The following is a 278,528-nucleotide window of genomic DNA, read 5'->3' as shown; positions in this document are numbered from 1 at the left end:
AATACCTTGAAATTTAAGTCATCATTTAGAGGGGCTGTGGAGATTTTCTTAAATCCAAACTTTTTACTTGATTTCCTTTTGTATTATTAAAAAAATTTTACCCTAGTTCCCCCCCCAAACACCGATGGAATCCTCCTCATAATTAAGCAGTCTAGTTAAACAAATTAAAGCAATTCATTGACCACATATGATAGTATATACCTCATAACATATCTGCAATGTGCTATCTAGAAGTATATGAGTATGTTTCGTTATTAGTCTTTTGAAGTCAAGATAACTGCATTGATCTCATTGTGATTTTTAATGTAATTTTCAATTAAAAATCTAAAGTTCTTTTGTATCTTCTTCTCTTGGTTCTACTTATTTCAGGCTGCAACAATTTATTGAAGTTTTCCAAGTTTCTTTGGATTTTTATTGCCAGACCTTCTAAGGTGCAATGATAGTCTATCATATTCACTCACTCAGACTGAGACAGTAGAATTATATATAATTTTCCTGATTAGTCAGACCCTCTATTTTTATTCTGGGGGGGGGTGTTCCAATAAGTCTTTTGTCTGGATCTACTGATACATGAAAGTATGATACTTGCTGTTGAGGGAAGGAGAATGATAGAAAGAGGGAAGGGGAAGAGATAGAAGAAAAAAAGGAAAAGATGGAAAGATAAAGAGAGAGAGAGAGAGAGAAAGAGAGAGAGAGAGAGAGAGAGAGAGAGAAGAAAAGATAGGGAAAATAGGAAGTGAAGAGGGAAATGAGAGAGGAAAAAGTAGAAAGAGAGAGACAGAGATAGGAAAGACAGAGAAAGATATGGAGAGAAAAAGAGAGGAGGAAGAAGAAGAAGAGAAACAAAGAAAGGAAGGGGAGAGAGAAAGAAAAATTGACTTGGCAACTGATTTCAAATCCTACTCTTCCATTACAGAGCTTTGTGTCTTTGGAAAAGTAACTTCATCTTCAGCTCCCTGGGTTTCAGTGTCCTTATCTGTAAAAAAAAAATGGAGGGTAAAAGCAGATGTTCTTTAAGGACCCTTTCTACTGTGCTTTCTGTGATATCCTTGGGTCTAAAATGGTATATTCATTTTCACAGGTAAATCACAAGATGTTCTTTTTATAAATAACAGCTCCAAGAAAGGAGATTTGGGGTTTAGAACCTTGAATGTGATGTCAGACTTTGTGGATGATGATGAACAATCATTTGATGAACAATAACCCTACCCCTGCCCAGTCTTCAAATTCATTGAGGCTAGATCTCTGGGTAGGTGAGGGAGAGACATATATGGAAGTGAAGATGACTAAATAAAAAAAATGTATATTTGAAAATATTAGCTACACCTAAATATCAGAGAATTAAACTTGCTGGCAAGTTAGCTCTTTGCCAGTGAGTTTACAATCTATTGGATCTCTCTGAACCTCTGACTTTCTTCAAGACAGGTCAAATACCACCTTCTGCAAATACCTTTCCTGGTCTCTGATATCCTGCACTATGACTCCCATTTGAGACAATCATATTTACCTTATATGAATATTCTAGCTAGCTATTTTTCTAACTTGTATATGCATGTTTTACATTTTATTCTCTGTTAGAATCTGAGCTCCTTGAGAGTAGGGACTATTTTTTATTTTCTTTGACTCCTTGCTTAGCACAATTCCTAAGTAAGGATTTAATAAATGATTGTTGACTGACTGGTTTCAAAATTGAAAAAGTTGTCCTAAATTAATTATGTTTAAGATTGTTTCCAGTGTCAACATACTATGGTTTTACAGAAATAATTATTGATTATCTCTAATTCAGCTAATCAAAGCTCAATTCTATAAGCATTTATTAAGTACCTACTGAATTCAAGTAGGTGTTGAGGGTTCAAAAATGAAAAATTACTTAGTCTCTGCTCTTGAGGAATATATAGTTTCTAGTTAGCTGGATTTGACCCTTTAAATTTAAAAAAACAGCTTTTAAAAAATTTAATCAATTGGAATAAGTATCTTTCAAAGTTCAAAAATGTATTACTTTATATATACATATGTATTACATATTTAAAAGTGTCCTAACAAAATTTAGTCCTTCTTAATGATACAAGATAAGTTTATGAATATTATTTATGTACTATATATTAAAACAAATGAAGCCATAAGGGGATATTAACATGACCAGGTCTCTGTAACAAATATTTTCAAACAATTGTGGTCTTTGAATTCTTATAACTGTTTTTAGTTTTATTGATATCTTGTTTATTCAACTATCATTTCTCTTTGCAATCAGTGCCCCTTCTAGTATTCCTTTGGTTTTGGGATTCAATTTAGACACATTTGTTAGAATACTAATTAAGATTTGAGAAACTGTTTTAGAATAAAATTAATAAACTTTCATTTGTGGATTCTGTGATATTTCTGGTTAATCAGAGGTCATTTTTGCTTACTTCTTTCATCTTAGTCAAGTGAGATATTACCATGTTCTACAACAAAAGCAAGTTAATTATGGAATCATTCAGGTATTCAATCCCCAATCTCTGCTTCATTAGATACCCTTCTGGTATTACTAGTGGGGAGAAGGGAATGATTAGAAGCTGTCAAGATTGAAATGTCAGCAGTTAGCAGCATACAAACACCTTTCTGTTCCTTCTGTCTGACTTGAAGGATAATTTTTTCTGTACCATTATCCCCTTATCAATTAAAAAGTTTTGGGTTAGAGGTAGGGTAGTCCTTCCTACAAAAATGTTTACTATAATATTAAAAAATATTCTGTCATCCCATTTTAGGTCATCTTGTCTTTTCAAGACTCTCCTTAGAAAAAAGATACATTAAACTTCATTTTTAAAATGCTGGTCAAGAACTTAAAAAGGAGAAGGCATTCAAAAGAGATATAAGCAAATCAAATAAGATCAAGATAATTCAGTGATCAGTCTAATAATGCAGGTAGAAGTTAGCCAAGACCAGGAAACAAGGTTAAAGAGGATGGATCATCTTTAAAGTCTCCAATGTGTGAGCATACAATTTAGGCACAAGAATTGGAACAAAGACTCATATGTATCTTATCTCTGATTCTTGATGATGAAAATTAAAACTCATCATACTTGCTGTTCTTTTTGCATTGTCTCCCAAAAATTCCCCCAAAAGGATCTACTTGATGTTCTGGAGGACTTTCTTGATTTATCCCAACATTATAAGGGTGTCAGTGGAGTGTTTTGGTTGTCTATGGTCATTCTTCATTCTGGTCATGTGATAAACCCAAGTTCCCTCTCTGTTATATAGTTCCATGAAGGTAACTTTTACTCCTGTTCTTCCTTGGAGTTTCTGATTGGTGTTATAATTCTGCCTATTCATGCTCACCAGGTTTCTTTCTATTACCCCCTTTTTGATTCTTACCTTTAGTTTTTTGGAAATAGTGGTGTACCACATCTAATGTCCTTATGAATGGCAAAAATGCTAGTATTGAAAAGATGAGTCTTTGCTTTCATAGGAAGCTTGGGATCAGTAAAAGAGTTTTGATGTTTTCTATAACCAATCCAGCACACTTTCCTTTAGAAATATATTGGCAAAAATTGTGTCATGAGCAGGAAGTAGATATATTCATATTTATAAGATGATCCATCAGTAAATTCCTCAAATGCAACTGATGTTCTCCCAAACAACTTAGAAGACAGGGACAGTTCCTTTGGATTAGAAATGTTTTCTCCCATCCTAAACTATGGAACAGAATATACTCACAGAAATTCCATAGATCAACAGAATGATAGAATATGCAGATGTTATGCTAGAATTTCAAAATTTGTTGCAATCATAAATTTATATATTCCCATGGAAATAAAAGAAGAATACTGAAGAATGGTGCAAGAATCGAAGTGATTGAAGAAGTCAAAAGTTCAAGTGGATAAAAATGTGCTCAGAAGTCTACAACAGAGTTGAGGAGTAATGAAGGGAATAGATTATATGAGAAGGGAGCAAAGATGGAAGCCAAGACATATGGGACTGGAACACATATAGACATAGAAAGGAAGATAAGAAGAGCAAGTGTTTTAGAGTAATGAAGGGTGAAGGCAAAATGATGAGTCAAAAAGTTTTTTAGCCTAGGATATATCTATCCTATTAACTATTAGAAATAATAACAAACAATGAAAATGATTATGATGAAGCGATGATCTAGATTCTAAACCCAGCTCTATCATTAGCTTACTATGCATACTATGTATGCATAGGCGGGCTATTTCTTATCAACTGATAATTGAGAGGGCTGGGTTTCTATCAAGTCTCAGTATCTATGCCCCTTATATAAATATTTTCCTTATCCTCTTAGATGCTTGTTCCTTCCCTTAAAAATTACATTATAGTCACATTGCATGTACTTATATGCCTACATGATTTCCCCAGATATAATATAAGCTACTGGAGAGCACAGATTTTTTTTATTTGTCTTTGTTTGTCTAGGGCCTAGAATATTAGATACATGACTTGAGCTTAATCAATGGTTGGTTGTTGATTGAGGATGATCCCTAAGGTTCCTTCCACTTGTGAAATTTTGACTCTGTGGCCCAAGATGCTAAATGAAATGGGTCACTAGTTAAAAAGTAAATAGCATGAGAACAAAGATCAGCATATAATCAACCAAGGTGATGTCATACCTTGTACTTCTCCAGATTTCTTTGTTGTTTTCTAAATAACAAGTCCACTGGCTTTCTTAGTCTTTACCTTCTTGAGCTTTCTGGCAGTAAATTCTCATCATCTAATCCTTCTTGGTGTTCTCTCCATTGGTTTCCATGACACTGTTCTTAGTTCTCTTCTTGTCTCTTGGATCACTCTTTCCCATTCTCCTTTGCTGGTTCATCACCTTCTTCTATTTAAATAATAAATAATTTAATTAAATAATTTAAATAATCTTTCTTTAATGAGAGGAATCATATTGCAATGAATTCATTGTAATAAACTCAAGGCTGGACCTGGATTCAGGAAAACCTGAGTTTGGATACTTCTAAACTGTGATATCATGTAACAGTCATTTAATCTCACTCTCTCTGTCTCTCTCTCTCTCTCTCCATATATATATATGATCTCAGTTTCCTCTAAAATTATTAAAATTATTATCAGGTAAGCCTCTGTCCTTGATGTAATTTTCTTTTCTCTCATATTCTCCCAAGGCAATTGCATTCATTGCTCATGGCTTTCATTACTATATCAATGCAGAGGACTCGTAAATTTTTACCTTTTCCTTACCCCCACCCACTACCCTGGGCTCCCAGTTAATATTGCTAACTTTCTGATCGCATTTACGTCTGAATGCCCTCCAGATTACTGAAAATTCAATGTCCAAAGATAAATTTCTTATTTTCCTTCCAAAATCTGACCCTCTTCCTAACATCCTCATTTCTGAGAGAGAGAGAACTTAGTAAAATGGAGTCATAAGGGATCTGGATTTTAATCTAGTTTCAGATAATTGTCATGTTGTTGTTATTGTCATGGTTGTTCAGTCATCCCAGTGGTGTCTCACCTTTCATGACCCCATTAGAGGTTTTCTTGGCAAAGATATTGAAGTGGTTTGGCGTTTCCCTCTCCAGTTTATTTTGCTGATGAGAAAACTGAGGCAAACAGGGTTAAGTGTTGAGGTTTACAAAGTAATTAAGTGTCTGAGGCCAGATTTACACTCACAAAGATGAATCCTGAACCCAAGCCCAGCCCTCTATCCACTGTGACAAATAAGTTAACACCTTAAAACTTCAGTTTCCCCATCTATAAAATGAGGAACACAATCTATTCATATTGCTCATGTTATATGTTCTATGTGGACAGACATAATCCATACATACCTTACAAATACATTGTAGCACAGTTAAAGAGTGGACTACTGTTCACTGTTCTCATCCTGCTATTCTCTTCTTTTGTGTCTTTGTGGATGTTATATCCCATGACTATAATAAGTCTCCATACCCTATCTTCCATCTCTAAATATTTTTCTTTCCTCTCAGGTACCATTGCTTCAATAATTCTATCCTTTATTCATCCAGTTAAAAATGATTCCTCCCTCCTCAAATCTCTTGGGTATCCTGATCCACCACCCCAGTTCTTTCTTTTTTCCTAACCCATGATTATCTACAGATATGTCTACCCAGAGAAGCTTATTTTCTGAGGAGTCATTTATTGTGCATGTATTTATTAAAAGTCTACAAAACACCTGGTCTTGAAAAAAAAGATATAAAGACTGGATAAGATAATATTATAAAGTTTAAACTCTACAAGAAGGATGGAATAAACACAAATAACTATAGAATACAATACTGCACAATAAGTACCTGGGAAAATTATAAAACAGATTGATATTCAAAATCCAAGAGAATAGAGCTTTATTAACCAAAGGATAAAGGAAATAAAAATTTATTAGTTACCTACTTTGTGTTATACATTATGTTAATCACTTTATTAATATTATTTCATTTGATCCTTACAGCAACCTTTGGAAGTAGAGGATCATATTATTCTGATTTTACAGATGAAAAAACTGAGGCAAACAGAAGCAAAATGACCAGCCCAGGTTTACACAACTAGTAAATATCTTGGGTTGGAATTGAACTCAAGGCTCCCTGATTCCAAACTCTAGTTTGCCTCACCCTAGGGTAGATTTTATGGTGGGAATAATATTTGATTTCAACTTTGGATGGGCTAGAAATTCAAAAGGTAGGCAGAGGAAGGAAAGAGGGCAGAGGGAACAATAAGAATGAAAGCACAAAAACCAGTAAAATGCAAAGCACATTGAGCCCTTTTCTATCTTGTTCCTGAACCCTTTGACTTGACCTTTAGACTGCATCTTTTTACTTCCTCCTTGAACTCCATTTATTTTTGATATTGACCCTTATTTTTGACCTGGGCACCTTTGATTTTGTCTTTGACATTTCCATTCAGTATCTTATTTGGCAAATGATTCTGTTAGTGCACAACCAATCTGCCCCATCTGACCCTGCCTTCAAGCTGTGGCATGTCTTCAATTACAGTCCCGGAGATTTCTGCATGATATAAGATCCAGCTCCAATTGTTAGTAGATCATGTCCTCAAATTAGTCCAGGGGCAAAGTCATGAGAAACAATATTTTGGCTTTAAGTTAGTAGCCTGATAATTATCTTTTTTTTAAATCTCTTAATCCCTTCTGATCTTCATATTTTCAACACCAGCCTAGTAACCTGACCCCAAATCCTGATTATTCTCTTGGTTTGGCATTTGTGATCCTATTTCTGACTCCAGTTGACCCTGTCATAGCAGTTCAAGATAGGACCCTAAATCTCTTCTCCTGACACTAAAATTAAAAAAAAGAACAAAAATACTGTCAGTTCTCAACAGTTAAATTTTGACAAAGATTTGTTTTTCAGGAGAATTTCTAGAAATTTTATGTAAAATTGCAGGTTTTGACTGACCCTGTTTTTCTGACACTACTGTTATTTTGACATCCTAATCACTCTTCATAATCATCATTAATATATTTAAATATTCAAAGATTTCAATTCTTTGCATTATTTTTATCAACATGTTTGAATGAAGGGGCAGATTAAAGTGTATAAAAATTAATTTCTTCTACTTCTGTCCAATTTGGACAACCCAGGTTATTACTGAGAGCATTCACTGACAAAATAACCCTAGTCAAGTCCATTATCAGCAATGAACATTTTAGAAATATAAGTGGGGGGATATCTCAGTATAACATTTTTGATGAACATTCTTTAAAAAATGACTAAGGAGGAGCAGGTAGGTAGTTCAGTGGCTAGAGCACCAGCCATGGAGTCAAGAAGGCTGGAGTTCAAATCCAGTCCCAGGTATGTATTCACTGTGTGACCCTGCATTTGATCTCCATTTCCTCATCTCTAAAATGAGAATAATAATAGTACTTAATCTCAAAGAGTTATTGTGAGAATGAAATGAAGTAATAATTATAAAGTGCTTACCAAAGTAGGCATTATAAAAATCTTAACTATTATTGTTATTATCACTACTATTGTATAGAACCCCCAGTTTCTAGCATGTAGGAGGCACTTAAACATTGATTTGTTGATTAATAGAGGACACTGTGGTATGTGAGAATTAGTCTGGCAGAGTAGACAGGGTACTAGTCTTGAAGAGAAGCACCTATTCCACCCTTTTCCATTTACTAACAAGATGACCCTGCTGACCACCTTGTAACTCATATAATTCCATAGGATGAGGAGGATATTCTTTGATTTGCTTTGTGGTCTGAATAGGAGAGTGCAATAAAATAGGTAGTAGTCAGCCAGAACCAGTCTCTTAGTTTGGAGTCTTTCCAAGTTTGCTGGTAAGAAGAACAAAGGAAAGAACTACAGGCAGAAGAAGAGCGGTATCAGATCCTTCATCATTCAGAAGCTAGTTTGAGGGTTAGTGCACGTAGTACTCCTTGTTGCTTCTGTCTCTGTTGGATCCATTCTTTCTTACTTAGAGGTAAAGGAGATTGGAGATGGCTATGACCTTGTGAGCCTTTAAAGGTCAGGAGAATGGACTAACAGAAGATTCAGGATTAATGTTCATGCTGGGTTTTGTACAGTAAATCTAATCAAGACCCCAAGAAATCATTCAGTGGTAACTGAGACAGAGACTTTGACTGCAAACTTAGTGGGACTAGAGCTAGGTTAAAATTTCAGGAAATTTGAGATCATTCTCCCTATAGGGGAGAAGATATCACCCAAATGTTTGATGAGAGGAATGCCTGTACTTCACACTGCAATAGCTTCAGAGTAAATATCTCTTTGTAGAAGCTAATTGATATCAACTTGTTAACTAGAGCTGGGGCATTAATTACAAGTTAATAACAATGAGGAAAAGAAAGGGTAGGTAGTATGAAAGAACTGAGTTCAAATAAAATCTCAGACACACACCATCTCTGTGACCTTAGACAAGTCATTTAATCCTGTTTGAATCAGTTTACTGATCTATAAAATGAACTTGAGAAGGAAATAGAAAACTAGCCCATAATCTTGGCCAAGAGAACCTCAAATGAATCTGACATGACTGAAACAATTGAACAAAAACAACAACAAACAATGGAGAGAAATCATTTGAATGGAGGTTTGAACTGATAGCATTAGAAAAAGATATCCCTAAATTCTCAGGGATATTCCTAGTTTACTAAAGGAGCAATTTAACCAGTCTTGCATTGTAACAATAAGTTCAGAGCTTTTTTTATATGTTAAAATAAAAATTGGGCTCTATGAATTTTGAAGAACCCCCAGGAAATATTCTTGACTTGGGCCTTTGATTATTGGGGGATCCACTAGAGAAAACTGGTATTTCTTCCTTTCTTTGTTTTAACTTATAACTGTGAAGTCATTTTTCCTGGTGTTTGATTTCCTTAGAAACCAGTCCTACTGGTGGCAGCTAGGTAGTGAAGTAGATGGAGGACTGACTGGAGGCAGGAGGACCTGAGTCCAAATCCACCCTCAGACACTTAATACTTGCTTAGCTGTGTATTCTTGGGCAAGTCACTTAACCCCATTGCCTTGTCAAAAAAAAGAAAAGAAAAAGTCTAATAAAGCCATTGTGAAAATTTCTTTTTAAAAAAGTCAGGGGCAGCTAGGTGGCAACAGTGGGTAGAGTACCGGCCCTGGAGTCAGGAATACCTGAATTCAAATCCAGTCTCAGACACTGAAAAATTACCTAGCTGTGTGGCCGTGAGCAAGCCACTTAACCCCATTGCCTTGCAAAACCCTAAAAGATAAAAAAATAAAAAAGTCCTGTTGAGATTATTTGGGGGCAAATGATTGTACTTGGTAACTCATTTGATATTTAAGTGCTGCTACTTCCTATATTACTGAATCTTGTATAAGCATGATATTGAGGCTAATATGAGAAATATGGACTTTGCATCAATAAGTGCTTATGCCTAGCAGATAAATGTCCCTAGATTATTTCCCAAAAGGATTGATTACATAGATTCCCCTCTTCTTCCACCTGACCTATTCCAATAAAATCATAGGTTTAGAGTTAGGAGGAAATATGGAAGTCATCTAATACAATCACTTCATTTTACTGAGGTTCAGAGAAATTAAGTGATTTATCCAGGGTAACACAGCTGGTGACTAATATGAAATTTAAACCCAAGTCTTCTTATTTCCAAATAAAATACTATAATCATTATACTATGCTACCTCTGAGAAGAATCACAGCTCTTTTTTTCCATTAAATGATAGGTGCTATAGATACCAAGATCATCTTGTCACCCTATGATGTCAGCCCATGATATAGTCATGTAAAAAAGAAAAAATTTGAAAAAACATGTATTAAATACTTTTTAAAATAAGACCAGAAAATAATAGAACAGTACCCAGGCTGCTTAAGAATCCAGTGCTTCTTTTGTAACCATCAATTCCCAGCTCATACTTAATTCATGTAACTTTCTGAAACTTGAAAGCCCCAAATTAAGTGTAAACTTGGCTCACATATGGTCTGAGTGAAGCCCAAAGGCATTTATTTTAGAAGTCAAAGGTAAAAGTTAGATTAGAGAGAAGCAGGAAAGGTCAACTCAATCAGTTCTTTTTCCCATTGGGCAGCTCTGGAAGTGGTACAAGTCTGTGTGGTTTACAGAGTGAGCTCCAGCAGTTCAGACCGTCATCTTTCTCTTGTGATGTGCATATTGGGATCGGTTTCTCAGGTACAATTGACATTCCAGGGGTTTCTGTGAATAATTGCCTAAGTAAGACTGAAGACTTCTCCATCACCACTCCATTCCATGTTAATCTTGTCTGACTCTCAATGCTTTTTTCCACCTTTTTTTCTGAATTTTTATTGCCATAGTCTTACCTGGGATACCCTGAATTATGACAATTTCCCTGAGGTCCATACCTTGCTTAACTTCTCTTAGTCCCTTTCCCTTAATTGCTGATCAATGATTCAGGATCTCATCGAAGCAGGTAATATGGAAAGAAAAAAAAAGTAATTCTATCAGCTCTTTATAAACCATTCAGCAAGCATTTATTAAGCAACTAAGCCAGGCACCATGCCAGAAATTGGATTTTATAAAGGCAAAAAAAATGAAACAGTCTCCATCTTCAAAGGAAAGAATCAAACAAAAATCATAGGGATGAAAGAATGGAGACAGTTATTAAATGCCTATTATGTGATAGGCATTGTATTGACATCTTTACAAATATTATTTATCCTCACAACCTTAAGTGCTATCTTTATTCACATTTTACAATTTAGGAAAACTGAGGTAGATAGCAATAAGAAGACTTTCCCAGGGTCACACAGGAAGCAGTTTTTGAGGAAGAATTGGAACTTCATTCTTCTTGACTCCAGACTTAGCATTCTATCCACTGAAGCTTCCTCAGGGAGGAATTTGTTGTTGTGGATTCATTTTTCAGTCTTCTCCAATTCTTCATAACCCCATTTTGGGTTTCTTGACCAAGATACTAGAAGTGGTTTGTCATTTCCTTCTGCAGCTCAGTACTGTTTTTGTTGTGATTCAGTTATTTTTCAGTCACATCTGACACTTTGTGACCCCATTTGGGGAAACTGAAGCACTTAAGTTTAATTGACTTTCCTAGGGTCCTACAGCTAGTAAGTGTCTGAGCCATATTTGAACTTAGGAAGACCAGTACTCTATCCATTGTGCCATCTAGATGCCCACAAGTCAATTAGCAAAAATCTTAGTCTTAACCATTCTTAACACTGTTCCTGAAAAAGCAGGTGCTTGAAAATTTCCAGTGATGGAGTATACACAACCAGTTGGTTTAGAGTTCTGTCATCATTCTGGTTTCCTTTCTCTGGACATACTCCTCTTTATCAATGTCCTTCCCAAAATGTTGAAACCAGAACTGAGCAAATTACTCATTTATGGTATAACAAGATGTCTTAGTCAATGAACATTTATTAAGTACATTAAGAACTTTGCTAAGTGCTACAAATACAAAAAAGAGGCAAAATACAGCCCCCGTCCTCAAGGAGCTCACAATCTAAAGGGGGAGACAACAAACAAATTAATGTAAAAAAAAGCTATATAAATAGATAATAAACAGAGGGAAGGCATTATAATTAAAAGAATCCAAGAAAGCTTTCTTATAGCAGAGGAGAGTTTAGTTGGGTTTTAAAGGAAACCATGGAAGTAAATATGGAGATGAGAAGGGAGAATGTTCCGGGTATAGAGAAGTTCCAAAATATTGGAACCAAGAAATGGAGTTTCTTGTTTGTGGCACAGTCAGAAGTTACTATATCAAAGAGTACCTGTGGTAGAATAATATATAAGAAAACTGGAAAAGTAGGAGGGGGCTAGGTTATGAAGGGCTTTGAATATCAAACAGAGTTAGACTAAGGAAGGTTCAGAATTCCAAGATATATATTACAAGGAAACATGGGACACACAATGATAACAAAGGAAGTCAGTTTTATTAAGATGATAAACTGTATGAAGGGTAGTCAGGGAGGACAGGGGAAATAAATTAGGTCCTCTATGACCCAGGTGGATTGGGTTCATCCTACTGGTGTCCTGGAGAGAACTAGGCACTTCAAACTTGTAAAGTTTGATGGAATTTTTTATAGGGTTCTTTGAATATGACAGAATCAAGAATTGGGAAAAGGAAATAAATAACACTGACCTGGGAATGGGTATTGATTTATACTAATAAAAGAAAAGAAGACTTCTGAGAAATTAGAATCTAGTTACAAGTCCTAAATTCAAATTTGGCCTCAGATACTTGCTGGCTGTGACCTTAGGTAAGTCATTTTACCCTATTTGTCTCACTTCCTCATCTGTAAAATGTGCTAGAAAAGGAAATGGCAAACCACTCCAGTATCTTTGACAAGAAAATTCCAAAAATGAGTCACAAAGAGAGAGACACACATACACACACAACTAAAAAACAATTGAACAAACAAACAAAAAACTCCTTGCTATTCAAACTCAGCAAAAGAGGTTTTGAACTAGTCCTACACTGCCATGGTTTAAGTTTTCCTCAGATTTCTTTGTTTAGAGGAATGAGGAGGTTCCTGAGGTCTTTAAACTAGGACAGAATTGTCGTTTAATTGTTCCAGCTCTTCATGACCCCACTGAGATTTTCTTGGCAAAGATACTGGAGTAGTTTGCCTTTCCTTCTCCAATTCTTTTTTTACAGATGAGGAAACTAAGGCAAACAAGGTTAAATGACTTATGTCCAAGGACATAAAGCTAGTGAAGTATTTGAGACTAAGTTTGAACTCAGGAAGACAAGTTTGACTGACTCTAAGACTGGCATTTTCTCCAATTTCTTACCACTCAGGTGACTCAAGACAGAATGCCAAAGATTAATTACCTTCCTAATTTGGGACACTTTTCCTCCCTTAAATGTAATCTAACTTTTATTTGTTTTCTTTTCTGCTATTTTATACTACTGACTCATACTGAGCTTCCAGTTCACTTTAAAACTTCCCAGATATTTTTCTCACCATTACCTAGATATATCTTCCTCTATCTTAGACTATATATATATATATATATATATATATATATATGTATGTATGTATATATATATATATACTCTATCATTCAGTGTATTTGCATAAATCTATTAGTTTTATCTATTAAAATTATCTATTTTAATTTGATAATCATTCCATTTATGCCTTTATCTAATTCACCCACTTAAAAAATTAAATAATTCATGGTTAATTATGGGCAGATTCTAGGTTTATGACACTAAAGACCATTCCAGATTGACAATGACAGCCTCAATTATCTTCACAAGACTGATAGAGTTGAATCATATGATCTAAGTTCAATGCTGTCTCTTCTACTAAGTACCTACACAACGATGAACAACTCATTTCACTTCTCTAGGTCTCGGTTCTATATCTGCAAAATGAAAGGACTAAACTAGATGTATTCCAATGTCCCATTTAACTCTACATCTGTGTTCATTAGGACTCAAGGTTTTTATGCATAACCTAGGAGGCTAAGTCACTGGCTCAATGTAACCATGAATTGAGTTTATGCAGGCAAACTGGTACAACTGATCACAAAGTAGACTGAGCTGAAAAAAATATGAATTACAGTAAATCTATCAACACTATAAGAAATTGATTCAATACTATTATTTCATTAGAAATAATTTTGTTAATACACCAAGGAAGTACTCAGTTAGCAGTTAGAAGCAATGATAAAAAGGCTCTGCTAGTGATCTTCATGGCCAGAATTAAACCATTAGAAATTTATTCCACGGGGCGGCTAGGTGGTGTAGTGGAAAAAGCACCAACTTTGGAGTCAGGAGTACCTGTGTTCAAATCCAGCCTCAGACAATTAATAATTACCTAGCTGTGTGGCCTTGGGCAAGCCACTTAACCTCATTTGCCCACCAAAAACCTAAAAAAAAAAAAAAAGAAATTTATTCTATTGGCTAAAGAATTTGAGGGCCCTTTATCAAATGTAAATACATCTCAGAAGGGTAGAATATTAACAGCTTGTCAGGCTCTGAGAGAATGAGACTCAGGAAAGGTAAATAGTTATTTGGAGATGGAGAAGTTAATGAATCTAGAACAGGGTACTCATTACCCAATGTAATGCTAACCAGGCCCTGAGACAATGAAACTCAGGTTAGGTAAATAATTATTGGGAGATAGTCTAGAATGGGAGGGGATGGAACCACAGGCATTCAGGAAAGAGTCCAAGGTACAGGGAGATGGAGCTAGAAGAAAGAGAAAAAAGTGTAAAAAAAAGTGAGAAAACACTATATTTCCTCTCTTTTCTGATTATTCTTAGAACTGGCTTCAATTTTAATCAAAAGTATTCTTCTTCCTTTTCTCTCTATTCAATAAGGAGATCAAGAATCTCTAATGTGCCCCCATTTATGGCAGATGAACATCCTTTGATGGGTTTGAATATCTTGGACCTGGATATAAATTCATATTTCCTTGTCCTTCTCATCTGGGCTTAGTATAGTTATCTGAGTAGTGCTATTAGGCATAACCAAGGAAACATAAATTAGAAATTAAAGCCTGAAGACTATGTGGGTGTTGGATTGCTAATGATTTTGAAAGTCATCCAAATTAAAATAACAATGAAATTCTGGAGGCTGTTGTACAATCCAGATGAAGAATTTAATGGGAAAAAATGACTTATTTTATTAATCTGAACTAAACAAAACATTTTTGAATCATAGTAAGTACAATGACAAGTAGAAATATCTAGCAATCAGAGTGAGGTATGTAGATGTATGGCAATGATTCTCTAGATTGAGAAATGATGTCCTCATATAAGACATAGAGAGACCCAGTTTGCTTTTTTTTTTAAGTTCATTTCTGTTCAGAAATAGCAAGAAACAATGAAATAGTGCAGAGAATTGGGATTATTATAAGAAAAGTTGGTTTAGATATTCACCTACAATCATTACTACTAGCTGAGTCCATAGATAGGTAAGTAACCTAACCTTGCTTTTGTTGTAAAATGGAATTTTAAAAAACAAACCAAAAGAAATAAACCTTGCATATTTGACAAGATTATTGTAAAGGTAGTGCCTTTTAAGTCTATATAGTGCAGTAGTATTATATGATTTTTTTAAATGCAAGTCTTGCAGTAAATAGTCAGAAGCTTTATGGTTTGAAAAGTCCTTTAAATTTATTATCCATTTGGTCCGCATAACAAATCTGTGAAATAGGTGCAATTATTATCATATAGGCTAAGTAGCCTATGGTTACAAGCCTAAAGGAAGTGCCCCAGGCAGGATTTGAACTGCAGTCTTCTAGACTCCTCATCAATGACTCTATGATATGACCCAGATGGAAGGGAGAGAGAGGTGACAACAACAGTAGTAATGGTAGAGATAGTGGTTGTGGTGGTGGTAGTGACGATGATGATGGTTATTGGTGGTGGTGGTGATGACAATGATGGTTATTATTGGTGGTGGTGGTGGTGGTAGCATTTAATCAGAACTTCATGTTTTACATAGCATTTTGCAATTATTATCTCATTTAATCCTCACAATCACTTTTGAGTAGTACCCCATTTTTAAAGATACAGAAATCCTGAGGCAGGGTTTAAGTGCTTTGGGCAGTTGGTGTAGAGTAGATAGAGTCCTAGACTTGAAATCAGAAAGAGTCATCTTCTGAAGTTCAAAACTGAACTCAGACACAAACTGGGTGACTTTGGGCAAGTTACTTAACCCTGAAGAACAATTAAGTGATTTGACTGGTGTCACTAAGCTAGTAAGTATTTGAGGTCTGATTTGAATTCAAGTTTTTCAGTTATTTATCCGCTGCATGCCCTCTGACCTAAATTCACAGATACTCATCACCTGATTGATCATTTGGTAATGAATTTTAAGGATTTTTAAGATCATTTACAAATTGGATGTTCTTAATCTTTTTTGTCCCATGGACCCCTTTTAGTAGTCCAATAAAACCTCTAAGGATCCATTCTCATTGTGTTTTAAAGATATAACATAAAATACATATGCTTACAAAGAATCCAAAGAAATATAGTTTTCAAAATATTTTTTAAAACAAGGTCATAGAGGGGCAGCTAGGTGGTGCAGTGGATACAGCACTGGTCCTGGAGTCAGGAGGACCTGAGTTCAAATCTGACATCAGACACTTAATAATTACCTAGCTGTGTGGCCTTGGGCAAGTCACTTAACCCCATTTCCTTGCAAAAAAACCCTAAAACCAAGGTCATAGACACCCTGAAACTTATCCAAGAACTCCTGGAAGGTTATAGGGGTAAAAAACCCCTATAAGTCAGCAAAGGATTATGGTATTTGTTGGTTGCCTATGCATATTGATGAATCACAGATCATTGAAGACTATATTCCATTTGATTCAATAAACATTTGTCAATGTAATATAAACAGCACTTTGGGAGGTACTAGAAATAAGAAGAAAAAATAAAATAGCTCCTCAAGGAGTATCATTCTGCTGAGGAGATACAAGAGTACTGAGATAATAGAATTCAAAATATTGCAAAGAAAAACATTAGTCATGTGTGTTTGAGGTGGAGGGTAGGAGAAATCAGGAAATGACTCCTGTGAAAAGAAAAAGGGATTCAAAATGGGAAGTATGAGGAATAGAGCATTCCAAGACACCAAAAGATGACTTAAATGCTGGTTTGAAGATTTTGTATTTTGTCCTCGGGGAGTGAGAAAGGGTTAAGGATGGAAAGGGAATGTTTTAGGAAAATCAATCTGGCAGTTCTATGGAGGATGGATTAGAGAGGTACTATTTATAGGATAGGTCCAAATAACAGTAGCAGCTATGTGAATAGAGAATAACTACATACAGAAATGCTGTGGAACTAGAGTCAAAAAGAATTGATTGAGTTTTTGCACTAAAACTAATTGATACTTTCAGCAAAACTGGAGAAGTTTTAATTATGGATGGAATTTAATTTTGGACTCTATAAACTTGAGATGCTATCCTTCAGTACATCCAGGTAGGGATTTAAATCAGGCCTATATGTTTATAGGGCTAGAATTCAAGAAAGAGCTTAATACTGAATAAATAGACTTGAAAAATATTGGAAATTGGAATAATAATCAATCCCAAGGGTGCTTTTAAGATCATCAACACAGTCTAGAGATAGAAGAATAGTATGCCCCAGAAAGAAAACCTTGAGGAACATTCACACTAAAGAGGCAGGAGAAGAATGATAATTCAGGGAGAGTCACAGGAAGAGTCAGATAAAAAGAAAAACAAGAGAGAAAAAAGTCACAACCAGAGAAAAAAGTAACTAAGGAAGTACAGATAGTTAACATTATCAAAAGATCCAGAACAAGAGCTGAGAAGAGGTATATTGAATTTAAAGGTGCAAAGATCTTTGGAACTTTTTTGAGAAAGTAAACATAGATGGGGTTGGTTGAAAACCAGATTGCAAAGAGTTTAAGGTAGAGGTAAAGAAATGGAGTCACAAAGTATGGATGATCCCTTCTAGGAGCTTGACTATGAAAAGAAGAGATGTGAGATGATAGAGTCAGCAAATAACAGTTTCAGTGAAGTTTTTTTTCTTTTAAAAAATGGCATACAGGCAGCTAGGTGGTGCAGTGGATGGAACAATTTCCCTGGGGTCAGGAAGATCTGAGTTCAAATTTGACCTCAAATAATGATAGACCATGTGACATTGGGCAAGTCACTTAACCCCATTGCCTTGCAAAAAGCAAAAACAAAAATGGCAGAGATCTGAGAACATTATTAGGTTGGGAGTTTGCAGATTTTTTTTTCATTTATCTTACTTGGACTTTTTTAAATAATTTTTTTACTTCATATCTTTGTATCCATTCTTTCCATTTCTGTAATTCCTACTCCATACAGCTGCCAGACTGATAGTCCTAAAATACCCCTCTCCAACCCTAACCACTTCTCACCCCCCCCAGGACAAAAATGCAAAATTCTCAACTCAAAATTTGAAGCCCTCTGCACTCTGTCTCCCACCTTCCTTTCTAGTCATTATTTACCAAAAAGATTATTTTCTTCCCCAAATTTCAAGAAGAAAAATTTATCTCATAAAATTTATTAAAATCATCATTCTTTGTTATTGAGTACTACTGTTCTATAAGAAACCATGGATGGCCAAATTGTAGAGAAGCCTGGAAAGAATCACAGGAACTGATGATGAGCAAAGGAAGAACCAAGAGAAATCATACACATTAACAACAACATTATGAGTTGATCAACTTTGATAGATACAGTTCTTCTCAGAAATTCAGAGAGCTAGGACAACCCTGGGAAACCTGTTATGGACAATGCTATCCACATCCAGATGAAGAAAAACAAAATGAAACAACAAAAGAAAAAAACAAACTACAGACTCTGAATGAACACTATATTCACTTTTTAAAAATTTCTCTTATGTTTTTCCTTCCTATCCCATGGGTTTCTTTCTTTTCCCTTAGAACTAATTCCTCATACAGAAAATTACTAATCTGTAAATATGTTAAACAAGAATGCATATGTATAATGTTCACCAGACTATGCTGCTAAGGGAAGGGAGATGCAAAGGGAAGTTGGACAGAAATTATGTAACTTATAAATATGCACATGCATATGGATGAATGTTGAAAATCTCTTTTAACTGGAAGAATAAAATAAAATATCAATTAGAAAAAAATCATCATTCTTGCCCTTCTTGCCTGGCAAAGGTTTTAAAGATTCACTGCTGTAAAGATGACCAGGACTTTATGTCATTTTGTCCAAACTAATTACTTTGAAATGTTGCTAATGAGGATGGCTCACTAGGCTGAAGAAGCAGAGTTGAGGGGAGGTATTTCTTTTATAAAAGGCTTAAAACTGTTGTGACAAAAAAGCTAATGAAACAATTCCCTAAGAGCACCTACCTGTGATATATTGACTTCAAATGGGCATTTGTCATCCTAAGGAATGGTCTGACTTTTAAATTACCCCAGAAATATTGTCTCTCTGTAGCTTGCACATTCTTAAGGATTTACCAGATATCAGATGTTCACATGACAATATAAGAAGCAAAAGTGTTAGGACAGCTTTATTCTCCAGTGTTTTATTTAGCCTTGTGGATTTTTCAACAGGAAAGAAGGAAAATGTGGCCCTATAGCTGGAGTAACAGTCTCTGTAGGGCAAGTGTGACTTGAACACAGAATGGGCACTGAATCAATATGACTTTTGTGAATGCATATGACTGCCTAAGACATTACTCATTTTTAAAAAATATTTTAAAACTGATGTGAATGAAAGTGTGATGCGTCCTTCATATATTCATGGCCAAAAAGATATTAGGTTTAAGTTGTTGGGGTTCCCCCCACACTTAATCTGGTTGCCTCTTAGCATAATCTTAATTACAAGATTTCCCCTTATGAACCTTTGAGCCTGCTGTCCTTTTTATAAGGTCATATATTTAGAGCTGAAATGAGATCATAGAGGTCACCTATTTCACTCCCCTAATTTTAGAACTGATGTAACTGAGCCTCAAGGGAGGTGAAGAAAATTGCCCAAAGGGTCATTTCTTAAGAAGTAGAGAAGAGGTTGAATTTGCAAGGAGGAACCCTCAGAAACTATTGTTTCAGATGTAGCTACTATATGAATACTGGTATTTAGGTTACAGTTATTCTTCTCTGGGCTGCATTCCTGATTCATCTCTATAGGACTTTTTTCTAGGATGCCCTAGAATCGTCCTCACACTGGAAATTCACTCCACTTTTAGTCTACTTCCCACATCTAAAGAAGCTACTCCTTCTGATTGACTGAGTCCTCCCAGAATCTCCATTTTAACCATATCTTCATATTTTTCTAGACTGTACTTTTGTCTCATTCTAAAGCTTTTCCTATCATGTTCTTGTTCATCCTCTTACTCCTTTTCTAATTATATTTATAAAAATAAAATTTTAGAATAATTTAAATATAAACATCTAGGTACAATCTGGTATCTTATATCCAAAGCTCAGTAAACCATTTCCTCTGAATCTTTTCCTGTGACTTGAAACCTCCAAAAAGTATATTCTTAAAGCATACACACACATATATATGTGTGTGTACATACATAAATATGTATTATAATAGCATTCTCAGAAGCATAAATTTTCTAGATTACCAATTATGGTTACAGCTACTGGTCACTAATCAAAATAAAGTCATTGAAACCAGTGATGATTCAGTTAATTGCCTAATTTTGTTATCATTTGAGTCGAAACCTTAACAAGTTAAAGAAACTGGTAATACATTTGTAAGGAATGAAACTTCTTAAACTGAGATACACAGATCTCCGTCCATGAATAGATTTCAGAAATCCATGAAAGTGGTATGAGGAAAAAATTTATTTTTTAATTTTCATTAACTGCTAACTGAAATAACTGAAAGAAAGCTTTCACCAGAGGGTAAAAGATATACATACACAAAGAAATTTTAAAATGTTAAATGATGTCTTCCCATAAAATGGGTAAACATTCTTCTTTAACTTGTAGACATAAGACTATTTGATGGTATTTTGAAAGACATTACTATTCAATAATTACTTTAATACTCAATTTAGATAAAAATTTCTGAGAAATAATTTTTCTAGCCAAAAAAAAAAACCTGAGCTTAACAGATTTACTATAAAAACAATTCTCTTGTGAAACACCATACTGCATCTTTATATTTGGAGGTGGCATTATGTAATCATATGTACATGTATTCTTTAGAAGTAGCACACAGAGTTGGAATGACAAATGTAAGAGATAAATAGCTGTTATTTTTAGTTGACAGTCATATATATCAATATTCTCAGAATCATAGAACTGTAGGCTTGGAAGAGCGTAATCAATAAACCTTACTGAATTAAGTGAACTGAAGAAGTCATTTAGCCCAAATCTATCAACCAGAATAACATATGCAGTAAGTAGCCATTTAACTTTTCCTTGAAGGTCCTTTATAGTGGTGTTAGGGAGGAAGGGGATCCTCTATCAACTCAGGCAGCCCATTCTACTTTTGGTTAATTACAATTATTTTAAAGTTTGTTGAAGTTTGCCCCCCCATCTGTTTTTTGCTACCACTTTCTTTTTTCCTTCTGAGATCCAAAGAAAAGCTTATTTCCTCTTCCTAAGGAAACTTTTCAAATATTTACTGAGAAGTTGATTTAAAAAAGGGGGGGGAAGAAAAATCTAGTTAAAAACAATAATTGATTAAAAGAATGAAAACGATAGCAAATGCTTCTTTTTTGATGATGCTTGCCAATACTCTATAGAGCAAAATTTTTTAACTCACCATTGTGGAAACTTGACTAATTACAAAATTTAATTGAAAAGACACTTTCTAATACATAGATGGAAAAAGTATATTGGGCAAAGTATATTGGGCAAAACTGATTTCATATGTCTTAAGGAAAATTTCTAATCCAGCTCTTCTTGGATGAGTTTCCAAAGCTACAGTATCCACACTTCAGCTTTAACATATTTTTAATCAAAGTTCTTGAATAACAATAGCTAATAATATTATTAATATAAACATTATACAACTTTAAAGTTTACTGAGTGTTTTACATATCTTACTTTATTTGAGGCTCACCAGCCCTATTAGGTTGATGATATTATTATCCCCTTTTTACAGATAAGGAAACTGAGGCATACAGTTTTTAAGTTCAAGGTCATATAACTAGAAAGTGTCTGAGGCAGAGATTTGGACTGAGGTCTTCCCAATTCCACTATCTAATCTAGTACACTGTGTACCCTAGCTAATTTCTTGAAGAGGTTCTGAAGACAATTTACCTTTGAGAATATTATCAAAGTCTTAGGTAGGATTCAGTATTATTCATTTGTTGTTGCTCAGTTTTCAGCTGTAGCTAACTCTTCATAACCCCATTTAAGATATTCTTGGCAAAGATATTGGAATAGTTTGCCATTTATTTCCCCTGATCATTTTACAGATGAGGAAACTGAGGCAAACATGGTTAAGTTACTTTTCCAGGGTCACACAACTATTAAGTGTCAAAGGCCAGATTTGAACTCAAATCAGTCTTCCTGATTCTAGACCCAGGTCTCTATCCACTGGGTCAATTAGTTGTATAATTCTTACTGCTGAAAAATTCATGGCTCTGTAATATAGAAGAAAATAGATTCCACATATTCCAAAAACCTTCTTTCCTATAACCAATGCCCAGTGAATCTGTAGTGGATGAGAATTGGGGTTGATTAGAGATTGAAAGGCCTTGAATAGTGACTGAATTCACATACACCCTGGCATTTAAAAAACTGACCAGGATAGGGGTGGGCTAGGTGGCTCAGTGGATAAAGCACCAGCCCTGGAGTCAGGAGTACCTGGGTTCAAATCCAATCTCAGACACTTAATAATTACCTAGCTGTGTGGCCTTGGGCAAGCCACTTAACCCCATTTGCCCTTGCAAAAAAAAAAAAAAACTGACCAGGATTTATTATAAATTGCTGCAAATTATACAGATTAAAAACTTTTTCTACTCCTGGAGAAGTGAGAGGCACTTTGAGGATAGAAGTAAATAACAAAAGGCTAGATGAGGTCCTTTGGGAGACAGAGAGAGATAAGGAGAGAGAAAAAAAGAGAAACAGGGAGAGCTGACTAGGGCCAGGGAGGGAGGTGGTGAGATGGGAGTTTATGTCAGGTTTTTAATAGCCTTGCCCATTATCAAGATATTGAGAGCAAAGGGGAAATCCCACCCCCACTCCCGTTACATGAAGGAAACCAGGTAAAAAGGTTGGACTGGGAATGAGGAAACACTACAAATTTTATATTTAACCATGAAACAATAGTAGTCGATTTACATCTCAGGAGCAGATAACATTTTACAATTAAAATTTAATAGCATAAAAGATTACAAAATTTGTTTCTAATTACAAATTTCCTATATTCATAATTCTCTGCATCAAACCCAGGAAAGATGCCACTGAACAATAGCCCAAATCATTCTTACTGTCACAGAACTTTCTTTAGACCTTAAGGAAAAAATAACAATAACAAAAATCATTAATTCCAAAGCCTAGAATTCCTCCTGAATCTGCAGACCTGCCAGAGAAGAGTCAAAAGTTTACTTTGATTAAGACTCTTGAAAAACTAGATATCACTGTTCATCTCTAGAATACTCCCTAGATAACATATAGCTTAAAACCAAGAGATTCTGCTCTCTTAGAAGGAGCTCTGTGTATGACATATACTGATAGTTGACTCTGCAAAGATTCCCATTCAGCAAATTATACTTAGGAACTCATAGGAATAATATCATTAAAAAAACCCAAAATGGGCTTTTTTCTTTCCTCCTATTCCTCTGGACTCTGAATTTTTGACATTTAAAATTAATATAGATTTATAGAGTATTAGAGATTTGAAATCTGAATAAGAAAACAATTTCTGTTCAAATAAGCATTTGCATTAGACCCAATTTCTTCTGACCTAATCTTGATTGATTTTAGGCCCAAGTACATGAGTACATACAGTACTTTTCATAGTGCCAGATGGATGAGGACAGATAGAAAGAGCCAAGCAATTTAATTTCAATTCTGTCTGTTCCTCAAGTTCTTAAGTCTGAACCCTGACCTCTGAGACAAAGGAATTGTCAGTGATTACAGGCCACAAGAACACCTGTCATCTAAAGAAAAGACCAAAAATGAGAATTTATTTTCTAAATTAGCAATATTGAGCTCTGCTCTATATGAATCTGCTTTAATCAGAAACTGATTAGTGGAGCTGCCCAAGTCATTTAGTATTTAAGACATATTGATAGTAGTCCAAATTCATATGTGTCAGCCTGAAAATGAAATTTTTTCCTGTATTCATCTCTAAGCTGGATAGAAATTCAGAAATATGCAAATAAGACAGACAGATTAAAAAGAGAAAGTGGTATGATTTTAAGCTTTATGGCTCTTTTCTTTCAAACAAGATTTTCCCCAAAATTCACAACAATTTAAAGAATTCTTTTTAGAAAAAATAGTTCTATGGAAATTAATATTGCACAAAATTTGCAATTTTTCTTCCTTATAGTCAGAAATATAAGCAGAAAGAAGTGGCCACAGTGAAATAATTTTTCCTTATTCTTTCCCTATTCCTCCTCACCACCTAATATTTTAATTTTTAAAAAGATCTAAATCAAGGAGAATTATTAAATTTGTAAATTTCAGATTATGTCTTTTTCAACTCTTGATTCTTTAGAACCTTCCCTTTTTTTTAAATTTTAAAGCTTTCAGGTCTCTGTTTCAGGAAACTACACACAGAGCTCCATAGAGCAGTAGTCTCTACTATCAGAAGTCTTTGACTTATACCCAAATAGATTAATCTCTTTAGAGAGTTCTGAAGTCCAGGCCTGCTGTCCTTAGGGCCAAGACAAAATCCCTAGAGCTGTCCTCTAAATCTTTGCCCCACCTGTTAGGCTCTTCTGAAATGCTGTTTCCTTTCTTTCTACCTTAATCCTGTTAGTTCATTGAATTCCAATTTAAATCCTCCCCTCTCTATGAAACAATGGCAATCTGGTGACAGATGATGCAGTAGAAAAAACATTTGATTGGAAACTAAAAGTCTGGGAACAAATGTTTAACAACTGACTCTCTGTGGAAGAAAATGAGGCAAAACACAGTTTTAAATTTAATCTAGGGAAAAACTGTGGAAAGATGATAGAATAAATCAGGAAATTTACCTGAATCTCCCAAATTCTCTCCACTTATCCTCTCAATAAATTAAAACTTTAAAGTGAATTTGAGAGTGGGGAAAAATAATTAGAAGTCACAGTAAAGCAATTGTCCAGCCTAAAACAACTTTGAAATCTGGCCTGAATGAAGTGCAGAATAGATGATAGATACCAGTGGACAAAATGTAAGCCCTGGGAACAGCTGTGTGAGTGGCAGTCAAAACTTGGGGAATTTTCACCACATGAAAGTTGTGGAGGTCAAGTGGCTGATTGGGGGAAATGGAAGTGAAGTGAAGCAGGGGAATTCTGGGTAGAGATAAATATTGTAATTTCTCCCTCTCCCCCTCATTTTTTTATATTGAGACAAATGTAAATCCTTACCTTTCTCTGTATTGTTCCTTACAGACAACCCCCCCCATAAGCAAGGAGTGTACCTAAACAATAGGCGCTTTGTTAAAATAATTTTTTTTGACACTATGCTATTCTACTGGGGAATTCTATCTAAAACAAGGGTCTCCAACTTATTTCACCAGGTTCTCCTAGTTATACATCATAAATTTCTTAAGGCTATCTTGTATTAACAAATACTCAAACTCCCAATCAAAGCTGATGCCCTCAATTAAGGTACTATAAATTCTTTACCTTAATTTAGGAATTTCAGATTAATCTATAATCTCTAGCTCCTGCAGACACACATACACACACACACACACACACACACACACACACACAGACACACACACACACACACACACACACACACACACACACACAAGCACACAAACACACGAGCACAACCTTAAGTTCCCCATTAAACTGCTCCCTAGCCCCTCCTAGTGCTATCCTAACCCATCCCTCAGCATCTTCCTGCACAGGAGGTGGGTTACATGTTCTATTAGACTTCTGCACACCTCCAAATTGCTGATTTTAGCTAATCAGCCCCAGGGATGAGTTACAGCTGTATTGCTCTCCCCTGCCTTTATCACCATACTTAGCTATCCTTTATGTTCTCACCAATGCAATTGTAGCTATTTCTTCTTTGCTTAAACTTATCTTTTTAAAAAAAAACTCACCTTTACCTTGCTAAAGAATTTGTGAACTTTTTGCCATAACCTGTGAATTTTTTGCAGTAATCTGTGAACCTTTTGCAGTATCCCGTGAATTAAAATTTAAAACCTTTCTTAGCCTCCTGAGTCAGAGTTTGAGTTATTTACTCACTTAAAAATTGTTTCAGATCTCCTCACCCCAACCCCAGCTGAGTTCCAGCTTAAAAAGTAAGGAGTGTCTGCTAGCTTTGGATGTGGGTCCTCAGTGGACTGACCAGACATAGTCCCAGGTTGGGGCTCCAGGTTAGGAGGAGTCAGCACACACCTGTGAGTGCAGTTATAAAGGAGAGAGACCCTGCTAGTTATGGTCACTGACAGGAAAGTAGAATCCCTTGTTTGGGTTTTAGTGTAGAGGGGTGAGCTGAACCTCTGAAGGATTACAGTGGCAATGGTCCTGGGGGCCCAGGTAATGACTTGGGGTAAATAGGAGTGCCTGAAGTCACTCATAGACCAAGGCATGAACTGGAGGAGCAATGACAATAGCTGGCCTTAGAATAAAGAACACTGGAAGAACCAAAAGGTCAAAGGTCTCCAATGGAGCTCAGAAAACAACAAAATGAAAAATATAAAGCCCGAAACATAATATCCCACAATTTAGGAGTAGAACCTGAACTTTTATAGTTAACAGTCATTAAATAGGCCATTAAAAATGAGTAAAGAAAAAGAAAGAAGTCAATCATACCATGGTGGTAGAAAAGATCAGGGTTCAAATTCAGAAAAAGGCAATGAAGTCAAAACAGCTACTTGTCGAAGAAAAATGTAAGGTAGTCACAAAACCAAACATATTTATTGGATTAACACAAATGAGAAAAGTTGAGGAAAAACTGAGTAAATGAGTAAAACAACAAAATCAAGAAAATTATGAAAAGAAAATGAACCAATTAGAAATAGAAATCCAAAAGAAAATAAGATCCAAAAGAAAACAACTCCTTAAAAATTAGAATTGGTCAAGAGGAAGCTAACATCTTCACAAGACAAATAAAACAATCAAAAGAATGTCAAAATAGAAGATAACATGAAATACCTCATTAGAAAAGCAACTGACCTAGAAAACAGATTGAGGAGAGCTAATATAAGAATTTCTACATTACTTGAAAGCTATGATCAAAAGAAGAATCTAGACATCCTACTTCAATAATTTATTAAGGAAAATTGTCCAGATGTTTTAGAACTAGAGTTTAACATAGACTGGAAAAATATATACCAATCACTTGCTCAAGAAGATCCCAAGATGAAAACTGACAGGAACATTATAACTAAGTCTCAAAGCTACCAGGTCAAGAAGAAAACATTACAAGCTACTAGAAAGAAACAATTTAAATATTGTGTAGCTGCAGTCAGAATAACACAAAATTTAATAGATTCTATATCAAAAGACCTAAGGACATGGAATCTGATATTCCAAAGAGCAAAGAATATGGGTTTGTAACTAAGAAAGATCTACCTAGCAAATTTGAGTATAGTCCTGCAAGGTGAAAAAAAAAGATATTTAATGAATTAAAGGACTTGTAGTATTCTTGAGGAAAAGACCATAAGTGACCAGAAAATATGAGTTATAGGAATGAAGAGAAACACTAGAAGGTAAATATATGCATGGACTATAAGGGACTTAATATGGTTAAACTCTTTACTTCTTATATGAAAAAGTGATATTTGTAACTCTTAAAAATGCTATCATTACTAGGATGGTTTTAAAGAGTATACAATAGAAATACGATAGGTTTGAGTTTTAGCTGACTATGCTGGGATGATCCCCCCCAAAATAAAATTATGTAGAGAGACTTAAAATGAAGCAAATTATCTTTTATAAAAGAGGCATGCATGGAAGAACTGTTACAGTGGGGAGAAGAAGGGAGTGAAAGGCAGGTAGTGCTGGAACCTTATTCTCATTGGAACTGGGAGGCCCTCTTAGAAGGGTGTTCAGATTAGGAAGACAGTTATCAGAAGTAAGTTAGACTAAGTAAGTTAGATAAAGAGAGAGAGAGATAGAGAAATAAAGAGTAAGGAAAAATAAAATGGAGCAAAAGACAAAAGACTACTAATTATAATTTTGAATGTGAATAGGATGAATTCATCCATAAAATGAAAATGGATAATAGAACAGATAAAAAAATAGAACATATACTGCAAATAGTTTGTTGTTTGCAAGAAACACATTTTAAAATGAGAGACAGCCCCCCAAAAAAATGAGAGACAGTTAAAATAAATGACTGAATTAGAATATATTATGCTTCAGCTGATATTTAAAAAAAAGTAATCATGATCTCAAAGTTAAAGCTAAAATGGACTTACTTAATCAAAAGAGATAAGCAGGGAAACTACATTATGCACAAAAATGCCTTAGATAATCAAGTAATATATACGCACCAAATGCTAAAGCATCCAGATTTTTAAAGCAAAAGGTAAATGAATTACAGGCGGAAAAATAGAACAAAACTATAATAGTGGGGAGCTTCTACCATCCCTTCCCAAAAATAGATAAATCCAACCAAAAAACAACTAAGAAAGAAGTCCAAGAGATGAATAGAATCTTTGATAAGTTAGATATGATAAGACACTTGAAGAGCAATGAATGAAATTAGAAAGAAATATACTTTTTTTATTGGTACATGTCACTTTTAGAAAAATTGACTATAAACTAGAGCATACAAAAGAGCAGAAATATTAAAGTTATCATTTTCAGATCACAATGCAATAAAAATTACATTTAATTAAAAAACTATGGAAACAGTTTAAAAAAATAAATATAGATTAAATAACCTAATCTTAAAGAATTAATAGGTTAAAGAACAAGTTAAAGAAACAATAAATAATTTTATTGAAGCTAATGATAATAATAATAAGAAGAAACCATGCCAAAACTTTTGGGATACATCAAAAGCAGTAATCAGAGGAAAATTCATATCTTTAAATGCCTTCATCAATAAAACACAGAGAAAGAGTTGATCAGTAAATTGTGTCTGTGATAAAAAAAAACTAAAAAAAGAACAAACTTAAAATTTTCAAATACCTAATTCAAAATTCTTAAAATTTTAAAGGTGAAATCAATAAAATTAAAAATAGATGACTATTGAATTAATAAATAAAACTATGAATTGGTTTTATGGAAAAAACAATAAAGTAGATAAATCACTGGTTAATAAAAATTTCAAAAAGAGAAAATCAAATCATTGTTATAAAATGAAAAGGCTAACTATACCACTATTAAAAATGAAATTAAAGTAAATTAGAGAAATGAGGGTTGTTCAAAATAAGAAAAAGTGTTGATATAATTTATTGTATAAGTAACAAAAATAATAAAAATATGATTGTATCAATAGATGCAAAAAGAGCTTATGTGAAATAAAACACTTATTCCAATGAAAAAGCTAGAAACCTTGATAAGCTAGAAACCTTTCCAATAAGATCAGGAGTGGAAAAAAAGATGGCTATTATGACCAATATTATTCAGTATTATGCTAGAAAAGGTAGCAATAGCAATGAAAAGAAAAAGAAATTGAAGGAATCAGAATGGGCAATAAGAGTAAAAAAAATCTTTTTGCAGATGATATGATGGTATTCTTGGAAGATCTTAAGAGTTTCAACTAAAAAGCTAATTAAAAATTAATGATTTTAGTAAAATAACAAGATAGCAGGATATAAAACAAGCCCATAAAACAATCAAATTATATATGTCTAAGTATACCTGCCAAGACAAACCCAAGAATTATATGAACAAAATTATAAAACAATTTTTATATAAGTAAAGTCAGATTTTATATAAGTAAAGTCAGATTTTATATAAGTAAAGTCAGACTTTGGATTACAACTAAAAATTTACCCTGCAAAATTTAGCATATTTTGTCAGAGAAAAAGATGATTGTTCAATGAAATAGAGGTCTTCCAAAATTTCCTGATGAAAAGACCAGAACTGAACAGAGAATTTAATCTCTAAATGCAGGACTCAAGAGATACATAAAAAGGCAAATGAAAAGGGTAAAAAAACAAATGTTAGTCAAGAACATCAAATTGTATACAATATTATAAGGGAAGATATCACACTGGTAACTTGAGAATTGTATTTCTCTTAGATAGTTAAAGGGTTGAATATAATTGAAGAGGATGGATTTAGAGAATATAGGTATGGTTGGTTCTTGTCTTTGCATTGAAGAGGATCAAGATGACATCACTATGTTTGAGACAGAAAGTTCAGATGAAAATCTGGATATTTACTCTAAACTTAGGTGTCTCACTTCCCTTTGACCTATTTCAATTCTGCTTTGCTCATAAAACTTAGCATTTTCTCTGAGGAGGGCATCCTATGCTGGGCAGTCCAGAGCCAATGTCTCCCATACCTTACAATCAATAGTAAAGTTCTTAAAAGACTTACCTTCAGAGTATTCCAGTACTTAGAGCTCTAAGAGACTGTATAGTGAATTAAATCAGAAGTGACTTTAGGGCCAGAGGATAGGAACTATTTAGAAGGGCTGGACTTCATCCATACCTCAGTTAACAAGGGTTTAAGTACTACTAAGGAGGATAGAGTAGGAGAGAGGGGTGGGGGGACAAATGGTTCAGGAATTGATTTGGCTTTGCATGATGCTTTGGCTCATAAGTTTTGTGTGTCCTTGCAGGGACTTGAAAAGGGGGCAAGGTATAAAATGATTATAATTTGATGTGATTCATGACTCTTGAGAAGTGTTTTTCTAATGAGAGAGAAGAGGGGAAGATACTTAGTGATAATGAAGCAATGTTGCTTATCAAACAATCAATCAATCAATCAACCTGTGATTGTACTTTGATAGTACCTTAAGCTTATCAAGCAATCAATAATCAACCTTTGATTGATAGTACTCTGAAGGTAATTAAATGATAGTACTTCTATCAATAGATAAAAAAGAGGTGAAGAGGCACAAAGATCTATTAGAATAGAGGGAAAGAAGGGAGGGTATGAGCACTGAGTAAATTCCATTCATTTGATTTGGACTAGAGAAGGAATAAGATACATTCCCACTTAGATTGGGGGGGGGAGGGGAGGGAAGGGAAAGAAAAGGGAAGAAAGGACTGATAAAAGGGAAGCCAAAAATAAACTTGAAAGTTAAAATTTTAAAGAAAATCATGGGAGGAAGGGAGTAAAACTTTGGTGAGGAGGAATATGTGTAAAGGAAAGAGAAAAGTATAAATGGGGAACAATCACATGAAAGGAAATACAGAATAGTAATCTTAACTATAAATGTGAATGGAATGAACTCTTCCATAAAATGGAAGCACATAGCAGAATGGATTAAAAACTAGAATCTTATGTTATTTTCAAGAAACACATTTTAAGCAGAGAGATACAAACAAGGTAAAGGTAAAAGACTGGAGCAAAACATAATATGCTTCAGTTGAAGTAAAAGTATCAGGAATAGCAATACTGATCTCAGATAAAGCAAAAACAAATATAGATTTCATTAAAAGGAATAAGGAAGAACACTAGATCTTTTGAAAAGACACCACAGTAATGAAACTATATCATTATTAAACATGTATTACTTAGTGGTATAGAATCTAAATTCCTAGAGGAGACACTGACTGAATTACAAGGTGACATAGATAGAAAAACTTTAATAATGGGGGCATCTTAACCTCGCTCTCTCATAACTAGATAAATCTAACTACAAAATAAACAAGATGGAAGTTAAGATGGTGAATAAAATCTCAGAAAACTTGGATATGATAGACCTCTGGAGAAAACTTAATGGGGACAGACTTTTACTCAGTGGCACCTATACCAAAATTGACCATGTACTAGAGTATAAAAACCTTATAACCAAATGCAGAAAGGAAAAAATTAATTAATGCATACTTTTCAGATCATGATGCAATAAAAATTACATGGAATAAAGGGTTATGGAAAAATAAACCAAAAATTAATTGGAAACTCAATAATTGAGTGAATTAAACTACAAATCATAGAAATAATCAGTAATTAAATCAAAGAAAATGATAACAATGAAACTTCATACCAAAATTTATGGGATGCAGTAAAGGCAATTTTTAGGGGAAATTTTATGTCTCTAAATGCTTATATGAATAAAATAGAGAAAAAGGTCATCAATTAATTGGGTATGAAATTTTTAAAAAGCTAGAAAAAGAAAAAATTAAAGATCCCCACTTAAATACCAATTTAGAAATTCTGAAAATCAAGGATTAAATTAATAAAATTGAAAGCAAGAAAATGATTTCCCTAATATATAAAAGTAAGAGATTTTATGGAAAAAAACAATAAAATAGATAAACCTTTTGTTAATCTGATTTAAAAAAAAGAAAGAAGATAGCCAAATTACCAGTATCAAACATGAAAAGGGTGAACTAACCATGAATGAGGAAGAAATTAAAGAGCTAATTCAGAGCTACTTTGCCAAGTTGTATGCTAATAAATTTGACAATCTGAATTGACATGGATGAATATTTACAAAAATACAAATTTACCAGGTTAACACAAGAGGAATATACTTAAATAACCCCATTTCAGAAAAAAGAAATTGAAGAAATCATTAATAACCCCTAAGATAAAGTCTCAAGGTCCAGATGAAATTATAAGTGAATTTTACCAAATACTCAAGAAACAATTAATTCCTATTCTACATAAACTATTTTTAAAAATAGAAGAAAGAGTTCTGTCAAATTCCTTTTATGACACCAAAATGGTGGAGTTACCTAAACCAAGAAGAACCAAAATAGATAAAGGAAATTACAGCCCAATCTCCCTAATTAACATTGATGCAAAAAAGATCACAGCAAGTTATTACTAGGATAATGGGTCATGATCAGGTAGGGTTTATACCAGGTAGGTAGGGATGGTTCAGTATTAGGAAAGCACTCAACATAATTGAACATATCAATAATAACACCACCAAATCATAAGAATATTTCAATAGTTGCTGAAAATGTCTTTGATAAAATATAACATCCATTTATTTTAAAAGAACACTAAGGGCATCTAGGTGGCGCAGTGGATAGAGCACCGGCCCTAGAGTCAGGAGTACATGAGTTCAAATCCAGCCTCAGACACTTAATAATTACCTAGCTGTATGGCCTTGGGCAAGCCACTTAACCCCATTTGCCTTGCCAAAAAAAAATACTAGAAAATATAGGAATAAATGGAGTTTTTCTTAAAATAATAAGCAGCATCTGTTTAAAACCAACAGTAAATATTATATGCAATGGGGATAAATTAGGAGCATTTCCAATAAATTAAAGGGGTAAACAAAGATGCCCATTGTCACCTTTACTATTCTATACAGAAACAAAGCTTTCACAGATGCTATGATGGTATACTTAGAGAACCCACAAAAATCATCTAAAAAACTAATTGAAAAAATTAACAAATTCAGCAAATTAGCAAGACATAAAATAAACCTACATAAATCATTAGCATTTCTATACATGAACAGTAAAGTCCAATAGCAAGAGATAGAAAAAAAAATTCCATTTAAAATAACTGCAGGCAACATTAAATACTTGGTAATCTACCTCCCAAGGCAAACCCAGAAAGCGTATGAACACAATTACAAATCACTTCTCATACAAATAAAGTCAGATCTAAACAATTGGAAAAATGTTAAATCTCTCATGGTTAATATAATAAATAAATAAATATTAATATAATAATATAATTAATAATATATTAATGTGATATAATATTAGCATTAATAATATTGTAATAATAAATTCATAACCTAAAATAAAAATGACAAATTTTATCCAAATTAAATTATTTATTCAGTGCCACACCAATCAAACTACCAAATAACTATTTTACTGAGCTAGAAAAAAATAGTAACAAAACTCATCTGGAGCAACAAAGTTTTAAGAATAGCAAGGGAACTGATGGAAAAATGTAAAGGCAGGTGACCTAGCTCTATCAGATCTCAAACTATAGTATAAAACAGCAGTCATCCATTACCTGGGACTGGTTAAGAAATAGAATAATGGAGTGGATTAGAATAGGTTCATAAGAAACAGTGGTAAATGACTATAGCAATCTACTATTTGACAAACCCAAAGACATCAGCTTCTGGGATAAGAACTCACTATTTGACAAAAATTATTGAGAAAACTGCATAGTAGCATGGCAGAAACTGGAATAGACACAAATCTCTCATCCTATTCCGAAATAAAGTCAAAATGGGTACAAGATTTAGATATATAAAGTGTGACATAGATCAACTAACAGACCAAGAAATTTTGTATCAGTTCTATGGAAAGGGGAGAAATTTATTGACAGTGGAAGAAATAGAGTACATTATAAATTGTAAAGGGATGATTTTGACTATATTAAATTAAAAAGGGTTTGCATTAATAAAACCAGTACTGCCAAAATTAGAAGGAAAACAGAAATCTGGGAAACAATTTTCACAGCAAGGGGTTCTGATACAAGTCTTATTTCTAAAATATATAGAGAATTGCATCACATTTATAAGGTTCATTCCCCAATTGATAAATGGTCAAAGGATATAAATAGACAGTTTTCAAATGAAGAAATTAAAACTATATATAATTATATGAAAAATGCTCCAAATCATAATTGATTAGAGAAATGCAAATTAAAACACCTCACCCCTAACAGATTGCCTAAGATGACAAAAAGGGAAAACAATCAATGTTGGAGAAGTTGTGGGAGGATTGGGACATTAAAGCATTGTTGGTAGAGTTGTGAACTGTGGAACTGTATTTAGAACTATGCCCAAAGAACAATAAAACTAATCATACCTTTGGCCCCATAATTCCAATTCTAGACCTATGTCAGAAGAAATCATAAAAAATGAGAAAAGTCCCACATGTTTCAAAATATTCATAAGAGTTCTTTTTGTAGTGGCAAAGATTTGGAAATTGAGGGGATGCCCATCAATTGGGAAATGGTTAACAAGTTATGGTGGATGAATGTTTTGTAATACTATTGTTCTATAAGAATCCATGAATGGTCAGACTCTAGAGAAACATGGAATGAAATATAGGAACTGATGCTGAGCAAAGGGAGCAGAACCAAGAGAACATTGTGCACATTAATAATAACATTGTGAGTTGATCAATCTTGATGGAAGCCGCTTCTCTGGACAATTCAGAGAGCTAGGACAATCGTTTTAGACTAGTTATGGACAATACTATCCCCATCCAAAGAACAAAAATCAAAACAAAACAAAACAAAAAAGCCTATAGAATCTGAATGAATACTACATTCACTTTTTTAAATTTTCACTTATATATTTCTTTCCTATCTCATGGTTTTCTTTCTTTTCCCTTAATTATAGTTCATCATACCAAAAATGACTAATCTGGAAACATGTTAAACACAAATATATATGGATAATATTCACCCAACTGTTCACCACTGAGGAGAGGGTATGGAAAGGGAGGATGGAAGAAAATTATGTAACTTAAAAATATGCATATGCATGTGGATGAATGTGAAAACTTTCATAACTAATAATTGGAAAAATAAAATTATCAATAGAAGCAGACAACATAATAAAGTGGTAAGAAAACTGGATGTGGAATCAATTAGACTAGATTCATTCATTCCACAGAAAATTATTAGCTGTATGACCCTGGGGCATATGGGGGGCATACAATACTTAACCTCTGTGATCCTGTTATATTTTATGAAAGTGCATTAATGTATGCACAATCATTTTTTTCAAACCTTAAAATATACTTAAATTCCTTGTACCTATGATTATGACTTACAGAGGGGAAGGTCTAGATCTGTAATTTTTTTAGACTAGACAATTTAAGGTGGTTTTGATCACATAAAAGGGGGGGTTTCCCTTTTGCCCTCAGTCTCTAGACCCTTCAGTACCCAGAGAATGGGCAAGACTTTAAAAAATTTTCCCTTGTGGCATGAAGACGTCCTTGAGCCTCAGTCCAGACAGCTCTCCCGGGCTTTGCAACTTATAGTCTTAGACTGTTGTCTAAGGAGCTAGCAGGTAGAGTTACTTGCCTTAAGTTATACAGCCAGCTTGTGTTATAAGCCCAGGTCTTCTAGACATAAAATCATGCTGCCTTCCTCCTCCTCCTCCTCCTCATCATCATCATCCTCATCATTATTATTCAATGTGATACAAATATAATTCATTCTTTTGACCAAGTTTGAGAACAATAAAAACAAAAAGCTCAACATATTACCTGAGAGATGGAGAGGAGAAGAGAATTTGAGTGATTTGACAGAAAATAACTTTTATTTCTGAAGAGATATATAATATGTTTAGAACTGCTAACATTTTCTATGGAGACTATCTTAATTTAAACAATTTCATGTTTTCTATTAAAGAAATAAATGAGTGAGCAATGTGCAAAAATAAAATAAAATATATAAAGAGATTTGTCAAATTCATAAGAATGAATCATTTCTCACTTGCTAAATGGCTAAAGGATATGAACAAGTATTTTTTCAATGAAGATGTCAAAGTTAGATTTAATTATATGAAAAAACATTTTAAATCATTGATTAGAGAAATGTGATTTAAAACAATCTTTCTCACCTATGAAATTGATGAAAATGATAGAAAAGGAAATTAACAGTTGTTGGAAGGGATGTAGAAAAATTGGGACACTAATATACTGCTAATGGAACTGTGAACTAAACTATTCATTTTGGAGAGTAATCTGAAAGTATGCCCAAAGACATATAAAACCAATTATACCCTTTAATTAAGTCATACTGTTGCCAGGGTTCAGTGTCACCAAATTTAAGATTGAGAGTTTTGAATGGAGAAAGAATTCATGCACATCCCTGAAATTTAAAACTGCTCAGGATTTATTATAGAAACCAACAAAGTGTACAGATTAAAACCTTTTCTTCTCCTGGAGAAGAACAAGCACTTTGAGGACAGGAGTGAATAACAAAAGGCTAGCCAAGTTTTGTTTGGGATATAGAGGGGTGGAGGGAGAAAGGGAGGGAAAAAGGAGGGAAGGATGGGAGGAGAGAGAGAGAGAGAGAGAGAGAGAGAGAGAGAGAGAGAGAGAGAGAGAGAGAGAGCTAGTGAGCTAGTGCCAGGGAGAACTGTCTGGACTTGAGGTTCAAGGAAGTCTGCATGCCATGAGGGACAGATTTTTTTTTAAAGTCTTGCCCATTCTTTAGGTAATGAAGGGTCTAGAGACTGAGGACAAAAGGGAAGCCCCCTTTTATGTGACCAAAACCAGGGAAAGTTGGGGGGGGAAGAATGAGGAAAAATTACAAATTTTACATTTAACAATGGAACAATAGGAGTCAATTTACATCACAGGAGCAGAGAACATTTTTTACAAAGTTTAACATTATAAAGGATTATAAAATCTGTTTTCAATTGCAAATCCCCTATATTCATAACTCCCTGCATCATATTTTCATAACTCCCTGCACCAATAACACTATTAGGTCTGTTTCCCAAGATGATCCTGGAAAACAGAAGACCCAAGCTGTTCTAAAATATTTATTGCAGTTCTCTTTATGGTGGCAAAGAACTAGATGTTGAGAGAATATCTATCAGTTAGGGAATGGCTGTATAAATTGTGGTATATCATTATGATGGAATAGTACTTTGCTATAAGAAATGATAAGCTGGTTGATTTTAGAAAAACAAGAAAAGACTTGCATTAAATAATGCAAAATGAAATGAGAAGAACCAAGAGAATGTTATATGTACTAACAGAAATATTTTTTTGAAGAGGAAATATGAATGACTAAGGCATTCTGATTAATTTGATATTCAATTTGTGTATATGTGTGAAATGTTGGTTTTCTCCACTGTGTTGTTGAGGAGGAGGGAGACAGATCATATGTCAAAATATGGCAAAAAAAAAGATGTTTCTAAAAGTTTAATCTGCATTATCAACATTTTCTCCATCACTTTCTAAATCTAGATGATCAATAAGTGCCTAAGAGGATAGAACACTGATCCTAGAGGCAGAAAACCTGAAATCAAATCCATCCTCAGGCACTTACTAGCTGTGTGATCCCAGACAAGTCACTAAAACCTCTGTTTGCCTTAATCCATTGGAGAAGGAAATGGCAAACCACTACTGTACCTTAACCAAATAACAAAACAACCAAACAAAAACACAGACAGTATGGTTCACAAGATCATAAAGAATATATTGGGGGGGGGGAGGGTGCAGAGCCAAGATTGCAGCATGAGCTCTCTTCCAAAATATTCCAAAAACTTTAAAATTATGACTCTAACTAAATTTTCAAGAGACAGAACCCACAGAAACATCCAGTGAGGCAATTCTCCAGCCCAAGGGAACCTGGTAGATTGTGGGAAGGTTCTGTTCATTGAGGTTGGAGGGGATAGCAGTGTGCCAGAGTGAAGGAGCTCCAGCCTTCCAGGAACAGCCCACCTGGAGCTTGGGTTCCCTAGGAGCCCCAGTTCATGGCAGCAGAAACAGTTACCTGACCTGCCACCCCAGGGAGCACTAAGCACAACTTGAAAGAACAGCAGGGAGACCTCTGCTAGAGCTGGAGCCCAGCAGCTGCACCCTACTCAGCCCACAGAAGGTAAGGGGATGGAGAAAACCTGTCAAGGTCTATCCTCTCTTCCTGGGACAGGACTCTGGGGCTTTGTCCATATTCAAACCCTGGTGACAGCATGGGTCCTGATAGAGCAAGGACCCCCCTCCCCTCACAGTTCCAGGACAGAGGTGTATGCTTGTTGTCATCCACAGATCAGCCAGGAGAGCAGTCATAAGACCCTGAAGGAACTGAGGTCCTTGTGGGGGTGTCCCAATAACACTCAAAAGCTCAAGAAGCACCCCAAAACTAGAGCACAGGCTGAAGAAATGAGTAAACAGAAAAAAAGGAACCTGACCATAGACAATTATTTTTGTCCCATGGAGGATCAAAACAAATACTCAGATGAGAAAGTCCAAGCTTCTGCCTCTAAATCCTCCAAGAAATATAGATGTTGGGGGCAGCTAGGGGGTGCAGTGGATAAAGCACCGGCCCTGGAGTCAGGAGTACCTGAATTCAAATCCGGTCTCAGACACTTAATAATTACCTAGCTGTGTGGCCTTTGGCAAGCCACTTAACCCCACTGCCTTGCAAAAACCTAACAAAAAAAAAAAACCCAAAAAGAAATATAGAAGTTGGTCTCAGACTATTTCAGAGAACAAAAAAAAAAATCTGAAAATCAAGTAAGGGAGGTAAAGGAAAAATTGGGAAGAGAAATGAGAGAGATGCAGGAAAAACATGAAAATGAAGTCAGCAACTCAGTCAAGGACATCCAAAAAAAAAATGATGAAGAAAACAACATGTTAAAAACCAGTTTAGGTCAAATGAATAAAACAGGCCAAAAAAAAAAGTTAACGAGGAGAAGAATGCCTGAAAAAGCAGAATTGGCCAGATGGAAAAGGAGATGAGAAATTTCTCTGAGGAAAACAACTCCTTCAAATATAGAATGGAGCTAAAGGAAGTTGATGACTTTGCGATACAACAATTCAACACCAAAAGAATGAAAAACTAGAAGAAAACATGAAATATATCATTGAATAAACTCCAACTGATCTGGAGAACAGATCCAGAAGAGTCAATTTAAAAATTATTGGGCCATCCGAAAGTCATGATCAGGAAAAGAGCCTTGACTTTATTTTTAAAGAATTTCCTACAAGAAAATTGCCCAGATATCCTAGAAGCAGAGGGTAAAATAGAAATTGAGAGAATTCACTGATCTCCTACTGAAAGAGATCCAAAAAAGAACAACACCCAGGAATAGTCTAGCCAAGTTCCAGAGCTCCCAAGTCAAAGAGAAAATATTACAAGCAGTCAGAAGGTCACAATTCAAATATTGTGGAGCTGCACTCAGGATCACACAGGACTTAGCAGCATCCTCATTAAGGGCTCATAGGGTTTTGGAATATAAAATTCCGGAAGGCAAAAGACTTTGGAATGCAACCGAGAATCAACTACCCAGCAAAACTGAACATCCTCTTCCAAGGGAAAAGATGGGCTTTCAATGAAACAGGGGAATTTCAAATGTTTCTGTTGAAAAGACCAGAGCTGAACAGAAAGTTTGATCTTCAAATACAGGACTCAGGTGAAGCATAGAGTGGATGAGAAGGGTCAATTATGTGAGATTTAATGGTGATGAACTGTGTGTGTTCCTGCATGGAAAGATACTATTCATATGAACCTTCTCATTTAATAGAGCAGTTAGAAAGAGAATATATAGATAGAATACAGGAGGGAGCTGAATATGAAGGTATAATATAATGTAAAAATGGAGTCAATGGGTGCAAAGGAAATATACTGGGAGAAATGGAGAGGTAGAATAGGCTAAGATTGTTGGGAACCGTTGTAAATTATTATTATCATCACCTGGTATCTTTGAGCATCACAAAATTGTTTTCCTAAGTACCACAGGAGTGGGTGTGGATTAGAGACTGGAAAGGTATTTAAGCACTTTTATTCTGGTAAATAAATGGAGCACTTGGAGATCTTGATAGAGTATTTGTCTCCTTTGTAATCCTTGTCTCCTGCTCCTCCAATGCTCTCCTGGGGAAGATTGAGAGAATCCAGGAAGTGGGACTTGAAATAAGATATTTCATGTAAAAGATTCAAGAAATAGTTTTTGCAATGGTGTGGAAGGTAATAGGGGAGAAGACAGTCAGATATAACACATTTTCTTTTTTACTTTTTTGCAAGGTGCTGGAGTTGGGTGGCCTGTCCAGGGCCACGGGGTCATGTGGTTGCTGGGTTTCTGGGGTGGCATATGGTCTTGGAGCCTCTTGGTCCCAGGAACAGTGCTCTGTCCACTGTGCCACTCAGCTGCCCCATCTGAAGAGGAACAGAGTGAAAGGAGAGAGAAAATATAATAAATGGGAGTGGGGAGGAATGGATGGAAGGAATTATAGTCAGCAACAGCAACTGTGGAAAAATATGGAAGTAACTTCTCAGATGGACTTATGATAAAGGATGCCATCCACCCCAGAGACAGAGCTGATGGTATCAGAACACAGAATGAAGCACATTATTTTTCCTCTTTCTTTCACTTTATTTCTAGTGATTTTTTTTATTCTTGTAGGGGAGGAGGGGTGATTATATTTACTCTTAAAACAAGATTATTTTAGTAATGTGGAAATAAATAAAAATGTAAGTTAAAATCAAAAACCAAAAATAAGGTAAAAAAAGAATATAACATGACAAGACTGAATGTTAAAGTACTGAGGTTAAAAAAAGAGACAAAAGACAGTTTCTGCCCTCAAGGAGATTACTATTTAATGGGGAAGACAATAAGCCAAGAAATATGTTCAGAGAAACTATATACAATGTAAATAAGAATTACTTAGGAAAGAGAAGAAACAAAAATTAAGAGGAGTTGGGAAGGTTTCCTATAGTAGAAAAAGGGGATTTTAATTAGATTAGAGGAAATCAGAGAAGCCATTTGAGAGAAGAGAAGGGTGAGTATTGTAGGTGTGGAAGACAGTGAGAGAAAATGCCTACAGCCTTGAGATAGAGACTTTAATATCAAAAAGAGTATTTTTATTTTGATCCTGGAGGTGATGAGGGAACCCTGAATTTATGGAGTGGGCAGCTAACATAAACATACCTGTGCTTTAGGAAAATCACATGGATCACTCGTACCATCTACTGCCTTCCTTCCTGTACATGCATGTGCTGTTGAAGAAAGATAGAAAAAGTCATGCAACTGTTCTGATTGATATACTACAAAAATTATATTATACAGCCTGAATTAAGCTCTCACTGCTCCTAGGCATTCCCATCAAAAATACTTTATCAAGTAGCTACACCATTTTTCAGAGGCTCCTTCAAACAGTTTCATGATTTCTCAAATTTCCCCCATCCTTCCAGGCTGAGAACTTTGTCTCATATCTTACAAAAAAATAGAGTCTCTTTTCCATGAGCTCCCCTTTTTCCTTACTTATTTCTCTTAACATCACTCATATAGTTTTCTACAAATATCTAGGATATCTCCTCAATCTAATCCATCTTTCATTAATTCACCAAAATAAATAAACAAACAAATAAATAAAATAAAGCCCTGATTTATGGTATTTACCAGTTTCATAAATATAAATGCTCATGTCAAAAATTTAACCTTGTCTGTGATCTTGTGTCACTCTTCTTTCTCCTTGGTTTTAGTTTTCTTACATGCAAAAAGTAAAGGATTGGGCTAGTACGTATGAAGAAAGATGCTCTCTGGCTCCAAAGAAAGAACTGATAAGTAGAATTATTTATAGAATAATTTTGCATTTCTAAATTTATATCTGTCTATTCATAGCTATTTATGTCTCATAGCAGCTATCTCTAGGATAGAAGGGGAGGGGAAGAGGGAAGAAAAATTTTTAAATTACTGAGAATTTTGTTGTATATTTGAAAGGAATAGCAAGTTGTGCATAGCAGATTTGCAATTTCATGTGCAATCATCTTTTTTATTATTTTTTATTATACTATGTTATGGAAATGCTTGTTTTACTCCATAAATTAAAAATATTTTTTAAAATTACATAGTAAAAACAAAATACCTTCTTGTCTCAGCAAATTTTTCCCAGTCAAAATTCCCCTTTTTCTTCATAGTGGAGATTTCAGTGGGGCTAATAGTTTAATCCACTCAAAGTATTTACATTTTAAAAGCAAATGCTTATTAAAATAAAGGAATAACTGTGAAAAAGCAGTATCATCTATTTATTTGGGCTGGGGCAGATGAGGGGCAAGGGGAATGGTGGGGTTGTCATTCTGATTTATCTCAGCTAACAACTGCCTGTAATGCTATCTCAGAATTTTAAAAATACAATATTTCAGAGATAAGAGGTCAAGAGAGTTTGCCTTGGTCAAACAGGTAGATTAAGAAAACTCTTCACAAAACAACTCACTAATACAGCTTTTCTTAAAGTCTTTCACTGAGAAAGATTTTAATGCCTCCTGAGGCATCTTATATCAATTGTGCAATAGTTCAAACTATTAAGAATTTTCTTGACAACAAACATAGATCTGCATTTGTCAATGCTACCAACTTTTTCCTAGTTCATTCTTCTGGTCCTTAAAAAAGAAAAGAAAGAAAGGGGCAGTTAGGTGGCGTAGTGGATAAAGAAGCAGCCTTGGAGTCAAGAGTACCCGGGTTCAAATCTGTTTTCAGACACTTAATAATTACCTAGCTGTGTGGCCTTGGGCAAGCCACTTAACCCCATTTTCCTTGCAAAAACCTAAAAAAAAAAAGAAGCAAAAAAGCAAGAAAATGGTGCAAATCCTCTTCCAGTGACAGAACTTTAAATAACTAGACAGCTATTATGTGCTCCCAAGTCTTTTCTTTCTTAGGGTACAATATTTCCAGTTGCTTCACTATTCTGATTGCCCCTCTATGGATGGTCTTATTTCATTTTTCTTAAATTATTGGTTCCACAATGTTTCCATAAATCTCCAAAGCTCTACTTATGAGGTTGAATGACAAGTAAAAGAAGTTTATATTAGGGATTGATCTTTTATTAAAATTCTTAGGATATGTCCAAGGCTCAATAAACATTTAACTCAATGTTTCTAACCCACTTTTTACCCTAGCTCTTTAAACTGTTAGCTTATTCACTGTTATACTATGTACTACTTATACTGTTGAATATGAGTTATGCAAGTGGTAGATGCTCAATAAATCCTTATTCCTCTAGGTGATACAGATAAACTTATGGCTTTAAAAGTCCAACATGGCAATATTACATCATTTCCCTGTGTCCTACTTCAATTCTACATACATTTATAATAATAAACAGTTTAGTATACTCCATGAACAATATTAAAGGTGGAGAGAATGTCTTCATTATTCTAGTCTAGCAATAATCAGACAAAATCCAAAAAAATTTGAGAGCAGGAGGGAGTGAGGTGGGGTGGCAAGAATAGTGATCAGTACATGCTGGATTAGTTCAGTTTCCAGTGTCTATGTAGATATTGTTGATGTTTGTACCTCCATAATATTGGGGTTTGGCACTGGAAATCTGAGAAAGAATACATGAGACATGAGGCTCTCTCCCAGACAAGTTGGCATTTTATAGGGCACCATGCTGGCACAGTGGGCTGAGAGTTGGGAGATACTCTGGTACTCTAAGAGGAATCTAACATGTTTTCATTTTATATAAGGAAAGTGGAGAAAAGAAGAAAAGAAATGATCTCAGACAAATAGTTGTCTGTTTGAAAGTGGCTCAGAAGTTGGCACAGACCTAGTTGAATTATAATACATGGGCAAGTAGGTAGTGCAGTGGATAGACCACCAGCCCCAGAGTCAAGAGTACCTGAGTTCAAATCAGACCTCAGACACTTACTAATTGCCTATCTGTGTGGCCTTGGGCAAGTCACTTAACCCCATTTGCCTTGCAAAAACAAAAAAAAGGTATTATAACACATGCTTGTAAAAAGGCTGTTGAATATCAAAAAAGAGACTGGTTGGGGGCGGTTAGGTGGCCTAGTGGATTAGTGGATCAAGCACTGGCCCTGGAGTCAGGAGTAATTGGGTTCAAATCCAGTCTCAGACACTAACCCTGTTTGCCTTATGAAAACCTAAAAAAAAAAAAAGGGACTGGTAGACAGACCTTTGCATAAGGTTAAAGAGTAAAGATATCTTTAAGTAGTAGGTATTGGTAAGAAACAAACAGAAGACAGAAAGGCCTTGGGTAAGAGGCAGAGAGAGGATTGTAGGGTCATAGTTAGAATTCCTGAATCTAGCCAGGACTGGGGAAGGACATTCAGAGCAGATCTGAATGTCAGGGAGAGGACTCCTTAATTGGGACCCCATCAATATCAACCACCTACAACAGATTTAATTTCTTTTATATTATAATGGAATCTGAATATCAGAGTCTGCTTGCAAGCTAATAGAAAACTGATTTTTTTTTTCTAAGATATGGTTTCTGACCTCTGTTGGTGATGAATGATAGTGACCATGATGTAGAGAAAACTGGGCATGGGAGTGATGAGATCAGTTGGAGACAAACTTTGTAAATCTTTTGTTTGCATAATAAAGGGAATTTTTGTTTATCTTCTAATTTAGGCCACACCTGAGGGTATGACCTTCAACCTGATTAGATGATGGGGTAGCCAGAGAATACATATCCTGGAAGATCACCCAAAAAAGACCCCTCCCCAAGGGACAAAATCTCCAATGAGGGTCTTGGGCCATTCCCAGGTCACTACCCCCTCCCAGGGACTCTGGGAAAGGAGTGAGGGAGAAGGAGGGAGGGGCTTGACTCTCTTTGACCTTCCAGTCTCCTGTGGAACCCTGGCCAGCTGGCCTGGCCAAAATTCAATTAGCAATCCATGTAGTCTTCTCTTAAAACTCTTTCTAATTTTTCTATCCCTTTCTTAATATGCTGTAACTTCCTTTAATAAGTATCTATTTTCTTTCCAAAAACCTGCATTCCCAAGTCTGAGTCATGATTCCTTGTGGGGCAGAACTGAACCCAAGAAACAAATCAGCAGCTATGACTATGCTTCTCTTTACACAAATAAAGCATAATTGAAAAAGCCCAAATGAACATAAAAATTATAGGATAAAGCATCTTTTTAATTGCATGAAATTTTCCAGAATAGAATTAAACAGGTCTAAAACACTACTTTGGAGGAAGACCTGTGGGCTTTTTAACTTTCCTGCTAACCATAAATTCTTCAGGTTTATCCATGGTTACACTCCTTAAACATGAATAGGGAAAGATCACTGCTAGAATAATAATTATAATAATTGTCATAATTATGATAATGACTGATTTTTAAACAATGATTTATGGTTATCATTTTATATATTTTCCATTTGATTCTTAAAGTGTTCTTTTGAGGTCGATAGAGCAAGGCAGATATTATCCCCCATTTTTACCCAAGAGTCAGTGTGTTGCCAGAGAAATGTGCATTGCCATTTAAGATTGAGAGTTGTTGGAAGCAAAGGAATTCACATTTAGCCCTGGAGCTGCAATAGCTCAGGATTTATTTTAAGTTGTCAAATTCACAGATTATGCTAGTAAATGGCTTGAGGAAAGGATGAATATCAAAGTTTTAAGCAAGACTGCTTGAAAGTAAGGGAGGAAGGAGATAAGCCTATAGTTCTTCAAAGGAGGCCAGGAACACATGGCTCTGTCTTAGAGTAAGAAAAACAGCATGTACATCTTAGAGAGGGAAGGAAGGAAAAAGAGCTTCTCTTTCGGGTTCCTTGACTTAAACTCACTTCCATTGGACAAGGGTGGTGCTTGGGGAGTAGTTTAGCACCTGCCATATGCGGGGGGTGGGGGGGGGGCCTCTAAGGAGTGACCAAGACAGCACTCATAGAGCATGGGCAATGCAAGGACCAACAGTCCTTCCTGTCTCAAAGTGCATGACCTCCAAAGTCCAACCTATCATCTCCTGTAGAAGATGACTTTTGCTTCCATGCCAACTTTGGCCAAAGTCAGAGTGAAAGTCAAGAAGTATTTTACATGATTTTAACAGTGCAAAAGATTGCAAAATTTTGTTTCCAAATATATTATTTCCTATGTCCATATTCCTGGCATCAAGTGTGTTTGTTCAAAGTCCCACAGTTAACCAAATTCAAGTTTTTTTGACTCCAAACCAGTATTGTTTCTGCCCTGGAATGGAATGTCTATACTATTTGCCACAGCTCCAAGCTATGAAAATCCCTCATGGAAAAGAACCCCTAGCCCTAGGCAAAATTGTGAAGCAGGGAGCCCAGGCATATAGTTCATCACAACTTGGTACTTGGACCAAAGGGGTTTCAGAGTAACATACAAGCAGAGGTACAATCTGTTCTGAAATCAGTTAATCTGTTCTCTAAAGAACAGATTGTCCTTGTCCCTAAGGGTATGATTAGAAAAGGCAGTGCCCTGAAAGAGGGAGCCATAGCTATGAAATCCAGAGTACATTAGTTACTATAAGGTAATTCCTCCCCTCCCCCAGAAAAGAAGCTAGACTCCCCACCATCACCATCACCACCTCCCTTTGACTGAAGCCCCATTTGCCCTCTACTGGTTATGATTCTAGTTCAGTCAGGTATATAAGGAGATGCAAATCCCAAATAAGGGTTTTTTTTTTAAATTTAACTGACTAAACACCTTTATTAGGGACAAGTTCAGTAAATGTCACCTTCTATAATGGAAGTCAAATAGAATCAACACAAAATGGATGTGAATAGCCAGCCTCTCAGGAAAATGAAAGGTGTTGGACCAGATTATTTCTAAGGTCCTTTCCAATTCAAATATTATGTTATTTAACCTAGCAGGAGAAATTTGTAAATGAGACTAAAGTGACTAAGTTGTTTCCCCAAACTCTCTTAAAATACGAGTAATTTAAAACAAACTATAGTTTGATCAACTGTTAATAGGCTGGTCATGAAATGATAAAATAATGATAGTCCAATAGTGAATATTAAAAGAGAAGAATAAGATATTAAAGAATATTATGCAACTAAAAAGATAGAAAAAGAACAAATTAAAGATCCCCAATTAAATGCCAAATTAGAAATTCTGAAAATCAGGGGAGAGATTAATAAAATTGAAAGCAAAAAAAAAAACATTGATCTCAAAAATAAAACTGAAGCCCCATTTGGTTTTATGAAAAAGCCAATAAAATAGACAAAACTTTAGTTAATCTGATTTAAAAAAGAAAAAAAGATAACCAAATCACCAGTATCACAAATGAAAAGGGTGAACTAATCACAATGAGGAAGAAATTAAAGAGATAATTCAGAGCTACTTTGCCAAACTGTATGCCCAGATTAACAGAAGAGGAAATAAATTACTTAAATAACCGATTTTAGAAGAAGAAATTGAAGAAACCATCAATAAACTCCCTAAGAAAAAGTCTCCAGGTCTAGATTGATTTACAAGCGAATTCTATGAAACGTTTAAGGAACAATTAATTCTTATTCTACATAAACTATCTTTAAAAATAGGATGAGTTCTGCCAAAGTCTTTTTATGACACCAACATGGTGCTGATACCCAAACCAGGAAGAACTAAAACAGACAAAGAAAATTATAGATTAATCTCTCTAATGAATATTGAAGCAAAACTCTTAATTAAAATTTTAACAATGAGACTACAACAAATTATCAGGGTCAGGTAGGATTTATACCAGGGAGACAGGGATGGTTCAATATTAGGAAAATACTCAACATAATTGAACATATCAATAGCAAAACCAACAGAAATCATATGATTATCTCAATGGATGCTGAAAAAGCCTTTGATAAAATACAACATCCATTCCTATTAAAAACACTAGAAAGTTTAGCAATAAATGGAGTTTTCCTTAAAATAATAAATAGCCTCTACCTAAAACCATCAGCAAATATTATATGTATTGGGAATAAACTTGCAGCATTTCCAATAAAATAATAGGTGAAGCAAGGCTGCCCGTTATCACCATTACTATTCAATATAGCATTAGAAATGCGAGCTATAGCAATAAGAGAAGAAAAAGAAATTGAAGAAATAAGAATTGACAATGAGGAAACAAAGCTTTCACCCTTTGCAGATTATATGATGCTATACTTAGAGAACCTGAGAAAATCATTTTAAAAATTCCTTGAAATAATAAATTCAGCAAAGTACAGGATATAAAATAAACCCACATAAATCACCATCATTTCTATATATGAACAATAAAGCCAAAAAGCAAAAGATAGAAAGAGAAATTCCATTTAAAGTAACTCTAGACAACATCAAATACTTGGGAATCTGCCTCCTAAAACAAACCCAGAAACTTTATGAACACAATTATAAAGCACTTCTCATTCAAATAAAATAAGATCTAAATAATTGGGAAAATGTCAGTTGCTCATGGTTAGGTCGAGCTTATATAACAAAAATGACAATTCTACCCAAATTAAATTACTTATACAGTGCCATACCAATCAAACTACCAAAAAGCTACTTCACTGAGCTAGGAAAAAATAGTAACAAAATTCATATGGAGCAACAAAAGGTCAAGAATAGTAAGGGAAATGATAGGAAAAAAAAGTAAAGTGGCCTAGCTCTACCAGATCTAAAACTATACTATAAAGTGGCAGTCATAAAAACTGCCTAATGCTGATTAAGAAATACAGTAATGGATCAGTGGATTAGGATAGGTTCAAAAGAAACCGCAGTAAATGACCACAGCAATCTACTGTTTGACAGACCCAAAGACATCAGCTTCTGGGATAAGAATTCATTATTTGACAAAAATTGTTGGGAAAAACTGAAAAATAATATGGCAAAAACTAGAAATAGACCCACATCTCACACCCTATACCAAAATAAGGTCAAAATGGCTACAGGACTTAGACATAAAGGGTGACACCATAGATAAATTAATAGATCAAGAAATACTCTGTCTAATAGATCTATGGAAAGGGGATAAATTTATGACCAAACAAGAATTAGAGTTATTAGATTATGAACTGCAAAATGAATGATTTTGACTGTATCATATTAAAAGTTTTTGCACTAATAAAATCAATGCTGCCAAAATTAGAAGGAAAGCAGAATGCTGGAAAACATCCTTCACAACTAGGAGATCTGATAAAGGTCTCATTTCTAAAATATATAGAGAACTGCATCAAATTTATAAGGTTGCAAGTCATTCCCCAATTGACAAATGGTCAAAGGATATGAATAGACAGTTTTCAAATAAAGAAATTAAAACTATATGTAATCATATAAAAAAAGTTCCAAATAATTACTGATTAGAGAGATTCAAATTAAAACAATGATGAGGTATCACCCCATACTTATCAGATTAGCCAAGATGAGAAAAAGGGAAAAATGATCAGTGTTAAAGAGATTGTGGGAGGATTGGGACATTGCAGGTGGAGTTGTGAATGGATCCTACCAATGAGAAAGAAAAATGTTCATTCCCTTTGACTCAGCAATTCCAATTCTAGGTCTATAATCAGAAGAAATTATTAAAAAATGGGAAAAGTCCTATATGTTCTAAGGTATTCATAGTAGTTCTTTTCATAGAGGCAAAAAATTGAAAATTGAGGGGATGCCCATCAATTGGGGAATGGTTAAACAAATTATGGTACATGAATAGTATGGAATATCATTGTTCTTTAAGAAACCATAGATGGCTGGACTCTAGAGAAGCATGGAATGACTTGCAGGATCTGATGCTGAGTGAAGAGAGCAGAACCAAGAGAGCAATGTACACATTAATAACATTGTGAGATGATCAATCCTGATGGATGCAGCTACTCTCAACAGTTCAGAGAGCTAGAACAACCATATTAGACCAGCTATGGACAGTGTTATCCCCATCCAGAGGAAGCAAAATGAAACAAAACAAAACATTAAAAAAAAAAAAGAAAAACCAACCCTTCAGAATCTGATGAACACTTTATAAAAATTATTTCTTACATATCTCTTTCCCTTAATCCTAATTCCTCATACTGCAAATGACTAATATTTAAATACGTTTATCAAAAATATGAATGTACAATTCCAAACTGACTGTTGCTGAGGGGAAGGGGGTGGGAAGGAAGAATGGAAGGAAATTTTGTAACTTAAAAATATACATGTTCATATGGATGAAAATAAATATAAAAAAGATATTAAATAATATGTCAGTTTTTCTTCAGCATTGTCTAATAGAGACACAAAATCTTTGGATTATTCTAGTCTCAAGAAAAGTATATTTAATAGTAATATGAATTCATATTTATATGCCATTGTTTGACTTACTAAGGACCTTTCTCATAACCCTGTGAGGTGGATAGCACATTGTTAATTCCATTTTAATAGATGGGGAAGATGGTGCCATGGATAGAGTGAGATCTGAAGTTAAGAAGACTCATCTTCATGAGTTCAAATGTGGCCTCTTACTAGCTGGGTAATCCTGGACAAGTCATTTAATATTGTTTACTTCAGTTCCTCAATAATAAAATGAGTTGTAGAAGGAAATGATAAACCATACCAGTATCTTTGCCAAGAAACCCCCAAATAGTGTCATAAAGAGTTGTCATGACTGAAAAAGACACAACATAGAGATAAAGGACTAACCTACAATCATTGAACTAGGAAGTAATAGAGCCAGGGTCTGAATTGAGGAACCATGGAACAGTGGAAAGCAATTGCATTTAGAATCAGAAAACCTAGGTTAAAAATCTAAATTCTGTGGGCGGCTAGGTGGTACAGTAGATAGAGCACTGGCCCTGGAGTCAAAAGTACCTGAGTTCAAATCCAGCCTCAGACAGTTAATAATTATCTAGTTGTGTGGCCTTGGGCAAGTCACTTAATCCCATTGCCTTGCAAAAAAAAAAACTAAAAAAAAAAATCCAGATTCTGTTATTTGCTTCCAGCTTCACCTTAGACAAGTATTTCTAAGGTCTAATTTCTTCATATATAAAAGGAGAAGGTTGCACCAGATGGTCTTTTGGGGTCACTGCCAGTCCTAAATTCATAAGACCTGAACTTTGGATACAGTGCTCTTTCTACTTGAGAGTGGAGGAGGAGGTGCCATGGGGGAGGTATCTTTGGCACTGATCAAGTGGAGGAGTAGGTGCCATGGGGGGAGGTAACATTGGCACTCATTAAGTTATCATAACTGGAATGAGCTATTTCACAAATCCATCCAGTTCCCTCTGCTCTGATTTCATGCTTACCAAACAAACTTCTTTTCACTAAATTGTTTTCTCCCAAGGCCAGGAAAAAAAGGTATTTGGGATAAAGGAAATTATCATTTCATTCAAAAGAAACATATATACCATTGAAAATATGCCTTGACAATTCTGTTTATAATAAATCAGCTTCTATGTAGTGTGCATCACAACGCTTTGTTCATTTCTGGTTTAACTGACAAAAATCAGTCCATCCTTTATTCCACTGGGGAGAGGAAATGCTAAGAGAAGGTGCATTCATCTCTTCTCCCTAAGGTGACAGCTACCAAACTAAGTTGAAATAAATTGCCTAGTTTGTGACCCTGGACAAGTCACTTAACCCTGTTTGCTTCAATTTCCTCACCCTAAAATGAACAGAAGGAAATGTCAAATTACCCTAGTATCTTTGCTAAGAAAACCCCAAAAAGGGGTCATGAAAAATCAATCACAAATGAAAAACGACTGAACAGTGGTCATGCCTTTCCACTCAAACCTCTAGTCTTCTTTTCTTCTTGATTAGGATACTCTTTACCAGCCTTGTTTTCCTGTGAATAGTCTAGCTTATCAGAGTATTTCTTAAATTGTCACAGAACTGCACACAATATTCTAGATGAAGTCTGACAAGGGCATAGTTCAGGGGGACCATTGCCTTTCTATGCCTTGAAGCTTTACCCTCTTAATTAAGTCAAAGATTTCATTAGTTTGGGGTTTGTTTGTTTATTTTTTGATTGCCATATCACACTGCTAATTTATATCGATCTTGAATTCACTAAATTCTCAAGGTCTTTTTTTCAGAACAATAGCTATCTATCTCTCCTCCTTATACTTTCTGATTAACTCAAGTATAAGACTTTACATTTATCACTATTGTAATTATTAGATTATTAGATTGAATCCAATGCTCTAGCCTGTCAAAACTCTTTTTTTGGACCTTGACTGTCATCTACTATATGGATCTTTGTATCATCTATAAATTTGATGAACGTACCAAATGGTTAAAAAATGTTTAACAGTACAAGACCAAGGATAGAACCCCAAGGGAGAAATTTTGCCATGTTTACAATGAATTATTGACAGCTACTTTTGAGTGTTTATCCTCCCAGCTCTTAATTGATATTACTATCTTATCATTTCATAAATTAAAAACTACATAAATGAAAATTACATGATACAAAAATGTTAATTGTGCAAATTTATTTGGGGGGAGGGGACTGATAGAATAAAAAATAAGAGAAAAAAAGTCTAGCACCCAAACCTCAAGATTCTTTGTGAAATATAAGTGATCCAAACTTATATTCTTTTGGACAGAACATTCACATGTTAGGGAATAACTCTCATGTGGACAGAGAGGAGGATGAAGATGTTTCAATCTCATTCATCTCCAGAGTCTCATAAAGTTCATTATGATTCAAATGGAGTTACTAGACTATGCCTTTAAACCAAGATGATGCAGTGGATAGAGCACTGGTCTTGGAGTCAGGAGGACAGGAGTTTGATTCTAGTCTCAAACAGTTGACTTCTTACTAGCCATATGAACTTGGGCAAGTCACTTACTCCTGATTGCCTGGCATCCAGGCATCCCTGATTCATACCTAGCCAGATGGCACTAGAGGAGAAAGTGAGGCTGGTGACTTAGCACAGCACCCTCTCACTCAATCCAATTCATGTGTTTGTCAGGGCATCACCTCCCTAATGTTATGACCTTCTTTGAAAATGAAGGGCAAAACATTATACCCTGACTTTTACAAATTGGCCAAACCTTACTTGTTCACTTGAATATATATTCTCTGCTTCTCATACTAATTTTGTCCTAACAACATCAAGAAAATACAATCAGCCAGCACCACATCATTCATACATGGGACCATCAATTTTAGCAAATGGAGAAGTTGTAAATATGTGAATAAGTTCTTTTTACCTTAGCAGTATACTTTTCAGTGATGTACACATTGAGAATGAGGTTGACACATGCATTGTCAGAGCTAACTCAGTCTTTTGGTAGACTCCAAAAATGGCAAATTACCCCCAGTATTTTTGCTAAGAAAACCCCAAAAAGGGGTCATGAAAAATCAAACACAAATGAAAAATGTCTGAACAATGATCATGCCATTAGATTATCAAACTGAAGATCTACAGAGATCATTGTTGTATGTCTGTAAAACCTGAATAGTATACCAGTACCATACCAGGAAATTAATCACTCCCATTTGAATTGTCTTAGGACAGAGTCCTTGGAAAGATCAGATACCAAACACTGAGGTCCTTTCTCAAATTAAATTGCCAAGCATTCAAACTCTACTTCAAAGAGTGCAACTCAGAAGGGAAGTTCACACTGTCTTAATGTCAAGCATATATTTGTCTTAAAGATTATTTTATAGAGGAATTTACATGGGGTAAAAGTTCACCTGGCAGTAGGAAAAAAATACAAGAACACACAAGTTCTCTCTTAAGAATTTGGGAATTGATTGAATGCTATGGGAGATATTGGCACCAGACCACTCAACATGGCATGCCCTCATCAGAGAAGATGCTGTGCTCTATTATCAAAGCAGAATTGAAGTAGCTTAAAAGAAATGCACATTGTGAAAATTTAGACAATGCACCCAAATGTTCATATGAGTTATTTGTGCCTGACCTGTGGTAGAGCATTCTGAGTTCATATTGGTCTGATCAGCCACAGTAGAACACTGTAACTTGGCTCTTAAGATAATGATATCATTTTGGTCCTCTGCAAGGATGAAGCATAGGTGCATAGATGGCTCAGAGTGACTGTAAATAGCATTTGTTTCTCTTTTGGACAGAAACTCTTAAGTGTCCCCTCCCAAACTTAATCTTTTTTGAAGGCAAACTCAGTCATCTTTTGCCTCAATTCTTATCTAGCCATTAGCTGATGGATTGGCATTGCCTCAGACAAACTGAGACCAGAGAAAGACCTTCACTTAAAATGGTCAAGCTCAACCATTGTATCCAGGGCCATCACCAGTTGTCTTGACTTAAGTCATGTCACTGAACTTAGATGACTGTGGAGGAGAGATTGAGGTTGATGAATAACAACAATCATTTAATTCAAATTACTTTATCTTTTCCACAAAAATAGTATGAAAATTTTTAGTGAAAAATTTACTAAAATCTTGGCAAACAAAATTCATGGCATTCTCTTCATTTCCTAATTAAGTAGTTTTGTCAAAAAAATTAATAAGGGTAGTCTGACCTGACCTGTTCTTAATGAACCCTTGCTGCCTACTTGTCATCACCATTTCCTTTCCTCCATATTTTCCAACAATCATTTTATGATCTGTTGGGAACCATTGTATATGGGAATACTGTAAATTATCATCACCTGGTGCCTTTGAGCATCAGAAACTTGTTTTGCTATGTGCCATGGGTGTGGGAGTGGATTAGAGACTGGAAAGGTATTTAGTTCACCAAACGGGTGTTTTGGTGAATAAATAGAGCACTTGGAGATCTTGATGGAGTGCTTGTCCCCTTTATAATCCTTGTCTCCCACCCCTCCAATGCTTGCCTGGGGAGGATTGAAGGAGTCCAGTAGTGGGACTCTAGGGGTGGCTAGGTGGTGCAGTGGATAGAGCACCAGCTCTGGAAATCAGGAATATCTGACTTCAAATCCAGCCTCAGACACTTAATAATTACCTAGCTGTGTGGCCTTGGGCAAGCAACTTAACCCCATTACCTTGCCAAAAAAAAAAAAAAACCTTATAAAAAAAAGAAATGGAACTCTGCAATGATCCATTCTAAAATTTTCCCATAAATTGAAGTTAAACTCATTAGCTTATAACTTGCATGCTCTTATCGTTCCTTGATATAATAAGACATTTTTCCTTCTCTAAGCTGGTAACACATGTCTTTTTTATTTTTCATATTCTTTCTAATAACATTGACATTTTCTCAACAATCACAACTGCTTATTTTTTCACAACCTAAGTATGCAATTATGGCAGATAAAATGAATTCCTCAAAGAAGTCAAGTGCTCTTTTTCTCCCATTATTTAGGTTATCAACTTTCTATTAGTTATTTTGGTTCTTACCACCTTGATTATTTAAGTAACCAGCTCCATATTAGTCAAGTTTTGCTCATGTTTGTTGTACATTTCTAATGGAAAGATATTTTGCAGAGTAAATAGAAACAAAATTAAAATTCAGCAAGCCCTAATTTTTTTTTATAGTCAGTCATTATCCCATCGATTTAATGGGAAAGTCTATTTTATTTTTTATTTTCCTTTTACTCCCAATATAGCTAAAAATAAACAAGAATCTACTTTACTGTTTCTACCCTCCTTCACCAGTCTCAATTTATTTTACAGTTTATTATTCCTGAGACTTTTTATAGATCCAAGCTACACTCTTACATTCATTCTCTTTTGCCTGACCTTGTTTTATCTTCTGTAATTTTTTTAAAAATTGAAGACGGTTGGTGAGTTCCTTGTGGAATCACATCATTGTCTTTTCATTTTTTCTCCTACTGAAATTATTTCTCTTTATGTCTTCAGAATTTCATTCTTGAGCATCATCCATCCTTCTTGAACTAACTTCATCTGAAGAATTTTATTCTGAGGGATCACACATATTTTTTTCTGAATCCTTTGAAATATGCTTTCCAAAAATCAAGGATATATATGAATTACCTCTCCTCTATCATAAAATCTAGAATGGAGTGATCCTACCCCCCATCCCAAACTATCAGTGAGAGATCCACATGTGAATTCTTCTTGTTGATTCTTCAGTCATTTAAAAGATAAAATTATCATAAGTAAAGAAAGTTTGAAGAAAAAAAAGAGCTCCAATAGATGTGTTGATAATTGAGTAAACAGAATAAATAGAATTCACTGCAATTTCAGCCTTGTGATGTTTCCAAAATCTATTCTTTCCTTCTTTCCAAGTAGTCTGTAATGACAGGTAATCTTTCAATGACAAAATCATTTCTGTTTCTCCTTCCATTAATCTTCACCCAAATATTCTCAGTCATGTTTCCCTACCTCTGCTTCCTGGATTTCTTCATATGAGCATATCTTCTTAATATACAACTCTATCCTACTTCCTTTTTATCATATTTCTTTTAAATAAGGTATTCCCATTTGGAGTCAGAATCCAGTCATGGCTTTAATCTGAATAATCTGTGGTATCAAATTGGCCCCATGAGTAAGGATTCCACTCCCAGAAAGGCTATGATATGAGTGATGAGCCAACAAAGTAGACTTAAGAGAGACAAGAATGTGGAAAACAAGTAATAACAAGAAAGTAATTTCATAGAACAAAGAACAGGAATGTCAAAAGGAAAAGAGTATCCAGGAAGAACATGTGGTTAAAAGTCAAAAGTTGCAGAAAGATCAAGAAATGTTTGACCTGAAAAAAGACCAGATTTTATAATTAAAAGATAATTGGTAAACTTTGGAGATAGCAGTTTCAGTTGAGAAACGAAATTGGAAGCCAGATTGCCAAGAGCTGAGCAATGAGTCAGAGGAGAAGAATTGTCAGCAACAAGTATATAGCTTACTTTTTCTAAGTGTCTGATTAAAAATGGAAGAATAAATAGGACAATAACTTGAGGGACTGGGGAGGAGGGATCTACTGAAGATTATTTAAAGATGAGGATATTTGGGCATGTTTGAAATCAGTTGTTAGCTAGTAGATAGCTATTAATAGGATTTCAACTAGTTTTTTACTCGAAAATCTCCTACAATAGAAAAAGAACCTCTTCATGGGGCTGATGAGTGGCAGAGTAGATGGAGTACATGGAGTTTATATTCAGTCTCAGATATTCAATCAATCCAATTTGCCTCATTTTCCTTATTGGTATTACTGGACTGCACATGTATATCATTTTTTTGCCTTCTGAATGGAGGGGAAGGAGAGATGGGAGGGGGAGAGAATTTGAAATTCGATTAAAAATGTTAAAAATTATTTTACATGTAATTGGAAAAATAAATATTGAGTAAACAGGAAAAAAAAACAACTAAAAGCTTAGTGCCAAAGGTGGGATTCAATCCTGTGTTATTCTTATTCAAGGCCCAAAACAATATTCATTATATTACCTGAGTCTTCATCATCTGAAGCTCACTTGTAAACTTTTTAGGGTGAGATGCCTTTCACTGTTGTTTTTTAACTTCAGTCCTCTCTAGCAGCTGACACAGAATGCTGACTCTGTTTCTCTCTGTGTCTCTCTCTGTGTCTCTCTGTCTCTGTCTCTCTGACTTTCTGTCTCTCTCCATCTCTCTGTCTCTCTGTCTGTATATCTCTGTCTCTCTGTCTCTTTCTCTGTCTCTGTCTCTCTGTCTCTTTCTCTTTCTCTTTCTCTTTCTCTGTCTCTGTCTCTGTCTCTCTCTGTTTCTCTGTCACACAAAGAATATTCCTGCTTTCAGGGAGCTCACAGTATAATGAAAAGTCATCAGCATGCAAACAACTATGTACAAATATATGTGTGTGTGTGTGTGTGTGTGTGTGTGTGTGTGTGTGTGTGTATAACTGGAGATAAATCTCAGAGGAAAGAAATTTAGGTTACCTATGTGACCTTGGCCAAATCATTCCTTGGTCTCAATTTCCTTATTTGTAAAAATAAAGGAGGTTGGTTAAATGGCCTCTGAGGTCTTTTTCAGCACCTTATTTATGATTTTATGAAGGTTCTCCATGAAATAGAGTCACCTCATCACCATAATAATAATGTTGACCCATCCGATGTATTTTCCTTCCCAAGTATTCTGGGAGCTATCCTCATTTGAACTTCAACTAGAAGGTAAGGATAATTACATCATTTTCCAGATATGGAAACTGGAAGAGGCTGTGACTTGTCCAAGTCAGTTTTGTTTCTATACTGCTACTAAAACTTTTGACTTTTTAAAGTGTTTTCATCATCTCCATTGCCTGTACAACAGTTATCTGAGGTAAGCAAAGCCAATGTTTTTATCTCAATCCAGGAATGTGGCTGGTGAATGGTTAATCTTAGAAGGACCTATTTTTAGACTTCTACATTATTAACATTTTCTCCATCACTTTCTTAGCCCTTATCTAAGATTGTCAAAGAGATCTTTGCACTAGAACAAGCTGATCTGGTTCCACACTAGTCATCTTGATTTCACAACTTTCAAAAACTTTCATATCTTTCATGAAGCTGCCTTTCCCCTTCATCCTATCTGGAAGCAAACTCTAATTCCAACCCTCTATTTCACTTTTCCATCTTCAGTTTCTTACTAACTGTGTGACATTGGATAAATTGACTTAAACAAATTGCCTTTACCTTCACAAGATCCTCCTAAGGAAGAGATCGATTAATTACTTTTATTGCATTTCTAAAACATATTTCACCCACCCATCCTACCCACCTCTCAAGGTAAACTCAAATGTAATTTCTTTCTGCTAATATTGAAACTTTTAGAAAGTCTTTTCAAAAGAATGATGATGATATCATTGTTCTAATTGAATCACTGTTCTTATTGGATCTAAGACTTTTTTTTAAATTTTTATTAGCTTCCTTAGAGCTCTTTACTGTCAAAAAGGTAGAGAGAAGGGTGGTGATTACTGACCACTAATGGACACTGCCTAGAAATTAACAAAAAATAACCCCTTGTATTACAAACATATGTTGATGAGGTTTTTAGGTGAAGGTAGAATTTAATCAACTCATTGTGTAGCAAGTAAATAAATGAGCTTGGATTCCTTAGTCTAACCTTGTTGTCTTTCAATAACTGATTAAGTGCATATTAATGGAGGGTAGAATCTGATCATACAAAAATCTTCCCTTGGATGCATTACCTCTAATCCTCTACAATGAAATATCTTCCCTCTCTATAAACTGATGACTATGTGGCTATTGTCTGCTCAGCTCCACCACCATGTCTCCTGGAAGTTCCACCAAGGATTCCTAGGTTGCCTGAAGACATTTGCTGCATTCTGGAATGTAGCCAGGGAGAGGTAAATTCAATCCATTGTCAAGAAGCATTTATGAAGTGTCTACTCTAAAGCAAGAAGCATTGATGAAGTGTCTACTCTAAACCAAGATGCTAAATCCTGAGAAAATAAACAAAGTCCAAACACTTTTATTCTCTGAGGGAACTTACTAGCTACCATACTTCTCCATATATAAGATGTACCATTTTGGGAAAAATTGGGGGTCTAAAAAACTGGGAACATCTTATATAGTAGTTGAAGATTTTTTTCTTGCATTTCCTGCTTTTTCATGCTTGTTTTCTTTGTGCTCAGTGTTTCACATTTGTTACCAGTATATTAGGTTATGTTTTGCCATGTTCTGCCCAGAAATGATTCAGAAAAGATTTTCATATAGTGAATTTGAGTTCACAGTGATCCAGTTTGCAAAAGTGAATGGAAATTGTGCTGCTTAAAGTCAGTTTGATCCTCCTCCAACTGAGAAAACAATCCAAGACTGGCTATGGGAAGAAGTAACCTACTGAAAACACCCCAGCAGAAGAAGGCAATGAAAGGCAAGTCAGCAAAATGGTCTTATGTAGAGAGGGAATTGAAGAGAAGGATTGAAAAGCAAAGGGTCATTGGAATTCTTGTGTCCACAAAGATGGTTCAGCATGAGACCAGAAGAATTGCTGATGAAAAAGAAGTTACTAATTTCAAAGGATGACACAATTGGTGCTTCAGGTTCATTGAAAGGGAATGGACTAAGCATTTGTCCATGTACCAGACTTGCCCAAAGATGCCTGAAAGTTATGAGCAGTCCTTAAATTTCATGATAAAAACTAAGGTATGTCTTATACATGGGGAAATACGCTAATATGTAAAGAGCTATGTACAAAAATACTAAAGAGGACTTCAGTAAGCTTCTTGTAGAAGGTGGGATTTCTTTTCTGAGATTTAAAGGAAGCCAAGAAATGCAGAGATTGAGTGGGAAAAAGTTACAAGCTCGGAGGACAGTCATTAAAAATGCTTATAATCAGGAAATGGATCTCTTCCTTAGGAGGATCTTGTGAAGATAAAGGCAATGTGTTTAAGTCAATTTATTCAATGTCACAGAGTTATATCTGCACCTAGGAGTAAGATTTTCATCACTATCAAGAATTGGAACCCTATTAGAAAGAATACATTTAGGCTGAAGACATAAATGTTCGTGATATGTCTATGACTTTGATGGGATGATGTAAAAAATATATTTCATCAAAAAGGAAGGACAGTAAAGAGACAGGAGAAAGGGGGAGGTTAAATGGGGTAAATTACATTGCTTGAAGAGGTGCAAAGGACCTATTGCAATAGAGGGGAATGAGGGAGGAGTGAGAACCATCTAAATTTTATTTTCATTCATTGGATTTAGCTCAAAGAGGGATTACTCAGTTGAGTTCAGAAATTTATATTATCTTTCAAGTATTAGAAAGGGAAGGGGGAGGAGAGAAGGAGAAGCTGATAGAAGGGAAGAGAGGAAGAAGGGGAAAAGGGAAAGGGAAATAAAAGAGAGTGGGGTAGATCTAAGTAGATAAACACAATGAGGAAGGTGATATTCAAAAATAAAATACTGGGGAGGAAGGATAAAGTGAAAGAAGGGGGAAATTACAAATCAGAGAAGAAGATAGAATTGAGGGCAATAAAGAGTTAGTAATTACAATTTTGAATGTAAATGAGATGAACTCTCCCATAAAATGAAAACAGCTAGAAGAGTGGATTAAAAAAACAGAATTACACAATACACTGCTTACAAGAAACACATTTGAAGTAGAGAGATACATATAGAGTAAAGGTAAAAAAGCTGGAGCAGAATATATTGTGCTTCAGCTAAAGTGAAAAAAGCAGAGATAGCAGTTCTTAGCCCAGACAAAATAGGTGCAAAAATAGATCTCATTAAAAGAGATAAGGAAGGAAACCATATCCTCTTAAAAGGTACCATAGACAATGAAGTAAATTTAATACTAAATGTATATGCACCAAGTGGTATAACATCCAAATTCTTAGAGGAGAAGCCAAATGAGTTACAGGAAGGCATAGACACCAAACTCTACTGGTGGGGGAGCTCAACCTCCCTCTCTCAGAATTAGACAAATCTAACCATAAAATAAACAAGAAGGAGATAAGGAGGCAAATAGAATGTTAGAAAACTTAGATATGATAGACCTCTGGAAATAATTGAATGAGGATAGAAAGGAATATACATTTTTTTCTGTGGTACATGTCAGTACACAATAATTGACCATGTTTTAGGGCACAAAAACCTCATAATCAAATGCTGAAAGGTGCAAATATTGAATGAATGTTTTTTAGACCATGATGCAAAAAAATTATATGCAATAAAGATCCATGGAGAGATAGATCTAAAACTAATTGGAAACTAAATAACCTAATTTTAATGAATAAGTGGATCAAACAACAAATCAAAGAAAGAATTAATGATTTCATCCAAGACAATGACAAGAACAAGACAATATGTCAAAACTTAAGGGATACAACAAAAGCAATTATTAGGAGATCCATCTCTAAATACACAGATAAAATAGAGAAAGAGATCAATGAACAGAGCATGTAACTAAAAAAGTTAGAGAGAGATCAAATTAAAAATCCCCAATTAAGTACCAAATAAGGAATTCTGAAAATTAAAAGTGAAATTAATAAAATAGAAAGCAATAAAGTTATTGAACTAATAAATAAATCAAAGAATTAGTTTTATGAAAAAGCCAATAAAATAGATAAACCTTTGGTTAATTTGATTTAAAAAAAGAAAACCAAACTACTAGTATCCAAAACAAAAAAAAAAGATGAATTCACCACCAATGAGGAGGAAATTAAAGTAACAATTCAGAACTATTTTGCTAAACTATATGCCAATAAATTTGATAATCTAGGTGAAATGAATATTTGCATTCTGAGTGAATATTTACAAAAATATTGTGTAAGTTAAAAAAAGAAGAAATTAAATACTATAACCCTATCTCAGAAAAAAGAAATTCAACAAGAATCATGAGTGAATTCTACCAGTCCTTCAAAGAACAATTGGTTCCAAATCTATATAAACTATTTGAAAAAATATGTGAAGATAGAACTTTACTAAATTCTTCTAGGACACCAATATGGTATTGATTCCTAAATCAGAAAGAGTCAAAACAATGAAAGAAAGTTATAGACCAATTTCCTAATGAATACAGATTCAAAAATTTTAAATAAAATATTAACAAAGAGATTCAACAAACTATCACTATGATAATACATTATGAGATCCAAAAGAATTTATACCAGGAATGCAAGGTTGGTTCAATATTATGAAAACTATCATTGACCATATCAATAACAAATCTAACAGAAATCATAAGATTATTTAAAAAGATGCTGAAAAACCTTTTGATAAATACAGCAGCCATTCTTACTAAAAACACTAGAGAGTGTAGGAATAAATGGATTCTTTCTTAAAATGATAAATAGTATTTATCTTATGTAAAAGCAATAAATTAGAAGCATTCCCATCAGGACCATTGGTGAAACTAGGATGCCTGTTATCACCACTGTTATTCAATATTCTATTAGAAATGTTAACTTTAGCAATAAGAGAAGAAAAAGAAATTGAAGGGATTAGAATCAGTAATGAAGAAATAAACTCTCACTCTTCGCAGATGACATGATAGTATTTCCAGAGAACCCTAGAAAATCATCTAAAAACTACTGGTAGCAATTAAATGCTTAAGCAAAGTCACAGGATATAAAATAAACTCTGAGAAATCCTTAGCATTTCTTTGTATTACCAACAGGCTAAAGCAACAAAAGATAGAAAGCAAAATCCCATTTAAAATAACTTCAGACAACATGAAATACTTGGAAGTCTATTTGTCAAGGCAGACTCAGAAATTTTAGGAAAACAACCATAAAACACTTTTCACACAAAGAAAATCAAATCTAAATAACTAGGCAAATATCAGTTGCTCATGGATAGGCCAAGCTAATATATTAAAAGTGACAATTCTGCCTAAATTATATTATTTATTTAGCACCATACTAATTTAACTTCCAAAAAATTACTTTTAGTGAGCTAAAAATATAGTAATTAAATTCATATGGAGGAACAAAAGTTTAAGAATATCAAAGGGAATTAGTGAAAAATGTAAAGAAAGGCAGCCTAGTCATACTAGATCTAAAATTATATTATAAAGCATCAGTCATCAAAACTGTCTGGCACTGGCTAAGATATAGAGTGATGGATCAGTGGAATAGATAAGGTGCAAAAGAGACAGCAGGAAATGATAATAGTAATCTGCTCTTTGATAAATTCAAAGATTCCAATTTCTGGGATGAGAACTCTTTCTCTGATAAAAAAAACCACTAAAAAAAATGGAAGATAGTATGACAAAAGCTAAGAATAGACCGTAATTTCACATCCTATAACAAAATAAGGTCAAAATGGGTGCAGAATTTTGACAAAAAAGATAATATTATAAGTCAATTAGGAGAACAAGAAATATTTTACCTGTCAGATATATAGAAAGGTGTGCAGTTTATGACTAAAGTAGAGGTAGAGAGCATCAGAAAAAACAAACTGGATGATTTTGATTGTATTAAATTGAAAAATTTTTGCACAAACAAAATCACTGCAACCAAGATTAAAACAAATATAGTAAATTGGGAAACAATTTTGACAAGTAGTGTTTCTGACAAAGGACTCACTTCTAAAATATATAGAGAACTGAGTCAAATTAATAAAAAAACAAACAAACAAGTCATTCCCCAATTAATAAATGGTAAAAGGTGATGGAAAGGCAATTCTCAGGCAAAGAAATCAAAGTTATCCATAGAATAATTGCTGTAAATCTAAATGATTAGAGAAATGCATATTAAAGCAATTCCTCACACTTCTCAGATTGGTCAATATGACTAGAAAGGATAATGTCAATGTTGGAGGGGATGTGGGCGAATGAATTTCAGAAAAGCCTGCAAAGACTTGCATGAATTGATGCTGAGTGAAATGAGCAGAACCAGATGAACATTATACACATTGACAACAGCATGGGGTGGTTTCAATGGCACAATACCATCTATATCCAGATAAGATATTGTGGAGTTTAAATGAAGACCAAAGTTTATTATATTCAAGTTTAAAAAGTTGTCTTGTGTATCATGTAATTTTGTTATCTCTGATGTTTTCTTTCTTCCTTTTAAATCTGATTCTTCTCTCACAATGCTTTCAATTTTGATCTGTATTTAGTTTGGCTACAAATGTAGAACCTATAGAGGATTGCTTTCTTTTGGGGGTTGGACGGAGAGAAAGGAGGAAGGGAGAAAAATTGCAAAACTCAAAATCTTGCAACAAAAAATGATTGGTTAAAAGCTACTATTGCATGCAGCTGAAAAAAGCAAATAAAATATTTATATACAATTTTTTTAAAAGTGCATTTGGTTTTTGGGCAGGTTCATTTTAAGAATTCAAGATGTTCAAGATCAATTGTAGTTGTGAGACTAAGGATCAGGAGAGAGATTGAACAACTAGATCTGAGAATCATTAGCACTGAACCAAAAATTTAGCACAATGCTTAGTCCAAAGTAAGCACTTAATAAAAGTTCATTGATTGATCATCAGCCTATAGATAATAATTGAATCCATGAGATCCGATGAGTTTACCAAGCAAAGCTATACAGAAGGAGAAGAAACAAGATGCCAGGACAGAATCTTGGGGGATACCTCAATTTCTGGACAAAACAAAAAAAAAAAGTTAAGACCCCTTAAAAAAGCAAGCCTTCATATGACTTCCACATCTCTTACAAATAAACCATCCCAAAACATTTAATAAGATTTTTTAAAATTTAGATATCCTAATGAAAACATTTGTCCATGGGCTCCCCATTCTCTAGCATATACTCATTTTTTGAAATACATCATCTTACAATGTTGTTGATTCATTAATTCAGTAAATATTTATTAAGGTAGGGGCAGTATTTAAGTACCTATTATATACTAGGCATTATGTTAAATATCTTATGAAGATAATCTCATTTAATCCTCAAAAATGGGGCATTGATGTTGTTATTGTCTCTATTTTATGGTTGAGGAAACTGAGAAAAATATTAGTTTAGTCCTTTGTCCAGGGTCATGGAGCTAGAAAGTGTCCTAGATCAATTTTATTTATACTCTGTGTTATGTGCTAGTAGATTTTTACATACAAAGATATGTAAAATATGTTTATTCTCTAAAAGAGCTTAGAATATATTGGAGAACACCAAGGTAATAATGATGGAACAGTTTTAAAAAGTCACAAATTATATAAGATAGCTATGATCCTGTGATGAATAAATATGTTCACATATACTGTGAGTGAGGAAATGGACTGTTAGATCATAAAGGAATAGAATAGTGAAGAAATTGTTTAATGTAGTGAAATGTGTCATGGTCCTGCAGTCTGAAGACTTGATTTCTCATTTCATTCTTCATCATTTCATCTTTCTTTTCTTAGTCTACTTTGTTATAGAAATGCTTGTTTTATTAAGTTTAGAATAAAATAAATAAAAAATTAAAAGACTTCAAGTTGGAGTCAGAGCTAATATGGCAACATGGAGGCAGGAATTCCCAGAAGCTCTTTCCCAGAAAATTCCAATGCCATAAAATCATGACTCTAACCAAGCTTTAGAGTGGCAGAACCCACAGAAAGACTGAGTGAAACAATTTTCCAGGCCAAGACAATTTGGTAGATGTGTGGGAAAGGTCTATCCAACTGGGGCTATGGTTGGAAAGAGCTGCAGCACAGCCCAGGTTGCAACCACACCTAGTTCCAACCTTCCAGGAACCGCCCACAGGGTGCCTGGGTCCCTGGAGGCACTTGGGTTCATTGCAGCAGGAGCGGTTTCCAGGCCTCTTGGCCCAGCAATTGATAGATATGACTCGAAGGGTCAGTGGGAGAACTCTGCTGCATCAGAGTGAGCACAGAGCCAAGGCCAGTGAAGGCCTCAGGGCATCCCCACCCCAGAAACCTGTAGAACCAATCAGCAGCTACTTCCAGAGCACTCAGCCTATAGAGAGTAAGGGGATGGGGAAAGACTGCAGCAGTCTCTCTACTATCCTGTTTGCCCATTATCAGATCCAGGTCACAGTATGAGCCCCTTTACTACCATAGAGGAGCAGGGTTCCTCTCACAGTTCCTAGGCAGAGGGGAGAGCTTGTAATCATCCACAGACCAAAGCACAGGCCAGGAAAGCAGTCAGAACTTCTCATAAAATATTGGAAGAATTAAGGTCCCTGGGGGGGGGTCCCCAAAAACTTTGGAAGTTTGTTAAAATCAAGTCATAGGCTGGGGAAAGGAGCAAACAACTGGAAAAAAAGAATCTGACCATAAAAAAATTACTTTGTTCTCATGGAAGATCACAATATACACTCAAAAGATGGCAAAGTTGCAACAGCTAGGTGGTGCAGTGGATAGAACACCGGTCCTGGAGTCAGGAGTACCTGAGTTCAAATCCAGCCTCAGACACTTAATAATTACCTAGCTGTGTGGCCTTGGGCAAGCCACTTAACCCCATTGCCTTGCAAAAAAAAAAAAAAGATGGCAAAGTCAAAGCTTCTGAATCCAAAGCCTCCAATAAAAATAGGAAATGATCTCAGGTTTTGGAAGAGCTCAAAAAAGATTTTGAAAATAAGTAAGGGAGATAGAGGAAAAAATGGGAAGAGAAATGAGAGCAATGCAAGAAAATCATGAAAATCAAGCCAGCAATTTGGTGAAGGAGATACAAAAAAAAGTCAAAGAAATTATCATGCTGAAAACCAGTTTAAGGCAAATTGGAAAAAAGCAGTCCATAGGTCAATGAGGAGAAGAATGCCATAAAAAGCAGAATTGGCCAGATGGAAAGGAGATACAAAAACTCTCTGAAGAAAATAACTCCTTCGAATGTGGAATGGAGCTAAAGGAAGCTGATGACTTTGTGAGAAATCAAGAAAAAAATTTTAGAAAGAGAAAATGAAAAACCAGAAGAAAATGTGAAATATCTCATCGTAAAACAAGTGACATGGAAAACAGAATCAGAAGGGATAATTTACATTATTGGGCTACCTGAAAGTCATGACCATAAAAAGAGCCTAGACTTCATTTTTCAAGAAATAATACTGGAAAATTGCCCTGATATCCTAGAAGAAGAGGGTAAAATAGAAATGGAGGGAATCCACCAATCACCTTCTGAAAGAGATTTCCCACCCCCAAAAAACTCCCAGTAATATTATAGCCAAATTCCAAAACTCCCAGGTCAAAGAGAAAATACAACAAGCACCCAGAAAGAAACAATTCAATTACCATGGTACTACAGTCAGGATTATACATATTTGACAGAATCTAAATTAAGGACTCATAAGCCTTGGAATATGATATTCTGGAAGGTAAAAAGAGTTTGGATTACAATCTAGAATGAACAGAATTGGCAATGAGGAAGCAAAGCTTTCACTCTTTGCAGATATGACGGTATCCTTAGAGAATCCAAAAAATAATTTTAAAAACTCCTTGAAACAATTAACAAATTCATCAAAGTAGCAGGATATAAAATAAACCTATATAAATCATCAGCAATTTTATATATATATATATATATATATATATATATATGTGTAGATAGATAGATAGATAGAGATAGAGATAGAGATAGAGATAGAGATATATAATATGAACAACAAAGCCCAAGAACAAAAAATAGAAAGAGAAATTCCATTTAAAGTAACTGAGGCAATATTAAATACTTGGGAGTCTACCTCCCAAGACAAAGCCAGAAACTGTGTGAACAAAATTATAAAGTATTTCTCACCCAAATAAAGGCAGATTCAAATAAGAAGAGGAAATAAATTACTTAAATAACCGATTTTAGAAGAAGAAATTGAAGAAACCATCAATAAACTCCCTAAGAAAAAGTCTCCAGGTCTAGATTGATTTACAAGCGAATTCTATGAAACGTTTAAGGAACAATTAATTCTTATTCTACATAAACTATCTTTAAAAATAGGAAGAGTTCTGCCAAAGTCTTTTTATGACACCAACATGGTGCTGATACCCAAACCAGGAAGAACTAAAACAGACAAAGAAAATTATAGATTAATCTCTCTAATGAATATTGAAGCAAAACTCTTAATTAAAATTTTAACAATGAGACTACAACAAATTATCAGGGTCAGGTAGGATTTATACCAGGGAGACAGGGATGGTTCAATATTAGGAAAATACTCAACATAATTGAACATATCAATAGCAAAACCAACAGAAATCATATGATTATCTCAATGGATGCTGAAAAAGCCTTTGATAAAATACAACATCCATTCCTATTAAAAACACTAGAAAGTTTAGCAATAAATGGAGTTTTCCTTAAAATAATAAATAGCCTCTACCTAAAACCATCAGCAAATATTATATGTATTGGGAATAAACTTGCAGCATTTCCAATAAAATAATAGGTGAAGCAAGGCTGCCCGTTATCACCATTACTATTCAATATAGCATTAGAAATGCGAGCTATAGCAATAAGAGAAGAAAAAGAAATTGAAGAAATAAGAATTGACAATGAGGAAACAAAGCTTTCACCCTTTGCAGATTATATGATGCTATACTTAGAGAACCTGAGAAAATCATTTTAAAAATTCCTTGAAATAATAAATTCAGCAAAGTACAGGATATAAAATAAACCCACATAAATCACCATCATTTCTATATATGAACAATAAAGCCAAAAAGCAAAAGATAGAAAGAGAAATTCCATTTAAAGTAACTCTAGACAACATCAAATACTTGGGAATCTGCCTCCTAAAACAAACCCAGAAACTTTATGAACACAATTATAAAGCACTTCTCATTCAAATAAAATAAGATCTAAATAATTGGGAAAATGTTAGTTGCTCATGGTTAGGTCGAGCTTATATAACAAAAATGACAATTCTACCCAAATTAAATTACTTATACAGTGCCATACCAATCAAACTACCAAAAAGCTACTTCACTGAGCTAGGAAAAAATAGTAACAATATTCATATGGAGCAACAAAAGGTCAAGAATAGTAAGGGAAATGATAGGAAAAAAAGTAAAGTGGCCTAGCTCTACCAGATCTAAAACTATACTATAAAGTGGCAGTCATAAAAACTGCCTAATGCTGATTAAGAAATAGAGTAATGGATCAGTGGATTAGGATAGGTTCAAAAGAAACCACAGTAAATGACCACAGCAATCTACTGTTTGACAGACCCAAAGACATCAGCTTCTGGGATAAGAATTCATTATTTGACAAAAATTGTTGGGAAAAACTGAAAAATAATATGGCAAAAACTAGAAATAGACCCACATCTCACATCCTATACCAAAATAAGGTCAAAATGGCTACAGGACTTAGACATAAAGGGTTACACCATAGATAAATTAATAGATCAAGAAATACTCTGTCTAATAGATCTATGGAAAGGGGATAAATTTATGACCAAACAAGAATTAGAGTTATTAGATTATGAACTGCAAAATGAATGATTTTGACTGTATCATATTAAAAGTTTTTGCACTAATGAAATCAATGCTGCCAAAATTAGAAGGAAAGCAGAATGCTGGAAAACATCCTTCACAACTAGGAGATCTGATAAAGGTCTCATTTCTAAAATATATAGAGAACTGCATCAAATTTATAAGGTCGCAAGTCATTCCCCAATTGACAAATGGTCAAAGGATATGAATAGACAGTTTTCAAATAAAGAAATTAAAACTATATGTAATCATATAAAAAAATGTTCCAAATAATTACTGATTAGAGAGATTCAAATTAAAACAATGATGAGGTATCACCCCATACTTATCAGATTAGCCAAGATGAGAAAAAGGGAAAAATGATCAGTGTTAGAGAGATTGTGGGAGGATTGGGACATTGCAGGTGGAGTTGTGAATGGATCCTACCAATGAGAAAGAAAAATGTTCATTCCCTTTGACTCAGCAATTCCAATTCTAGGTCTATAATCAGAAGAAATTATTAAAAAATGGGAAAAGTCCTATATGTTCTAAGGTATTCATAGTAGTTCTTTTCATAGAGGCAAAAAATTGAAAATTGAGGGGATGCCCATCAATTGGGGAATGGTTAAACAAATTATGGTACATGAATAGTATGGAATATCATTGTTCTTTAAGAAACCATAGATGGCTGGACTCTAGAGAAGCATGGAATGACTTGCCGGATCTGATGCTGAGTGAAGAGAGCAGAACCAAGAGAGCAATGTACACATTAATAACATTGTGAGATGATCAATCCTGATGGATGCAGCTACTCTCAACAGTTCAGAGAGCTAGAACAACCATATTAGACCAGCTATGGACAGTGTTATCCCCATCCAGAGGAAGCAAAATGAAACAAAACAAAACATTAAAAAAAAAGAAAAACCAACCCTTCAGAATCTGATGAACACTTTATAAAAATTATTTCTTACATATCTCTTTCCCTTAATCCTAATTCCTCATACTGAAAATGACTAATATTTAAATACGTTTATCAAAAATATGAATGTACAATTCCAAACTGACTGTTGCTGAGGGGAAGGGGGTGGGAAGGAAGAATGGAAGGAAATTTTGTAACTTAAAAATATACATGTTCATATGGATGAAAATAAATATAATAAAGATATTAAATAATATGTCAGTTTTTCTTCAGCATTGTCTAATAGAGACACAAAATCTTTGGATTATTCTAGTCTCAAGAAAAGTATATTTAATAGTAATATGAATTCATATTTATATGCCATTGTTTGACTTACTAAGGACCTTTCTCATAACCCTGTGAGGTGGATAGCACATTGTTAATTCCATTTTAATAGATGGGGAAGATGGTGCCATGGATAGAGTGAGATCTGAAGTTAAGAAGACTCATCTTCATGAGTTCAAATGTGGCCTCTTACTAGCTGGGTAATCCTGGACAAGTCATTTAATATTGTTGACTTCAGTTCCTCAATAATAAAATGAGTTGTAGAAGGAAATGATAAACCATACCAGTATCTTTGCCAAGAAATCCCCAAATAGTGGTCATAAAGAGTTGTCATGACTGAAAAAGACACAACATAGAGATAAAGGACTAACCTACAATCATTGAACTAGGAAGTAATAGAGCCAGGGTCTGAATTGAGGAACCATGGAACAGTGGAAAGCAATTGCATTTAGAATCAGAAAACCTAGGTTAAAAATCTAAATTCTGGGGGCGGCTAGGTGGTACAGTAGATAGAGCACTGGCCCTGGAGTCAAAAGTACCTGAGTTCAAATCCAGCCCTCAGACAGTTAATAATTATCTAGTTGTGTGGCCTTGGGCAAGTCACTTAATCCCATTGCCTTGCAAAAAAAAAAAACTAAAAAAAAAATCCAGATTCTGTTATTTGCTTCCAGCTTCACCTTAGACAAGTATTTCTAAGGTCTAATTTCTTCATATATAAAAGGAGAAGGTTGCACCAGATGGTCTTTTGGGGTCACTGCCAGTCCTAAATTCATAAGACCTGAACTTTGGATACAGTGCTCTTTCTACTTGAGAGTGGAGGAGGAGGTGCCATGGGGGAGGTATCTTTGGCACTGATCAAGTGGAGGAGTAGGTGCCATGGGGGGAGGTAACATTGGCACTCATTAAGTTATCATAACTGGAATGAGCTATTTCACAAATCCATCCAGTTCCCTCTGCTCTGATTTCATGCTTACCAAACAAACTTCTTTTCACTAAATTGTTTTCTCCCCAAGGCCAGGAAAAAAAAGGTATTTGGGATAAAGGAAATTATCATTTCATTCAAAAGAAACATATATACCATTGAAAATATGCCTTGACAATTCTGTTTATAATAAATCAGCTTCTATGTAGTGTGCATCACAACGCTTTGTTCATTTCTGGTTTAACTGACAAAAATCAGTCCATCCTTTATTCCACTGGGGAGAGGAAATGCTAAGAGAAGGTGCATTCATCTCTTCTCCCTAAGGTGACAGCTGCCAAACTAAGTTGAAATAAATTGCCTAGTTTGTGACCCTGGACAAGTCACTTAACCCTGTTTGCTTCAATTTCCTCACCCTAAATGAACAGAAGGAAATGTCAAATTACCCTAGTATCTTTGCTAAGAAAACCCCAAAAAGGGGTCATGAAAAATCAATCACAAATGAAAAACGACTGAACAGTGGTCATGCCTTTCCACTCAAACCTCTAGTCTTCTTTTCTTCTTGATTAGGATACTCTTTACCAGCCTTGTTTTCCTGTGAATAGTCTAGCTTATCAGAGTATTTCTTAAATTGTCACAGAACTGCACACAATATTCTAGATGAAGTCTGACAAGGGCATAGTTCAGGGGGACCATTGCCTTTCTATGCCTTGAAGCTTTACCCTCTTAATTAAGTCAAAGATTTCATTAGTTTGGGGTTTGTTTGTTTATTTTTTGATTGCCATATCACACTGCTAATTTATATTGATCTTGAATTCACTAAATTCTCAAGGTCTTTTTTTCAGAACAATAGCTATCTATCTCTCCTCCTTATACTTTCTGATTAACTCAAGTATAAGACTTTACATTTATCACTATTGTAATTATTAGATTATTAGATTGAATCCAATGCTCTAGCCTGTCAAAACTCTTTTTTTGGACCTTGACTCTGTCATCTACTATATGGATCTTTGTATCATCTATAAATTTGATGAACGTACCAAATGATTAAAAAATGTTTAACAGTACAAGACCAAGGATAGAACCGCAAGGGAGAAATTTTGCCATGTTTACAATTAATTATTGACAGCTACTTTTGAGTGTTTATCCTCCCCAGCTCTTAATTGATATTACTATCTTATCATTTCATAAATTAAAAACTACATAAATGAAAATTACATGATACAAAAATGTTAATTGTGCAAATTTATTTGGGGGGAGGGGACTGATAGAATAAAAAATAAGAGAAAAAAAGTCTAGCACCCAAACCTCAAGATTCTTTGTGAAATATAAGTGATCCAAACTTATATTCTTTTGGACAGAACATTCACATGTTAGGGAATAACTCTCATGTGGACAGAGAGGAGGATGAAGATGTTTCAATCTCATTCATCTCCAGAGTCTCATAAAGTTCATTATGATTCAAATGGAGTTACTAGACTATGCCTTTAAACCAAGATGATGCAGTGGATAGAGCACTGGTCTTGGAGTCAGGAGGACAGGAGTTTGATTCTAGTCTCAAACAGTTGACTTCTTACTAGCCATATGAACTTGGGCAAGTCACTTACTCCTGATTGCCTGGCATCCAGGCATCCCTGATTCATACCTAGCCAGATGGCAACTAGAGGAGAAAGTGAGGCTGGTGACTTAGCACAGCACCCTCTCACTCAATCCAATTCATGTGTTTGTCAGGGCATCACCTCCCTAATGTTATGACCTTCTTTGAAAATGAAGGGCAAAACATTATACCCTGACTTTTACAAATTGGCCAAACCTTACTTGTTCACTTGAATATATATTCTCTGCTTCTCATACTAATTTTGTCCTAACAACATCAAGAAAATACAATCAGCCAGCACCACATCATTCATACATGGGACCATCAATTTTAGCAAATGGAGAAGTTGTAAATATGTGAATAAGTTCTTTTTACCTTAGCGGTATACTTTTCAGTGATGTACATATTGAGAATGAGGTTGACACATGCATTGTCAGAGCTAACTCAGTCTTTTGGTAGACTCCAAAAATGGCAAATTACCCCCAGTATTTTTGCTAAGAAAACCCCAAAAAGGGGTCATGAAAAATCAAACACAAATGAAAAATGTCTGAACAATGATCATGCCATTAGATTATCAAACTGAAGATCTACAGAGATCATTGTTGTATGTCTGTAAAACCTGAATAGTATACCAGTACCATACCAGGAAATTAATCACTCCCATTTGAATTGTCTTAGGACAGAGTCCTTGGAAAGATCAGATACCAAACACTGAGGTCCTTTCTCAAATTAAATTGCCAAGCATTCAAACTCTACTGCAAAGAGTGCAACTCAGAAGGGAAGTTCACACTGTCTTAATGTCAAGCATATATTTGTCTTAAAGATTATTTTATAGAGGAATTTACATGGGGTAAAAGTTCACCTGGCAGTAGGAAAAAAAATTACAAGAACACACAAGTTCTCTCTTAAGAATTTGGGAATTGATTGAATGCTATGGGAGATATTGGCACCAGACCACTCAACATGGCATGCCCTCATCAGAGAAGATGCTGTGCTCTATTATCAAAGCAGAATTGAAGTAGCTTAAAAGAAATGCACATTGTGAAAATTTAGACAATGCACCCAAATGTTCATATGAGTTATTTGTGCCTGACCTGTGGTAGAGCATTCTGAGTTCATATTGGTCTGATCAGCCACAGTAGAACACTGTAACTTGGCTCTTAAGATAATGATATCATTTTGGTCCTCTGCAAGGATGAAGCATAGGTGCATAGATGGCTCAGAGTGACTGTAAATAGCATTTGTTTCTCTTTTGGACAGAAACTCTTAAGTGTCCCCCTCCCAAACTTAATCTTTTTTGAAAGCAAACTCAGTCATCTTTTGCCTCAATTCTTATCTAGCCATTAGCTGATGGATTGGCATTGCCTCAGACAAACTGAGACCAGAGAAAGACCTTCACTTAAAATGGTCAAGCTCAACCATCGTATCCAGGGCCATCACCAGTTGTCTTGACTTAAGTCATGTCACTGAACTTAGATGACTGTGGAGGAGAGATTGAGGTTGATGAATAACAACAATCATTTAATTCAAATTACTTTATCTTTTCCACAAAAATAGTATGAAAATTTTTAGTGAAAAATTTACTAAAATCTTGGCAAACTAAATTCATGGCATTCTCTTCATTTCCTAATTAAGTAGTTTTGTCAAAAAAATTAATAAGGGTAGTCTGACCTGACCTGTTCTTAATGAACCCTTGCTGCCTACTTGTCATCACCATTTCCTTTCCTCCATATTTTCCAACAATCATTTTATGATCTGTTGGGAACCATTGTATATGGGAATACTGTAAATTATCATCACCTGGTGCCTTTGAGCATCAGAAACTTGTTTTGCTATGTGCCATGAGTGTGGGAGTGGATTAGAGACTGGAAAGGTATTTAGTTCACCAAACTGGTGTTTTGGTGAATAAATAGAGCACTTGGAGATCTTGATGGAGTGCTTGTCCCCTTTATAATCCTTGTCTCCCACCCCTCCAATGCTTGCCTGGGGAGGATTGAAGGAGTCCAGTAGTGGGACTCTAGGGGTGGCTAGGTGGTACAGTGGATAGAGCACCAGCTCTGGAAATCAGGAATATCTGACTTCAAATCCAGCCTCAGACACTTAATAATTACCTAGCTGTGTGGCCTTGGGCAAGCAACTTAACCCCATTACCTTGCCAAAAAAAAAAAAAAAAAACCTTATAAAAAAAGAAATGGAACTCTGCAATGATCCATTCTAAAATTTTCCCATAAATTGAAGTTAAACTCATTAGCCTATAACTTGCATGCTCTTATCGTTCCTTGATATAATAAGACATTTTTCCTTCTCTAAGCTGGTAACACATGTCTTTTTTATTTTTCATATTCTTTCTAATAACATTGACATTTTCTCAACAATCACAACTGCTTATTTTTTCACAACCTAAGTATGCAATTATGGCAGATAAAATGAATTCCTCAAAGAAGTCAAGTGCTCTTTTTCTCCCATTATTTAGGTTATCAACTTTCTATTAGTTATTTTGGTTCTTACCACCTTGATTATTTAAGTAACCAGCTCCATATTAGTCAAGTTTTGCTCATGTTTGTTGTACATTTCTAATGGAAAGATATTTTGCAGAGTAAATAGAAACAAAATTAAAATTCAGCAAGCCCTAATTTTTTTTTATAGTCAGTCATTATCCCATCGATTTAATGGGAAAGTCTATTTTATTTTTTATTTTCCTTTTACTCCCAATATAGCTAAAAATAAACAAGAATCTACTTTACTGTTTCTACCCCTCCTTCACCAGTCTCAATTTATTTTACAGTTTATTATTCCTGAGACTTTTTATAGATCCAAGCTACACTCTTACATTCATTCTCTTTTGCCTGACCTTGTTTTATCTTCTGTAATTTTTTTAAAAATTGAAGACGGTTGGTGAGTTCCTTGTGGAATCACATCATTGTCTTTTCATTTTTTCTCCTACTGAAATTATTTCTCTTTATGTCTTCAGAATTTCATTCTTGAGCATCATCCATCCTTCTTGAACTAACTTCATCTGAAGAATTTTATTCTGAGGGATCACACATATTTTTTTCTGAATCCTTTGAAATATGCTTTCCAAAAATCAAGGATATATTTGAATTACCTCTCCTCTATCATAAAATCTAGAATGGAGTGATCCTACCCCCCATCCCAAACTATCAGTGAGAGATCCACATGTGAATTCTTCTTGTTGATTCTTCAGTCATTTAAAAGATAAAATTATCATAAGTAAAGAAAGTTTGAAGAAAAAAAAGAGCTCCAATAGATGTGTTGATAATTGAGTAAACAGAATAAATAGAATTCACTGCAATTTCAGCCTTGTGATGTTTCCAAAATCTATTCTTTCCTTCTTTCCAAGTAGTCTGTAATGACAGGTAATCTTTCAATGACAAAATCATTTCTGTTTCTCCTTCCATTAATCTTCACCCAAATATTCTCAGTCATGTTTCCCTACCTCTGCTTCCTGGATTTCTTCATATGAGCATATCTTCTTAATATACAACTCTATCCTACTTCCTTTTTATCATATTTCTTTTAAATAAGGTATTCCCATTTGGAGTCAGAATCCAGTCATGGCTTTAATCTGAATAATCTGTGGTATCAAATTGGCCCCATAAGTAAGGATTCCACTCCCAGAAAGGCTATGATATGAGTGATGAGCCAACAAAGTAGACTTAAGAGAGACAAGAATGTGGAAAACAAGTAATAACAAGAAAGTAATTTCATAGAACAAAGAACAGGAATGTCAAAAGGAAAAGAGTATCCAGGAAGAACATGTGGTTAAAAGTCAAAAATTGCAGAAAGATCAAGAAATGTTTGACCTGAAAAAAGACCAGATTTTATAATTAAAAGATAATTGGTAAACTTTGGAGATAGCAGTTTCAGTTGAGAAACGAAATTGGAAGCCAGATTGCCAAGAGCTGAGCAATGAGTCAGAGGAGAAGAATTGTCAGCAACAAGTATATAGCTTACTTTTTCTAAGTGTCTGATTAAAAATGGAAGAATAAATAGGACAATAACTTGAGGGACTGGGGAGGAGGGATCTACTGAAGATTATTTAAAGATGAGGGTATTTGGGCATGTTTGAAATCAGTTCTTAGCTAGTAGATAGCTATTAATAGGATTTCAACTAGTTTTTTACTCGAAAATCTCCTACAATAGAAAAAGAACCTCTTCATGGGGCTGATGAGTGGCAGAGTAGATGGAGTACATGGAGTTTATATTCAGTCTCAGATATTCAATCAATCCAATTTGCCTCATTTTCCTTATTGGTATTACTGGACTGCACATGTATATCATTTTTTTTGCCTTCTGAATGGAGGGGAAGGAGAGATGGGAGGGGGAGAGAATTTGAAATTTGATTAAAAATGTTAAAAATTATTTTACATGTAATTGGAAAAAATAAATATTGAGTAAACAGGAAAAAAAAACAACTAAAAGCTTAGTGCCAAAGGTGGGATTCAATCCTGTGTTATTCTTATTCAAGGCCCAAAACAATATTCATTATATTACCTGAGTCTTCATAATCTGAAGCTCGCTTGTAAACTTTTTAGGGTGAGATGCCTTTCACTGTTGTTTTTTAACTTCAGTCCTCTCTAGCAGCTGACACAGAATGCTGACTCTGTTTCTCTCTGTGTCTCTGTGTCTCTCTGTCTCTGTCTCTCTGACTTTCTGTCTCTCTCCATCTCTCTGTCTCTCTGTCTGTATATCTCTGTCTCTTTGTCTCTGTCTCTGTCTCTCTCTCTGCCTCTGACTTTCTGTCTCTCTCTGCCTCTCTCTGTCTCTCTCTCTGTCTCTTTCTCTGTCTCTGTCTCTCTGTCTCTTTCTCTTTCTCTTTCTCTGTCTCTGTCTCTGTCTCTCTCTGTTTCTCTGTCACACAAAGAATATTCCTGCTTTCAGGGAGCTCACAGTATAATGAAAAGTCATCAGCATGCAAACAACTATGTACAAATATATGTGTGTGTGTGTGTGTGTGTGTGTGTGTGTGTATAACTGGAGATAAATCTCAGAGGAAAGAAATTTAGGTTACCTATGTGACCTTGGCCAAATCATTCCTTGGTCTCAATTTCCTTATTTGTAAAAATAAAGGAGGTTGGTTAAATGGCCTCTGAGGTCTTTTTCAGCACCTTATTTATGATTTTATGAAGGTTCTCCATGAAATAGAGTCACCTCATCACCATAATAATAATGTTGACTCCATCCGATGTATTTTCCTTCCCAAGTATTCTGGGAGCTATCCTCATTTGAACTTCAACTAGAAGGTAAGGATAATTACATCATTTTCCAGATATGGAAACTGGAAGAGGCTGTGACTTGTCCAAGTCAGTTTTGTTTCTATACTGCTACTAAAACTTTTGACTTTTTAAAGTGTTTTCATCATCTCCATTGCCTGTACAACAGTTATCTGAGGTAAGCAAAGCCAATGTTTTTATCTCAATCCAGGAATGTGGCTGGTGAATGGTTAATCTTAGAAGGACCTGTTTTTAGACTTCTACATTATTAACATTTTCTCCATCACTTTCTTAGCCCTTATCTAATATTGTCAAAGAGATCTTTGCACTAGAACAAGCTGATCTGGTTCCACACTAGTCATCTTGATTTCACAACTTTCAAAAACTTTCATATCTTTCATGAAGCTGCCTTTCCCCTTCATCCTATCTGGAAGCAAGCTCTAATTCCAACCCTCTATTTCACTTTTCCATCTTCAGTTTCTTACTAACTGTGTGACATTGGATAAATTGACTTAAACAAATTGCCTTTACCTTCACAAGATCCTCCTAAGGAAGAGATCGATTAATTACTTTTATTGCATTTCTAAAACATATTTCACCCACCCATCCTACCCACCTCTCAAGGTAAACTCAAATGTAATTTCTTTCTGCTAATATTGAAACTTTTAGAAAGTCTTTTCAAAAGAATGATGATGATATCATTGTTCTAATTGAATCACTGTTCTTATTGGATCTAAAAGTTTTTTTAAAATTTTTATTAGCTTCCTTAGAGCTCTTTACTGTCAAAAAGGTAGAGAGAAGGGTGGTGATTACTGACCACTAATGGACACTGCCTAGAAATTAACAAAAAATAACCCCTTGTATTACAAACATATGTTGATGAGGTTTTTAGGTGAAGGTAGAATTTAATCAAGTCATTGTGTAGCAAGTAAATAAATGAGCTTGGATTCCTTAGTCTAACCTTGTTGTCTTTCAATAACTGATTAAGTGCATATTAATGGAGGGTAGAATCTGATCATACAAAAATCTTCCCTTGGATGCATTACCTCTAATCCTCTACAATGAAATATCTTCCCTCTCTATAAACTGATGACTATGTGGCTATCCTCTGCTCAGCTCCACCACCATGTCTCCTGGAAGTTCCACCAAGGATTTCTAGGTTGCCTGAAGACATTTGCTGCATTCTGGAATGTAGCCAGGGAGAGGAAAATTCAATCCATTGTCAAGAAGCATTTATGAAGTGTCTGCTCTAAAGCAAGAAGCATTTATGAAGTGTCTACTCTAAACCAAGATGCTAAATCCTGAGAAAATAAACAAAGTCCAAACACTTTTATTCTCTGAGGGAACTTACTAGCTACCATACTTCTCCATATATAAGATGTACCATTTGGGGAAAAATTTGGGGTCTAAAAAACTGGGAACATCTTATATAGTAGTGGATTTTTTTCCTTGCATTTCCTGCTTTTTCATGCTTGTTTTCTTTGTGCTCAGTGTTTCACATTTGTTACCAGTATATTAGGTTATGTTTTGCCATGTTCTGCCCAGAAATGATTCAGAAAAGATTTTCATATAGTGAATTTGAGTTCACAGTGATCCAGTTTGCAAAAGTGAATGGAAATTGTGCTGCTTAAAGTCAGTTTGATCCTCCTCCAACTGAGAAAACAATCCAAGACTGGCTATGGGAAGAAGTAACCTACTGAAAATACCCCAGCAGAAGAAGGCCATGAAAGGCAAGTCAGCAAAATGGTCTTATGTAGAGAGGGAATTGAAGAGAAGGATTGAAAAGCAAAGGGTCATTGGAATTCTTGTGTCCACAAAGATGGTTCAGCATGAGACCAGAAGAATTGCTGATGAAAAAGAAGTTACTAATTTCAAAGGATGACACAATTGGTGCTCCGGGTTCATTGAAAGGGAATGGACTAAGCATTTGTCCATGTACCAGACTTGCCCAAAGTTGCCTGAAAGTTATGAGCAGTCCTTAAATTTCATGATAAAAACTAAGGTATGTCTTATACATGGGGAAATACGCTAATATGTAAAGAGCTATGTACAAAAATACTAAAGAGGAGTAAGCTTCTTGTAGAAGGTGGGATTTCTTTTCTGAGATTTAAAGGAAGCCAAGAAATGCAGAGACTGAGTGGGAGAAAGTTACAAGCTCGGAGGACAGTCATTAAAAATGCTTACAATCAGGAAATGGATCTCTTCCTTAGGAGGATCTTGTGAAGGTAAAGGCAATGTGTTTAAGTCAATTTATCCAATGTCACAGAGTTATATCCGCACCTAGGAGTAAGATTTTCATCACTATCAAGAATTGGAACCCTATTAGAAAGAATACATTTAGGCTGAAGACATAAATGTTCGTGATATGTCTATGACTTTGATGGGATGATGTAAAAAATATATTTCATCAAAAAGGAAGGACAGTAAAGAGACAGGAGAAAGGGGGAGGTTAAATGGGGTAAATTACATTGCTTGAAGAGGTGCAAAGGACCTATTGCAATAGAGGGGAATGAGAGAGGAGTGAAAACCATCTAAATTTTATTTTCATTCATTGGATTTAGCTCAAAGAGGGATTACTCAGTTGAGTTCAGAAATTTATATTATCTTTCAAGTATTAGAAAGGGAAGGGGGAGGAGAGAAGGAGAAGCTGATAGAAGGGAAGAGAGGAAGAAGGGGAAAAGGGAAAGGGAAATAAAAGAGAGTGGGGTAGATCTAAGTAGATAAACACAATGAGGAAGGTGGTATTCAAAAATAAAATACTGGGGAGGAAGGATAAAGTGAAAGAAGGGGGAAATTACAAATCGGAGAAGAAGATAGAATTAAGGGCAATAAAGAGTTAGTAATTACAATTTTGAATGTAAATGAGATGAACTCTCCCATAAAATGAAAACAGCTAGAAGAGTGGATTAAAAAAACAGAATTACACAATACACTGCTTACAAGAAACACATTTGAAGTAGAGAGATACATATAGAGTAAAGGTAAAAAAGCTGGAGCAGAATATATTGTGCTTCAGCTAAAGTGAAAAAAGCAGAGATAGCAGTTCTTAGCCCAGACAAAATAGGTGCAAAAATAGATCTCATTAAAAGAGATAAGGAAGGAAACCATATCCTCTTAAAAGGTACCATAGACAATGAAGTAAATTTAATACTAAATGTATATGCACCAAGTGGTATAACATCCAAATTCTTAGAGGAGAAGCCAAATGAGTTACAGGAAGGCATAGACACCAAACTCTACTGGTGGGGGAGCTCAACCTCCCTCTCTCAGAATTAGACAAATCTAACCATAAAATAAGCAAGAAGGAAGATAAGGAGGCAAATAGAATGTTAGAAAACTTAGATATGATAGACCTCTGGAAATAATTGAATGAGGATAGAAAGGAATATACATTTTTTTCTGTGGCACATGTCAGTACATAATAATTGACTGTGTTTTAGGGCACAAAAACCTCATAATCAAATGCTGAAAGGTGCAAATATTGAATGAATGTTTTTTTAGACCATGATGCAAAAAAATTATATGCAATAAAGATCCATGGAGAGATAGATCTAAAACTAATTGGAAACTAAATAACCTAATTTTAATGAATAAGTGGATCAAACAACAAATCAAAGAAAGAATTAATGATTTCATCCAAGACAATCACAAGAACAAGACAATATGTCAAAACTTAAGGGATAAAACAAAAGCAATTATTAGGAGATCCATCTCTAAATACACAGATAAAATAGAGAAAGAGATCAATGAACAGAGCATGTAACTAAAAAAGTTAGAGAGAGATCAAATTAAAAATCCCCAATTAAGTACCAAATAAGGAATTCTGAAAATTAAAAGTGAAATTAATAAAATAGAAAGCAATAAAGTTATTGAACTAATAAAGAATCAAAGAATTAGTTTTATGAAAAAGCCAATAAAATAGATAAACCTTTGGTTAATTTGATTTAAAAAAAGAAAACCAAACTACTAGTATCCAAAACAAAAAAAAAAAAAAAGATGAATTCACCACCAATGAGGAGGAAATTAAAGTAACAATTCAGAACTATTTTGCTAAACTATATGCCAATAAATTTGATAATCTAGGTGAAATAAATATTTGCATTCTGGGTGAATATTTACAAAAAATATAAATTGTGTAAGTTAAAAGAAGAAGAAATTAAATACTATAACCCTATCTCAGAAAAAAGAAATTCAACAAGAATCATGAGTGAATTCTACCAGACCTTCAAAGAACAATTGGTTCCAAATCTATATAAACTATTTGAAAAAATATGTGAAGATAGAACTTTACTAAATTCTTCTAGGACACCAATATGGTATTGATTCCTAAATCAGAAAGAGTCAAAACAATGAAAGAAAGTTATAGACCAATTTCCTAATGAATATAGATTCAAAAATTTTAAATAAAATATTAACAAAGAGATTCAACAAACTATCACTATGATAATACATTATGAGATCCAAAAGAATTTATACCAGGAATGCAGGGTTGGTTCAATATTATGAAAACTATCATTGACCATATCAATAACAAATTAACAGAAATCATAAGATTATTTAAAAAGATGCTGAAAAATCTTTTGATAAATACAGCAGCCATTCTTACTAAAAACACTAGAGAGTGTAGGAATAAATGGATTATTTCTTAAAATGATAAATAGTATTTATCTTATGTAAAAGCAATAAATTAGAAGCATTCCCATCAGGACCATTGGTGAAACTAGGATGCCTGTTATCACCACTGTTATTCAATATTCTATTAGAAATGTTAACTTTAGCAATAAGAGAAGAAAAAGAAATTGAAGGGATTAGAATCAGTAATGAAGAAATAAATTCTCACTCTTCACAGATGACATGATAGTATTTCCAGAGAACCCTAGAAAATCATCTAAAAACCTACTGGTAGCAATTAAATGCTTAAGCAAAGTCACAGGATATAAAATAAACTCTCAGAAATCCTTAGCATTTCTTTGTATTACCAACAGGCTAAAGCAACAAAAGATAGAAAGCAAAATCCCATTTAAAATAACTTCAGACAACATGAAATACTTGGAAGTCTATTTGTCAAGGCAGACTCAGAAATTTTAGGAAAACAACCATAAAACACTTTTCACACAAAGAAAATCAAATCTAAATAACTAGGCAAATATCAGTTGCTCATGGATAGGCCAAGCTAATATATTAAAAGTGACAATTCTGCCTAAATTATATTATTTATTTAGCACCATACTAATTTAACTTCCAAAAAATTACTTTTAGTGAGCTAAAAATATAATAATTAAATTCATATGGAGGAACAAAAGGTTAAGAATATCAAAGGAAATTGGTGAAAAATGTAAAGAAAGGCAGCCTAGTCATACTAGATCTAAAATTATATTATAAAGCATCAGTCATCAAAACTGTCTGGTACTGGCTAAGATATAGAGTGATGGATCAGTGGAATAGATAAGGTGCAAAAGAGACAGCAGGAAATGATAATAGTAATCTGCTCTTTGATAAATTCAAAGATTCCAATTTCTGGGATGAGAACTCTTTCTCTGATAAAAAAAACCACTGAAAAAAAATGGAAGATAGTATGACAAAAGCTAAGAATAGACCATAATTTCACATCCTATAACAAAATAAGGTCAAAATGGGTGCAGAATTTTGACATAAAAGATAATATTATAAGTCAATTAGGAGAACAAGAAATATTTTACCTGTCAGATATATAGAAAGGTGTGCAGTTTATGACTAAAGTAGAGGTAGAGAGCATCAGAAAAAAACAAACTGGATGATTTTGATTGTATTAAAATGAAAAATTTTTGCACAAACAAAATCACTGCAACCAAGATTAAAACAAATATAGTAAATTGGGAAACAATTTTGACAAGTAGTGTTTCTGACAAAGGACTCACTTCTAAAATATATAGAGAACTGAGTCAAATTAATAAAAAAACAAACAAACAAGTCATTCCCCAATTAATAAATGGTAAAAGGCGATGGAAAGGCAATTCTCAGGCAAAGAAATCAAAGTTATCCATAGAATAATTGCTGTAAATCTAAATGATTAGAGAAATGCATATTAAAGCAATTCCTCACACTTCTCAGATTGGTCAATATGACTAGAAAGGATAATGCCAATGTTGGAGGGGATGTGGGTGACTGAATTTCAGAAAAGCCTGCAAAGACTTGCATGAATTGATGCTGAGTGAAATGAGCAGAACCAGATGAACATTATACACATTGACAACAGCATGGGGTGGTTTCAATGGCACAATACTATCTATATCCAGATAAGATATTGTGGAGTTTAAATGAAGACCAAAGTTTATTATATTCAAGTTTAAAAAGTTGTCTTGTGTATCATATAATTTTGTTATCTCTGATGTTTTCTTTCTTCCTTTTAAATCTGATTCTTCTCTCACAATGCTTTCAATTTTGATCTGTATTTAGTTTGGCTACAAATGTAGAACCTATAGAGGATTGCTTTCTTTTGGGGGTTGGATGGAGAGAAAGGAGGAAGGGAGAAAAATTGCAAAACTCAAAATCTTGCAACAAAAAATGATTGGTTAAAAGCTACTATTGCATGCAGCTGAAAAAAGCAAATAAAATATTTATATAAAATTTTTTTAAAAGTACATTTGGTTTTTTGGGCAGGTTCATTTTAAGAATTCAAGATGTTCAAGATCAATTGTAGTTGTGAGACTAAGGATCAGGAGAGAGATTGAACAACTAGATCTGAGAATCATTAGCACTGAACCAAAAATTTAGCACAATGCTTAGTCCAAAGTAAGCACTTAATAAAAGTTCATTGATTGATCATCAGCCTATAGATAATAATTGAATCCATGAGATCCGATGAGTTTACCAAGCAAAGCTATATAGAAAGAGAAGAAACAAGATGCCAGGACAGAATCTTGGGGGATACCTCAATTTCTGGACAAAACAAAAAATAAAGTTAAGACCCCCTTAAAAAAAAGCAAGCCTTCATATGACTTCCACATCTCTTACAAATAAACCATCCCAAAACATTTAATAAGATTTTTTAAAATTTAGATATCCTAATGAAAACATTTGTCCATGGGCTCCCCATTCTCTAGCATATACTTATTTTTTGAAATACATCATCTTACAATGTTGTTGATTCATTAATTCAGTAAATATTTATTGAGGTAGGGGCAGTATTTAAGTACCTATTATATACTAGGCATTATGTTAAATATCTTATGAAGATAATCTCATTTAATCCTCAAAAATTTGATATTGTTATTGTCCAGTCTCCTGTGGAACCCTGGCCAGCTGGCCTGGCCAAAATTCAATTAGCAATCCATGTAGTCTTCTCTTAAAACTCTTTCTAACTTTTCTATCCCTTTCTTAATATGCTGTAACTTCCTTTAATAAGTATCTATTTTCTTTCCAAAAACCTGCATTCCCAAGTCTGAGTCATGATTCCTTGTGGGGCAGAACTGAACCCAAGAAACAAATCAGCAGCTACGACTATGCTTCTCTTTACACAAATAAAGCATAATTGAAAAAGCCCAAATGAACATAAAAATTATAGGATAAAGCATCTTTTTAATTGCATGAAATTTTCCAGAATAGAATTAAACAGGTCTAAAACACTACTTTGGAGGAAGACCTGTGGGCTTTTTAACTTTCCTGCTAACCATAAATTCTTCAGGTTTATCCATGGTTACACTCCTTAAACATGAATAGGGAAAGATCACTGCTAGAATAATAATTATAATAATTGTCATAATTATGATAATGACTGATTTTTAAACAATGATTTATGGTTATCATTTTATATATTTTCCATTTGATTCTTAAAGTGTTCTTTTGAGGTCGATAGAGCAAGGCAGATATTATCCCCTATTTTTACCCAAGAGTCAGTGTGTTGCCAGAGAAATGTGCATTGCCATTTAAGATTGAGAGTTGTTGGAAGCAAAGGAATTCACATTTAGCCCTGGAGCTGCAATAGCTCAGGATTTATTTTAAGTTGTCAAATTCACAGATTATGCTAGTAAATGGCTTGAGGAAAGGATGAATATCAAAGTTTTAAGCAAGACTGCTTGAAAGTAAGGGAGGAAGGAGATAAGCCTATAGTTCTTCAAAGGAGGCCAGGAACACATGGCTCTGTCTTAGAGTAAGAAAAACAGCATGTACATCTTAGAGAGGGAAGGAAGGAAAAAGAGCTTCTCTTTCGGGTTCCTTGACTTAAACTCACTTCCATTGGACAAGGGTGGTGCTTGGGGAGTAGTTTAGCACCTGCCATATGCGGGGGGGGGGGGGGGGGGGGCCTCTAAGGAGTGACCAAGACAGCACTCATAGAGCATGGGCAATGCAAGGACCAACAGTCCTTCCTGTCTCAAAGTGCATGACCTCCAAAGTCCAACCTATCATCTCCTGTAGAAGATGACTTTTGCTTCCATGCCAACTTTGGCCAAAGTCAGAGTGAAAGTCAAGAAGTATTTTACATGATTTTAACAGTGCAAAAGATTGCAAAATTTTGTTTCCAAATATATTATTTCCTATGTCCATATTCCTGGCATCAAGTGTGTTTGTTCAAAGTCCCACAGTTAACCAAATTCAAGTTTTTTGACTCCAAACCAGTAGTGTTTCTGCCCTGGAATGGAATGTCTATACTATTTGCCACAGCTCCAAGCTATGAAAATCCCTCATGGAAAAGAACCCCTAGCCCTAGGCAAAATTGTGAAGCAGGGAGCCCAGGCATATAGTTCATCACAACTTGGTACTTGGACCAAAGGGGTTTCAGAGTAACACAAGCAGAGGTACAATCTGTTCTGAAATCAGTTAATCTGTTCTCTAAAGAACAGATTGTCCTTGTCCCTAAGGGTATGATTAGAAAAGGCAGTGCCCTGAAAGAGGGAGCCATAGCTATGAAATCCAGAGTACATTAGTTACTATAAGGTAATTCCTCCCCTCCCCCAGAAAAGAAGCTAGACTCCCCACCATCACCATCACCACCTCCCTTTGACTGAAGCCCCATTTGCCCTCTACTGGTTATGATTCTAGTTCAGTCAGGTATATAAGGAGATGCAAATCCCAAATAAGGGTTTTTTTTTTAAATTTAACTGACTAAACACCTTTATTAGGGACAAGTTCAGTAAATGTCACCTTCTATAATGGAAGTCAAATAGAATCAACACAAAATGGATGTGAATAGCCGGCCTCTCAGGAAAATGAAAGGTGTTGGACCAGATTATTTCTAAGGTCCTTTCCAATTCAAATATTATGTTATTTAACCTAGCAGGAGAAATTTGTAAATGAGACTAAAGTGACTAAGTTGTTTCCCCAAACTCTCTTAAAATACGAGTAATTTAAAACAAACTATAGTTTGATCAACTGTTAATAGGCTGGTCATGAAATGATAAAATAATGATAGTCCAATAGTGAATATTAAAAGAGAAGAATAAGATATTAAAGAATATTATGCAACTAAAAAGATAGAAAAAGAACAAATTAAAGATCCCCAATTAAATGCCAAATTAGAAATTCTGAAAATCAGGGGAGAGATTAATAAAATTGAAAGCAAAAAAAAAACCATTGATCTCAAAAATAAAACTGAAGCCCCATTTGGTTTTATGAAAAAGCCAATAAAATAGACAAAACTTTAATCTGATTTAAAAAAGAAAAAAAGATAACCAAATCACCAGTATCACAAATGAAAAGGGTGAACTAATCACAATGAGGAAGAAATTAAAGAGATAATTCAGAGATACTTTGCCAAACTGTATGCCCAGATTAACAGAAGAGGAAATAAATTACTTAAATAACCGATTTTAGAAGAAGAAATTGAAGAAACCATCAATAAACTCCCTAAGAAAAAGTCTCCAGGTCTAGATTGATTTACAAGCGAATTCTATGAAACGTTTAAGGAACAATTAATTCTTATTCTACATAAACTATCTTTAAAAATAGGAAGAGTTCTGCCAAAGTCTTTTTATGACACCAACATGGTGCTGATACCCAAACCAGGAAGAACTAAAACAGACAAAGAAAATTATAGATTAATCTCTCTAATGAATATTGAAGCAAAACTCTTAATTAAAATTTTAACAATGAGACTACAACAAATTATCAGGGTCAGGTAGGATTTATACCAGGGAGACAGGGATGGTTCAATATTAGGAAAATACTCAACATAATTGAACATATCAATAGCAAAACCAACAGAAATCATATGATTATCTCAATGGATGCTGAAAAAGCCTTTGATAAAATACAACATCCATTCCTATTAAAAACACTAGAAAGTTTAGCAATAAATGGAGTTTTCCTTAAAATAATAAATAGCCTCTACCTAAAACCATCAGCAAATATTATATGTATTGGGAATAAACTTGCAGCATTTCCAATAAAATAATAGGTGAAGCAAGGCTGCCCGTTATCACCATTACTATTCAATATAGCATTAGAAATGCGAGCTATAGCAATAAGAGAAGAAAAAGAAATTGAAGAAATAAGAATTGACAATGAGGAAACAAAGCTTTCACCCTTTGCAGATTATATGATGCTATACTTAGAGAACCTGAGAAAATCATTTTAAAAATTCCTTGAAATAATAAATTCAGCAAAGTACAGGATATAAAATAAACCCACATAAATCACCATCATTTCTATATATGAACAATAAAGCCAAAAAGCAAAAGATAGAAAGAGAAATTCCATTTAAAGTAACTCTAGACAACATCAAATACTTGGGAATCTGCCTCCTAAAACAAACCCAGAAACTTTATGAACACAATTATAAAGCACTTCTCATTCAAATAAAATAAGATCTAAATAATTGGGAAAATGTTAGTTGCTCATGGTTAGGTCGAGCTTATATAACAAAAATGACAATTCTACCCAAATTAAATTACTTATACAGTGCCATACCAATCAAACTACCAAAAAGCTACTTCACTGAGCTAGGAAAAAATAGTAACAATATTCATATGGAGCAACAAAAGGTCAAGAATAGTAAGGGAAATGATAGGAAAAAAAGTAAAGTGGCCTAGCTCTACCAGATCTAAAACTATACTATAAAGTGGCAGTCATAAAAACTGCCTAATGCTGATTAAGAAATAGAGTAATGGATCAGTGGATTAGGATAGGTTCAAAAGAAACCACAGTAAATGACCACAGCAATCTACTGTTTGACAGACCCAAAGACATCAGCTTCTGGGATAAGAATTCATTATTTGACAAAAATTGTTGGGAAAAACTGAAAAATAATATGGCAAAAACTAGAAATAGACCCACATCTCACATCCTATACCAAAATAAGGTCAAAATGGCTACAGGACTTAGACATAAAGGGTTACACCATAGATAAATTAATAGATCAAGAAATACTCTGTCTAATAGATCTATGGAAAGGGGATAAATTTATGACCAAACAAGAATTAGAGTTATTAGATTATGAACTGCAAAATGAATGATTTTGACTGTATCATATTAAAAGTTTTTGCACTAATGAAATCAATGCTGCCAAAATTAGAAGGAAAGCAGAATGCTGGAAAACATCCTTCACAACTAGGAGATCTGATAAAGGTCTCATTTCTAAAATATATAGAGAACTGCATCAAATTTATAAGGTCGCAAGTCATTCCCCAATTGACAAATGGTCAAAGGATATGAATAGACAGTTTTCAAATAAAGAAATTAAAACTATATGTAATCATATAAAAAAATGTTCCAAATAATTACTGATTAGAGAGATTCAAATTAAAACAATGATGAGGTATCACCCCATACTTATCAGATTAGCCAAGATGAGAAAAAGGGAAAAATGATCAGTGTTAGAGAGATTGTGGGAGGATTGGGACATTGCAGGTGGAGTTGTGAATGGATCCTACCAATGAGAAAGAAAAATGTTCATTCCCTTTGACTCAGCAATTCCAATTCTAGGTCTATAATCAGAAGAAATTATTAAAAAATGGGAAAAGTCCTATATGTTCTAAGGTATTCATAGTAGTTCTTTTCATAGAGGCAAAAAATTGAAAATTGAGGGGATGCCCATCAATTGGGGAATGGTTAAACAAATTATGGTACATGAATAGTATGGAATATCATTGTTCTTTAAGAAACCATAGATGGCTGGACTCTAGAGAAGCATGGAATGACTTGCCGGATCTGATGCTGAGTGAAGAGAGCAGAACCAAGAGAGCAATGTACACATTAATAACATTGTGAGATGATCAATCCTGATGGATGCAGCTACTCTCAACAGTTCAGAGAGCTAGAACAACCATATTAGACCAGCTATGGACAGTGTTATCCCCATCCAGAGGAAGCAAAATGAAACAAAACAAAACATTAAAAAAAAAAGAAAAACCAACCCTTCAGAATCTGATGAACACTTTATAAAAATTATTTCTTACATATCTCTTTCCCTTAATCCTAATTCCTCATACTGAAAATGACTAATATTTAAATACGTTTATCAAAAATATGAATGTACAATTCCAAACTGACTGTTGCTGAGGGGAAGGGGGTGGGAAGGAAGAATGGAAGGAAATTTTGTAACTTAAAAATATACATGTTCATATGGATGAAAATAAATATAATAAAGATATTAAATAATATGTCAGTTTTTCTTCAGCATTGTCTAATAGAGACACAAAATCTTTGGATTATTCTAGTCTCAAGAAAAGTATATTTAATAGTAATATGAATTCATATTTATATGCCATTGTTTGACTTACTAAGGACCTTTCTCATAACCCTGTGAGGTGGATAGCACATTGTTAATTCCATTTTAATAGATGGGGAAGATGGTGCCATGGATAGAGTGAGATCTGAAGTTAAGAAGACTCATCTTCATGAGTTCAAATGTGGCCTCTTACTAGCTGGGTAATCCTGGACAAGTCATTTAATATTGTTGACTTCAGTTCCTCAATAATAAAATGAGTTGTAGAAGGAAATGATAAACCATACCAGTATCTTTGCCAAGAAATCCCCAAATAGTGTCATAAAGAGTTGTCATGACTGAAAAAGACACAACATAGAGATAAAGGACTAACCTACAATCATTGAACTAGGAAGTAATAGAGCCAGGGTCTGAATTGAGGAACCATGGAACAGTGGAAAGCAATTGCATTTAGAATCAGAAAACCTAGGTTAAAAATCTAAATTCTGGGGGCGGCTAGGTGGTACAGTAGATAGAGCACTGGCCCTGGAGTCAAAAGTACCTGAGTTCAAATCCAGCCTCAGACAGTTAATAATTATCTAGTTGTGTGGCCTTGGGCAAGTCACTTAATCCCATTGCCTTGCAAAAAAAAAAAACTAAAAAAAAAATCCAGATTCTGTTATTTGCTTCCAGCTTCACCTTAGACAAGTATTTCTAAGGTCTAATTTCTTCATATATAAAAGGAGAAGGTTGCACCAGATGGTCTTTTGGGGTCACTGCCAGTCCTAAATTCATAAGACCTGAACTTTGGATACAGTGCTCTTTCTACTTGAGAGTGGAGGAGGAGGTGCCATGGGGGAGGTATCTTTGGCACTGATCAAGTGGAGGAGTAGGTGCCATGGGGGGAGGTAACATTGGCACTCATTAAGTTATCATAACTGGAATGAGCTATTTCACAAATCCATCCAGTTCCCTCTGCTCTGATTTCATGCTTACCAAACAAACTTCTTTTCACTAAATTGTTTTCTCCCAAGGCCAGGAAAAAAAGGTATTTGGGATAAAGGAAATTATCATTTCATTCAAAAGAAACATATATACCATTGAAAATATGCCTTGACAATTCTGTTTATAATAAATCAGCTTCTATGTAGTGTGCATCACAACGCTTTGTTCATTTCTGGTTTAACTGACAAAAATCAGTCCATCCTTTATTCCACTGGGGAGAGGAAATGCTAAGAGAAGGTGCATTCATCTCTTCTCCCTAAGGTGACAGCTGCCAAACTAAGTTGAAATAAATTGCCTAGTTTGTGACCCTGGACAAGTCACTTAACCCTGTTTGCTTCAATTTCCTCACCCTAAAATGAACAGAAGGAAATGTCAAATTACCCTAGTATCTTTGCTAAGAAAACCCCAAAAAGGGGTCATGAAAAATCAATCACAAATGAAAAACGACTGAACAGTGGTCATGCCTTTCCACTCAAACCTCTAGTCTTCTTTTCTTCTTGATTAGGATACTCTTTACCAGCCTTGTTTTCCTGTGAATAGTCTAGCTTATCAGAGTATTTCTTAAATTGTCACAGAACTGCACACAATATTCTAGATGAAGTCTGACAAGGGCATAGTTCAGGGGGACCATTGCCTTTCTATGCCTTGAAGCTTTACCCTCTTAATTAAGTCAAAGATTTCATTAGTTTGGGGTTTGTTTGTTTATTTTTTGATTGCCATATCACACTGCTAATTTATATTGATCTTGAATTCACTAAATTCTCAAGGTCTTTTTTTCAGAACAATAGCTATCTATCTCTCCTCCTTATACTTTCTGATTAACTCAAGTATAAGACTTTACATTTATCACTATTGTAATTATTAGATTATTAGATTGAATCCAATGCTCTAGCCTGTCAAAACTCTTTTTTTGGACCTTGACTCTGTCATCTACTATATGGATCTTTGTATCATCTATAAATTTGATGAACGTACCAAATGATTAAAAAATGTTTAACAGTACAAGACCAAGGATAGAACCGCAAGGGAGAAATTTTGCCATGTTTACAATTAATTATTGACAGCTACTTTTGAGTGTTTATCCTCCCAGCTCTTAATTGATATTACTATCTTATCATTTCATAAATTAAAAACTACATAAATGAAAATTACATGATACAAAAATGTTAATTGTGCAAATTTATTTGGGGGGAGGGGACTGATAGAATAAAAAATAAGAGAAAAAAAGTCTAGCACCCAAACCTCAAGATTCTTTGTGAAATATAAGTGATCCAAACTTATATTCTTTTGGACAGAACATTCACATGTTAGGGAATAACTCTCATGTGGACAGAGAGGAGGATGAAGATGTTTCAATCTCATTCATCTCCAGAGTCTCATAAAGTTCATTATGATTCAAATGGAGTTACTAGACTATGCCTTTAAACCAAGATGATGCAGTGGATAGAGCACTGGTCTTGGAGTCAGGAGGACAGGAGTTTGATTCTAGTCTCAAACAGTTGACTTCTTACTAGCCATATGAACTTGGGCAAGTCACTTACTCCTGATTGCCTGGCATCCAGGCATCCCTGATTCATACCTAGCCAGATGGCACTAGAGGAGAAAGTGAGGCTGGTGACTTAGCACAGCACCCTCTCACTCAATCCAATTCATGTGTTTGTCAGGGCATCACCTCCCTAATGTTATGACCTTCTTTGAAAATGAAGGGCAAAACATTATACCCTGACTTTTACAAATTGGCCAAACCTTACTTGTTCACTTGAATATATATTCTCTGCTTCTCATACTAATTTTGTCCTAACAACATCAAGAAAATACAATCAGCCAGCACCACATCATTCATACATGGGACCATCAATTTTAGCAAATGGAGAAGTTGTAAATATGTGAATAAGTTCTTTTTACCTTAGCGGTATACTTTTCAGTGATGTACATATTGAGAATGAGGTTGACACATGCATTGTCAGAGCTAACTCAGTCTTTTGGTAGACTCCAAAAATGGCAAATTACCCCCAGTATTTTTGCTAAGAAAACCCCAAAAAGGGGTCATGAAAAATCAAACACAAATGAAAAATGTCTGAACAATGATCATGCCATTAGATTATCAAACTGAAGATCTACAGAGATCATTGTTGTATGTCTGTAAAACCTGAATAGTATACCAGTACCATACCAGGAAATTAATCACTCCCATTTGAATTGTCTTAGGACAGAGTCCTTGGAAAGATCAGATACCAAACACTGAGGTCCTTTCTCAAATTAAATTGCCAAGCATTCAAACTCTACTGCAAAGAGTGCAACTCAGAAGGGAAGTTCACACTGTCTTAATGTCAAGCATATATTTGTCTTAAAGATTATTTTATAGAGGAATTTACATGGGGTAAAAGTTCACCTGGCAGTAGGAAAAAAAATACAAGAACACACAAGTTCTCTCTTAAGAATTTGGGAATTGATTGAATGCTATGGGAGATATTGGCACCAGACCACTCAACATGGCATGCCCTCATCAGAGAAGATGCTGTGCTCTATTATCAAAGCAGAATTGAAGTAGCTTAAAAGAAATGCACATTGTGAAAATTTAGACAATGCACCCAAATGTTCATATGAGTTATTTGTGCCTGACCTGTGGTAGAGCATTCTGAGTTCATATTGGTCTGATCAGCCACAGTAGAACACTGTAACTTGGCTCTTAAGATAATGATATCATTTTGGTCCTCTGCAAGGATGAAGCATAGGTGCATAGATGGCTCAGAGTGACTGTAAATAGCATTTGTTTCTCTTTTGGACAGAAACTCTTAAGTGTCCCCTCCCAAACTTAATCTTTTTTGAAAGCAAACTCAGTCATCTTTTGCCTCAATTCTTATCTAGCCATTAGCTGATGGATTGGCATTGCCTCAGACAAACTGAGACCAGAGAAAGACCTTCACTTAAAATGGTCAAGCTCAACCATCGTATCCAGGGCCATCACCAGTTGTCTTGACTTAAGTCATGTCACTGAACTTAGATGACTGTGGAGGAGAGATTGAGGTTGATGAATAACAACAATCATTTAATTCAAATTACTTTATCTTTTCCACAAAAATAGTATGAAAATTTTTAGTGAAAAATTTACTAAAATCTTGGCAAACTAAATTCATGGCATTCTCTTCATTTCCTAATTAAGTAGTTTTGTCAAAAAAATTAATAAGGGTAGTCTGACCTGACCTGTTCTTAATGAACCCTTGCTGCCTACTTGTCATCACCATTTCCTTTCCTCCATATTTTCCAACAATCATTTTATGATCTGTTGGGAACCATTGTATATGGGAATACTGTAAATTATCATCACCTGGTGCCTTTGAGCATCAGAAACTTGTTTTGCTATGTGCCATGAGTGTGGGAGTGGATTAGAGACTGGAAAGGTATTTAGTTCACCAAACTGGTGTTTTGGTGAATAAATAGAGCACTTGGAGATCTTGATGGAGTGCTTGTCCCCTTTATAATCCTTGTCTCCCACCCCTCCAATGCTTGCCTGGGGAGGATTGAAGGAGTCCAGTAGTGGGACTCTAGGGGTGGCTAGGTGGTACAGTGGATAGAGCACCAGCTCTGGAAATCAGGAATATCTGACTTCAAATCCAGCCTCAGACACTTAATAATTACCTAGCTGTGTGGCCTTGGGCAAGCAACTTAACCCCATTACCTTGCCAAAAAAAAAAAAAAAAACCTTATAAAAAAAAGAAATGGAACTCTGCAATGATCCATTCTAAAATTTTCCCATAAATTGAAGTTAAACTCATTAGCCTATAACTTGCATGCTCTTATCGTTCCTTGATATAATAAGACATTTTTCCTTCTCTAAGCTGGTAACACATGTCTTTTTTATTTTTCATATTCTTTCTAATAACATTGACATTTTCTCAACAATCACAACTGCTTATTTTTTCACAACCTAAGTATGCAATTATGGCAGATAAAATGAATTCCTCAAAGAAGTCAAGTGCTCTTTTTCTCCCATTATTTAGGTTATCAACTTTCTATTAGTTATTTTGGTTCTTACCACCTTGATTATTTAAGTAACCAGCTCCATATTAGTCAAGTTTTGCTCATGTTTGTTGTACATTTCTAATGGAAAGATATTTTGCAGAGTAAATAGAAACAAAATTAAAATTCAGCAAGCCCTAATTTTTTTTTATAGTCAGTCATTATCCCATCGATTTAATGGGAAAGTCTATTTTATTTTTTATTTTCCTTTTACTCCCAATATAGCTAAAAATAAACAAGAATCTACTTTACTGTTTCTACCCTCCTTCACCAGTCTCAATTTATTTTACAGTTTATTATTCCTGAGACTTTTTATAGATCCAAGCTACACTCTTACATTCATTCTCTTTTGCCTGACCTTGTTTTATCTTCTGTAATTTTTTTAAAAATTGAAGACGGTTGGTGAGTTCCTTGTGGAATCACATCATTGTCTTTTCATTTTTTCTCCTACTGAAATTATTTCTCTTTATGTCTTCAGAATTTCATTCTTGAGCATCATCCATCCTTCTTGAACTAACTTCATCTGAAGAATTTTATTCTGAGGGATCACACATATTTTTTTCTGAATCCTTTGAAATATGCTTTCCAAAAATCAAGGATATATTTGAATTACCTCTCCTCTATCATAAAATCTAGAATGGAGTGATCCTACCCCCCATCCCAAACTATCAGTGAGAGATCCACATGTGAATTCTTCTTGTTGATTCTTCAGTCATTTAAAAGATAAAATTATCATAAGTAAAGAAAGTTTGAAGAAAAAAAAGAGCTCCAATAGATGTGTTGATAATTGAGTAAACAGAATAAATAGAATTCACTGCAATTTCAGCCTTGTGATGTTTCCAAAATCTATTCTTTCCTTCTTTCCAAGTAGTCTGTAATGACAGGTAATCTTTCAATGACAAAATCATTTCTGTTTCTCCTTCCATTAATCTTCACCCAAATATTCTCAGTCATGTTTCCCTACCTCTGCTTCCTGGATTTCTTCATATGAGCATATCTTCTTAATATACAACTCTATCCTACTTCCTTTTTATCATATTTCTTTTAAATAAGGTATTCCCATTTGGAGTCAGAATCCAGTCATGGCTTTAATCTGAATAATCTGTGGTATCAAATTGGCCCCATAAGTAAGGATTCCACTCCCAGAAAGGCTATGATATGAGTGATGAGCCAACAAAGTAGACTTAAGAGAGACAAGAATGTGGAAAACAAGTAATAACAAGAAAGTAATTTCATAGAACAAAGAACAGGAATGTCAAAAGGAAAAGAGTATCCAGGAAGAACATGTGGTTAAAAGTCAAAAATTGCAGAAAGATCAAGAAATGTTTGACCTGAAAAAAGACCAGATTTTATAATTAAAAGATAATTGGTAAACTTTGGAGATAGCAGTTTCAGTTGAGAAACGAAATTGGAAGCCAGATTGCCAAGAGCTGAGCAATGAGTCAGAGGAGAAGAATTGTCAGCAACAAGTATATAGCTTACTTTTTCTAAGTGTCTGATTAAAAATGGAAGAATAAATAGGACAATAACTTGAGGGACTGGGGAGGAGGGATCTACTGAAGATTATTTAAAGATGAGGGTATTTGGGCATGTTTGAAATCAGTTCTTAGCTAGTAGATAGCTATTAATAGGATTTCAACTAGTTTTTTACTCGAAAATCTCCTACAATAGAAAAAGAACCTCTTCATGGGGCTGATGAGTGGCAGAGTAGATGGAGTACATGGAGTTTATATTCAGTCTCAGATATTCAATCAATCCAATTTGCCTCATTTTCCTTATTGGTATTACTGGACTGCACATGTATATCATTTTTTTTGCCTTCTGAATGGAGGGGAAGGAGAGATGGGAGGGGGAGAGAATTTGAAATTTGATTAAAAATGTTAAAAATTATTTTACATGTAATTGGAAAAATAAATATTGAGTAAACAGGAAAAAAAAACAACTAAAAGCTTAGTGCCAAAGGTGGGATTCAATCCTGTGTTATTCTTATTCAAGGCCCAAAACAATATTCATTATATTACCTGAGTCTTCATAATCTGAAGCTCGCTTGTAAACTTTTTAGGGTGAGATGCCTTTCACTGTTGTTTTTTAACTTCAGTCCTCTCTAGCAGCTGACACAGAATGCTGACTCTGTTTCTCTCTGTGTCTCTGTGTCTCTCTGTCTCTGTCTCTCTGACTTTCTGTCTCTCTCCATCTCTCTGTCTCTCTGTCTGTATATCTCTGTCTCTTTGTCTCTGTCTCTGTCTCTCTCTCTGCCTCTGACTTTCTGTCTCTCTCTGCCTCTCTCTGTCTCTCTCTCTGTCTCTTTCTCTGTCTCTGTCTCTCTGTCTCTTTCTCTTTCTCTTTCTCTGTCTCTGTCTCTGTCTCTCTCTGTTTCTCTGTCACACAAAGAATATTCCTGCTTTCAGGGAGCTCACAGTATAATGAAAAGTCATCAGCATGCAAACAACTATGTACAAATATATGTGTGTGTGTGTGTGTGTGTGTGTGTGTGTGTGTATAACTGGAGATAAATCTCAGAGGAAAGAAATTTAGGTTACCTATGTGACCTTGGCCAAATCATTCCTTGGTCTCAATTTCCTTATTTGTAAAAATAAAGGAGGTTGGTTAAATGGCCTCTGAGGTCTTTTTCAGCACCTTATTTATGATTTTATGAAGGTTCTCCATGAAATAGAGTCACCTCATCACCATAATAATAATGTTGACCCATCCGATGTATTTTCCTTCCCAAGTATTCTGGGAGCTATCCTCATTTGAACTTCAACTAGAAGGTAAGGATAATTACATCATTTTCCAGATATGGAAACTGGAAGAGGCTGTGACTTGTCCAAGTCAGTTTTGTTTCTATACTGCTACTAAAACTTTTGACTTTTTAAAGTGTTTTCATCATCTCCATTGCCTGTACAACAGTTATCTGAGGTAAGCAAAGCCAATGTTTTTATCTCAATCCAGGAATGTGGCTGGTGAATGGTTAATCTTAGAAGGACCTGTTTTTAGACTTCTACATTATTAACATTTTCTCCATCACTTTCTTAGCCCTTATCTAATATTGTCAAAGAGATCTTTGCACTAGAACAAGCTGATCTGGTTCCACACTAGTCATCTTGATTTCACAACTTTCAAAAACTTTCATATCTTTCATGAAGCTGCCTTTCCCCTTCATCCTATCTGGAAGCAAGCTCTAATTCCAACCCTCTATTTCACTTTTCCATCTTCAGTTTCTTACTAACTGTGTGACATTGGATAAATTGACTTAAACAAATTGCCTTTACCTTCACAAGATCCTCCTAAGGAAGAGATCGATTAATTACTTTTATTGCATTTCTAAAACATATTTCACCCACCCATCCTACCCACCTCTCAAGGTAAACTCAAATGTAATTTCTTTCTGCTAATATTGAAACTTTTAGAAAGTCTTTTCAAAAGAATGATGATGATATCATTGTTCTAATTGAATCACTGTTCTTATTGGATCTAAAAGTTTTTTTAAAATTTTTATTAGCTTCCTTAGAGCTCTTTACTGTCAAAAAGGTAGAGAGAAGGGTGGTGATTACTGACCACTAATGGACACTGCCTAGAAATTAACAAAAAATAACCCCTTGTATTACAAACATATGTTGATGAGGTTTTTAGGTGAAGGTAGAATTTAATCAAGTCATTGTGTAGCAAGTAAATAAATGAGCTTGGATTCCTTAGTCTAACCTTGTTGTCTTTCAATAACTGATTAAGTGCATATTAATGGAGGGTAGAATCTGATCATACAAAAATCTTCCCTTGGATGCATTACCTCTAATCCTCTACAATGAAATATCTTCCCTCTCTATAAACTGATGACTATGTGGCTATCCTCTGCTCAGCTCCACCACCATGTCTCCTGGAAGTTCCACCAAGGATTTCTAGGTTGCCTGAAGACATTTGCTGCATTCTGGAATGTAGCCAGGGAGAGGAAAATTCAATCCATTGTCAAGAAGCATTTATGAAGTGTCTGCTCTAAAGCAAGAAGCATTTATGAAGTGTCTACTCTAAACCAAGATGCTAAATCCTGAGAAAATAAACAAAGTCCAAACACTTTTATTCTCTGAGGGAACTTACTAGCTACCATACTTCTCCATATATAAGATGTACCATTTGGGGAAAAATTTGGGGTCTAAAAAACTGGGAACATCTTATATAGTAGTGGATTTTTTTCCTTGCATTTCCTGCTTTTTCATGCTTGTTTTCTTTGTGCTCAGTGTTTCACATTTGTTACCAGTATATTAGGTTATGTTTTGCCATGTTCTGCCCAGAAATGATTCAGAAAAGATTTTCATATAGTGAATTTGAGTTCACAGTGATCCAGTTTGCAAAAGTGAATGGAAATTGTGCTGCTTAAAGTCAGTTTGATCCTCCTCCAACTGAGAAAACAATCCAAGACTGGCTATGGGAAGAAGTAACCTACTGAAAATACCCCAGCAGAAGAAGGCCATGAAAGGCAAGTCAGCAAAATGGTCTTATGTAGAGAGGGAATTGAAGAGAAGGATTGAAAAGCAAAGGGTCATTGGAATTCTTGTGTCCACAAAGATGGTTCAGCATGAGACCAGAAGAATTGCTGATGAAAAAGAAGTTACTAATTTCAAAGGATGACACAATTGGTGCTCCGGGTTCATTGAAAGGGAATGGACTAAGCATTTGTCCATGTACCAGACTTGCCCAAAGTTGCCTGAAAGTTATGAGCAGTCCTTAAATTTCATGATAAAAACTAAGGTATGTCTTATACATGGGGAAATACGCTAATATGTAAAGAGCTATGTACAAAAATACTAAAGAGGAGTAAGCTTCTTGTAGAAGGTGGGATTTCTTTTCTGAGATTTAAAGGAAGCCAAGAAATGCAGAGACTGAGTGGGAGAAAGTTACAAGCTCGGAGGACAGTCATTAAAAATGCTTACAATCAGGAAATGGATCTCTTCCTTAGGAGGATCTTGTGAAGGTAAAGGCAATGTGTTTAAGTCAATTTATCCAATGTCACAGAGTTATATCCGCACCTAGGAGTAAGATTTTCATCACTATCAAGAATTGGAACCCTATTAGAAAGAATACATTTAGGCTGAAGACATAAATGTTCGTGATATGTCTATGACTTTGATGGGATGATGTAAAAAATATATTTCATCAAAAAGGAAGGACAGTAAAGAGACAGGAGAAAGGGGGAGGTTAAATGGGGTAAATTACATTGCTTGAAGAGGTGCAAAGGACCTATTGCAATAGAGGGGAATGAGAGAGGAGTGAAAACCATCTAAATTTTATTTTCATTCATTGGATTTAGCTCAAAGAGGGATTACTCAGTTGAGTTCAGAAATTTATATTATCTTTCAAGTATTAGAAAGGGAAGGGGGAGGAGAGAAGGAGAAGCTGATAGAAGGGAAGAGAGGAAGAAGGGGAAAAGGGAAAGGGAAATAAAAGAGAGTGGGGTAGATCTAAGTAGATAAACACAATGAGGAAGGTGGTATTCAAAAATAAAATACTGGGGAGGAAGGATAAAGTGAAAGAAGGGGGAAATTACAAATCGGAGAAGAAGATAGAATTAAGGGCAATAAAGAGTTAGTAATTACAATTTTGAATGTAAATGAGATGAACTCTCCCATAAAATGAAAACAGCTAGAAGAGTGGATTAAAAAAACAGAATTACACAATACACTGCTTACAAGAAACACATTTGAAGTAGAGAGATACATATAGAGTAAAGGTAAAAAAGCTGGAGCAGAATATATTGTGCTTCAGCTAAAGTGAAAAAAGCAGAGATAGCAGTTCTTAGCCCAGACAAAATAGGTGCAAAAATAGATCTCATTAAAAGAGATAAGGAAGGAAACCATATCCTCTTAAAAGGTACCATAGACAATGAAGTAAATTTAATACTAAATGTATATGCACCAAGTGGTATAACATCCAAATTCTTAGAGGAGAAGCCAAATGAGTTACAGGAAGGCATAGACACCAAACTCTACTGGTGGGGGAGCTCAACCTCCCTCTCTCAGAATTAGACAAATCTAACCATAAAATAAGCAAGAAGGAAGATAAGGAGGCAAATAGAATGTTAGAAAACTTAGATATGATAGACCTCTGGAAATAATTGAATGAGGATAGAAAGGAATATACATTTTTTTCTGTGGCACATGTCAGTACATAATAATTGACTGTGTTTTAGGGCACAAAAACCTCATAATCAAATGCTGAAAGGTGCAAATATTGAATGAATGTTTTTTTAGACCATGATGCAAAAAAATTATATGCAATAAAGATCCATGGAGAGATAGATCTAAAACTAATTGGAAACTAAATAACCTAATTTTAATGAATAAGTGGATCAAACAACAAATCAAAGAAAGAATTAATGATTTCATCCAAGACAATCACAAGAACAAGACAATATGTCAAAACTTAAGGGATAAAACAAAAGCAATTATTAGGAGATCCATCTCTAAATACACAGATAAAATAGAGAAAGAGATCAATGAACAGAGCATGTAACTAAAAAAGTTAGAGAGAGATCAAATTAAAAATCCCCAATTAAGTACCAAATAAGGAATTCTGAAAATTAAAAGTGAAATTAATAAAATAGAAAGCAATAAAGTTATTGAACTAATAAAGAATCAAAGAATTAGTTTTATGAAAAAGCCAATAAAATAGATAAACCTTTGGTTAATTTGATTTAAAAAAAGAAAACCAAACTACTAGTATCCAAAACAAAAAAAAAAAAAAAGATGAATTCACCACCAATGAGGAGGAAATTAAAGTAACAATTCAGAACTATTTTGCTAAACTATATGCCAATAAATTTGATAATCTAGGTGAAATAAATATTTGCATTCTGGGTGAATATTTACAAAAATATAAATTGTGTAAGTTAAAAGAAGAAGAAATTAAATACTATAACCCTATCTCAGAAAAAAGAAATTCAACAAGAATCATGAGTGAATTCTACCAGACCTTCAAAGAACAATTGGTTCCAAATCTATATAAACTATTTGAAAAAATATGTGAAGATAGAACTTTACTAAATTCTTCTAGGACACCAATATGGTATTGATTCCTAAATCAGAAAGAGTCAAAACAATGAAAGAAAGTTATAGACCAATTTCCTAATGAATATAGATTCAAAAATTTTAAATAAAATATTAACAAAGAGATTCAACAAACTATCACTATGATAATACATTATGAGATCCAAAAGAATTTATACCAGGAATGCAGGGTTGGTTCAATATTATGAAAACTATCATTGACCATATCAATAACAAATTAACAGAAATCATAAGATTATTTAAAAAGATGCTGAAAAATCTTTTGATAAATACAGCAGCCATTCTTACTAAAAACACTAGAGAGTGTAGGAATAAATGGATTATTTCTTAAAATGATAAATAGTATTTATCTTATGTAAAAGCAATAAATTAGAAGCATTCCCATCAGGACCATTGGTGAAACTAGGATGCCTGTTATCACCACTGTTATTCAATATTCTATTAGAAATGTTAACTTTAGCAATAAGAGAAGAAAAAGAAATTGAAGGGATTAGAATCAGTAATGAAGAAATAAATTCTCACTCTTCACAGATGACATGATAGTATTTCCAGAGAACCCTAGAAAATCATCTAAAAACTACTGGTAGCAATTAAATGCTTAAGCAAAGTCACAGGATATAAAATAAACTCTCAGAAATCCTTAGCATTTCTTTGTATTACCAACAGGCTAAAGCAACAAAAGATAGAAAGCAAAATCCCATTTAAAATAACTTCAGACAACATGAAATACTTGGAAGTCTATTTGTCAAGGCAGACTCAGAAATTTTAGGAAAACAACCATAAAACACTTTTCACACAAAGAAAATCAAATCTAAATAACTAGGCAAATATCAGTTGCTCATGGATAGGCCAAGCTAATATATTAAAAGTGACAATTCTGCCTAAATTATATTATTTATTTAGCACCATACTAATTTAACTTCCAAAAAATTACTTTTAGTGAGCTAAAAATATAATAATTAAATTCATATGGAGGAACAAAAGGTTAAGAATATCAAAGGAAATTGGTGAAAAATGTAAAGAAAGGCAGCCTAGTCATACTAGATCTAAAATTATATTATAAAGCATCAGTCATCAAAACTGTCTGGTACTGGCTAAGATATAGAGTGATGGATCAGTGGAATAGATAAGGTGCAAAAGAGACAGCAGGAAATGATAATAGTAATCTGCTCTTTGATAAATTCAAAGATTCCAATTTCTGGGATGAGAACTCTTTCTCTGATAAAAAAAACCACTGAAAAAAATGGAAGATAGTATGACAAAAGCTAAGAATAGACCATAATTTCACATCCTATAACAAAATAAGGTCAAAATGGGTGCAGAATTTTGACATAAAAGATAATATTATAAGTCAATTAGGAGAACAAGAAATATTTTACCTGTCAGATATATAGAAAGGTGTGCAGTTTATGACTAAAGTAGAGGTAGAGAGCATCAGAAAAAACAAACTGGATGATTTTGATTGTATTAAAATGAAAAATTTTTGCACAAACAAAATCACTGCAACCAAGATTAAAACAAATATAGTAAATTGGGAAACAATTTTGACAAGTAGTGTTTCTGACAAAGGACTCACTTCTAAAATATATAGAGAACTGAGTCAAATTAATAAAAAAACAAACAAACAAGTCATTCCCCAATTAATAAATGGTAAAAGGCGATGGAAAGGCAATTCTCAGGCAAAGAAATCAAAGTTATCCATAGAATAATTGCTGTAAATCTAAATGATTAGAGAAATGCATATTAAAGCAATTCCTCACACTTCTCAGATTGGTCAATATGACTAGAAAGGATAATGCCAATGTTGGAGGGGATGTGGGTGACTGAATTTCAGAAAAGCCTGCAAAGACTTGCATGAATTGATGCTGAGTGAAATGAGCAGAACCAGATGAACATTATACACATTGACAACAGCATGGGGTGGTTTCAATGGCACAATACTATCTATATCCAGATAAGATATTGTGGAGTTTAAATGAAGACCAAAGTTTATTATATTCAAGTTTAAAAAGTTGTCTTGTGTATCATATAATTTTGTTATCTCTGATGTTTTCTTTCTTCCTTTTAAATCTGATTCTTCTCTCACAATGCTTTCAATTTTGATCTGTATTTAGTTTGGCTACAAATGTAGAACCTATAGAGGATTGCTTTCTTTTGGGGGTTGGATGGAGAGAAAGGAGGAAGGGAGAAAAATTGCAAAACTCAAAATCTTGCAACAAAAAATGATTGGTTAAAAGCTACTATTGCATGCAGCTGAAAAAAGCAAATAAAATATTTATATAAAATTTTTTTAAAAGTACATTTGGTTTTTGGGCAGGTTCATTTTAAGAATTCAAGATGTTCAAGATCAATTGTAGTTGTGAGACTAAGGATCAGGAGAGAGATTGAACAACTAGATCTGAGAATCATTAGCACTGAACCAAAAATTTAGCACAATGCTTAGTCCAAAGTAAGCACTTAATAAAAGTTCATTGATTGATCATCAGCCTATAGATAATAATTGAATCCATGAGATCCGATGAGTTTACCAAGCAAAGCTATATAGAAAGAGAAGAAACAAGATGCCAGGACAGAATCTTGGGGGATACCTCAATTTCTGGACAAAACAAAAAATAAAGTTAAGACCCCTTAAAAAAAAGCAAGCCTTCATATGACTTCCACATCTCTTACAAATAAACCATCCCAAAACATTTAATAAGATTTTTTAAAATTTAGATATCCTAATGAAAACATTTGTCCATGGGCTCCCCATTCTCTAGCATATACTTATTTTTTGAAATACATCATCTTACAATGTTGTTGATTCATTAATTCAGTAAATATTTATTGAGGTAGGGGCAGTATTTAAGTACCTATTATATACTAGGCATTATGTTAAATATCTTATGAAGATAATCTCATTTAATCCTCAAAAATGGGGCATTGATATTGTTATTGTCTCTATTTTATGGTTGAGGAAACTGAGAAAAATATTAGTTTAGTCCTTTGTCCAGGGTCATGGTGCTAGAAAGTGTCCTAGATCAATTTTATTTATACTCTGTGTTATGTGCTAGTAGATTTTTACATACAAAGATATGTAAAATATGTTTGTTCTCTAAAAGAGCTTAGAATATATTGGAGAACACCAAGGTAATAATGATGGAACAGTTTTAAAAAGTCACAAATTATATAAGATAGCTATGATCCTGTGATGAATAAATATGTTCACATATACTGTGAGTGAGGAAATGGACTGTTAGATCATAAAGGAATAGAATAGTGAAGAAATTGTTTAATGTAGTGAAATGTGTCATGGTCCTGCAGTCTGAAGACTTGATTTCTCATTTCATTCTTCATCATTTCATCTTTCTTTTCTTAGTCTACTTTGTTATAGAAATGCTTTTTTTATTAAGTTTAGAATAAAATAAATAAAAATTTAAAAGACTTCAAGTTGGAGTCAGAGCTAATATGGCAACATGGAGGCAGGAATTCCCAGAAGATCTTTCCCAGAAAATTCCAATGCCATAAAATCATGACTCTAACCAAACTTTAGAGTGGCAAAACCCACAGAAAGACTGAGTGAAACAATTTTCCAGGCCAAGACAATTTGGTAGATGTGTGGGAAAGGTCTATCCAACTGGGGCTATGGTTGGAAAGAGCTTCAGCACAGCCCAGGTTGCAACCACACCTAGTTCCAACCTTCCAGGAACCGCCCACAGGGTGCCTGGGTCCCTGGAGGCACTTGGGTTCATTGCAGCAGGTGCGGTTTCCAGGCCTCTTGGCCCAGCAATTGATAGATATGACTTGAAGGGTCAGTGGGAGAACTCTGCTGCATCAGAGTGAGCACAGAGCCAAGGCCAGTGAAGGCCTCAGGGCATCCCCACCCCAGAAACCTGTAGAACCAACCAGCAGCTACTTCCAGAGCACTCAGCCTATAGAGAGTAAGGGGATGGGGAAAGACTGCATCAGTCTCTCTACTATCCTGTTTGCCCATTCTCAGATCCAGGTCACAGTATGAGCCCCTTTACTACCATAGAGGAGCAGGGTTCCTCTTCACAGTTCCTAGGCAGAGGGGAGAGCTTGTAATCATCCACAGACCAAAGCACAGGCCAGGAAAGCAGTCAGAACTTCTCATAAAATATTGGAAGAATTAAGGTCCCTGGGGGGGGGGTCCCCAAAAACTTTGGAAGTTTGTTAAAATCAAGTCATAGGCTGGGGAAAGGAGCAAACAACTGGAAAAAAAAGAATCTGACCATAAAAAAATTACTTTGTTCTCATGGAAGATCACAATATACACTCAAAAGATGGCAAAGTTGCAACAGCTAGGTGGTGCAGTGGATAGAACACCGGTCCTGGAGTCAGGAGTACCTGAGTTCAAATCCAGCCTCAGACACTTAATAATTACCTAGCTGTGTGGCCTTGGGCAAGCCACTTAACCCCATTGCCTTGCAAAAAAAAAAAAAGATGGCAAAGTCAAAGCTTCTGAATCCAAAGTCTCCAAGAAAAATAGGAAATGATCTCAGGTTTTGGAAGAGCTCAAAAAAGATTTTGAAAATAAGTAAGGGAGATAGAGGAAAAATTGGGAAGAGAAATGAGAGCAATGCAAGAAAATCATGAAAATCAAGCCAGCAATTTGGTGAAGGAGATACAAAAAAAAGTCAAAGAAATTATCATGCTGAAAACCAGTTTAAGGCAAATTGGAAAAAAGCAGTCCATAGGTCAATGAGGAGAAGAATGCCATAAAAAGCAGAATTGGCCAGATGGAAAAGGAGATACAAAAACTCTCTGAAGAAAATAACTCCTTCGAATGTGGAATGGAGCTAAAGGAAGCTGATGACTTTGTGAGAAATCAAGAAAAAAATTTTAGAAAGAGAAAATGAAAAACCAGAAGAAAATGTGAAATATCTCATCGTAAAACAAGTGACATGGAAAACAGAATCAGAAGGGATAATTTACATTATTGGGCTACCTGAAAGTCATGACCATAAAAAGAGCCTAGACTTCATTTTTCAAGAAATAATACTGGAAAATTGCCCTGATATCCTAGAAGAAGAGGGTAAAATAGAAATGGAGGGAATCCACCAATCACCTTCTGAAAGAGATTTCCCACCCCCAAAAAACTCCCAGTAATATTATAGCCAAATTCCAAAACTCCCAGGTCAAAGAGAAAATACAACAAGCACCCAGAAAGAAACAATTCAATTACCATGGTACTACAGTCAGGATTATACATATTTGACAGAATCTACATTAAGGACTCATAAGCCTTGGAATATGATATCCTGAAAGGTAAAAAGAGTTTGTATTACAATCTAGAATGAACAGAATTGGCAATGAGGAAGCAAAGCTTTCACTCTTTGCAGATATGACGGTATCCTTAGAGAATCCAAAAAATAATTTTAAAAACTCCTTGAAACAATTAACAAATTCATCAAAGTAGCAGGATATAAAATAGACCTATATAAATCATCAGCAATTTTATATATATGTAGATAGATAGATAAATAGATGAGATAGAGATAGAGATAGAGATAGAGAGAGATAGAGATAGAGATAGAGATAGAGATAGAGATAGAGATAGAAATAGAGATCGAGATAGAGATATATAATATGAACAACAAAGCCCAAGAACAAAAAATAGAAAGAGAAATTCCATTTAAAGTAACTGAGGCAATATTAAATACTTGGGAGTCTACCTCCCAAGACAAAGCCAGAAACTGTGTGAACAAAATTATAAAGTATTTCTCACCCAAATAAAGGCAGATTCAAATAATTGGAAACATGTCAATAATTAAGAACATGCTTGTGATTAGGTCGAGCTAATAAAATAAAAAACAACGATTCTACTCAAATTAAATTACTTATTCAGGGTCACAACAATCAAACTACCAAATATTTTACAAAGCCAGAAAAAAATAGTATAAAAATTCATCTGGAGCACCTAAAGGTCAAGAATAGCAAGGGAAATGATGAAAAAAAATGTTTAGCTCTACCAGATCTAAAACTATATTATAAAGTGGCAGTAATAAAACCTGCCTGGTACTGGTTAAGAAATAGTGTAATGGATCAGTGGATGAGGATAGGTTCAAAAGAAATCGCAATAAATGACTGCAACAATTTACTGTTTAACATACCCAAAGACATCAGATTTTGTGATAAGAACTCACTATTTGACAAAAATTGTACAGAAAACTGGAAAACAGTATGGCAAAATCTAGGCATAGACCCACATCTCACACATTAAACCAAATTAAGGTAAAAATAGGTACAGAATTTAGAGATAAAGGGCAACATCATAGATAAATCAATAGACCAAGAAATACTCTATCAGATCTATAGAAAGGGGAAAATTTATGAGCAAACAAGAAATAGAGAACATTATAAACTGCAAAACATATGATTTTGGCTGTCTTAAATTAGAAAGGTTTTGCACTTATAAAATCAATGCTGTCAAAATTAGAAGGAAAGCAGAAAGCTGGGAAACAATCTTCACAAATAGGAGTTCTGATAAAAGTCTCCTTTCTAAAATATTTAAAGAACTGCATCAAATTTATTTGTAAGTCATTCCCCAATTGATAAATGAGCAAAGGATATGAATAGACAGCTTTCCAATAAAGAAATTAAACTACATTAATCATACAAAAATGCTCCAAATCATTATTTTATTTTAATTTATTTATTTTTATTTTTGTACAAATGATTTTTTTATAATTACTAAACTACCCTTGCTTAAGAGTAAACATAGGGGTGGCTAGGCGGCACAGTGGATAGAGCACCGGCCCTGGAGTCAGGTTTCCCTGAGTTCAAATCTGGTCTCGGACACTTAATAATTGCCTAGCTGTGTGGCCTTGGGCAAGCCACTTAACCCCATAAAAAAAAGCTAAAAAGGAGTAAACATAATATCCCCCTTCCCCCCAAAGAATATAGATGTTCATGAAAAAGAAAAGTAAAGGAAAAAGAAAAAAATGTGCTTCAGTCTGTATTCCAACACTACAAGCTCTGTCTCAGGTGGATCACATTCATTATGATAAGTCCATCACAAAAGCTATTTCCATATTTTTCCACCATTGCTGCCACCAATCACAACTCCCTCCATTCATACCTCCCCACTACCATATACTATATTTTCTCTCTCCTTTCACTCTGTCCCTCTTCTAAAATGTGCTGTAGGGAGGGTAACTGAGTGGTGTAGCAGACTGATCACCAGCCCTGGGCCAAAAGGCCCCAAGCCCACATACCATCCCTAAGACCCAGCAACCACCTGGCCCCATGGTCCCAGACAAACCACCCAATCCCAGCCCCTTGCAAGAAATAAAAAAGAAAATGTGTTATACCTGACCACTCTCCCCTATGATCCACCCTCTGCTCCATCACTCACATCTCCCCTTCCCCTGTCCCCCTTCTCTCCTTTTTACTCTAGATGTCTATACCCCATTGAGTGTATATGCTATTTCCTCTCCAAACCACCTCTGATGAAAGTGAAGGTTCCCTCATTCCCCCTCACCTTCCTCCCCTTTTATATCATTGCAATAGCTCATTGCAATTAACAAAATCTTATTGTACAATATATATCTTAGCCTATTCCACCTCTCCTTTCTCTTATTCCCATTACATTTCCCTTTTATCCATTGACTCCATTTTTACAATATATTTATCTTCAAATTCGTCTCTCTCCTGTGCTTCATCTATATAAGCTCCTTCTACCTGCTCTATTAAATGAGAAGGTCCATATGAGTATTGTCAGTGTCATTTTTCTATGCAGGAATACATGCAGTTCATCATCATTAAGTCCCTCATATTTTACCCTTCTCCTCCACTCTCTATGCTTCACCTGAATCCTGTATTTGAAGGTCAAACTTTCTGTTCAGCTCTGGCTGTTTCAACAGGAACAATTGAAATTCTCCTGGTTCATTGAAAGTCCATCTTTTCCCCAGAAGAGGATGTTCAGTTTTGTTAGATAGTTGATTCTCAGTTGCATTCTAAGCTCTTTTGCCTTCTGGAATATTATATTCCAAGCCCTATGAGCTTTTAATGTAGTTGCTGCTAAGTCCTGTGTGATCCTGACTGCAGTGCCCCAATATTTGAATTGTGGTTTTCTGGCTGCTTGTAATATTTTCTCTTTGAGTTGAGAGTTCTGGAACTTGGCTATAAAATTCCAGGGGGCTATTTTTTTTGGATCTCTTTCTGGGGGAGATCAGAGGATTCTCTCAATTTCTATTTTACCCTCTGCTTCTAGCATATCTGGGCAATTTTCCAGTAGGAATTCTTTTAAAATGAGGTCAAGGCTCTTTTCCTGATCATGCCTTTCAGGTATCCCAATAATTTTTAAATTATCTTTTCTGAATCTGTTTTCCAGATCAGTTGTTTTTTCAATAAGATGTTTCAAATTTTCTTCTAATTTTTCATTCTTTTGGTGTTGAAGTATTGTGTCTTGACTTCTCATAAAATCATCAGATTCCTTTAGTTCCATTTTCCATCTGAAGGATTTGTTTTCCTCAGAGAGCTTTCTTATCTCTTTTTCCATCTGGCCAATTCTGTTTTTTAAGGCATTCTTCTCCTCAATAACTTTTTGAACTGTTTTATCCATTTGACCTATGTTGGTTTTTAACGTTATTTTCTTCAGCATTTTTTTGGATCTCCTTGACTAAGCTGCTGACTTCTTTTTCATGTTTTTTCCCTGAATTTCTCTCATTTCTTTTTCCAATTTTTCTTTTATCTCCCTTACTTGATTTTCAAAATCTTTTTTGAGCTCTATCATAGCCTGAGTCCAATTTCCTTTTTTCTTGGAGTCTTTAGATACAGGAGCTTATACTTTCTCATCTTCAGATTGAGTATTTTGTTCCTTCTTGGGATCATAGACAATGTATTTCTCAATGGTGTTTCTCTTTTTTCTCTGTTTATTAATTTCTCCAGCCTGTGCCTGGTTTTGTGATGCTTCCTGAGCTTTTGAGTATTATTAAGACACCTCACCCACCCACAAGGATCTCAGTGTGTGAAGCTCTGACTTCCTTCCTGGTCTGTGAATAACCACAAGTGCACCCCTCTGCCACTGGGCTGAGGTGGGGGGGGCTGTTCTAAGGGGGGGGACCTAGACTATGATCAAGATCTGAATGTGGTCAGAGCCCCAGAGTCCTGTTACAGGTACAGAGAACAGACCTCTGAAGTCTCTCTCCATTCCCCTACCTTTGGTGGACTGAGCACTCAAGGCTCAGTTGCCTGGGGGCTCCTGCTTACAGGCTCTGCTCCGCCTACTGGCTCCATGTCTGCTTCCATTTTTTGGATCTGGGCTGCCTTGAGGCCACTGCTGCTGAGCTGACTGCACTAATTGCCACAACTACTGTGAGGGCCTGGGGCTTCCTGCGCTTGCTCCAGCAGAGGTCCACTCTGCTGATCCTCCAGTTGTGCCCGGTGTTTCCCAGGGTGTAGACCAGGAAACTGCCCCCGCGGCCCTGAGCCAAGGCTCCCAGGCACCACCTATGGGAGACTGAAGTTTCTTCACTCTGGCCCGCTGCCCCTCTAACACCATGGAGTGGAGAACACCTAGGAGAGGCTCTTCTCCTGTCGCCATCTTGGCTCCCCAAATTATTATTGATTAAAGAAATGCTAATTAAAACAACTCTGTGGTATCACCTCACACCTTTCACATTGGCTAAGATGACAAAAAGAGCTCACTATTTAACAAAAATTATTGGAAAGGTTGTGGGAGGATTGGGACATTAATACATTCCTAGTGGAGTTGTGAAGTAATCCAACCTTTCTGGGGAGCAATATGGAGCTATACCCAAAGAGCAATAAAACTCTTCCTACCCTTTGACCCAGCAATTCCTGTATCCAGAAGAAACCAAAAAAAAGGGAAAAGTTCCACATGTTCCATAATATTCATAAACAACATTTTTATAGTGGCAAAGAATTGGGAATTGAGGGCATGTCCATTAATTAAGGAATGGCTAAACAAGTTATGATCCATGAATATTTTGGAATACTACCATTCTATAAGAAAACATAAATGGTCAGGCTCTAGAGAATCATAGAATGAATTACAAGATCTAATGCTGATCGAAAAGAGCAGAACCAAGAGAACAATATAAACATTAACAGCAGCATTGTAAGATAATCAACCCTGATAAATGCAGTTCCTCTCAACAGTTCAGAGAGCTGACCAGCTGTAGATAATGTTAACCCCATCCAGAGGAAGAAAAATAAAACAAAATTTTAAAAATCCTTCAGAAAATCTGATGAACACTACATTCACTTTTTTAAAAAATCTCCTATGTATTTCTTTCCCTTAATCCTAATTCCTCATACTAAAAATGATTTATCTGTAAAAATGTTTAACACAAATGTGTAGGTACAATATTAACTTGACCGCTCACCACTGAGAGGAGGGGGCTGGGAAGGGAGGATGGAAGGAAATTTTGTAACTTAAAAATATACATAAGTATCCCCGGGTAGGGGGACCCCGCTTCGGCATGGCCGGACACCTGACTCCTGAATATTTCTCGCCACCCCCAGGTGGTGGCGGGGCAGGAGGGTCAGAGCCTACGTGGAATTGGCCGGGCTTCCAAGGCCCACCCGGAGGGACTGGAACTGGACCGGGGCCGGCGGTGGGGAATGGCCCCGTGCCATTGGTACGAAATGTGGGGAGGGGGTGTCTTCTGTGAAACCTCAGCCCAGCGTGGGAGCGAGAGTTCCACCTGCGCAGGAGATTGCTGCAGCCTACGGCGACACAGGAGCCCGGGTTGAGAGCCCCTCCGAGGGCAGCCCCCCCGGAGCCCCGCTCCGGAGCCCCGCGCCGCTGCCCGAGTCTCCAAGCCTGAACCAGCGGAGACTGGAGACGAGCAGCCACAGGAGACCCTTCCCCAGAGCAACTGGAGCAGTTTGCCAAGGAGCTAAAGCGGAAGAGGATCACTCTGGGTTATACCCAGGCTGATGTGGGCATCCCCTTGGGGGCACTCTTTGGGAAGGTTTTCAGCCAGACCACCATCTGTCGCTTTGAGGCCCTACAACTTAGCTTCAAGAACATGTGTAAACTCCGACCTCTGCTACAGAAGTGGCTAGAAGCAGCTGAGGACAAGAACCACCTCCAGGAGATGTGCAAGGCTGAGACAGTCCTTCAACAAGCCAGAAAGAGGAAACGCACAAGCATCGAGAATGGAGTTCGGGGAAGCTTGGAGAACGTGTTTCTCCAGTGTCCCAAACCCACACTTCAGCAGATTAGCAATATTGCTGAGCAGGTGGGCCTTGACAAAGATGTTGTCTGGGTTTGGTTTTAGAACCGGCGCCAGAAGGGCAAGCAAAGCAACAGCAATTCACACCGAGAGGATTGTGAGGCAACTGGCTCCTTCCCTTGGGGACTTATGCCTTTTCCCCTACCTCCAGGCCCTCCTTTCAGTCATCCCAGCTACGGGACCTCTCATTTCACTACTCTTTATTCCCCAGCTCCTTTCACAGAGGGGGATGCATTTTCCCCTCCCCCCTGTTACCCCTCTGGGCTCTAACATGCACTCAAGCTGAAGGGCTAGTCCATCCTTGGACAGAGAAGGTTAGAGAATAGAAATGAGGAACTCAACAAAATATTATGAGGTCTGGAAGTTGGTCAATTAAGTTCTCTAAATCCTGGGAGTATTTAGGAGCAGGGAAGAATGAGATCAACATTTCAGAGATTCATAAACACATTTTTCAGGGGGAATGGGTGGGGGGAAGTTGGAAAATTTGTTTATTAGTTCCACATCTTTTTTATCTCCCGACTCTTAAATAAAACAATCTTAAGCAAGTCATATTGAATCAAAGCCCTTCGAATATTTAAAGACCTCTATTGGGTCCTCCCCTCTGACCCCTCCAAATTAAACATTTGCTTCAACCATTCAATAATATATATATATATATATATATATATATATATATATATATATATATATATATATATACATAAGCATATGGATGAATGCCAAAAAACTTTCATAACATGTATTTGGAAAAATAAATTATCAATTAAAAAAGTTTCAAAAGGGAAAAAAACAAGAATCAATCACCTAACAAAACTAAACATCCTGTTCTAGGGTAAAATATGAATAGTCAATGAAATAGGGGGGCTTTCAAATTTTCCTGTTGAAAGTTTGATCCTTCACAGGACTCAGGGTAAACATAGTGAGGATGAATAGGAAGGGCTAATTATGAGGGGTTTAATGATGTTGACCTGCATGTATTACTGCTTGGGTAAAAAAATACTGAAAACTCATGTGAATCTTCTCATTTATAAGAGCAGTTCAAATGAGCATATATAGACAAGGCACAGGAGGGAGCTGAAAACAATAGTATAATATATTATGAAAATGGAATCAATGGGTGAAATAGGAATGTACTGGGAGAAAGGGAAAGGAGAGGTAGAATGGGCTAAGATATTTCATGTAAAAGTCAAGAAAAAGTTTTTGCAAATGGAGTGGAAGGTAAAGAAGGTGAGGGGGGGGAATGAATGAGCCTTCATTCTCATCAGAAATGGTTCAGAAAGAAAGTAGCATATACACTCAATTGGGTATAGAAATCTATCTCACCATAGAGGAAAAGGAGGGGGAAAGGGATGGACAAAAGGGGACCAGGGTGGGGGTGGGGGGCAGAGAGAGGGTGTAGGTGGTAGAAAAGAGGAAAGATTATGGAAGAGGGTAGGCAGTAGATAGATTCAACACACTTCTGAGGAGGGACAGCGTGAAAGGAGAGAGAGAATAGAATAAATGGGAATGAGGAGAGATGGAATTGAAGGAAATACAGTTAACAGTATCAACTGTGGGAAAAAATATTGAAGTAACTTCTCTGATGGACTTATGTTAAAGAATACAACCCATGCCAGAGAAAGAGCCAATGGTATCTGATCACAGAATGAAGCTCACTTTTTTTCCCCTTCTCACTTTATTTCTCTTGAGGTTTCTCTAACTTTTGGGGAGGGAGGGTGGTTTATGTTTACTTTCACAACAAGATTATTGCAGTAATGTGAAAATAAATAAATAAATAATTTTTAAAAGACTTCAAGTCATATCTAGGATTTATAAGTTGAGTGATAACTTCTCTCTGAATCAGCTTCCTCATTTATAAAATGGGAAAAATGATACTTACATTTTCTATCTCAGAGGACTAGTAAGAAGAAAGTGATCTATAAATCTGAAAGGGCCATACAAATGGAAGGTTTCATTATTCTTTTAAAAGAAATGTGATGAAGTTGACTCTGAAGGATGGAGGAGATTTGAATGGAATATAGCCCAAAACTGGGATACAGAATGAAGATTTAGGTATGAGGAATATTTTTGAGGCACTGGATGAGACTAATCTAGCTAGAGGAAAAGATTCATGTAGGGAAGTAATTAGAGAAAAAAATGGAAAAAGTGGATTACTTTTCAACTTCTCAATATGGGTACATCCAAAGATAAAGATTGCAACTCTTTTATTATCCATCCTATGCAGCCTTAATTTATGTAAATCCTTCACAGGGGATACAACTAAACTGCTAGATATCTTCCTCCCTTATCTTTTGGTAATGATTGAATATCAATAAAACATCCAGGCTTTCCTTCACTAGTCCTCACTTTTGATATTTATGATTGGCACCTCTTTTTTTTCTAGTCAGTCATCTAGGTAGTATGTTATAATCTAGTCATGACCACCATGCACTTCTCCATTATCCTTTGGGTGATCTGAAGACTGTACTATCCAATGGTTCATAAACATAAAGCATCACCAGAAGAATAAGATGGTAAAACAAAGAGGAAAATTTAAATTCATTAAAAACACTAAATTTCTCAAAGGCAATATAACAAGGATTTTATCTTGTTGAAAGGTTCTATTTTTTTATTAACCTCCATACCCAGGTTTTTACTTTTTTTCTATTCTCCTGATCTGATTGGCTAACTTTCATGTTGCTATAGAATATATAGAGAGATATATAGAGAGATTAATCTATATATCTATAGACACATTTTTAAGGTTATTGTGAAGATCAAATGAAGTAATATTTTAAAACTATTTACACCATATCTATCACATAAAATGTTTAATAACTTTAAGAAAAAAGTCTGTATGTGTACATTAAGCCATGTACTGTGTATGTATACACATGCATATATAATTATGCATGTATGTGTGAATGTGTGTAATTTCAGCACATATGCCAGGTGTCCCAAAAATCCTACGGCAATTTTAAACTATAATAGCATAAAATAGGTTTTAAAGTTATGATTGTCCTAAGACTTTTGGGACACTATATACACAATTCTAATAGAAAATAAAACCAAAACCAAATGTAATTAACAGGAATTCAAGTAAGAGACAGTGAAAAAAGGATAACTGTATAAAGGACGATTTAAAAAATTGTGATAAATCAAAGCATTGTCAGAATTATCCAGTCCTAGAGGGAAATGATGATGAAGCATCGTGTATGAAGGAAGAGCACTGGTCAGGATTCAAGAATCTGGAGTCTACTCTAATTAATTAGCAAATTCATTCTGCACCTCAGTTAACTTTCCTGGCAAATGAAGGGATTTGATTTGGATGCTCTTTAAGCAACCTTTACAACTCTAAAATTATGTAATTTTAAGATATTGGAAACTAAAGAATTTTGACCATTTCACCATACATCTATTTTGCAAGGCAAGTCATTAAAATGTGACTTAAAGTGACTGCCATGGAAGCATTAAAAGAAATGCTGGAAGCATAGGGCTCCCTATCTCAGATGCTGAAGGCAGGTATTTGTTTCCTTTACCTTTTGAGTAAGAATCTTCTCAGTATACAATGACTTGAATCAGACCTAGTTAGGCTGACATGATAGACATGAAGAGTAGAGCCAGACTACACCCAAAGGGCAACAAAAATGTGCATACCCTTTGATCCAGCAATACCACTACTGGGTCTATACCCTGAAGAAATGATGAAAAAGGGTTAAAATCATCACTTGTACAAAAATATTCATAACAGCCCTGTTTGTGATGGCAAAGAATTGGAAATCAAGTAAATGTCCTTCAATTGGGGAATGGCTTAGCAAAATGTGGTATATGTATGTCATGGAATACTATTGTTCTATTAAAAACCAGGAGGGATGGGAATTCAGGGAAGCCTGGAGGGATCTGCATGAACTGTTGCTGAATGAGATGAGCAGAACCAGAAAAACACTGTACACCCTAATAGCAATATGAGTGCGATGATAAACCTTGATGGACTCATTCATTCCATCAGTGCAACAATCAGGGACAATTTGGGGTTGTCTGCAATGGCGAATACTATCCTTATCCAGTTTGAACAAAGACCAAGAACTATTAACTTTAATTTAGGAAAAAATGTGACATCGTATTGTCTGATCTTGCTATCTCTTATACTTTATGTTTCTTCCTTAAGGATATGATTTCTCTCTCATCACATTCAATTTGGATCAATGTATACATGGAAACAATGTAAAGACTAGCAAATTGCCTTCTGTTGGGGGTAGGGAGAGGGAGTAAGATTAGGGGAAAAATTGTAAGGGAAAAAATGGTGAAACTCAAAATAAAATCTTCAAAAAAACGAATAGAGCCAGGAGCAACAGATAAGTTTCAGATTTCCCACTGTTACCTTATAAGCAGAGAAACTTCCCAAGCCCAAACTAGAAAGAATTTTATGCCAATCTTAATTTAGAAATGTCCTTACACTTGTGCCCTGGGAGTATCAGCAACTCCCATATCTCCATTTTCAAGTCACTTCTTCAAGGACTTGAGGAGACTCCAAGACAAATGAAGGAACATAATCCAAAAACATATCCTGCCATCAGATGGTCCAAGTAACCCCAATTCCCAATATCATATGATATTTTCTTTAGCCTAAATGGAGTACTATATTCCCCCCTTAAAACAGAAAACCAAAACATTGGATGTTTAACCTGTTATCTTATTAATGGTGTCAGGATTCCCATGCTAAGACCACCCCCTCTCTTTTTTTACTCTTCTCTTACTACTATTGGGAAACATCCTATTTTCTGGAGTTAAGACCCAGCAAGCAGACTGTCCCCGAGTTTCACTTAACAACAATCTTCTGCTCTTACCCTCTGGATGATCTCAGCCACAGCAAAATTCCAGAATTGTTCCACAACAGCATCAGGGCTCTCTGAGCTTGGACCTGTAGTATCTATATTCCAATAATGAAATCCTGCTGTGAGTCAAATTCCTCTTATCATTGCTTTTACCCCTCATTATCACTTGGTATAAGTATTGAAATTTGTCTACACCAACACAGGTCTCCTACAAGTGAAAAGGGGGTCTGGGGAAGGGGAAGGAGTGAGACATACCTATCTAGTTTTCCTCTTTTAACAGAATACAGAAGCCTTTTTTTCTTATAAACACTGTTAGCTCTTTAGTTTTATTTAGTTCTGACTTATTTTTATTTTTAGGAATTACTGTGGTCTTGAGCTCTTTTTTTTCATTATCAGCAGTTACAGAGCTGCTGTGGCTCTTTGGTCATTTGGTTAGTGCTGACTTTAGTTTAACACTTTAATAGGGATTAGCATGGCAGATTAGAAGGAATTAATAATCTAACAAAGTAAGAGGCAATAGGATAAAGGATAAAATTTAATGTCTATGGAAAGTGAAGAAGTGTTAAGGGGTTATGAGCTGCATCTATGTAGGGAGTATAGAATATCTTCATAAGTAAAACCACAAAGTCTTAAGACATGTGAATAGTATATGTCTTAATCTTGGTGGAGTTACTGTTTTCATTGGCTTTCTGAAAGAGTGACTACATCAGGTGCCCCCACAATAGCCAAAAATACAGATATTTCATATGGAAATGAAGTAACTAACTATTCTTGAGAAAAAATTTTAATATAACTTAATTTGATGAAAAAACATTAATATCAAATTATATTTATATAGTGTTTTATATATATTATATTTTTATTTTAACAACTCAGAAAGAAGGATAATACATTATCTCTATTTTGTAAATGAGAATTTTGAAGTTCAGAAGTTCCTTGTCACATAGGATCTCAGTGGGAGAACTAAGAATCAGACCCAATTTTTTAATTTCACTTATTCTATTTTGGAGGGAATTAGGTGGTACCTTGGATGGAGGATTGGAATTGAGTTATAAGATGCATCTTCCAGATCTGGTCTTAGATATTTCCCTAGCTGGACAAGTCACTTTACCCAGTTGCCTCAGTTCTATAAAATGACAAAACTCTCTAATATTTTTGTCAATGAGTTTACATAGAGTCGAACATGACTGAAAAAAAATGACTTAACAATGACAGAAATAAAATTAGATTTTGCTTCATTATAAAAGAGAAAACTGTTTTGTATAATATGTAGATGACTAATTTAGAAAATTTGCATAAATGAGAACTAATAAGAAAAAAGATGTACATTTATCCTTATTCACTTCTTTATTTCTAAGAAGAAATTAATCAGGAAGCCTGCAGTGGAAAGAATACTGGCTTTGCAATCAGCAGACCTTCATTAGAATGTTAGTACTGTGCCAACTTGAATAAATCAGTCTTTCTAGTCATCAGCTTCCTTAGCTGTAAAATTGAGTGATTTCCAAAGTCTCTTCCAAGTTCAAATCTGCTTATTGAAAATAATTTATTTTTAAAATGCACTTTCATACCAAGTGAAGCTACTTTCCTAAACTAGGCAATTCCAACCTTGCACATAGTAGGTACTTAATAAAAATGATGAAAATAAAAGTTAAAATGGGAGCTAAATGTGATGCAAATAATATAAGGCAATAGATAGCAAAGGCCAATAGGTGGTGCTATTGTGATATGTAATAATTACATTAATAAATAATATAATAATTAAGATGATGTTTGGGTAAAATATCATGAGAGGAAAAAAAATCTGAAAAAATCATTGCAGTCTTCCACAAGTCCCTAAGGGGACACATTACAAAAAATGATGTGATATTTCTCTTGTCCTTCTGATTTTGAAGAAACAACTTAGAATGTCTTTGTGGGTTAAAAGCTAAATGTTTTATATAGTTTAGACTGGTCCTTGAAATGAAAAATTTTTTAATATTCAAGTCTCCTAATAGAGGGAGGACATGGTGTGAATGATTCTAAATAGTAAAAAAAATCTCCAAATAATGTCATTGTTTTGAATTTTACTGTAGATTTGTCTTCCTGATTAAAATTTGCATTATCCAAACACAAATCTAATAGATAAGTGGCATTATTGTGTGTTGAAAATCAAGAAAGAGCTATTGTGGTCATAGGGTTAACAGTATTGGATTTGGAATCAGAAGGACTTAAATTCAAATTCCACATGTAATTTGAATAGTTAAACTGAGCCTATTTCCTCTATGTATATTTAACAGTATACGTGGATATTGATAGTAACTTCCCTACAGGGTTGTTGTGAGGATGAAATGATATAACTAATGTAAAGCAATTGGCAAATTGGAAAGCTCTTTATGTTAGCTACTGTCTTCTTGGAATTCAGTCTTTGATCCAAGGAACTCACCAAATGTTTATTGGAAAGAGAACTAATCTAGAAATCAGATGTTCATTTTGTTATTTATTGGCCATATGATCTTCTCTTCTCCACTGGAGTTTTCTTCTGATACTTCAAAAGGCAAAAGTAACTTTAGTTTCTTGAAAGCTTCACAAATGATGCCATACTATGCAGAACTCTAGATCTATTGTTCACCAATCAGATACATAATCCTAGAGTCTAGATAACAGGAATGATACTAATAAGAAGAATTAAGATCTGAATAATACTGTAAGAAATGATGATAAAAATAATGAGTTGATTTTAGAAAAATGTGGACTCACCTTAAATAAGAATAAAATGAGCATAACCAAGAGAACAATGTATGCAGCAACAGTAATATTGTTTGAAGAGCAATTGTGAATTACTAAGTTATTCTGAATATTAAACTCAAATCAACTACAGTGTGCCTATATAAAGGAAGATCTATACACATCTCAAAAGAAACAACCGATAAACAGAAGTATGTCGAGTATGGTTTAAATGAATAGATTGATAGATATATTGAATGAAACTCAAAAAATATTTAATATTCCAAAACAACTTAGCCCTCAGACAATAAAATCTCACTAATATACTAGGTTTGGACACTATTATTAATATCAAATTATTGCAAGCATAACATCCCTGGGAAGTGGATTTTATTATGATCCCCTTACAGAACAGTAAACTGAGATAAACAGAACTTTCTTGGAGCTCTAAAGCTAATAAATTTTTAATGCCAAATATTTTTCATGATAGGTTGTAATATACCATAATGGTACTGACAAGAAGAAAACTCTCAGGCTCTGTTCTTAGTTCCTTCAGAATAGATTTTGGCTTAAATTAAATCCAGATTTTTTTTAAAAAGCTTTTATTTATTTTGAGTTTTACAATTTTCCCCCCAATCTCACTTCCCTCCCCCCAGCCCCCCACAGAAAGCAATTTGTCAGTCTTTACATTGTTTCCATGTTGTACATTGATGCAAATTGGGTGTGAAGAGAGAGAAATCATATCCTTAAAGAACAAACATAAAGTATAAGAAATGACAAGATCAAACCATAAGATAGCAGTTTTTCTTTTTCTAAATTAAAGGGAATAGTTCTTGAACTTTATTCAAACTTCACAATTCTTTATCTGGATACAGATGGTATTCTCCATTGCAGACAGTCCCAAATTGTCCCTGATCGTTGCACTGATGAAATAAGCATATCCATCAAGGTTAATCATCACCCCCCATGTTGCTGTTAGGGTATACAGTGCTTTTCTGGTTCTGCTCATCTCACTCAGCATCAGTTCATGCAAATCCCTCCAGGCTTCTCTGAAATCCCATCCCTCCTGGTTTCTAATAGAATAAGAGTATTCCATGACATACATATACCACATTTTGCTAAGCCATTCCCCAATTGAAGGACATTTACTTGATTTCCAATTCTTTGCCACCACAAACAGGGCTGATATGAATATTTTTGTACAAGTGATGTTTTTACCCTTTTCCATCATCTCTTCAGGGTATAGAGCCAGTAGTGGTCTTGCTGGATCAAAGGGTATGCACATTTTTTGTTGCCATTTGAGCATAGTTCCAAATTTCTCTCCAGAAAGGTTGGATGAGTTCACAGCTTCACCAACAATGTAATAGTTTCCCAAGATTTCCCATAACCCTTCCAACAATAATCATTATCCTTTCTGGTCATATTGGCCAGTCTGAAAGGTGTGAGGTGGTACCTCAGAGAAGCTTTAATTTGCATTTCTCTAATAAGTAATGATTTAGAGCAATTTTTCATATGACTATGGATTGCTTTGATTTCCTCATCTGTAAATTGCCTTTACATATCCTTTGACCATTTGTCAACTGGGGAATGGCTTTTTAAAAAAATATGACTCAATTCTGTATATTTTAGAAATGAGTCCTTTGTCAGAAACATTAGTTGTAAAAATTGTTTTCCAGTTTACTACATTTCTTTTAATCTTGGTTACACTGGTTTTATCTGTGCAAAAGCTTTTTAATTTAATGTAATCGAAATCATCTAGCTTGTTTTTAGTGATGCTCTCCATCTCTTCCTCAGTCATAAACTGCTTCCCTTTCCATAGATCTGACAGGTAAACTAGTCCTTGATCTCCTAATTTGCTTATAATAGTTTTTTTATGTCTAAATCCTGTATTCATTTGGATCTTATCTTGGAATAGGGTGTGAAGTGTTGGTCTAATCTAAGTTTCTTCCATACTAACTTCCAGTTTTCCCAGCAGTTTTTTATCAAAGAGAGAGTTTTTATCCCAATAGCTGGACTCTTTGGGTTTATCAAACAGCAGATTACTACAGTTGTTTCCTGGTATTGCACCTAGTCTATTCTACTGGTCCACCACTATATTTCTTAGCCAGTACCAGACAGTTTTGATGACTGATGCTTTATGATATAATTTTAAATCGGGTAGGGCTAAGCCCCCTTCTTTAGTACTTTTTTTTTCATTAAATCCCTGAAAAATCTTGACGTTTTATTTCTCCATATGAATTTACTTACAACTTTTTCTAACTCATTAAAGTAATTTTCTGGAATTTTGATTAGTAAGGCACTAAACAGGTAGTTTAGTTTTGGCAGAATTGTCATTTTTATTATATTAGATCTACTTAACCATGAGCAGTTGATGTTTGCCCAGTTATTTGATTTAATTTGTGTGAGAAGTGTTTTATAATTGTTTTCAAAAAGTTTCTGAGTCTGCCTTGGCAAATAGACTCCCAGGTATTTTATATTGTCTGAGGTTACTTTGAATGGGATTTCTCTTTCTAGCTCTTCCTGATGTTTCTTGCTAGACATATAGAAAAGTTGAGGATTTATGAGGGTTTATTTTATAACCTGCAACTTTGCTAAAATTGCTAATTGTTTCCAGTAGTTTTTTTGGATGAATTCTTGGGATTTTCTAGGTATACCATGATGTCATCTTCAAAGAGTGAGAGTTTTGTCTCTTCCTTCCCAGTTCTAATTCCTTCAATTTCTCTTTCTTCTCTAATTGCTGAAGCTAACATTTCTAATACAATATTGAATAATAGTGGTGGTGATGATGGGCATTTTCCCCCCTGATCTTATTGGGAATGCCTCTAGCCTCTCCCCATTGAATATAATGCATGTTGATGGTTTCAGATAGATACCACTAATTATACTAAGGAATAGTCCATTTAGTCCTACACTCTCTAGTGTTTTTAGTAGGAATGGGTGCTGTATTTTGTCAAAAGTTTTTTCAGCATCTACTGATATTATCATATAATTTCTGATAGGTTTCCTAACAGTTTTCCTAATATTGAACCAACCCTGCATACCTAGGATAAATCCCACTTGATCATAATGTATTATCCCAGTGATAACTTGTAATCATTTTGCTAAGATTTTATTTAAGATTTTTGCATCCATATTCATCAGGGAGATAGGTCTATAATTTTCTTTCTCTGTTTTAACTCTTCCTAGTTTAGGTATCAGCACCATATTGGTTTCATAGAAAGAGTTAGGCAGAGTTCCATCTTCCCTTATTTTTCCAAAGGGTTTATATAGCATTAGAACCAATTGTTCCTTAAATGTTTGGTAGAATTCACTTGTGAATACATCAGGCCCTGGAGATTTTTTCTTAGGGAGTTCAATGATGACTTGTTGAATTTCTTTTTCTGAGATAGGGTTGTTTAGATATTTAATCTCTTCTTCATTTAACCTGGGCAATGTATATTTTTGTAAATATTTATCCCTTTCACTTAGATTGTCAAATTTATTGGCATAGACTTGGGCAAAATAATTTTGAATTGTTACTTTAATTTCCTCCTCATTGGTGGTGAGTTCACCTTTCTCATTTATGATACTAGCAAATTGATTTTCTTCTTTGTTTTTTTTTTAATCAAACTAACCAGAGGTTTATCAATTTTATTGGTTTTTTCATAAAACCAACTTTTGGTTTTATTTATTAATTCAATAGTTTTTTACTTTCAATTTTATTAATTTCTCCTTTAATTTTTAGAATTTTGAATTTGGTATTTAATTGGGGATTTTTAATTTGTTCTTTCTCTAATTTTTTAGTTGTATATTTAATTCATTGATTTCCTCTTTCTCTAATTTATTCATGTAAGCATTTAAAGATATAATATATCCCCTGACAGCCACTTTGAGTAAATCCCATAGGTTTTGGTATGTTGTTTCATTATTGTCATTATCTAGGATAAAATCAAATCCAGATTTATAAATACTAATATTGACATTTAAAGGTCTAAGACTAACACTCAGCACTTTAAAAGAAAAAGATTATTATCCATAAATTGATATATATATATATATTTCCTTTTGTTTTTTAAAAACATGTGGTAATAATTCCCAGCTCCAAATAATCTTTTCTTCTATTTCCATTAAAGAACTAGGATCCTTTGCCTCTTCCATTAAGACTTATCAGATAAAGGGCTGTACAGATAAAGAACATTCCAACTAAATCCCTTGTCATAAATGTGAATTAAAATTAAAAATTCTAAGAGACCAAGTTTCTGGGTAATTTAGCCATTTTATTGATAAAGTCATCAAGTTACTAATAAAAGGACAGCCATTTGGTTGTATTTCTCGGACCAAAGACCCCTATTGACAGGAGAGGTCATAGTTTGTACACCCTTCAAAGAGGTGTTCCTAAGGGGTGCCTACTCAACTCTGATGCGTTAATCAAATGGGAGGTAAGCTATGTGGGGTATATGACTTAGGTCACTCAAATCTTGGTCAAGGAGAGATTAATTTCCATATCACCTTGTCTTAATAACAGGAAGAATCAACAATTTCCCAGGACCTTTCTGACCACACACAATGAACAGGAATATACCAGTTAGCCCAAATTAGATCTTTGCCTGGGTAAATCTTTAAAGGACATTTCCCACACTTGTTGAGTTTTGGATGAGGTAATAAAAATCTTGGGACTAATACAATAACTCATTCTTGATTAATGAAAACATTCTTGGCAAATGCTTTCTCTTTGGTTCATCTTGCACCTGTCCAAGAATTTCACCTCTAGTGGCACAATAATCATGGGTCCAGTTTCAACATCCAACAAAATAGAACAGAGGTCTTATGCCATTATCCCTAGCTAGTGTATCCAGATCACTAGAGCCCATTTTGAACACTCTAATTTTTTCAAAGTAAACACTTTGGACAGTGTCCCATGAGACACAAAGGGGGGGGGGGTACCAAGAGGCAGGGGCTGGGACAGGGGGTAGTTTGACTCATGGCAGACCACCAGCACAATCCTAAGATCTAACTATGAACTTTTTAACTGCAACAACTTTAATACATGTGATTGGAGCTGGAATTACCTCAGCTGCTTACACCAGACTTGCCCTCCAATGGTTCCCCATTAAAGGATTTAAAGTATACTTATTCCAATTACAAGGCCTCAAAGGAATTTTGTCTCACAAAGGTCTAAACCCAGATCATGTTTCCTATTAGTGGATAAACAATTCAAGACTTGGTGAATTCAGCTTCACAATGATATAGGAAGAGCCAACAACGAAGGGAAAAAAAAATAAAAAGAGAGAAAAGTTCACTTCTTACAGTAATTTATTAATGTTCTTCCTAGAATAATGTTCTTAAAATTGAATTTGATATTCTAGATATCACTCAATTCTTTTTTTTTCCCACCAGAGTCAATTGGGAAAAGTCTTCAACTCAGTTGACTTACTGGATGATGAACTAAGATAAGAAATAAATTAAGCCAGGGGTATGTCAAGATCTGAATTACTAATTAATCACTACTAAGCAACATAAATGAGGCTGGACAGCTCTCTATTTCAGGAATAGGGGGATTGAGAGTCACCTGTTAACTCACTGCTCTGTGGTTTATTCAAGAACTTTACTGAGATCATATAAAAATTGTTAGTGCCTAAAAGTGATAAGAATGAAAATTCAAACATATATAAAATAAAGATGCAAAATTAATTTGTCACATTTGAGTCCTAGTTCAATTTAATTCTGAATGTTCCTGCCCAAGTCATTTCTTGGGTCATATTAGAGAAATTTATAATCAATTTTATGGGATTTGATGATTCTTAGTATAATGGAGATGCTAGATTTAGCTTTGGGGTATGCAGTAATGGTTTGATAGAACATGATTAATGATTAATGCTAGTTCATAACTCATTTTAGGAAAGAAGAAATATTCTTCATTGCTTTAATATAAATATCTGTATTTCATTTCACAGGGTAGAGATTGAGATCTGATAGACTTAAAATTTTTCTTTATGAAGTATGCAGAACACAGGAGAACATTGTATACAATAATATGGAATGATGAACTAGAATGAATGACTTAGCTATTCTCAGCAAAACAGTGATCCAAGATAATTCCAAATTTTCTGAATGTAAATCAAAACATATTATTTTTCACAATCTGTATTTTTTTTGGTATTGTTTTCTTTTTTCACAACATGACTAATATGGTAATATGTTTTTCATGATTAAATACATAACAACCTATATCAGAAGGGGGGAGATGAATGAGGGAAAGATAAATTTGAACTCAAAAATATTTTATAAAGAATGTTAAAATTGTCTTTCCATCAACTAGGGAATAATATATTTTTCCTTTAAAATGACTTTTAATATATTTTAACTCTAAGTAGTTTCATTATATACCAAAATAATTCCTTTCATCACATTTTGTTCTACTACATTTTAGTCTTTCAGGTAAATGTAAGTGCATTATTGGTGGAATTATGACTAATTCAATCATTCTAGAGAGCAATATGAAACTATGCCTAAAGAACAATCAAACTGTGCATATCCTTGGAACTAGGTATGTATTCTAAAGAAGATTACATATACATATGCAGTAGAGGAAATATTAGATAGAGAAAAATGTCAAATCTGTGTTGGCATTGTCTATTCTGTGGGTGTCTGATTCCCATCACATTATTATCTAGATAAATAGCTCCCATTGTGGGCTATCTGGAACCTATGCACTGAAAACTATCTCACTTGAAGGGGAGATTGGCATTCATCCAGGATATTTTGATATTTGGATAAAAAACTATTTAAAGTTGACCCCCAGAGGCCATCCCATAAAAAAGGGTTGTGAAATATAAATCCACTGAGAATATATGAATTACCTTGACTTCTCCCACTAATTCCTCCTTTACCTTCTTCCCAGCACATATATCATATGTTGCACATCTACATAAACCTGCCCTTTCCCTTGATGGCTGCTGCTGTTACCAGCCCAGTTGCAAGTATCTTGCAAGTATCTCACAAGTATCCCTGATTTTTCTATGCTGTTCTTTCCCTTTGATGCTTCCCCTGATGGCTGCTGCTGCTGATCAGCCCAGCTGCAACTTTCTTAACTCTCTTGTAACCGTCCTAACTTTTCTTTATTGACTTGCTGAGTTTCCTGGCTGCTGTGTGTAACCTTGCAATTGCATTTACTTTCTCTCTCTCTCTCTCTCTCTCTCTCTCTCTCTGTCTCTCAGATTTTGCTAGAATTCCTTAAGACATGTAACCCTTATTGATGCTTATTGTATTTTGCTAGTTGTAACCCTTATTGATTCTTTGTTATGTTAATAGTCACAATTATACGAAATAAATTTTCGCGTCCTTTTACCTCTGAGTCAGATAAGAGACTATGTGTGAGACTCATTCCCAATTTTCTAAAGCACTTAACTATTTCTCACCCTCATCACACACATACATATATGTACATAGACATACATAGACACACACATATATACTAAGTACACAGACATGTTTGAACACCCAATCATACATTCTTTTGTGGTGGCTAAAAATAAAGTGAAATTGAAGGAATATCTATTAATTGAGGAATGGCTGAAAAAGCTGTGGAAAATGACTGAAATTGAATAGCTTTGTTCTATCAGAATTGCAAGCAGGATGATTTCAAAAAGACCTAGAAAGACTTACATGAACTAATGTAAAGTGAAATGAGTAGAACCAGGAGAAAGAACATTGTATGTGTAATACTAATGCTGAATTGCAAAGGACTTATCTATTCTCAGCAATACAGTGATTCAATACAATTCCAAAGGTCTCAGGATGAAAATTACTTTCTACCTGCTCATTATCAACACTATTATTTAATATTATATTAAATATCTTAGCTTTAGAAATAAACCCACAAATTCACAAGTAAAGGAAAAGAAATTGAAAGAATTAGAATAGGCAAAGAGGAAACAAAATTTTCAAATCTGAAATTCTCTCTTTCCATTTCTTTGCCTTCTCATTTCTCTAGTTTCCTTCCAGTCTCTGTTAAAATCTATATAAGAAGTCTTTCCCAACTAACCCATTGCTAGTATTTTCCCTCTGAGATCATCTCCAATTTATCTTGTTTATATCTTGTTTGAGTAATGTTATTTGCATGTTTTCTCCACCATTTAATTTTAAGTTCCTTGTCAACAGGAACTGTTTTTACTTTCTCTGTATCCCTAGAACTTGATGTAGAGTCTGATACAAAGAAACTTAATACATGCTTCTTGTTGATGGGTTAACGTCTCCGGACCTTAATTTCTAAATAGGCAAAATAAAGGACTTATATTAGATGATTTTTAGCATTCTTTCTATACTTAAATCCTAAGATCAGATCTTTTTGTATTAATCATGTTTAAACTGAAGGAGAAGAATATAGGTAAAGGAACTATGGTCCCTTGAATCACTTAGGACCTTTCCAAGAAAATCTATGATCAGTGAAAAGTTTGTCTTGGTGTGTTTGTGCTCTAATTTTCAAAATAAGTCACTATATAGTTCCTTTAAATCATTAATGCTATTGTCCTACTTCCAACTGTTTTGTTGTCCTTTAGAACTTTAAAGGAAAATCCCCAACAAAATTTATTTGAAGGAAAGGATGTGCAGTTTCATTCATACTACAATTTGAATTGTAGTGTAGAATCAATATGCTATTGTACACATTAACAACAATATTGTATGATGATCAGCTATAATGGACAATAAATAGCTCCTCTCAGCAATTCCTTAAGCATAGACAATTCTAAAAGACTGGTAATGGAAAATTCCATCCACATCCAGAGGGAAAAAACTATGGAGTCTGAATGCAGACCAAAACATACCCTTTTCACTATTTAAAACTTGTCGTTTTTTTTTTTCTTTTACTCGGTTTTGTTTTTTCTTTAGTTCTGATTCTTCTTTCATAATATGACTTAAATAGAAATATGACATGATTGTATACGTATAACATCAGATTATTTGCTATCATGGGGAAGGTAGAAGGAAGGGAAGAAGATAGAATAATGTGGAACTCAGAAGCTTACAAAAAATGGATGTTGAAAACAATGTTTGCATGTAATTGAAAAAAGTAAAATAACATTAAAAATCAATATATTATTCCTAGCAGTAAGTATTTTAACTAAAAGCAAAGTCTCAAGTTAAAGGAGTGAATCTTGGGCAGCAACATTTGCATTATCAATAAGAAAATAGAGGGTGAAGTATTTTTTGACTATGAATACCTTCTTGACTCCCTTGATGTTCTATTATGTAGATAATTAGTTATCCTAGTTTTATGCAAAATTGGTCAAGCCTAAAGACAAAATAAGGTCAATAAGGACTCATGTTCCTTTTCTATGTGTTCTTTAAAAATCTCTGAAAGTTTTGTTTGGGGATCAGAGTACAGCACAGTGAAACTTCCTCTCCTCTCTAAACCAAGAAGATGGTAATATCGGGCAAGTACTGTACTTTATTATATTGTATGTCATTATACTCCATCAATGAAAGATACAGGCTTAAAAGTTATATTTATAAATTTTAAAAAGTGAATAGAATAAAATGAATAAAGGAACACAATTATTTACATGTGATTATCACTCTGTCACTCCCTAGCGATGAAATTTAAAAATGTTTTGGGGTATGCTGTCATTTCTGGTTCAAATGTATCACAAATTCACAAAAGGACCAGCCCTGACCCAGAAGTATTTAGGAGGGGAAAAGTTGAATTAACTATTTCTGTGATTAGCAAAAACTAAGGTAGAGAGAGAATAGAGGATTAGCAGCAGAATCAGTCACCTTCTCCATGAGGGGATAAATAGTAAGGAAGGGTATAGGGCATGAGAGGTTGTCTGGGGGAATCATACTTCCCAAGAGCAGGTTGTTCTAAAGAGGGACTGCTTCGAAGAGCAGAAGATGAGTTTTTAAAGGGAGAAGAAGATGAGGTAATTAGGGATATGGGAGGGCAATGGGTGGGGGAGGGATTTACAGAGTCCTTGCTAGGGAGGGGCAAGGTACTTTACTAAAAAATTCACTGACTTCATCTTGATAACCTGGACAATGAGATGGGGTTCAGTATTAATGTAAGACCAGCTCAGGGTCAACTATTTGGCATGGTCAGTGTAAAGGGAACAGATTAGTTAAAGAACATATTTCTCTGTTCAGTTTCCTCTACTACATTAGTGTTCCTATGCTTTTTCATTTTCAAAATGCAAACTCCTCAGAGTGGCATCTAAAATACTGTAAAATTTTAACTATATATAATTCCAGTCTTATTTTATACAAGTCACTTAGGAGCATCTGGGTTTCACTCAACTTCTGCTGTGCTCTGTTTTGGTTAGCATTTGCTTCTGGATACCACATTTTAAAAAGACCATTGGTTAACTTGGACCAGTATTCACAGGATGAAAACCAGGAAAGACTTTTACTTTGCCTGAATAGGACAAGATACAGAGGGAATATGACATTTGTCTTTTAAGTATTTGAAATGAGACTTCTTGTTTCAGAGGGTGGAGCCAAAAGTAGTAGACAGAAATTACAGAGAAAAAGATTTCAGTTTGGTAGAATGAAAATCTTCAGAAAAAGTAGAGACCCTCAAAAGTATACAATAAACTGTTTCAGGAAGTAATGAAGGGAACATTGGAATTGGTGTCAGAAAAACCTGGGTTCAAATTCCACTTCATATTATATAGCTAGGTGGTACAACAGAATGAGCTCTAGATGTAGAGATGGAAAGACCAGTTCAAATTTTGACTCAATTACTTAGCCTCTGATACTTCAGTTTTCTCATCTGTAAAAGAACTAAAGTTCTTTTAAAACTTATAAAAAACCCTTAAAGTTCTTGTAAAATGAATCAGTAATATGTCATAGGTGCAACTGATGAAATAGGAAATCACTAGGGAAACAAAGGTTGGAACTTCTGAGAATACTGATTTATTAAGTAATGAATGCCAATTGCCTAATAAATCAGGACAGGTAGCCTTCCTTATCTTTGGTACTGGTTGGTCCCTGAATACAAAGGTGACATTTCTATATGTTAAAAACAATTAATCAAATAAGAGCAATAAATTAAAAGGAAACCATTAACCAGGATAAAATAATTAGGTAAACTGATTTCTAATTGGAGGAAAAATAAGGGACTTTCCAAGTTTGAAGGAGACTGCAATTCCCTGAAATAAGAAAAAGAAGCATACCACTGCCCCCAAGTGTCTGTAAACAATCATGAAATATGGAAACAATAATCAACTGATCAGTATGGGTCCAGTTTTTAAATAAGACATATGGCTTGCTTGAGATGTGATATTATTAGAAAATTCTTTACATCAATCTTCAGATCTGACTAGATTGAAATGTTATGCCACTGTCTCTTCAATGATAGAGACAGGAACTAAAAGACCAGAATTTTTCTAAGATCCACATATGTAAATGAATACATATAATTTACATATATATCTCTTCCAAGCTGAATATTGTCAAGTCCTGCAAGGTTTGAAAAAGAGAGGAGGAGAAGGAACTCTCTCCTGTCCTCAAATCTAAGTTCACTCCTGGCTTGTTTGTTGTCTCAAAGTTTCTCAAAAAAAAGGAAAAAGTTTATGAAAGAGAACTGAGACTGAAAATTTTTGGAGAAAAGTAACATAGGAGGAGATTGGCCCAATCATCTAAAAAACTAGAGCCTAGGAAGTGGTTCTACTGAGCCAGCAATCTGGCTCAGAAGACACTGTGCCTTATGAAAGGCAATCCCAGATGAAAATCAGAGCAAAATAAATGTTATGAATAATGCAAGGCTCTGCCTTTCCTAGTTGTAAGTTGTGAGTTCTGCATCAATCTGGAAAAATTTACTTACCACATGCATGCCATGATCATTTTATTTACGCTTATGCCCCGCTTCCTTTCCCTCCTGCATTCTGTGTGGAGAATGTTTTCCCAGTATTGGGGAGAAATATTTTATTTTATTTTTAGGTTTTTACAAGGCAGTGGGGTTAAATGGCTTGCCCAAGGCCACACAGCTAGGCAATTATTAAGTGTCTGAGGCCGGATTTGAAATCAGATCCTCCTGACTCCAGGGCTGGTGCTCTATCCACTGCGCCACCTAGCCACCCAGAGAAATATGCTTGATAGACCACTTGAATGCATGCCTTTGCTAAAGAGATATATTGACTGGCATGTTGTTAAGAGTGAACACAGGGGCAGGTAGATGATTCAGTGGATAAAGTGCCAGACTTGATGTCAGAAGGATTCATTTTCCTGAATTCAAATCTGACTTCATACTTACTAGCTGTGTGACTGGGAAAATCATTTAATTTGTTAGCCTGTTTCCTTATCTATAACATGATATGGAAAAGGAATGTAAACCATTCCAGTATCTGTGCCAAGAAAACTCCAAATGGGGTCATATAGAATCCAACATTTCTGTATAGCAAGTGAAGTATATTGATCCAACCAGACCAGGAGGAGATCTCAGAAGTTAAGAAAATGGCTACTTGTTTATATCAATAACTTAAAAGACAGATATCTTGAATAGAGAATAACATGCTTCCTATTGGAGAAGCTTCACTAAGTAAAATAAGTTAAATTCTACAGAGAATGTTAGCTCTTCAATCCACAATCTCACATAAGTCATTTCAACCTTCAGGTAATTGTCTTGTACTTCCATCTCCTTTTATTCTTTTGAGCATGGAAACAGTTGTTTCAAATAAAATTTTTAAGAAATTAAAAAAAAGGGGTGGCTAGGTGGCACAGTGCATAGAGCACCAGCCCTGGAGTCAGGAGTACCTGAGTTCAAATCCGGCCTCAGACACTTAATAATTGCCTAGCTGTGTGGCCTTGGGCAAGCCACTTAACCCCACTGCCTTGCAAAAAAAAAAAAAAAAAAAAACCTAAGAGAAGAAAAAGAAAGAACAGAAAAGAAGAGGAGAGGAGAGGAGAGGAGAGGAGAGGAGAGGAGAGGAGAGGAGAGGAGAGGAGAGGAGAGGAGAGGAGAGGAGAGGAGAGGAGAGGAAAAGACCCAACATTTCTGAAATGACCAAACTAAACAGCAAAAGGGTGAACATATCAGTGGGGGGGGGGGTATGAGTTAGTACTTGGAAAGCTAGACAACCACAGAATTATCCCTAGAACCCAAGAGAGGTAATACTCACACATCACAAGAATTTCTATAGCATCTACTATGAATGAGCCACTGTGCTAAATACCTTTTTTTAAACACCTTTTTTGATCTTACTCTTTTATGATAAACCAAAATTATATATGGCTATAATAACTTCATACTAATGCCCTAAAAGATCACAATCCAAATAAGATAAATGATGAAATTCTCTGGGTGACGCAAATTCTTGGATTCTTTCCCAATAGTGTGTTTTTCTTGTAGCAACATCTCATATCTTGAACATTAATTTTGGTTATTGTTTTGTACAAGTTGGGAAATCAAGAGAGTTATACCACCATATCTACCACAATGAGTCATTCTCTCAGAGGAGGTTACAACATACTTTAGTATATTTCAGAATTCTTTTCCCCTTAACACTTCAAGAAAACACAACTATGAGCTGTGCAGACTGCATGTCTGAGTTTTCCTGTCAGAATGGAAAAAACAAATCAAACCCGAAGTTAAAGGACATGTTGGTCAAGTTGACCACTTGCTTCTTAGACTTATGGCTTGCCTTGGCTGTTTCTACTACTCTGTATGCTATTTTTTTAATGCTGTTCTGCTTCTTCATTTTCTTATTTTCTATTACTATTTTTTTCAATGGGGAGAAAGAAAAAATCTTGAATTCCAACAAGAAAAGAATCTAAATTCTAAGGTTCAGCGACACGAATAGAAAGAGATTCCTGAGAAATTTGGTTCAGGATGCTTTCTATCATATTTGCCAATAGAAGAAATATTAATCCTGACAAAGGAATATTCACTACCAGGAAAGAAAAAGGAATTCATATCCCGAGACTCTGAGAAACCTGATCAAAAACAACATGGATCTAAAAAGGTATTTTTAAGGGAAGGAATATAGAATAATCAGTCTAATTCTCCCTTGAATATGTGGGATGATGCAAGCATATGCACATGGAGGGGGTATCAGGGAAGCAAACTTTGTCCCCTTATAAATTTCTCCATTCTTTTTCAGAGGTCTCAATCTCTGTCAGCACGTGGGATATATTGCTGTTCATTTATTTCAATTATATCTGATTTTTTGCTAACCCATTTGGGATTTAATTTGCAAAGATATTTGAATGGTTTGTCATTTCCTAATCCAGCTCATTTTATAGGATCACACAGATTATGTGACTGAGGCTGGATCTGAATTCAGGAAGGTGAATCTTCCTGATTTCAGGGTCTGCATTGAATCCAGTGTGCCACCTAGCTGCCCTAATAAGACCATACTATTACTCCAATGCATGATGATGATGTGAAGAAACCGGTGTGTGTGTGTGTGTGTGTGTGTGTGTGTGTGTGTATACACATATATAAATTCATCAGAGCAAATAGTCTCAGGGAACATCTAGCAATAATCCAGGAAAACCTGTGAATAAACTGGACACACAGTGAAAAGTTTCTCATTCTTAGGAAGGGGAATGAAACATCTCTGTGTGTAAATTCCTTTGATTGTATTAATGTAGCTCCAAATTAACATGATCTTTTTCTAGGGTAAGGATGTAGTGCTGAGGGAAAGAGAAGCAGTTAATTAAGTTTGAATTGGGGGTAAGTATAAGCAAATAGACCAGTAGTGTGTGCCATAGGGTCTCGTAGCATTGATTTCTAGTAATACCAGATATTGCCAGAGGAGGGAAATAAGTATAGAGTCACAAGGAATGAACTTTTGGGAGATAGTTCTTGAAAGAAATATGGAAAGCCACTAGAATGAGGTCTTTTATGTCCTTTCAAAATTTCCTATCATAATCCCAGGTAAACATGTTGGAGCAAAAAACAAAAACAAAAACAAATCATGTTCCTATCAAAGATCTCAGCAATGCTAAGAGACTGTTCCACAGGAGTACTGGTCACCACCACTTTCTTGCAGTCTCTACCATTGCTTTTCTTCATTCTCCTGCCTTCATGAATGTCCCATTTATTTTTTATTCTATATTCCTAGCATAAGAATTCAAGGTCAATAATAATAATAGCACTTTTACATAGTGCTTTAAGACTTGAAAAGACTTTGCATATGTTGTCTCATTTGATCCTTATATGCTGTGAAGTAACTATTATCCCCATTTTACAGACAAGAAAAAAGAGAGGTTGTGATTTTCCCAGGATTACAAAGCTAGTAAATGTTTGAAAAAAGCTTTGGACTCAGGTAGGTCAGATTCCAACCTGACCACTCTTATCCATGATGCCACCTACTGGCCTCAACAAGAATCTTTCAGTAAGGAGAAAGTAAAAAAAATCAATAAAGTTCAGGGTAGTCATTAGTGGATTAGATGATGTGACAGCTTTTAATTTTTGTCCTAGAATTCCATTTCTTATTCTGATTAGGGTTATAATCTAGTGAGGACAGTGGAAAAGAGACCATCAGCCTCCATAATTAGCTTCATATTAGCAGCAATAATTCCAACAAATGTTCTGCCCTCCTAGTGTCTTCTTGACCCTTCATTCTTGGTCATACATAGTGCACTGCATGAAAACACACATCATTCACTTCAAAGGACAAAAATCTAATAATAAGAATAATAATGGTCTCCATCCATCTCAGTCTCTTAGATGATTCTCTTCTTAGTTTCTCCTTGATTCTCTTCCCTCTAGGTTTCTGTGATATTTCTCTATCTTGAAATCCTCCTAATTGTATGACTGCCCATTCATTCTCTATCTTCTTTACTGGATCTTTATCCAAGTCATTCCCAATACTGGTGGGTGTCACCCATGGTTCTAAACTGGTCCTTTTGCTCCCATAGTATTTCACTTGATGATGTCATTAGTTCTTATGGATTCAATTATCATCTTTATGTTGATAACTCTCAAATCTCCTTATTCAATCTTAGATGTTATGTTTTCTGCTTGAAAAATACCTTAATGAAATCACTATATTGGAGTCAAGGTACAGTCTATCTGACTCTGGATGAACTTACCAATATCAACTCAGAAGACTACCACAGGTTGAGTACAAAAAGTTCATAGGAACACTTGGAGTGTAGATATTTATAAATGTGTGCATCTCACTTTTTTGTGTGGGTACACCATTCTTAGTGGTCATTCACCAGTGTCTCATATATCATGAAATCAATTCCAAAGTTCTTCAGAGGGATTTTAAGAATATCCTTAAATTGTTTCTTATGAGGGGTGGCTAGGTGGCAATAGTAGATAAAGCACTGGCCCTGGAGTCAGGAGTACCTGGGTTCAAATCTGGTCTCAGACACTTAATAATTACCTAGCTGTGTGGCCTTGGGCAAGCCACTTAACCCCGTTTGCCTTGCAAAAAAAAAAAACCTAAAAAAATTGTTTCTTATGAACTCCATGTGAATGCTTGCCTTATTTGAGTTTTCTGTAAAATAGTCTTAGAGGCAAACATGTTTAACATTTGAAGGTCAGTCATTCAGAATTATGTTCTCTGCAGTAGAGTTTGAATGCCTAGCAGTGTATCTTGAAAAAGGAATACAATTTCTGGTATCTTAACTTGCCAGGTGATCTTCAAAATCTTGAGACAATTCAAATGCAAATTATTTTTCTGGCATGCCACTGGTAGACTGTTCAGGTTTCATAGGCATACAACAATGAGGTCAGCACAACAGATCTGCAGACCATCAATTTGGTAAACAGTCTAATGCCCATAGTTTCCTTTGGAGTCTCCCAAACACTGAGCTAGATCTGGCATGTACATCAAACTCATCATCTGTGTGTACATCCCTGGAAAGTATACTGCCAAGGTAGGTGAACTTACTAATAGCATTCAGAATTTCTCCATTTGTTATGACTAATGGTTTTCACATATGGAAAGTGTGGTGCTGGCTGAGGAAGCACCTGTGATTTTTTTGCTGTTAATTGTAAGGCCAAAATTAGCAAAAGCAGCAGAAAATTTATCCATACTTTATTCCATTTGTTTCAGAGGCTTCTTTAAGAGTAAACTCATTAGCAAACAAAAAATCATGCACTAATTCTCCCTCCACTTTAGTATTGGCTTGTAAACTTTTCAAGTTAAATAATTACCTCAGTGCAGTACCTGACCTTGATGCCATTTTCATCCTCATTGAAGGTTTCCATCAGTATTGCTGAAAACAAAATGCTACAAGCATGGGAATAAGGACACAGCCTTTTTAACTCCATTGGTGACTGAGAACTTGTGAGAGCATCGTCCACTATCCAGAACCTGGGCAAGCCTGCTTTCGGGAAATTGATATACAATACTGATGAGCTTCTCTGGGCAACCAGATTCCACATAAGCCCTCACAACTGACCTATCAAAGACCTTGGTCAGATTAATGAATGCTATGTAATGCTCTGTTCTTCTCATGGCATTTCTCCTGGAGTTTTTGGGCAGCACCAAACTGACCATTCTTTGGACCTTTCTAAAGACACCCTCAAGTAGATGACTATCTTCCAGGAAAAGGATCAGCCAATAAAGGAGGACTCTGGCAAGAACCTTGTCAACAACTAAAGAGAGAGACTCCCTGAGACTGTCACAGAACGATCTATTTCCTTTACCTTTATAGAAATGGACAATTTAATCTTGGAATAACTTCCTCTTGTCATATAACTTGGAAAATTTTAGTCAGTTTTTCTATGCCCTGTCTGGTAAATCTCAGGTGGATTAGAATCAGCACCAGGTGCTTTGTCACATGAGGGGAATCTAAATTCCAAGCATCTCCCTCCATTGAAAATTCAGCTGGAGAGGAATTGCCTTCAGCTTGAATTTCATGTGGTTTCTTATTCATCCAATAATCTTGTACCACTCTTAACTTTGCTTGCACTTTGCTTTTGATTGCATTAAACACTGTCTTCTTAGAGATAGATGAACTATCTTGCTGGTAAAACCTGACAGTTCTCATTTTTCATTTAGCAGGTTCATTTTTGTCAAAACAATCTTGTTTGCCAGTGTTCTGACCCAAATGAGTAAATTCAGTGTTACATAACCTTATCTCTGAAAATTGCTCACTCCTTTTCTGCTCCACTATTGTCAACCATGTCTTGGTTCAGTTTTCCTTCCAAGTTAGTAACAAACTGTGCTTTAATTTGCTAACATTAAGTCTTCTGCTAGTCATTTTGTCTTGAAGTCTCTGCTTTTACAAATGCAAATACTTAGCTTGAAGAGGGTAAGTCTATGATCAGTTCAGTACACTATGCCACATATTGTCTGTCTCTTCTCCTTATAATGACACAGTCTATTGAATGACAATGTTTGCTACAAGAGTACATTCATGAAGTTTTGTTACATTTAAATAAATGGAAGACATTGTTAATGATGATAGGGTCATGAGATGCTCAAGTGTTCAGTAGTGACTATTACTGCTGCTGCGTCCAACTCCATTTCTCCCAAGGTTTCCCTGTCATGTTTCATAGAAAGTCTGTGTCTTTCTATTGTATTAAAATCACCCAGAATTATAAACTTATCCTATTTTGGCATCTTGATGATGGGGTCTCCAGACCTTCATAATTTTTTTTTGACCTCATTAGGATTTGTCATGGTGGGAGCATGAGCACTGATGATGCCCACAAGCAGCAATTGAATTGTAATGAGTCTGTTGTTCACTTCTTTAGATTAGTTTTGGTTGCAAAACATACCCCAGTTTCACAACATTCCCCTTCACTGTGGTCACTTCAGCCAAACCTCTGTTCAGCTCTGACTTAGTAAGCTGGCCTTCATTTGACAGTCTTGTTTCACTCGGGGTTGCCATTTGGAGTTCTCTCAGAAGAGCTGGTCATATTTTAGATCTACTGGATGTCGCGTTCTTCATAAGCATATTCACATTCAACCTACCCCAAGCGAATGGAATCATCTTTGTAAAAGTTTGTGCCTTTTTTGTTTGTTTTGACTGCAAGGTGGGATCCCCAAATCAGGTCAAGGTTGAGTTAAGCAGACAACTTTAAGGGACTTTTTCTAGCCCCTTTCTCACACCAGAAGGTGAGCAGTGCAGTCCTTAAAAGATGGGCTGCTGAATCCCACCACTGCTTCCAGTGAGGAGATGACCCTATGGTCTGGACTGCCTGTGTGCAAGGTTGTGATTTCAGCTGTTTTATCACTTGCCCATCACTACAGGACTTTGAGATAGATAAAAATAGTGAGATCTTTTAAGTCACACATAAATTGGATATAAGTGCTTAAAAAACAGTGGTTAACCTTGGCATCCTTGATATCTAACAAAACTCAGAGCACTCCTCAGTACTTGCTTCAACTACCATCATGGCTGTTAGAACAGATTACTCTTATCCACCTATTCCACCAGGGAAAGTCTTCACATGCTTGGGATAGACACACACACCCCCAACTCACTGAAGGATTTGAGACTCCTCACTTTTCTTCAACCTACTTTAGCCCATCTGCCAGATGGTTTTATTAGTGTGTAATGTTGCTGGTTATGCCACAGCTTCTTAGAACCACAGATGAGAGTTGGGTAAATTAAGTGGATACTAAAGGTGGAAAGCAACCCTGAAAAGGGCTCAGCAACTCTCACCCCAGAGGTACTAGTCTTACCTGGATACATCTTATACCAATTATTCAACCGTACCTCTTTCCTAAACTCCAGGCTCATATGTGTAATTGCCTATTGGACACATTGAATTAGATGTCCTATAGAAATCTTAAACTCATTACATCCAAAATTAAGCTCATTTTTTCCTCAAATTCTCACTCTTTTCCATAATTCACTGTTGTTACTGTTGTTATTGTTGTTCAGTCATTCCAATAGTGTCTGACTCCTGACACATTTGAGGCTTTTTTGGCCAAGATACTGGAGTGGTTTGCCATTTCCTTCTACAGCTCATTTTACAGATGGAGAAACTGAGGCAAACAAGATCAAATGACTTACTCAGGGTCATATAATTAGTAAATTTCTGAGGTCAGATTTGAACTCAGGAAAACCAATCTTCCTGACTCCAGGCCTAGAACTCTTCTATTGTGCCACCTAGCTGCCCTATAAATTATTTTACTAAATATAGGAGAATACTAGCTACTCCTTTCTCTCTATTAGCATTATCAAATGAGGTAATACCTGGGACATTTGCTATTCAATCATGTCCAATTCTTCATGATCCCATTTGGGGTTTTCTACACAAAGATTTTTGAAATGGTTTGCCTTTCCTCCTCTGATGAAGGAAATTGAGATAAATGGAGTTAAGTGATTTGCTTAGAGTCACATGCTAGTAAATGTCAATTCTCCAGAAGCTGTGACTTCCAGAATCCAGAACCAGTTTTCTATCCACTGAGTCTGGTTGCATTATAATTTTTGAAAGTCCACTTTCCTGTAAGTCATTCTGTTGGAAGTCAACTATTGTGCAGAATCAGTCTTGGGGATTCCATTTAAAAAAAACTTGATTTTAAGCTTGAATGAGGGAGCAGGCAACTGTGTAAGATGTCAGTGGGCATGCTTATTAATTCCATCTCTCCATAATACTGTAAGGAGGGAGGAATTGAGGTCATCCTAATCCCATCTCCTTATTTGAAATATGGACCAATTAAGATTATCTTCCTGTTAATTGGAAATAGTTTACTTCTGTCTATAAAAAGCAGAACACAGATTAAATCCTGATGGATCCACCAAAGTGGGCTGCCTTGGCATATTAATAAATTATTTTTGTCTTATTCTCTGAGTTTGCCTCAGTTAATCTCAGGGTGAGGTTTCTTTTAGGTTTATATTAACATCTCTCTTCCTCCTCCTCCTCCTCTTCTTTCTTCTCTCTCCCATATCTAATCCATTACTAAGGCCTATTGATTTTATCTTTGTTACATCTCTCAAAAATGCCCCCCTTCTGACATCTGATGCTACCATCATATTGGTGCAGGTCCTTATCCCCTCATACTTAACATTTTTCTTTTGTTTTTCTTTTTTGGCTTTTGCAAGGCAATGGGGTTAAGTGGCTTGCCCAAGGCCACACAGCTAAGTAATTATTAAGTGGCTGAGGCCGGATTTGAACTCGGGTACTTCTGACTCCAGGGCCGGTGCTCTATCCACTGTGCCACCTAGCTGCCCCTTAACATTTTTCTGTAACATGCTGGTTGATCCCCCTGTCTCAAGTGTCTCCATATTCCAGTACATCTTTCCTCTACTCAATTGTCAATTTGATCTTCCCAAATGAAGTACTAACCATGTTGCTCTTTATGTAATAAACTAGAGTGGCTCCCAATTACTTTCAGGATCAAATACTAATCCTCTCTCATTCAGAACCTTCAAAACTAGGTTCACTCCTATATTTCCAGTCTTCTTACATCTTAAACTTTTCCCCCTGACCTTTCAAGTACTCTGTGATCCAGTGGCATTGACCTTCCCTTACTGTTTCTAGAAAAAGAAAAAAAACAGTATTTCATCTCCAAGCATTTTCTTTTTTTCCTTTTTAGACAATCAGGGTTAAGCCCAGGGTCTTATTGTGTCTGGGGTCAAATTTGAATTCAGGTCCTCCTGACTTCAGGGTCTGTGCTCTCTTTCTCTACTATACCACTTAGCTACCCCACTTCTGGTGTTTTCACTAGAATTCTTTCCTTCCTTGTCTTATCTCTCTGGATTCCCTAGTTTCCTTCATATTCCATCTAAAAGCTCACTTTCTGCAAAAGACTTTCCTTACCCCTTAATGCTAATATCTCCTTTCTGTTTTTTTTATCTCCAATTTATTCTGTTCACATCTTATTCATAAAATTGTGAGCTTCTTGAGAGCTCCATCTTTTTGCCTCTCCTAGCCTGGCATATTATAGAAGTTTACAAATGTTTGCCAACTTTGTTTGTTTATCATTTTATTTAACTTTGTTACTTGCAAAAACAATTTTAAATTTTGTTTTTAAAATTTTGCATTCCAAATTCTCTTCCTCTTCACATTGAGAAAGCAAGCAATTCAATATAGAATATTTCTTGTGTAGTTTTGCAAAAATTTCCATCATAGTGATGTTGTGAAAGAAAGCATAAATTCTACCCCCTGAAAAAAAGAAACTTCAAGAAAAATGAAGTAAATAAAAAAGTATGTTTCGATCTGTCATGAGCCAGCATCTGTTCTTTCTCTGGGGATGGATAGCATTTTTCATCGTAAGTACTTTAGAATTGTCTTAATTCATTCTATTACTGGGAAAAGCTAAGTTATTCCTAGTTATTCCTAAAATATTCCTTACAATATTGGTGTTACTTTTTGTACACTGTACATTTCACTTTTCATGTTTTTCCAGGTTTTTCTGAGAACATCCTGATCATCTTTTCTTAAAGCAGAATAGTATTCTATCATAATCACACACCATAATTTGCCCAGTTATACTGAAATTGGCAGGTATCCTCTCAATTTCTAATTCTTTGCCACCAGAAAAGTTACTATAAGTGTTTTTCCATATATAGATTCCTTTTTGTTTTTGCTTTTTTATCTATTTGGGGATACATATCTAGTAGTAGTATTTCTAAGTCAAAGAGTATGCTTGATTTTACATAGTTTACATAGTTGGGCATAGTTTCAAATTGCTCTATAGAATGGTTGAATCAGTTCATAACTCCACCAACAATGCATTAGCATCTCATTTTTTCCTTCAATCTTTCCAACATTTGCTGTTTTCTTTTCTATTCTATTAGCCTAGCTAATAATATGAGGTAATTTGTTTTAATTTGTACTTCTCCAATCAATGATTAGAACATTTTTTTCATATACCTATAGATAGTTTGATTACTTCTGAAAAGAAATGGCTCTAATTTTCTCAATTTATCAGTTCTCTATATGCTTCAGAAGTAAGGTCCTAATCAGAGAAATTTGCTCAGTTTTGCTGGGTGGCTGATTCTTAGTTGTATTTCAAGCTCATTTGCCTTCAGAACAGCAATGTAAGCTCTCCAATTTTTTTTTAACATAGAAGCTGCTAAAACTTGTGATACCCAATCTGTGACTCCATAATAGTTGAATTGTTTCTTTCTGTTTGCAATATATTTCCCTTGATCTGGGAGTTTGGGAATTTGGCTATAATATTCCTGGGAGTGTTCATTTTTGGATTTCTTTCAGGAGGTGATTGGTAGTTTATTTTTTTTTATTTTATTTTACCCTTTAGTTCTAGGATCAGAGAAGTTTTTCTGATAATTTCTTGAAAGATACGTCTAAGCTTTTATTTTTTTTTTGAACATGGCTTACAGAAAGTCCAATAATTTTTTAATCATCTCTTCCGGATCTATTTTCCAGATCAATTGCCTTTTTCAATGAAATATTTCATATTGTCTTCTTTTTCATTTTTGGATTTGTTTCATTGCTTCTTGATTTCTCATAATGTCATTAACTTCCATTTGATCAATTTTAATTAATTAGTTTGTTTGTTTATTTATTTATTTATTTATTTTTAGGTTTTGCAAGGCAATGGGGTTAAGTGGCTTGCCCAAGGCCACATGGCTAGGTAATTATTAAGTGTCTGAGGTCGGATTTGAACACAAGTACTCCTGACTCCAAGGTCAGTGCTCTATCCACTGCACCACCTAGCCGCCCCCTCAATTTTAATTTTTAAAGAATTATTTTTTTAAGTGAGCTTTTGCTCCTCCTTTTTTTCAATTTTTGTAGAATTTTTTCTTCAGTGAATTTTTGTTCCTCTTATTTCATTTGACCAATTCTGCTTTTTTAAGAATTTTTTTTCTCCTCATTGGCTTTTTATACCTATCTTGCCATTTGGCCTAATCTGTTTTTTTAAGATGTTTTCTTCAGTAATTTTTTGTATCTTCTTTACCAAGCTGTTTACTCATTTTTCATGATTTTCTTACATCAGTCATTTCTCTTCCCAGTTTTTCCTCTACCTCTCTTGTTTGATTCTCAAAATCCCTTTTTAAGCTTTTTTCATGGCATAGAACCAATTCATATTTTTCTTGGAGACTTTAGATGTAGGGTTATGACCTTGTTATCTTCTTCTGAATGTATGTTTTGATATTCCTTGTTATAGTAACCTTTTATGATCAGATTTTTTTTCTGTTGTTTACTCATTTCCTCAGTCTATTACTTGACTTTTGGCTCTTTGTTAAAATAGGGCTCAACTTCAAGAGTGGAGAGTATATCATCTCAAGCTTTTGGAATTTTATGCAGCTGTCTTCAGAGAAATTTATATGGACCTGTGAGTTGTCAGTTCTTCCAAGGTGATATGATCTAAGAAGAGTTGTATACTATTCTCCTGACCTGTGCTCTGGTTTGTGAATAAGGAAGATCCAGCTCCCCTACTACTGTTCCTACTCAACTGGGATTGCTATTTAGGATTGTGAATGGTGTAAAAATATGGGCAAAGCAAGAGTCCTGCTTCAATGCTAGCAAAGGGATGCTTATAATCTCCTTTGACTAATTATTCAACCCCCTTACTGTCTCAGGGCTTCAAGCTCCATTAGCAGCCACTGACACTGTACTTTCAATGCCTCCACTGGCACACCCTGCCCTGAATTGTATTCTGCCCTCACCCAAATATGACAGACCTCTCCTGCCAACCTTCCAAGTTGTCTTGAATTGGAAAATTTCTTCACCCCATCTTTTTGTAGTTCTGTTACTCAAGAATTGTTTAGACTCATTATTTAAATGTATTTGGAGGTTTCCAGGGGAGAGATCAGAGTAATTCCTGTCTTTACCATTTTGGCTCTGCCAATAACAAATTAGTTATAGAATACTTGTCCAGAAAACAAATTTGCAAAGTAGGCAGTAGACATACCATTAACTTCATTTTATAGAAGAGGAAACTGAGGGGCGGCTAGGTGGCATAGTGGATAAAGCACTGGCCCTGGAGTCAGGCGTACCTGGGTTCAAATCCAGTCTCAGACACTTAATAATTACCTAGCCGTGTGGCCTTGGGCAAGCCGCTTAACCCCATTTGCCTTGCAAAAAAAAAAAAAAAAAAGAACAGGAAATTGATGTCCCTAGGATCATATGATTTAGAGCTAGAAGACAACTTAAAGCTCATCTCCAATGTCCTCATTTTACAATCTATGATGATAAAGGCCAAAGAAGTAAAGTCACCTGTGTCCAGTTATTTGACAAGTAGATGATAAAGCTGGGGCACAAACCTGTGGCTTAAAGATTTGTTAAGGTCAGCTATGCAACACCAGTCAGTGTAGTTTTCTGATGATAAAACAAATGACAAAAAATAGGTTCTTTTCCTTTTTTTTTAGGTTTTTGCAAGGCAAGTGGGATTAAGCAACTTGCCCAAGGTCACACAGCTAGGCAGTTATTAAATGACTGATACTGGATTTGAACTCAGGTCTTTCTGACTCCAGGGTCAGTGCTCTATCCCCTGTGCCACCTAGCTGCCCTTGATCCATAGGTTTTTTTACCAGGGCCAACAGATAACCAAAGAATGCATGGATACATGGAAAGATTTTAGGAATTCCAGGAACTTGATTTAAAGCTTTTGATAATGACATTTTAATATATGTGCTTTCTTTTATAATCCTATGTGATATTTTAAAAGTTCAAGAAATATAATTTAGATATAATTTCAGAGTAATTAATAATTTTATTAATAATGCTAGCATTTTAATAAAAGTGGTCAGTGGCACTCTCAAATACCAAGGATCCTCATGGTGATTGGCTCAGGACTAATATGCTCTTGTTACAATGGTTTTTGTCACCTGGGTGGGGTCTGAACAAAATTGTTAAGAAAGTTAATTTAATCTCATTATCAGTCAAGTCTTCCAGGGATTTGAACTTTTGAATTGAGGATTTAAAAGAGTAGTTGTGTGTGTGTGTGTGTGTGTGTGTGTGTGTGTGTGTGTGTGTGAGAGAGAGAGAGAGAGAGAGAGAGAGAGAGAGAGAGAGAGAGAGAGAGAGAGGGAATCTGGATCTCCCTAAATCATTGACTATTAATAATCATTTCTCTCACCTATGTATTTTTTTCACTTGAAAACATTGTTATGAGAAAAGATCTAGAAACCTCAGAACATGACAAAATGGTTCATTGACAACAAAATGGTAAGAATATTTATTTTAGCCAATTCCATTGCAAAAGCCTTACCTACTGCTAATCAGTTGACCAGTAGATTGATGGTTCAGAGAAAGGAAGCATTTTCCATGGTCTAACTTGATTCTTTTTATTTTTGTTTTGATTTTGAATTGATATCATCCCAAATAAGGTGAGTATTGCCATATGCAAAATTGAACAACAAGAGAATTATTCATGGAAATATGTGTATGATAAACAGCTTGATTTTATTTTTAACAACATACTAAATTTTGTAGCTGTCCTGTGTATTTGTTTCTTAAGCATTTTCATCTTGTTCTCTTTTATGTGTTTTGAAATTGTTCCAATGACTGTAGTTTCTAAATTTTCTTTTTTTTCCCATTTTGATAACACCATTGTTCTCCCCACTAACTCCTTTCTTTTTCCCAAAAAATGATGAGGTAGAAATACTGGGCAGAAAACAAATAGTTAAATTTGTATTTTTCCAGACTGATTTTCTCCCTACAAAGCTGTGTAATGTTATGTTTTTCTAACATCCCTGAAAAAAATTGATATTTTGTGCCTTTCTGAATTGTCTTTGTATCAATAAGAACTATCTCACTAATTTGTATCTGGTCATAAAATTTTGCAATATATTATGTATTCTGTACTCATATATTATGTCAGAATTGTTAATGACTCAGATGTGGACCAGAATCATTTGTCCCTCTGAGGCATACAAACAATGTATTAGATAACAATGTTATCCAAATAATGAGCAAACTATCCTTGACTATTTCTGATAGGATCCCCACATCCACACTTGCCCAGAAAGCATCCCCCCTCCAAGCCTTCCCCAATCTCTCCCAGCTCATCATCCCTTTAAAAATTTTTCCCTGTATTCAAAGCCTTGTTAGTTCTTGGAACTCAGCCCACATGAAGAAATGTAATAAATTCTGTTCCTCATAACTCTGGGTCATTGTCTCTGTGATTCATCACTCTGCTCAAATCCAAAACCATTTACTTCATTAGTGTAGTGATGATTATATATGTCCTTGGCTCTACTTTGTCCATGAGGTAGAATCTTTTTGGAATCTTTGTGAGATAATGACCTAATTCTACTTGAATAAACTTTTTTCTTGTAAAACATAGAGAAAAGATAGTGAGGTTCATATATTTTTGTTATTTCAAATTTTACTTCCATCAGTAACTTGTTTTTGTTTCATTATTATTTCCAAACATATATTCCTCTCCCCTCTCTTACTTAGTGAACCATCTATTCTAACAAAGATTTTTTTTTATAACAGAGGATAAGGAAACAGTTCAACAAAATGTTATCAATTGCATCTAATGGTATATAATATTCCATTCTGAAAGTTCCCTATCTCTGCAAAGAGGGAACAGAGGTATATTTTTTCATGGCCAATTCTGGTCATTATTACTACACAGTTTTCAATTTTTTTGATTGCTTTTTGTGTTTTCATCATTATAATTATTGTGGATGTTATTTTTCCTGTTTCTGCTTAATTTACTTTTTGATCTATGTAAATGTCTTGAAGTCATATGTAAGGATAATTACTTATCTATCCATTTTCACTTCATAGAACAGTTGAATCTTCTTGTTGAAAGAAAACTTAGATGTTATCAGTTTCAAACTATAGCCTTATAAAAGAAGCCTTTCTCCAGCATACTAGACAGAGGGTCATTTAAACAGGACTAAAATATTCTGTTATGGAGACTTCAAAAATGAGGCAGCCCGTTCCATTGCTTTATTCCTTATGATTAGAAATGTCTTCCTTGTATGGAGCCAAAGACTGCCTCTCAATTGCTACCATTCATTTTCCCCAGTTCTATAATTATGGATCAAAAGAAAAGACAGCTATCTGATGAAGATGACATAAAAAAGGAAGAAACACATCTTCCTTGAATTTCTCACTTGCTACTCAAGGTACTGAATAATCTTACTTCTCAAGGTAGTAGATTTTGACACTCCTAAGTAACAAAACTGCATAACCCATACTGGGTACTTCAACAAAGATCTCCTAGCATATCTTCTCTATCTTCATATACTTTTATTAGATGATCACATGCCTCTAGAAAGTCATTTCCTAGAAGCTTTCTCAAGTCTAGGACTATTGCCAAATTTCAATGAAGTACAGTACTTTATTAGAGCATTCATAATGACCAAAATGCATTTCCAAGGCACTGACTAAATTATACAGCACATAGAAAATTTAATTCAGCACAAAATGATTCACACAGATGCTCAGTAATTTCCCAATGGATGTTGTTATTTGGAAGGTCAGGTGAGTGTAAATATTTGGAGAAATCTACAGTAAATATAAGCAAAATAAAAGGATGTCTTGATAAATGAAAACTTTGGAAATAAATCTCCTTTTAATGAAATTCTGGATGAATATAGTGGATTAATATGTTGATAGCTGCAGGGGCTAAGGGGATGAAGGAAATTGTTCTATATTCATGCAATTTGAGGTGAGAGCTAGGACTTGATGAAAAATAGAACCAAAGAGGTCCTATTATATGGTTCTGGAGAGAGGTATGACTGGGTAGAACCTCAGCATCATTGGGTAGGTGTACATACTTAGAGATTACTATCTCTCCCACTGCTTGGACTGGGAGGAAAAGAAACCCATGCTTACCTCAAATAAAAGTGAAGAAGAGAAGTCAGAAGAAGGTGCTCTGAGGCAAATAAGACATTTGAAACAAGTTAAAAGTCCTTGTCAAGGCAATAAATGAAGAGACTATCTTGAATTTTATCCTAGAATACATTTCTTTGTCTCCTATGCTCTTTCTACCCTGGGAAACAGTTTGTGACAATAAAGTGAATTTAATGTTTATAATAATGTACTCTCTCATTAAATAGCTATTTCAAGTATTTCAAATTTTGAAATTCTTATGCTGTCTAAGCAGTAATAGCTAAAGTTCCATCAACTTGAATTTATTAAATTCCTATTTTATGTGAGGCATCATGCAGGGAGAAGTAAAGAAGGAAGGCATTCTAGGCAAAGAAGGTGGCCAGTGGAAAGACACAGACTTGGAAAATTCAGAGGCATGTGTGGGAGACCAGTTTGACTGGAGTGTGGGAGGAGAAATGCTGTGTAATGAGGCTGGAAAGTTAGACTGAAACACAGTTTTTATGAAGTTCAAAAGCTAAAAGAAAAGAGGCTATAAATCATCCTAGAGGGAGTAGGAAGCTGGTGAGTAGAAGGGTGACAGGATCAAATTTATGATTAAGGAAAATCAATTTGGTATGAGTTTGAAGGATGGGCTGAAGTGGGGAGAGACTTGAGGCAAGGAGATCAATTTGGAGACTGTTATAATCTAAGCAGGAATTGATGAGAATCTCAAGTAAGATGGTAGCTGTGTCAGAAGACAAATTCCAACAACACAATGAAAGTATAAATGGTGAGATTTCATAACTGATTGAATATGTGGCATAAAGAAGAATCTCTGCCCTGGATTTCCTTCAGAATAGGATTGTATGATTGTATGCATGTGTGGATATATATTGTGCATATATGAACCAATTCTATAAGTTTTCTATTTAACTACATCCCCTTGGTAGAGATAATTCTCTCTGCTTTATGTTTTCTTTAATGACATGGGTTCACTGAATATGTCTATCTCTTACTTATTTTGAGATATATACATGAGTCATCTAGGTAACTTAAGAGTCTTCCTGGATTAACCTTAAAAAATAACCAAATTAAAGTAGTGACATCTTGCATTTGTTATATCCATCAGTCAATTGTGTTAAAGTAAAGATGTATTTTACTATGAAAAGGTACCGGTTTCCTTCTAATACCATCATCAAGTATGGGTTTTTTTCCTTAATATCAAAATTTCTTATTCAAATGAACTAGATGAGAAGAAGAAGAAGAAGGAGGAGGAGGAGGAGGAGGAGGAGAAGAAGGAGAAAAGAGGAGGTGGAAGAAGAAAGAAGAAAGAGCAACTCACCACATACTATAGCATTCATTTTTTTACATAGTAGAGTATTGCAAATACATGTCCATGAAGATGCCTTGGCTTGAACTTTAATGTATTTGTAGCTTCAGCTCCTTTCTAAACTCTTGCCATTGTTGAACTAATTACTTACAACAAAGGGCGTCTTCTTGGTTGTAAGAAACAAAGGACTAGTGACAGATTATTTAAAATATTAATGAATTAATTCATTTGAATTCATAAAAACATTAAGAATTAATTTGAAAATATGTAGATTATTGTCATCAAAATAGGTAAATAGGCCTATTAGTCAGTAATTGATTATTTTTTTCTTTGTAAGAATGAGGCATGGGATTTTTGTCCATCCAACAGAAATACATGCTCACAGACACAACTTCAGTATTTTCTTCTTTAGATACTGTGAGAATTGATTCTTCACAATATCCTAAACTATTTTTTTTAGGTTTTTGAAAGGCAAACAGAGTTAAGTGGCTTGCCCAAGGCTACACAGCTAGGCAATTATTAAGTGTCTGAGGCCGGATTTGAACTAGGGTACTTGTGACTCCAGGTCCAGTGCTCTATCCACTGCCCCACTTAGCCACCCTAATATCCCAAACTATTACACTTCCAAGATGGACTTCCTCCAAGTAAACTTGGTCTAGTTCAACTGCCTTTCTCATCATCATCTTCTTCAGTGTCATTCTGATTGTGATTTTAGGTTTGAATGCATTGCAGGGTTCTCTCTTTACTTTTTTTTTAAATGGTGCTTCAATATGATCAGTTTCCTTTATATTACTGTGGATTTTATTTTATATATTGAAATACAATATTCAGTCAAGGAGTCCAACATACAACAAGGTTAAGATTCCTGCTTTAAAAGAAGACACCAAGATGTCCCATGTCTCCTTTCCTGCTACTCTGCAAGGTGACTTTCAAAATGGAAAGAGATCAAATTTGATATTTCTTTCATGTGTTGCCATGGCCAAAAAAAAATCACTCACCAAAAATCTCTTGGGGATGAGTTTCTCTTTATTGAGCAGAGCTTTCCCCTAGAAATGACCTCCCAGAGTAGTTTCCATCATAGTGGCACATGATAGAATGAAATTTCTGGTGTTATCACCCTTAAGAAACCAGAGGACATCCAAGACACAATGAAGCATTAAAATAGAATATTTGTGTAAGTCTCTAAAACAAAACACAAACTCCACATGTGATATGTCACGCATATCAAAATTTGTCTCCATTTTATCTTTCTCAAATTATTTCAAGTTCTCCTCCATTCACTTCTGCCATTCCTGAAACTTGGTAATTTGTCTCCCTTCTCCTGTGTCTTATATGTACAAATTTATTCACATATATTATACAGATATAAATAGGTATATGTATGTATTTGTACATAGCTTTCCCCCCCAAAAAAAAGAATTCATTCCTGATTCACCCTAAATTCTACAAGCAACAACTCATGTCCAAATGGTCATTTATATTAACTTTTGCACCTGTTTTCCTTGTTTATGAAATAAGATAATTGAACTGAATGTTTTCTAAGAGCTCTCTTGTTTGTCTACTTCTTTTACACTAAGTCTTTGTTCGAGGGTTTAAAGAGCTCTGTGCATTAGCAGTTCTGGTTCTCATTCATTCTAGGGAGGTCACTGACTGAATCATGAAGCAGCATGTACTATTATCCATAAATGTGGTACCACATGTGAGGGTCTATAAATTAGGAATAGTCAATTGAATAAATTATAGCATAATTCTTAAAGGTATTCTTCACATTAAAATGGTTCAATAAAATCTGAGTTTAGTAAGTGTATTTTCATTCATTTTTAATGTTTTTATGACTCTAGACAATCTAATACATTTTCATTTTGAATCATCTATTGCTAGTCTTTTGTTTCTTCTAACTAGGAAAAACACCTTTATTGGAAGTAATTAAAATTTAGTTATAGCATGAGTTTAGATCATATCAATCAGGTCAGGTAGGTGGTCCAGTAGATAGAGCACCAGCCCCAGAGTCAGGAGGACCTGAGTTCAAATTCTGATTCAGACTTTTTTTTAAGGTTTTTGCAAGGCAAATGGGGTTAAGTGGCTTGCCCAAGGCCACACAGCTAGGTAATTATTGAGTTCAGAGTCTTGAGTTCGGATTTGAACTCAGGTACTCCTGATGCTGGTGCTTCATCCAGTGCACTACCTAGCAGTCCCTGCTTCAGACATTTAATAATTACCTAGCTGTGGGACTGTGGGCACGTCATTTAACCCCATTGCCTTGCAAAAAAAATTCATATCAATCAATAAAAATGAAGGCCTCTTCAAGTCTATTATGAATTTGGATCTATCTCAACAACTATCAAAGCAATGACTGATGTTAACACTTTGTGGATTTTTAAAATTTTGTTTTTGGTGGTAAGTTATTTTATTTTATTTTCTTGTAATGGCAAATTATCCAAATTGTTTGAAATGGTTTAATGAAAAAAGCATAGACTCAAGGGTCTGAGAGTTCCAATTCTAGAGTTGCCACTTTGCTTTTTCTGTGCTTTCAATAAGTCACTTTATTTCTTTGGGCCTTGATTTCTTCATCTAGAAAATAGAGTTGTATTATTTACAAGATCCTTTAAAAAATTTTAAATATATAATTCTATCAAAACCAACTCAAAATTTTGCTCCAGTGTTTTGCATATGCTCAAGAAGATTAATTTAATTTTGATTAACTTACTATTTAATTTAATTTAAACAGCTAAGTGACAAATTGTACTTACCTGGGTTCAAATCAAGACCCAGATACTTACTAGCAGCATGACCCTTTTTTGCCTCAGCTTCTTCATCTGTAAAATGAGCTAGAGAAGAAAATGGTAAACAATTCCAGTATCTTTCATTAAAAAAAAAAACAGAGCTATGAAGAGACAGGACTGAAAACAATTGAGCAACAACATGTAAGCTTCAGATTCCCTGAAAATATTTTTTAAATAGTAGCCATAAGTAGATGTGATCTAAATTCAACTTCCACACATCTTGGTTGCAGTATCCCATATGAAGCAATCCCATGTGAATCATTTATTATCTCATTGTTTAATGAACTCTCCAAGATTGCAAATTGCAAAGCTGATACTAATCTGCCCTGGAAGTTTAAATTTCCTGATTGTTGAGTTGCTAAGTAATTTTTCAGTCATGTCCAATTCTTCATTACTCCATCTGATATTTTCTTGGCAAAGATACTGGAGTGGTTGGCCATTTTCTTCTGCAGCTTATTTTATAGAAAGGAAATTAAGCAAAAGGGTGGAGTGATTTGCCTAGTATCACACAGCTAATAGTGTCTGAGACTGAATTTCCAAACCAAGTCCTCTATCCACTGCTCCCTTCATTCCCAATTTCCTTGGTAAGAAGTTCCCTATTCCAGTCATAGGTCTGTTCCATTTAAAAAAAAAAAAAGCAGTAATAGTAACATGAAGTAACAAGATTAAGGCAATTAAAAAGTTTTGACAATTTCTTCCAAACATCAAGAATCATCATTTTTACTGGTATGGGTACTGCTTACTGCAGAGGTCACAATCCTGCTATGAATTGGAAGATGGTCATAATGAGTTATATGGCAGACAAAGAGTCATTTAGATAACCAGTTTTACTGATGGCCCTTCTAAGTTTAGCCAAGGAGGTTAGTTCTTGTACACCAGATACTTAATCTCTCACTGAACTCATATTTTTTAATTTGTTATGCCCAATCAGATCTTATGTCCCACTGATAATCCCTCAAGAAAACAGAGCCATATCTATATCATTGGGAGGCATCTGGTATTTTTCCTGAGTATTTTCTGAATAAAGTATTTGAAAGTTATATTCTTAGAAACCTTTAAACTTCCATGAAATTATCCATGTATAAAAATGAGGGATTCTACTTTTCTAGAATGAATACAACTGTCCTATTCTTTCTGTTACTACCCTCATTGAACACTGCCTAATATTTGTTCATTAAGCAAAGATTTAAGTACCTGCTCAAAGCACTATGCTTGTTTTTTATGTGCCTTTCTTTTTAAAAAATATTTTGTTTTCTAATTATATTCAATAATAGCTTCTACTTATCATTTCTTGTAAGGTTTTGAATTTTACACTTTTTCCCCTATATTCCCTTCCTTCCCCTACCCCACCCCCACAGAAGGCAATTTGATAATGTTTACATTATTTCCATGATATACATTGATCAAAATTGAATGTGTTGAAAGAAAAAACATATCATTGAGGGAAAAATGAAATATTAGAGACAGCAAAATTATGTAGAACATAAGACAACTTTTTTTAATTTGATTAATTTAATTTTAATTTTTTTAATTTGGTCTTTGTTTTAACTCCACAGTTCTTTCTCTGGACACAAATGGCATTCTCCAGTGCAGATATCCTACAATTGTCCCTGATTTATTGCATTGATGGAATGAGGAAGTTCATTAAGGTTGATAATCACCCCCAGGTTGCTGTTAATGTATGCAGTGTTCTTCTGGTTCTGCTCATGTCTCTCAGCATCAATTCAGCCTTTCCAGGCTTCAGCCCCAGACAAAACTTTTGAGAATAATCAAGGACTTCTGGGGTGGAGCCAAGATGGTGGCATAAAGCTAACCTATTCCATAGCCTTTTTCTACCAAAGATAAACGAAGCCTCTACTCTGACATTCACTCTACAGATCCCAGCAAGAAAAAGAGAAGAGTCATCATGGAGGATCTTCAGTGAAGTTCTGTCTCTTTTCTAGAAAAGGGAAAGTAAAGTCCAGGAGGAGGGAGAGAGGGGGAAAGCCAGCAAGAGACGTTTAGCCAAAGTGGAGTCCAGATCCCAACAACTTAATAATAACAGAGATCCTGGCAGCTAGATAGCAAGCCAGCAGGGAAGATCCAAACCCCAAACAAAGTCTGAATCCTGAGAGCATGGGGGTAAAAGACAGGACTGGGTTGGGAACAATTCTCTGCTAAGTCAGAACTGGTCATAAAAGAAGAAATAAACCTCTGTAAAGGCAAGGCCTGGATTGCATGGGCAACATCTTGGCCAACAATGAGCCAGGGATCAGACCCAGGAACCAGCAAAATAAAAGCTTGGATCTATACTCCATATATCCCAGGATCAGAACTACAACAAAAATGAACAAAAAAATCTAAAAAATGCTCACTATAGAAAAACACTTCACAAATAAAGATGACAGCAATGCCATGTCTGAAGAAGAAGGCAGCAGAAAAATTCCTCACAGGAGATGTATCAAAACCATCTAAAAATTGAACTCAAATATAAAAGCTCATGAAAGAGCTTAAAAAAGAATGTAAAAACCAAAGAAGAGAGGAAGAAGAAAAATGGAAAAAAAGAAATGAAAGTCATGCAGGAAAATTGTGACATGTTGACCAAAGAAATCAACTCCATTAAAAGTAAAAATAACCAACTGGAAAAGGAAACACAGAAGATAATTAAAGAAAATAAAATCCTAAAAATTAGAATTGAACAGTTAGAAACTAATGAATCTACAAGACTACAAAATTCCATCAAACAAAATAAAATGGCTGGAAAAAATGAAGAAAATGTAAAATATCTTCTAGGAAAACTGAATGACCTGGAAAAAAGATCCAGAAGAGACAATCTACAAGTCATTGGACTACTAGAAAGCCTGGACCAACAAAAGAACCTGAAAAACATCATGCAGGAAATTATAAGGGAAAACTTCCCCCAACCTACTAGAACAAGATAACAATATAACAATTGAAAGAATCCACAGAACCCCTCCAGAAAGAGACCCCCCCCAGGATAAAAACTCCAAGGGCTGTAATAGCCAAATTCCAGAATTCTCAAATAAAAGAGGGAATTTTGCAAACAGTAAAATGAAAACAATTCAAATACAAAAGGAACACAATCAGACTAACACAGAATACAGCCTCAACAATGAAGGATCAGAAGAACTAGAATAACATATTTAGGAGAGCTAAGGACCTGGGATTACAACCCAGAATGTACTACTATGCAAATTTCAGCATATACTGTCAGGGGAAAGATGGATATCCAATGAAATACAGGATTTCCAGAATTTCCTGACACAAAGACCAGAACTGAACAGAGACTTTAATCACCAAATACACAACTGAAGAGTTACATTAAAAAAAGGTAAATGAAAAAGGGGACTGAAAAAACAAAATTGTTTTAAACAAATATTGGTCCCTAAAAGGAAAACATAATAATTCTATTTCTTTAGAACTTTGGTTCTCTAAGAAAAATTAAGGGTAGAATATAATTGAAGAGAATGAACCTAAAGGATAGGGGTATGATTGAGTCTTGTCTCTCAGTTGAAGAGGTCCAAGATCACATCACTATGTTGGAGACAAAAAGCCCTTAAAAAAAAGGAGTGTTAACTTCAACTTAAGTGTCTCATTATACTATGACTCACTTTAATCACGAGGTGCTAAGCATTTTGTCTAATGAGGTCATCATAAACTTCAAGGACCTAAGACAAGGTCTATGTTACTTACAATCATTTGTAAAGTTCTCAGTGAGACCTCCAGAGTCTCACAGTACTTAGAGTTCTTCAAGATACTTAATTAGATCAGCATCTGGTGCTGCACTTAACAAGGGGTTAAATACCCTGGATGGCAGGGAGGTAAAGGGGGAGACACAATTGGCCTTGGTTCACTTAGCAAGATGTTAAACACTCAGGATGGGGGGGGGTTAGGGGTAAAGTGTGAAAGAAAATAGGCTTGGGGGGAGGGGCACAAATAGTTCAAGAAATGATATAGTTTTGGATCATGAAGAGGATTGTGTGTACTTGAAAGATACTTGAAAAGGGGTAAGGTAAAAAATGATTATAATTACAATTTGATGCAATTTGAGTCAATACTGCTTATCAAGCAATCAAATAATTGAACTGTGATGATACCTGATTAATAATAGTAGAAGATCAAGGGAAGAGGCACAAAGATTTATAATTTTAGAGGGAAAGAAGGGAGAATGTAAATGCTGAATAAATTCTATTCAATAGATTTAGCCTAGTGAGGAAATAAAATACATTCCCACTTGGATTTAAAAATCTAACTTAATCTACAGGGAAGGGGGGGGACAGGGAATGGGAAAGATAAGGGAAGAAGGGACTGATAAAAGGGAAGAGAAGGACAAGTGCAAAAAAAACTGAAAGTTCAATTCCTAAAAGAAAAGTCAAAGCAGTTGGTAAGAAGGAATAAGAAAAGAGGAAAGAGATAAATGTAAATGGAGAAAGATAGCATGGAGGGAAATACAGAATTAGTAATCTTAACAGTAAATTTGAATGTGATGAACTGTCCCATTAATAGTAGAATGTATTAAATAGCAAAATGAATTAAAAACCAGAATCCTACAATATATTGTTTACAAGAAACAAATTTGAAGCCCAGAGATACACACAGGATAAAGGTAAAAGGTTGGAGCAAAATACGTTATGCCTAAGCAGAAGTAAAAAAATCTGGGGTAGGTAGCCTAATCTCAGACAAAGTAAAAGCAAAAATCAATCTCATTAAAAGGGATAAAGAAGGAAACTACATCTTCTTTAAAGGCACCATTGGTAATGAAGCTATATCATTATTAAACATATATGCAACTAGTGGTATAGCATCCAGATTCCTAGAAAAAAGGCTGAGTGAATTATAAGGAGAAATAGACAGAAAAACTTTAATAATGGGAGATCTCAGTCTCCCTCTCTTAGAACTAGATAAATCTAACAAGAAAATAAACAAGAAAGAAGTTAAGAAGGTGAATGAAATCTTAGAAAACTTAGATATGATAGACCTCTGGAGAAAACTTAATGGGTATAGAAAAGAATATACCTTTTTCTTGGTAGTACATGGCACCTTCACCAAAACAGACCATGTACTAAGGCATAAAAACCTTAAAATCAAATGCAGAAAGGCAGAAATAATAAATACACACTTCTCAGACCATGATGCAATAAAAAACATGGAACAAAGGATCAGGGAAAGATAAACCAAAAACTAATTGGAAATAAAATGACTTTATCTTAAATAATGGGTGGATCAAACAGCAAATAACAGAAATAATCAATAATTATATCCAAGAAAATGATAACAGTGAGACATCACACTAAAATTCATGGAATGTAGCAAAGGCAGTTTTGAGGGGAAACTTTATATCTCTATATGAATGAAACAGAGAAAGAGGAGATCGATAAATTGGGTATGCAACTAAAAAAAATCTAGAAAAAGAACAAATTAAACAACCCCAATTAAATACCAAATTAGAAGTTCTGAAAATCAAGGGAGGGATTAATAAAATAGAAAGCAAGAAAACCATTATCGCATAAATAAAACTAAGAGTTGGTTTTATGAAAAAATAAACAAAATAGACAATGCTCTGGTAAATCTGATTTAAAAAAAAAGCAAGAAGATAACCAAATTACCAGTATCAAAAATTAAAAAGGTGAACTAACCACCAATGAGGAGGAAAGTAAAGAGATTATTTGGAGCTACTTTGCTGAACCATATGCCAATAAATTGTACAACTTTACTGAAATGGATGAATATTTACAAAAGTGCAAACTGCCCAGAATAACAGAAGAGGAAATAAATTACTTAACCCAATTTCAGAAAAAAAAGAAATTGAAGAAACCATTCATAAACTCTCTAAGAAAAAGTCTCCAGGTCTAGATGGATTTATAAATGAATTCTACCAAACATTTAAGGAACAATTAATTCCTATTCTACATCAATTATTTTTAAAAAATAGAAGAGGAAGGGGTTCTGCCAAACTCCTTTTATGACACCAAGATGGTGCTCATACCTAAACTAGGAAGAACCAAAACATACAAAGAAAATTACAAACCAATCTCCCTAATGTATAGTGAAGCAAAAATCTTATAAAATTTTACCATTGAGACTACAGCAAGTTATTACCAGGATAATACACCATGATCAGGTTGGATTTATACCAGGTTGGCAGGGATTGTTCAACATTAGGAAAACACTCAACATAATTAAGCATCTCAGTTAGTAAAACCAACAGAAACCATATGACTATCTCAATAGATGCTGAAAAATCCTTTGACAAAATACAATATATCCATTCCTTTTAAAAAACACTAGAAAGTTTAGGGATAAATGGAGTTTTCCTTAAAATAATGGAGACTATCTATCCAAAACCACCAACAAATATTATATTCAAAGGGGAATACTCATAGCATTTCCAATAAATTCAGGGGTGAAACAAGGATGCTCATTATCTCAATTACTATTCAATATAGTATTGGAAATTCTAGCAGTGGCAATAAGAGAAGAAAAAGAAACTGAAGGAATCAGAATTGGCAATGAGGAAACAAAACTTTCACTCTTTGCAGATGATATGATAGTATACTTAGAGAACCCAAGAAAATCATCTTAAAAACTCCTTAAAACAATTAACAAATTCAGCAAAGTAGTAGGATATAAAAATAAACCCACATAAATAATCAGCATCTCTATATATGAACAACAAAGTCCAAGAACAAGATGTAGAAAGAAAAGTTCCATTTAAAATAGCTGTAGACAACATTAAATACTTGGAAATCTAAGTCCCAAAACAAACCCAGAAACTGTATGAACACAATTATAAAACTCTCCTCACCCAAATAAAGTCAGATCTAAATAATTGGGAAAATGTCAAATGTTCATGGTTAGGTTGAGCCAATATAATAAAAATGACAATTCTGCCCAAATTAAATTACTTATTCAGTTCCATACCAATCAAACTACCAAATAACTACTTTACCAAGCTAGGAAAAATAGCAACAAAAATTCAACTAGAGCAACAAAAGAACAAGAATAGCAAGGGAACTAATGAAAAAATGTAAAGGAAGGTGGCCTAGCTCTACCAGATCTCGAACTTTACTATAAAGCAGCAGTCATCAAAAACTGCCTGGTACTGATTAAGAAATAGAGTAATAGGGGTAGCTAGGTGACACAGTGGATAGAGCCCCAGTCCTGGAGTCTGGAGTACCTAAATTCAAATGCGGCCTCAGACACTTAATGATTACCTAGCTGTGTAGCCTTGGGCAAGCCACTTAACTCCATTTGCCTTGCAAAAATTTAAAAAAACAGAGTAATTGATCAGTGGATTAAAATAGGTTCAAAAGAAATTACAGTAAATGACTACAGCCATCTACTATTTGACAAACCCAAAGACATCAGCCTCTGGGATAAGAATTCACTATTTTGACAAAAAAATTGTTGGGAAAATTGGAAAATAGTATGGCAAAAACTAGGCACAGATCCACATCTCACACCCTATACCAAAATAATCAAAATTAGTACAGGACTTAGACATAAAGAGTGATACCATAGATAAATTAATAGACCAAAAATGCTCTTATCTATCTGATCTATAGAAAAGGGATAAATTTATGACCAAACAAGAATAGAGCACTCTATAAACTGAAGATGAATGATTTTGACTCTATTAAATTAAAAGGGGTTTGCACTAATAAAATCAATGCTGCCAAAATAGAAGAAAAGCAGAAAACTGGGAAATTATCTTCAAAACCAGTAGTTCTTATAAGTCTCATTTCTAAAATATATAGAAAATTGCATCAAATTTATAAGGTCACAAATCATTCTCCAATTGATAAATGGTCAAAGGATATGAACAGACTGTTTTCAAATGAAGAAATTAAAACTATATATAATCATATGAAAAAAATGCTCCAAATCACTATTGATTAGAGAAATGCCAATTAAAACAACAGTGAGGTTTCATCTTATACCTATTAGATTAGCCCAGATGAGAAAAAGGAAAGATGATCAAAGTTGGAGAAGTGGGAGGATTGGGACATTGATGCATTGCTGGTGGAGTTTTGAATAAATCCAACCTTTCTAGAGAGCAATATGGAACTTTTCCCAAAGAGCATTAAAAATGTTCATACCTTTTTATCCAGCAATTCAAATTCTAGAACTATATCCAGAAGAAATTGTAAAAAATGGGAAAATGCTACATGTTCCAAAATATTCATAGTAATTCTCTTTGTGGTGGGAAAGAATTGGAAATTGAGGGGATGCTCATCAATTGGGGAATGGGTAAACAAGTTATGGTACATGAATTCTATGGAATATTATTGTTCTATAAGAAACCATAAATGATTGGACTCTAGAGAAACTTGGAATGACTTAAGGGATCTGATACTGAGCGAAGGGAGTAGAGTCAAGAGAACAATGTACACATCAACATTATGATGATGATGAACAACTTTGATGGACGCAGCTCCTCTTGACAGTCCAGAGAGCTTGGACAACTGTATTAGACTGGTTATGGACTATATTATTCCCAATCACAGGAAGAAAAACAAAACAAAAGACAGAAAAAAATACCCCTACTGACAAACACTTTTTAAAAAGCATCTCTTATATATCTCTTTTCCTTAATCCAAATTCCTTATGCTAAAAATTACTAATTTATAAGTATGTTTTAAAAATAATGTAAAATACTAACTTAACTGTTCCCTACTGAAGGGAAGAGGGTGGGAAGGAATGGTGGGGGGAAAATTTGTAACTTGGAAATACACATGTACAAATGGATGAAAATTTTTGAAAAATTAAAAATTAAAAAAAAGACTTTCCAGGCTTCTCTGAAATTACATCCCTGTGGGTATTTTATAGAACAATAGTGTTCCATAATGTACATATACCATAATTTGTTCAGCCATTCCCTAATTGATGGACATTCACTCAATTTCCAATTCTTTGACACCACAAACAGTTACTCTGAATTTTTTTGTACAAGTGATGTTTTTACCCTTTTTCATCATCTCTTCATGGTAGACCCAGTAGTGGTATTGCTGGATCAAGAGTATGAACATTTTTATTGCCCTTTGAGTATAATTCCAAATTGCTCTCTAGAAAGGCTGGATCAGTTCACAGCTCCACCAACAATGAATGCACTAGTGTCCCAGATTTCCCACATCCCTTCCAACATTGATCATGGTCATATTGACCAACCTGAGAGGTATAAAGTGATACCCCATAGGTGCTTTAACTTGAATTTCTCTAATCAGTAATGATTTGGAGCAATTTTTCATATGATTATAGATAGCTTTGATTTCCTCATCGGTAAATTGCCTTTGCATATCCTTTGAGTAATTGTCAAGTAGGGAATGGCTTGTTTTTTTTATACATTTCACTAAGTTCTCTATATATATTTTAGAAATGAGTCCTTTGTCAGAAATACTAGCTGTAAAAAGTTTTCCAATTTACTACATTTCTTTTTTTTAGGGGTTTTTTTTCCAAGGCAATGGATTTAAGTGTCTTACCCAAGACCACCAGCTAGGTAATTATTAAGTGTCTGAGGCTGAATTTGAACTCAGGTCCTCCTGTCTCTAGGCCTGGTGCTCTATCCACTGCAGCCCCTAGCTATCCCCACTACATTTCTTTTGATCTTGGTTACAGTGGGTTTTATGTGAAAAAAGCTTTTTAATTTAACATAATCAAAATTGTCTAGTCTATTTTTAATGATGTTCTCCATCTTTTCCTTGGTCATAAACTGCTTCCCTTTCCATAGATCTGACAGGTAAACTGTTCCTTGGTCTACTAGTTTGCTCATAGAATTTCATTTTTTATGGCTAAATGCTGTATCCATTTTGATCTTATCTTGGTAGAGGATGTGAGTTGTTGGTCTAATCCATGTTTCTACCATACTAACTTCCAATTTTCCCCAACAGTTTTTATTGTAGAGAGAGCTCTTATCCTAGAAGCTGAGCTCTTTGGGTTTATCCATGAGCAGATTACTATAATCCTTTCCTGCTGTCTCTTTTGTACCTAGTCTATTCCACTGATCCACCACTCTATTTCTTATCCAGTACGAGAGAGTTTTGATGACTGATGCTTTATAATGTAATTTTAGATTTGGTAAGGCTAAGCCACCTTCTTTGGCAATTTTTTTTTCATTAATTCCCTTGATATTCTTGACTTTTTGTTTCTCCATATGAATTTAGTTAGTTTTTTCTAACTCATTAATGTTTTGGAAGTTTGATTGGTAAGGCATTAAATAAGTAGTTTAATTTAGGTAGAATTGTCATTTTTATTATATTAGCTCAGCCTATTCATGAGCAGTTAATATTTGCCCAGTTATTTATATCTGCTTTTGTGTGAAAAGAGTCTTTTGTTGTTTTCATAGAGTTTCTGAGTCTGCCTTGGCCGGTCAACTCCCAAGTATTTTATATTGTCTGAAGTTACTTTGAATGGAATTTCTCTTTCTAGCTGCTGTATCTTGCTAGTAATCTACAGAAAAGGGGAACCTAGGTGGCATAGTGGATAAAGCACCAGCCCTGGAGTCAGGAGTACCTGGGTTCAAATCCGGTCTCAGACACTTAATAATTACCTAGCCGTGTGACCTTGGGCAAGCCACTTAACCCCATTTGCCTTGCAAAAACCTTAAAAAAAAGTAATCTACAGAAATGCTGAGGATTTGTGTGGGTTTATTTTGTATCCCATGACTTTGCTAAAGTAGCTAATTGTTTCTAGTAGTTTTTAAAATGATTTTTTAGGATTCTTTAAGTATACCATCATGTCATCTGCAAAGAGTGAGAATTTTGTTTCTTCCTTCCCAATTCTAATTCCTTCAATTTCTTTTTCTTCTCTTATTACTGAAGCTAACATTTCTAATACTATATTGAATAGTAGTGGTGATAATGGGAATCCTTGTTTCACCCCTGATATTGTTGGGAATGCTTCTAGCTTATCCCCATTGCATATAATGCTTGTTGATGGTTTCAGATAGATATTGCTTATCATTCTAAGGAACAATCCATTTATTCCTATGTTCTCTAGTGTTTTTAGTAGGATAGGTGCTATATTTTGTCAAAGACTTTTTCAGCATCTATTGAGATAATCATGATCTCTGTTAGGTTTATTATTAATAAAGTCAATTACACTAACAGTTTTCCTAATATTTAGCTAACCCTGCATTCCTCTGATAAATCCTGCTTGGTGTATATTCATTAGGAAGATAGGTCTACAAGCATGGAATGACTTACGGGATTTGATACTGAGCGAAGGAAACAGAACCAAGAGAACAATGTATACATTAACAACCATATTGAGAGATAATTAACCTTGATGGAAGCAGCTCCTCTCAGCGGTTCAGAGAGGACAACTGTATTAGACTGGCTATGGAGAATGTTATCTCCATCCCTCAGGGGGAAAAAAATCAAAACAAAACAAAAAATTAACCCTTCAGAATCTGATGAACACTTTAAAAAATTATCTCTTATGTATCTATTTTCCTTAATCCTAATTCTTAATACTGAACATGACTGATCTGTAAATATGTTTATCAAAAATATGTATGTACGTAACTGCTCTCTGCTGAGGGGAGGGGAATGGGAAAGAAGGCTGGAAGGAAATTTTGCAACTTAAAAAGATACATATGCATATGGATGAATGTTGAAAAAACTTTCATATTTGAAAAAATAAAATATCAATTAAAAAATAAAATAAAAATGTATAATTTTGTTTTTAGGTTTTTGCAAGGCAATGGGGTTAAGTGGCTTGCCCAAGGCCACACGGCTAGGTAATTATTAAGTGTCTGAGACCGGATTCGAACCCAGGTACTCCAGACTCCAGGGCAGGTGCTTTATCCACTGCGCCACCTAGCCGCCCCAAAATGTATAATTTTTTAAAGAAGAAAATGAATGCCATTGTTTCCTGAGGCAAGATGGGAGATTGCCATTTATGGGAAGCAGGAAAACAAGTATATGCAAAGGTGGAGGTTGTTGAATCAGTCAAACCACCCTATAGTTAACTGGTGAAATGTTAAGTCCTAATGTCTTTGTCAAACAAAATCATATCTCCATAGAATTAGTCAGAAATGTGAATTAGATATGAACAATTCAATCAAGGCATTTTCACTAGATCTGAAGGAATTAGGGTATGTTCTGATTAATTTGGTAACATGGCCACTTCCTGTGGTGTTTTTATAAAAACTGGAAACAAATTTGAAATCTGAGGTTATAATTTTTGGCAGCTGAAGGTGAGCACCAAGACCTAGAGAAGGAATGAGTCGAGTGGAATGGTAGGGAAGGCAGGGCAAAACAACAGCCCCAGGTTTTGGTGTCCTGACAAGTGGAAGCAATTTCTGCATTAAGAAGAGTCCAGTAGCCGTGTGGCCTTGGACAAGCCACTTAACCCCATTGCCTTGAAAAATCTTAAAAAAAAAAAAAATAGAGAGTCCAGGAGTGATTTAATATGATTGGAAAGTCAAATTCAAAGGTGTTTTTTTAAAAAATCCTTTCTATCCATCCCAATTAAAAAAACAAAAATGGTTCAGTTGTATGTCATCAATAGAAACTATTACTTCCAGCTCCAAAGAGTGGCAGAATAATTAGGTCAGCTGAGTAAATGCCTGGCAGCCCAACTCCACAATTGTTTGATTTTTTTCCCTAATAAATATTGGGCTATCTAGCGCTATCCCGCTGTGAATTTTAAGAATACCCTAAACAAAAACGGAATTATATGTAATTGATTTTGATAATAGATGATTTTGCCTGATCTTCAAGGACTTCCACCTCTCATGCTCTCTTGGAAAAGCAGTGCTATTTGTTTCTTAGGGGAGAATAGGCAGAGTGTAGTTCAGGTTTTTCTAGATAAAGTTTTTAACAATTTATATTTTACTCCAGTTGGAAAACCTTAAACTGTAATGTTTTCCTCACCTTGGTGAAGAAGATAGAGACAGAGAAAAGTAGGTGTTTTGTGACTTGATAGAAGTTGCAATGGAGTTAAGATAGGTCCTGCTTCATGGATTTCATGAGTAGGCAGATGTCTTGTCTCCATAATATGGGAAATTTTACTAACAGATTTAAAGTGATTAAAGAAGAGGAACTAGATAAAGCCAAGAAATCTGTTCAAATATTGGCTTTCCATCAAGCATGTGCTAGTGAAAAGAAGTCTAAAGGAAGATTGCTATCCTTATATCATTTGCAAAGCTAGAGGATTGGGGTGAAATTAAGAATGTGTAGGAAAATAGAAATTCAATTTGAAAACTGAACCACAGGATATACTTGTAAAAGTAAGTGATCTGAGATGATAAGTATGTATGCATGTATGCATGTATGTACCTATGTGTGTAAATATAAACATGTACATACAAATATACCATCTCAAATGTGTATATATAATATGTATATTTAAATATTTGCAGAAGAATGGTCTCAAAGATTAAGATTAAGATGAATGAAAACCATTAAAATGTCTTAAATGAGGAAAACACCTGCATTTGACATGACAGATTCCAAGAGTATAAAGTAACATCATTTATTCAGTAAATAAAATGTGATTTTTATTTATATAGGGAGATCTTTTCCTTTTCTAATCTAAAAATTTAAATTGAAATACTCCAGTTGCTATGACAACATAAAATATCACATACCACTGCCTTTCCCTCAGTAATTTTTCCCCTATATAGTTCTGGATACATATATTTCCTTAGAAGTTTTCCTACAAATTAAAAAGTGGAATAGAATTTTTAGATTTCCTTGAGGTCATATACTGCTCTTGAGAACACTAGTGTGTTATTTCTATCTCTTCAGGAAGAATTATCAAATGTGAAAAGGAACATTAAATAACTGCACAAGGGAGTATTCAAATAATTTAATTCAATTTAGTTATTAGTTTTTTAAAAATTTGATTTTATACAGGAAAAGTGATAATATCATGGAATTAGATATGGCCAAATCAAGAAGAATCCCTTAAAATATAATAGTACGTTACACTTGGATTTTAGAACCTTAAAGAAAGTTTATACCTAACAGAAATCAGTTTTTTCATCCTTTCTTTTTTAAAATGAAATTTTTATATTCATTTTATCAAAGTTCTCCTTACTAAATTTTGTCTCTGTAACAGACAAAGAAAGACTGACTGCCTCTGTGCATTCACAATTCACATAGGACTCTGGTATTTGTGTTTCTACTAAACCAAGGGAAAAAAATGACTCATCTCAGGGAAAACTTCAGCCACAACAAGAGTTTAAAAAAGTTCTGGAGTGCTGCAGCAAGGGTAGCATTAACAGCAGATCGTTTACTGCCCTTCTTAGATGGAGACTTAGTAGTTGGCTTTTCCTACCTCAGTTCCAATTACTAAGAAAATCAAGTAGAGAGTGAATGAATTCTGACTTCTTGCAAAAATCAATGTAACCCTGGGAATCTACCTTATTTTTGTTTTATTGACTAGGGTAATAGGTTTTATGCATAATTAGTTGCTCAATATTTAAATTTTTTTATTTACCTTTTATTTATTTTCAAAAGAGTGGTCTATCTTCCCCTTGGGGAAAAGATGGACTTTCAATGAAACTTTCCTATTGAAACAACTAGAGTTGAACGGAAAGTCTGATCTTCAAGTACAGGACTCTGGTGAACCATAAAGGGGGTGGAAGAGAAGGACTAACTATGAGGAACTTAATGGTATTGAACTGTTTGTATTCCTGCATGGGAAGAAGATATTGATAACGAATACAAACTTTCTCATTTATAAGAGCTGTTAGAAGGAGCATATATAGACAGGACACAGGAAGGAGTGGAATATAATGGCATAATATAGTAAAAAGATGGAGTCAATGGGTGATAAAGGAAACTACTGGGAGGAAAAGAAAGGAAAAGGGGCTAAGATATTTCACATAAGAGTCAAGAAAAGGCATTTTCAATGGAGTGGAATGGGGAAAGGTAAGGGGGAATGAGTGAGTCTTCATTCTCATCAGAAATGGCTTAGAGAGGAAATAACATATACTTAATAGGGTATAGAAATCTATCTTACCCTAGGAAAAAAAATGAGAAGAAAAGGATGGGATGAGGGAGGATGGGGGAGGGAAGGAGGGAATAGGTGATAGAAGAGAGGGAAGATTGTGGGAGAAGATACTCAGATACAACACACTTTTGGACAGGGACAGGATGAAAGGAGAGAGAGATAATAGAATAAATGAGAGTGGGGAGGAATAGAATAGAGAGAAATAACAACTGGGAAAAATATTGAAGCAGCTTCTCTGGTGGACTTATGTTAAAGAAGGCAACTCACCCCAGAGGCAGAACCATTGGAATCTGAACACAGACTGAAGTACATCTTTTTCTCTCTCTCACTATTCTTGAGGTTTCTCATCTTATATAAGATGATATGTATGTATGTACCTATGTGTGCAAATATAAACATGTACATACAAATATACCATCTCAAATGTATAGATATAAAAGTTAATATATACACATATATTTATTTATATATAATCTTATAACAAGATTATTGTAATAATATAAATTAAATAAACCAAAAAAAAAGAGAAAGAAATTGACTTGGGGCTTGAAACTTCTTAAAAAATTCTTTTTTTTCAATTTATTCTTTTTGGTTTTCAGGTTCTTTGAAGGGGAGATTCTGTTTTTAAGCTTTGTAGAAAAAGGAAGTCAGAAATAGAACTTTCACCCTAGACTAAGGACTTTCCTCTCTTCCTTTAGGTACCAACTAAAATCTTATCTTTTACAAGAAACCTTTCCCAACCTCTTGATTTTTTCTCTCTCTTAATTATTTCATACTTATTTTGTATATAGCTTGGTTAGGTATAATTTATTTTGTGCTTTGAGGTCAGGGACTATCTTTTTAACATCCCCAGTGCTTAGCATAATAAATTTGATTGATTGATAGACTAAGACTTCTAGAGATGCTCTTATTACATCCAGGTTGACAGAGCAATTTTGCTTTCTGCTTTAGAGGTAGGGAGTAGAAACCTTAAGAAAAGGTCCCATCTTGAGGTAATCACTTCTCTAGACAACATTTACTTATGAAAATTTTCCTACAAAGTAACTCTATGGATTTCTTTAATTAGGAGATTATCTTCTCTAGCCCGGTCAGTTTTATGAATTCTCATTTTCAAAATCATGAATTTAGAATGAATCGAAGCAGTCCCATTACAACCTGAGTGGCAATACTTGAGCAACATTATGATTTAGTGATTCCCCAGTCTCTGCTTGAAAGTTTTCAAAGAGTTGGACTTCCTATCTTTTTAAAAAGTACCCTTTTATTTATGTTCTCTAGTTTTACATCTTCTAATGTACCTCACTATTTACTTTTCATCTTGCCCTTTCAGTCATCCTTTCTATAGCTGCTAGATAATCTATATGTGTGTAAACAAAGAGGCATATACATATACTGATACAAAATAAGTACATACATGTATGTATTCACATATATGAACAAAAGGGGGAGTATTAAAACTATTCAAAATATCTTTAAAAAATAATCTGATGATATGTATTGTGATCTAGAGGAGAACAGAAAAGGAAGACAGAGAAGAAGCAGTTGGATAGAAAACCAGGAGAGAGTGTGATATCCCAAAAGCCAATAGTGAAGAAAACGTCAAGGAGAAAGCGATCAACAGTGTCAGAAGCTGCAGAGACATCAAGGAGAATAAGAATTGAGAAAAGACAACTAGATTTGACAACTAATAGGTAACTGGTAACTTTGGAGAGAGTAGTTTCTGTAAAAAAGGTAAGGTCAGAAGGGGGTTTTAAAAAAGTGAAAGGAAAATGGAGGAACATTTTAAATGTCTTTTTGAGAAGTTTAACTACAGAGGGCAGAAGAGATACAGCAGGAATAGAAGGATCAAGTGAAGGCTTGTGTCAAGAGGACATGAGCATTTTTATAGGGAGTAGGAAATGAGCCAGTAGAGAGGAAATAATTGTGAAAGTAAGTACAAGAATGGGGATAAGACAAGGGGCAATCTATTGGAAAAGACAGAATGGAATGGGATCACTTGTACAAGTGGTAGGGTTAGCCTTGATAAGGAGTCACTTCATCATATGAGACACAAAAGAGGAGAAAGGGACAGAAAACATCTGAGAGAAAAAAGATGAGGAAGAGAAGAGGAAGTTCATAGTGAATGACTTCAATTTTTTCTGTAAAATATGAGACAAGGACTTTAACTAAGAAAGAGCAGGGGGAGGGGAGGAGAAGCTATGAGAGATTTGGAGAGGGATTAAAAGATTTAGAAGATTTGGGGAGTAAGATAGTGAGTGATCTGCTATCATCATTCCAGTTTTTCACTTTGTCTCAGGCCATACAACTAGTCTGAGACTATATTTTAACTTGGATATTCTATTATTCACTGCACCCCCAATTTGGTTGATGAATTCAGTTCTTTTTCATTCTTCCTTCTCTATTCTGTTCCACTGATCTGTTTTTCTAAGTACAAAATACATTTGAAAATTACTGCTTTATAAATCTGAGGTGCAGAGATATTTTTCCCCTTTCATTTCTAATGTTTGTCCTTCATTTTTGAAGATCACAACATCAGGGAGGTGATGTCATGACAAGCACATGAATTGGATTTCAATGAGGGGGGTTGTGCTAAGTCACCAGACACACATTCTCCTCCAGTCATTGGGTCCAGAGTCAGATATTAATCAGGATGACTGGAGATGGCCCTGGATGTGAGGCAATTAGGGTTAAGTAACAGGATTAAGTCACTATCTGTGTGACCTTGCATTTCTACAGTCTTCATGATTTCCCTTGGTATTTTTTCTTTCTCTACATGAGTTTTGGTATTATTTTCTCTGACTTAATGTATTTGATTGATCCTCCATGGGTCCTAAATTATTTTTAGTAATATAATTTTTATTCTATTGGCATGGTACATAAATGAGCAGTGAATATTGTTCCATCTATTTGGGGTATTTTAATGTAAGGAATATATTGCTTAGTGGATAAGTTTAGAGCCTTCTGGTTATTAATTTATTTCTCTTCTAATATTCAAATTTCCATTTTTTTCCTTATTTGGGGTTTACATGTTGATTTTCTATTTTTAATTGCACATTTTATTGATCGTCTCTTCTGCTTTTGTTTTTATTTGTAGGTTTTTGCAAGGCAAATGGGGTTAAGTGGCTTACCCAAGGCCACACAGCTAGGTAATTATTAAGTGTCTGAGACCGGATTTGAACCCAGGTACTCCTGACTCCAAGGCCAGTGCTTTATCCACTATGCCACCTGGGTGCCCCACTTTTGTTAATATATTTTAGGGATATATTTTTCATTGGAGGACTAGTGTAGATACATCTAGATGCTTTAGAGGTGGCTAGGTGGTACAATGCATATTGAGTTGAGAGTTGAAATCAGAAAAATTTTAATTTATATTTCTACCTAAGATTCTAGCTATTTTACCCTGGGCAAGTCACTTAACCTTTCTTAACCTCAGTTTCCTCATCTGTAAATTGGGAATTCTAACTGCTATTCACATGATTGATAGGAGAATCAAAGGAGATATCATTTATATAGAATTTTGCACATTTTAAAGAACAATAGCTAATATTATTACAGTAAGTTAGTTATCATTATCTTTATTATCATGATTTTCTTTGTCAGAGGTTAGCAAATTATGGCTAGTAGACCAAATCTGGTCCATATATGCTAATGTATGATCTACCAAGTTTAGCATTGGTTTTAAAATAAAATTTGCTGCATTAAAAATGTAAAAATAAATTTTAGATAGTGGTAGTAGAAAAGCAGGCAGGAGACTGGATATGAATCTTTCAAGTTTACTGATCCTTGGTCTATATAATTAATTCTTTGACCTATTCATTAATTTAAGACTTCATTATTAAATCTTCATCTAGATATATGTGTTTTCCTTGGTCTCCCCTATAATTTTTAATGTTATCACCTAGAAAAAGGCATAAATATTTAAGTTCTAAATTCTACAGCAATTTGTTCAGGTCTTTGTTTTTACTTTTCTCCAACTTCTTATGCTTACTAGCTTTGTTTTTTGTTTTTCCCTGTATCTTGTTCTAATAAATTTATTTTTGTTTTGTTCTATTCTTTATGTAGCATTCTCCCTGGACTACTCCTATGATTTATTCTCCATTCACTGTGGTGCCATGGAGTTATCTAAGAAGAGGTTAAATAATTAACTAACTTTGAATTGTATTAACAGAAACACAAGAGGATCATTATGTAGTAGAGGATCATGGGCTGCCCTTGGAATCAAAAAGACCACTATGCAAATCTTGTCTATTGTCCCCAGGATCATTAATTAGAACTAGAAAGGATGTCAGAGTCCATCATGTCCAATCCCCTCATTTTTATCAAAGGAAGAAACTAAGGGGTGAAGTAATTTCCTCATAGTCCCACAGTGAATAATGATCTGTCTGACATGCAACAGGAGCTTTCATGCCCCAAAGTGATGACAGGTCAAGATTATTTAAATAAAGGAGGCAGGTATTAGCAGAAAAAAAGAACAAAATGTTACCTCCCTACGTTTGTGGATGGTGGTTAGTATAAATCCTTGAGACATCATTGAGAGAACCTGCAAGGGTGAACTTGGATACATTAAGGAGTTTATTCATGGCAACTAAAGTTGTACCAAGGATAGACAAATTAAGATGCTTAAGTCATTTGTTCCTGTGGGGCCAAAATTGAAGGAAAAGTAAATTAGGGCTAATGAATTACTTTTCAAAAAGCATTGGGAATAGCAGACATGTTGATTTTCAACCTTCTTTTAAAATATTTATAGGTATATATATATATATATATATATATGTATATAATGTATAAAAGTATTTTGCTTTTCATTGAATCTGATTTCATTTATTTATGGAATTTACTGAAATATATAGAATGACAACTTCAACATCATCAACAGCAATAATAATGATAGTAAGAGTAATAATTATATAGTGATTACTTTGCTCCTGGAACTTTACAATCATAATCTCATTTGATTCACACAATCCTGGGAGTTGAGTAATGCTATTATTATCCTGATTTGACTGGAAAGAAAACTGATTCAGACAAAAATTATTTGCTTAGATCTTATCTTACCTCTATGAAAAAATATTTCAGCATAATAATATTTTATTAAACAAAACTGAAAATGGTATATGAAATATATGCCCTTATGTGAACCCTGACTCCAGACATAGTATACAGTCCACTGAGTGACCCAACCTCCTCTCAATTCACTTTTTCAACATGTGAGATTTGTATTGTCTGTGAGAAAGCCAGGGAATACCTAGCAAGTGTCTAGGTTTTAAGGCTAGTCTATATAACCCTATAATGTAGATGAAATTGGGATGAAAAATGGAAGAAAATTATCCTGTTCTTGAAATACAGAGCATGAATGAATAGGTAACCATTTATCTAGGCAAATGAATGAATAGGCAACTATCTACTGGATACTGGTATTTAATTAAGAGAAGTTAGTTGTCTTAAAGAAGCATAAAGAGATAAAGATTTTTCTGAAAGACTGTCAAGGGTTTTAAAAGATTTGAACTCAAAAGTTTAGAGCTGGAAGAGGCTTTAAAAATAAGCTAAGTTTATAGATGAGGAAAAATAATAGTTAAAGAGATTTAAGTCATATGTTACTCAGCTAGTCAGAAACTAGTGAATAATAGAACTCAGGATCCTATTAATTTCTCTCCCTCCTAAAATCAAGTATTTTTCATCAGGATTGGGAAGAGGGATGATATATAGTTCCTAGGCACAAGACCAATGAGCTTGTCACAAAATTATTTAAAATAAATTTAGATCTTATCTTACCTCTATGAAAAAAAATACAATAGGATTATATTTTATTAAGCCAAATTGAAAAAAATCCAAGACTCTTCAGCTATTTGACCTAATTTCTTAGCATAAAATAAAAGCACCCATTTGCACACACTACATTTAGCTTTTGCTGCCACTCTCTGTATGCCTCTCTGTGGAAGAGAGTGAAGATTGACAAAGCTGTTAGGAGGAAGAATAAACTGTCAACATACTCACTCTAGAAATTTCTCCTATGTGAAATAAAGTAAGAATGACAAGTAAAGAACAAAATAGTTGCACAATATTCCTTTTAAAACCAAACAGCCTCAAAATAAAATATTAGACTACATCCCTTCTTTCCTCCCTTTATCACCTCCCTCTTCCCCTCACTGGAATTATCTTTTAAATTTTTTTCTAGGGCAGCTAGGTGGCACAGTAGATAGAGCACCAGCCCTGGAGTCAGGAGTACCTGAGTCCAAATCCAGTCTTAGATACTTAATAATTACCTAGCTGTGACCTTGAACAAGTCACTTAACCCCATTGCCTTGCCAAAAAGAAAACCAATTTTTTTCTGACTTAAAATAGTTACTTAAGTTCCCTACACTGAGTTGCCCAGCATTTCCATTTGATTTAAAGAGGTGACACTTATGTCTCTTGCTATCATTTATCTTACATTATTCTCCTAGAAGTTAAGTATTTCCACAACGATACAGTTGAAATTCTAAGTGGTTCTCTCTCCCTGAATTCTACTTAGATGCCATATGGCATTTCACTTGAGTTTGAGATACCTGAATTCTAAGGCCTAGCTGCCATATACTAACCAGCTTTGTAACTTGGCAAAGCTATTTACTTCTCACTTATCTTGTTCTCAGTTTCCTCATCTATAAGATGAAAGAGTTGAATCTGATGATTTGGAGAGCCCCTTCTAGCTCACAAATTATACATAAGGAAACACTGAATTTTTGAGCCCAATTTTAGATTTTTACAGTCTAAAATTGCTACTTAGAAAATTGTCTGGGGATATAGAAAATTTAAATGATTTGCTGAAGATGACCCAGCTGGTATCTCAGAGGCAGACCTTGAACTCAAATGTGGCAGTTTTGTAAACACATGCCTTGCTACTTATAAAGATATAATTCACATCCATTAAATAAGGAAGTAGAATGCCTATATTCTGAATTTTCTTCTGAAAAGTAGAGTAGTGAGAAACAAATTTGCATTCAAATATCAGGAAAACATTTCTAACAGTAAGAGTCCCCCCCCCAACCCATCACCACCATAAATTAAATGAGATGCATGAAGTCTTCAAAAAGGTCAAATGACTAGTTGTTAGGTGTGTTATTATAAGAGAGTCTATGATTTTGAGTCAGAGTTGTTATAACTCAGTTCTTTTCCAACTCCCAAATTTTGTAATTCTATTACTAATTAGAGAGCTGTGAATGAGAAATATGGAGCTGGTTGTTAAAAAGAACATTTTGCTCTTTTTTGTTTTTCAAAAATAATGTCATGGTTGTCTATAATGAATTGATACTCTGGGAGAGTTTTTCTTTCTTTGAAAAATCTTAAGCAACTAATAGAGAGCACTATAATTTCAGATGACAAATACACACACACACACACACACACACACACACACATCAATTTTAAGAGGATGACCAAAGTATAGCACAATCCAACAGAGTCCCATTCATGTCCAAATAGTTAAGAAACCATATCGGGAGAGTGATAATAATGTAATCCTGGGAATGGCGACCTAGATTGAGCAAGGAAAGGAGATTTTACCATCTCAGGTCATTCACAGGGAAGTGAAAAATGGTAAAGGGAAAGAGAAAAATGCCCAGAGGACTAGGCATGTCCTATCTTCAAACTAGGTGTCACCCAGGTCCAAATCTCTAGACTATTATAAAGAGGAAGCATGAACTGCTATGTTCTACTTTTTATGACTTTCATGAAATATCTTTAATAAAGTTGGCATAAAGTTTATTTATTCTGTTAACTATTTGTGAAAGGAAACTCAGGAAAGCGAATTGGATATAATATTTATGAAAGGAAAACCAGGAAAAGTAATTAGATTTTATTTCCACATAGGACACAGTATTTATGATCCTTCTATTTGCCCAAGAGACCACTGATTACAAAGACACATCAACCTTGGACTCATTTGAGTCTGCCTTCTGTGAGGAATCTGGCCCCTGAGAGGGTGCTGAACTACTAAGAGAATCCATTCCCCTAGTCCCTGTTCTCTCTGTCCCAAAAGGGGGTTCCTAGAGAAAAATAATTTTAAATGAAACTTAGGGTTGACTTATGTCTATACTCTCTCCTAAAGGAATTTACAAAGTCCTAGAAAATTTGCCAAATATACAATGTAGTAGATACCAAGTATAGGACAGCTAGTTATTTCTTCTACCACAAAAGAAATTTTTAAAAATGATTTGTATATGTTTCAAGAGAGATCAGAAGAGAAATTCCTCGATCTACTGCCCACCTGTATGAGTCTTGTACTCCAAGGTGTCCCACTTGCTTGTGCACCCATTGTGCTAGGGCATAATCTTCACTGTCCTCTTACTGTTGAAGTATAGCTATTTTTGCTAGTTGGTCCACATGGGCATTATACTCAAGCTCCAGGTGCATCCACAGTGGTGTGATCATCTACATGAAAACCTGAAATATTAGTAACATATGACCATTCCCATATATCTTGCCACAATTCCTTTCCCCATACATCTTTCCCATGAATTGCTGATTATTTCCCTTCCCTATAGGCATCCACATAGTCAAACCATTAACTACTGCACATGAATCAATTAAAGATATGACATTCTTTTCCTTGTTCAGTTTTAATAGCTGCATAAACCACTATTAATTCTGCCAACTGACTGCTTCCTCCCTGTCTAGTATTTTCCAAAGACTCTGAAGTGGTAAGACTATATGTTACCATTTTCCAGTACCTCAACTGACCTACATTAACTGACCCATCTGTAAACCAGGCATATTTCTTTTCTTCTTAACTCAAGCGATTACAGCCTTCTCCCCATTTTACTAAATGAATTTGCAATTGTTTTGACTGGTGGCACTTCATTCTGAGCCACTCCCATTTCTGAAATCTCTTCATGTAGTGCAGAAATTACTAACTTAACTGTCTTAGCTCTGTTTTGAATATACCACTTCCATTTAATAACACTAACTTCTTAAGTCCAATTTTATGCAAAGCAGATGTACTCATTATCCACTGTATAATAGGAATTTTTGGCCACAAAATCACTCCATGCCCTTAACCAGTGCCCAATAGACAACCAAGAGCTGCTGTTCAAAGGAGAATAATTTTCTCTCACCTGTCATAGTTTTCTTGACCAGAAGCCAAGGGGCACATTTTTTTTTTTGTTGCCTTTGCCACAGGCTCCAGTCTACATAATCTTCCTGCAATTCCACAGGACCCTTCCCCATAGGCCATAAATCAAGGGCAATTTGTATAGCTGCCTTGGCTTCTTCCTCTTGCCCCCAATTAAACTCATATTTCTTCCTGGTAACCCAATATAATGGGCATAATAATTGTCCTAGATGGAGAATATGAGTTCTCCAGTACCTAACTAATCTTATAAATTTTGGGCCTCAGTCTTATTAGTTGGGGAGGGGGGTAAGAAATCCTGGATTTTCTGCTTAGCTTCTCCATGTCCCTTATTCTAATAAATCTTGGACAAGACCTGGAATCTTCTTGTACCTTTCATATGCTCTATTAGCCTTTATAACTGCCCTAAATCTATCACTGCATACCAATCAGAGTATAGTGTCAGGAATGGCAGCAAATAAAGGAGTCACCTTACTTAACTGTCATTAACCACCATCATTCTCCAAGTTCCATCAGATTTTCTCACAGGCCACACAGGGTTATTCCATTCAGTGGTGGTAGGGGTTAACACTCCTGCCTCCACATATTCTTTAATAGTGACAGTGATCTCTTGTCCTCCAGATAGTCTATATTGTTTTAAAGTTATGGTTCTAGAGGGGGATGGCAATGACACTACTAACACAGCCTTGATGGTCAAAGCACGGACTGCAAAGTGGTAGTGTCCATCAACTAACTATCAAGTAATTCCTTGTAATATATCAATCCCAATTATATACTCAGGAATGGGTACGATCACTACTGTATAATCCCTACGGCTAACTGTCCAATCTTAAATGGCAATGTTACTTGTCTGGAAAGTATCTCTTTTCCTTCTAATCCTGTGTTTATCATAAATTTCCCTTGTTTAAATTTATTAGGGTTTCCATATATTAAAGAGGCCTCTGCTGTAGTGTCCAGAGTAATGAAACCATTTTTCCATTAACTAGTAATAATGATATGAAGTCTATTATCTCTTTTCCTTATTACTCTCTTTTGCACTAGAGTTTGTATTTTTCCTCATTTTTCCTTCAGGTGTTGAAGGCTGAAAAAAGCTCTCCTGAAATAAAGCTCTCCAGAAGATAGTACAGTGAGTGTTTGCTTCAGCTTTCTCACTTGGGAATGTTCCAACTTCTTTTCTTTGTATAACTTTCTTGACTCACTAGTGGCTTGCCCATCTATTCTCACTTGTTCCACCCTGGCCCTAAGTAAGGCAGTAAGCAAATCTATCTCAGGACATCCTTCTTCATCTTTTACTTTCCCATTTATTGTCTTATCTCTAAGGGGTGGCACTTTCCATTCTCTCAGGTCTCCTAACTGAAATTTTCTCTAATACCTCATTCAGAAGTTTTCCAGCTTTTCCTAATCTTATCTGTTTTCTTTTCCTCAATGAGGATTTCTTCTAAACAATTAAAATCATTTAAAGGCTCAACTTGTCTTAAGGAACAGGTGAGATCCTCCCACCCAGGAATCCCTGGTTCTTTTCTTTTTTCTCTTTTTTTTCCTTCCCCTGATTTTTTTTAGTTTTTTTTACAAGGCAATGGGGTTAAGTAGCTTGCCCACAGCCACACAGCTAGGTAATTATTATGTGTCTGAGGCCATTTTTGAACTCAGGTCCTCCTGACTCTAGTGCTGGTGCTCTATCTACTGTACCACCTAGCCACCCCCCACCCCAATTTCTTTAAGAATGGCATTGCGAGTAAGATTGGGGGGAAAATTGCAAAACTAAAATAACATCTTTAATAATAAAAAAGAATGGCATTGTGGCACAGATCCTGTTCGTGATGCCAATTGTAATGGAAAGGGTTATGTGCTGTACAGACTTTTAATTTAGTCTATCTGAATCTGTCCCACAATGACATGTTCTCTCTCTTTTAAGTCTTTAAATGAAAATTTAATGATTAATACACTTATAATCTAAGACTATATACACTTACATATATGTAAAACATCAGCATAGATATAGTAGAGATAAGAGATAAAAGAGAAAGAATTGTTACCCAAGTGAGGAGGCTCTAAAAGAACTGGAAAATCTGGCTGGGGAAGTCCCAAGATGTCACCTCAGGGTCTCCATTGGAAAAGTCCTCTCGGCAGAGCATCCTCTCTGAAGGGATGGGCTTCGAAAGCCCACTTTCCCAAGTGAGACTTTTAAAGTGCTCCCACAAAAGTAGCACAGGTCAAAGGGTTTACAAGATCAATGGGTTTACAGTGATCAATGGGTTCTTGACTGAACTCAATGATCTACAAGTTTCTGCCAAAATACCCTCAGATCCTGAAAACAAACACTTTCTCCGGGTGTCTTGAGGTTAACACCTAGGGATAGGTCAAGTCCCCAGGTGTGGACCCCAAAAACAGGTTCTCTAGGAATGTTACCCAGCACTCCCTGCCTCAGAACATGTCTTGATCAATCATCCCTCAATTCAGTGTGTTCAGGAAGTTCCTTCTTCTTGTACCATGACAGCTGATAGGGAGTATCTCAATTTAACCCTTCATTCTTCAAATGGACAAAAAGAAATCACTATCAGGAAGCTCTTGCCACTGGGCAACCATCTTATAAGTCTCCCAGTGAAGTCAAGGAAGGGACAAACTTTTTCTCATAACAAATAGCACCATTTCCATTGAAGAGAGAAAGCACAATATGCAAAATGGAGCAGTGGATAGTTAAGAGGGGATAGAAAATATAATTATAATTTCTCTGAATAGAACAAGGAAGCCTGTTTTATAACTCTTTTCTCCTGCACATCTCTCTATGCAAAAGTCAAAGTATCTCTAGGAGATATTGGAGAATTTCCTGAGATCTCACTGTTAACTGTATTTAATCAACCTATAAAAACATTCATATAACCTCATGGACAACAATCACCCACCCAATATATAGGTGATTAGCCTTGGGAGAAGGTATTCCCATCCCATAAAAATCATAATTCATTATCAGATGTGTTTTGAAATTCTATTTATACTAAGAGTAATAAAAGTTGCACTAAGGTACATTGTCAGATGTAATTCTCTTGAACCTAAAACAGAACTAAACAAATTTTTTTAAAATTTCAAATGTCCCATATGCAATATCCCACATAGAAGTGAGGAATCGAGAAAGTTTTAATACATTTGGTAAATGTCTTGGTAATTAACTCAGTCTTGAAAAATGTGTCTGTGTGTGTGTGTGTGTGTGTGTGTGTGTGTGTGTGTGTGTGTGTGTGTGAGAGAGAGAGAGAGAGAGAGAGAGAGAGAGAGAGAGACAGACAGACAGACAGATAGACAGACAGAGAGAGAAAGTGAGAGGGAAAGAGAGACAGAGAGAGGAAAAAGTCAGACAAAGTGAAAAGGAAAGAAAGAGACAGACAGAGAGAGATGAGAAAGAGACAGACAGAAAGATAAGCAGGGTGGGGGGAGGAGACAGAGACAGACACACACACAGAGAAAGAAAGACATATCGAGACAGAGAGAGAGAGAGAGAGAGAGGCACAGAGAGGCAGAGACTAAAGAGAGAGAGAGAGAGACATAGAGATGCTTCATTCTTTTTTTTTAGGTTTGTTTTTTCTTTTGCAAGGCAATGGGGTTAAGTGGTTTGCCCAAGGCCACACAGCTAGGTAATTATTAAGTGTCTGAGGTGGGATTTGAACTCAGGTCCTCCTGACTCCAGGGCTGGTGCTCTATCCACTGTGCCACCTAGCTACCTCTGAGAGAGAGATTCTATAAAATTATTCAACATTTATTTCCTCTGTCACTTTCTATTGTTATTTAAAATTTGTCAAAATTCCATGGGGAGGGGGCAGAGCCAAGATGGCGGTGTGAAGGCAGCATTCCCCAACAACTCCAACTCCCCAAACCCCCAAAAAACAAACAAATAAGGGCTCTAGACAAAATTTACAGGGGAAGAACCCACAGAAAGTCTGAGTGATACATTTTCCCAGTCCAAGATAACCTAGAACCTCCACAGGAAAGGTGTGCTTCACCAGGACCTGGGGTGGGAAAAAAAGCCACTGCGAAACCCAGCCCAGCTCAGTAAAGCCCAGTCCAGCCCAGCCCAGAGATCACCAGCAACAGCTTGAAGGGGAGAGGAGAGAACTCTGCTGCCCCTGGGTGAGTGTGGAGTGAGGAGCACCGACCACAGAACCTGCAGCAAGAATCGGAAGAAAGCATCCTGCACCCCCAAGAGAAGGGAAGGGAAGTCTACAGAGATTTTTCTGCTCTTCCTGAGGTAGGACTGCTGTTTGCCTACACTCAGACTCAGGGTGCAGTTTAGGCTTCCTTACCAAGATAGCTGGATCCTGCCTTATAGCCCAGAGCAGAGGGCAGTGCTGTGGTCATCTACATATCAAAGCACAGGCTAGAGAGCTTAAGTCCTTGGAAGAATAAAGGTCCCAGTGGGGTGTCGTCCCCCCTCCAAAAAAACCCAAAGCCTTGGAAGTGCTGTAAATTAGCCTTGGGCTGAGGAAATGAGTAAACAACAGAAAAAGAAGGATCTGACCTTAGAAAATTACTTCAGTCCTATGGAAGATCAAAACACATATTCTGATGATGACAAAATCGAAGCTTCTGTATCCAAAACCTCCAAGAGAAATAGAAAATGGGCTCAGACTGTGGATGAGCTCAAAAAAGACTTTGGAAAGCAATTCAGAGAGGTGGAGGAAAAATTGGGAGGAGAAATGAAAGCAATGCAGAAAAATCATGAAAACAAAATCAAAAGCTTGGTGAATGAAATACAAAAAAAAATATTGAAGAAAATAATATGTTAAAAACTAGTTTAGGTCTAATGGAAAAAGCAAAACAAAAGGCAAATGAGGAGAAGAATGCCTTAAAAAGCAGAATTGGCCTGCTGGAAAAGGAGATAAAAAAGCTCTCTGAAGAAAATAACACCTTCAAATGCACAATGAAACTAAAGGAAGCTGATGACTTTGCAAGAAATCAGGAAGAAATAAAACTCTTCCAAAAAAAGCCAAAAATCAGAAGAAAATGTGAAATATCTCAGTGGAAAAACAACTGACCTTGAAAACAGATCCAGAAGAAATAATTTGAAAATTATTGGACTATCTGAAAGCCTCGACCAGGAAAAGAGCCTAAACTTCATTTTTCAAGAAATATTACAGCAAAATTGCCCTGAGATCCTAGAAGCTGAGGGTAAAATAGAACTTGAGAGAATTCACCGGTTACCTCCTGAAAGGGATCCCAAAAGAAAAACTTCCAGGAATATTATAGCCAAATTCCAAAACTCCCAAATCAAAGAGAAAATTCTAAAAGCTACCAGAAACAGACAATTCAACTACGGAGGCTCCATAGTCAGTATTACACAGGACCTGGCAGCATCTACATTAAGGGCTCGTAGGGATTGGAATATGATATTCCAGAAGACAAAAATCTTGGTTTACAACAGAGAATCACAGCAAAACTGAACATTCTCTTTCCGGGCAAAAGATGGATTTTCAATGAAACAGGGGACTTTCAAACTTTCCTAATGAGACAACCAGAGCTGAACAGAAAGTTTGATCTCCAAGTACAGGACTCTGGTGAACCATAAAGGGAGTGGAAGAGAGGGACTAACTATGAGGAACTTGATGATGTTGAACTGTTTGTATTCCTGCATGGGAAGAAGATATTGATAACTCATATGAACTTTCTCATTTATAAGAGCTGTTAGAAGGAGTATATATAGATAGGACATGGGAAGGAGTGGAATATAACGGTATGATGTGGTAAAGGGATGGAGTCAATGGGAAATGGTGGAAAGTACTGGAAGGAAGGAAAAGGAGATGAAGAAGAAGAAGCTGAGAGATTTCACATAAAAGTCAAAAAAAAAGCTTTTTCAATGGAGGGGAGGGGGGGAAGGCAAGGGGGAATGATTGAGCCTTCATTCTCATTGGAAATGGCTCAGGGAGGAAATGGCATACACACTTAATAGGATGAGGAAATCTGTCTTGCCCTGGAGAAGGATGGGAGAAAAGGGACAGGATTAGGGGAAATGGGAGGGGAGAAGGGGGTTATAGGTGACAGAAGAGAGGGAAGATCAAGGGAGAGGATACTCAGATGCAACATGCTTTTGGACAGGGCCAGGATGAAAGGAGAGAAAGAATAGAATAAATGAGAGTGGGGAGGGATAGAGTGGAGGTACAGCTAGTGATAGCAACTGTGGGGAAAATATAGAAGCAACTTCTCTGGTGGACTTGGGATAAAGAAAGGAACTCACCCCAGAGACAGAGCCATTGGAATCTGTACACAGACTGAAATACAATTTTTTTCTCTCTCTCTCTCTCTCTATTCTTGAGGTTTCCCATCTTCTTGGGGGGATGGGGTTTATGTTTATTCTTATGTTTATACTTATAACATCCAATTTACATCAATGTATGGCATGGAAACAATGTAGAGACTGTCAGACAGCCTTGGAGGGGGGGGAATTGTAGAATTCAGAGCCTTGAAAAAAAAATGATGGGTATAATTTACTATTGTATATAATTGGAAAACGAATAAAATATTTAAAAAAAATTCCATGGGGATATTTTACTATTGGAGTTTGACTTTAGGTGTTGCTAAATGAACTCAGTTTACCTTCTTTAGGGGTTTACCTTCTTTGGGTTTACCCTTTGGGGGGGAATATTGTTTAGTATTATAGATCTAGATATTTTGATCTGGAAGAAGTGTTAAACATGACTTAGTCTAAATCCCTCATTTTGCATATTAAATAACTGAAGAACTGAGAGTTGAAGTGATTTATCCAGTCAGATGGGTTAGAGTCAAGATTCAAGCCTATTTCTCCTCACTCCAAAGCCAACATTCATCCATACTATGTCCTTTCAGTTTTAGAATTCTGTTGCATTTTCTCTGTTCATTTTTTAAACATTGTTGTTATTGTTGTTGGCCTCCTCTTCTCTCCTGTTTCAATATATTCTTTTCCCTAGGTTAAGCCAAGTTATAAATAATACAGAAGTAGTCTAGAGTAGCCCAATCAAACTATTTATTACTATCTACAGCAAATCTACTGACTTCACTTTGTGTACTCTAGGGTTTATTCCCAGATGACTTGTTTAAGGTATATCTGCCTCACAACCTGTAACAACCACTTCATAATCTCGGTTAAGAGAGTACCTTAGGTTTACTCTGTCCTTCCAGCTGGCAAGAGTTCAATTAGTAGCAAACTAATTCCTCCAAGGAAGGTCCATTTCTCTATCTTTTAACACATCTTGAGAGGTCAGGCTATGTTTGAAATCCCTCCTTTCTTCCTCTGTGCTGTTCCTATGCCATTAAGGTTAATGTATGACTGGAGTTATATGTTCTGGATAACTCTCCTTCTGGGACTACTACTTCTGGAGAAAAATTGCATTCTCTTTAGTCTCAACAAAAAAAGAATTGATGTGATTGGCAAAGCGGTACTTATAACAGGTCATACTGGCTTTGGGCATTAACTGGCCTTGAGACTATTTCATCTTGCCTTCACTGTATTTGCTACTCGCCTCTTTCCAGATGGGAAAGGAACAGAATATCCGAGGCAGGAGGCAGGAACTAGTGGTCATCTATACATTTTCAAACTCAATATCAGTCAGGATCAAGATGCAGCTGATGTTAAGGATTTAACTCCTGAAGAATCTGCCTGAAAAGGGTAAAGTGTTTTCCTCACTTTAGAACAGACCCCCAACTATTCCATGTTCCTAGGACACTGAAAACTGTCCTTCATAAAGAAAAGCAAGGTTTGCTCTGGTAAGACTTACGTCAGATTCCAGACTTCAGGGATAATGGTGAGTAGAGGAAAAAGGAGCAGTTTCTACAACTTCAAACTAAGACAGTACACTAAACTTTCTCCCAGTCTAAAGACCACAGTTATATCCTGTCCCTAGGGAAAACAAACTGCTAGAAATTTTCTTTTCCTCCCTGAACCTCCTTTAAACTGTATCTTTTATACCTCTTAAAACTTCCTTGCACAGGGCAAAGCCCCAATGCCTAATACACATAGGAGCCTAATGTTTGTTCATTGATGTGTCTTTGTCTAATAACTCACATACAGCACTTTTTTCACCATCCTGTAGGGACTGATCTTTTCCAGAACTAGTTTTGAGTGAAAGCTAAATAGAATGAAGCTACTCCCCCCCAACCCTCTGCTTTCCCTCATCTCCTCTCACCCACCATTTCCCCATGAATTTTAGTGCTTTTCAAACAGAATAGAGAAGAGCGTTATATAATTTGGTAGATGTTGGAGCTCAAGGATTTCTAAAACAAGGTCATCAAGTCCAACTCTTTTATTTTACAGATAAGAAAACTGAGGCACAGAGAGATTAAATGGTTTAATTAACTATTCACTGACTGATTGATTCTGAGTTTTTGTCTAATAATATAACCTTATTCTGAGCATTTTCACTGGCTTGTCTCCTCTGCATAGAATGATTTCCCTTCTCGTCTTTGTCTCCTGAATTCCCTAATTTCCTTCAAGTTGTAACAAAAAAGCTTCAGGAAGTCTTTCTCAATTCCTCTTACATCTAGTGCCTTCCCTCTGATGATTAATTCCTATTTCCAGGGTAGACAGTATCAAGGTGTGGGGTCAATTTGACTGTTTATTTTAAAGAAATCGGGCTAGCATACCCATGTGGGACCAGTGACTACTTTTCTCTGACAGTTATGGAACGTTATTTTATAGGGTCTATCAGCATCTTTCATCTAGTAGACCTGAGTTAGCAGACCCCCTGATGCCTAGAAAGCAGCTAGGTGATTCCCTGAATAGAATGCTCAACCTGGAGTCAAGAAGACCTGAGTTCAAATCCAATCTCAGCTACTAACTAGTTATGGGACCTGAGTATGTCACTTAACTCTGTTTGCCTCAGGTTCCTCATCTGGAAAAGGAGCTAGAGTAGGAAATGGCAAAGCAATCCAGTATCTTTGCCGAGAGAAAAACAACTGTGTTCCTGAGCTCAGGGTCTGAGAAATTGGCTCGAGTAAGTATACAATATGGGGTAGTAATTCAGAATAGGGTTAATTATAGGGTACTAACAAGACAACTCTGAAATATCTTCCTCTTATTTAAAAATGTCAAGGTGAGTCTCATATTTTCACTGTGGTTAAATAATGGATTCTAGTCAGGGTTCTGTATTATATAGAGGACAATTTTAAACATCTACATTCTGAACTATAGAAAAAGCAAATTTTCAGTAATTTAAGACTCCTAGATTCCATATCTGAGCTTATTCTTTCAGATCAACTAACATAAATGACTAGTTTCTCATACAATATACATTCAGCAAGCATGCATAAAGACCTCTTATTTGTAATATTTTTTTAGGTTTTTTTTTGCAAGGCAAATGGGGTTAAGTGGCTTGCCCAAGGCCACACAGCTAGGTAATTATTAAGTGTCTAAGACCGAATTTGAACCCAGGTACTCCTGACTCCAAGGCCAGTACTTTATCCACTATACCACCTAGCTGCCCCTTGTAATATGTTTTAATAAAAGTTGTGAGGATATAAAAGGAGTTGTAGACATAGTCCCTGGTTTCATAGAACTTTTGCTTAATTAACTGTCCTGAAAGTCTTAGTGCAATTCTTATGCTTTAATAGCCTAAAACTGCACTAAGATTTTTGGGATATAGCCAAAATATATCTAAAATTATAGTATAAAGTAGTAGTCATCAAAACTGCTTGTTACTGGCTAAGAAAGAGTGGTGGATCAGTGAAATAGATTAGGTACAAAAGAAACAGTAGTTAATAATTATAATAATCTACTGTTTGATAAACCCAAAGACTACAGCTTCTGAGCTAAGAACACACTATTTTACAAAAACTACAGGGAAAACTGGACGATAGTATTGCAGAAACTAGGCATAGACCAACATCAAACCCTCTATAGCAAGGTCTAAATGGGTACAGGATTTAGACATAGGAGTGATACCATCAGCCAATAAGGAGAACAAAGTTTTTCAAGTCTACTATACCAGATGTGTGAAGAGGGAGGAAGTTTATGCCCAAACAAGAAATAAAGAACATTATAAAATACAAATGGACCATTTTGATTACATTAAATTAAATACATTTTGCACCAAAAAAAAAAAACCAATGCAACCAAGATTAAGAGGAATGCTGAAAACTGGGAAACAATTTTTACATCTAGCATTTCTGTTAGGACCCGTTTCTAAAATGTATAGAGAACTAAATCAAATTTATAAGAATACAAGTCATTCCCCCAATTGATAAAGAATTGAGGACTCCGGGGTGGCGGGCGGAGCGGGCAGGAGCCGGGGCGCACCCCGGGCAAGGGAAGGACTGCAAAAGCCCTGCGGTCCTTGCAGTTTGCAAATCCAGGAAAGCAAACTGTATTTACTCCAGAAACTGGTAAGAGAGAGAGAAAAAACCGAGGCAACCAATTCAGACAGGCAAGTGATTCCACCAAAGAGCAAAATCTATGACAGTCAGGGCCTCCTGATACTGAGTGGAATGGATCTCTGCGACTGCCTTGATGAAGATTGCCTGGGCTGTTTCTACGCATGTCCCAATTGTGGCTCTAACAAGTGTGGAACCGAGTGCCGCTGTGACAGAAAATGGCTTTATGAGCAGATTGAAATCGAAGGAGGGGAGATTATTCATAATAAGCATGCTGGGTAGTTTGAAAGGGGGAATGAGCTACTCTTATTTCCTTATAAGCTCTAAAATTCTACTGTAGATATAGTCAGAATTCAAGCATGATAAAAAATTGAAAAAATGGTATTACGTGAGTGTTTTGTGTTAGATGTTTCAGAATTCATCGTTTTGTGTACATTTTAGATGGACTTTAAAAAAAAAGCTTTAGTTTATTGTGGATAAATAAGCAAGTACAGTACTTGGGAAGAGTGCTTGACACCACAAGGAGAATCAGTCTTTTTGTACAACTAGGAACCATTTTGGCATCAGTCACTAAATTAGGGGCAAAATCTTGAAAGCACTTTATCAGATTACATTCCCTTTGAGTAAAGAAACAAAAGAAAATAGAATTTTTTTTTAAAGACTACCCTAAGGATTCTTGCTCCTTTCTATCCAGTTTTTGGTCAAATTAGAGTCTTAATATTTTAAAATTTAAATAGTAGTCCACTAAGTTCTAAACCAATGTAGCCCACTTAATTTTAAGCACCTGGCCTGACCTACTTTGAGCTACAATAATACTCTGTGATGTACATTCAATTGCTTGCACAACCTCTCTCTCTCTCTTCTCCCCACCTCCCACTCCCAGTCCTTTTCCAATTCAAACCAATTAAGTCTCTTCACCAAACAGAATCTAGATTTCCTGTCCTATCAAGAATTGTGCCTGTTGATACTTAATATTTGTGTTCCTGTAATCTTTCAAAAAGTTACAGCAGTACATTCCTTAGGTATAGACAAAAATTAGATTATTTTAGAAGAGATATTTTTCTCAGAATAGTATATCTGAAATCTCAAGTCATAAATTGCCTTCATAATTAGCATTGCATTCCAAACATTTATACAAATTTTGAAAGGTGACAGTTTCATTATCTCACTATCTTACTTTCATTGGTTTCTTCTATAGAATGAGCTTTTAAGAGCCTGCCTACCAAAGGACTCTAGACTTTAAAGAGTTCTATAAGAAATATAATTCTTACAATGTTACAGAATTTGCAAGCCTGTTGAGATTTGGTGCATTTTTAAAGAGTGAATCCACAAGTCCATTTCCTGTTCTTTCTTTAAAATAGGAGTACTAATGGAACCTTCAGGTCCTTTTTTATGTTGCTGCTAGCCTTTTCAAGAGACCTAGCTATAAAGCAGATGCTCATGCTTAATTCTGTTCTATATGATTGTGATAGAGAAGTCAGTGTTAACATGCTCAAAAGTTGAAATAGAAATGTAACATCGAGATTTTTGTGGTTTTGACATCGCAAGTTCATTTGCACTTTTGCATCCTTAAGTTGAAAGACTGGTTTTTGTAGTTTTATTTGACTTCTTCGGTTTTAATGTTAATTAATAGCTGTACTTCGGCAGTTAATATCATATTGGTAGAATCTAGTATTAGAGAATCTAGTTGTAATCCCCAAATCCTCCATGAGACTTTGCATATTAGAGCCCACGGTCCATCCTAATTTTGTTCTGTTGATGTGGGCATGTTCAATTTTGTTGAGACAATCCTTTTTAGCATTTGTGTACAAGTCCTCACCTTCTAATTTCTATTCTGCTCAGCATAGTGTTTATATGAGTAAAATAAGTACTATACACATAGGTATTGTATTTTGTTAGGAGTATATTAAATGTTAAAATATTTTAAGATTGCTGTATACTTCAGGAGGGAGGTGTTAAGTTCTTCCTAGGTGAAGGCTGCAGAAGATTTGTCAGTGTAGGGAAGAGAAACTGGAAGTAGTTATGATGATTTGCAGAGAAAAGAATTACTTTGGTGGGTACAGCTATTGTTCAGGAAGAACTAATTGAAAATTGTCTTCATTATCTCATTTGTGTGGGTACTTTATCCATTATATAGATTCTACACATTCTATCTTCTTTGTACACTTTGTCTCTTCCACATAGTGTCTAAACTATACCGTTAACACTAAAGGCATAAATACAGTAGGAGCAGTATTTTCTTTGTTAGGCTACTTTAAGATATGTAAAACATTTTTGGGGGGCCCAATACAGTGCCCTTGTCCCTTTGTAGTTTTCCTTTACCTACATTTTTACTTTTTGTAAAAGTAGCTTAATTTTGATTATATTGTAATATTTTGGCTTTGTTTGAATTTTCTAAGTTTTTGATGACAGAATACCACTGAACTATTAGAGCAATTCTGGTTTCCTTTTATAGTTACTTTGCTAAAGGCATTTTGTTCTGTTAAAGTTTGTTTGTAATTTGTTTTTTGCTGAAATACTGGAATTGAAAGAAATAAACCAAACTTCTCATCAAAAAAAAAGAATTGAAACAAGCAGTTTTCAGATAAATGAAAATAAAGCTATCTTTAGTCATGAAAATATGCTCCAAATCATAATTGATTGAGAAATATAAATTAAAACAACTCTGAAGTACCACCTCACACCTCTGCTCTTTTTAGGTGACTGCTTCTTCTTTATCTTCTTTTTTTTATGATTGGTGATGTGAGCTGCACAATTATGTTCATCAGTGAGGGGAATGCTCTGCAAGGCATCCTTCTCACTTACCTTTACCAGAATTGGTTCACCCCATGGTCTATTGCTTCCTCCCACATCAGCAAGGCACCACAATACATCACCAAGGCTGAGCAAGTATCAGAATGGGACATTTGGCAATAGATGCAATAACACAATATATATACTAACCTCTCAATGGACTAGTTGTCAGTTTGGTCCTTCTCAGACCTTCCACTTTTGAACTATTCATAGGTCTATATAAAATACAGAGCTCAAGCTCACCAGAGACCACCTGAACCACTGCACTTTCCAAGGTGTGGGTTCTTCTGAGTCTACTCTGAGGCTAAACCATAAAGAGTAGGAAAAATGAATGTGGTGAGTCTAGAAGCGAAGGATGTGTGGGCCCAGGTTAAGCTGTGGGTATAGATCTTGGTGATAATAGTAAATATTCAAAGAAGAACATTGATGGCCAAAGTAGAGGTTCCATGAGAATGGCAGTTGAACATGGGTCAGTCAGTCCTGAGAGAGGAGTGAGTGCCTTTCCAATGGGATGGATGATGGCCTCTATTGCCCTTGGCAGCTCAAGAGGGCATAGAGTTCAGATTCCCAATCTGCAGTGGAGGAATCATGGATTGTGAGACATTCAATGTGGTAAGCAGACCAATTGCCAAAACCAACATCCAAGGAGAATTCTCTTTTCTCTGTAAAGGGCAGGGCCACACTAGAATTTAACAGACTATTTTATGTGAAACTATCCAAATATATTGTGAAATCCAAATAAAATTTCTTACCATCAGTCAAGCCTTAAACAATTTGTCACCTCTGATGTTTTAGTCAAATCATTTATGTAATAGAATTTTATTTAAGGCAATGGGGTTAAGTGACTTGCCCAAGGTCACACAACTAGGTAACTATTTAAGCATTTGAGACCAGATTTGAACTCAGGTCTTCCTGACCTGGTGCTCTATCCACTGTGCCACCTAGTTGCCCCATGTAATAGAACTATTAAATATATTTCTACTTTATTTTCCTGCTGCTTCCAAATCCAGTGAGCACTTTAATTACTACAACTAGAAATAAATCTTGAAAAAAATGATGGAAGGGGTGGAGCCAATATGACAGAGTGAAGGCAGGAAATCCTGGCAACTCTTCCCCCAGACCATCCAAATACCTCTAAATAATAACTCTAACCAAAGTCTACAGTGACAGAACACACAGAAAAACTGAGTAAAATAATTTTCCAGCCCAAGACAACTTGAAAGATTCATGGGAAGGTCTATTCCACCAGGGTTAGAAAGGGCCACACCAGAAAGAAACAGCTCCAGCCATCCAGGAGCAGTGGCAGGGCACATGGGTCACTGGAGGCACCTAGGAATTGTGGAAGCAGGGGTGGTTTCCAGGCCTCTCAGCCAAGGAATTGCCAAGGACAACTTGGAAGATCAGCTGGAAAACTCTGCCACAACAGAATGATCTTGGAACCCAGTCAAGTGAAGGGTTCAGTACAGACTGGCCCTGGGAACCAGATGCAGGCCTGTGGAGCTGCCTGCAGTGAGCCACCCAGCAGCTGCTTCCAGAGCACTCAGCCCAGGAACAGTAAAGAGGTCTGGAAAGACTGTAGAGAGCTCTTTGCTATTTCTGAGGCAGGACTCTATTATTTAGCCCAGGTCACAGTCTGGAACCCCAGTCTCAGGAGAAGTTTTAATGCTATAGTAGAACAATGATCCTCCTTACAATTCCAGGGTAGAGGGGAGTGCTTGTGGTCATCCACAGACTAGCATAGGCCAGAGTATTTCATAAGACTCTGAAGGAATTGAGTCTCTGGGAGATGTCCCTGAAAACAGCTGCAAAATCCCTCAAAAGCTTTGGAAAATGGGTACTCCATCCTGGAAGCAGAGCCCCACTTTAACAAAGAATTAAAATCAAGTCATAGGCCAGGGAAATGAGCAAATAACAGAAGAAGAAAATCCTACCATAGACAATTACTTTGGTCCTATAAAGGATCAAAATATACCCTCAGAAGATAACAAAGTCAAAGCTTCCGTATTTAAAGTCTCCAAGAAAAATATGAATTGGTTTCAGGCTATGGATGTATTCAAAAAAGATTTTGAAAATCAAGTAAGGGAGGTAGAGGAAATATTGAGAAGAGAAATGAGAGTGATGTGGGAAAATCATGAAAGTCAAGTCAGCAACTTGGAGAAGGAATTAAAAAAACTGATAAATAAATACTAATAAATGCTATCTATATTTGCTTATATTATCATCACCAAAAAACAGTTTAGGTCAAATGGAAAAACAATCCAAAAGGTCAATGAGGAGAAGAATGCCTTAAAAGGCAGGGTTAGCCAAATAGAACAGGAGATACAAAAACTCTCTGAAGAAAATAATTCTTTCAATGTAGAATGGAGCTAAGGGAAGCTGAAGACCTTGTAAGAAAGCAAGAAATAATAAAAGCAAAATCAATAGAATGAAAAACTAGAAGAAAAATGTAAAATATCACAAACAAAGAAACTACTTACCTGGAAAACAGATCCAGAAGAGATAATTTAAAATATTTTTGGGTTACCTGAAAATCTTGACCAGGAAAAGAGCCTAGACTTCTTTTTTTTTTCAAGAAATAATCCAGGAAAAATTGCCCTGATATCTTATAAACAGAGGGTTAAACAGAAATTGAAGGAATCCACTAATTACCTCCTGAAAGAGATCCCAAAATGAAAACTCCCAGGAATATTAGAGTCAAATTCCAGAAATCCCAAGTTAAGGAGAAAATATTACAAGCCGCCAGAAAGAAGCAATTCAAATTTTGTGGAGTTACAATCAGGATAATACAAAATTTAGTAGCTTCTATATTAGACTTGTAGGGTTTGGAATATGATATTCTAGAAGGCAAAAGAGCTTGGATTACAACCAAGAACCAGCTACCCAGCAAAACTGAGCATTTTCTTTCAGGAGTAAAAGTTTGACATTCCATGAAATAGGGAACTTTCAAAGTTTCCTGTTGAAGCAAACAGAGCTGAACAGAAAGTTTGATCTTAAAGTACCAGTACTTGTAATTCAAGTACCAGTACTTATTTTTCTGGAGGTTTCTCTTTCTTTGTAGGGAGGGGGGATTATGTTTACTTTTACAACAAGACTATGGTAGTAATGTGAAAAAATAAATAAAAGTAAATGCTTTTAAAAAATGCTGAAGTGAACATCATTCTTCCCAGAATTTCTTTGTGGGAAAATCCCTAATATTTTTATTATGAACACAGCAATACAGAAAGTATCCCAAATGTAGCTATCCTTAAAATTTCCTGTGTCCCATTATCCATTTGATTTTTCTCCTGCTATTCAATCCATAAAATGTAAACTTGAACCAGCATAGTCTAGGAAAATACACACAGGTATCTTTACATTATTGTGTAATATTCCCTTTAACTGATTAATTACAGGAATCATCTTCTCTAAGTAACAGAGAGCCAAATATGATGTCATGATACAGCTCTTATAAGGAATCTGAGATAATAGATCTCCCACTGTGTAGTACATAACTCATAAACATTATTGAATATATAAATAATATTCTGCACTAAGATAAAATGAATTGATCCAAAGTCCTAAGATTGGCTGATCAGGGAAATATAGTGATAGAAAACAATGAAGAGGATTCATTTGTCTTTCTTAAACTCTTTATTTTTAGGATTTTTCAAGGCAAATGGGGTTAAGTGGCTTGCCCAAGGCCACACAGCTAGATAATTATTAAGTGTCTAAGGCCAGATTTGAACTTAGGTACTTCTGACTCCAGGGCCGGTTCTCTATCCACTGCGCCATCTAGCTGCCCCTTTCTTAAACTCTTTAACTGCTACCAAATGCCTTTCTAAATTACTCTTCTTAATTCATATATATGTATCTTTTGATTATCTAAAAAATATATGAAGGATTGGTACATACTGTAAATCTCTTTTAAGTTTTTCACAATGAGCAATGTGATTTCCTGTCCACAATAAACACTTAGTGAATTTTTTGATTTGATTGAGATATATGTGATCCAACTTTCTTTTAGGACATATAGTCTTCATGTCTAGTATAAGTACATTTATAGGAGTAGGAAATAGCTCCTATTCTTTATCAAAAATTGCTTTGGAAAAATGTGGTGATGTCTTAAGGACTGAAACAAAGAAATCAGGAGTTCAGGTAAGTCATTTTATGAATTTTTTTTTACTCATTAAGATAATTCCACAATTAAACTGAGAATTCTCAGCATACTTGAACACCTTTACTTGCATATTCATTTTTTACATGACCCAATATAAATTGAATCACTGCCATTCCTTTCTGTGTAGAACCATTCTAATTGTCCTAATAATGATAAAGTTTTTAGAGTATATGTGTGTCATCTTACTATATAAACTATTTAACCTTGAGTCCCTCATGATTTCTCTATCATATTTAACTTTTTTTATTTCCCTTGAATCTTATATTTGAAAGTTAAATTTTCAATTTAGCTCTAGTCTTATCAAAAAGAATGCTGGAACATACTCTATTTCATTAAATATTCATCTTTTCTCTTCAACAACTATATTCAGTTTTGCGGTGTAGATTATTCTTAGCTGTAATCCCAGCTTTTTTGACTTCCAGAATATAAAAATTCTAAACTCTAAATTCTTTTTTTAATGTGGCAGCTGTTAAAGCTTGTGTGATCTTGACTGTGGCTCCATGATATTTGAATTACTTCTTTCTGGTGACTTGAAATATTTTTTTCTTCCACCTGGGAGTTTCAGAATTTGGCTTTAATATTCCTAGGAATTTTCTTTTTTGGGTCTCTCTTTCTGATGATAATTGATGATTTTTTTCTTTTTTTGTAATATAATTTTTTTAATTACATGTTAAAACAATTTTAACTTTTTTTTTTAAAGTTTTGATTGCAAATTACATCCCTCTTTTCTTCTTTCATCTACCCACCCCTGAGATGGTAAGCAATTGAATATAAGATATACATGTGCAATCATTTCAAACATTTTGATAATAATAATTTTTTACAAGAAGATTCAAATAAAAAAGGATAAAGAGAAGAAAGTCTAAAATAACATGCATTAGTCTATACTCAGACAATATCAATTCTTTTTCTGGTGACAATTAGTATGGTTCATCATTAGTCCTTTAGGATTGTCTTGGGACAACTGTAATCCCGAGAATATCTAAGGAATTTACATTTCTTCATTGTATCATATTGCTGTTATTACATCACCCATGACAACTCTGGTGTGCATCTGAACATTGACAAGAGCAGATTGAAGAGAGGCAACACAAACTTAATGTCATGAAAACCATCTCTTGACTTTGTTGAATATCCAGACTCTTATAAGAAAACTTATCTCAGACATGACAAGTCAGATGAAACCCAGCTGCATACCTTCCCTGGTTAAATTTACAATATTTATCCTTTTAAGTTTCTGGACTTCCTTATCAGAAAGTTTCCCATACACTTCTAGTTCCACAGATATTTTAGGTCAGAGTTCATTGGTGAGCCAACCAATCCGTTTAATGAGCAAGAATACATGCTCATCCTTGGTGACCATCATCCCCAGGAACTCATGGGGGCTGGCCCTCAACAATACTATGCACAACATTCTCCTGGTTCTACTCATTTCACTTTCCATCAGTTTATACAAGTCTTTGCAGGTCTTTCTGAAATCCCATTCTCATTTCTTATAGCAAAATAATATTCCATCACAATCATAAACCACACTTTGTTTAGTCATTCTCCAATTGATGGGCATCCCTTTGATTTCTGATTCTTAGCCATCACAAAAAGAATAACTATAATTATTTTTGTATCAATAACTCCTTTCCCATTTTTTAATGTCTTCATTATATAGACCAGTGCTATAACTGGATCAAAGAGAATGTATAGTTTTATAGCCCTTTGGATATATTCCAAATTTTTCTCCAGAATGGAGAAATTCACAATTCTACTGTGCATTATTGTCCCAATTTTTCCTCATCCCTTCCAATACTTGTCAATTTACTTTTCTGTTATATTAACAAATCTGAAAAGTATGAGGTGGTGCCTCAGAATTGTTTGAATTTTTATTTCTCTAAACAATGGTGATTTGGAGTATTTTTTCATATGACTACAGGTAATTTTGATTTCTTTTTCTGAAAACTATCCTTTAATCATTTGTCAATTGGGGAGTGATTTGTATTTTTATAAATTTGACTATATTTGTGAAATTACATATGTATCAGAGATAATTACCGCAAATATTTTCCATTTTTCTGTTTTCCTCTTAATTTGATTGCATTGGTTTTGTCTGTGAAAAAACATTTTAATTATTAATGCTATCTATATATTCTTTGGTTCTAAATTCTTCCCTTATCCATAGATCTAACCAATAACCTATTCCATGCTCTCCTAATTTGCTTTATAGTATCACCTTTTATATGTAAATCATGTAACTATTTTGACCTTATCTTGGTATATGGTATGAGATGTTGGTCTATACTTAGTTTTTACTATACTAGTTTTCAGTTTTCCAGTAGTTTTTGTCAAATAATGAATTTTTATTTCAAAAATTTGGATCTTTGGGTTTATTATACACTACATTATTATAGCTGTTTATTATAATGTAATGTGTACCTATTCTGTTTCACTAACCCACTTCTCTATTTCTTAGCAAGTGCTGGAGTTTTTTTGATAATGCCATTTTAAAATATTTTGAGATCTGATAGTTAGACACTTTCCTTCATATTTTTCGTTGATTCCTCTGATATCCCTGAGCTTTTGTTCTTCTAGATGACTTTTGTTATTATTTTTCTAGCTCTATAAAATAATTTTTGGTAGTTTGATTGGTAAGGCACTGAACAAGAAGATTAATTTATGTAGAATTGTCATTTTATTATTTTGATACAGTCTATTCAGGAGCAATTGATATTTTTCCAATTGTTTAGATCTAACTTTATCTGTGTGAAAAATGTTTTGCAATTGTATTCATACAGTTCCTGAATTTGTCTTGGCAGACATCAAAGTATTTTATATTGCCTATAGTTATTTTAAATGGAATTTCTCTTTCTTTTTCTTATTGTTGGACTTTGTTACCAATATATGGAAATGCTGATGACTTACATGAATTGATTTTGTATTCTGCAATTTTGACAAAATTGTTAATTATTTCAAGCAGTATTTTTAGTTTGTTTTCTGGTGGTTAAGAATCAGAAATCTAAAGGATATCCATCAATTGGATGGAATTCTCTAGAATTTCCTATGTATACCATCAATTCATCTGCAAAGAGTGATGGTTTTGTTTTCTAACTATCTCTTTCAATTCCTTTAATTTCTTTTTATTTTCTTATTGCTAACATTTCTAATATCACATAGAATAATAAAGGGTGATATTTTATTTTATTCATATGTTCCTTTATTAGTTTAGATCATGATCCATTCATTGCATTGACATTTAGAATTGATGCTGTTTCATTTAAAGTTCTTCTCAATTATATTATCTTTTAAATATTTTTATCTTTTTTCAATTACAAATAAAAACATTTTGAACATTTGTTTTATATATAATTTTTTTAAGGTTTTTGCAAGGCAAATGGAGTTAAGTGGTTTGCCCAAGGCCACACAGCTAGGTAAGTATTAAGTGTCTGAGGCTGGATTTGAACTCAGGTACTCCTGACTCCAGGGCCAATGCTTTATCCACTGCACCACCTAGCTGCCTGAACATTTGTTTTATAAAGAAAAATTAAGAAAGTGGAAAAAAATAATTATCTGGAATGTCCTTTGGCATTGCCTTAGACCACCGTATTGTTGAGAATAGATAAATATACATTATACAATATTTCTATTACTAACAATGCTCTCCTGGTTTTGTCTACTTAAATTTGTATTGGTTCATATAAACCTTCCTATGTTTTTCTGAAAACGTAGTCCATCAAAATCATATATTACTAATTGTTCATCCCAGCAATTTGGTCATCCCACTAATTTGTAATTTTTTGTCATCACTAAAGAACTGCTATAAACATTTTTTGTAAATATGTGAGTCATTTTCCTTCTTAAAATATCTCTTTGGGATATAGAGCTAGTAGTTTTACTGTGAGGGGCAGCTAGTTAAGACAGTGGATAGAGTGCCAGGCTTGGAAGTCAGGAAAATTCATCTTCCTGAGTTTGAATTTGGCCTTTGACAGTTATTAGCTGGGGGGACTCTAGGCAAGTAATTTAACCCTTTTAACCTCGGTTTTCTCATCTGTAAAATGAACTGGGAAAAGAAATGGCAAAACACTCCAGTATCTTTGCCAAGAAACCCCAAATGGCATCACAAGAAGTCAGAATGTGATTAAAATGACAGGAATAAGTGATATTGCTGAGTCAAAGGGTGTGTACAGTTTTATAGCCCTTTGAGTGTAGTTCCAAATTTTTCTCCAGAATGTTTGAATAAGTTCACAATTCTTTAGTGCATTATAGTACATTTTTCCTTATCATCTCTAATTTTTGCCATTTTCTTTTTCTGTAATAATAACCAATCTGATAATTATAAAGTTGTATCTCTGAGTTGTTTTAATTCACATTTACTAATCAATAGTGAAAGAGGGCATGTTTATATGACTCTAAATAGCTTTGATTTCAAATAGTTTATACACAGAATTGGAACAATTGTTTCTTGAATGTTTGATAGAATTCACTTGTGAATACATCTGGCCCTGGAGATTTTTTCTTAGGGAGTTCATTGATGACTTGTTGAATTTCTTTTTCTGACATAGGGGTATTTAAGTATTCAATTTCCTCTTCTTTTAACCTGGGTAATTTATTTTTACAAATATTTATTCATTTCACTTAGATTATCAAGCTTATTGGCATTCAGTTGTGCAAAACAGTTCCGAATTATTGCTTTAATTCCCTTCTATTCCTATTCAGTTTTCCCCAGAGGTCTGTCATATCTAAGTTTTCTATTATTCTATTCACCTTCTTAACTTCTATATTGCTTATTTTATGGTTAGATTTGTCTAATTCTGACAGAGGAAGATTGAGGTCCACCACCAACAGAGTTTTGCTGCCTAAGTCTTCCTGTAAGTCATTTAGCTTTTCCTAAAAACTTGGATGCTGTACTGCTTGGAGCATAAATATTTAGTATTGAAATTACTTCATTGTCTAAAGTACCTTTTAGAAGGATATAGTTTCCTTCCTTATCTTTTTTAATGAGATCTATTTTTACAAATGCTTTATTTGAGATAAAGATTGTTACATTGCTTTTCTCACTTCCACTGAAAGCATAATACATTCAGCTCCAGTCATACCTTTACTGTGTGTGTGTGTATATATCTCTCTACTTTCCTGGAACCAGAAGACAAAACAGTCTTTGAAAGAATACATCAATCCCCTCCTGAAAGTGGCCAAACTCCAGAATGATCAGATTAAGGAGAAAATCCTGCAAGCTGTCAGAAGGAAGCAATTCAAATACCAAGGAGTTACAGCCAAGATTACACAGGACCTGGCTGTATCAACATTATGGGATTGAAGACTCTGGAATATGATATTTTGGAGAGCAAAAGAGCTTGGATTCCAACCAAGAATCCACTACCCAGCAAAACTGAGCCTTCTCTTTTGGGGGAAAAGATGGACATTTAATGAAATAGGTGACGACTTAAAGACCAGAGCTAGACAGAAAAATTGATTCAAGGAGTCTCAAGAGGAGACTCAAGAGATACATGAAAAAGTAAACTGGGAAAAAGAAAAAAACCTGTAATGCTGTAAGCAGCATATTGTGGGCTTCTGGTTTTTAATACATGCAGCTACCTGCTTCCATTTCATGAGAGTTTATCCCACCATTCACATTTGCAGTTATAATTACTAACTCTATTACCCTCCATACTATTTCCCCTCTGTATTTGTCTACTCCTTTCAACTTATCCTTCTTCCCTGTGTTTTGTTTCTGAATACCACCTCCCTCACTGAGTTTCCCCTACTATTCACCCTCTTTCCTTTTCTTCCCCCTTTCCATTTACCCCTTCTTCCTTTGTTCCCTTCTCTCAGTCCCTACTTCCCTCCCCATCCTAATACCTGCAAGGTAAGATAAATTTCTAAATTTTGAGTGTGTATGTTACTCTTTTATTCAGATCCAATAAGAGTAAGATTCAGGTAGTTTTCAACATCTCCGTTCTGTTTTTCTATTGCAATCAGTCCTTTACACCTCTTCATGTGATATAATTTACTCCCATTCAACCTCCCCCTTCCTCCCATCTCTTTACAATCCTTCCTTTTATTAATGAAATAATTTGTTCTTAATCATTCTATCAAAGTCATGGACATACCAATGAAAGTCCATATCTTCAGTCTAGGCATATTCCCTCTAATAGAGTTATAATTATCAAGAGTTATGAAAATCTCCCTTACAAGTGGGGATAAGCCAGTTTAATCTTATTGGATAACAGGTTTTTTTCTTTTTCCCAGTTTACTTTTTCATGTATCTCTTGAGTCTCCTCTTGAGACTCCTTGAATCAATTTTTCTGTCTAGCTCTGGTCTTTAAGTCAGAAAAGTTTGAAAGTCACCTATTTCATTAAATGTCCATCTTTTCCCCCAAAAGAGAAGGCTCAGTTTTGCTGGGTAGTGGATTCTTGGTTGGAATCCAAGCTCTTTTGCTCTCCAAAATATCATATTCCAGAGTCTTCAATCCCATAATGTTGATACAGCCAGGTCCTGTGTAATCTTGGCTGTAACTCCTTGGTATTTGAATTGCTTCCTTCTGACAGCTTGCAGGATTTTCTCCTTAATCTGATCATTCTGGAGTTTGGCCACTTTCAGGAGGGGGATTGATGTATTCTGTCAAAGACTGTTTTGTCTTCTGGTTCCAGGAAATCAAGATAGTTCTCCTTAACTAAATCCTGAAATATCGAGTACAGGCTTTTTTTTTATCGATGTTTTCAAGTAGTACTATGATTCTTAAATTGTGTCTCCTGGATCTGTTTTCCAGGTCAGTTGTTTTACCAGTGAGGTATTTTACATTTTCCTCTATTTTTCCATTTAAAAATTTTATTTAATAGATTCATGGTGTCTCATGAAGTCAATATTTTCCACAGATTCCAATCTATTTCTTTCATTTTTTTAGGGTTTTTTTGCAAGGCAAACGGGGTTAAGTGGCTTGCCCAAGGCCACACAGCTAGGTAATTATTAAGTGTCTGGGACCCAATCTATTTCTTAGAGAGGAATTTTCTACATTCAAGTTTTGCATCTCTTTTTCCATTTGGTCAATTCTATTTTTAAAGGCGTTATCACTCTCCATTTGTTTAACCAAGTAACAAACATTGAGTTTGTAATATTGTAAGAAATGTTCAAACAAAATTAAAAGAAAAAGAAGAAAACAACTAATTTAAAAAATTATTGAACTTCCTTATAGTCAGGATATAACTACTGGACATCATATTTTAAGATATCATGAGTGAAAATTCCTCAGATCTATTGGACTCAGAGAAAAAACAAAGTGAAGATCGAAGGATTCCACTAGTGACTTCCTAGAAAAAAACTCTCAAATTTCCAGGAATTTTCCAGCTACATCCAAAGTTCCCATGTAAAGAGAAAAATGGTGCAGGAATCTAAGATGCAGAAGTTTACTTGCTAAAAAAGCACAGTCAGGGTCATACAAGATTTAGAAAACTGATGCCAAAATGAGAGACCTTAGACTAAGTTATTCCAAAAGAGAAACAACATCAGTTTGCAATCAAGAATAGCTCACTCTGCAAAATTATAAGTATTATACTAAAGGGGGGAAATAGACATTTAATGGAATATAGGATTTTCAAGTTTGAAGGGTTGAGTAATCTAGCAAAATAAATTTATTTGAGCAATTAGAGGAGACATGACAATATTCAAAGAAGGAGAAAAGAAACAAGTATCCCTTTAGAATATTAATGTATTCAAAGAATTTTGAAGTAATTAAATAAGACAAAAAAAGAATGTGGGGGAAGATCGATTCCATTTGGAAAGTTGTAAGAGGAGGGAAATAGAATAGAGTAAATAGAATACACTAGTAAAGAAAAGAGAAAAAAAGATTGGAACATATTATTTCTCATAGAGGATCATGAAGACTATACAAACATGAAAGCTATGTCAGATCAACAAGCATTTAGTTTTGAGCAGAGTGGGGGACAGAAAAGACATCAGATGAATTTCTCCCATATTTGAAATAAGCAAAGAAGGATTGAATAAACATTCAAAATAATTTAGTATAGAAATTCATACAATTCAATAGGGAAATAAATAAGAATGCAGAGGGAAGAGGGGAGGAAATATAAGTAAAACAAATGACATGATTCTGGAGGAAAGTGGAGGTCAAAAGAGAAAAGCAATGAGCTAGACTCAAAGAGGGTGCCCATTAGTTGGGAGAATGACTGAAGAAACTGTTTGAATATAACTGAATATTATTGTGCCATGAGAAAGGACAAAAGAGATTATTTCAGAGAATTCTGGGATTCTTATGCAGAGTAAAGGGAGCAGAGTAAGAATAATTTACAATAAGAACAACATTATAAATAAAAACAACTTCGAAATACCGTTGAACTCTATTTGTTGCAGTTACCAACCATGTCTCCAAGGACCATATTTTCTACTTCTTGATAGAAATATTATATGTAAAAATTGACATATATATATGAATTCATTTTGCTTGACTATTTTAATTTGTTTTGAAGTTTAAGAGGAAGAAAGAGCTACTATAGGTATATTAAAATAAAAGAAAGAAAAAGAAAATGTCATCCTTAAATCATTTTATAAAAGCTGTGAAAGTTACATGTTGAATTGATTACACATATACTTGAAAATAAAAAGGAAGCTCTAAAAAATAGATTCTCAGTTCCATGTATAATCTTCTTCTATTCTACTCAGTATATGAAAATGTTCATTTTATCTGGTGGTTAAGTCTAAGAATAAAAAAAATTTCAAAGAAATAACAAAATTCTCCACAACCTGGTTCACAGACAATGACACAGTGTAACAATATCCTGAAAGAAGTAAAGTTGGACCTAAGGTCTTTGATCTGAGCTCAATTTTCACTAGATCTCTCTGAAAGGAGACTAAAATCTACCACTGATTTTTCTTTTCTAGGCCTGGTTTTGATCTGCAATAACCCAAACCAATCAGTTTCTCCCATTGCTGATAGTTAATCACTTAAAGGCAGTGTGGTAATGGATTCATCAAGACTTATTCAAAGTTTTGTCCTGTTTCTGGAATTAGACAGGAAAGATGAAATCTGTGGACTAAAGATTCAGGTTCTTAGAAGATTTTTTTCTCCAAAACTAGCTTTCTCAGACCACCTGGTCTGCTTTGCAGGGTATAGGCTTCTATATAAGAGGGAATTTGTTACAATATATGATTTTAGCAATTGGTCCCATCAGTTCCTGGCAAAGGGAGAAGAAATGAAAGCATTCTCAGATTTCATATTCTTGGACTCAAAAGATCATTGCAGATGGCAACTGCAGCCATAAAATTAAAAGACATATTCATCACATATCTGGACACTAAAAAACAGAGATTTCTGTCTAGTCTGTCTAGTAAAAGCATTGATTTTCCCCCATAGTAATGTATAACTATAAGAATTGGACCATAAGGAAGGCTGAGTCCTAGAGAACAGATGTTTTCAAATTGTGGTCCTGGAGAAGACTTTTTAGACTTGGATAGCAAAGATATTAAATTAGTCAATGTTTAAAACAATTCAAGTTATTCATTGAAAGGTCAAATGCTGAAGCTAAAATGACCACCTAAATGGATGATAGATAGTGTATTGGAAGCAATAAACATGAGCTTGGACAGACTTTCGGAAATTGTGGAGGACTGATGGACCTGGCATGCTATGATCCATGGGGGCATAAGGAGTCAGATATGACTAAATGACTAAAAAAAGCAACAAACGGTGAATAAAGAACTGGACTTGGCTTCAAGAAAACCTTGGTTCAAGTCTAGCTGTACCTCAGTTTTCTCAACTGTCAAATCAAACAATAATGTTAGACTATGTGACCTCTGAGGTCCTTAACTCAAATTTATGATCCTAATCCTTAACATAGCATTAGTTGGCATATTCCAGTAAATGTTCTCTAGTCTTCTCAAGAGAGTAGGTCCATGACCTCAATTTGAAGTCTCAAGGAAAACAGGCATGGCTATTACATTCTATTTTCTTATAGAGGGCTACTGAGCCAGAATATTTGCAGAGTGGTACATTACTCTTAGAGGAATCAGAATAAAAAAATTTTTGCTAGTTACTCTCAAGGGTAAACTCTCTCTTCAAATGCTAGTTACACACAAAAGTCATTCATGAGTTATGAATAAACCTATTTATCAAAGCAAGTAGTAAACATCAAAATTAAATAGACTCTTCAATGCAAGAACAGTATAAATCTCAAGTCAACTAAGAAAAGGACAATTAACCATCTAAGTCTGATTTTAGTAGTTCCTAGAGGTATGAGTACTGGGAAACAAGGGATATGTTGGCGAAATGGCTTTCTTATATGTTTGAAGCATGGAAGAGATTCCCCCATAAACTATTCAACCAAGATTTGACATAATCTTCCATAAACCCTCATGACTGATAGTATCAAAGGCCTTGGTTAGATTATTGTTTACAGATCTCTGTTCTTCTTCTGGCATGTCTCCTAAAGGTGTCAGGCAACAAATATGACATTTACCATTCCTCAGCCCTTTCTGAAGCCACACTCTTTCTCAGGTAGATAACCATTTTTTTAAAAAAAATTATTTATTTAAGGCAATGGGGTTAAGTGACTTGCCTAAGGTCACACAATTGAACTCAGATCTTCCTGACTCCAGAGTCATGCTCTATCTACTGCACCACCTAGCTGCCCCAGATGACCATCTTCTAAGTGAAGGATCAACCTATTAAGGAGGATATTGGCGAGAATCTTGCCTGCAATGACTAAGAGAGAGAGAGAGAGATACCTCTGTGACTGTCACAGGACAAACTATTTCCTTGTCCTTTTAGGTGGACAATGGAGGCATTATTACTCTCCAGCCTCCTCTTACCATGTAATCTGGAAGAGTTCAGGCAACATTTTTTAAAATGAACAATGAATCCTTTGCTTTATCTATCCTCGGGGGAATAAAATCAGCACCAGGTATTTTGACACAAGAGAAGAGTCTAGTGGCATTCCAAACCTCTTCTTGAATTCAAAGTTTGACTAGATGAAAATTGACTTCAACCTGAGGTACAGAGTCAATGACTTCAGTAGTTGTTGACCATAGTCTATGGAGAACATTGTGGAAATGTTCAATTCATATCTTCAGAACCATGCCCTTATCACTAATCAATATGAATTCATCATCACTGAGTAGTTGAAATCAGTGGTAGAATTCAAATAGATTAAAAACCAGTTCTCTTCCCTAATGATTGTACTAAGTTTACAAAAAGATTTACTGAAAAGTAGTTTAATATTTTATGCATTTAATACTCAAATAAGAAAACTTTTAAAAAACAAATCTAGATTATGTTATTTTACTCACTGTAATCAAACATATCCTTTTAAAGTGAAAGAAACCACATAACCACAGCAGCCAATGTTAGAACATATGCAGAACCAAAACTCATTCTACCTATTCTCTTTTTTTCTTCTTCTACTTCCATGCCTTTCAAAATGGGTGATGATGAGCCTAGAAGATTATATTTCTATTAGTTCATTGTTTTCTCAGCTTCCTGTTAGTTTCACCATTCAGGGAACATCAGCACACTCATAATATCTCAGGGAAATTTTGAGCACAACACAAAGCAGAAACAAATGACAGTTTGTCACCTTCTGGTTGTTTGGCAATTTTTCTCTTTATTTTAAATGTTTGTTTACTGAAGCAACAAAAATGAGGAGATTAAAATGTAGTATTTCATCATAGGTATAATGAGTTTTAAGAAATGAATAAACAAATATTACAAGCATAACTTTGTCAATATTTTTCACTTATCACTGGAATGAACATTACTAGGGGCGCACCCGCTTAGAAAATGCTGTTCACAGATGAACATTAAAAAAGAGTAAGGAATATGAAATTTATGATTTCCATATTGAGCAGTTACCCAAGCACCCACCTTAGAGAGAATCCTGATTACAAGTGCCATTTTAACAACCAACTCGCCGAACTCAACATAAAATTTAGGTATCGGTTCTGCTGAAACAGTGCAAACGGGCTGAATCCCACCACTAGTTGAAATTCATTAGTCTTTAGTCCATATGTAGCCTTCAAGGCATCATGAAAGTGCTTTTAATTGTTATCAGCATAAAACTGAATTTTGTCTGCCTGCTTACTGATATAAGAATCCTACTTCTCTCTAAACTAATCTTGAACTTTACTTTTGATGGAGTTTAGCACTGCCTTCTAGAGATAAATGAACTATCATGCTGGTAAATCCTATGGAGTTCTCATTTTTCATTTGACAGTTTCTCAATTTTTCCATAATTTTCATCAAATAATATTGATATTTGTGAGTATTCTGTCCCAGATGAATAAATGTGATGCTGTACACCAAATATCTGAAAGTTGCCCATTCTTCTTCTGTATCATGTGGTGGTTTAGCTTTCCCTACAAGTTAGCAACAAACTTTACAATCAGAGAAATGCTTTAATTTCTTGACATTAAGTCTTCTAGTAGTTATCTTGCCTTGGGGCTGTTTCTTTTTTTTAAATATGAATGTTGAGGGTAGAAGAATAAGTGTTTATGATTGGTAAGACATTCTGCACCACTTTCATTGTCACATCGTGCTTATGTCTTCTCTTTACAATCACATAGTCTGTTAAATGCCAATGTATTCTGTATTATTGTCTTATAAATGGAAGATGGTGTGGGTGATGAGATCATGAGAAATACAGGTCTTCAGTAATGTTACCATTGCTGTTGTTGTTTATTATCCCATCCCTCCCAAGGACTTTACCATTTCTCATATCATTCAGATTTATAAACATTGAGAATCTGCAGGTCTTCATAAAATTTTTCTTTGCTCTCACCTAGGTTCAACATGATGGGAGCATTCACAGTGATGATGGTAATATGATGCTTTCCTGCAAGTGACAATTATATTGTCATCAGCTCATCATTCACTCTTTTTGAGAGGCATATGAGCTTATTGACTTGATTAGTTTTAATTGTGAAACCTACTCTAGCTTCATGGTGTTTTCTATCACTGTGGCCATTCAAAAAAAATGTGCCTTTATTCACTCAAGGCTGTTATTTGCAATAACTATTCAATTCTCTTACAACAAGAGTTGTTAGTCTTTCAGGTCTAGAGGATTTCATATTGTCCATAAGTATGCATTCTATCTATCAATCGTAAGTAGAATCATCTTCACAAAATGTTTCACAAATATCTTTGTATGTGTTATGATAGGCAGGTAAGAGTTAGAGAAAGTATACAATTTTTAGAACACCTTTTCTGGTCATGTCAGTAGGAAAACAGTGTGATGCTTTAAATGGTTGCTCAGTCAGTCAGGGTTTTCTGAATCCCACCGCATCACACAACCTGTGTACAGGGTTGTGACTACAGTTCCCATATTCATACCTCTGTTTCATCACTTTCCTATCACCACAGGACTTTGAGTAGGCAAAAATATAAAACAGTATGGGTAATTGCTTTTGACTGGCACAAAAACTGAGTTTAAGTGAGGCAGAGTTGTGCAAAGTTGTTGACCTTACTTCCAGTCATTGGAGTCCGGTGGCAAGAAAAAAGTCAAGACAACTGGTGATCACTTGAGATGTACTGGATGACTTTGGTGTCTCTGATGTATAACCAAGCTCTAAACATTCCATGTCACCTACTTTTATAGCATCCATGGTCTGTTGGATCAGATTATTTCTAACTGCTTATTCCTTCTAGTAAGTCTTCACATGCTTAGGGTAGATACCCCTTTAATTCATCAATGGTTTGAGGCCCTTTGGTTACCCTCAATCTGATCTAGTTGATCTGATAAAATGGCTTACTAAGGTACTAAGTTACAGCCACTGCATATGCTACAGCTTCTTGAAGGTACATATGAGAGTTGGGTGGCAAAGAAACACCAAAAGTGGAAAGGACTCAGCAAACCTCCAACAGAGGTAGTAGTCTTCCCTGAATACCTGTAAAGCACATACAAAATAAGTAGGAAATACAAAAGAGAAAAGGCACTAACAAACGATTACTGTAGAAGATGAGATTTTATTTTGTATTTAAAGGAAGTCATGGAGGGTAATAGGTAAAGATGAGGAGAGAGCACATTCCAGTCATTGGGAACAACTAGGAAAAAAATGCCTACAGTGGAGAGATGGAGTGATACTAATATTATTAGAGCAAAGAGTACATGGGAAGGAATAAGGTATTAGAAAACTGGAAAGGTAGGGTGGGATAATGTATGAAGGACTTTGAATATCAAATAGAATATTTTGCTTAGTATCTTGGAGGTGACGGTGTTTATTGAGTAGTGTTGAATCTATGTTTTGGGTAAATGAATGATATGAGATGAGGAAGATGAGAGAAGGAGCTTTTATTTCTGATGAGTGTTTTGTTGTTGTGTTCATTTAAGTCCTGAATCTGTATTTGTAAATTGAGTCTAGATGTTTTATCTCTTTCTTCTTTAGTTATTTTGAATGGTTTTTTTAAAATATCAACTTCATTTCATATTTCCTTGGCATATGCCATGACTTGTAGCTATGAAGCATCACTGAATGAAAACTGGTGTTAATAAGATACATCTTTGTTTCATAGAAGAGTCTGGACATCTTTAAAAGAATTAATCAAGGGGCAGCTAGGTGGCACAGTGGATAGAGCACTGGCCTTGAAGTCAGGCAGATCTGAATTCAAATACAACCTCAGACACTTAATAATTACCTAGCTGGGGGCAGCTAGGGGAAGTAGTGGATAAAGCACTGGCCTTGGAGTCAGGAGTACCTGGGTTAAAATCCGGTCTCAGAAACTTAATAATTACCTAGTTGTGTGGCCTCGGGCAAGCCACTTAATCCCATTTGCCTTGCAAAAACCTAAAAAAAAAAATAAAAATAAAAAAAATAATTACCTAGCTGTGTGACCTCGGGCAAATCACTTAACCACATTGCCTTAAATAAAATTTTTAAAAAAAGAATTAATCAAATTCTTGTCCTTTTCAATTCTAGGACAAATACTTTGTCCTTCTGCAATCTCTTTCTAACATAGAAATGCTAATTGCTAAATTCAACAAGTGAACCATTTGACAGAATATCATGTTTGGACAACAGTCTTCTTTACTTACTTTTTTCCTGCTGTAGATAAGAACAGTGTCTGCTGAAGTTATGATGTGTCTTATATCAAAAGGCTTGACATAATCAGTATAATGTTATCCACCAAAAGGTTAATGGCACTCTTCATACAGCATACCAAAATTTTAGTGTTGGGAATTCAGTAATTACATAGTGGAGTTCATATTCTGACTCCCTGTCAACTGTTCTTTACACATTATCTTCAAAAAGTGATAATGTAATTTTTGCTTAAAAATTTCATTGTGAAGACAAATTATCACTCAATTTCTCAGTCAATAGTTCTTGATATCTTCAAAATTCTGATTTTATTCTATTATTTGCTCCCATTTCATGTATTCATTCATTCATTTCACATAGAGCAACGTCTTCTCCCTTTGTCAATCTACATTTTTTTTTAGGTTTTTGCAAGGCAAACGGGGTTAAGTGGCTTGCCGGAGGCCACACAGCTAGGTTAAGTGTCTGAGACCGGATTTGAACTCAGGTACTCCTGACTCCAGGGCCAGTGCTCTATCTACTGCGCCACCTAGCCAGCCCCTCATTCATTTATTTAATCTATTCTGTTTTTCAAGGAGCCCATACATAACATAGATAAATTTTACCTCTTTTTTTTCTGAATTATTTACTCTTCTTTCAACTCCTTCCTGCAAGGATTTTGTTCCTTTTTGTTTTTGTCAGCATTTGCTTTATATCTTCTAGGCATTTATATAGTCCTTGTGGAAATCCATAGACAATCAAGTATATATTTAAAATTGTTTTGGCATTACATTCTCCTTTTGTGAGTAACTCTAGATCTACAATATTTTTTATGGGTAGAAATAAAATGAAAATTTATTAAAAAGGTTATAAGATATAAGGAAGAGAGAGAGAGAGAGAGAGAGAGAGAGAGAGAGAGAGAGAGAGAGAGAGAACAGCCAAACATCTTTGACTGGGCCATGGTCAGGGAAGACTGAACCAGCCCTCAATTTGAGTTCAGTTCAGATTTTTATGTCTTGCCTCTCATCCAGAGGGCAAAAGATGAACTCCCTTCCCTTATACTTGACCTAGAATTAGGTAGAGAGTAAAACCCAAGGAGATAGGGTACAAATTTTACATTAAACAATGATACTTTAAGAATGGGGAGGGTCCCCACCCAAGATTATAATTATTTCTGTTACAATCATAATTCTCTACTTCAAGTCAATTTACATCCCAAGAGTCAATTTACATGTCCACCCAAATTCTGTTACATTCAAATTCTCTTCCTCCTTCCCTGCATCATTCCCAACTCAGTCATTTTAGGACCAGTCTTCTGGGCCTTTCAGAGTCCATTTGGAGATGAATGTATTACAGTGAGGGCTTCATTGAGGCAGGGTCCAGGAAATGATTGGCTGGCACAGCTAGTTGGCATCCTGTAGAGACTAGTCTTGGAGCTATATAGCTATAAACAAGAGCATCAGGTGGTTTGAGCACTAAAGAGAACCAAGAATGTTCCAGGCTGCCATTTGGTATAAAAGATCAGAAAAAAATCATAATTCAGTTGTTGCTCATGGAGCTAAGGACAGTGCTATGGAGCTCAATCCAATTTCCCAGTCTGTGTAGAGAGAATCCTTTTGTTGGCTGCCAAAATGTAGCCACTGGCTACTTGGGTTCGGTTATGCCTATGAGGAATCATTATTTAGACTCAGGAAAGCACAGGTAGAAATAAAACAAAAATTTATTAAAAAGGTTACAGGACATAAGGAAGGACGAGAGAGAGAGAGAGAGAGAGAGAGAGAGAGAGAGAGAGAGAGATAAAAGAACAGCCAAGCAGCCTTGGCTGGGCCATGGTCAAAGAAGTCTGAGCCAGCCAATCTACAATATTTTTGTACTAGTTTGTGTCTTCTCTGGTTTACTCATTTCTCCATCTTTAGATCCTGAACTGGGGCTTTGTGACAGGGTCAAAATCCAATTCCTGTTACCATTTTGACCTATGGCCTTGTTTGACCTTGCCCAGGATTCTGCACTTTCTATTAGACCTCACTTAAATTTTTGAGGTTCAGAATGTTGCATCTTCAAGACCCACTTTGGCATCTCAAGATAGAGTACAAGGGGTTTTAGAGCTCCTTGATGCTTAAGATAACCTAATTTGAACATAGGCATACCACACAAATTGATACTATTTCCAAAGACTTGCAAATTTCCTACCATGGATTTCTGAAAGCTGTCCTCTCTTCTTGATGTCTCTAAACATAGAATTTTGAAGCCACAAGATTTGCTTACCCTTCTCTAGTCACTTTTGGAATCTGCCAGCTTGGTCGTCTTCACTGGTATTGGTTTTGTTGTCATCCCCTTTTCCTATTGACCATGGTCTTCAAGCTGACATTAAAAATTTGTTTTTTTAAAAAAAGAAGATTAAATATATTTTCTCTCTTTTATCACTGTCCCACCCTTCACTGGAAAGAATGGAAATACAACTATTTTAAGAAATATATGTATAGTCAAGCAAAACAAATTTTGATATTGACCATGTCAAAATATATGTTTAATTCTGTATATCTGGGGAACTACATGGCACAATGGATAGAATGCCAGGCCTAGAATCAGGAGAACCTGAGTTCAAATCCTTTTGTCTGACTCTGGTCAAGTCACTTAACCCAGTGATGAGCAGTGGGGTCTATGACTGGGGAGGCATGAGCAGTATCAGAGTCAGGATTTATATTGTATTAGCCTAATAGAAGTAACACATACACTAAAAGCACATTAATGAAGTGGATGAATTGACTGCCTGACCCAATAGATTTTTAGGCAGTCAAAATCAAGATCAGAAATTCTAAATATCTTATACACATAAGTGCAATGCTTTATCTAGACTATGGAAAATGAGTATCTATAATAAAAAGGTCTATAAACATTATAGTGGTGACATACAGAGAAATAGTAACAGGCATGAACTTCTTGTATGTACTCAATCCAGTCTGTGAGAGATTGTGCAATCTGAGGGGAGGCATATCTCACTACTGCCTCACTTCACATCTTTCTCCATATTTGTTCCTAAAATAAGCAAATTCAACTGTTCTTGTCTGTGAAAATGACTGGAATCACACAAAAATTATATAGACGAAATAGAGATAGAGATAAATACATACATCAATGAGCAAATTAATATTTATTTTTTCATTATTACTTTTTTATTTTTTATGATGTTACTTCACCTTTTTGCAAGTCTCTGATTTAACCCTATTTGCCAAGAAAAATCCCAAATGGGGTCAAAAGTCAAATACAGATGAAAAACAACTGAACAAAATCTACAGATTTAATCTATTCTCTGTCAAGAAGTGGATGACATACTTTATCAGCAGTCCTCTGGAATCAAGGATGATGATGATGAATCTTAATCTTAAATCTTTTCGAATTATTCAATTTTACAAAGTTTTAATAATATAAAATATTCTGTTTCTGGAGAATTTTTGTGTAACTTTGAGTTGGAAAAATTCACTTACTATAGTTTTTCATTAAATTTCTTGATTATTATTTCATCTGTGAATTTCAAGTTTTAGAAGTTAGAGGGTCTTCTTGCACTAAAGTAATCATCTTATCCAGACATTTGAAAATGTAGTCCATTCACCACTTCTCTGGGGCCATTTTCCCAATCTTTTTAATTGTTCCTATGCATTTGCTTCCAACAGATTAAATATTTAACATTATTATCATAGTTCATTTGAACATTTCCCAATAATAAGCATGGGAAAATTTAAATCATAAAATAGAATCTATTGCATTGTGAAAAGCAGTAAAATTTTGTTCTCATAATGACTCAAGTCCTTATACAGAGGGGAGGATATAGATGAATGACTGGTGTTTGATTGCCTTCACAAAATCTGAATGTTAATTTTATGTTTCAGGTTTCTCTTATTGAACCAGGCAACTATTCTCCTGCTACTAATATTACAAAACAATTTAATTTTGAAAAATAGTGGAACAAATTTGATGAAGAAATTAAAGCAAAGTATAGGAAAGAAGACCCACAATCCTTTGCTAATGAAGTGAATAAAATGCTAAAAGATGGAAAGCATGACTCAAAAGAAGTTGTTTATGCTATCATTGATGCTTTACTGAATCAGCAGTCAGAATCAAGATATTTGGTTGTTGTTAAGGAAAAATAGAATTCTTTGTTTCCTTCATATTAAAATAATTCTTTAAAGAATAAGAAATATTTTAAAAAGACTCCAGCAATTATATGGCTTACTTATCAAAAATAGAAAAATTACTGAAAGAAAAATATAGCATAGCATCTAATAACCAAGTTACCTGAAAATATATTTTGAAACTGTTAAAATTTCAAAAATTTAGTGCTGAACTGTCAGTTTTGAACTACTTTTGAAACGTGAAAAAACATATAACTACTTATTTTATCAAGGGTAAAAATGACAAGTAATTTCAATCAATGTATGAACTACTACTATCCCTCCACTTTTGGCTGTTCCTTTCTGTATCTAATTTATCAATATCCCCATTGTTCAGAACTAAACTTAGAATTTCAGATTTGGTCTGACTAGGACAGAATGTAGGGGCACATTATCACCTGGAAAATTTCTGGAAGGTATGTTCTTCTCAGTGTGACCAAAGATTATATTAGCTTTTGGTGTTTCGATATGGATTCAAATGGAGTTGGCAGTTCACTAAATGTCTAGATTTTTTTCCATACAACTGCTAACTCTACAACTCCCTCCCCTAGTCTACCCTAGGAATTATGAAGTAGCTTCATTAAACTCAAGTTCAGATTTGACATTTTTATCCCTTTTGAATTTCACCTTTTATTCAGCAAAGTTTTTCTTTTTTTTAAATTTTATTTTATTTAAGGCAATGGGGTTAAGTGATTTGCCCAAGGTCACACAGCTGGGTAATTATTGTCTAAGGTAGTATTTGAACTCAGGTCCTCCTGACTCCAGGCTGGTGTTCTATCCACTGCACTGCCTAGCTGCCCCCTCAGCACAGTTTTCCAAACTCTTAATAGTCATATGATCATACATATTTAAAGCTGTAAAGGACCTTGGTCCTCCTAGTCCATCCCCAGTAATAAGGAAAGTGAGGCTGAAAAAGGTTGTGTCTGGTTCATTTCAGTATGAGCTTGGACTTTTTTTTAACCAGAAAGTAGACCCAAAATTCTTAACATTTTTGTACTTTGGACTTCTTTGAAAGTCTTGTGAAGTTACGGTTGTTTATTAATATTTAGAAATGCTAGTTTTTGGTGAGAACAGGAGTACTTAACCTGGGTGCTGTAAACTTGGATTTAGGGTATGCGGTTTGTGTGTGTGTGTGATTTTATTTTTCCCAATTGCATGTAAAAACATTTTTTCACATTCATTTTTTAAAATGTTGAGTTCAAAGTTTTCTCCCTCCCTCCCTTTCCCCTTCCCACTCCCTGATATAGTAAGCAATTTGATATGGGTTATAAAAGTGCAATCAAGTAAAACGTATAATGAACTTATTTTTAAAGTATATTTTAATATCTTTTAATATAAGTTTCCTTTGTAATCTTAGGTATTTTAATTTATGCATTTAAAATAGTCTGAAAAGAGATCCATAAATTTAAATATTACACTGTCAAAGGCACCCTAGACATAGAAATGGTTAAGAATTTTTGAGTTAATTGTTCTTTAAAATAAATATATAATTTCTATTTTCCCATACAGGGTCATAGACCCCCTGAAATTTATTCACAGATCTCCCTAGAGGTCCAGCCATAATCTATGATTTCTATGGTATGGAAAATTTCTTTATGTGGACATTTCCTCATGAAGCAGATAAACAACCATCTATTAGAGGCAGTACATACCAAAATAACAGAGGAAGTTAGTTGGTACAGTGAATAAATAGAGTGCTGGACCTGTGATCAGAAAGACCTGAATTCAAATTTAGCCTCAGACACTGTGTAACCTTGGGGAAGTCATTGGAGCTCTTTGCCTCAGTTTCTTCAACTTCAAAACAGGAATAATAATGAAAGTGGTTTTGTTGTGATAATCAAATGAGAAATTTGTAAAGTGCTTAACAGAGATGGTACATAGCAGGCACTAAATAAATGCTAGTTCTTCTATTAATATGTTGAGCAAGAGAATACCAGTTAGTTTTCTGTTTTAGTGATAGAATTTCTATGCAGTTTGTTAAATGGAAGATGGATTGCCTCTTTGCAACCCAAACACATACACCCAAACACACACACACACACACACACACACACACACACACACACACACACACACCATTCTGCCATCACTGTGTCTGCACAAACAGGTCTCTATGACTAAGGTACTTCAGTTTCTAATTTAATTCTCACTTAATTCTTAGAACCATTAGTTCTCTTCAAGGTTCAGCTCAAGTATTATCTCCTACAAAATAACTTTCCTGATTTCTCCACATGTTATTGTCCCATCTTCCTTTCCCCAAATTACTTTGCATTAATTCCACTTGATGTAAGACTGGAGTCATTCTTGGGGAACTTCCAAGAAAACAGAAATGACTTTCTCAAAAACTACTGCCTTAAGCTCTCATTCTGGTGTGTCAGCATCTCAATTACATTTAATCAATTATTGTCAATTAGCTTTATGAAAGGATATTTACTACAAACATAAAATAAGAAAAGAAACACAAATACTTCTCTCCCTCCCACTCCCCAATCCCCACTCCAGGCAGACTCTCCCCTAGGTTTTGTTCATTCTTTGTTTTTCCGGAGTCGACCAATGACAGATCATAGGTGATGTCTTGACTGGCTAGGGAACTGAATGGAAGTGAAGCAAGTTGCACAAAACCATTGACCTCACTCTCTCCTACAGAGTTCCTGACAGCTAAGCAGATGTCTTTCTGCTACATCAAAATGTCTTTGTAGTCATAGTCATGCTATTAGTCTTCCTTCCTTCATGGCCATTTAGGTCCATAAAAGAAACAAATATATTTAAATACTTTCTTGTGCCCCCCTCATAATTCTGACTGGCAGCTATGGAGACAGATATGATAAAAAAAAAACATAACTCAAGTTCTGTATTTCTCCATGAATTTGAACTTATTCAGAATGGTACTTCTTTTTCCTTGCATTCCTTGACATTTTTCCTGCCTTCCCCTAGCCATCATTCCAACTGTTCTGTCTTTATTGATTTTAATCTTAATCCAATCCCACTGGCATAGATAAACACAGGTCCAGAAAAGTCTAACCCAAGGCCTAGGTAGTAAACTCTGATTTCAGCAATCTTTTTACTGAATTCATGCATTAGTACCTCAAATCATTAAATCATTACCTTGACCTTTTCTCTGTTAGCCAGGCATTCCTATGGTCTCTTAAAGGATATATCCTCCTCTGATTGGTATCTAATGAATTTCACTGAGATTCTACTTCAAGACCATTTCTTTATCATTTTGTATTTCTTGAGATAAAATGTATTTCTTGCAAAAATGAGGTCAGGCATTCTAAAGATAAAATAAATATTTCTAAACATTTTGAGAGGTTTAGAAAGAATTGGAATCTGTCTTTGGATGTAAGTAATCTGCTATTCAAATATATTTTGCCTTCTCTTGTAAATCTTAGTTCTTCAGCTATAGCAACTTCAACATTCCTTTATCTTTTATTCATCGTAGTAAAAAGACCTCAAAGGAAACTAAGTATTGACATTCTGAAAAACTAGCAAATCAAAAACCAATTATATGCAACAATGAAAAATTACATTAAATATAATAATAAAAATGAGATAAAAGACAAAACTTATGGGACAAAGTGAAAGCAGTATTTGAAGGAAAAGCAATATTTCAAAGGCATTTTGAAAAATAGAAGACAATAAACTAGTCATTCAATTTAAAAGATTAAAAACCAAATTATCACTTGTAAAACTTAAAAATAAAGGGTTAAAATAAAATGACAGAAAATATAGGACAGATGTGAAGTTTTTTAGGATTTACCATGAAATGTATAGATGGAGACCATTATGATAATGATTACCTTGAGCTGAGGGAGACCAGGATATTTATACATGAGCAAGGATAAACAAAACATCAAACCTCCCTAGAGTCCATTTTAATAAGTTGCACAAAATCTCTTCAAAGACTGTTATTCTTATGATGCAGAGAAACCTGGGCATGGTCCTGATGAGAAAAGTTGGAGACAAACTTTGTAAATCTTTTCTTGGCATTGTAAAGGGAATCTTCCTTGTCCTTCCACACCTGAGGGCCTAACCTTCAACCTGAATTGGATTGCATTGTTTTCTGGTGAAGCAGCCAGGGAGCACAGGTCCTGGAAGAGCACCCAAGAGAGACCCTTCCCCCAAAAGGCAATATCTCCAATGAGGGAATGGGTCACTCCCAGGTCACTACCTCCTCCCATGGACTCTGGGGAGAATTAAAGGAGATCTGAGGGAGAGGCTTATCCTCTTTTACCTTCCAGCCTCCTGTGAACCCTGGACAGCTGGCCTGGACAATTCAATCAGCAATCCATGGTCTTCTCTTTAAATTATTTTAAACTTTTCAATTACTTTCTTAATATGCTGTAACTTCCTTTAATAAATCTCTATTTTCTTTCCAAAATCTGCATTCCGGAGTCTGAGTCTTGATTCATCGATTTATCATGGGGCAGAACTGAACCCAAGAAACAAATCAGCCACTATACTTATACAATGCTATCTTATCTAAAGGAAGACGAATATATTTCCAGGGTTTAAGTATAAAGAGGGAAAGCCAAGTATTCCTCTCTAAGTCTAAAGAAGGACATATCTATTCCTTATAATTGCTAAGATATCAACCTTTGACTAAGAATATAGTTTTGCAAAACTTATTATACTTTGAAATTCTCCCATTTTGATCAAAGATGATGTGATTAGGTCATCTATAAATCAGTTAAGGAGAAGGAGAAATGAAGAGCATCTTAGAGGGGAAAATAGCTTATCTTGGAAACCTAGGATTGCTAAACAACATAAGATCTATGAAGGGCACCAAGGTGGATGATGCAGTTATAGAATCAAAGGGAAAGTCCCTTTTGATTAAACATCCCATACAAATAAGAAATGCAAAAGGGAGAAAATAAACAACATAAAATTCTGTTCCATTTCTTTTTCTTCTGGAGACATCTGATGTGCTTCTGTATTTCTGAATTCCAGGATCTTCCATATAAAATTCAGTTTACTTCTAGATATCTTCCTTTCTGGGAAGAGAAATATCTTAAAACAAATTTAATCAGATCAAATCTTATTTTTCCGTTAAAGAAATCTGAAATATAGAACTTTTTAGATCATGGAAATTACAATTTGATTTGTCAATTGTTATGTAGAGAACTTGATTACAAACAGAAAAAGATTCTATTACAAAAGTGAATTCATTAAAACTGACCAAATTTACTTGAACTTGTAATTCAATAAGTGATTTATAAATAAATTTAATCTGTTTCCAAATGTTTAAAAAATATCAAAAACTCTTAGATGAAAATGGATTTCTCTAAATAAAAATGTTTAAAATAAACCACAGATGGGGTGGCTAGGTGGCGCAGTGGATAAAGCACTGGCCCTGGAGTCAGGAGTACCTGGGTTCAAATCTGATCTTAGACACTTAATAATTACCTAGCTGTGTGGCCTTGGGCAAGCCACTTAACCCCATTTGCCTTGCAAAAACCTTAAAAAAAAAATAAAACCACAGATCATCCTTCTTCTGATACACTTAAGTTGACTACTATTCCTTTCTTTAAAACACAACTTGAGATAGTTACAAAAAAAAGAATCATATCGTGTTGCCACAAAATCTTTATCATATTTGCTTAAATATCACCTTAGCATTTTGAAAAGCTTCAAAGATCTTAAATCCCAAAAAAAAATGTCACTGACAACAGATGCCTAGGCTATGTATACTAGCCTGGCTGACTTTTAGAATTTAGATAGTTGTAAGAAAAGAAAAGAAAAATTACAAAAATTTCACCTGACATGATTATAGAATTTTGCTTTAAAGACCAGGGGAAATTTTCCTTATTTATTTAGATATCAGTTTCTAGGTTAGAGGTTGTGTCAGACTTTAAACTTGCCAGGTGACATGTTTCAAAAGTTTCATTTTGGAAAAGAGAGTTAGGAAAGTCTAACCTCAGAACTTGTTGAACAGTCTCTTTCCCCTACCTTCTACACTGAGGCTGTTGCTACCTATATTATCCATGTCTGAACCCCATGGTTGCTGGCCTCATAGGCATCCATCCAACCTAAATTGCAAAACTCACTCAGATTCAGGCCAATTCCCAGTCTCATGAAGTCCTTAATAGCAATTTCCTACAATCAGTCAGAAATTTAGCCCTAAAGGATCAAAATATGCCACATGGTGACTATAATCCTACAGTAGTAACAATAATATCACAGAAAAACTCACAAGTCATTCTAACAATTGTTGTACATAAAGAATGAGCTTAAGAATGAAATAAAAGGGGCAGCTAGGTGGCATAGTAAATAAAGCACCGGCCCTGGAGTCAGGAGTACCTGGGTTCAAATCCCGTCTCAGACACTTAATAATTACCTAGCTGTGTGGCCTTGGGCAAGCCACTTAACCCCAGTTGCCTTAGAAAAAACCTAAAAAAGAATGAAATAAAAGTTTTAATGCAAAAAGAAATACAATAATCCCAAATTGTATCTAGAATCATCTTTTATTGAAAACAAAAATTTTTTTTATAATAGAATATGTTCAGTTATTAACCATGTTCAAAATAGACATAAACAGAAACCATTGCTTTTTAGATCCTTTTAAACCATTACAACACCTTAGGTGACTTTAAAAATTTCAATAGGAGTTACTAATTTCAAATGTAACAAAACAGTCATAAGAGCAATCAGATTTCCAAGTAGGGTGACACACCAATTTCATTAAACAATGTTTTCATATTTAAATATTATTTCTTAAAAGAACATAAAGGTTTTCTTAATTTTAACCTCACAAACATAATAGATTCTACATATGAGTCTATATAAATTCAACACATTAACATAATTTTTTCCCACACCAATGAAACCATCACAAAATTCAGATCAAAAACATCAAAATCCTTTCTACTGACTAATTTAGTTTCTTTTTATAATGACAAAATGTCTCAATATTGCAAATGGCGAATTTCCACATTTACCACTTTGCAAAAAAATAGAAATTTTTCTATGAGAGCTACAGGAACATAGCCAATCAGGTGGACAAGACCTAGGAAAATGAAACTTCACAGAAACATTCAAAATGTCAATTCTTTACAGTAGTTTGGATCAAAAGGAAATTCCAAGTTGTTTTAAGTCACATTCACTAAGAGCAGAAGGATCATTATAAAACCCTCTTCCCTACTAGCCTAGAGTGTTTGTCAGTTAGGCTAAAAATTTCTATTGGCATAGGGATAGGTGTGGTCTGATATTTTGTCCTTCATTATCAAAGAAGAAGAAATGTGCGGGGTAGGTATGAAGCAGGGCACAGGAAAATGACTATGTTTGGGGCTGTAAAGCCTAGTGTGTAGAATGCCACCCATGTGCAATGAGTACTGTCTTGGGCTCTCCTTGGGGGGGGGGGGTCATCCTGTGACATGCATATTGGAGAATACCTGAAATCAGGTACTAAACTATTCCCCAAGCACCATCCTTGTCTAATCCAATTATGGAAATGCTTTTAAGCAAGGTCCTCCAGAGTAGTGTTCCCTTTTATTCCTCTTTTCTCCTTTGCAGGATGTAAATTAGATTATCTATGGTTTAAATTTCTTTGAGACATGCCAATTAAGACAGGTCACAGAAACCCAATAAGAATATTAATTTTAGGACCAAATAGAAGCTATTTTAGTTATAATGAAATAACAGTAAACAATGATATATAAGTAATTCATAAGAGATTTATTCAGTTTGTGGTCAACAGCACAATTTTAAATTTCCGAATGTTTAGTTTTTGAGAGAATCTGTCTTTATTAATAATCCTAGCTGTTACATTTACTAATATTTCTTAATATTAGAACATTTAGGATACTCAAATTACCATGATCACAATTATGCATATTTTTTAGATTACCTTGCACAGATCATTCCAGATAGATAGATAGATAGCTATAGTAGGTGTAGGGTGAGTTCAAGAAGACTTGAATCTGGTATGAGGACTGCTGAACATTTTTCAAGGGCTTTGATGTCCATCTGAGACACCTTTCATTTGTGGCTCCAAGAAGCTGTAGCAAGCAAGTGGCCACATCTGGGCAGGCCATTTCAACAGGAGCATTTAACCAGGTTGGAGGTAACTAAGGAATCTCATACTCATTGGTGAATTGTGGGAGTGTCTACCCACCCTAAGCATGTGAAGTCTTCCACTGATGAAATGGTCAGAAGTACACTTCACTGTCCATGAAAGCAGCTGAAGCAGGTGCCGTGGAGTGCTTAGAGCTTCATTAGACAACAAAAGACACCAAGGTCATCCACTGCATCTAGAGTCATCATCAGTTGTCTTGACTCTGTCTTGCAGCTAGATCATAGAGAGATTGAAGTTGATGATTGTGCACTCTGCTTCACTTAAATCCAATTTAGGCAATCATCAAAAGACATCACCCATAATCACTTTATCATTCCTATCTATGACAACAGGCAATGATGAAGCAGCAGGCTCCCATTGGATACGTTAGGAGCTATAGTCACAACCCTGCCCAGAGGCAGCCTAGGCCGTAGGATTGTTTCTCCATTGAGGCAGTGATGGAATTCCAGCAGCACCCCCAGGTGACTAAGCAGCCCTTTAAAGGATCACACTGCTCACCTCTTCTTGTGAGGAAAGGGCTAGAAAAGGTGCCCTAAAAATTGTCTACTTATCCAACCTTGGTCTTATTACTGTACAAGACACAAAAAAATCTACAAAAACTTCTTCAAAGAAAATTCCACTCACCACTGGAGCATGGAACATGCACACATTCATAGACAATACAATTTCCAATAGACCTGAAAGGCAAACAGCTCTTGTTGCAAGAGAAGTTAGCAGGTATCGTATCCAAATAGCAGCCCTGAGTGAATCAAGGATGGCAAATAAAAGTCAGATTACTGAAGTAGAATCTGGATACACATTTTTCTGAAGTGGCCACAGTGAAGATGAGCACCTGGAAGCTGGGATAGGTTCTTCAATCAAAACTAATTTGGTCAACAAGCTTGAATGCCTGCCAAAAGTGTATGATAGACTCATGACAATGAGATTGCCACTTCCAGAAAATGTCACACCATTATAATCAGTGCCTATGTTTCCACTATGATGAACCCTGATCAAGTCAAAGAAAAATTTTATGAAGACATGGAGACACTCATTATCAATATACCAAAAGAGGACAAACTTATAATTCTGGATGACTTTAATGCTAGAGTAGGCTCAGATTACCAGATATTACCAGGAGCCCTTGGGAGGAATGGAGTTGGAAACAGCAATAGCAATGGCCACCTACACTGAAGACTTGTGCATTTCATGACCTCAACAATGAAAACAGAGTTCACAAGAATTCTGTCTTCTTTTTACCTAAATGCAATAAAACTTGCTGGGATCACCCTCATAGCAAACATTGGCGTCTATGTGATTGTAAGGAGAAGAGACAGCCAGTGTCTGAGAATGACAAAGGCAATATGTGGTACAGGGTGCTGGATTGATCACAGACTCATCCTCTCCAAGCTAAATATTCACATTCAAACCAAAGCAGCCCCAAGGAAAAATGAAACTAAAAGAATTAATGTTGAGATTAGAGTGTCTCTATGAGTAGGAACAGTTTATCTGCTAACTTGGAGGGAAAACTGAGTCAATAAACAGTTGGCAATAGTGGAGCAGAAAAAGAGGGGGCCACTTTCAGAGATCTGGTGCATTTTACAGTCATTTAGCAGGTGCTTGGTGATCTAGAAAGGTCAAACTACAACCTTCTTCTGTCACAAAATTTTCCACTACAATGCATTTGCTCATCTGGGCCAGAATGTTCTCAAAAATCAAGACTGGCTTGATGAAAATGGGGAAATAGAAAAACTACTAAATGAAAAAGAAAACAAAAATAAGAACACCACAGAGTTTACCAACCACATAGTTCATCCATTTCTAAGGTGGCAACATTTAATTCCATCAAAAGTAAAGTCCAAGCAAAGCTTAGAGAGATGCAAGACTCTTAACTCAGTAAGAAGGCAGATGAAATTCAGTTTTATGTAGATAGTAACAAACCAAAGTGCTTTTATGATGACCTGAAGGCTATTTATTCAGAGCCTTTTTTTTTTTTTTTGGCAAGGCTATGGGGCCACACAGCTAGGTAATTATTAAGTGTCTGAGGTCATATTTGAACTCAAGTCTTCTGACTGCAGGACTGGTGCTCTAAGCACTGTGCCACTCAGATGCCCCCATATTTAGCCAAATCAGAAGAGAGAAAATACAATGGATAACTACTACAACCAATCACAAGGCAAAGAAAACAGAGAGATTTATAAAAATAAATAAACAAATAAATAAACAAAAAAATTTGAAATTAAAAATATAGGTATCACAGTGTCATGATTTTCTATATTTGCAAAACTCTAAGGTGGGTCTGGCATTCTTTTTTTCCAGTGTCCTGCTTTCAGCAAGAGGGGCAAATACTGGGCATTTTTCCATGAGGGGACAGTGAATTTAAGACAGGAGCAGCTTGTTTGGTGTAGACCTGGTTTTTCTTGGCTCTCAATTCCCTTTTTTTCCTTAAGTATTCCATCTAATTTAGCTGCTGAAATTTGGTCATGCTGGAAGGGCAAGCTGTGGATGTGTAAGCTGAAAATTTTGTGACAGAAGAAGGTTGTAGTTTGACCTCTTTCTAGAACACAGACTGAACCAGAATTAACACCACCAAGCACCTGCTAAATAACTGTAAAATTGAGTCATGATCTTGTCACAAACCATGGAGGAATTTACAGGTCAGAAAATTAACTGGGAAGGGGAAATGAGAGGGTTTTAAAGGAACCATTTCCTCTAAAGGAGAAGTCATTAGGGCTAAATGAAAAACTGTTGTTCAGCCTGCTGGATCTTTAACCTTACATTGTGATTATTAATTAAGCAAACAATTAGACAAAAAGATGCAGACAAAAGGGGGGGCACTTTGCTCTCACCTTAGAGAGTCCCCAAAGATAAAAATTAAATGCACCCAAATAAATTCTTATTCTAGAGGAGTGCCTAAGACCATGTGATATCTAGAGGTGAAACTGACAAATTATTTCTCCAAAAGGAATGAATTTCCATTCAAAATTCAGAGATAAACTCTAGAGAATAGTTCAATTTCAACCAAAACAAAGGTTCACAAGCTGTCTAATCCACTTGAACCTTAAAAATATGTCAAAATAAAATGACAGAATATATAGATTAGGGATGAAGTATTTATTCTCTAGTATTTACCATGAAACTTACAGGTGGAGGCTCTACCTCCAGTTGAGGGAGGCCAGGATATTTAACAAGTACAAGGATAAACAAAACATCAACCCTCTCTAGAGGTCATTCTTTTGGTTACACAAAATCTCATCAAAGAGTATCTTCCTTAGGAGGCAATGAAATGATGTAGATAATTATATGAATGTAGCAGAAACAAAATTCTGTAATTTTAAATGCTGGTAAATCTTGTTAAATGGGTGGAGGCTCCCTGCTCTTGAGATGTAAATTAACTCCCATTGTTTCATAGCTAAATGCAAAATTCTGATCTCCCTTAGTCTTCACTTCTCTCCCTGAATGTGCCCTCACTCCAGGCTGCCCTTCTCTCTCTGGCACAGTTAACTTGGACTGTTCTTTCTCTCTCTCTCTTTACCTATCTTCCTCTCTCTGCCTCTTTCTACCTTCTAGGCCTTTTATTCATTCTGCTTAAGTGCTTACTTGACCCTTTGGGAGGAAGGTTTTTTAACCTGCTTATTTTGTTATATTTCATAATAAAATCCTGAGCAGTTTTAACATCCCAGAGAGAACATGCAGATTCCTTTGCTATCCAGGAAAGCTTTCCTATGCTTATCTGTTTGCCCAAGATCCCAGCAACAACATTCTGGTGACCCACAACAGATTTTTCCTACCAAAGCTTTCCAGCTTTTTTTTCCCAAATTTTTTTTAAAGCATCTTGAGGGTAGGCTCTAGAAAGAAGAATCTAGCACTAATTTTCCAGGATAAATGAAACAATAAGTAGCAATTAGCTACTGTTTTCTAAACCCGAGAACACTTAAAGTCTTACTTAATTAACTTAATTAACATGGGCTGAATACAGTTCACAGGTATTTTGCAAAGGTAAAACAAAACTTATAACTTACACATTTTCAAATATAAACAATAGATGGAGCTCAGTTAACAATCAGGATCCAAATTACAAACACACAGAGTTTAGACACAGACACAGAGACAATTCTTTTATACAAAAGTTTCAAATTTATCAAAGTGAGAGTTTTTTAGATACCCTGGCCAGAACCAAAATCTCAAATATATAAACATTTTCCTATCTCTCCAGGCCAGTGGAGAGGTGTGAAAATATCCAATTGATGTTTAAATGCACACATGCACTTATTCACACATACATATATAATTAATTTTTTAATGTATCAATTAAGATCAGTCAAAAAAATTTTTTAAATCAATCAGAACTTCTTGAGGAACCTTATTGTGTACATTAACATTTTTAATTTTAAAATTTATTTATTTTCATCCATTTGTACATGCATATTTCTAAGTTACAAAATTTCCCTCCACTTTCCCTTCCCACCCTGTCCCCTAAGCAGGGAACAGTCAGGTTAGCATTGTACATGCATGTTTTGTTAAACACATTTACAAATTAGTAATTTTTGGCATGAGGAATTAGGATTAAGGGGAAAAGATACATAAGAGATAATTTTTATTAAAGTGTTCATCAGATTTGGGAGAGGGTTTTTTGTGTGGGAGAGGGTTTATTTTGTTTGCTTTTCTTCCTCTGGTTGAAGATAATATAGTCCATGACTGGTCAAATACAATTGTCCTAGCTCTCTGGACTGCCAGAGGAACTGCTTCCCTCAAGGTTGTTCATCTCATAATGTTGTTAATGTGTACATTGTTCTCTTGGTTCTGCATCCTTCACTCAGTATCAGATCCTGTAACTCATTTCATGCTTCTCTAGAGTCTGACCATTTATGGTTTCTTATAGAACAATAATATTTCATAATATTCATGTACCATATATTAAGATTTTAAAATATTCAATCAATACTTAAAATTCCTTAATATAGTTGAATGCATTATTAAAGTTCATATCCAGTCACTTTACTACAACTATCTAAGCTTATTAGCTCAGGGTATAAAATGAAATCTAGTCCCAGAAAAAGTTCAGTCTTCCCTTTTTCCTTTTTTTATCTCTTAACTAAGTGACCACATGTCAATCAATCTGCCTGCTTTCTCCTCCCCCCACCCCAGGGTGGACATAATGCCTTTAGGGATGTGGAATTTGTAACCATGTGTTAAATCTAAGAAAAAGGTCATCCACCCAGGCCCCATTCTCCCCAATCTAGGAAGAAAGTGTGTGTTGGGGGGTCCCTATTTCTAAGCTATGGAGCTATACCAAGTTTTTTTTCCCCCCAGGGAGATCTTAACCATCAATAGTGTAAATTTGTAGTTCATTTGGGACACAGGATAAGCTTCTGCAGCTTAAAAAAAAAAATCTCTCCCCCCCCCCCCCCACCCAGGCTAGCCATCCTGACAGGATGGGGGTGCTATATAAAGGGAGAGAGTGTTTTAAACTATTTCTCCTCTCTCTCTCTCTCTGAGAGAGACTGAGACAGAGAGAGAAGCACAGATTGAGTCATAGGTGAGCAGTTGTCCTTGAAGAGAAGAGACAAACAGGAAGATTGGCTAAAAAGTCTAATTTAATTTTCCTACTTTTCTAGAAATCTTGGGTCTAGGAAAAGGGTACCTCTCACCTCTCAGAGCTTGAGCAGGTTCTGGGGTCAAGATGGAATTTGTCCCTTCATTGGTCACCAGAATGTTGCTGCTGGAATCTGGGCTAATCAGAAAAGCATAGGAATTTGGAGAACCATTGGAAAGCAAAGGAATTTGCATGCTCTCTTTGGAATGTTATAACAAAGACCTAAGTAGACAGAGAATGAGGCAGAGATAGGGAGATAGGTGAAGAGAGACAGAGATAAAGAAATGTGAAGCAGAGTTGACTGGGCCAGAAAGAGATGGGCAGCCTGGAGTGGAGGTCCAACTCTGGTTTTATAGCCTTGCCCCTTAATCTGGGCACTGAGGGTGGAATCAGGTAAGGGTTGAAGACTGAGGAAATCAGAATTTTACATTTAACAATGAAACAATGGGAGTCAATTTACATCTCAAGAGTGGGGAACCACCACCCATTTAACAAGATTTGAAAGCATTTAAGATCACAGAATTTTGTTTCTGCTACATTCATAATTCTCTCTATCATTTCCCTGTATCATTTAGATTATTGCTGTCTTTTCTAAGGGAGAATAAATTCTTTCGTGGATAAAAAATCTAAAGGAGGACACATTCCAATCCTCAGAATAGCTAAGAAATCAACCTTTGACCAGGGAAATAACTTTGAAAAAGTTATTATACTTTGACACATACTTAAACCAAGTACAAAAATGATCTTAAGATTAAGAAGAAAAATAATATAGCTTGAAAGGATAACATTAAGAACTGTTTCTTTAAAAAAATGAAATGAATAAAGCATCAGTCATGTCAATCAAGAAACATTGAAAAATGGACAGGATAAATTCACAAAAAAGAAAAGGAAATGAAGAAAATTATCAGAAATTTCCAAATGGGATTATACAGCAGTAAAACTGAGATTTAAAAGTAAAATTATATCAACAAAGCTATAATAACAAAATATGAGACATTTTAAGCCAGTCCCAGATAAATAAATCAAGAAAATCAAAAATTGTCAAAGGAAGGAAACACTTTGAAACAACTGAACTTATACAAGAATTCTATCAAGGATTTTAAAAGTAATTAATACTAAGCTCCTATGTGCAGAAGGATATTGCTTTGGCCCATATAGATTATGTATGTCTATATAGATATATTTAGATATGACTTACAGGCAGGCAATTAATCTAGTATTAACTTGACCCAATATTTCTTAACCCCCCCTTCATTCCCCTTTGAGAGGACTTCGATTCCTGTCAGGAGGGTAATCAGGAGGTAAGGGCTAGAAGCTGGCCCATTTTCCTCAAAGAGAGGAGGTATTGGATTAAATTATTTCTATCTGTTCCCTTAAATATTATTAGTCTAGAAAAAAGCAGATTTTAGGTTCTAATCAAGCTCCTGATTGCACTTTTTAATGGGAAAGTAATGTCTCTTTATATTCAGGATTTGACCCCCTTCCCAACAGATGCCAGTTCCACAATAGACACACGTAGAAAATAATAAGCAAAAGAGTATATAAAAATATGTCAGTAGACAAACATAAATCAGAGGAAAATGTATATATATATATATATATATACATATATACAGATATTAAATGAGCTCTCCTCTTGGGAATGAGGTAACACAACTCAATCAGGAAAGAGGAGTCCCAGATCTCACCAAGGAGAAATATCCCAAAATCTCTAGTATAGCAAACTGGGAATAGGGATAGAAGAGATTTTCTGCTTCTATGTCCTTCCACTTTTTCCCAGTACCTGTCTCACCCTTCAGTGATGCATCATTTTCTCTTTCAAAGCTGGAAATCAGAAGAACTAAGAGGATCTATCTTCAGTCTTGCTCTCAGAAACTTTGTGTTCCCCTCATGTGGACATATGGCACCAATCTCTATCAATGCGAAAAGAGTCCCATGTAATGGGCATTTTGAACCAATGGTTAGATTTATGCTATAAAAATCATTCTTCATAATAAAAATAGAACTCCTTTTATGAGATATATAAGATACTGACATCTTGACTAAGGAAAGAAAGTAGAGAAATACATTATAAACCAATCTCACTGATGAATATTGGTGTAAAATTTAACATAGTATTTTCTCAATGAAATCACAGTAATATATTCAGAGAATAATTCGCTATGATCAAGTTGGATTTGAACAAGGAATGAAAGCATGGTTTACCATTAGGAAACCAATTAGCATAATATAATAACATATAAATATTATTTAATATGCTATAATAGCATAATATAATTTTACAATATAAACAACAAAAATAAAATTCATGTGATCATTTCAGTGAATGAAGAAAAGCTTTTGATAAAATAAAACTGGTTTATGTCCAAGAAAAATCTTAAAAGCAAAGGGCTTTGAAGAACCATTATTTAAAATGATAAAGCAAATGCTTAAAACCAAGAGCTAGTATTATTTGCAATAACGAAATACTTAGAAACATTCCCAAGATAAAATATAAAGAAGACATGCCTCCTTTTACAGTTGTCACTTTGTGTAGTTCTATAAATGCCAGTTATATCAACAAGAACAGAGAACAAAATAAAAGAAATAAACTAAACAAAGATGAAATCAAAAGCTCTATTTGCAGATGATTTGAGATATATTTAAAATAAACTATAGAGAATCTGTGAAGAAAAGTAATAAAGATTACTAATAGCATTTGTAAAGTGGTAGGATAAATCAGAAAAAAAAATTTCTATACAGTATAGAGAAAGCATCTAAATGTACTGGTATTGAATAGACTTATGACCTCACAAAATTTATATAATATTTATATTTAATATTTATATTTATATATTTATATTTATATAATGTAATATTTATATAATGTAATAGCTAACACCAGTATAGCATCAATCATGGTTTAGTCATATTACCATTATAGAATATTTTTATTTTAATAGTTATCTAATTAAACTCATCAACCTATATTACCTCAGGAAAAAATATCAATCTATTTATAATTTGACATTAAGAAAACTTTACTATACTATAAACATATGAATTTATAACTATGAATTAAGTATACTGATCTTTGATCCATGGGTCATTTGATTATAAGTTCATCAGCTGTCCAGTGTACATACCTCTCAAATGGCTTAGGACCAACAGCTTTGTCTTCCTGATATTCCTATATGACACCTCCACCCTGATCCTAGAACATTCTGAGATGGTTTGTCATTTTCCAAGTCAAGTTCCTATGCTGTGATTTTAAAAGGTGATTAAGCAAGAGCAAAAACCTGGTTCTATCTATGTATCTATGCTTATACCCCTACTTCCATAAATGTTTTAGCATTTCCTTGAAGTTTATCCAACATTTAGCATGCATGAAAATTAAAAGGTTAGAAAAAGAGGAATGGAGCTATTTATATAAAACCTCATGAAAATGCAGTGGGTGACTCATATCATGTGGGAAGGCTTACTGCTGACCACTGAAGCAGAAATGGTATAGAAGAACAGTAATACTGAACATTAGTACAGAATAGAATGGAAAGACTTACATGAACTGATATAATGCAAACAAGTTAAGCCAGGTCAACAATATAAACAAAAATCTCAACAGTACAAATTCATGGAGAACAACTACAAATCAAACAAAACTGAATGCTGGGCAATTATAAAAAGCAAATTTGATTCCAAAGAAGAGATATGAGAAGATACCTCTCCCTGCCCCTTTGTAGAACTTGGTATCCTACATAGCATATTTTTTTTAATGTGTTGCTGTGTTTTGATCATTTTTTCCCCCTCTTCTTTTCTCATTTTATTTAAAGTTCTTTGCAAAAGGAATAGCTAGCTGTCTGAGGAAGCTGGAGTAGGGTGGTCTACAAAAGAAAATCTAGGTGATTTAAAAACAAAAATTATAAGTAATTTTTAAAATTATGTAAGAGAAAATAATTGACCCTAACTGAAATAGTAATCAGGACTGGAAATCTCCTCTATAGAGGGGAGTAGTGTTGCCTAACAGAGCTGATAAGTAGATGAAAGATACAGCCTAAAACCTGTGATGAAGCGTTTCCAGGAATAGGGTCTCTATAATGGCTAATACTGAAAGCTTGTTAAACATTGCCTCCATTGATTAATCCTAGGAAGTAGAACCTAAAACAGTCCTTATATGGAAAAGGAAAACAAAACTTTATGAGCAAAAACAAACATGCAATTTTCAGCTTCAGAAGTATGGAATGTAAGTGGCTTTGGAATGAAGAAATGACTGGGGAGAGGAATTTCAATGACTGGTGCCAGAGGGAGAAATGAAGAAATAGACTGTTAAGAACAAACAACTACCTATAGTTTAAAGGAAAAAAAGGCAAATGCAGCATTGGAAATAGATCAATTGAAAGAGCTATGTTCACTGTTAGTGTCTTCAGAGCATGACTTTCTTCTCACTTGAAATGTGTCCCTTTTTTTTCCTCACAGCAGGGAGAGAGGAATTGTTGTTTTGTGAGGGGGCTTAAACATTATTTTATTGCATAGATTTTTCCCCATTATAATTTCTGGAGATGGCTCAATTAAATGCTTTATTATTACATACTGAGCTATAGTCATAAGACCAGAGATGGAACAGTTAATAATCCTGCTTTTCCATTTCAAAACAAACATTTCCTAATTTCATTAACTCAGTGGCTTTTTTTTATTTCAACTTTGATTTTAGGGATTTCTATTGCTTATGTTTCATTGGACATGTGAGCCTGGAGGTCAGGAAGCCAGTTAAGTTTGAGCAAATAAATATGAGCACCATTGATATAGATATTATAATTAAATACATGGAATTCATTCAAGAGGAAATTTCTCTTGGATTACACCAAGTGAAATAGTTCAGAAGGAGAACAGGGCCCAGGACAGAGCCTTGGGGGACACTTCTGGTTAGCATGCATGACCTCCATGAAGATTCAGCAAAGGAGAGTGACAAGGAGCAGTTGGTTGGGGGGGAAGAAAGCCAGAAAAAAGCATTTCCATGAAAAATCAAGAGATAAAAAAAGTATGGAGGAAAAAGAGGGTTGATTGTCAACATCAAAGGCTGCAGAGAAGCAAAGACCCTCTATACATCTGGGTACAAGAGTCAAGCCAGCTTCAAGAATAGCTAGCTGAAATTGGGTATTGCTATCTTGTACTACTGCTGATGGAATATAGCAGGATTAGACTGATTACCTGCTAATTGCAAGATCTATTTAGGAGCATCTGTTTTGGTAGCTAATTTCTAATTCAACTAAATTCTCACTTTTTAAAAAAATGTTATGTATCAGTCCACTAACTGATGTGCTGAAATGTGAAAATGAACCTATTGGCCTATTATATGTCTCAAAAATTCTATCTACCTCTTTTCCAAATGAGCCATTCTTTAATTAAACAAATAGTCATACAAACAGGATTAGTCTAGGTTTATACAAGCTTGCCTGAGTCAATTCTACCTAAAAAGAATATAGATGAAAATATTATCAAGCTCAACTACCATTCTACTTCATGCCAATCCAAAAGACCTTGAAAACTGAGTTCCAGAATCCAAAACTATGAAAAGCTAAATTCCAAACCCTAAAGTTCACATGAACACATATCAGGATTGTAAAAAAGCTTCCTGTCATTTGTCATCAGCCAATATTCAGTTCAGAGTTTATGCTCTCAAGAGATGCAGTTCCCTTCAAAATTGGTATAGCCGATAATCTATTAAGTCAAGGGAATAGTAGTCCTGGCAGGTGATAGTTTGGAGTTCAGTAATTGAAAAAGCATAGTAGGTTTCTAGTAGGAGAGATGGTCCAAATGAACATCTTTTGATTTTTTCATAAATTTCTGCAGAGCTGCAGTCCCTGGCCTGTTTAATAAGTAAATCTATCTCTCTAATCAGAATGCCTATAAGCAGGTGTACTGCAGAATAGTATGGTCTTTTCGGAAATAACTTCTTGATCCCCAGCATTCTCAAAACATTCCTTAAGTTTTGGCAGTCACTCAGGAGGGATTTCTAGCTTGTAATTCAACAAGAGGACTATACAGAAGGTGATGTACATCTCTTCTAGAAAATGCTGCTGGCAACATCTTCAACTATGCAATATTGGATTTATACAATGCGCTCCCAACCAATAGACCCTTAAACAACTGGGGAAATGGGTAAGCAGGTGGTGATTAGGACCAGTGTGTCACAATGCCTTTTCCCTAGGGTCCTCAGAGTCTCCCATGTCACAGATCCAGACTTAAATATATGCCTGACTAATGTTTCAACAGTTACAGAGTTGATGAGGGAAGGGGGCTGTGGGTGGGTGGGTTACAGGGGAACCTGTTCTTGTTGGACAAGAATTTAATTCATTAAGTTTTCAGAGAGGCTTTATTTCAGGGTCAGGAACAGATGAGATATCGAAAGAACTATAGAATTTGTTTGTTGGCCTGGGATGCAGGGGTGGCTCAGAACCAGTACTCTTCAAATTGCATGTCTTCTTTTTCCACAAATACCTTTTTCTGGAACTTTTACTAGCAAGCAGATCAAGCAAGAGACTATAGGAAGAACTGCCACAACTTCATCTATGATTAAAGGTGGGACTATATACATATAAGCTATTATTACCCCATTTTATATAGGAGAAAACTGAAGCATACAGAGGTTAAAAGGTCATATGGTTGGTAAGTGTCTGAGGCTGGATTTGAACTCTGATCTATCTGAATTCTATTAAAGCACTAACTTTGGATTCTTTGAGCCAGGTATCTGCAAAAATGTCTCCCTATCAGAAATTCTTTTTTCATTTCAAACTTTAGGTTAGGAATGCTTTTGTTCTTTGTGGAAATTCTTTTCATACTTAAATATTAAAACATATCTTCCATTTGTTCTAGCCATTGAAAAATGCAACAGGAAAAAAATACAACAGGAAATACCAAGGAGAGATCACTAATGATTAAGAATGATGAAAAAAAATCAGATATTGATTTAAGTAGGCATAGCAAGTTTCTTTCAAAGAGGAACATCAGGCACACTGATAACCAAAGTAATTTTCCTATGCAGCTCTGACTATATGACTCCCCTACTCAATTCTAGTGACTCTGGGATAATATTAATATTGTTTAGTTTTTAAAGTCCTATACAACCTGGTCTCAAACTATCTTCCAAGCCTGGATGATGTATCACTTCCCCTTCTAAATTCTGTGACACAACCAAACTGACTTTCCCTCTGGATAATTCTCAGAATAGCTCATCTCCAGTGTCCCTGTCTTTGTGCTGATCTCCCCCCCTCCCCAGTTCTTTACTCTATCTCACACCTCCATCACATAAAATCCATCTTTTCCTTTAAGATAAAACTCAGGCACCATCTTCTGCACCAAGGAAAGCTACTACGCTACATGAAATACTTTATGTTTATGTTGGCTTCCTAATTATGCATATATGTATGTAATATGCATCTCTGCATTTCTGTATCACATCTTGGTGTGTCTCATTAAACAACTCATTGTGAGTGGGGGTCGGATTATTCTTTATACTCGTATCCCGTGTTTAGCAGTCTGTCTGTAGGAGCTTCATACTCTAGACCCTACAGAGCAAAGGTATCTTATGAAGGTCAAATTCCATGCCCATTGGCCAGGTTTAGAAGAGCAGCACAATCTCAAACCTCTTCCCCAGGGAATAAACTCCTTTCCGGTGGTACTCTAGGAAAAGAAGCCCAGAAGTCCCCTTTTTTCCTCTTCAGGCAGCGCATGACTTAATCTGCAGAAGGTTTAGGGTCCAGGGAAGATACCTGCAGCCCCGACAGGAGCTTTTTTTTACAATGCGATCCAGATGCTTTGGGGGACTAGGGCAGGGAGGCAGAGGCCAGGGAGGGGGGAAAGGGAGGGATTCGACCCTGGAGAGTATAGAAGTAGAGCTGTTCAGTGATTTTTAGTTGATCAGATGGATTATTGAGGCCCAGAGAGGGTCAGGGATTTATTCAAATCTCTTGCAAAAATAAAGATCAGATGCTGAGTGAGATGAGCAGAACCAGAAAAACACTGTACACCCTAACCAGCAACATGGGGGCGATGATCCACTTTGATGGACACGCTTATTTCATCAGTGCAACAATCAGGGACAATTTGAGACTGTCCTGCAATGGACAATACCGTCTGTATCCGGAGAAATAACTGTGGAGTTTGAACAAAGACCAAGGACTATTACCTTAAATTTAGGGGGGGGGGGAACTGATATTTTATTGTCTGATCTTGCTATCTCTTATACTTTGTTTCTTCCTTAAGGATGTGACTTCTCTCTCATCACTCTCAATTTGGATCCGTGTAGACCATGGAAACAATGTAAAGACTGACAAATTGCCTTCTGTGCGGGTGAGGGGAGGGAAGATTAGGGGAAACATTGTAAAACTCAAAATAAATAAAATCTTTTAAAAAATTAAAAAAAATAAAGATCAGAGATGGACCTCGAATCCCCTTTGCCAGACAGCAAATGCAAAGAGCGGCAAGGTAGGAAGGGAAGGGGTCAGGAGGATGAGGCAGCACCCCAAATTAGCAGCTGTAGCCCGCGAGTCCAGCGCATGCGTGGGTCAAGCCACGCCAGATGGCTTCTCTTTCCCTTGGAGTAGGCGGGGAGAGGGTGGTCCCCATGCGCATGTGCAATGCGACCCCGCACCCCGAGTTCGCGTTCGGCCGGGAGGAGGAGGGGCGTGGAAGCGCGCGTGAGTGGTTGGTTGCACGCTCTTGAGATTGGACGTGCACGGCTCCAGGGCGCGCAGCCTGGGTTTGGTTGCCGTGGTTACCAGAGGCGTGGCCAAGGCGAACAATTGTCCCCTGCCCCGATCCCCATCCCCTCCCCCCCCCGAAAGCCCCCTGCCCGGGCTCTCTCGGAAGCCTGCTTCCGAAGGGGAGAGCTCTCTTCTTGCCCACAACTCCCGGATCTCCAGTGCTGGCATCGGTGGCATCCTTAGCAGCGAGGTGACCGGCCTGCCTCGGACTGAAGCTGCTGGGAGGCTGAGAGGAGGCAGGCAGGGAGGAGGGGACAGCGACCCGGGAGTCCAGCGGCAGCCTGCCGGCCGCTGTCCGCAGAGCCCTGCGCTGACTGCCCCCGAGGCCGGGCAGCCCGCGCTCCCGGGGTGAGTGCCGCGCGCTTTGACGCTGCTCTTTTGGAACACCCTCTCCTTGAGAGCCTTGTCCACCCATTCCCCATTCCCTTTTTGGTTTGTTTTTGATCCGGATTCGCCCTTAAAACTTGGACCTCAGAGGAGAGGAGGGAAGTTTAAGAGATGCGAAATAGGACTGCGGGAGACATCCCTCAGCTGCCTCTGGGCTGGGGGGAGGGAATGCTACTTCTTTGGAAAGTCTTAAGTGATGTGGAGTTGTGCACACACTGCCTTAGGGTGGAGCCTAGATCATTCAAGCCCCAAGACCTTTGATTCTCAATGCCTATCATTGACCAGACAGGAGTTGGAAGTCTACACAATTTTAGTGATATTTGATAGCATTGCAGTTAATTCGGATAACTCGGATTTCTATGACAAACTTCTACTGAGAACAGATCTGACGTGTCGGGTGTGATGTAGGGGGGGGCAAGTGGTTCTACAAACCTCTTTTATATTTGAAGAGATTGCTCACCAAGCTTGCTGCTACAGGATCATGGATTTTTTGGTCTCAAAAAACTCTGTGATTGCTTTCATGATGTCTTTTATCCATGGGAGGAAATAATTATATTGATGAAATCCTAGAACTCTTTATATAGAGCTCCCAGGTGTTTCTGAGTGCTTTGTTTACAACTCTGGGAGATGAGTAAGGAAGTATTATGAGTTCATATCTGACCTTTAGACACTTTACTAGCTGTGTGACCCCGGGCAAGTCACAACCTTATTTGCCTTAGTTTCCTCATCTATAAGATGACAAATTACTCTAGTATCTTCTCCAAGAAAACTCCAAAATGGAGGACTCAACAAAATAGCCATATTTGGCAGAATTGGCCTTTGAACTAAGATTTGTCTGGATCTAAATCTATCACTCATTCCACTTTACTTCATCACTGTCTTTCCTTCTGACATGTTCAAATGCTTCCTTTCTAAAGTAAAAGAGATGGTAGGAGGGGCAGAAAGAACTATCTTAGTCATTCCCAAAGTAAGTTCAACAAAATTCATAAACAGTTTAAAATATTTCACAGTGTACTATATGTATATAGTAAAACTTTCATTTCCAAACCTCATCAATCTAGACCAAGGCCGTCCAACCTTACTTTTAAAAGTTTTTATTGAAACAATAGACAATATATTTTGATTTACTATTTTAGTGAGAACTCAGCTTCATTTACTAAAGCATTTAGTAAAACCCAGGAGCTGTGTAAAATTGCACTGTGGGCTCATTTTGTACAGCTCTTATCTAGACCACAGTTGGAAATGTCTACTCAGTGTCAATATTCTCTGTTAAAATATTACTTCATAGGAGGCTCCTTAGAACCTCATTCAGAGTTTCCTTTTTGTCAATTTTGACAATTAGTGTTCCAGTTGGCAATATGTTAGAAAAAAGAAAGGGGGGGGGGTAATTGAGGAGCTACTATAAGGCAAACTTACAATACCAGAAATTCTTCACTTTTTTTGTATTGCAAATCCCTTCAATGTTTTTTAAAATGTATAAAATACATAGTAATCCTAAGGAAATAATTATAATAAAAATATTTAATCAAACTATTTTAAAATCAATTTTATAGACTCCAAGTTAAGAATTCTTGTACCATACAAACAAAAGTCTTTGCCTTCAAAGTACTTCCATTCTACTTAGGGGCATAAAGCACATGGATAGGTAGGGTAGGGATTGAGGGAGCAGACTTTAGGAAAACCTAAGGAACTTTGAGGAGAACAAAAAGCTAAGGATAGTTGGGGAAGTTCCTGGGATGAACATGTAGTAGATGTATGTTCTAGACATGCACAGAGACAAGAGATTTCTTTCTGAGTTTGGGCAATAGTCAGGAAATCAGGGTGGCTAGAACAGAGAGCACTTGAAGAAGTAAAGAAGATAGGAAGGTGGGTTGGAATCAGATTGTGTATGACCTTAAAGTCTAATGAGTTTATATTTTATCTTAGAGGAATTGTTGGCCACTGAAGGTTTTATAGCAGCATAGTAACCTGGTCAGACCAATGCCTTAAAAATATTATTTTGGTGATTGTATGAAAGATGGATTTGACAAGGTGAAACCAGAATCATGGAGAACAGTTAAAAAACTGTCGCAATAATCTCAGTGAGAAGTAACAGCTCCTGAGTTAGGGTGGTGGCTCACTATTTACTATGACAGATTGCCTACAAACATAAATTAAGATCACTAGATGGAGAAGACAATTTTGAATCAAGCATTTCTGAGAAAAATTCAAGATATAGAGAATTAACATAAACATATGACATTGCAAAAATCATTTCCCAAAGATCAAGGGAACAATGGATACCAACTACATCTGGAACTACTTTGCCAACCTTCACTTGACCTTATAAGTTTGGGTTCCCTAAGAGTAACATCTGTTCTTTCAAGATTCTAGAAATAACTTTGTGAGTGACTACTTGTAATAATGTTATTTCTTTCTTTTTCTTTTTTCTTTTTTTTTTAGGTTTTTGCAAGGCAATGGGGTTGAGTGGCCTGCCCAAGGTTGCACAGCTAGGTAATTATTAAGTATCTGAGGCTGGAATTGAACTCAGGTCCTCCTGACTCCAGGACTGGTGCTCTATCCACTAATCCACCTAGCCGCCCCAATAATGTTATTTCTAAGCCCCCACCAGCATACTTATTACCTTATTATTCTTTACTAAGTAAGTATAGTAAGAATAGTTTGGAACAAAACATTCAGCCCAAAACCTGGGGACACATACTCCTACAAATATGCACAATATACACAATACCTACAGAGAGAATGGATAAAAATTTTTAAGTATGATGGTAGAAATGTATGCCATTAGAGAAAACATATAGCAAAGGGGGCACTTCTTAATTCCTGGCTATGGAATTTCTTTTCTTCCTTCATGGAGCCTTCATGAAGTTCACTTTAGGTATTTTTCTCTCTTCTGGGAAATCATTAAGCTAGACTCTTGGGATATCCCTAGCTTTTTTGACTCCATAACCAACATTTCTCCCCACTATGATGAAGCACACTTCATGAAGCTTCCACCATCCTCAGGTGACTGTCTTTCTACATCCATTGCTGGCATTTTCACACAATTGGTCATTACTAGGAGGCAACTAAGTGATGCAGTGTTTAGAGCATGGGCCCTAGGGTCAGGAGTACCATAGTTCAAATCTGATCTCAGACATTTTTTTTCCTAGCTGTGTGCTTTGCCTTTCAAAGAAAAAAAATAGTCATTACCGCTTCAATGGCTAGTGCTACTACTACCATTCAGTTCAGAATGCTGATGAGACTCTTTGGATTTCTCAACCTTAACAAAGTTGACTGGATACTTCTGTCTCAGAATATTGATTCTCCTAAGATCAGAAAAGAACAAACAAAGCAATAGACACAGCTATATGCCTATACACCTTGGACAAGTCACTTAGTCCCATTCCCTTGCAAAAAAAAAGATGGCAGAAGATAGATGATCCAGCAAAAGGGACTGAAAGGGAGTTGATTAGGGAAAAATATTACTAAATTAATATAGTTAGTACTTTAAAAGTTTGCAAAGCACTCAACATATTTGGAATCATTTGATCTTTATACATTTGTAAGAGGTAATGACAGGCATTCTTCTTCCTACTTCACAGATGAAGGAATTCAGAAAAATGGAATGATTTGCTCAGGGTTCCACAGGAGATTGGAACCCAGTTTCTCCTCAGTTCCTGGTTCTGTACCATTTCTGTTACCTCACATTATCTATCATGGACTTAAGTTTAAAAAAAATTAAAGTCTTTTTCATACCTTTTGTTTTCTTTCATTCATTTATTCGTTTATTTATTTGTTTATTTATTTATAGGTTTTTTTCAAGGCAATGGGGTTAAGTGACTTGCCCAAGGCCACACAGCTAGGTAATTATTAAGTATCTGAGGTTGGATTTGAACTCGGGTACTTCTGATTCCAAAGCCAGTGCTCTATCCACTGTGCCACCTAGCTGCCCTTCACAGTTATTTCCAAAGAAACTTCCACATTAAACCTTTCCTTGAAACATAGAAAAACAAAAAAGCACTTAAAAATAAAAGCAACACCACCAAAACCTTGTCTGACAGCATATGTAACATTGTGTACCCATACCCTCCCTCATCTCCAAGAAAAGAGATACAGTTCCTCTTCCTTGGGCTGGACTTGGATATTGTATAACATGGTCTTTGGCTTTGTTCTAATGTCCTATTCCCTTACATTGCTGTGAGTGCCTATTACTTGTATCGTCTTACTTGAAAATCCTGATTCTTCTCACACTATCCACTTTTCACTCACGCTTTTGCTTTATTTCCCTAAATTCCTCATATTTTTAGCTCCTTTAGTATGCCATAAAATTCCTTTTTATTCATAGACTTCAATTTTTTAGACTTTCCCTAGTTTATGGTTACTACCTTTTTGCCAGGTTTTTGCTTTTTTTTTTTAAAAAAAAAGTAATGCTATGAATATATTGCTGCATGTAAGATTTAGCTTTTTTCTTTTAATTTCTTGTAGCATATGCGCCACAGTAATATGTGTGGAACAGTGTTAACAGTTTAGTAATTTTCTTTAGTGCCAAATTTTTACCAGAATAGTTGAACCAATCCGCAGGCCCACCAACTACACATCACTAACTCCATCAACATTAAACAATTTTGTCTTTTCTCACCCTCTTCCAATTTTTTGAGTATTAATAAAAAATTCACTTGCTTTTTATTTTATAGTCCTCTGAATATTAGTAATTGGAGTAATCTTCCCTTTGGTTGTTTATAGTTTTTAATTCTTTTCAGTTAGTTATAGCCAGGGCACTGTACTAAATCTGGGGATATAAAGGCAGGCCAAAAAAAGTACTTTGAAAATTCATATTCAATTAAAATTTTGTCTCTTTTCACTGACTACTTATTTATTAGACAATGGCTTTTGGTCTTATTCATGTGTATTAATCATATATCTCACATTCTCTTAATCAGAAATATTTGATGTAGACTTTTCCGTATTTTAAAGTTTCCCTTGTTAACTTAATTTAACTTAATTTGGAGTGATTTTTCAAGACAGGAAATCCTGAGTTCAAATACTGCCTATAACATTTCTTTTTTTTTCTAGGTTTTTGCAAGTCAAATGGGGTTAAGTGGCTTGCCCAAGGCCACACAGCTAGGTAATTATTAAGTGTCTGAGATCGGATTTGAACTCAGGTACTCCTGACTCCAGGGCCGGTGCTCTCTCCGCTGCACCACCTAGCTACCCCTATGAGATATTTCTTAAGGACCATGCCTTTAACCCTTTGGCTTTCATTGATTGGCCAACAGTATGTCTCATCCCAAATTTTATTTGGTCATTGTTTGGGCTCTGATGGCTCTGAATGAGTGTAAATAGTAAATGCTTCTGCTTTGGCCAGAAACTCTTGAGTGTCTTTCCTTGTAAGACTGATTTTGGATTTTTTTTTAACAGTAAAAGAGGCAATTCTTTGCTTCATTTCTTACCTAGCCTTAATCCCTGAATGTTGCAGTCAGATTGAGACCCTGGGAAAAATCTTAGCTTAAAAAGACCAAGGTCTCCCTTGCATCTTCAGTTGTCCTGAGCTTATCTTCCTGACATCTTGACTTCCTGACTTCCAAAAGGAAATACAAACAAGGAATGATAACAAAAATACTAGCCTTGTGATGCTGGGAAAGTACATTACTTAACTTCTCAATACCCCCAGGTAACTCTTTAAGACTATATAGAAATAGGGGTGGCTAGGTGGTGCAGCGGAGAGAGCACCGGCCCTGGAGTCAGGAGTTCCTGAGTTCAAATCCGATCTCAGACACTTAATAATTACCTAGCTGTGTGGTCTTACAAAACTTAAAAAAAAAGACTATATAGAAATTATATAGCAAATGATACTGATCTGCATTAGTATAAAGGGCATTTTCTCCCTGGAATCTCCCTATACCAATGAAATAACACAGACCTCCCCCCCTTCCAAAATTCAAAATTTAATTAAAATTATATTTGTATGTATGAATATATATATACATACATACATATACATATATGTACATATATATATATATATATATATATATATATATATATATATCCCACTATTTTATTCTTTGAGATTAGAGACATTGTTTCCAGTTTGGAATTCTGTCTGTGCCCTACACAAAGGTGGCAGGTGTTTATTGGATTGAAATTTTTTTTTGGTTTTTATTTTATGCAAGGCAATGGGGTTAAGTGACTGCCTAAATTCACAGAGCTAGGTAATTATTAAGTGTCTGAGGCTGGATTTGAACTCAGGTCCTCCTGATTCATCCAAAATCTCGATAAAGTTTAGGTAGATGAGGGTACTCTCAACCTTAGTTGATGTGGTCATGGGGTAGAGCCCAAAATGTAATCATATTAATGAGATTGTTTTAGCTATAGATGAATTTTTGCCTTGATTTCTTTATGAGGTTCAAATACCTCTTTGAATGGGTGGAGAAAAGCTCCATTGTTTTGAGTTTAGCAAATTGACCATGTTTTGGGGGGGCTTTAGATTGCCAGACCATTGTCAAAATTGAAGTTCTGGGAATTTTCAAACTACAAGCAACTGCATAGAAAAGTCCATTGTGAGGAAAAGTAAATGATTCCTTTCCCCTTCTTCCCATCCTACTTCCTCTCTCTCCACTAACCAAACCCCCACCAAACTGACTATAGCATCTTAATCTAGCCGGGGAGTGACAATTACTCCATTTAACTGTTTGAAGATTCCATTGATTTAAGAACATTTGATGCATAATTGAAACAATAGAGATATACTTCAGACACACAGAGACAAACACACTTGACCCCTGACAGTTGAGCTGTGATGAGAAGCAGACCCTAGAAATGCATTGTTAGGACCTTAAGAGATTTAATTCCACTCTTCTAATGCATTCTATTTTTATGGAAAACTGTACCCAGACATATTAGGGGGATGTTTTATAACTACTCGCTATGGCTTTTCAGTAAATACCCTTGCATTTTTTAAATCAATTGTGACTACAAGTTGATTGTTAATCAGTGAGGAATTCACTCATCAGGGTTTGTAAGCTATGATAGAAATAACTATTCCCGGAATTACCCTTAGAACTCTTATGTACCATCCACTATCTGAGGACCTGACACAAAACTGAAACACCATATTAATTATCTGAGAACTTATAAATTACTAAAGTTTACAATGGAAGTCAAGATAGATCCTCATGATATGAAATGTATGAATTTCAAAGGAATATTAATTAGTATCATATATGCAAAATCAAAATTAATTTATATTCCTATACTTAATTTATACAGAAAGCTGCTTGCTTTCTTAGGGAAACAATTATTTTTCCATCTTGAACTGGTTTCATAGTGGATCATAGATTATAATTTTGTTTTGGTTCAAAACCATTTGGCAGTCATTAAATGTTTCCTATATCTAAGATGGGCCTGGAGCTAGGGATATATAAGCCTCTACATATACACTCTTGATTTAAAAAATGAATTTGTAATTTCTTTGTGGGGTAGAAATGGGGTAGAACTCCATCCATCATCTCATCCATTTCCCAGTGTGTGGTATCCTCACGTGTCTGTACTAATACTATACCTTATGAATCCTCACCAATATGCTTCATATTAATGATCATCAAGGAAACACAAGAGGTCATGGTAAGATCATTAACTATAAAACATTCTTCCCCCTAAATTTGGGGAGCACTCTCTCCCACAAATCCATGCAGCTTCTGTGTAAAAAATTTACACTCAGAATATGATTACACTCAGAAAAAATTACACTCAGAATATAATGTGAGGCACATATATAGGGAAAACACACTGATTTTTCAAAAAAAAAAGAGAAACATGGGAAAGGGACATACATTTAAAGAATTTAGGAACCTGTTAAAATTTTCTTTTGTATATTATTGATAGAACGTAACTGGAAAGTAAGCGAATGGTTGCAGTTTGTCAATAACTAGCTTAATAACAGTGTCTAAGTTGCTTATCCTTTTGTTGTCAGTTTGTTTAATGGAAAAGTGAGGGATTGGATGAGATGATTCCCAAAGGTTACTTCTAGCTCCAATATTATCTGAATGTGCAAAATACAATGATTATTAAGGTAAACCAAGAGGTGGAGGCAAGGATAAAAGATAAAATAGATAACTTTGATTTCTTGATACAAAAAAGCTTATGCACACACAACATTAATGCATCTAGGATAAGAAAGGAAGTGGTAAAATGGAAAAAAATCTGAAGATAAACTGAAACAAATATAGAAGGAATTCAGCTATCCAATAAACATGTATTAAACACCATCTATGTGAAATTTCTGAGGCTACAGTTAACAAAAAGACAGCCTTTGCTTTAAAGGAGCTTACAATTGAGTGAAGGGAGATAACACATAAAAGGCAGGAAAGTGGGGTGTCAGGAAACACTCAGCTTGGGAGCCTCTTTGAAACCAAGTAGAGCAGTAGCTGCAAAGTAGAGTGACCTGAGTGTCCAGTCTGCCCTCTGTAAAGAAAATTATTGAGGGGAGTTTGATACTCTAGCTTGCAGCCTTCAGGTAAGGCAGAGTCAATCAAAGCTTGAGTTAGCAACATGGTGCTAAGTTTAGGAGTTCTGAACTTATCCTGGGAGGGACATCTTGTTCTATGGAGCTAAAACCTGCACTGACTATTTGGTGAGACCAGAGAATGCTTTAAGGAGAAAAGACAGTATCTAAATTGAACCTTGAAAGGAGACAAGAAATCTGAGAAGATGAGAGAGAAGTATATGCCAGCCATGGGCAGAGAGAGATCAGAGATTATGAATTGTTTTTGGCAAATTTGTCAAGACCTATACTTTAGGAAAATCACTTTGACTGCTTACTAGATAAGATGGATCACAGTGTGTGGAGGTGGGAGGTGAGAAACAGGAGGCAGGGAGATCAATTGGAAGACCATTGTCCAAACAATGTGATAAGAGTCTGAGCTAGGGTGGTAGAGTGAGTAGAGAAAAAGATATATTATACAACAGATGTGAAGATAGAAATGACAAGGTTTGGAAACAGTTTGGATATATGATAGTGAAATGTTGAAGATGACCCAGAAATTACAAACCTTCTGTTTTGGACCTAATTGAGTTTCAGGTGCCTAAGGTAATATCCAGTTTGAGATGTCCAAAAAAGCAGTTAATAATGCAGGAATGAAATATAAGTCAGATTCATCTGCATGGAGGGTGCTAATTGATCTCACAAAACCTGATAAAAATTTCATTCCAAATGAAATAGTGGGAAAAGAGAAGTGTGCATAGAATACTTGTAGGATACCTGCAGTTAGTGGGCATAAAATGGGTTAGCATTCAGCAAAAGAGACTAGAATTGATCTGCCATGAAAATCTAGAGAGGGATCAGGAAGGATGAAAATTAATAGAATGTTATTCTCATGTGATTCTATAATTACATGCAAAAATAGTTGATTTAACTAAATATGTAAGATCATTCAGGGTCATAAAACTTTGGAGGCTGCTAGGCCCTCATTCTGCTAATTCAAAATAGATATCCAGAAACTATACCAAACCTCTGATTTATATTTCCAAGGTAGTAGAAAAGGCCAAAATTTTCACATGAAGCAAAATGACCTTAAGGCCTTCTAGGTAAAATTCTCTTGAGAGGAATAGGACCTCTTGGGAAAGACATCAGGTATCAACCATGTTTTGAAGATAGGAGTCTAAACTCAAAGTAAATAGATTTAGCTACTAAGGAAGTCTAATCTCTCTGATAACAGCTTCAGTTTCTCAAGGTACAGGGTTGGTTTTTAATAACCTTTCAAGACACTAGAGTACATAGCCAATCAGTAATATTCTGCAGCAACTTAAAACAGCTATGTAAATAATGTTATAAAAGAGGGGGAAAATGGAGAAAGAGGGGATCAACCAAGAGATAAAGATTATTTGAAATGCAAATAAGATAATTATTCTCTGTTCAAGGATAGGAGACATGGGGAAATAATAAAAAATATTTTTATATTTTTGAAAGATGATCTTTTAGACAATTCTGTGAGGTCATTTATTCAAGGTCAAAAGGTAGTTGTTACAATAGTGGGTGTGACCATCTACTATATTGTATCCTTGAATAATTTATTATATTTTATTTATACTTACTTTTCACTATTAAGACACCAGATGGGAGATTTCTGTGCTGCCAGTCCACCAAAATATCATGAAATGCTTGTGTTCATTTTTGCCCAGAGACTATTAGTTTATCATTGCTCTCCATGATGCTACTATATAGCAAGAGATTCTCTAGGCCAAAGAAGGAAGCACGTTATGAGGACTTCTAAAGTCAGAGAATTTTGTAATTTATCCCACAGGTAATATGGAGTCATTAAAGCTTCAAAATACATAGGATATGGATGATGATCCTGAAAAGGAGAATGAGCTGAATGGGTCAGAATAATATAAGAACTGTGATAGAGTAATGTCACAAAAACTTAGGAAAAATTTGATCATCTCACGGTTCTTTTGAGATATTTGGGTCCTTTGACAGTATCTCCCATATAACAATTGATTCCAGAGTTCTTCAGAGAGACCTTTGAGTATCCTTTTATAACTTCTTCAGACCACCATTTGAGCACTTTCTTTGAGTTCTCTGTAAAATAGAGTAAAACACTGAAGAGAAATGAGAGCTTAGGTGAGCTTTGGAGGGGACCAGTTAGTATGGTTGTATGACTTCCTCCAGCTCAATGTCTGGCATGTTGTAAGGGCTTAAAAGTCTTTTTTTTGATTGATCAGTAGGGCAGGAGACTTGTAGACTTCTCAAGTAACAATGATAGTTGCACCCTGGGAATCAACTCAGAATTGAATCATTCCCTGAGTTAAGAGATAGATGGATTAATGTGACAGTAGAAAGATGGCAAGATACTTGCATGGTTTAGCTTCTAGTTCTAGTCTGGTGGTGAGAGTCAAAGATTAGAGACTAGATGGAAAGAACTCAAAGCTGGAATAGATCTCTGAAAGAATTGCTCATTGTGAAGTCACATCTAGTCATCACTGAGGGCAGTTCTGACACAAACTCAGTTCTGATATTTAATTATCTCCCCCTAGGTAGTGGTGATAGGCTCTCTAGTTCTAATCTATAGTTCTTAGGTTGCTCTACCATGGTAATTCTAGATAAAGACCCGTCTAGCCTATTTTCATTAAGGAGAAGCTTTCTAGTTCCTACATCCTAGAGTAATTGACTTTGGCAGGTGGCCCTGAGGAGATTAAAGCCTGGATGATAATAATGATTAGGAGTGATCACAACACATACCTGGCAGAGAAGCACCAGAGGAAAAAAGAGTGGCAGAGACACAACATGATACTCAGATAGAGCCTGGCATAAAATAGGTCCAAAAATAGCAACAGAAAGCAAGAGGTAATACTAAATTTTTGGAGGGTTAAATTTGTGGTTAAAGTTTAAAAGAACTGTCAAAAGGACTCCTTCAAATAGTGATTGAGATTGGACTAGATGACATTTGAAGTGTCTTCTAATTCCAAGATTATCAGTCCTTTTTGATAAGTATTAAAATGAATGTAAATGCCTTAGGTTTTATATTTTTTATATATGCTTTCCATAAAGAAGTTCTTTTTTATATAAGTGTTTGGGCATCTTATTTTCCCTAAATACGACCTTCCATGTGTCTTTTTATGAACCTTATAGATGTCTTCTATACTTATTCTTTTTTTCAATGTGTTTATTTGTGGATGAATGTTCCCTAGATTTTGGGGGAGAATTTTCCACTGCTACATTTCTTACTATGTTATTTCATTAAATGTCTCTGCTTTTATTTAACCACTTCCTTTAGCTGACTGATAAAATAAATATATTGCTGGGAGATTGTGAGCTATGATTTATGTGACTTCTTGTAATTAGAACTCAAGATAATTTTTTTTCAATGAAATAGTCAAGTGGAACCCCAGGTGTTATATTGTTTTAAAATGACAAAATAACCTACATTTTGCTTTATTCTTAATCCCTAAAGAAGATTCAAGGGCATAATAATTACCTTAGATAAATTACCTAGGTAGTATGGTAAACCAAATTTACTTTAAAATAACTACCACAGTGGAATAAAAATTATATTTGAGAGAGTAGGGCACATTTTCTATAAAGTCAGAATCTTATGTTAAATTAAGAAGCATTCAAGGAATTTTGAAGTAAATGATTTTTCAATAGTAATGGTCTTCCTTGATATGTAAAAATAAATCTTTAGATTCTGCAAGAATTTAATAGTAAAATATAAGCTCCTTGAAGACAGGGATTTTTTTTGTTTTTTTCTCTAGCACCAAGCAGAAAATAGATGCTTATTAAATGCATTTTTGTATCAGATTTGTGGGTAAAGTTTGAAGGAATTGTCAAAAGGATTTCAGTTTTAAATGCTGATTGAGATTGGACTAGATGACCTCTGAAATGTCTTCTAATTATGAGATTATCTGACCCTTTTGATAAGTATTAAAATAAAGGTAAATGCCTTAGGTTTTATATTTTAAATGTGCTTTCCATAATATTTTCCCACCTTGAACACTCATATTTAATTCCTAAGGATATTAACTCCAACTTGCATAATGAAATGATAGCAGTGTCAAAATGAAAAAAAAAATTCTGTTCTTAGGAAAGAATAATAAAAAAATTAGGCAAATAAAAGAATGGTTAAAACTAATGTTCTTATATTTCCATATTTTTGTCTAGAAACAGTTTTCAGGAAGAAATTGATCAAGAATGGCTTTAGCCGATAAGAGACTTGAAAATTTGCAGATATACAAAGTTCTTCAGTGTGTCCGTGAAAGAAATAAGAAGCAAATAGAGAAACTAACCAAGTTGGGATACCCTGAACTTATTAATTTCACCGAGCCCACTAATGGTGATAGTGCCCTTCATTTGGCTTCTGTCTCAAATGATGTTGATATGGTCAGCTTTCTCCTTGAGCTAGGAGCTCATCCTGATGTGAAAGATCGAAAGGGCTGTACTCCAACCATGAGAGCTGCAGAGCTGGGCCATGACTTGACTATGGAAAAATTGGCCAAAGCACAGGCAGACATGACCATAGTTGATAATGAAGGAAAAGGTAAAAGATGTCAGCAATATATCGAACATCACAAAAGTGTATTTACAGCTAGACCCCAAGAAGCGGGAAAAATTATTTCCTCATTTTCTAAGTTGTGTCCTAGATTTTTTCATAAAAGAAAATATTTCCATCCTTAATTCAAAACTTTTTCAAAGTCTTAACCAAACTTCAGTTCAGATTTATTGTGTGGAAATTTATTTTCATTGTTTTCTAAAAGTAAAAAAAAAGCATTAGAAAAATTGTATATGCATTAATTGATTTTAAATGTAGAAAATTTTCAGCATCATATTCTATTCTATTGATGACATATTCTATACTATTTGTATAATGACAAATATATCTTACTCATTCTTTATTTTATTTTTTTTTGAGACTGGATCTTCCTAGTTCACCAAGGATTTGAAGTACATTGGTCATTCATAGTCTGGATACCAAAACTGATTGGCATGAGAGCCTTAATCTCCATTTTTCCATATTGTCCATTTTCTACATTGGTTATTCCTCTGTAGGCAACCTTATGGCCCCTGCTGGAGGGGAGGGGAGTAGTGATGGCCAATGGTAATGGTGGAGTTGTTCTGTTGGTGCCAGACTTGGTGTCACACCTCATTGTCTTTAGCATTTGGTAACTTAGAACTCTTGAAATTAAGTAATCGACCAACCTCAGTTTCTCCATTGGCAAGCCCTACTCATCCTTAAAGAAAAGTCTTGTTTAGGGATATTATTGTCAAGATTCTTACTCCTTTCCATCTTTTAGGTAGTTCTAATAGAACTGCTCTTCCTGGGGATGGTGCTTCTGTTTATATTAGCCCTAGACCAGCCTTAGGGTCATCTTCAGTCTTCAGGCATAGTATTCAGAGAAAGAGCCAGTTGGTTCTGGTATTCCATTACCAGTATATGGGTTGATTTTAATAGACCTGTAAATTTGCTTTGATATAGTCATATCTGTCATAAAAGGCCTAGAATTTTCAGACCTGGACTTCTTGCTCTGTGTCAATAATCCAAAATATTATTATTCCCTCTGTCAGTTCCCTAAGTAGATCTGAATAGAAAGTTCTCATTATCCAAACTAGAGTTTGCTTCAGAAATAGACCAAATCAGCCCCAGGAATTTTGCTATTGGTTTTAGGTTTGAGTGAGATGGCAGAATTACTCTTGTCAAAAAAAAGCTAACTACAAAAGTATTAAGTTCAGTTATTGCTTTGAATGAAGTAATTTTAAATAAAAGGAGAAATTTTTTATGGTAATCTGAATTTTATAATATGAGGCAGAATATAGAATATAATAAATGGCAGAATCAAAACTTGTAGAATAAGTATATTTCTAAGGGTTTATCAATATCCATGTATATTTATATATGTACATATATACATGCATATATATATAAAGATATGGAGAGGTAGTTAAATATATAGTATATAAATATATGATACATTTACTGACTTTTAAAATTTGCATTTCAGAAATTGATGTATTGCAGATACTATTGTTATTTTTTCAGTTATATGATTCTGGTTTTCTACAGGAATTCTGTTTTACTGCTTATTGCCCACCAAAAGACATTATCGCTGTGCTTTGATTGCCCTGGAAAATGGGGCGGATGTCAACAATGTTACATTCGAAGGAAAGCCAATATTTCTTAAAGCTTGTGAAGAAGCACATCAAATTAAAGAAATGTGTATGAGATTTTTGGAAAAAGGAGCCAATCCAAATGCAATTAATTCGGTATATCTTACTATAATTATTCTTTTAGTTCATAATATATATTAGCATAATGCTTACATTTAAATATAGAAATATTCTATTAAACAGTAACAACTAATTTTTAATTACTTAGAGTAGTAGGGTCATTCAGAAATAGCAGCTACTAATCTCTACTTGGAAGATCACTCTGGGCCACATATTAACTTAGTTTTTAAAATGCAATATTATCTGTTTTAATGTATTTGTATTTATTTTGCTACCATTTTCCCATTACATTTCGATCAGGTTCAGACTGATTCAGTAAGGTTATAGGTTACATATTTGACACCTCTAGCTTAAGGAGTGCCTGAAGATGACATGTTTTCCTCATATTTTTCTATTGCCATTCAGCAATTTTTTCTCTGTTGGTGTTCTGGAAATTTATTTGAAAGAGACAGTGTGGTACAGTGGAAAGAGAGCTGACCTTGGAGTCTAGAAGACCAACCTGGGTTCAGATTCTGCCTTTGATACATACTGACTGTGTAACCCTGGACTAGTCACTTATTATAGTATTCTAGATACCTCTAAGACTCTAATTTGAAGAAGAGTTATTGATCTGATTGATGATAGAGGAAGTTACCTTAATAGGTAGGTGCTCCCTACACTAGTGAAATTACAGGTCAACACTCAAAAACTTCTTTTTGGGAAAAAAGAGAAATCACTGCTCATGTAAATTTTATTAGAAATATTTTTGACTTTTTTCTATTACATATTAGAAAACATTCTTAGCTTTTGATTTATTTGTACTTTCTTTACATCATAATTATTTTATGACATCGGAATATTTTTAAAATTTACTTACTAAATGCCAATAGGTTCTTTAACTTTCGTTTCATCATCTTTAATCATTTTTTCTATACCAACTTATTGATCAACTGTTTACAACTTTGAAACACACTTCTTTAACATTAGTTTCTTAGTCATTCCTTTTGATACCATTCAATCAAGGTGTCTCTAATTTTTAGACTTCATCTCTAAATTAAATTGTACTAATTAAAATTTTAGGACCTAAAGAGACCTAATAGTTCTTGAATCTTATATTCAAAATGACACCATGATTTGGAGTTTTCAAAGCATGAAGTTAAAATTGGTATTTTGATCTCTATTGGCAAAAAAGTTGCTTTGTATAACTGAGATAATTGATACCTGCTTTTTTCAATGTCAGTCAACAGGTCGAACTGCATTAATGGAAGCTGCAAGAGAAGGAGAGATAGATGTGGTTCGAGGTATACTTGAAAGAGGAGGAGATGTAAATGCTTATGATCATGAGAGGCAACATGCTTCACATTTTGCTGCCAAAGGAGGCTATTTTGATGTAATGATTTTGCTAAATACTTCTAAAATCCCTACCATAGATTTTGCATTTTCCCTTTTTCCGAAGACTTACATAATTTTACTTTATAGATTTTTAAAAATTGAGCTGCCTATATCTTTTGCATGCCATTGTGACTTACCCCAAAGACTAAACTACAAAAATCAATTTCAGGAAAAAATTTTAAAGCATTTTCTTCTCTTTATGATTGTGCTCACTTATATTTTAATAGTGATTATTTCACTTATTATACTTTGCCAGTGATTTATCTCAATCTATTCAACTGAAACAGATTTTGAAGTACTGTCAATTTGGCAAGTACCTTACATGTTTCAGTGATGCAAACACTGGTTCTTACCATTAGTCACCAAGGAAACAACCAATTTTATTGTCACCTGTCTATTTTGCCCTTTGTGTAATTTACGTCCAGTTATTTCTCTAAATTTTAATCATATAACTGTACTAACAAATAGTATTTCACAGATAAAATTACATAGAATAAATAAAAATTATAAAACTGAAAGGGTAAAAGGACTATTATATTTCTAAAGATAACTTAAACCTATAAAAATTTCTTTGCCCATATTTAAGATTCTCATTCCTTGTCTTTAAGACTTTAACAAAGCTGAATTTAAAATCTATCCTTGCCAAGGAGCTAGTTCTTTTGTTATATTTTCTATAATTATCTAAAACTTTCATTTTCTTTTAGATACTAAAACTTATTTCTGCTTATAATGGAGATTTGGGAATTATTGCAATGAATGGAAATACACCACTACATTATGCTGCCATGGGTGGTTTTGCAGATTGTTGTAAATTTATAAGTCAACGAGGTAAAATTTTCTAATCTAAATTTCTCTATAGTGTAAGCAAACAATATAGGATAATATAGGCTTAAAGTTTGTATATTTATAATTTTTATGTATTTTATTCAGTTATCCAATTTTAATGATAGAATCATAAAACTTTTAGTTGGAAGAAACTTTTAAAGGGTTGTAAGCAATAATCAATAACATTTATTAAAGCTCCTACTGTGTGCTAAGTCCCTGTCATAAACTCTGGTAATAAAAAAATAAATAAGGAAAAAGAAAGATAGTCTCTGTTATCATGGAGCAATGAAAAAAAAGACAAAAACACAAAAAACTAAAAAGTATGGGGTGAGTAGGAGAAGGTATACAGAGTAGGAGCATGGAGAAATTAATTAAATATGTCCCAAAATAATTAACCAAAGCAGTCAGGTTAGAAATGAAGTGTAGGGGCAGCTAGGTAGTGCAGTGGATAGAGCACCAGCCCTGGAGTCAGGAGTACCTGAGTTCAAATCCAGCCTCAGACACTTAATAATTACCTAGCTATGTGGCCTTGGGCAAGTCACTTAACCCCATTTGCCTTGCAAAAAAAAAAGAAATGAAGTGTAGATTATAATATCAGGGAACATAAAAACCATGAAAAGTCCTAGCTCCTTATTTTAAAGATTGGGAAGGAGACATTCAGCAGACACTTAAGACACTGCAGAAATGGCTCAGTGGATAGAGGCCCAGACCTGGAGTCTGGAAGACTTATCTTCCTGATTTTCAAATATGACCTTAGGCACTTATTAGCTGTCTGACTCTGGACAAGTCACTGTTTCCTCTTCTGTAAAATGAGCTGGAGAAGGAAATGGCAAAACCACTCTAGTATCTTTGCCAAGAAAACTCCAAAAGGGGTCAAGAGAAATCAGCCAAGACAACAAAACTAGATAGCTATCTAGTAAACTATAGATCCTGCCTGAAAATAAGGAAAGTTTTTTCTAAGACAAAGTGTGTGACCTTAGTTACGATTTCATTTTTTTTAAGTAAGAGGAAACAGCCATAAGATTATCTATTCTGGACCTGATTGTCACCAGTAATGAGGAACTGATTGTGGAAATAGAAATGAACCTAATTTCGGAGTGATTCCATCCTAGTAGGGTGATAGCTTATTCTTAAGACCCAACATAATATATGATATAAATTATTTAAATGTGTGTTGGGGGACAATGAAAAAATAAATATAAAATGACAGACAGTCCCTCTCCCTTTGTCCACCTAGGGTATCATACTCTTATATGCCCAAAGGAATGTAAATTTTGATCACTGAAACCTCTCAAGATATCTTGGGTTTTACAGGCTAGATTCCTTGACCAAGCCCTGATTGCTCAGAGAGAAAGTAAATATCAATTGTTTCTGTTTTGAGAGTCTTCCCCTCCTAGATTGTTTTTTGTTTACTCATTTTATTAGGTAAAAGAGGTCATTCTTTGCCAAATTTCTTCCCTACATTAATCACTGAATGGACACTCAGACAGAGACCTGGGAAAGATCTTAGCTTAAGAAGGTCAAGGTTTTCCACTGAACTGGCCATTTCCAGTGGTCCTGATCTATATCTTGCCATTGGGACCTGTATGGTTCAGGAGAATAAAGTGAGGTTGGAAACATTCATAGCCCTCTCTCACTTAAATTCAATTCACTTATAAGCCATGTGCACCCTTCCTGATAACATAGTCCCCTCATTGCATAGTAGAGGTAAAGTGATTGTTGAATTGCAGTTAGACCCCTATTTTATATTAGTTGATGTAGATAAAAATACAGTAATTTTTTTTCCTTTGGAAACAATTATTGGGATCATGAGCAAGTCATGGACAAGTTTCAGAAGGCATGGACAGATTATAATTATATAATTGCAAAGCGTCGAATATTGATATCAGGGATGAGATGATTTCTATAATAGTGGTCATGCTGTTTTATTTGTCAACCAACAAACCAAACATTTTTCCACATTCTAATGTTCATAGGACTTGATGTCTTTTACAACTGATTTACTATTTATTATATGTCTTTTGATCTATTTCAGGGCTTTTATAATTATGATTCTTTTTCCTATGGATTTGTTCATCCACCTATAAATGGATGGACATGACACAGTAGTATTTCACTGATTGCTCTTTCCATTGATTTCATTCTCTATTTGAATTTTGTATTTTATAAAGGGTCCTCAAAAAATGTGTTGGCTTTAGTGATTTGAAAACTTTCAGCATCCATTCTTATTGGTAGGAACTACCCAGAAGAATTTTTGAATAATTGAATTCTTTTTTCTTGATCTTGATCTCCTTTTCTAAAGATAATAAATATCAATGACTTGTATACAATTATTTACAATACTTATTTACCTAAAGATGTTAACTGGGACAACTCTTTATGATATTATTACTATAACAATCATCTGGAGCAAAAAGAATTCTAAACTGAGAAAGCTAGAAAGAATTACTGTTAATTTTTCATTGTGGGCCTTCTTATATTAATACTACTTTAAATCACTTAAAATGCCTTTGGTATAGAAACTTTCTAAGTATGAGGATATATTTGCTTATCCTAATAGCATATTTCCTTTGATAGTATTTGCAGATTGTTGAGTTTGGGGTGATTTCCTTACTCTCAAAAATAACTTGAAGAAATCTATAAATATCCTAGAAATTGACCTCAACCATTTTCCTGAGGGGTGGAGAAATACTGTAGTTTATTGGTTTTCTTGCAAATAATGCTAGGCTATTTCACCTACAGATAGAATAATATGATCTCTTCAGGATTGACTATGTAATTTTTTCTTATCTTGCAGACTTCACTTTACTACAATAGGATGAAATGACCCATTTTAATCATACAGCATCAGATTAACAAATTCAATTAAAATTTCATGAGTTTCAATAATTTGAAGATGAGACAAAAATATAGTATAGCTTTAATTGAGGTGAATTTAAATTTTTACCTTTCAATATTGAAACATACTTTGTTTTAGAGCCATTGTGACTTTGAAGGTCATAAATCTAAGTGACTTCAGGCTTCAAAGTATTTCAATCTGTACTCATCTACATATTTTAATTCTCTTGAGCAAGTAAGACAATAACTTCATATTTCTAATTGCTACAGGAATAAATGGATCTCACTGCTAATACTCATCCCATTCCCAGTCTGATCAACAGAACAGAAACACATCTCCATTCAGAAATCTCTATATAATCAACAAGATGGATCTCATAAGAAAAACAAGAATAATTTTTCTGTTTCTTGTGAAAATACCAGTGCCTTTTGGGCAAAAGGGATATGGAATTTTAGAATAAGAGCAGAAAGGGACTTCAGAGGCCACCTAGTTTATCTCCTCACTTAATAAAGATGAGGAAATTTAGGCATACAAGATAAAGTGATTTGAGAAAGGACATATAGTTAATAAGCAATTAAGTATTTCATAATTGTTTGTCTTTATGATACTGTTTTTCTTGTATAAATTATTCTACTTGTTTAGACCTCATCACTCTGCATTCCAGATTTCTCTCTGAAACCATCCCTTTCATCATTTCTTACAGCGCAATAGAATTCCATCACATTTATATACCATAACTTGTTCAGTCATTCATTGCTCAGTTGCTGAATTCCCTGTTTCTAGTTTTTTGCCACAATGAAAAGAAGAGCTCCAAATACTTATAATTCCATGTCCTTTTCCTTTCTTTGATCTCTTTGGAGATTAAGTGACAGCATCACAAGGTCAAAAGGTACACACACACACACACACACACACACACAAAATTTAATATCTGTTTCAGTGGTTCCAAATTACTTTAAAGAATGGCTGGACTTGGTTGCAGTTCCATAAATAGTTCACTAATGCACTGATTCTTAACAATTTTTATTATTAATGAAATTATATTTTCACAGTCCTACCCTTGTCATTTACTTTTTTCTCCTCTTGCCAATCATTTTTGGGCATGAGATGGCACTTCAGAGTTGTTTAAATGAGCATTTCTCTGTTAATGATTTTAAGAATTTTATGTGGTTATTGATATCTTATATTGATTCCTTTGAAAAATGCTTGTTCATGTCCTTTGACTATCACTTGAGGAATGGCTCTTTAAAAATTTGAATTAGTTCCTTTAGAAATGAAACTTTTTTCAGGGAAGCTTTCAGGCAAAGATTTTTCCCATTTTTTCCTATTTCTCTTTTCAACTTAACAACTTTACTTTTCCATTTTTCATTTTTGAAATGTTATTTTTTTAACAAACATAAATCTTATTTTCTCTCCTTCCCACCCCATACCCCATTAAAAAAGAAAAAAATTCCTTTTAGCATATTTGCATGGTCAAACAAAACAAATTACTTCATTAATCTTAATCAGAAAACATATTTCTCATTCTTCAACCTGAAAACATTACCTCTCTGCTAGAATGTGAATAACACAATCATTAATCCTTTGTAATCATCAGTCTTATGGAATCATGGATAGTAATTATATTGTTTAGAGTTCTTATAGCTTTCAAAGCTGTTTGACTTCACAGTGCTGTTCTTATTGTATGGATTGTTTTCTTGATTTTGTTAATTTCCATAATGTATCGGTTTTTAAAACTTAAAATTGTTATAATATAAACTTTTCTAGTACTTCCAATAGGATGAAATGACTGATTTTAATCATACAGCATGCTTGCTTCATTTTACATTATTTCATAAAAGGTTTTCCATGTCTCTCTAAAAATGGTATTTTTATTTATAAATATATAAATATATTTATATTTCATAGTTTGTTCATTATTTCACCAATTATTGGCTATATTCTTTTAGTTTCTACTTCATTTTTGTTTCCCATCACAAAAGAAGATGCTAAAAATAATATACACATAGTATAGGACTAACAGTAGAATAGTTGGGTTAAAAGGCATGCATCATTTAAGAACGTTTTGCAGATGATTTAAACATATTCTACAACAATAAATACATTTGCAGTTTCACCTGCGTAAATGTGCCTGTTTTTCCCACAGACCTTGTTATTTTTTTTTTGTCATCTTTGCCAATCTGTGGTGTTTGAAGTTGAAACTCAGAATTGTTTTAATTTCTCCACTTATTTGTGATTTGGACCATTTTTTCATATGGTTATAGGTAGCTGAGATATCTTCCCTTGAGAACAGCCTATTTATAACAAACAATTTTTCAATTAGAGAATGATTCTTATACTTAAGAATTTGAAACACGTATATGTATGTACTATACAAATAATATACCATATATATATATATATATATATATATATATATATATACACATACATACATACATCACATAGTAGTGAGACTTTTATCAGAGAAACTTGCAGAAAAGATTTTTCTCCAGTTAATCATTTTCCTTTGAATTTTTTTTTTGGATTTATTTGTTTAAAAACATTTAAATACAATTAACTGCTGTAATCTTTGCTATCTTTTATTTGGTCATGAACTATTCCTCTATCTCTAGATCTGATAGTTAATTTCTTCCTTGCTCCTCAAATTGGTTTAATATGTCATTCTTTCTGTAAATGTTATCTACTTATTTGGCAATTATCTTCATATATGATGAGAGATGTTGGTCTATAACTAATTTCTTTCATACTGATTTCAAAGTAGTTTTTCTCAAATTGTGCATTCTTCTCCCAAGATCTAGGATCTTTGGATTCAGTGAACCCAGATTTCATTGACTATTGGTTTATTTGGTTCTGTTTATTGCATCCCTAATCTGTTCACCAAATCAATCTATTTTTAATGAATTTATTGCTCTGTAGTTTAGTTTAATCTGTTAATTAGATTCCCTTTTTTTCTTTTCTATTCATTATTTCCCTTGAGAATCTTAACCTTTTTTGGAAACCATATGAACTCTACTATGTTGAGTTTTCCTTGGTGATTCTTTGGTAGTTTGATTGGCATGGTAATAAATAAATTAACTTAGATAGTATTGTCTTATTTTATTAATATTGTCTTTGCCACTTATGATGAATATTTCTTGAAGTATTTAGATGTGACGTTCTTTAAAGACCAATTTGTAGTTGTATTTATATGGTTCCTGTGTATGCCTTGGAAATTATACTCCCATATATTTTATACTTTCTTTAGTGGAGCTTCTCTTTTTATCTCTTGTCTTGATTTTGTTGGATTAATAGATAGTAATACTGATAAGTTATTGGAATTTTTTATATTCTACAAATTTGTTGAAGTTATATAATATTTCAATTAATATTTGAGATAATTTTTTAGGGCTCACTAAATCATCTTATCAAATGCAAAAAATAATAATTACTTGCTATTTACTATTCTGTTCCCTCATTTTAACTTTCTTATCTTTTGACCATTTGACATTTCAAGCACTATTATATTTCATATAAAATAGCAATGATGATAATGAATAACTATGCTTAATCTTATTTGAAAGACCACTAGTTTATGATGAAACTTGGTTTTACATATATATTACTTAACTTATTAAGTAACAATGCATTCATTTCTCTATTTTCTATTGTTTTTTAATAGGAATAGGTATTAAAACCTTTTCTGAATTTACTGATAAAATTATATTATTTTTGTTCTTATAATATGTTTATAGTTTTCTTGATATTAAACTAGTCCTGGATTTTTTTAATAAATTGCTGTGGACTTGCTGCTAATATTTAATTTTTTGCCTTCATATTCATTATTGATAGCACCTTTTTCTTTCCCTTTTAATGACACCTCATTTAGGAATAAAAATTATATAGTGATAATATAGAAGGAATTGTAGGATATATTTTTTTCTGAAACCCTTTTGGGGGTATTAGAATTAATTATTCTTGAGATTGAAATGGTTTATAGAATTTAGTTGTAAAATTATCTGATCTTTTGTGTGAGAGAGACAGAGACAGACAGGAAGAGGGAGAGGAGGAAGGAAAAGAAAGTACTAATTGATTGCTTGTTCAATTTCTTTTCATGAGGTTGTATTATCTAAATCCTCTATTATTGTATTTCAAAACTGAGAATTTAAAAATTTTTATAAATATTCATCCATTTCACTTGAATTATCAATTTTGTTTAGTACAGAGTAAAATAGTTTCAAATAATTTCTTTTATTATGAATTCTTTAAAATTTTTGATACTGGCAAATTGATTTTATCTTTTAAAAAATTCAATTTGCTAATGGCACCTATTTTTGTAATTCCTTGTTTTATATTATATATTAACATAATATATAATTATATAATATATATTATTAAATTCATTTTCTTTTCAATTTTGAATTTCTTCTCTGATCTTTAGAATTTCTGTTTTGGAGTTAAAATATTTTTAGTTTCTTGGTTTTCTGGATTTTTAAAAATGTTGATTTGCTTTCTTGTATCAATGAAAGTGCTTAGAGATCTAGATATTTCCTTAGTACTTCTTTGCCTGTAACTCCAAAAGGTTAAAAGTGTTCTCTCAGTGCTGTCTTTTTAAAAATGAAAGTTATTCATATGATTTATTTTTGATTCAGTAAGTTTTCAATTAATTTTTAGTCATTTCTTCATCAGGCCCTTATTGAATATAACTATCACATTAAACATAGTCTATACGAGATAGGTTTGTTTTTTAGGTTTTTATACCCTAATATATAATCAGTTTTTTTAAGAAAAGTGCTTTATCATAGCTGATATTTATGTATATATATATATATATATTCCTACATAATATATATATCTATATATAAGTGTTTCTTTTTAGTCACATTCAGTAATCATCAAAAGACTATCATGTAAAAACATTCTAAAATCCTATTCATGTCTATATCTGCTTTTTTGTTTTTGTTTTATTTTTGCAAGATTTATCTAGTTCTAAAAAAATTTAAGTCTTCACTTATTACAGTTTTACAGTCTATATCTTCCTATGAATTATTTAATTTTCTTTAAATATTGGACTCTATGGAACTTAGTGCATACATATTTAGAGTTTGTATTAATTCATTGTCCATAGTACATATTAGTGAAATGTAATTGTCTTATCTCTTTTAATTGTCTGTTTTTGTGGTTGTTGTCTGTTTTTGTGGTTTTTGTGTCTGTGGTTGTCTCACATCATCATCATTGTTACTCCTGATATTTTTACTTCAGTTGAAGCATGATTTTGTGTCAACTTTTTATCTTAACTGCAGAAGAAACTTGTGTTTTTTATAAACAATGTTTAATTTTACCTTCTAATTTATTTAACTATTTTCTTCCACTTCATGAGTGAGTTCATCTAATTCACATTCACTGACATTATCATTGTGTATTTCTATCTATCCTATTATTTTATATTCCTTTTTTTCCATCTTTAGAAAGAGGAGGTTGGTACTCTTGGTAGCTTCTGATTCTCTGACCTTCTTTTATACTCACAGAATAAGATAGACTCCTATCCTTTCTGTTCTTTTAAACCACTCAAAGAAAGCCCCCCTCCTTAGTGAGAGTTTATAGTACTCAGGACTGACCCCTCCCTTAATCTAATGTCTCTCTTACTCCTCCCCATCTCTCTCTCCTTTTCCTTTTTTCTCATTTCACTTTAGAGTGAAATGTATTTCTGTGGAGAGATTCAGATGTCCTTCATTTTCCCTACACTTTCATTCTGTTTATATATTTTTTCTTTTGTACTCCAGTTATATACGATAATTTCTGCTGTCTTCTCCTATTTGCCTCCTCCTCCCCAGCCAGTATGTTTTTCTTCCTCTGTTTTCCCATTCTTCTTTTATGATCATCAAGACATAGATAAACTGCATTCAGGTACTCTTTTATTAGATTCCCTCTTTGATCTTTGATAATCATAGAATTCAGGTAGTATAACATGTCCTCATTAGAATGTAAATAATGCTTTTTCTTTAGTCTCTTTATGATTCTTCATATTTTCTATTTCTTTTGACTCTTATGTTTGCATTTCAGTGTTTCTAAATAACTCTGGTCTTTTTATCAGGAATTCTTGGAAAACCTATTTCATTAAAGGTCCATTTTCAGTGCCAATGTCATTTTCAACAGCCTCCCAAGTATAAATAGAAAAGGGCCAAAGACAATCTTTGTGTGCAAGATTTTAAGAAGGACCTGCAAGAAAACCTCAAGTAGCCAGAAGCCTAGTGATATATATATATATATATATATATATATATATATATATATATATAGATATAGATATAGATATATAGATATAGATATAGATATAGATATAGATATAGATATATAGATATAGATATAGATATATAGATATAGATATAGATATAGATATAGATATAGATAAACTTGCAGCATGGTCCTTGGAAGAAAGAACAACCAGTGTGATTTGGTCAGTGCTAAAACTGGAACAAAGGGCTTCAAGTATCCTAGCACCTTCTGTTCTGAGAGATATGAAATTACAGCACACTAAACCTCATAGATCCAAGGAAAAGCAAATCCAAGGAGCAGAAGATAAGTGCAAGAACACAGATGACTCTAGGGAACATCAAGCAGAGCCAACTATGTCACACAAAAAATCCCAGGAAGGGCCCCAATTCAGGAAATAAAAATGGAGAGATGAATGAAGAGACACTGACCAATATCAAAAATCTATTGGAAATAGAGAAATATATCCAAAGAAGGGAACAGAAATTTATTAATTACTATGTTCTTGGCACTGTACCAAATACTTTACAAATATTATCTCATTTCATGCTCACAATTCTGGGAGGTAGGTGCTTTTATTTTTTATTTTCATTATTTAGGTTTTTTGCAAGGCAGTGGGGTTAAGTGACATGCCCCAGGCCACACAGCTAGGTAATTATTAAGTGTCTGAGCCGGATTTGAACTCGGGTACTCCTGACTCCAGGGCCAGTGCTCTATCCACTGTACCACCCAGTAGGTGCTTTTATTACTCTTAGAAGAAGCTATTGAGACAAACAGAAATTTAAGTGATTTTTCTCAGAGGCAAAAAGCCCTGGTAAGTTTCTAGGAACAGATTTGAATTAAGGTCTTCCAGACTCCGAGGAGCTAAGGTCTTCCAGACTAGCTAGTGTTCTATCAGCTAAATTACCTAGTAATTTTATAATAAATACAAACAGGAACTCAAGATGGGAAAAATAGATTTTTCCACAGGCACTACCTTAATACATAGAAGAAATGAAGCAAGAGATAAATGAAATAAAAGCTCTAAAGGAAAAAAAAATTGGAAGGAAAAATAAATAACTTAGAAGAAGAACAATTTTAACTATGTAATATCTCTTTAACTTTGAATGAAACAAAACAAAAATTAGTGGGAATCTAGAAACTAGAAGAAAAAAATCAAGGTTTTTTTTAATGGAAAGAATGTATAAGATCTAATGTAAAAACAAATGATCTGTGAAACAATTCAAGGAGAGATAATTTAAGAATCTTGAGAAACCATGATTTAAGAAAAGCAAAGAAAAAAATCCTGGTTGCTATTTTTCAAAAAAGTAATAAATTAAAACTTCCCAGATTAGAATCAGAGGGTAAAGAAGATAGAACCACCGATTTACTTCTTCATTAAAACCCTAAAAGGTAAAGTCTCTGAAAAAGTCTCTACGTTGTCAAAACCTAGAGCTCCCACATCAAAGAAAAATACAAGAATCCAGATCAAGTATTACAAAAACACAAGTCAGAATCATACCAGAACTGGAAGCTCCTAAACATGAGAGATTTTCAAATACATTATTCAAAAAGTCAAAAGATTAAACTTATAATCAATAAGAGCTTATTTTGAAGTTTTGTGTATGATCCTACAACAGGGGGAAAATGGACCTTTATTGGAATAGAGGATTTTTCAAACATTTCTGATGAAAAGATCAGAATTACATTGGATTTCTGAAATACAAGAGAACTCTAGAAACAACAAAAGACTACTTCAGAGACACTATGATATTATGAATTGAGGCAAAGTGAAGTGAGCAGAATCAGAACAATTTTTACAAAGGCAACTATTTGGAAAAAAAAAACACCATCCAAAGAATTCAAATAATGATATTTAAAGAATACAGTTTTTTAAAGAACAGTAGTCATAATGACTAAAGAGGACTATGATGATGCATGTTTTCCAACCTAATATAGAGGTCATGGAATCAAATTACAGAAAGAGCATTTTTGGACATGGCATTGTGTGGATTTATTTTACTATGTTCTTTGTTGCATCAGGTATTTTGTGGATATATAGAATGAACCTTGTTTAATATTTAAGTGCAAAATAAAAATAAAAGAATCACATTTTCATTCTCTATGTGTGAAGTCTCTACTTTTTTGGTCACACATGGCTATTTCACCCCATATTTAATATGGAAATATAATATATAAATCTACAATTATAGAACTAAACTCCATCTAGTTATGATGCAAACCTAAGAAAATAGTTAACATATACTATCTGAAAGTGGTAGGATCTAAAAAGATCTTGAGAAAATAGAAAATTGAGATTAATTTACAAAGGTGAAATTCAGGGTGGCTAGGTGGTGCAGTGGATAGAGCACTGGCCCTGGAGTCAGGAGTACCCGAGTTCGAATCCAGCCTCAGACACTTAATAATTACCTAGTTGGGTGGCCTTGGGCAAGCCACTTAACCCCATTTGCCTTGCAAAAAAAAAACAAAGGTGAAATTCAGTAGGAATAAATATAGATTCTCATAATCAGGTTAAAAAAGAAAAAACTCCACATGTTCAAGAATTCTTTGAAAAAGATCTAGAAGTTTTAGTGAACTGCAATCTCAATGCAAGTCATCAGTATGATCTTGCAATGAAAAAAGCTAAAGACCAGTGAATGGGCTCAAGACCATTAATTATTTTGGTCTAACTCGTCTGTATACTCTCCAGCTTATCAAAGTCCTTACTAAAATGTAATATTCAGAACTGAACACAATACTTCAATTGTGATCTGGCCAGGACGGGATACAACAGGACTATTGTCACCTTGGGCAGTACAGTAGATAAAATAACAGGTTTGAATTAGAATCTGGTTTCAGATACTCACTGGTCATTGTGACCCTGGGCAAGTATTTTAACTCTATTTGCCTATTTCTTCATCTGTGAAATGAGCTGGAGAAGGAAATGGCAAATCATTCCAATATCTTTGATAAGATATACACACCCAAAATGGGGTGTGAAGTATCAAAACACAACTAAAATCATTGACCAAAACAAACTTTTAGAAATTTTCCAGTCATATCTGATTATGACACTATTTGAATGTTTTTTTCAATCTTTTGATCTTCTGGAGACATTAAATGTTTGTTGATTCTGTCTAATTTTCAAGGAATCTGTTAGTCAAGTTAAGGCTTTTATAAGTACCCTGTCAAGCTATATTCTCTTTCCATTCTGTCATAGCTCTTAATTCTTTTCCAATATTTATAATATTCTCATTTCATTTTTTTAGGTTTTTGCAAGGCAAATGGGGTTAATTGGCTTGCCCAAGGCCACACAGCTAGATTATTATTAAGTGTCTGAGGTTGGATTTGAACTCAGGTACTCCTGACTCCAGGGCCCGTGCTCTATCCACTGTGCCACCTAGTGGCCCCTTCTCATTTCATTTTAATATAAAATCACTTTAAATGTTTTTTTAAGGTCTTGGTTCATCTTTTTCAGTAATTCTAGTAAAATCTTAATCCAAACTCCTTTCTCTGAAGTTTGTAAATGTTTTAGATTCATTCTCTTCTTTTGAGTATGTCTTGAACATCCTTGTCACCACATAGTTTCTCATATTAGGGTTCTTTTTTTATATGCTTATTCTTCCAGATTACTTTCTGGTGTTGCATTTCATGTTAGATCTGGGCTCTGCCCACTTTTGGAGGGAATTTTTGTCATCTTGAGTCTTGTTATTGCATATCTGAGTTACTGAATATTGTTTTGTTCTAGGCTCTCCGAGTCAGCTCTGGCTAAGAACCTATAAGCTTTTTAAGTCTGAATGGTCCAATGCTAGCTAACCTTTTATTTTGAGCTCTGAAATTTTCTATGATTTTGTGATGGACAAGCACACTTGTGGGCTTGTTCTATTTTGAGTTTCATTAGACTGCTGACAGACCCAGTCACTAATAGCCAGAAAATGCTGCTATTAGTTCTGAGTGACAAAATCTTCCCTGTCTAGAATTTGAATTCAAATACCCCTGACTCCAGGGCCAGCACTCTATCCACTGTACCACCTAACTTCTTGGAATATAACAGTGCAGGAGCTTAATAAAATTCTTGTCTCCTCCCACCTTAACCTTATGTACAGCTTGAACCTTCTTTCAATCCCTATATAGTGAGATGATTGTCAGGGTTTCTGAGTCATTAATAATTAATTTGTTAATTAAGTTGGAAGATGATGTTCCATAGCTTTTTCCTAATAGCTCAAAGATCATCTAATTCAATCTTTTTGTTGAGGAAATTATAACTAAGAAAACAAATGATTTATCTCATGCCTTTACATAATGGCAATATAAGTTTTTGGCTTTCAGTTCAGTTTCCTTTGTCAACACTTTTTCTTTCTCTCATTGGATTCGTTGCTTCAATGTAATTTTTATACTACAGTAGCATTTCATCAACCTTACATCAATACATGTAACATTCCATCTTGACTTAACAAATGAGTTTTTGATATTAATTTCACCACCCGGTAATCAACCTGATGAGATCTCCACTCCACCTCAGATGCCAGCTATCCATATTTCATCACATCCATACTTTAAATCTTTCTATCTTTTGTAGGGTCTACTAGAGTAAATTCTTCAAGAACTCATGGTCATATACATGCCATGATATATATTAGAGTGTCTTTAGTTTTAGAAATTTTGTTTTTTCCCAGAGGAGTGAAGTCTAGATTCCAATATATAGATTTTTAAAAAAAAATACTTTGACAAATCATTTCTTCATGACTTTCAGTTTACCATCATGAGGAAAAGCATTTTGAGAAATAAAATGTGAAATTCCACTCATGTGAAACATCCTCCTTCCCTCCCCCACCCCAACTGGTTTCTCTGATCAAAGGCTACAAAGTTCAAAAGTTCTACCTACTTTCTCAAGCTCTAGTCCCCATATCACCAACTACCTATTGAACATTTAAAAATTTATATCCTATTGATATCTTACATTTAACTTGTACAAAACAGAACTCAATAACTCTTCCCTGGGAACTTACCCCTCTTCAGAACTTACCTGTTTATGTCAAAGGCATCACTATCCATTCTATCTCACAGGATCACATCCTCAGTGTCATCTTCATCTCTCTTTTCCTCACTCATCCTATGGGTCCAGTAAGTTTCTGGATCCTTTTTATCACCACAACTCTTTTTGTGAATCTCTCCCTCTCTTCATTTGCACAAATGTCACTTTAGGTTAGTACCTCCTTGCCATTTGCCTGGGTGATTGCAATAGTCTCCTACTTGATCTCTTCCCACCTTTTTTTTTAACTTTTTTTTATTTAAGGCAATGGGGTTAAGTGATTTGCCCAAGGTCACACAGCTAGGCAATTATTAAGTGTATGAGGCCAGATTTGAACTCAGGTACTCCTGACTCCATGGCTGGTGCTCTGCCCACTGTGCTACCTCGCCACCCCTTTCGTCATTTGTTTTTTGGTAAGGCAATGGGGTTAAGTGATTGCCGAAGGTCACACAGCAAGGCAATTATTAAGTGTACAAGTCCGGATTTGAACTCAAGTCCTCCTGACTCCAGTGTCAGTATTCTATCCACTATGCCACCTAGCTGCCCCATCTCTCCCCTTTCTAATCCATCTGACCAAGTTTGTTCCCTTATTCAATAAACTGTGCTAGTTTCTATTATCTATAAATTACTCTTGGCATTCCAACTTTATTCTATATCACACACACACACACACACACACACACACACACACAAGGCCAGTCAAACTGGCCTTGATGTTTCTCTTCTATGGCTCAGCATCCTCTGTCTTAAAAATATTTGTACTAGTTGGCCCCAATCTCTGAATTCTCTCTTTCCTCCATTTTCCTCTGCTAGTTTCCTTCAAGTACAACCTTCTACATGAGATGTTTCCTTCATCCTCCACAATGATTAGTGCCCTCCCCTTTCCCTAAAGTACCCTGCATCTATATTTGGTATATATTGTATACATTATCACATTTTCTTTCTGAGTAGACTGCAAGCTCCCTGAAGGCAGAAGCATTTCACTTTTATATTTATTTATTTATATTTATATTACTAGCTCAGTTCTTGACACATCTCATAAATGCTTGCTGATTGATTGCTGTTTGAACTATTAAGAAATATACGCTATGTTGTTAGAATTGCAGCAATTTGCTCTGATTTTTGAAAACCTTTTTATCTTAGTTAATCCCATCTCAGTGCCTCATCTTGTCAATGCAGGTGCTTGTGTTCATTAAGGCTATCCCTATCCCACAAAATTGGAAAGTTTTCCAGAAGAAGGATTTGGATGCATGTCTCTGAGGATATCCTAGCTGTGTTCAAAGAGATAACCTATTACCAGTTTGACCAAAGGTTGATAAATGGTTATTATTACAACATTTCAAAAAGGCTGTTTACTAAGACATAGCGGGGTTGTCATCTAAGTCAGAGTAGGGATTACTCATGCTGTACAAATAGTTTCAATTTAAGATTTGAAACATATAATCATTCTACTTCTAATTGATCTTTTCCTATGTAAATGTTGTCAGCACTATGGAAATGACATTACAATTATGTTAGAATTATAAATAAAAACATGCAATAATTGTTTGATTAGTATTACAATTTTTTGTAGTGCTTGTAGAACAAAAACAAAAAAAACAAACAAAAAACCATGCTGGTCTTTTACCCAATTAGTAAAGAAATATGTGGGTTTTTTTAGGATGTGAACTAAAATGGAAGAACTTAGAGCACAAGACACCAAGAAATGTTGCTAAAGATGGTGGCTTCAAGGCAGCATCCAAAGAAATATACAGAGCTGAGATAATTGAAAAAAAACTATCTAGGCCTGGAGTGAAAAATCCAAATCCACCCTGGGCTGTTAGATTACATGACTGGTCTTGTGAACATGAAAAAGAATTGCGGGACTCCTTTGCTCCTTTGGAACGTGGTGATGGGACTATAACTAAAGAGGACTTCGTGATGATACTTGAGGAAATGCAGGCTCGAGCAACCACTGAAGACCTAGTTGCTCTTGCTCAGAAACATGAAACGTCTCGAGGAGCAGGTGTTAACATTAATGAATTTTTCAAAGGAATTAAGTATTTGCAAAAGTCCTTTGTTCAGGGAGCCTATGGACCAAAGAAAAAAAAGAAGGGGAGGGCCAAGAGGGTCAAGAAAGGCAAGTTTGCCCTTCCTCTTCCAGTCTGCTATATTCCAGATAATGTATTTCAACGTCGGAATGAGGGTGGTCCTCCTTATTATATGACGGAAACATACCAAAACATTACAGACTCCAATAGATTTAATCAAGATCTTCCACCCAGACATCCCATTCAGGATGATTCTTCCTGGTATATTGACGACCCTGAAAAAATATACAGCAATATTAATTATATCACTAAGGCTGGAGATCTGCCATCCTTGAAAAAAGCATTTGAAGCAGGAATACCAGTAGATATGAAGGACAACTTTTATAAAACTCCATTAATGGTTGCGTGTGAATGTGGAAACATAGATGCTGTGAAATTTCTTCTTGAAAGGGGGTATGTTACTTTGGTGAAGCTTTTTCTGGTCATCTTCAAGATAAAAAGAAATTGTGATAAAATTTAGGGTACTAATATTCCACTCCAGAATTTGGCTAGTTTCCCTGAGAGCATCTGTCTTTCAGTTCTAACTCCCTTCTGGGTTCAAGAGTACAAGAGAGATCCTTTCAAATTCTCCTGCAAAGTTAAAGGAGAAGGTAGTTCTTTCATGATCAATAGTTTGTCTGTGACTTGCTCTGTAAAACAATAGACTTCCAACCCACTGATAAAAGAATATACTGTTTGTTGGAAAGACCCATTCCCCACCCTAACCTTCTGTTGAAGGAATATACTATTTATTGGAAAGAACCATTCCCTACCCTCTACTCCCCAACCCAAGGTCCCATGTAGCAATAAGAAAACAAAGGAGCTAGACCATCAGGTTTCCGGATTGCCTTCAACTCAGTTAACTCTCGGGGAACCATTAAATGGTATGGGGAAGCCCCTTTTGGAGATTATTTTTGAGACCCTCTGAGCTATTCAAGCAAAATGTGAGCTATGTTTTTTTTCTCTCTAAATTACATCTTTTCTTTTCAAAATTGTCCCTCCTTTCTGCTTGCTTGAATGAAACTACATTTATCCTTGCTAATTCCTATTATGGCAGGATTCTTGCGATTCTACTTTCTCTTTCTGGGGAGATAAAAAGAGGGGGAAAGAAGAGTCTATAGTAACAAGGAGTGCAAAGAACACTGGATTTTGATTCAAAGAACTTAGATTCAAAGCCTGACTCTTCTAGTCACTAGCATCATGAATTTTATAACATTAAATTCTGAGGGTGAACTAGATCTTTCAGATTACCCTTTTCATTTCTAAACTTGGAAGTTGGAACCCCATCTCCCCAACATTTTTTGAAAAGAGTGGAATTAATAGACAGGCCAGAATGATGACAATATTCAGGTTTATCCATTCTACACTTAGGAGTATATGCACAATATATATTGGTTAACTACTATATTTTCTGCTATTGATTTTGGGAACTAAAAGTATATGATGTCCCTGATACCCACTTAAAAGAGTATAGATGGCAACCTCCCACTCTTCCTGGTTGTCCTTCTGAGCTAAAGAATCATCAATTATAGATGTAGTGATTGTTAGTTGTCCAAAAACCAGACTAGGAGTTCCTAGAGGCTTATCACAGGCTGGATCCAAAGATAATGACTTTGGGATGCCAAGCAACTCTAAAAAATTCCATTTACTATATTCTAGATAAACTGTGGTCTGTATCACAGATCCCTGAAGTACTGAAAGAGGAAACACTTTGGGAAAGTAAAGTTCATGCCTTTCCTGCATCATAATTGTATTGTGAGACTCAGATGTCATAAAAGACAAAGGTTTGGGAAAAATAAAAGTCCTGTGCCATTGATGAAATAGGTAAAGAACTAAACTTGGAGACAGGAAGGTTTGAGGTCAAATCCTCCCTCAGACTTCAATTAGCTGTGTGGCCCTTGCCATATAGTCTCTCTTAGCCTTAGTTTCCTTATCTATAAAATAGAAATATATTAGCCCTGTCTCCCAGGGTTGTTGTGAAGATAATGCCAGCTAATATATGTAAAGCACTTTGAAAACTCTAAAGTCTTAGTCTCCTAAGAATGTTAGTTGCTGTTATTATTATTGCCTTAAACCCTTTACAAATTTAACTCCTGTACCTAAAATACTGTGATTAATTACCACAGAAATATTCATATATGTTCATTAATAAGAGTTAATTTTTAGTGGAGAATAGCTTCATTGCTGATACCTCCCATTGCAATGTGGGGAGGTAAAAAGAAACATTGACTTCAAAGTCTAACCAGTTCTAATAGTCAATTCTAATCACTTATTGGCTTTAACACTAAGACCAAATATTTTAATCTCTTTGATCCTCAATCTCTTTATTTGTATAGTGGGAATAATAGTAAACAAATTGATAGTGACTTTTATGAAAGGATGCAGATTTGAAACTAAAATATGATTCTTGGACTTAGACATAAGGAAGAATAATTTTTTTAAAAAGTAGCACTGTATAAGAAAAAAAAAACTGTATAAGAAATATATATATATATATATATATATATATATATCCAAAATTAGATTGTTCCTATTGTGGATTTTATCTGAACTCTGATTTACATCTATATCTATATATACATATGTATATCCATGTTTATGATATATTACATATGTAAATGTTAAAATTCATGGATATGTGAGCATTTACCTGGATATTTATGTGTATATGCAGTATATTGTATGTATTTAAATATACATATGCATATTTGCACATGTACATGCATGTGTATATACTTGTATACTTACTTAGAGTAATTAGAGTCAAAGTGGGAAAGTAAAAAGAAACATAGATTTCAAGTTCTAGTCAGGACTTGAAGACTGACTGGCTTTAACACTAAAAGCAAATATTTTAATCTCTCTGACCCTGTGTATTTATTTGTATAATTGGGTATAATATTTGTTTTGCTTGCCACTTGGGGTTATTGTGAGGAAAGTACTTCATAAATTATTATGTAGGGGCAGCTGGGTGACACAGTGAATAGAGCACTGACCTGAGCTCAAATCCAGCCTCAGACACTTAATAATGAACCTAGCTGTGTGACCTTGGACAAGTCACTTAACCCCATTGCCTTGCAAAAAAAAAAATTATGTGAGAATGAATTGTTATTTTGTCAGGTAGTCACCAAATAGTTACAACTTCCCTAGACTGAAGAAGCTTCATAAAAATTGGATGAAATAATGTTTTAGTTATATCCTCTATGACCCCATTTGGCATTTTTCTTGGCAAAGATAGTGGAGCAGTTTGTCATTTCTTTTTCCAACTCATTTTATGGATAAGGAACCAGGGCAAATAGGTTAAGTAACTTGCCCAGGATCACACAGCTTGTGTCTGAGGCTGGATTTGAACTCAGGTCTTCCTGACTCCAGGTCTAGAGCTCTGTACACTGTCATTTAACTGCCCCAGATGAAATAATACTATCTTAAAAGTTCAATTTATATTTAACATTAAAGAAAAACAACTTGAAAGTAACTCAGTACCATTAATTAATAATTATTTTTTAATAGGGCTAATGTTAATGAAACAGATAATTTCCTATGGACTCCACTTCATCATGCATGTCATGCAGGACAACAAGATATCGTTGAACTCCTTGTTAAGAATGGAGCCATAATAGATGCACCTTCAATCAACAACTCAACCCCTTTAATGAGAGCTGTTGAAAGCTGTAGACTGGATACTGTGCAATACTTAATTGAATTAGGTGCTAAATTTCAGGCTACAAACCGAAAAGGTATGTTAAAGAAATGAATTTGAAATTAGAATCGAGTATAGGCAATAGCATTTAAGTGATTTAGCATTTTATTGTTATATGACTTCACTTCTGAAGCTTCTTGACCATGGTAAGTTACCTCTAAGGTGGCAGCCAACTTCAACATGATCACATGTAATCTGTAACTTCATCTTAGAAGACACTAAAATTTGGAGACTAAAATTTCAGTGAACTCCAGTTTATTCCTAAAGGGTGACAAAGGATTGACTTGAGTAGGAGTCTTTGTTGCCTTTAAAGGAAGGCTCCCTGACTGAGACCAATAAATCAAAATTTAGGACCAATTCCAGTTTCTTGGAAACAAAGTTCACATGAGAAGTCTAAAATGCTATTATTTGAATCTTTTTATATGTGAGAGTATTAATAACCTCCCAAATAGAGAGAATAAAAGAAACTTATCTTGTTTGAGATGAATTGTTCCCCAATTACTGATAGTCTTTGTAACCTCATTAAATTCTATAAAACTCACAAATGAGCCAGTGCAATGTTAGGTCAGTAAATGGGGGAGCAGAATAGTCAATGCATATGTATATTCAATTACCCCCATTCCACATACACACAGACACACACATTACTCATTATACCCACAAACCCCCATCCCAAGCTCTAATTATGGAGCATAGATACTGTATCATTCATGGTATTGGAAAGGGCACTGGATTTGAAGTCAGAAGACATAGGTTTAAATTTCAACTCTTCCTAGACCTTGGACACTTGACTTACCCCTTCTGTCCTTTACTTATTTCTTCACCTATGAAATGAAGTAGATTGGACTAAGTTACCTCTAAGGTGGCACCCATCTTCAACCTCCTGTGAATCTTTAGGAGCATGCAGTAACCATAGTTAAAGGGTACTGATTGTTAAATATGTCATTATTTACAGCCTCCATTTTGGAGCTAACATGTCAAAGCCAGATAAGAGAAAGTAAAAAAAAAAGTAGCCAGGAGGGAGTGGTGGGGAGAGCTAACTTATTTCATTATGCTAATAAGTAGAATTTTAAATGTATCTTAATTTTAGTAAATTCAAGGAGCAATGCAGTGTAGTGAAAAGAGATCCTGAGTGAAGAAGTGTGATTATTCCAGTCTTAACTCTTAACATCTTTTGAACAACCATAGGACTAATGTTGCAAAGATCTATTGCCATTATCAATATTATACCTACAGCACATGCCACACATATACACACATGCACACCTTGACTTCTGTCATTTTTAAAACAGGACAAAATTCTCTGGATATTGCCAAAGCCTATGCTGACCATAAAATAATTGACTATATCCAAGAAAAGATGGACCGTTTGCCAAAAGCAGTAGAAGGGAAAGGAAAAGGTAAACCAAAGCCAGGTCCTAAACCTGCAACTCCAACTGAAATTAAAGAAGAGGTAAGGAAAAAAAATTCTATACAATTTAAGTGATTGTCACCCTCGAAGAATTAGTACAGCATTAAAAAATATCATATATATATATACATATATATGTATAAAATGAAAATTTACAATTGTATTGAAAGTAGAACAAATAAAAATAGTTCCTGCTTAAGAGGGAAGCATTACTGGAAGTCTTCAGGGAAAACAGAAACTGTACTCATAGCTAGTAGATATTTATACATAAAATAAGGAAAATAATACTGGCATCTACCCTTCTTCTAAGATTGAGAAAACTTTTTTTTTGGTAAAGGCATTAAATGTGAGATACTATTAATATTCATCCTTCAGTCCTCTTACAAAATGAAAGTTAACTGGTAAAAGACTCTAGCACATTAACTAGTATATTTTTTTCAAAAATTCATCTTGAATTCTTAATTTTTCAAACAATATCAACATGATTCAAAGAAAAAATACATTCTTATCAAAAATCACAAAAAAGAATGATATTGCTTCTTTTAGTCCTATAATGACTCAATACTTCTTTAAGATACATCGATAATATTCCACTGAACCTGAACTCTTGAGTCAAAAGGTATGCCATTCTAGTGCACAGCAACTCTCAACACTAAATTTGCACAGTAAACTGTAAAAATCAAAGACTGGATGGCCCCTTGTTCTAATGTTCCCAGAAGGGAGATTTGGATATAATGAATACTAAGGTTCCTGAGATGTTGTGCTTGGGTGACAGGTTTAGTGTCATGCTTGTCTTGGTGATCTGGACAGCAAAATGCTTTATATTTCTCCCTCCCCTGCAGTGTCTTTAATCTAGTGCAAGTGGGTCAAGCTTACCTACCAATCTAATTCTGACTCACCCAAAAATGTCAATAATAAAAATTTCCACCTGGAAAACAGTGACGAGTGGAGGGGCATTTCTGAGAATTACTATGATTGGCAGAAAGAATATAAGCTCTATTTTCCTTTTTTTTTAAGTTGTGTTTTTTATTTAAGGCAATGGGGTTAATGACTTGCCCAAGGTCACACAACTAGGAAATTATTAAGCATCTGAGGCCAGATTTTAACTCAGGTCCTTCTGACTCCAGGGCCAGTGTTCTTATCCGATGTGCCTCCTAGCTGCCCCATAAACTCTATTTTCAACAAAGAGGCCCATTAGGGTATTGTATGAATGTTTCCATGGAAGTCCTGGTGTTCCAGTATGAAAGAGAATGGGAAGAAATCTTAGTGTGAATCTGAAACAGTTAAACTGATTGCCACTGTGATAATCATTCCAACATATGGTAGGTGACAGGTTCATGTCACTTGCTAATATAATTTTCAGTAGATAACCACATCCCAAGCAATGAGAAAGGACCTAAACACAAAAGTCTAGAATGAACCCTTTATTTAATATGACTCTTGCTGCAACAAGTTAAGGCCAAAGCCAGCTTTTCCCAAATTTGTATAAAATCTCTGAATGGAGTCATTTCAGTTTGGACTAGAATTTTTATTAACAGTGGAATGAAATGGTATATAAGTTTTTTTCTTGCTTTAGAATTGTATCTATTATAATTGCAAAAGAAAAGAAGTTGTAAAACATTTAAAATACTTTTCTATAACTTTTTTGAATTAAATTTTAGGAGCCACTTCCACCAGTTTATAATGTTCCACCCATAAAGGAAGAAAAAGTTCCCTCTAAGGACAATGTTGTTCACCTCAATTCCCTGATTACCAGTGGAGCTACTAAGAAAGTTAACATCACATTTGCACCACGGAGAGTAAGTATTTTGGCAGAAGTTAAATATTATCATTTCACAATACAGTTTTTCTAATGCTCATAAATACCATGAGAATTGATTAAAATGTTATATGGTCCAAAA

General features: G+C 35.0%; 1 protein-coding gene, 1 long non-coding RNA gene and 2 pseudogenes across 8 annotated transcripts in view; 3 read left to right on the top strand and 1 right to left on the bottom strand.

Moving 5' to 3' along the window:
• Positions 1-40,310: 40,310 nt before the first annotated feature.
• LOC141514840 (uncharacterized) lies at positions 40,311-179,868 on the bottom strand. 2 transcript variants are annotated; one of them, XR_012476127.1, is made up of 4 exons: positions 179,703-179,868; positions 178,372-178,547; positions 41,667-41,734; positions 40,311-40,894 (listed from the first exon to the last, which is right to left on the bottom strand). It is a non-coding gene; the product is annotated as an uncharacterized LOC141514840 (long non-coding RNA). The 2 variants fall into 2 exon arrangements; XR_012476128.1 differs by lacking the exon at positions 179,703-179,868 and adding an exon at positions 179,219-179,283.
• Positions 114,210-115,254, top strand: LOC141514832 (POU domain, class 5, transcription factor 1 pseudogene; annotated as a pseudogene).
• Positions 179,869-186,497: 6,629 nt separating the features above from the next.
• Positions 186,498-215,656, top strand: LOC141519562 (D-beta-hydroxybutyrate dehydrogenase, mitochondrial-like; annotated as a pseudogene).
• A 19,944-nt stretch (positions 215,657-235,600) lies between these two features.
• Positions 235,601-278,528, top strand: part of ANKEF1 (ankyrin repeat and EF-hand domain containing 1) — a 95,284-nt gene continuing 52,356 nt past the window's right edge. For 3 of the 6 annotated variants that reach the window (XR_012473377.1, XR_012473376.1, XM_074209454.1), the window contains exons 1-9: positions 248,810-249,777; positions 251,092-251,467; positions 252,989-253,188; positions 254,372-254,521; positions 255,228-255,351; positions 271,111-271,933; positions 275,027-275,253; positions 276,509-276,669; positions 278,289-278,426. Coding sequence is in view for 4 of the 6 variants with exons in the window: in XM_074209454.1 (XP_074065555.1) it covers positions 251,122-251,467; positions 252,989-253,188; positions 254,372-254,521; positions 255,228-255,351; positions 271,111-271,933; positions 275,027-275,253; positions 276,509-276,669; positions 278,289-278,426 (2,169 nt within the window). In the remaining 2 variants the exon portion in view is untranslated. Of the gene's footprint in view, positions 235,882-238,321; positions 238,413-248,809; positions 249,778-251,091; positions 251,468-252,988; positions 253,189-254,371; positions 254,522-255,227; positions 255,352-271,110; positions 271,934-275,026; positions 275,254-276,508; positions 276,670-278,288; positions 278,427-278,528 lie in introns of those variants that run through there. The other 3 variants (XM_074209455.1, XM_074209456.1, XM_074209453.1) reach the window with 3 other exon arrangements.

This window comes from Macrotis lagotis, chromosome 1 (assembly GCF_037893015.1).
Source record: "Macrotis lagotis isolate mMagLag1 chromosome 1, bilby.v1.9.chrom.fasta, whole genome shotgun sequence".
Lineage (NCBI taxonomy): Eukaryota > Metazoa > Chordata > Mammalia > Peramelemorphia > Peramelidae > Macrotis > Macrotis lagotis.
This window is presented reverse-complemented; position numbering and strand designations above follow the sequence as displayed.